Source organism: Diabrotica undecimpunctata, chromosome 8 (genome assembly GCF_040954645.1).
Source record: "Diabrotica undecimpunctata isolate CICGRU chromosome 8, icDiaUnde3, whole genome shotgun sequence".
Classification (NCBI taxonomy): domain Eukaryota; kingdom Metazoa; phylum Arthropoda; class Insecta; order Coleoptera; family Chrysomelidae; genus Diabrotica; species Diabrotica undecimpunctata.
In genome coordinates this window covers 117,015,745-117,300,898 of record NC_092810.1, presented here as the reverse complement: position 1 = coordinate 117,300,898, position 285,154 = coordinate 117,015,745, and the positions used below count along the sequence as shown (strand labels likewise).

General features: G+C 33.2%; 10 protein-coding genes and 1 long non-coding RNA gene across 14 annotated transcripts; 6 read left to right on the top strand and 5 right to left on the bottom strand.

Moving 5' to 3' along the window:
- Positions 1–10,952: 10,952 nt before the first annotated feature.
- Positions 10,953–66,507, bottom strand: dib (Cytochrome P450 302a1, mitochondrial). The gene is made up of 8 exons (XM_072540829.1): positions 66,276–66,507; positions 50,151–50,388; positions 40,669–40,850; positions 35,023–35,227; positions 29,915–30,071; positions 23,289–23,537; positions 22,155–22,361; positions 10,953–18,826 (listed from the first exon to the last, which is right to left on the bottom strand). Exons 1-8 carry the CDS (start codon positions 66,430–66,432, stop codon positions 18,713–18,715), a joined length of 1,509 nt encoding a protein of 502 aa, XP_072396930.1. The 5' UTR covers positions 66,433–66,507; the 3' UTR covers positions 10,953–18,712.
- Positions 66,508–66,903: 396 nt separating this feature from the next.
- Hsp60A (Heat shock protein 60A) lies at positions 66,904–84,238 on the top strand. Of its 2 annotated transcripts, none has more exons than XM_072540828.1 (9): positions 66,904–67,054; positions 67,482–67,655; positions 74,043–74,295; positions 74,481–74,753; positions 74,809–74,977; positions 78,569–78,777; positions 79,915–80,226; positions 82,000–82,178; positions 83,690–84,238. In XM_072540828.1, exons 2-9 carry the CDS (start codon positions 67,482–67,484, stop codon positions 83,843–83,845), a joined length of 1,725 nt encoding a protein of 574 aa, XP_072396929.1. In that variant the 5' UTR covers positions 66,904–67,054; the 3' UTR covers positions 83,846–84,238. The 2 variants fall into 2 exon arrangements, with proteins under 2 accessions (XP_072396929.1, XP_072396928.1); XM_072540827.1 differs by having other exon boundaries at positions 66,925–67,085.
- Positions 84,239–93,077: 8,839 nt separating this feature from the next.
- LOC140447903 (succinate dehydrogenase assembly factor 4, mitochondrial-like) lies at positions 93,078–93,727 on the bottom strand. Its single transcript, XM_072540824.1, has 3 exons — positions 93,703–93,727; positions 93,562–93,668; positions 93,078–93,508 (listed from the first exon to the last, which is right to left on the bottom strand). The coding sequence occupies exons 2-3, from the start codon at positions 93,632–93,634 to the stop codon at positions 93,237–93,239; spliced, it is 345 nt and encodes a 114-aa protein (XP_072396925.1). The 5' UTR covers positions 93,635–93,668; positions 93,703–93,727; the 3' UTR covers positions 93,078–93,236.
- Positions 93,728–94,305: 578 nt separating this feature from the next.
- Positions 94,306–115,126, top strand: LOC140447900 (endoplasmic reticulum-Golgi intermediate compartment protein 3). Of its 2 annotated transcripts, none has more exons than XM_072540822.1 (5): positions 94,306–94,518; positions 94,574–94,732; positions 99,150–99,292; positions 107,293–107,698; positions 114,774–115,126. In XM_072540822.1, the coding sequence occupies exons 1-5, from the start codon at positions 94,428–94,430 to the stop codon at positions 115,109–115,111; spliced, it is 1,137 nt and encodes a 378-aa protein (XP_072396923.1). In that variant the 5' UTR covers positions 94,306–94,427; the 3' UTR covers positions 115,112–115,126. The 2 variants fall into 2 exon arrangements, with proteins under 2 accessions (XP_072396923.1, XP_072396922.1); XM_072540821.1 differs by having other exon boundaries at positions 94,311–94,518; positions 107,290–107,698.
- On the bottom strand, positions 114,017–114,626 carry LOC140447904 (reactive oxygen species modulator 1). The gene is made up of 2 exons (XM_072540826.1): positions 114,353–114,626; positions 114,017–114,285 (listed from the first exon to the last, which is right to left on the bottom strand). The coding sequence occupies exons 1-2, from the start codon at positions 114,481–114,483 to the stop codon at positions 114,177–114,179; spliced, it is 240 nt and encodes a 79-aa protein (XP_072396927.1). The 5' UTR covers positions 114,484–114,626; the 3' UTR covers positions 114,017–114,176.
- A 68-nt stretch (positions 115,127–115,194) lies between the features above and the next one.
- Positions 115,195–126,181, top strand: LOC140447902 (sperm-associated antigen 7 homolog). Its single transcript, XM_072540823.1, has 5 exons — positions 115,195–115,423; positions 115,479–115,635; positions 121,423–121,594; positions 123,499–123,664; positions 125,946–126,181. Exons 1-5 carry the CDS (start codon positions 115,222–115,224, stop codon positions 126,071–126,073), a joined length of 825 nt encoding a protein of 274 aa, XP_072396924.1. The 5' UTR covers positions 115,195–115,221; the 3' UTR covers positions 126,074–126,181.
- Positions 126,182–135,806: 9,625 nt separating this feature from the next.
- On the bottom strand, positions 135,807–167,226 carry Exo84 (exocyst complex component Exo84). The gene is made up of 13 exons (XM_072540819.1): positions 167,069–167,226; positions 166,860–167,015; positions 164,304–164,503; positions 158,145–158,287; positions 153,735–153,888; positions 152,922–153,048; positions 152,614–152,813; positions 151,309–151,446; positions 144,025–144,205; positions 143,458–143,588; positions 139,632–139,854; positions 137,994–138,181; positions 135,807–136,124 (listed from the first exon to the last, which is right to left on the bottom strand). The coding sequence occupies exons 1-13, from the start codon at positions 167,130–167,132 to the stop codon at positions 135,927–135,929; spliced, it is 2,103 nt and encodes a 700-aa protein (XP_072396920.1). The 5' UTR covers positions 167,133–167,226; the 3' UTR covers positions 135,807–135,926.
- Positions 167,227–167,326: 100 nt separating this feature from the next.
- Wdfy2 (WD repeat and FYVE domain containing 2) lies at positions 167,327–224,162 on the top strand. The gene is made up of 5 exons (XM_072540820.1): positions 167,327–167,530; positions 207,978–208,325; positions 214,822–215,068; positions 218,370–218,701; positions 223,815–224,162. The coding sequence occupies exons 1-5, from the start codon at positions 167,373–167,375 to the stop codon at positions 223,948–223,950; spliced, it is 1,221 nt and encodes a 406-aa protein (XP_072396921.1). The 5' UTR covers positions 167,327–167,372; the 3' UTR covers positions 223,951–224,162.
- A 3,826-nt stretch (positions 224,163–227,988) lies between these two features.
- Positions 227,989–260,226, top strand: LOC140447897 (uncharacterized). Of its 2 annotated transcripts, none has more exons than XM_072540817.1 (5): positions 227,989–228,320; positions 233,927–234,101; positions 234,975–235,325; positions 236,292–237,490; positions 257,957–260,226. In XM_072540817.1, exons 1-5 carry the CDS (start codon positions 228,260–228,262, stop codon positions 258,130–258,132), a joined length of 1,962 nt encoding a protein of 653 aa, XP_072396918.1. In that variant the 5' UTR covers positions 227,989–228,259; the 3' UTR covers positions 258,133–260,226. The 2 variants fall into 2 exon arrangements, with proteins under 2 accessions (XP_072396918.1, XP_072396919.1); XM_072540818.1 differs by lacking the exon at positions 257,957–260,226 and adding an exon at positions 247,967–248,242.
- Positions 260,227–265,241: 5,015 nt separating this feature from the next.
- On the top strand, positions 265,242–265,616 carry LOC140449078 (uncharacterized). The gene has a single exon (XM_072542221.1). It carries the CDS (start codon positions 265,242–265,244, stop codon positions 265,614–265,616), a length of 375 nt encoding a protein of 124 aa, XP_072398322.1.
- Positions 265,617–281,596: 15,980 nt separating this feature from the next.
- On the bottom strand, positions 281,597–284,276 carry LOC140448529 (uncharacterized). The gene is made up of 3 exons (XR_011951728.1): positions 282,657–284,276; positions 282,411–282,566; positions 281,597–282,348 (listed from the first exon to the last, which is right to left on the bottom strand). It is a non-coding gene; the product is annotated as an uncharacterized lncRNA (long non-coding RNA).
- Positions 284,277–285,154: the final 878 nt, after the last annotated feature.

Sequence of the window (285,154 nt, the reverse complement as noted above, 5' to 3'; positions counted from 1 at the left end):
GAACATTTAAACCTTTAAACATTTAAAACTAAAATGCTTGAGTTGGGGATGCTTGAGTTACGTCATCAGAGTACACAAGAATACAAAACCCATTTATTATCAGAGTTTGTTCGTGGTAATTATCTTTCAGTTTATTATTTACTTTATTATTTATCGTTTCTTAAATATCTCAGTTTACTTTATATTTTTGTATTTGAAATTTTGGTGTTGTTTTCTATAAAAACTTATTTTGAATTATCGAAGAATTATTTATTGTAGTTGTACATCATACCTATTGTCTTCGTATTTTTTATAAGGTAGGTTAAAACTTAAAAATTTCATTGTGTAGGTATTAACGTAATAATAATGTTGATGAAATTTTAGAATGCCAGGCACAGGTTGTAGTGTCAAGGAAAGATATTAAAAAAATGGAAAAAATAGTTATGTAATTAGGTAATTCATTCAATAGTTAATCCAGTATTGATGGAAATTCAGTATACGCGACAAATTTTCAGTGTAAAATGGAGATTGAAGTCCTAGATTTACGTTAATCCTGCATTAATATGGGATAAACGTTAACAGCCGGTTCTGATTAATTTTAAGTACCAAACCACCTACATATAGCATTTTTAATAGAAAAATGCTTGCACGTCACAATTTATATAAAGTGACGTCACTTATATTTAAAATTTCCAGAACGTCAACCTTAGAGTTCAAATTTTCCTAACACAGCAAATAATACGAAACCCATACGAAACTGCTCGATCTTTCATAGGCGTCAACATGGTGTAATAATCAGAAAAATAAAATCATCATTATATTGGAAATTTTATAATTATATTGATAAAATAACCAAAAACATTTGTTATTATTAATAATATAAATTTTATGAAATAAATCTTTAAGTCTAATATTCCACAAAATAATAATTTTAATTAAATAGATTAGACAATTGTACGCAACTGATACAGGACTATTTCAAACTTTATTGACAGTTCAGCGTGTGGCAAAAGTGTATAAAGTGTTGCCGGTTTTTTAGAGTAAGAGTTTTGTTTATGTTTTGATTTCTTGCACAATTTGATCATAATATAATATATATTAATAAATTGTATTTATAAATACATATTAAATTTAGATTAATAGCTTTAAAAACTAATTATTGTTGTGTATTGTGATTGTGCTATGCCAAAACAAATAAATAGTCTATAGAAAGTTGATAAGCTTTCATATAAGATAGATTATATTGAACAAGAATTAATGACGGTGCGTTTTTACTATTAAAGCCCTAAAAGAGGTAATTTTAAAATTTAGAATATATAATTTTGTATTAAAACGTTTTCTAATGGATTTTAGTGTGTTGCAGCAGTCTTAATACTAAGCGTATTTACTGTTAATATAATAGTTTGACAAATAGTTGACATTTTAAAAATTCCTCACTTACTAACTATTCTGATGTTTTGGCAACGCTGTGGGGTTCTGACGTCGTAAATCTTGAATGATGTGCAAGCATTTTTATATGAAAAATGCTATATCAACAGTTTTCCATAATTAGGTATTATAATCCACTAGACATCTTTATTTCATAACTATCTTTACTATTTTCCACACATCAAAGACATAAAAATGACGATTAACAATGTTACGATACAAATTACTGTACTCTCGTGACGTAATTTCGGGCTTAATGTTCATGGGTTAGTCGGAAGAGGCAACCGTAGTAAGTCTACGAACCGTGGTTCATACTGACTTTATTTTGTTCCAAAAGTAAATACAATTGACAGTTTACATTGTACCAACCTTAATTTACTGTAAATGACATATAGCCCTAATATTTAAATTTTGTTTAGTCGATATACACATTGACATTTTTTAATATCAATGTTCCCAGTCACGTTCAGTCCATCTACTATTCCATCTTTCATTATATTTAAATAAACACTGTTTATATGACCAAACCTTCTATGCCATGTTTCGCCATTGACAAATAAACAATTTTCAAAATATTTATTAACCTTAATATTCAATTTGTACACACCATTTATCAAGTCAACCTTTGCGATTATTTCAGAATTTTTGTTAAATATTTTGCAACAATGATTTTCAAATTTAATTGAATTTTCATTCTCTATTAATTTGATGACAGATAAAAAGTTAGTTGTAAGTTCTGGAACATAAGAGCATTATGAACTACAATATTAAAATTATTCTCACCTACAACAGTTGTTAAATCCAAATCACCTGAACACTTTACTTTGGCTATGTTCTTGTTAGGAACTATATCACATGTGTCACTTACTCTTTTGTTATTAATTTAGTCTTCATTTGGCGTTAAATGAACACTAGCTCCCGAGTCCACATACCACTCAGTTTTCTTAAAGTCTCCATTGAGAAACGCCGCACTAAACGCATGTTTTTCGGATGTTTTCAATTTTGGACATTTATTTTTATAATGTCAGATTTGTTTACAATAATATCATCTGATTTTTGACAGATCTCTATCTCCCTTCTCACTTCTCATTTATGCCGTCATCACTTCTTCTGTGATTGATGGTATTTTCAAACCGTCTGTTGTGATTGGGTCTGGTTTTGTTACTACTACCACTTGCAAACGCACTACCAGTATTACCAACATCACTTTCCATGTCCAACAGTTTTGTTTTAATTGAATCGGTAGGAAATCACAATTCCCGAATGTTCGATCGCCATTATCATTTTTGAAAAACGCCGAGGTAATCCCGCCAAAAGTAGCGAATCTATCCACTCATCGTCAATTTTAAAACCAGTTCCACTTAATTTTTGTACTTTTTCAACTATTTGGTTCACATAACTTACCATTGAACTGCAATCTTCCAATCGCGTTGAAATTAGAAAATTTTGAGGAACATTTAATTGTCTACTGTTTTTATGAGAAATCTGAAGTATAAAAAGTAGAAATATTTAAGTTTTGGATTTACCTATTCAATATAATAAATACCTATACTTTAAAATTCATATTGTGTTATGTTGAATTTTTTCTGCATATTATTGACAAAAATCAATTTTTTGCATATCATTGGCAAAAGTCGAGCATATTTATGCGCATATACTTTACGTTTGAATATGCATATTTGCTAAGTCTGGTCATAATAGACGATTCCACTTCATCCCGATATTAATGGACCCCGAGGGTTTTTATCCATTAAAAGTCCGGCACACCATCTCGTGATAGAACCTCAGCTCTTTTTGATGATTTTCCCTCGTTTATAAAAAAACTACAGAAGAAATAAAGCAGTTGTTAAAATTAACGTACAAGAGGTACAAAAATGTTTCACGTTTATGTGGCCAAAAATTTATTGATGGCAGTAGTAATAAAAATAAAAAATCTGTGAAACTAACGATTTCTAATAAATCAACTAAAGAGTCGGTTATACACCCGAATTCCACCTCTTGAAATGACTCCTTCCTACTTATCTCTTATACAGTGCTAGCCAATAGGCTCGCCCCGTCCCCTCGTATCTTTTGAACGGTTAAACTTATATTAGTGAAATTTAGAGGGAGGAAAATAGCCATAGATGATGTTACAGAGCCACTGTGACCGATAATTTTAAATTGGACTTTATGGCAAGTGATATCTCATTTGAAAGGTATTGAAAATACCTATTCAATCATACTAATTTTGTTTGGGTTTAAGCTGATTTTGATGAATAAATTAAATAAATACTAGAATTGTAGTTTCGCATTTAATTAATTAAGATTTAAGAACCAGTTCTTATATTAAGTGTTCAAAATGTACTCCACCTACTTCCTGACAGTAAAGCATCCTATTGCTAAACTCTTATCGTACTCGTTCAAATGTGTCGAGGGAAATTGCCCTACATTCTTCAAAAATTTGTTGTTTCAAAATGTCAATACTGTTGGGTGCTGTAGCGTAAACTTTAGATTTTAAGTATCCCACAGAAAAAAATCTAATGATGTGAGATGCGGTGACCGAACTGACCATTATATCGAACCTCGTCATACAATCCATCTACTACGATATTCCTCATCTAGGTAACGTCTTACTGGAATCGACAATCAAATTTGTAGGCAGTCAATTCTTAGAAGTAATATGGACGTTTCGGCACTACCAATGGCGTACGAAAAATTTCATAAGAAGTTACGACAAAGCTATTTGATGACGTTAATGTATTAATATGATTATTATTGACATTTGCGTTAATTACAATAAATAATTTTAGGTTAGTAGATAATAGTTAAACCTCTCTAAAACCGCGATCGTCGATGAAAGCTGGCAACTTGGGAATTCAGTTGTTTTGTTATCAATGTAAACAGAAAATGGCTCACATAAACACATTGTAAATATTTTACATTTTTTACACGGTAGTTTTTTTCGATAGCGAAGATAGGACAGTCTCCTGTAGTTACTCTGTATAGTGATTTGACTAAGGTGTCGACGAGAACTGTATACAGAATTCTAAAAAAATTTAAACAAAGTGAAGGCAAATCGGATAATGTATCTCTTAAAAGTCTTGAAACTAGAGGTAAAAAACGCATCCAGCTTGAAGATGCTATTCGCAGGAAATTTCAGGGTTTCTTTTTTTCGGAACGAAATCCCAACAGTAAAGAAAGTTGAAGTCGAAATAAATTCCGATGATTCAATACCCAAAATATCACGACGTGTTTTATTGCGAACATTAGGGCAAATGAACATCAAATAAATAACAAGAAGCAGGAACAGCGTACTTATAGAAGAAGATGAAATTATCTTGTGGCGGAGATATTACTTACAGAAAATCCGAAAGTATGGTCGCGAAGGGCGAAAAATTTACTATTTAGATAAACCTTGGCTGAATCAAGGTAATACTGTCTCAAAGGTGTGGCAAGATTTTGAAATTAAAAGTCGTCGAAAAGCCTTCATTGAAGGTGTCATATACTTGACATTTTAGTAGTTCTGTGACATGACACTTGGACGTTGACAGATGCCATGGGACGTTACTCACTTCATTACTTACGGATTTACGTTATGTAGGTTACCACACACATGTTTTTAATTAGTGAAATAAAGGAACATAAAATACATTCAACACCATTTTCATTACATTACACGTACATACAACAGCTTGACGAGGAAGGTCGAATCTACAAGAAAATACAAATATTAAGGCCAGTATACATACATAACCTAACTGCAGCGTGGTGACCCACAGTGAAAATTTACAAATAATCTACATACATAATTGAAATCCTGTCTAATTTACAATTACATATACATTTAAAAGATGGCTGACACTACAATCCATACAAGAATTTTGACCGGTGGTTACAACGCCTTCAGACATTCTGAGTGCATTCAATGTCTTTGCAGTACCAGAAGATAAGAAAGCCGCATACCTTCTGCACTGTCCAGATGCATATGATATTCTTTGTGATAAGATTTCGCCGGAAAAACCAGACGAGAAATCATATGATGAACTGGTAAATACAATGAAACTACATTACAACCCCGAACCGTTGGAAATAGTGGAAAATTTCAGATTTTCACAAAGAAAACAACATAAAGGGGAAAGTGCCAATGAATATATTAAAGCTTTACGTAGATTAGCTACAACTTGCAAATTTGGTGATTATTTAAACAAAGCCCTGAGGAATCAATTCGTATTTGGTCTTCGAAACCAAAATATTCAAAGCAGACTCCTAGAATACAAGAATTCTCCTTACAATTGAGAAAGCATTAGAAGTTTCCGTCAGCATGGAGACATCAATCCGAGGTGCAGTTCGATTACAGAAGTCAAATACAAGTGCTAATATAAATAAAAACTAAACTAAAAATATATTTTGTTTTAGATGCGGATCTTCACAACATATTGCGAACAAATGTAATAAAACACATTTAGTCTGTAGCAAATGTAAATGAGGAGGCCATCTGAGCAAAGTATGCATGAGAAGTAAAAGTTGGAATCAGGTAGATCAAGTAGAAGAAATTTTCAACATTCATTCAGACCATTCATACTGTAGGAAAAAAATTACAATTTCAGTTGAAGTCAACAAAGTAAGCCTATCCTTTGAAATAGATTCAGGCGCAGCTGATATATTATTAAATTTCAATGGTTTCAAAACATATTTTCCTAATTTAAAATTACAAAATACCGATTTAAAGTTAGTTACGTATTGCAAAAAGTCATTAGATGTGGTGGGTTTTACACAGGTCAATGTTAAGTACAAGGGTGATACAAAAATTTTAAACATTTACATAGTAAACTCAGATAGACCACCATTAATGGGTCGTGAATAGATACGCCAGTTAGATGTAATGTTCGATACCATTTCAGAAGTATCTGAAGTTACAAATAATAAACTTACAAATTTACTTACAAAATATTCATTAGTTTTCCATGAAAGTATGGGAAAAAATCAAGGTTTACAAGCTACATTAAAAGTTAAACCAAACACTTCACCTTTCTTTATAAAAGCTAGGAAAATACCATATGCGTTACTACCAAAAGTGGAACAAGAACTTACGAAGCTGGAAAAGGAAGGTATTTTAGCAAAAGTTAATAGTTCTGAATATGCTACACCTATAGTAAGAGTTATTAAAAGTAATGGTCAAGTACGGATTTGTGGAGATTTTAAAAGTACACTTAACAAGCATTTAGTGGTAGACGAATACCCATTGCCTACAATTGAAGCTCTATTTTCTACCATGGCTGGTGGAGATAAGTTTACAAAGCTTGACTTACAGCAAGCATACCTACAACTGGAAGTACGCTCAGAAGATAGGAAATACTCAACACTTAGTACACCCAAAGAATTAAAGAATTGTATAGAAGTACAAGATTAATGTATGGGATTTCCAGTGCACCTGCAATATGCCAGAGGGAAATTGAAAACATTTTAAAAGATTTCCCTGGAGTGACAGTTTTCCTGGATGACGTAAAAATTACAGCACCCGACGATGAGTTACATTATCAAAGACTAGAATTAGTTCTTAGTAGACTTGCAAAATACAATATTGGAGTCAATCATGACAAATGTCAATTTTTAGCAAATCAGATTGAATACTGTTGATATAAAATTGACAAAAATGGTATACATAAAACCAAGGAAAAGATGGAAGCTATACAGAAAGCAAAAACACCTACAAACAAGACAGAAGTTAGAGCATTAGTAGGACTCATAAATTATTACGAACCGTTCCTACAAAATTTGAGCCATACTTTACATCCAACTTACAATCTTCTTAAAGATGGAGTATCTTTCAAATATGACAGAAAATGTCAAGAAGCGTTTACAGCAGTAAAAACAGAAATGATCTCTGATAACATTTTGGCACATTTTGACCCAAGTTTACCTTTAATACTTGCAACTGATGCGAGTCCATATTCAGGACTCGCATCTCACGATAAGAGACCAATTCAATTTGCTTCACAAACACTTACAAAAGTACAACAAAAATATGCTCAAATAGATGAGGAAGCATATGCTATAATTTTTGGTATTAAAAAAATTTGACTATTATATATTTGGTAGAGAGTTTACACTGTCTGTGGATAATCAACCTTTAGTTCAAATAGTCTCTCCATCTAAAAATTTACCTACACTAACTACAAGTAGAATGCGACATTATGAACTGTTTCTTCAAAGTTTTAATTACACAATTAAGTATAAAAATACAAAAGTCCATGCAAATGCCCATGCAATGTCAAGATTACCTCTTGATACTACTTCTGAATTCGATTACGATGTGGGAGATCAGTTTGAAATCGGTCAAATAGAAACTTTACCTGCTACTTTTAAAGAATTAAGTTTTGAAACTACAAGAGACCCCACACTACAAAATCTTGACAATGCTCTAGGAACTGGAAAACTAATCGATGTTAGGGATAGATTCAATGTCCCACAGATAGAATTTTCTTTACAAGGAAATTGTATTTTTCGGCAACAAATGGCAGTCATTCCAACTAACTTACGTAAAAAAGTTTTAAACGAATTACATACCGCTCATTTTGGCATAGTCAAGATAAGGATGCTTGCAAGAGGAAACTGCTGGTGGCCAGGAATTTCTAAAGATATAGAAGATATATGCAAAAATTATACAGACTGCAACAAAATCAGGAATAATACAGAAAAAACAGTAGTACACCCATGGGAGACACCTAAAACCCCTTTTGAAAGAGTTCGCGTAGATTTTGCAGGACCTTTCATGAATTCGTACTATTTTATTCTAGTGGATGCCTATACTAGATGGCCAGAAATACATATGGTTAAAGATTTGACAAGAAAAACTACCATAAACTTACTAAGAAAAATTTTTTGTACAGTTGGAATTCCAAATTGTTTAGTTTCAGATAATGCACAAACGTTTACTAATTACGAATTTAAACAATTTATACAGCAAAATGGAATCTTTCACAAATTCAGTGCACCATATCTTCCAGCTACAAATGGAATTGCAGAGAGGTACGCACAAATATTCAAACAAGCGCTACGTGCACAAAAAGAAGATAATAATGAAAGGGAGCTACAGCTCAACAAATTCTTACTAAATTACAGAAGAACCCCACATAGTAAAACTAGTACTAGTCCTTCAAATTTGATCTTTGGAAGAGAGATCCGAAGACGATTAGATTTATTGAAACCGTTTTACAAAGCACCTGTACAAAATCAAAACCATCTCAAGGTAAGAAACAGAGGTGGGAGAGAGAGTAGAGACTCGTGATTACATACATGCTGATAAATGGGAATTTCTTCTTCTTCAAGTGCCATCTTCGTTCCGAAGGTTGGCGATCATCAGGGCTATACGTATTTTCGAAACTGCTGACCGAAACAATTCGTTGCTGCTACAGCTATACCATTCCCGTAGATTCTTTAGCCAGGAGTTTCGTCTTCTTCCTATGGACCTTTTTCCTGCTATTTTCCCTTGCATAATTATTCGAAGCAGGTCATATCTTTCGCCTCTTGTAATGTGTCCCAAGTATTGCAGTTTTCGTTTTTTGATCGTAAATATGACTTCCTTTTCTTTATTCAGTCTTCTCAAGACCTCGACATTTGTGACTCTCTCGGTCCATGATATTCTCAGGATTCTGCGATACATCCACAGTTCAAATGCCTCTAATTTTTTGGTATCAATCTTTTTCAACGTCCATGACTCCATTCCGTAGAACAGCACAGAAAGTACGTAACATCTCATCAGGCGAAGTTTCATTTCAAGGCTCAAATCTCTTCCGCAGAACATTCTCTTCATTTTAGTGAATATGGATCTGGCTTTTTCTATTCTTATTTTGATTTCTGCTGAGCTATCGTTGTCTTCATTTATAAAAGTGCCTAAATATTTGTATTTGCTAACTCGATCGATAATTTCATTGTGTAAATATAAATTTTGGACATTTTGTGTTGATTTCGATATTACCATAAATTTAGTTTTCTTTTATGTTCAAAGATAGTCCATATTCTTCGCTGCAGTCTGCTATCTTATTCACCAATGTCTGTAGCTCTTCAAGTGTTTCTGCGATCAGAACGGTGTCGTCGGCAAATCTCAGATTGTTTAATCTAACACCATTTATTTTAATACCTACGGATTGCTCAGAGAGTGTTCTATTCATTACGTCTTCGGAATAGAGATTAAACAGGGTTGGTGACAGTATACACCCTTGTCTCACACCTCGCTTTATTTCGATTTCTTCAGTGGTATTATTCTCTTTGGCATTTATCTTTTTTGGTATAGTAACAAAGGTGGATAAAAGCCATTTCTTGTGGTATTTTTCCTGATGTATAAATGCTATTGAAAAGTTTAACTAAAATGTGAATCGAGTCTTTTTCTATTAATTTAAGGATTTCCGTTGGTATTTCATCTGGACCTGGGGCTTTACCATTTTTCATTCTTTTTAGTGCGTACATTACTTCTTCTTCCGTTATTTCTGGACCTTCGTCTCCTTGTATGTTACTTAGCTCAGATTGTTGTCTATCATCTGCAAAGAGTTCTTCAATATAGTTTTTCCATGTCTTCAACTGTTCTTCTAGTTCTGTTATTATGTTTCCGTTGACATTATACAGGGTATTTGGCTGCTTACGTTTTTGTGTACCTGTGTAAATGGGAATTTAGGTAGAGTCAAACGTAAACTAGGGAAATTACACTACCTTATACAGTTAGACGATACAATAATATGGAAGAGACATATAGATCAAACCAGATCTATAGGGGAAAATACAACTGTATACATTCATATACAACCGACATCATTTGACCTGGGTAATAATCCAATTGTTACAAATACTTTTGCGTCAAATGAAAGTGTCAAGTCACCATGTTCTAGTTCAGTTCAAGATACAGATGTACATGATTCAAATAATACTTCAGTATTATGTATTATGTTTTTGTTTTTAATTTATTAACCTTACAAGTTTAGCATTTCCTTACGAGGAGGAGAGTTGTCATATACTTGACATTTTAGTAGTTCTATGACATGACACTTGGACGTTGACAGATGTCATGGAACGTTACTCACTTCAATACTTACGGAGTTACGTTATGTAAGTTACCACACACATGTTTTTAGTGAAATTAAGGAACATAAAATACATTCAAAACCATTTTAATTACAGTACACGTACATATACAACAGAGTCAACAGATGTAAAAACACCAAACAACTAATAAAATTTGTTCTCACACACATTTTATTAGTTGGATATCTACGAAGAAATCCACAAGGAAAAAGAAATTCCTGTAGTTGGCTGTATACCATGAATCACAAAACTTTTATTTAAAAATCCTGTATAAAAGGTATATAATAAAAAAGAAGCTCGAAAAAAGCCTGAAAGGGTATTTTTTTATTATATACGTTTTATAAAGGATCTTTAAATAAAAAATCTACGAAGATATTTTTAGAACTAAAATGAATGCACGGCCGATCTTTCGTATGTAATTTGGGACTCGATGGATTCAACATAAGGATTAGGTAAAGTAAAAAACTTAAAACAAATGTGTTAAATGCTGCTAACTATTATCTTTTTTTAATTTATTTTTCTTTTTCAATTTCAATTACTTTCATATAATATAAAAATATGTTCTAAGATCTAAATTAAAATTATAACAAAGAGGAAGTTCTGAAATAAAGCCAGATCTGCTTCTAACAGAGTGGCCTTTTTTACATTATGAATAAACAAAAAGTGTTATTTTGTCCTACGAAATCGTTTAGACGCCAGAGTTAAAATTTCTGTAGGACACCCGTAGTATCTGAGAATATTAGCTTATTGCATAGTATACCTTATATCTAGCAACCTAGGTTGTTTGAAGATCAATAATCTGAATTTATATCACATAATCAACAGTTGTATTATTTCAGAAACTTAGCGTTATTGTCATATCATTAATAGTCGCATTGTATTTCTATTGCTTCTTTTTATTTGTTTTGTTTAAGAGCTCCTTTTTTGGTCCTATTTATCACGATCAACTTGAAACGTTATTGTCTCAATAATGAAAAGTTTGACTATTTACCTCACTCTTAATAGTACCATTTCAGCACCGTGGTTTAATACTATTGTGATCCTTTATATGATTAATACTGGAGCAACTAGGAAAACTAATATTCCAACGCCATAATTTGTTAAATAATTAACTATTGTATTCCTTTATCTGACATTGGGGCATTTAACACCGCAGTTTGTTGTTATAGTTGTTTGTCGACCAATTAGGTATTATCTTATACGCGTTTTTTATAAATCTTTTAGACAATTATGTAGAAAAACCGTCCACAATAACAACAAAATTGTTTCAAAAGTATGCCATCTTCTGTTGTAAAATATTACAGAAGTAAAAACACCTTCAGCGTGACAGATTCTTCTAGGGAAACATCGCTATATATTACTAAAATCGGGATAGCTTCCTGGAATCTCGGAAGTCTAATTAAAAGGGAAGATAATGGAGTTCGTGGATGAACTTAAAAGAATAGTTTCAATTGCTTGTATTCAAGAAACGGAGTGGAACAGGCAAAAAGCAAAAGCACAACATTCCGGAAATAAAAACACCTTCCTGGTGAGTGATTTTTTAAATTAAGCACCCCTGTCTTCATAAAGGTATTCGGTATAGAAAACTTAAAAAGCAAGCAATGAGGAAGTTGCTTGGCAATAGCGATAGTTCGTTCGATCACCAACTAGAAATTTTTGAACGGTTGCTGTTTATAAAACAAAATGAGTGTGGCTATCAGATGTAATTCGCAGTTTAATAGTGTCGGCCGATGTATGAGTAGTACGATGATATTGAGGGTCTCATGGCTCATTATTTGTTACTAAACCCAAGCTCAAGGACCGAGAAAGAATATGATGGAGCTGCTAGAGAGGTTTTGTAGTGGGTATTGAATAAGGAATTCGCGATGAGTAATTTGAAAAATGTGGAAAATAATAAAAGTAACAGCAAGTGTCAAGGTGGTATGGGAAAAACTGATAAATAAAAAATAATGAATTGGCACATGTGAGTCAATTTCAAACAAGGTTGTAGAAATAAATTACAGACGTATTCACAATCTATTTTATTTAGCTTGAGACAATCGGTTTCGACCACTACAGTTTTCTGGTCATCATCAGGTCACCGAACAAGTAAAATTTAAAATGCTGAAACAATTACATATTGTAACAAAGAAGTTAAAAACCCTTCATCAGGTATGGTGCAAAAAGTGCTAATATTACTTATGTTTGTTTATAGGGAAAAATTTTAATAAAAAGTAAATAGTACTTACATTTCGGCACAAAGTTTGTTGTTAGGAATGTGTGTGTAGAACGCTCATTTATGCTATAGTGTTGTCTATGGTTGTTCAGCTTATTATCGATGGCTTAAAGCACACTTTTTGTATGTCCATTTTTTTCTATTATTGAGTTAGGCAGTGTACCCTGATGACCTCCTAACAATCTATCATTCTGCACATATATTGCATGTTCTAAAGCGTTTGGTGTGGTATAAATGACATTTCAAAACTGTGAATTAAGCTCAAAAATGTATTATGAAGGGAACAATTGTTGCATGTCCATACATACAATATCTGTGCTCTTAGCAATCAAAAGAGTAGAAATATATAATAGAAAAGGCAGAATATTGTATGTCCAGGAATGTAATAATTGTGAACAAAATAATATGTCACTATCAACAAGTCAGCTGGAACATTAGCAGCTTGTGTGATGTGCGTTTTTGAGGTTATAGTTGTTAAAGTTTTCTTTTTTGGTGTCAAGTGAATTTATTGTTTGTTTTATCGACAACGCTAATGGAAAAACGACCTCGAAGTTATAAACTGTTGCAGTTAGCACTGAGTAACGAATATTTCAGTGAAACTGAACTATCTAGTGAGTTGACAACTTCTTTTTCTTCTAAAGAGTTCATTAGTGGTACAGCCAAACCACTCTCTCAAATAGACAACTATACAACTTCATCGAAATTGTAAGTAACTATTTTAATAAATTTACGTACGTAATTATAATTCAATCAAACTTCTTATCGCAGCAGTTGTCAGTGCAATGTTAGATTAGAGACGAGTTAGTCCTTGTTAATTTATAGTTATTAGTTAATATAATATGAAAACGTCAGGGACAGAACGTACACAGTCACTTTTTTGTAAAATATTAAGTTCTATACTATAAAAACTGCATACCTACTTCAAATTTATGTTAAGTGAACATTGCACGTTCTTTTCATGAAGTCTTCATATTATATTTAATAATAATTATCGTTTGTATTATTAATAATGTATTACATGAACCGGGAGCAGGAGGTCAGGTAGCAGGGTGGATAAGAGGGAGGCGTATGTCCAGCAATGAACACAGTGTTAAAAATCAAACAAAACTTTTAAATTAATATACCTAATATTCGTTTTCTAAATACATTTTTTTCTTGTTTCAGCTGACGAACCCAATCCTGAGCTTGGTACTTGGATTGAAGAAAATAGAAATGTGGAAAATGCTGTCTATCAGACTTTAAATCCAGTAATATACAGTAATGATGCCATCATCACATCTGCTAGACTAGGTGAGAGTATTTGTACTACAGAATCAAAAAATGACGTGATTCCATCTACCTCATCGCATAATTTACATTCTCCGGCCAAAGAAAGTGAAATCCATGACTCCTTCAAACCGACCAGGGGAATGGTAGATGACTCAATCCAACATAGTAATTTTTCTGATTCTGGTGAATCATACGTACCAAATTTTTCGGAGCTGTCTAGTAATGAAAATAGTAATATAGGAGAAAGTTGTTCAAGAGAATTTTAATCCAGAACTGTCTAACAATACAGTGGCACCTGATGAAAAATGATACAATTTCATCCAGTTCATCTACCGATCTTCAACGTTCTCCAACTGAAGAAATTAATCCAGGTTTAACAAGAAAACGGAAGAGGATTGCAGACCCCTTCACTTGGACCAGAAATGTGAGAAAGGAAAAACGTGTGTCAGATAAGACGTATGTAAACCGCTCTGGAAAAATAATGCCTGAAAAAAAGGTGAAGATGTTGACTGTTCTAAATACCATTTTAAATGCTCCCAAAAAATGTGTCAAATGCAAAGAGAAAAGATATTCAAAAATTATTGGCAGCTGAAAGATCCATGTAAACAAAAATCATTCATTTGTGCAATTGTAAAAAAGAATTTAATCTTACGAGCACGTCGACGTCAAGAAAACTCTGAAGGACGTAAAAAGTATTCAAAGTATTATTACTTACCGGACGAAAATAACGAAAATCAAAGAGTATATCTTAAATTTTTCTATAAGACTTTGAGCATAAGTTTTCAAGTTATAGATCTGGCACTGGCTGGACGTGGCGATTCGGGAGTGTATGTAGATATAGATAAAAGAAAAAGCTGTAAGGCTCCTAATACTTCAGATGTAAATATAATTGCTAAAGCTAAAAAACACATCGATTCCTTTCCTTGTATGGAAAGTCACTATTGTAGAAAAGACTCAAAGAAGCTTAAAATGTCTGTGCGATTAAAATGTCTTCATTTTGTACAGAAAAATTTTGCCAGGAGAATAATATATCCAAATGGACTATAAATGTATACAATCTCTTTTCAATAGCTACGAACCTCCATTGAGTTTTTAAAAACCAAAAAAAGATCAGTGTTCTCTCTGCAATAGTTATAAAAATGCTTTATACAAGTTCGCCTTAGAAAATGACTATCAAGCTCATAAAAAGAGAGAAACTGATTCTCTTAAGACGAAGGCTGAAGATAAAAAACGGTAAATAGATGACAAAGGTGTAACATTTCGATCTATTTTATTTGACTTGCAGGCAGTTTTATCTGTGCTCTATGCTGGTGATGCTCAAATCTACAGACGCAAACTTTCTTTCTACAACTTTACAATATTTGGTTATTGTAATAGCGACGGACATTGTTACATTTGGGACGAAACAAATGGAGGAAAAGGATCGTCTGAAATTGCATCCTGTTGGTTGAAGTACATTTCAAAACTTTCTAGTACTGTCAAACATGTAAGCACATTTTCCGATACTTGCGGCGGCCAGAATCGCAACAAAAATATGGCAGCAGCCATGTTATATGCGGTAAATACAATACAACATCTAGATACGATTGATTTAAAATTTTCATGTCACTATCGAGAGGGCTAGAAACACAGAACACAAATCAGTTTATTCTACACGAGAATAGGCTCTCCTTATCGAAATGACGAGAATCAAACCAGGGCCATACAAAACAAATGTTCTAGGCTATGAGGACATGTTTGACTTTCAAGCTCTGACCACTCTCATGATTATGAACACAAAGTTGAACGTGAATAATGAAACTGTTAAGTCTTAAAATTGAGTGGCTTCGTTTTGAAAAAAGGAAACCTTTCACCATACAGTACAAATATAACTGAATGATGAAGATTTCTACTATTTGGATGTCTCAGCCACACGCAGGAGTACAAGAAAATCACCTACCTGGGAAGAAGTCTCATTAAAAAAAAATACTCCAAGCAACTGCCAATATCCATCGCCAAGAAAAAAGAACTATTATACTTGTGTAATGTTGGAGTTATACCCAAAGACTACAAAGGCGCGATAGATTCCCTACCGACCAAAGTCAATTTGCAAGACAGAGTTCCAATAGAAAGTGATTCTGAAAGTGAAATAGACTGTTGACGTTCTTTATTGTGTTAACATGAATAAATACATTTATATTCTCCTATTTCTTTATTTTTATTTACATAAAACGTCCAATTATTAAATCAAAATCATGATGTACACTTATTGCATGTCCATACTTTTATTGCCAACTGTTTTATGTCCATATATTTTTTTAAGTATTCTTCTTTAATTTTTTTGTGAGATAAGGTATTTATTTTTACTAGCCATTTCAATGTCCATTTAATGAAGTATCATAAAAAAATTATACAAAGTTTAATGTTGAATGTAACACAGTGCTACAAGAGCTTAAACATTCAAAATCGATTTACTCAAAAATGTGTGTAATAAGATGAACACTCATAGACAACACTATAGCATAAATGAACGTTCTATACAAGCCTTTCTAATAACAAACCTTGTACCGGAATGTAAGTACGTACTATGTACTTTTTACCTTTTATTAAAATTTTTCGCTATAAACAAACATAAGTAATATTGGCACTTTTTGCACCATACCTGATGAAGGGTTTTTAACTTTTGCGAGTTACAATATGTAATTGGTCGAAGGTAAATAAAATAGTTTGTAAGTCTGTAATTTATTTCTACAACCTTATTTGATAAATAAAAGTTTATGCTACAAGATGAGCACTCCATGTTGTACAGTTAAAAATAACGAAGAACAACGAATTTTATTCTGCTGCGAAATGAAAATTGTATGAAGGGTGAGTGGGCAAAAATAAAAACAAAATTAATCTGTAGGAGTACAAACGATATGACTTAAATCAGAACGTCAACAGACTCAAATGTCAACCTCATCTACGCATCTACTACAGTAGAAAATTGGGAATTCGGTACACCCTTCTAGATAATAAAGAGACTCTGGCCTCCGAGTATGGCCGCAGGAAGTCCTCTAGCGTTACATACTGTCTCCTGGAAATTTAGGAAATGTATTTCCAAACTGTTTGGCTAGTGTGAAAGATTATGGCTAACAAATCTTCTTCGGGGAAATCTAGTTTGCAAACAGCATAGGTTAATATGGTTCAAAGTCAAAATAAGAATTACATAATACGAAGAATTGCTGAATGACTTAAAGTTCTTGGAAAAAGTATGAGAGAAATGCCAGAAAAGAAGTGGTGAAAGACAGTTAAATCTGTGAAAGGTATTAATATTACCACGACTCGAGAAGAAAGATACTGAAACTAGATGATGTTCTCCAAAAGAGGATGGTTCTTTTTCTGATGTTAAAAAGACTTTGAAAAGCCTTTTAAATTTACAAGAACTTAATAGTTTGTATGGAATAAGAACTGTAAGAATATTTGAACCAATAAATTATTTTGGGAAAACGTAAAATAATAATGAGTGATTAGAAAATATTAACCACGCAGAGAGGATTTGGTCAAAAAACATGAGCAGGAGCTAGGGGAAAAAGACGCACTATTTAATTAGAGAACGATAATAAAACAGTGGGAAGTTTCACATATCTGGAAGTTATGTTATGTAAAGGGATACAAAGCTTACTTTTTAATCGTCTATGTTTCCGTACCAAAATTAGGGTCTACAAAACTATTATCAGACCAATAGTATAGTTGTTATGGATGCGAGATATGAATAATGACAGAAAATACAAAAAGAAAGCTGGAAATCTTTAAAAGAAAAATCCTGAGGAGTATATTTGGACCTATTAACAACAACTGAGTATGGAGATCTAGGTACAAACATGAACTGTTCAAAGAGGAACTGATCTCAGAATTCATTTAACTTAAGCGACTTCGATAGGCTGGACATGTAGTGAGAATGGTGGCCGGCATACTACTGAAAAGAGCCCTAAATAGTAAAATGCAGAACGCAAGACCAAAAGGAAAGCCACGAAAAAGGTGGGAGGATCAAGTGGCATCTGAAGCGCAAAATTTGCTAAATTTTGGAAGCATAGTTTGGAGGAGGCAAAGTCTCGATTTGGGCTGTAACACCATTGAAGAGAGAGAGATAGGATTGAGTCAAAATGTTCCTAAAAATCATCTTACTAAATTAGAAATAAAACATGTAATTTGAGTTTCTTGCAAAATTAACAACCGGTGCGGAAAACTGTCTGAAAACCGATGCGGTGAAAATGTCTAAAGGTGTAACTTCTTTGTGAGGAATTTCACAAAGAAGCATTAGCAGCTGCTTAAGCTTAGCCTTAAGGAATCTTGTTGTTTAGTCACTCTCAGTTAGCCGAAACATTTTGACACTACATTTTGTTGAACTGTTGCCCTGTAATTATTCGTTTATTTTAATCCTTTATCCCATTGTTGACTGGAACATTTCAGCTCCAAATTTGTTAACACTGGCACGATTTTTTTTTTAATAAAAATTAATAAAAATAATAATATCCTCTAGTATTCAAAAAACTATCTAATATTAAATATAATTTAAAACAGATCTGACTTAGTCGTTAACAATAAAATATATTAAGTTAGTACAAAAATATCAATTTAAAAAATTGTAGCAATATTTGTGACTTATAAAGTCATAATTAGTACACATTTATAGCAAAAGATCTATAAAATACCTTGTAATTAGTCTTACTGTACGTCAATTTTTGTATGTACAATAATATATAAAATCAATAAATCAGCAATAGTTCTTCTTGAAATAGGCACCCGTTATTTTTGTCTTTTAATAAATTCGAGTAGTATTGGTCCGTCTGGTTTATTTATAAGGTACGATTTACTATCCAACTTTCCCCCTCTCCATCTTATTCGGAAATTACGTAACACCTAAAAAACAAATTCATTTAAATAATATGGAATGAAACTTTCAGTAAAAAATGGAATATTTCAAAAACTATCGCATGCAAGTTTTTAATAGCAGTTATAAAAATTTGCAGCTAAACCAGACTTTTGTTTTAACACTATTTTATTAACTTGCCTATATTTTTGAATAAGATTAACCATAAAAAATTGTAACGAAAATTACATTTCTTATTTATTTTTGACGTTTTGGTTTCCAATCTGGAAAAATTAATTTTTTAATAAACAATAAATTTTTTTCGTCTTTATTTTATATTTTAGAAAATTAAGAAGGTCTAAGTGGAAGTACGTCTTCGGAGGATTGAAGATTCATACGAAACCTAAGGAGAGAGGACATAAAAAAAACAAACCTACAAATCATCAACATAAATGTATTAAAAAATCGCTAAGCAAAAGAACTACAAGAGCCCAGACTTGAATATCTCCGACAAACACCCAGAAGATACCAAATACATTATTTAGTAAAAAAGATATTTAAACGGAGATACTATGCCTGATCTAAAACTACATCTAAACAGAAGATACAGTTATACAACAGTATTTTTAGAAGCGTAGTACATTATGGATGTGAATCTGGCAACTCACTAAAAGGACAAAAACTCCTTGTTCTGAAAATGGAGTTTTAGCGCAGATTAGCAGGTATATCGAGGATGATCCAACCAACACATGAAAGAACAAGACGAACAGAAAAACCACAATCATAGAAGAAATACAGCAAAAACAGCTTATTTGGTACGGACATGTACAGAGAATAACAGACCATTGCGTAACCATACCACACATTGGTAATCACAGTAAGAAAAAACGGCTTCCTTACATATACTATCGAAAGGGACAGAATGATTAAAGAAGAATTAAGGACCCAACAGAAGACGAAAAACCGATTGCAAAAACCATTCTCCATTTGTAAAAGTAACATCAGAGAAAATAGGGAGAGTGCTAAGAAAACACCAAATAGAAACGATATTTAATACATAAAGAAAACTCTCAACTATTTTACCATCCGCAAAAACAAAAATATCGTTAGAAAACCAAGGAGGATACGAGATGCAATACATGTCTCAAATACAGGACATACAATAAACCTGAACCAAAAGACGATGCTAACTAAACATTTAAATTAAAAGAAAACGTAAAATCCGAGAATCTATGTATAAACTCATAACAGTTTTTACTCTGTGTTCGTTCATTAATGTAGTGTCTCGTTTTATGTGTTGAATCTTGACAAAGGCAAGGATAACCTGCCGAAACGTTGTTATAATGGAATAATAAAATCTAGTTACAAATTTAACAGTAATTATTGAATATTGATAATAATATATTCTACAATATATATATATATATATATATATATATATATATATATATATATATATATATAATATATATATATATATATAATATATATATATAATATATATATATATATATATATATATATATATATATATATATATATATATCAGAGTAAAAACTAGTGGTTAAAGTAATAAGGGGAAGTAAGGTTATCAATTCGAAACAGTCATATTGGTTCATATTGGTACAACTCTGTCCGTTAGATTTGGGACGTTGCCAAAGTCAAAAATAAATCTGCTAACTGAGGTCAGATGGGAACTGGATTTTTGAGCGTTTGAAGCGGATCTATTTCCTTTCGCGGTCCTTAGAAACAGATATGATGCACACGGACAGTGATGATTACGCCTCAAAAGGCAAGAAGAGAAAAGATAAAGGATCAACTTCACCTTTCCTGCAGAGCAAAAAACTGCCAAAACCCCAAGCAACAGAAAACCAAGGGAAGAAGATTCAGAGGATGAGGACGACGTTATGAGTATGTTCAAGAAGATTATGGGAAAACTAAAAGAAATCAGGAATTAAAATAAGGAATATAGAGGAGAGATGATAGCGCTGAAAAATGAAAATATAAAGGTAAGACAAGATATGTAAGAAACAAAAAATTAACCCAGATTGAAAACAAAGTAGAAAGAATTGAAAAACAAATTAAAAAAAATAACACAGTAATTACGGGTCTACCAATAGTTGCAACAGATGAAACACTTTTAAAAAGTAACGTAAAAGATTTTATACAAAAGCACCTAAAAGAGCATGTCGAAATAGAATCTGCAATGAAGCTAAAAACAATATTATGTCTTGTACAAAGGAAGGATTATGGCGAAAAAAACAAGGTGCACAACAACAAATAAGTGAAAGATTGAAAGAATATTTCGAAGAGCTACTAAATGACGTAGTGACTACTGGAGAAAATTATAATGTTCCCAAACCCCAAATAGTAGTAGAAGAAATACCAAAGCCCACAAGAGAAGAAATTGAATAGATAATAAAAGATAACAAAAATCAAAAAAGAGGAGAATCCCAGAGGAGACGGCATTATGGCAGAGAATTTAAAATATGGAGGATAAGCTTTAAGAAACAAACTTCGTGAGCTAATAGTAGAAGAGAAAAAAAAGAGGATTAACTTCACCTTTCCTATAGAACAAAAAACTGCCAGAACCCCAAGCAAAACAAAACCAAGGGAAGAAGATTCAGAGGATGAGGAAAACGTTATGAGTATATTCAAAAAGATGATGGGAGAACTAAAAGAAATCAGAAATGAAAATAATGAGTGAGATGACGTGAGTGAGGTGATCGCCATAATAATTAAAAAACGACTAGAAATAGATGTAGAATAGATGTGATAGGAGCAGAATAGAGGAAAATATCAGGGAGGATTTCACAAGGAAAGGTCAACAAACGATCAAATTTTTATGCTAAAACACATCCTGATAAATTGCTATGAATACAACATTTCAGCACAAGTACTTTTCATTGATTACAAAGCCGCCTACGATACAATAGACAAAAAAACCCATAGAAACGCTAAAAGAATTCAAGTGTCAGAAAAAATAGTAAGATTGGTAAAAATGACAATTAGAAAAACCATTTGTGCTGTGAAATGCAACGGTACAGTCTCAGAAGAATTCGAAGTGGAAAATGGTGTTCGCCAAGGAGACCCATTGTCTACTTTGCTATTCAATATAGTTCTAGAAAAAATTGTAGGGGTTAGTGGGATAAATAGGTCCGGCACTCTTTTATACAAAGAGCACAAATGCTTAGCATCTGCTGATGATGTGGTGATATGTATTCATTTTTTTAAGGAATGTTTTGTACATAATTACTATTAAACATAGTGGGAAAAAATGTAAATAACAACGATCATGGAGTTTTAATTAATTATGCCGTATTATTTTACTTTAAATGTAAGGAACTTACATACCCTATTAAAACAAATAATACTTACTTTTAATAACAAAATGATCATATTCTGTTCAGCTAACCGCCTTGCTATGCACGATCTTGGTCCATGTCCGAATGGCAAAAGAAGAAAAGGATGTGGTTGTTGGTATAAAGAATGGTTTTTTAACCATCTTTCAGGTACGAATTTTTCAGGATGAGGAAAATATTTGTCTAGTTGACAGGAGATCTGATTCTGGCTAACAATGCTGGTCTTAAATAAAAAATATTAAGTCAAAACATGATATACGTAAAGTTGAGATAAGTTTATAAAGTAAAACACTATATAAAATATGATCTTGTTCTTGATCTTCCATCATCTATTATTTCTTTAGAAGTAATTAAACAAACGTTTCAAATATTATAGTATGTTGCACTGAAAACAATCGAAATGATCTAATTGAAATTATTTCATTAGATTAAAACATGCGTTATAACAATTGTAGATCGGCATTTTTTACTATTCATGTATGATGTCAGAAGACTGAGGATGACTCTTTACAAGTTTGTTTTATAATGCATTCCTTAGTGTATGATAGCAAGGTAGCATATACATTCAAAACAAGTATCTCCTACATAGTGATTCTATTTACAAGAAAGAAAGAGGAAAAACGAATACATGTGGCGGAAATAAGAATGCTTATGTGGATGAGTGAAGTGGCAAAAACGGATAAAATTAAGAATGGGTATATTAGGGTAAGCCTAGGTGTGGCATCAGTTGATGCCAAATTGAGAAAATATAGGTTAAAATGGTTCGAGTAATTTAAACATTGAGAATACGAAGAATTGCTAATCTGCAAGTTGCTGGAAAGAGTAGGAGAGGAAAACCAAGGAACGCCTGTAGAAGACACTTAGGCAGGGCATGTCAGTGTAAGCTGCCCTACAAAATGTCGTTTATTGGCGAAACTTTTATATTACTAGAGGAAGGTAGACAAAGGTTGAGATAAAGAGATGGTACGGATAAGAATGCCAGAAAGATCGATGTGGCCAGCGAAGCTTAGTAAAATCGAGGGCAAGTAGAGCCGAGGAATGACGATGACTATCTCCAAACATTGAAGATACTTCAAAAACTTTCTAATTTAAAGCTAGAATTTTAATATTTTAGAAATGTTATAGGTAACTGAAATATAGCTATACTTACTCCTGCAGGTACTGTATATCCTGAGAATTGAGCATCATTTTGTAAAATCCTTCCGATTCCCACAGATATAGGACGTAACCTTAAGGATTCTTTAAGTACGGCTTTGGTATATACTGCTTCACTTAATATTTCTTCTGTAACTCTTGAAAGTTGGCTTGGTAACAATTTGTGAGCTTCTCTATAAATATTTTCTTGAACACTAGGACTATTGGCTATATGATACAAAACAAAACTGGTAGTATAGGCTGACTAAAAATAAAAAAATATAGAATATCAATAGAATCGACTGTTACTTGGCAGTAACTTATGTTAATTAAATGTGTGGACATAAAACAAATAGCGTTTTTAGTTGCAATGAATTTATAAGTCACTTACAATACGGTCTAGCTAAATATTAACTTTCTCAAAACGTACTACTTGATCGTTTCACATGGCAGTTACTTGATCGGCACATGTAGAATTGGTTTGGTCGTTGACAAGATTTATGTTCAGTTATAGGTTTTTGAATGTTTTGACTTTCTGGCATTCCTGGGCATGTACCACAACAGATTTTATGTATACTTGGATTTTGATTTTCCATCACATACATATATTACTTCATCCTTATTGTTTCAAACAAGAGATATATTCATAGCAGATGAAAGAATAGAGATATCAGAAGAAGACTATAAGAGCCTCTGTAACACTCAAAAAATCGAAAATCAACAGTAGAAAATACTGTTATTGAACAGTTCTGTGCGAAAAGTATTGCACAATATAATATTTATTACAAATGAAGAAGAACAATCATGTTAATATTATTTTTAAGAAAAGATATCTCAAAAACGCGAATAAAAATAAATTTACTAAAAACTACTATCAAACTAACACCATCCCAACTAGATGTGCACAGGTATTGGTTAATCTATTTGTTAATAGACAAGTGTTTATTTGGTGCAATAATAAATTTATTGGTCCAAGGTTAGTTTATGGTTTGCCGCAGGGATCTGTGCTTAGCTCTCTGTTGTTTAATCTATATACCATGGATCTATATGGTATGGGTATTAATTGTAATATTTTACAATACGCCGATTTCTGTCTTTCTACTTCTAAAAATTCTTATCACGAATGCATTGATTTAATAAAACGGATTATGTACAGTGTAACAGAATACTTTCTTAACCAAACTTTTGAACTTACTTGGAATAAATCCGCTGTGGTGTTGTTTACTTGTCATCGCTTACCGAATATATCCAGTATTAGACTTGATAATCTAAGTATACCTGTCCAAAAAGACTTTACTTATCTCGGCGTCACACTTGATACCAAATTAACATGGGAAGAACATATTAATAACTGTTTAATTAAATGCGAAAAAAGCCTAAATGTTTTAAAGGTAATTAACCGTCACCAATGGGGTTCGTAAGGTTAATCTAATATTTTATAGGGCATATACCAGGTCATTCTTGACTATGGTTGCTTTTTATATGAGTCTGCTACAAACACTAGACTCAAAAAATGAGACCGAATGCAGTACAAAGCTCTGCGTTTGGTTTTAGGTGCACTTAAATCTACACCTACTGAAAATCTATTAGCCGAATGTATGGAACCTCCATTACATTTAAGACGTCTTTTTTAGCTGAAAAGTTTATCCTTAATAACCAAACCCACCTATTGCAAAAAATATGCGACATATCTGTGACTAACTTAGTTGACAAATGGTGGCATAACAAAAATTCTTTAACTTTAGCTATAGCATTTCTTAATATTTCTTCCTATTTAGAAATCCCAGCTGAAACTAATTTCTTCCAATCTATTTTCAATATTCTTTATTCCCAAACCAAAGTTTATTTCCCTACTTTTGATGATAAAAACGTCATTCAACTTCAGAAACAACTGCCAAATTTGATAAAATATATAGGATTTCCACAGATGGGTCAAAATCAATTTTAGGAGTTGGTTGTGCGGTATATATCCAAAACAATCAAGAACACATTATGTTTAAATTAAACCAACAATGTTCCATTTATTCCGCAGAACTGTTTGCAATATATCAAGCTCTGGAATGGCCTATTGAGAAGAAAATGTCTGATCAACACATAGTAATCCTGTCGGATTCAAAATCTGCGTTGTCTGCGTTAGATAATTCGCATAAGGATATATACAAAAACAGTATTATCGTAAAAATTTTAGAAAATCAACTAAAGCTACTTAAAAATAATAATTCAGTATCTTTCATTTGGGTAAAGGGACATGCTGGTGACTCCGGTAACACCAAAGCAGATTATTTTGCTACATAAGCGACTTCAAAAGGATTAGAAATTAGTTGGCTCAAAAGAAGTGATTTAGTCTCGCTGCGTAAACAAGAATTAAAATAAAACTGGGAAACTGAATGGAATGCTTTCTGTAATAAAGTAACAACCTTTATACAAAATTCACCCTGTTTTACCTAATGCGCTTTTGCAGCAAGAAGTCATCCCAATAGAAGAGTATATTTAATGATTGTTAGATGCCTTGTTAATCATGCTACTGTGAAAACCTATCTTCATAGATTTAATTTAAGTGAAACAGAACTCTGCGATTGTAATGGTAACACTGACGATATCAATCATTGGATGTTCGGGTGCATATATAATGATGCTGCTATTAAGTTTTTATTGGAAAATCTGATAAAAGAACAAATACCGCTTGCTCAGAGTCAATCTTCTATTTTATATATCTCTCGTCGTAATATTAGGGTTAACCAAATTATTTGAAGATATTTAAAAAGGACTAAAAGAAAAATTTAGGATGGAATGTGTAATGTAAATGTATAAATCTATCTTTGTTCCTGTTTGGTTAGGGTCCTGAATGTAAGAATGAAAGTATGGTTTCTTGTCAATCTACTGATTCTTGTGATACTGATGTTTACAATATATTTTTAATTTACCCTATGCAAAGTACTATTTTGTTAACAAACGCAATAGGTCATACATCATAACAATTTCAAGTAGTCAAATACATTATCGTGGCTGAATGGATCAAGTTATCCATTAATTAAATAAAAAAATACCAAAAATAATAACTCAAAAAAAAATATCAAAAATACATCATTAAAAGAAGAGCATCAAGGATTCAGAACAGGCCGACCTTGCAGATTTGTACAGATCAACAGGTTGTGCTTTAACGATCCAGTTTCCAGCCGGGTCGGTTTGTGAAACCGAATCTTCTTAAAGTTCATAATCGTTCAGTTTTGGTTATGTTACCAGCGCGTGAGAAATCATCGCGAAAATTATATAGACCAGGGAAATAAGCAAAAAAAGTACCCTGTTTTTGACACTCGTCCGGCCAGGCAAACGACAGTTGTTTTAAGTAGTATGGACCTCTGTAACAAAAACCTATATATTTCCTGCAGTCGATTTTTTGGACTTAATTAGTTATTAATAAATTAAGGTCAAAAAACGGAAAATTTTTGCTTTTTTCGTCCATCAGCAGAAAGTGAAGCATTTTAAACAAATTTTAGAAGAGAAGAAACTTATAAGTCATATAAAAACCTTCAAAATGGCGTTTTCTAAATGTTTCTATCCTTATTTGTTGCTTGGAAAGTTGCAAAATAAGTCAAAAATTTCGGTTTTTTATAAATGTTAATAACTTTTTTTGAAAATAAACTTATAATATTCATATTTCATGAAATGCTGTGTCTTGGAGTGCTTAAAATATTGTTAAAATTTCAAAGTGATCGGTCAAATAGTTTAAAAGTTATTTTATTTGTTTATCCCAAATTAATTTTTTTTGCAACAATATAAGTCAGAAAATTATATAGTTTTAGTAATTATAATGACAGTTTCTGGAAGAAGAAGACTTGTTCTATTATTAACATTAAAAAAAAATTAAGAAAATTAATTTTAAATATTGCAAAATAATTTTGCAAAAACATGTCGATTTTTTGCTTATAAACAATTAGAATAACTTTTTAACCATTGCCAAGAATATTGTTTTTTTTTTATATTTAAAAAGCCTAAATTTTTTCACAAATTGAAAAGAAAAAAAATTTGTCCTAAAATAATTTGGGACAATGTTAGCCTCTTTTTTTTATTTAATTCATAGCAGCTTTGTTTATAACAATTAAGATATCTTAGTAGATCTGTTATTGTAAAAATTACAAAAAAAAAGTTATTGACAAAAATTGTAGGCAGCTTTAAACTCCACATTTTAAAATTAGTTAAAATCGTACAGGGTGTTCCATAAGATGGTGGCAGACCAAACTTATGTTTTTTTAAATGGAACACCCTGTATTTTATTTTAAATTTGAAATCTGCTTTACTTCCACATCACAACAATGTAAAGTTTTATTATGTTATACCAGGTATTTAAAAAGTTATAACCAATATTATCTGAAAATCGTATCAAGTTTAACTCCCTGTATAATTAAAAAAGAATATAGGAACATTGATCTATTGCAACAATAGTTTTTTAATAATTGTTAAAAATTATATAACATATTCGTTTTTATAATATTCGTTAAATCAAATACAGGGTAAGTCAAAATGCAAGTAAATTATTTTCTTGGTAATTTTAAATAGAACATCCTGTATTTTATATCATTATCGAAAAGTACTAATATCGTACTTCAAATTTTATAAAGTACTCCCTATACCTAAAGTTATTAGTTTTCTATATATTTTTATTTTTCTATCAAAGTATTAATTTGGTAGATATTCTAACTAATTTTAAAATTTGGAGTTTAAAGCTGCCTACAATTTTTGTTAATACCTTTTTTTTGTAATTTTTACTATAACAGATCTACTGAGCTTCCTTGCACTAATCAATCACCCTGTATATATATATATATATATATATATATATATATATATACATTAACATATATTTTAAAGTAGATGACTTTAAAATGATATTCCCAATATTACTGAGTTGCATTCTTGAGACGACTTTATTGTAGGATAGTTCATTTGATAACATGAAATTAACTTAAATAATAATAAAATAATAAAGAATAGCCATTAGAAAAATTATTTTAATTAATATTTCCAAAGCAATACTATTTTTAGAAACAATTGAATATGACAATTTGTTGTTTTCATAAAATCTATTATAAATAAATTATTTACAATTTTATTAAAGAGGTATAAATTAATTATAAACATTTATGTTTTTAAATTAAAATTATCTCAAATATTACAAAAAAAATTAAAAAAAAAATTGAAGCAAATTAGATAGTTTATTTAACAATTTATTTATTGAATTAATGCATATTTATAATGTACGCACACAGTATATACAAATTAAAAAAAGGAAGAGACACAGCTAACAGCTCCTTTCCCCCTCCCTTCGGCTCCCGTGAGTTTCGAAGCCAGCCGATTTTAAGGACCACATTTTGAAGCTTTGTGGACGATTTTATTGAAGGGTAATCTTTTTAGAATTTGGTATGTTAAAACTATAAAGTATGGTCTTTTAAATAACGCTAATTACATTTATTAATTGTTATAAACAAAGCTGCTATGAATAAAATAAAAACAGAGGCTAACTTTGTCGCAAATTATTTTAGAACAAATTTTTTTTCTTTTAAATTTGTGAAATAATTCAGGTTTCTTAAATATAAAAAAATAATATTCTTGCAGGCAATGGTTAAAAAGTTATTCTAATTGTTTATAAGCAAAAAAGCGACATGTTCTTGCAAAATTATTTTGCAATATTTAAAATTAATTTTCTGAATTTTTTTTAACGTTAATAATAGAACAAGTCTTCTTCTTCCAGAAACTATCATTACAATTACTAAAACTATATAATTTTCTGACTTATATTGTTGCAAAAAAAATTAATTTGGGATAAACAAATAAAATAACTTTTAAACTATTTGACTGATCACTTTGAAATTTTGATCATATTTTAAGCACTCCAAGACACAGCATTTCATGAAATATGAATATTATAAGTTTATTTTCAAAAAAGTTATTAACATTTATAAAAAACCGAAATTTTTGACTTATTTTGCAACTTTAATAGCAACAAATAAGGATAGAAACATTTAGAAAACGCCATTTTGACGGTTTTTATATGACTTATAAGTTTCTTCTCTTCTAAAATTTGTTTAAAATGCTTCACTTTTTGCTGATGGACGAAAAAAGCAAAAATTTTCTGTTTTTTGACCTTAATTTGTTAATAACTAATTAAGTCCAAAAAATCGACTGCAGGAAACATATAGGTTTTTGTTACAGAAGTCCATACTATTCAAAACAACTGTCGTTTGCCTGGCCGGACGAGTGTCATGAAAAAATGCTTATTTCCCTGGGCTAATATGCGTATACGCGTTTTTGTTAATATGTACTTAAGTAATCTTAGGTAATGACATTTGATACAAGAAAAATGGAGAGTTACATTATCAATCACTACTGGGAGACAATAAGTAACATATTTTCTGTTTTTACTAATTTAAATGGTAAATTAGATTGTGAATTATGAGAGGAAGGCACTGAAGAAATTGTTTAAATAATAGTATACCGCTTATAATATAAGACCGATAATGCGATACATATTGTTATGTATATAAAATTAAAGACAAAAATTTGGTAAGTAAACGAACCAAAACCGTATATTAATAAATTTAATCTCAAAACCTGAATTTTAAATATAACTAATTTCTAACTTACTGTATCTATCCCTGCTAATAGAAAATCACAGACAACGCCAATTATGTCTTTAAAATCTACTTCAGGAGATGATAAATAAGAATCGAGTAGAGAAGGTTGACTATTCTCTCGGTCCGTAAACAATGACATTTTAAGTGCTATTAAATCTATTGCTACCCTAAAAAATAAAAAAAAATAAGTGTCATGGTATAGAGACTATTATTAGTATGACATCTCTCAAATAGTGTATGCAGAGAGAATATCTGATATCGGCGATACTACGCTAGATTAATTTAAGACATAGTGAAACAAACCCTTAAGATATTTAATAATTCATAATAGAGTTTCGTCTTCTTCTTCTTCTTCTTTTTATATAGACATGACTCTGTCTGTTTTTCAATGTGCCTCCAGTAAGTTGTCATTCCATCGTTTGCGTGGTCTTCCTACTGATCGTCTTCCTATTGGGGAACCGTCTCTTGCCGTCTTTACTACTCTATTTGTTGTCATACGGCTATATGATCGTCTCATTCTACTCTACCATTTCTTACCCAGTTTTTGATGTTCTCCACCTTGCATCTATGTCGTATATCGGTACTTCTAGCTCTGTCCCATAGTGTCTTACCATCAATTTTTCTAAGTGTTTTCATCCCTGCTGTTTCTAACATCCTTTTTGTTCTCTCTGTGTCAGGTCTTGTTTCTGCCGCGTATGTCATTATTGGTCTGATGACTGTTTTGTAAATTCTGCCTTTCGTTTCTTTCCCGATATTTTTATTTCTCCATATTGTTTCGTTTAGGCAGCCTGCGGCTCTGTTTGCTCTATTCACTTGATCTTCCACTTCGATTTCGAGCTTTCCGTAGCTAGATAATGTGATGCCTAGATATTTAAACTCCATCACTTGTTCTATTATCTGACCTTCCAGCTCCAATTTACATCTTAGTTAATTTGCTGTTATAACCATGCATTTTGTCTTTGTTGGGGAAATTAACATGTTAAATTTTCTGGCGGTTATATTAAATAGGTGCAGCATACGTTGTAAATCATCTTCACTTTGAGAGAGTAGTATTGCGTCGTCTGCATAGCAGATTATTTAAGTTGTTGTTCTCCCATTTGGTATCCTTTTTTAGTTCTTACTTTTTTTATTATTTCGTCCATAATCAGGTTGAACAATAGAGGACTCAGGGAATCTCCCTGTCTTATCCCATTGCCAGCTTCAATAGGGTCGGTTAGTTCTCCTTCCACTTTTACTTTTATTGTGTTGTTTTGGTAGATATTTTCGATCGTTTGGATTATTCCTAGAGGTATGTTCTCTTGCATTCAGTAAGTGGATAACGTCTTTTAATTTGACACGGTCAACTGCCTTTTTAAGGTCCACGAAACATATATATGCCGGTTTGTTGTATTCTAATGACTTCTTTTGCTCTTGCCTCATTATAAATATAGCGTAGCATGATCTTCCCGACCTAAAACCTTGTTGTTCTTCTGCTAGTGTTATAATTTCATTCAATTTAATAGAGTTTAAATTTCAGTATTTACTTGTGTTTCGGATTGGAAGTAGGTCAATAACAAGAACGAAGAAATTAAAATAATTTCTAAAAATGTTTATGTTTATTCATGCTATTGTTAATGTAAAGCGACCTTGGAGACGCATATTTGAAGCGTTCTATTTTCAATCAACAGAGAATTCAGAACAAACTTTTGATCAGTCATTAAGTGAGGTCGCAAGTTATTACCTACCTCAATTGTAAATACGTTAGAAGTTTGTATTAAAAGTAAAAAGTAATATCTGCCTTTTCTTTATGGAAAATGTTGATCTAAATGCGAATTGAGCGCAACGGTAAAAGCCCAACTCTATGGCGATCCTAAGGAAAAAGAGGAGCAGATATTCATCAACCAAACGGACAACAGTGGAGGTAGCACAGCTCATACGGGAACACATAAAAAGAATATATCAATTCCGGAGATATTTGGAGTAATGGCGTTCACCTTAACCCTTCTATTCGCCGCGTGAAAGGTATACAGAAGATGAAGAAAGCAACTGAGGCAACAAATCCGACAGGACACCCGGTATTCAGGAGCCATCCCATAAGACATAATATTTTTTTAAAGCAAGAAAGTCCCTATAACATTATGCGTGATAGCTTCTTTTTCATTCACATTTGCTGGTAAAATAGTATCTTTAAACAGTAACCTATGGTTTTGACGGTAAACCGTGGATCTTTTGTGACGTTTTTTTCTTAATAAAACCAATCAGTTTGCTATGACTTTTTTTTTTACAAATCACACCATATTTAAAAAAAAGTAGATATAATGAACTGCAAATACTACAGAGGCATACCTCTCCTTAATATAACTTGTAAAACACTGATAATTACGATATAAAAATAGACTGAATGAGGGGATGAATGAAATAAAGTATGAAAGAGGCTTTAGAAAGAGTATAGGTGTGGTGGTTCAAATATTTGTTTTAAAAGAACTGCAAGCACATTTTGTTTTTAATTTCAAACAATCATATGCGAAAGTAAAAAAGAATAACTTATGAGAAGCATAAAAACAAAAATAATTCAGAAAAAAATCATATACGGCGAAATTTACATTAAAAGATACAGTGAAAATAAGAGGAATACTATCAAATATATTTCGAATTAAGGTTGGATTTAAATATCGCTTTCGCCTCGATTTAGAAAAAGTAATGATACACCCACCGGCACGAAAAACGGAGCACTTGCATTTTTAAAAGACTTAAAATTTTAATTATCTTATTATTATAAAACGTAAACACAAACTAAACAACCTGTTTTAAGTAATTTCTAATAAAACTTAAATGCTTATCCAAAAAAATGCATAAAAAATCAGAAATAAAGTGTCAAACATAATTTAAAGTTGAATTGCGTTGATTTAATCTACGAATTATGGCTGTAAATCGCGAAACAGCGGATGCTATTGTTGTGTTGCTTCAAGACGGCAGAAATGAGCGATATGTTGCTTAACAGTATCAAATATCCAATAGTACTGTGCAATGTATTTTTACACGTTTCTTGGCAACCGGAGCTTACACTAGACGACCTAGAACCGGTCCCCAACGAAGAACTAGTGCCTGTGATGATCGCTTCATCCTTTTACAAAGTCTACGAGATCGTGCCACGGCTGTACAAATCCGAAATCAACTTCAGTACGTTCGGAATACTAACGTAAGCGAACGAACAATTAGACGAAGGGTTAGAGAAGCAAATTTAAGCAGTCGCAGGCCTACAACAGGCCTACAACTCCTCAGGTGCCATCGAGTCGGCTTCAGTTTGCCAGAAACCATGCTCATTTACTGTAAATAACTGGAGGCACGTTTTATTTACCGATAAGTCCAAGTTTACCTTGCGGTCTCCAGATGGCCGTGGGAGAGTATGGCGAAAACCTCATGAGTATTTTGCAGAATGTACCTTTAGTCCTAGGTTAGACTATCAAGGGGGCTCAATTATGGTGTGGCTGGAATTTCTCTAGAGGCACGTACAGAATTGTACATCGTTCTGAGAGGCTCCATAACAGCTGACAGGTACATTGATGAAATTTTCCAAGATTTTGTTGTGCCTTATGCTGGTTTCGTTGGAAATGACTTTGTTTCAGTTTTTAAATGAAGTAAACGTTCCTGTAATGGATTTTCCAGCATTGAGTCGAACATGTTTGGGACATGCTGGGGCGAATAATACGAAGTCGTGTTCCTGCCCGTTTAACCTCAAATCAGTTACAAGAAGCCCTTTTAGAGGATTGGGAACTTATTTCTCAACAGGTCATTTCTCATTTGATTTTAGGCATGCCAAGGAGAATTCAGGCAATAATTCGAGCACGTGAAGGAAACATTCATTATTAAAATCAGTTTGTCCCGACACATGATTTAAGTTTTCATTAATTGAGCATCATTTTTTTACAACATTTAGTTACCTACGTTTTTTTCCTTAATTTTTAAATTGTTATCTACTGAAGCAGTTTTCTACTAACTTGTTCAAAAGTTAAATTTTTATTAGAAATTACTTAAAACATTTGTATCGTTTGTGTTTACGTTGTTATAATAATAAAAGTTTAAAGACAATTAAAATTTTTAAGTTTTTATTTTAAAAATGCAACTGCTTCGTTTATGATTTTAAAAAAGACAAAGGAAAAAAAATTAAAAGGGAAAACCCCAGGGGTTGGTAAGAGCCTTACTTTTATCTCCAGATTAAGGTTGTGGCTTTTAAAGAGTTTGGCCATGTTGTTGAATGCACTCATAGCCTTCTCTATTCTACATTTTACTTCTTGTGAGTGATCCCATTGTTCGTTTACTATTGTTCCAAGATAAGTAAACTGTTTTACTCGGTCCACTGGTGTATTCTTGATAAGCAGTTGGACGTCTCTAATTTTATTTTTGCTGATGACTATAAATTTAGTTTTTGATAAGTTTACTTGGAGTCCAAATCTTTCACTTACCTACTTTATTTTCTTTGACTAGCTAATGCAGACAATATTGTTTTAGTATATAGAATTAAGAAGAAACTGGAAGAATCGGTCAGAAGATTAACAAAAACACAGCGAAAATTTAGACTCGAAATAAACATACGATAAAAAAAATACATAAAAACATCTGAGAGGAAATACGAGTAAAACAAGAAGTTTTCGCTTTAAAAAAACTACCAAACCACCCAATTCAAAGAATTGACAATATAACTTAACTGGCTGGAACTAATGGCGATCTAGATTCTTCTTTAGAAATTCGCTATCGCATTGCATAAGCAAGAACTTTCTTTAAATACGAATTCTTTATAGACACGATATAAATCATTTCAGTGGAAGGTTACCTAAACGACATAATATGGACATGAAAACTAAAATGTGTAATAAGAGATGAAATACGGCGAAGAAGTATTCTATAAGATACCGACGATTAAACAGGAACTTTTCCTATTAAAAAGAATGAAGTAGATGAAAAAATATATAAACCTGGATCTGATAATCAGAATACCGAAGTCCTATGTGTTTTTTGTACTGCTCTGCTGAGCAGAAGCAGATACAACAGCAGATATTATGTTTAAAAAATTAGAAGCTTTCGAGATGTGGTGTTACAGAACATTCGGAAGAAGAATACTCTTATTTTACTTATACTTACTGTTCCATAAATGTCTGTGAATATTTTAGTCTCTTATATAAGGGAGTGTCAAATTTTCTCCATAACTGCGGGCCGTTGTCTGTTTTTAATATGCAAGAGTTAGTTACTTCTGCAGCTTTTATTAGACGGCTCGACCTGGAATGTTTTCCTCGTTCACGGGGAGTAAAACTATTCAGTCGAATATCAAGGGTAGTTTGTCCAGTTACTAAAAAAATACATTTCTTTTAAAATATCAGATTAGAATGAGCACAAATGTGCATGTCGCGTGAAAATAAATCAAATTTTAAATCTAGTTTCGTCGCTAACTTTGTTGCTGTGCTTATATCTTTGTATATAATCATCGCTAGTCTCAAAACTCGTCACTACCCTGTTTTTACCTTTAGACATAGTTATGCACAAAGAAAAAATTTTAAATGATACCTAGTACCTACATAGTAAGAAACGCGTAGTCTTCGATAAATCACTTCGTGTAGGAGAATAGATCGCATTTTATGAAAGAAACTAATGTTAAAAGAAAAAATGCAATGGAATGATGATCGAACTTTTAAAAAAGTGTGTATATACCTTATAGTTTGCCGATGACCAAGTTATATTAAAATAACACGGTCTTTGAATATATGGCAAGGAAACTACAGGAAATGAATATTCAAAATGCCAAATGCCTTTCAATGGTAGATTTATGATAAGTAATATAGGGTAGGATCGAAGACATATATGCACCAGGATATAGACAGTACCAAAACGACTAAGTATTTGCCTAAATTGTTATCAATTTTCGATAGAGTGCACTCGAATACGATTGTAAATAGGCAGTGTAGTAATTGATTAACAACACAATTTGACAAACAATTCACTATTATTACAGTATACTCCCTCTATAACACGGTTATTACGAGGTTTCGCTTATAACGAGGTACATTAGATGTCCCGTGAAATTTCTATTGAACCTTAACCCTCTATAGCGAGGCAAATTTGGTTATAACGAGAGAAAATAAGATTGAAAAACGTGTTTTTTACGTTTTTGACCCAGCCGTGGTTATAAATAACCGCTCCTTTTTGCCCCTAATAGCCCCTTTTTAACTGCACCGCAATAAACTAACTGCCGCCTGCAATAAACTTCTTTACAATAAATACAACTGTTTCACATCTTTAGAAAATATGGTAGATACAATGATACTGGACAATTTAAAGCAGTCAAAAATGACAGACTTCTTCCAATTGCAGAAGCAATAGTTTATTATTCTCCTTTAAAATACCCTTTATACATTATGTAGTTAAAAAAAATGTAGGTACAGATTTTTTGTTTTAACGTATATCATTGACAATAAAAATAAACAACTCTTTTTTGTTTTAACGTAATTCATTGACAATAAAATTAAACAACTTTTTTTCAAAAACGCCATTCAAACAATATTTATTAGCATCTTATATTGCTCCGAATGGCTTCGCTATAGTAAGTTAATGTTTTAGAAAACTACATATTCATATAATATTCACGGTATTATTGTTGTCTGATATAACGAGATCGGCTTATAACGAGGTAATTAGTTTGCCATTTCAGTTCTCGTTATAGAGGGAGTCTACTGTATTAATTTACTGTTTAGTTTTGTAATTTTCTACTTCTCCTTTAGGTTATCTCATCATTACTGACGTTTGGCTATCATTACATACGGGCACAAGCGCAAATAGCTGCATACGGGCTGCATACATAAGTACGGGCTGACCTTCAAGGTCATTCTATCCCATGGTACAATGAACAATGTATTCATTGTACCATGATTCTATCCAGTATATCGAGGAATGTTGTCTGAAAGTGAGCGATGCAAACATCAAATTATTTAGAATTGGACACCAATTTTAGTCGGTTTGCAACGTTGCCAGATAACTTCGTAATTCGTGAAATATGTTTTGTAGAATTTTGATATCAAAAAACTAAGAGGTAAAATAATTTTGTATTAAAATAAAAAACGTTTGTCGTAAAAAAATTAGATTTTGAGTGCACAAGCTCGTAAAATCATTACTCTGTTTTAAAATTTAGGCAACAGGAAGGAAATGCACTTCTTATTGAGTTATCTAAAGTACAAGAACGAGTAGCTGCTTTGACAGGTAAATTGATGGTATATTTATATTATAAAAAATATGTTATTGTTTTGCAAACTTAAATATATAAAGATATGAAATAATCGATTAAAAGAAAAAAAGTTTAAATAATAATAAATGTTTATAAGTGTCAGTTTATCCAGCGTCAAAAAAATCGCTAAAGAATTTCGTGGGGTTGAAAATGGAGAAACCGTTGGGGTCTCCACATCTAATAAACGACAAAAAAGTCCTCAAAAATACAGCTAGATGTGTGTGTTCAAGGTATCTTACGGAGACAGATATATAATTTTCATCTTAGCGATCAACAAGTTCCCACAATTAAGAAAATTCATCAAAAATTTTTAAGCGAATTGAATTATGCAGGAAGTAGAGAAAGTGAAGAAGAAAAGAGAAGAACTAGGCATCCGCTACAAGAAAATATATTGGTTGATGGGAAGACATTCCTCTCTATCCATAAATAATAAACTCCTAATCTATAAACAAATACTGAGACCAGTATGGACCTATGGCTGCTAACTCTGGGACTGTGTCAAGCCTAGTAACATCAAAGTAATCCAGATATTCCAGAATAAAGTGCTGAGGAACATCGTAGATGCGCCTTGGTACGTTAGGAACAACTACCTTCACCGGGACCTCAAGATGGAAGACGTCAATCAGATAATCAAGAAATTTGCAGGGAGCCATGAACAACGACTCCATCATTATGTAAGCGTCGAGGCTATCCAGCTCCTCGACAATACGAACCTAGAGAGAAGGCTCAAAAGAACAAAGCCTTTTGAACTGGTATAATGAGTGAGTGAAAAGCAGAGTAAAGTGTTGTGCGAGTATGCATGCTAAATTTAATGCTAGTTATTAGAAATAATAGGAAAGATACTAGTGAGTAGATACCTAATTTAAAGATTTCATTAGTAATTTAAGTTAGAAACAAATTGATAATTGGTCTTACTGACCACCAGATTTTAATGTAAGTACACTTCTGTGTCTTTAGTAAAAAAAAAAGTAGAGAAAGTCTGAGAAAGGAATTTCATAAACTTGGATATCGCTTGTAAAAAAATAGTCGACAATAGAAAAATGTCGATAGAAAAACATGAAATTAGACATTTAAGGCTGCAAATCCTGAAGAACATTAAGGAAGCTAAAGAAGCAAATAAATTTATAGTGTTTACTGACGAGACTTATTTATTAACGAGTCATATTTCCAAAAACAATTGTTGTGACACCAGTAATAATGGACTTCGAAAACCCGTATCAAAAGGGCAAGGTTTAATTATTGTTGGGACAGGAAAGGAAAATTGTTTTGTTCCTGGATCTTATTTGAAGTGGAAGTTCCTGGATGTTACAAATTTTCAAAAATGGTTGAAAGAATGAATTTAAAAAAAAAATGTTGGAAGAACAACTTTTAAGTAATTTGCCTCCAAATAGTGGTATTGTGTTGGATAATGCACCATACCATAATACACGGGAAGTGTATTTAAATGTCCCACATCCTCATCGAAGAAGTATGTTATGCAGGAATGGCTTCGAGAAAAAAATATTCCATATACTGCTTCTATGTTGAAGCCTGATCTGTATAACATAATAAAATTGCATATAAACCTCGTTATGTAAAATATGCAATCGACAAAAATTATACGAGCACAAGGATCATGTTTTTAGACTCCCACCGTACCATGCCGATTTCAATCCTATTGAAATGGTTTGGGCAGCTTTGAAATCCTACGTGGGAGCCAGAAATGGAGACTTTATATTTACGCCAATAAAGCAGCTATCGGAAGACTGTGGAAGAATGAAAAAAAAAAAAATAACTGAAAAACTCATAGCAACTGAACGTGAGTTAATATCAAAAGAGCCATTAATTGATGTAGTCGTGGATAATATGGTTCTCAATATAGACGAAGGTTTAGACAGCGAAGATTTTCAATTAAATTCTGCCAGAGAAAACAGCGATTTTGATATTTGAAAAAAAACTGGTAAGTATATTTTTCTAAGCTTTACCACTACCGTTGAAAACAATGTTTTACCTCAACAGCTTATTAGCTTTCTAATTTAATAGACTTTTGTTCATTTTAATAATTATGACGAATACTTCACCTAATAACATATTTTATCAATTACCTAATTTTACAGTTCAAAAACAAACCTCTAAAATAATAATCGATTAGGCAACGCGGCTAAATGACCCGCTTCTCTTTTTCGTGGTTTCAGATAAATATGTTCCACTGCACACCTATGTAATTGATCTCTGTTTTGTACAGATCTTGGAAGTTATAGCCTAAGCTGTGGGTAAAAAAAAGTTGATTTCATGGACTAATAACCAGGTAAAGTGCTTGACATACTCTGAAAAGAATTCCATCCAGAATAAGGTGTCAGACAAGGATGCATACTGTTTCCACAATTATTTAACATATATGGGAAGCATATTATGAGAAGAGCGCTTGAAGGATGGAAGAAAAGCATCTCAATAAAAGACCGAAAAATAAACAACCTGCATCTTGCAGATGGCACAGCTGATGCAAAGAGACAAGAAGAGTTAGTTGATCTCATACGACAGTTGATGTTGTGAGCTGGGATCATTGATTACAAACACAGGGCCACTACGGAAAGAAATAAAACCTACAAGTGATCCAGCAAAAGTCGCTGTAGGAAAGATGGCCAACATATGAAAGGACTCTCAAATTTTACGAACTCTACAAAATAAACGCAAAAATAAAACTCTACAAAACAATAATACGCCCAGACCTAACAGAGACCTGGACTCTAACAAAAAATAATGAAAACATATTGGGATGTTTCGAAAGAAAAGTACCAAGGCGAATCTATGGAGCAGTGAATGACAATGAAGTATGGAGAAGACGATACAACTTCGAGAATATACAGGAACCTGATATCGTAAAACATATTAAGATATGACGATAGGTTAATAGGGCATGTAATGCGGATGTAACAAAATGACCCAGCAAGAAAAACGCTTCTTGATAGACCTATTGGGAAGAAGAGGAAGACCCAGAACAAGTTGCCTTGATAACATCGATGAATACATGAGAAATATGGGAATACGTGCTTGGCGGAGGAAGGCGATGGATAGGGACGACTGGAGAGAAATTCTTGAGGAGGCTAGTACCACGTAGGGTTGTAAGGCCAGAATGATGATGATGTGGAATATCCACACTTTATATGCGTTTAGTTGTCTCTAACTATTTACTCTTAGAGTTCTGGACTTCTTATAGTACCTAATTCGGAATAAATCAGTTTTTACGAACCTATATCGAATATCTAACAGTTAAGTAAAATTTGTGGGAAGTTTTTAATACATGAAAAAACTCTAAAACAGGTTCTATCCAAAGTATACAAATAAAATAGTATTGCCCCGCATTCAGGAATCTTAAAAACAAGAAGACTGATTGATGAGATGAGTTGATGAAATTATTTTTTTTCTTATAGATCTATTGCAATTATGAACACAAAAAAAAAATAAAAAGCACTGTCTTTTTGTAGTTGTGATGGCACTACAGTTTAAAATAAATAAAATATAATTTAGCAACATACATTCTAAAAATAATCTAGATAACTCCGGCAGGAAATCCAACTCGGGATTGTTCTCCATTGATTCTACATGTATTAACCATTCCTGTATAATACTGTTGACACTGTTTATAAATTTCTTCACAGACTGAATACTAAGGCCTCTTTGGAAAACACTTCGGATTCTAAACCATTCCGGGCCGTTCCTAAAAAATAATACTAAGCTAAAACCATACCAGCATAATCAATTGATAAGTTTTATTGTTAAAAATACATAATGTTTTCTTTTTCATTTTAAAAATGATTTGAAAACTGATGAAATTGTACAGTAAAATAAACTTAACCGCAAAAGTTTTGCACTACCAAAAATTATGCCCATTTTGATAGTTGATTTTCTCAATTTTCTCGTGAAGGGATTAACCGATTTCGCTAATATTTTTTTTTATTATTTTATACTTATTCTTTGGTATTGCCACTCAGGGTCAAAGGTCAACTCTAACTTCTCTTTTGGGCTTATAACAAGTGGAAGAAAAAAATGTTTTTCTTATGTTAAGTTTGAGACACCCTGTAAGGAGGACACGTTACAAGAGAAGCAAGAAATCGCTAAAAACCACACGATTGAACATCGCAACTCTAAATATAAGGTCCTTACACAAAGATGAAAAAGTCTACGAACTTGAAGAACACATCAATGACTTAAAATGGGACATAATTCGTCTAGCAGAGGTAAAAAGAAAAGGGGGAGAGTGCATAACACTAGAGTCCGGTAACGTCCTATATTACAAAGGGCGAGAAGAACAAAGCCTAGATGGCAAACCTAGATATGCACATAAAGTAGAGTAATTCGTAGGAATATCTGAAAGAATTGCAATGATTAGGCTAAATGTAGACAAGACATGCCCCTGAAAATTATTCAATTATACGCTCCAACCGCAGCACATCCCGATGGAGAAATAGACGAATTTTATGAGAAAATTGCAGCTGATACTATGTCGGCTACAGTACGTACCATTATTCCTTTGTAAAAATTTAAACGTCTTGTTAAACAATAATTAAACTAAATATTAACTAAGAACAACTAACTAAAAACAACTCGACTAAACTAAACAGAAACAGAAACTAAATATTCAGGTATAAACGCATTTGCAAATTAAAAATAATTAGACAATTAACTAAACAAAGTAGAAACAGAAACTAAATATTAAGCTATAAACGCTTTTGCAAACTAAAAACAACTAGAGCGGACGTTAGAATTTTTATTAATTAAATGCCAAACTAGAATTTTAGTATTTACGTATTTAATTTATTCGTCAAAATCATATTGAATCCAAAGTTAGAATAGGTATATTATAATAATTGTAGTTTCGCATTTGATTAATAGATATTTTAACGTTCGCCTCTGGTTAATTGACAAAAAAGTTGACGTTGACGTAAAAACAATTAGAGAATTGAAAAACGTCAACGTTGAATAGGTACTTTCAATACCTTTGAAACGAGGTATTACTTGCCATAAGGTCCTATTTAAAATTATCTGTCACAGTGGCGCTGTAACGTCATCTGTCACTATTACGTCAATTGTTATGACTAGTTAAGTCCTCTCTCCAAATTTCACTATTATAAGTATAACCGTTCAATACGAGGGGAGGAACGGACTTTTGACAAGCACTGTATAAATATCTTTGCTATCTTTCTTTAAGAGATACTTTAAATACCTCGTAACTTGGTTCGCCATATTTTTTGTTTGCTTTTTCCATCTAAATAATAGGGTTATTTTAAAAATGACTAAGAACTGCTCCGAGGTAATATCGTTCCCTCTGTGAGCTCCCGCGTGTTGCACTAGTGGGCTCAGTTTTTTATTTACAATGACATATTTTATTATAGATCTGAGACCTCTTGCACACCATGTATATTTGTATATTTATGTATATCTTTTTTTCTATAAAATCTATTGGTAATTTTTAGTCTGTTATGTGTAGCGAGCTGTCTCAATAATGTCTTACTACAAAATAATTTATTTGTTTCTGTAGCGTTTCGTACAATTTTTTAGTTTCTTCCTTTTTTTCTTCTTCGGGAGCGTATACGCCTATTATTGTCAAGTGCCCTCTATTTTAAGCCTTGCTACTACTCTTGCGTTGATGTAACTTGTAACATTGTGACAACGACTTGAAAAAACCGAAAACTATATAGGACAATTCGGCTCTGGAGTTAGAAATGAGAGAGGAGAAACCTTGGTTAACTTCCTACAAGCCCACAAATACTATGCAATGAACACATTCTATAAGAAAAAACCTCAACGAAAGTGGACGTGGCTATCCCCAGACGGAAAAACTCGGAAAGAAATAGATTACATACTGTGTAACAAAACAGATATCATACAGAACGTAACAGTAATAAATACGGCGTCAGTAAGTAGCGATCACCGAATGGTTAGAGATAAATTAGAAATAAAACATAATAAAAATAGAAATAAATTTAGAAAAACTTGGAATATAGACACAGATAAACTAAAATCTAATACAGAACAATATAAAAGAAAGTTAAAACCCGCGAAAGTATTCAATCTAGATAAACTTAGCTTAAATGAAATCAATGAAGTCATAACAGAAGAACTATTAAATGCAAGCTCAGAAGTGACAACCAACCACTAACAGAAAACGAAAATCCAAAATAAGTGTAGAATCACAGAACATGCTGAAACAAAGAAAAAATCTTCTGAGATAAAACAAAAGAGACACTGCAGAATTTAATGAACGTAATCGAGTAATAAGAAAACAGATAAAAGAGGTCATTAAAAAACATCAAGCAGACCGTATAAAACAAGTCATAGAGAAAAACCGAATTTTCAAATACATCAAACCGAAACTAGGAAAGAAAAACATAATACCCATTAAAAATGAACAAGGACAACTAGAAAAAAGTAAATCTGACATAGCAAACTCAATTGAAAAGTTCTACGCCGATTTGTATCGTTCCAGAAACGATCCCCCTAACTCCTCAAAGCAGAACTTAAAATGGCAGATAACCAATGTCAACTCAGAAGTGATGCCCGAAATAAGGCACGAAGAAATAAAAAAATCAGTAAAGGAAATAAAAAGGAATAAAGCTCCTGGAAGCGATGGAATCCTAGCAGAAATGTTGAAGGAAGGCGGAGAAGAAGCCATCACATATCTAAAAATACTATTTAATAAATGTCTATTCGAAGGCAACATATCCGAACAATGGAATACTGCTAAAATACTAATACACAAAAAGGGAGACACCACAGACCTGAAAAAATATCGACCAATTTCATTTCTTTCACAACTTTACAAACAGCTTAATAATTCGATTTGACGGATATCCACCAGTTGAAAATCCTAATAGAAAATACTAACGAATACAATCTCCCATTATGTCTGACTTTTATAGATTATGAAAAAGCTTTTGATAGCGTAGAACTGTGGGCAATAGAAGAAGCATTAGTCAACAACCGGATCGACTCAAGGTACAGAATATTAATACATAATATTTACGAATAAGCTGAAATGATAGTGACGTTGGGTAATGGAATCGAAACAAGGCCAGTAAAAATCAACCGAGGCGTAAGACAAGGAGGCACAATATCTGCAAAATTATTTAAATCTGCCCTAGAAGATAGGTCAATAAACTGGAAAAATAAGGGAATCTCTATTAATGGAAGATACTTGAAACATCTTAGATACGCAGATGATAGTACTAATAGCCGACATGTGGAATGCACTGAATACGATGATTGAGGAGCTACACACAGAATCCCTAAAAAAAGGACTGAAAATGAATTTTAGCAAAACTAAACTAATGTCAAAAAAAGATGACAAACCTATGATAAACATCCAAGGAACAGAGAAAGAACACGTAGATACATATACATATCTGGATCAAATTGTCAAGATAAGCAAAGAAAATCAGACTATCGAAATAAGCAGACGTGTAAAAATGAGATGGGCAGCATTCGGAAGACTCTCATACGTACTTAAAAATAAAAATATACCTCAAAGACTGCGAACCAAAGGCTTTAATTCCTGTATCCTACCTGTACTTACAAATGGAACTGAAACCCGGACATTCACTAAAATAAACATGGAGAAGATCAGAAAAACTCAGAGAGCTATGGAACGACAGATGCTGGGTATCTCACTCAAAGACCCTAAAACCAATGAAGACATTCGTAATAGAATAAAAGTAAAAGATGCTGTCGAACAGGCAGCTAAACTGAAATGGAAATGGGCTGGACATAACGAACGCCTTAAGGATGGCCGATGGAATAAAGAATTCGGGATTGGCGGATATGAAACCAAAAGACCACGAGGAAGACCGCAAATGCATGCAGAGCTGGCTACCAGAAAAATATATTTCATTTACAGAAGATATAGTCAAAACAGAACTAATGACAATAATCAAGGAGCAGAGTCAATATTCTGTTGATTTAATGGCTAGACTTCATGGTATTACTGTTTTGAGACTTCCACGTTACCATTGAGAGTTGAATCCAATTGAATTAATTTGGGCTCAAATGAAGAGATATGTTGCCCGAGAGATCGTAACATTTAAAATTAGCAATGTTTAGCGATTATTACAAACCAGTATAGATTGCATACATCCTACAAATTGAAAGAACGCTATTGTCCATGTATTGAAAATAGAAGAGAAAATGTGGAAGCTGGATGGTATAGTGGAAAATGTTATTAAACCTGTAATAGTAAGGATCGGCGCTAACGAGTCAGAAGACTCAATGAATTCAATGATTCTGATGATTTATAAACTAAGCTATAAGTAAAAAGTTTAATGTTTAATATAGGTAAATAGTTTTATTGTTGTAATATATTTTTTATCCACGATGGTTAAGAATTAATTTACTTTATTTGTGCTAAATATGCTAGGTATGATAACGATAATTTTAAATTACAGAATATAAATTAATTTTTATTGTAGGATTATCTATTCAACTATTTATTAATCTTTTAAAAATACATGAAAAGCGTACGTATTTACGACTAGAATAAAATCGTGGGTCAGACACTCAAGCGGCCTAGACTTCACTGTGAATGAACTGTAAATAATAAAATTACATTATTACCGCTTACAGTTCCACTTCTTTAATAAAAGAAAACAGCAAAAAAAAGAAAGATCACATTGGGCCCTGCAGGTGGAATGATGTTTTTCAACATCATATTTTCTTTCGGTAAGTTAATTTTGCGTACTGAAACTGGCTGCATCCCGAGAACCCAGTACCTTCCCGGGATTTGTTCCTCAACTCTCAGTATATGTATGTAAAATATTGAAAACCGTGTCGGCAGTTTATAAGACGACTTTTAAAAAAAAATTGTTACATTCTAAAGTCTGTTTTATATTAACTAGAATATCGTTACTTAAATTTATAAAAATTTTAGTGATATTAGTATTTTCCTACAGAGTTAATTTAAATTATTAAAAATAAAAATTTTGTGCTGTCAGTTCTATACGCAATGTAAAAATGGAATATTGATAACATTAACCTTGAACGCAGTGTTGCCACGCTGTATGTAAGGATTTGAAATAAATTTTTTTTTTAATATTTCGTTCTCAAGGATACACCGTCGTTTATTTGGACGAAATTTGGGTAAATGTTGGACATAGTGTTTATAAAGACTGGAAGGAACTCTCAGTAACTTCAACCAGTTTGATAAAGGGGTTGTCAACAGGCCTAAAACAGCCGACACAACGAGGCCCCCGATTTGTTATACTGCATGCGGGTAGCGAATTGGGCTTTGTAGAAGATGCTGCTTTTTAGTTTTTAGCTAAAAAAAACTTAGCGGACTATCAGGATGAGATGGATGGTCCTATATTTGAACAATGGTTTAAGGAAAAGCTGCTTTCTAATCTTCCAGAGAAAACTGTTGTGGTGATGAACAACGCTTCGTACCATTCGAGGAGAGAAGAAGTGATTCCGACACAAGCATTTAATAAAGATCAAATTAAGACATGATTGCTGGAGAAAGATATCTTTTTTGAAGACCATGTGCAAAGAGAAAAATGTTTCCATTCTGAGACGACCTCCATACCATTGTGTGTTAAATCCAATTGAAATGGTATGGAGTCAAGTCAAAAGACATATTGCCTCGCACAACACAGAGTTTAAGACCGCCACTATGGAACAATTAATAAGAAATACATTTGGTGTAGTAACAGTGGAAAACTGGAAAGACTATTGTAAACTTGCTATAAAGGAAGATCAAAAATTTTTGGTTATTGACGGGTTGATGGACGATATTGATCTTGTGGTAATAAATGTGACTGTTGACAGTGATAGTAATGAAAGTGATAGCGATGATAGAGAAGATGAGGATGATGTTAATATGCAGTGAGTAAATTATGTGATGATAGTGTGCAAATCGGCGGACACAAAGTGCCAAATCCAAAAAGTCTGTAAATAATAGTCCGGCAAAAGTGAAAATTAGGTAATAGTTAAACACCTTTAACAAATAGGAATCGAAAGTAGTCTGCCCATGTTTCCTTCTGAGTGTGTTTTGTTTTTATTAGTTCATTCATCTCTTTTCTTTGTTCTCTTATTATTCTCCATATTTTTTTTGTGTTCCGTTGAAGTCGTGTTCCATCTGTTTTGAGAAGCTCTGCCAGTGTTCCCTTTTTATTTGTCTGGTTAAATTATTCATTTCATATTGAATTTGTTTAAAGTGGTGGTATGCCTGTTGTTTGTTTTGTATTGTAAAAAAACTTTCTTCTTTTTTTCACATTTTTCGTCATTTTTTCTCTAAACCATGGAGTTTTCTTTTGAAACGAAGCTTCTATACAAGCGTTGTATTATTTTTTTTTCTCTCTACAGTGAAATGCTGAGGCGAACGTCACGGAACTAGCGACACAAGACAACGTCGTCACAGGTAGCGCCAGAATAGCGGTTCTTGACATGATTCACTACTCCTGATCAATTCGTTTCTAGTCATCATATATTTACTCTAAGCAGGTTGAAATCAAAAACTGCAACTGCAAACTGCATGAAAAATAACTAACATAATATAGACATTAAATTAGAAGTAAAAAATTACTAAAACATTGGAATCGTAACGATTGTCAAAATTTAATAAAAATCATAAATGTCATCCGATTAATAACAACATTGAATTATCTGTTTAAATTTTTATAATAATTCTCATTTTAAAATAATTTTATATAAATACAATTATTCTTTTTAAACATATTATTTAGTTTATATTTGTTTATATTGTTCCTCCTTTTTAATAAAAGAAAACAACAAAAAGGAAGATCACATTGGGCCCTGCAGGTGGAATGACGTTTTTCAACATCATAATTTTCGTCTAAATTAAAGAGTGGAGCTGAAACTGGCTGCATCCCGAGAACCCAGTACCTTCCCGGGATTTGTTGCTCAACTCGCTGTATATGTATGTAAAATATTGAAAAACGTGTCGGCAGTTTATAACACGAGTTTTAACAAAAATTTTGTTACATTCTAAAGCATGTTTTATATTAACTAGAATATCGTTACTTAAATTTATAAAAATTTTAGTGATATTAGTATTTTCCTATAAAGTTAATTTTAAATATGAAAAATAAAAACTTTGTGCTATATGTCTGTTCTGTATGCAATGTATAAATGGAATATTGATTACATTTAACCTTGAACGCAGTGTTGCCACGCTATATTTTTATCGTTAAGTCTCGATATCTGGAAACTAGCGAGCTGACCTGAGAAACGGTTAAAGTGGTCTTGTCACTGGAGAAGACCTCACCAAGCCAATAGGAGCCCTTTGTTTTACAAATAAATATAGGAACCGTTTGGAAGTCGAACCGGACCTGAGTATAAAATTAACATCTTTTTCTTCAAACATAAAGTTTTTAGTTAACCAGGAACAACTGCATACTTCTCATTAATAAAGTATTTGATTTTTATTTTATTTTATTACATTTTTGTTTAAGCTAATGATTCTTTATTAAAATATATAAAACTATAATAAATATTTAAATATGTTTTCTTGCACACACACCAGGGTATGCAAAACATTAGTGGACCACAAAGGATAAGCACAAAAATAACCTGGCCACGGAAAAGTAAATTTGGGAAACGCTGGACTGGACTATAAAATTCCAGTTCTGATTGCCTAAAAGGTAGGCCTATGCAAATTTACCAATCATCAATTGATTGAATATATAAAAAAAACATTTTTAAGCGCTTTTTGGCTTTTTCGCCCCACTATGCGACAGCTTGTGGCGAAAATAACGAACCAGCAAAGACATTCTGCTCCAAGACTTCGAAGAAAGAATATGTTTTAATATATTTGTAACATTCATTTTTATTTCATTATTGCAAACAATTAAGTGTTTACATTTTAACGTAGAAGTATTAAACAGTTTTAATTTTACGGTCTGAATTCTTTACTAAATCTACAGGAGGTCCTAATAAAATAATTGAAACCAACAAGTAACTGGAAAATGTTGGTAAATACAAGGTATGTTGGTAACTGTCCGTTGGACAGTTAAAAACAGACCTTGTATTTGATAATGTGACTGATAAAGATCAGAAAAAGGTAACGGATAACCTGACACTGTTTAGAAAAATGTATAACTTTGTGGCCGATTATTTGAATAATTGCCACGTAGGCGAGTACATGAGACTTCGAATCCGAATGCTGCGCTATTATGTATTTCCAACTCTTCTCTACTGCTGTGAGAGCTGGACTCTTAACCCGTTACTAGAAAAAGGCATTGAAGCTTTTGAATTGCACCTTAATAGGAAAATACTACTTATTCCCTGGACCAAAAGAACAACAAACACCGAAGTTCTTAAACGAATGCAGAAGAACAAGGAACTGATGCCAACGTATCATAACGTGAAAGAGCGTAAACTAACATATATTGGGCATGTATTGAGGGCAGAAAGATACGAAATACTTTGGTTAATCATTGATGTAAACATTTAGAGGAAAAGGTCAATAGGAAGAAGACAAAATTCTTGATTCAACATTCTGCGACGTTGGCTCGGAAAAATATCGACCGAGATCTTCAGAGCCGTTTTTTCGCGCGTAGCTGTAGGCAGTTGGATCGTCAACTTGCAAAGGGAAGTGACGCAGTAAAAAGAAAGTGAGTAGTTTGTCAAACCTAGAAACGACTTTGAATGATGTTCAGTTAAATTACCGGAAATTATCTTAGTAAAAGAAGTAAGCTCGAGCTGTAAAGTGCGTTTAAAAATCAAGTAGACGAGTTCCGGCGTTCATCCATTTCTTTCTCCCCGAATACTTACTCTCTCTGCTCTAAATAATATCTAATTTATTCATTCATACAGTCATCATTATTGATGAAATACTGCTAGCATTTCGTGAAAGACGCATGAGGAAACACAACCCTGGACAAGTGTTTTACGTCTCCTATTAGCTTAAAATTTACTCGCAAATAGAACCACTATAACTGGAACCATCTTGAAGAACAGATTTGAGAATATTTGAAGAAAAAATTGTTAAAATCTTAGAAATTGATCTTACGTGGGTAATAATCCTCCCGAATTGTAAACATTTGGTCTGTCCAAGCGGAATTTCTCCAATGCTAAGTGACTCCTTCGCTGCGGATATTTTCCTTCCTGTCTGAATAACGTTTCAATATCCTTTGGATCAAATAACCATACAACATTGACTCCTGGCACGATTTCTTCCCTGACGATAGGTCCATACTTATTATATTTTTTAAGACCATTCAAAGGTAATTCGTCAAAGCGATAATTTCCTAAAACAGAAGAAATCTAATAAACAAAACATGAAGAAGTTTTAAATAATTAACACTACAGCTGTTATTCTCAACCTTATCAAATTTCCTATTCTATTCAGTTTTGTCCCCCAGTGGAACACAAATTTGTTTTGCATACTGCCGGGACTACCATGATTTTTATTTCCCAAGTTTTTTAATGGTTGTCTTCCTTGGCATATTCTTAAGCATATATATCCTTAGGTTGAGCGGCTAAGTCAGTTTATTATATTATTAATCATTTAGATACATATTTAATGATTTTCTATTAGAACTTTCAACCATTTTTTTTAATGGAGAACTGGACTTATTACACCACTTATTTACGTTAGAGCAAACTTTTTTAAAGAAATACGGCTTCGTGTGAAGATCGTCGTTTTAATATGATCAATATTACATAATGGGGTGGCAAACACTTCATTTTTGAGCAATTCCCACAGCGAAGAATCGCAAGGCGAATTAAGCCTGGTTGATTCTTCATTATTTTCTTCATCATTTCAAACAAGCATATGATTCCATAGATCGCTTAAAACTGTGGAGTGCAATGATGGAGTTAGGCGTACCAAAGAAGCTGACCATGATTGCGCGAATGTGTGTCAACAATTCCTTTGCACAAATTAGAATAGAAGGCAAAACTTCAAAAGCTTTCGGCATAAGCACCGGACTCAGACAGGGAGACCCGCTGTCCCCATTACTATTTAACCTAGCATTGGAATATGCAATGCGAAAAATCTATACCAGAGTCAAACCAGACATAACTGCCAGAGGAGCAAATATTATTCTCGCATTTGCAGATGATGTAGATGCAGTAGCACAGACAACACTGGAAGTTAAGGATATAGTATCGAACTTTGAAGAAGCAACACTAAGCGTAGGCCTGAAAATAAACGAAGAAAAAACTAAATACATGGTCGTATCAAAAAAGGAACGACAGCGAATAAGACAAAACATTACCATAAACGATCATAATTTTGAGGTGGTCAAAGAATTCAAATACCTAGGAGCAACAATTACCAGTGAAAACACAGGAGAACGGGAGGTTGAAATACGAATACTGGCGGGGAATAAATCATTCTTTGCCATTCAACATCTAATGAGGTCAAAGCTTCTCTCAAGGCGTGCCAAAATCCAAATGTACAAAACCATAATACGACCAGCAGTGACATATGGAAGTGAAACATGGACATTGAGAAAGAAAGAAATCAATAAGCTATTAGTATGGGAACGCAAAATCCTGCGAATTATATATGGTCCTTGCAGGGACAGCGTGACAAATGAATGGAGGAGCAGATACAACAATGAAATAGAGACTCTCTTCGGGAAAGGAAACATCGTAAGATACATAAAAGCCAATAGATTAAGATGGGCAGGCCACGTGGTACGGAGTGATGACGACAGACTGATTAGCAATGTGTTTTGGGAAAGACCAGATGGTAGAAGATCGACAGGAAGGCCTAGAAAAAGGTGGAAAGACGCAGTCGATGGAAGTAAGGCCATGGGAAATAATAGCACAGAATCGGAATCAATGGAAGGCAATAGTAAACGCGGCAAAAACTCACGAAGAGTTGTAAAAGCCAATGATGATGATGATGATTCTTCATTATCTTCCTAACGACATGCCAAACTAAACATTCAGATTTTTACGACCTTGTAGTCCAAAGTAGGGTGAGGCACCATCGTGTTGGAAATACCGAATGCCTGTTAACTCCGGATTATCTTTAATTGTTACTCTTAAATTCATAAGCAGTTCCAGAATTCCAAGATTCAACTCTTGGACAATGAGAGTTCTCGGTGCCCAATGAACGAAATTGTGGCGCTTAATTTGAAGTGCGCCTTAGCAATCCAGAGAAGTTGCGGGTAAAATTCTGCATCATCTCCTATTCTTTCATTATACCACTAGCAAAATTCCAGTTTATGTTCAGAGTTATCTTCCGTTGGTGTATGTAACAAGCATGCTAACCTGTTAAGAAAAAAGAAAGTATCTACAAAACATCTGTTTTAAGATAAATGGAAGAAAAGTTTCAAATTGAATTATTACACTTATTATTATATAGGATTATTTTCCTTATATATTTTTGTTGTATTGTCATGTGTAGTACTAGCTTTGCTTTAAAAGAATAAAATCACTACAACAAAACAGTTTTTAATAAGAAATATCACTTTGACAGAATGCCGAATTGACTATCGGTATATAAATATAATTAAACATATATACCAAAACACAACAGCCAGTGTTAGAGTGGGTGATCGTCAAACCCAGAAATTCCCGATACAACGTGGAGTACGCCAGGGGGACACCATATCGCCGAAACTGTTCACTACGCTTTTGGAATATATATGTAAAAGGGCAAAACTGACCGACAAGGGCATAAACATAAACGGAGAAAAGCTTAGCCATCTAAGGTTTGCAGATGATATTGTACTAATAGCTGATAGGATAGATGAGGCCAAAGAACTTTTAAATCAGCTCTACCTTTCCTCGCTAGAAGGGGGATTGAAAATAAATATATCTAAAACCCAGATGATGACAAATCTTGTAGTCAGCGAAGATATATGCGTAGGAACAAGATCCATAGACCAGGTAATGGCCTATAAATACCTAGGTCATGAGATTCGCATAGGAAAAGATAACCAAACCGTTGAGCTTCTCCGTCGTATAAGACTGACTTGGGCAGCCTTCGGCAAGCTGAACCATATTTTCAAATCGTCTGATATACCAATATGCCTTAAAAGAAACACGTTTAATCAGTGTGTTTTGCCAGTGTTAACTTACGGTGCCGAAACGTTGACCATGACAAGGAGAACAGTTCAAAAGATCCGTGTGTGTCAAAGGGCGATGGAGCGTGCTATGTTGGGCGTTTCACTACGAGACAAGATCCCAAATCGCCAGCTACGACAAAGAACAGGAGTGGCTGATGCAGTAGAGAGAGTAGCAACACTAAAATGGAACTGGGCAGGTCACGTGGCTCGAATGACAGACAGTAGATGGACAAAGCGGATACTGGAATGGAGACCAAGAGATGATGCCTACCGAAGTAGAGGTCGTCCACCAACACGTTGGACTGACGATCTAAAACGTTGTCATAGGAATTGGATGCAAGAGGCACAAGATCGAAATAGATGGAAAATTATGAGGGAGATCTATGTCCAGCAGTGGATAAGCGAAGATTGAATGATGATGATGATGATGATCACTTACTCATTTTTTGACTTAATAAATGTAAAGCAAAAAGGCAGTATCTACAATTTACTGCACTTTTCCTTGGCAATTTAAAATTAACAAAAGCAGTAATTACACTTTTCTTTTTTTTAACAATATTTTATTAGCTATACAAGTATTATAAAGTATTATAGTATTATAGTTATAGTAGAAAGTATTATAGTTAAGGGTAAAAGTCTAAAAAAATTACAAAATATAAAATTCTTAAAAAAATTGTCTTTAACATGTAAGTAGTCTCTCCCAGAATACGTTTCTATAACGGTCTTTCCCTTGGAAATTTTTTAGGTGAGACTAGTTTGGTTGGTTCTGGTATCCCAGTCTTTAAAATCCTCAGTTTCAAGAAATCAAGCTCCTTGAAGTCTTCTGATTTGTCATACGTGCTTTTATACTGTAAAGACTTGTTTACACGAGTAGAATTGTGAGGAGAGTAGAGTAGCGAGTAGAGTCGACTCTACTCGCTACTCTACCAAAAATGGCTTGATACCGTTCACACGAGGAGAGTTACAAGTATAGTACTTATACTAGTATACTGTGAAGTAGGTGTTTGTTTAGTACAAAATGAATTCAAGAAAAAGAAAATTGATTCAAAATTGTTTAGCTACTATTGCAAATGCATTTGTAACTGAGGTCGCTTTGTAACAAAGAAAAGAGTGGATGAGAGAGTGGCTTAAAAGAAGGAATACACACGGGGCCTCAGCTCTTTTATCTTGATAAGAATACATTTTTTATTTCTTATTGTATTTTTTATTAACAAGTAATAAAAACCTGTAACTTGCCCGTGAGCCTTCAGTTTTCTTGTTTCTTTTTTCACCTTTCATGATTGCTTCCATAGGAGTGAACCATTTCACGTTCGGAACGTATACATCGGCTGAATTTCGACGATTTCATCCTCCGCAGCTTGCCTCATACTTTTATTTCTGTAGTGTACACTACCTAAATTCCATAAACACTGGTATTCGCCATACATCTCTACAAGTTTTAAAGGGAAAGTGAAATGAAGTTCATCTTCGGTGAACATCATTTTCACTATTTACAAAAAACACAACTCCAGACGGAATGACAGCGTCCCTATGCACTCTCCTACCTACTCTACTCTACCAGAATTGACCGCGTTCCATAGGTAGAGTGCGCAGGCGAGTGGATATTTTGGCGGTGGTGGTGGTAGTAGAGTAGAGTTACTTGTGAGACCACATGTTGCTAGTCACTCTACCACGTACAATGCACTCTACTTACTCTACTGCGCTGAGCGTTTTTACGGCTAGAGTTACTCTACTCTACCAAGTACTTGCATCATTACTCTACCCGTGTAAACGGGTCTTAAGCTTAGTCAACTTCTTTCAAACTTCACGTGAACAATATCTTTGAGATAAGGTCTGTCAGCTTAGCTTTCATCTTCACTTCAGGCTTCCAATTTTTCCATACAAAAAGTAATCAACGCTCATTTTAAATACATCAACATGTCCTTTATTGGTAGCCCCTGCAGCATCAACAAAATCATCGAAATCGTAAGTTTTTTATGCTTTTAGTGACAGTTCTACCTGGTGATAAAAATTATTGACACTCATAAAGGCATGCCCAGACTCGAAATAGTGAACTTGAATTTCAGTAGCTTCAACTTTAGTTGAGTTTACTATTTCAATGAACAATGGTAATAAGCATCAATTTTTATTGTGTGCTACAATTATCTAACCACAACACAAACTTTTCAGTATCACGGTAATGGTTGAAAAATACATTGAGAGTACTTGAATATCTTCTTGATTTCTGCCAGATATAGCACATAACCACAGAACTGCTAGTGCTTAGACAAGGAAAGAGAGAGGACAGGTAATAGAGGACACGTAATAGAGAGAGGACATTTAATAAACTTTCGCAAAGTGAAGCCAGTTTCGATGTGACCGCCATGTTTTAGTGCCTGTACGTTGCCCATTACTACCTCTCGCAGGGTTACCAAGTCTACTTATTTTTCAGTAGATCTACTGATTTTAACTTCAATTTACTGATTTACTGAAACACTATATAATAAGCGTGTACGGTTGCGGCGATACAGGCGCGCAGCGATTAGAAATCTTTGTTTAAGGTTGTTTTATAGGTGCACCAAAACCTAGGGACAGTGTTTTCTCTGTTATTTACCGACAAAATGTCTCGAAATTTGGACACGACATTCGAAATTATGTTTCCTTTAAAATGATGGTTTTTTTATTTTTTTGAAACTTCTGTTGAAAAATTGGATTATACTGTTTAACGTTCTATTATAACCAAACTATTTACGCCCATCACTTGAAAGAGTTTTTTTTCTGTAATCGTTGATTTTTGTTTCACCTTTTTGTGTTCAGTAATAATCGAGAAAAGCGTGTTCCAACTTTGAAGAAAATTGCTAAAAAATACTAAAATCTAATAGTGAAACGTGTTACTCATCATTGGCGCTTAGTTTCATAGTTATCGTCTTCGTGAAGTCAAATCTCATGAACGTACGGTCAGTTAGTTCGTGTTAAAACTAATTTGAATGGAGACTAATGTATTTGTTGTCGTTAAACTACCCGTCGGCCGGCGGCACTGAGTAAAGATGGTCGGACGTAATCAGTGTGGAAAAGTAAGTGATACACCCATTTCAAATCGCAGTGTGCTTGAACTGCTAAAACAGCCTTAAATTTAAAACTATAGATTGTCTCAAATTGACTAATCTGTACAGGGTAAATGCACAACATCGATGCCATACTTCTTTGCAAACTTGTATTAAAATAAACGTCACTTCTTACTACTTAGCCTAATCCATCTTTTGTGTTGAGGGTAGCTTAAGTACTAATGCCCACTAACGACCCTGCTTGGCTTCCTTCTGTCAGTGGTTCTCAAACATAAATAATATTTGCTACACCATACTTGGGTTACATTAAAATAAAATAGAAATTAAGAAATGCCTTTTATTTATGTCACAAAAGAAGTTTGTTTTTAATTCCACAGTATGTGCTAGCGATACAAACCATTTCTTTATAGATTTAAATAAAACCGAATAAAATAAAACTAAAATATAAAGAAACATTTTATTTATGTATTGTTCCGTTCAAAAGTTAAGGGGGGAAGGACTTTTAAAAACCGTACTGTATATGTTGGCAGTAACAAAACGTAGAAATATCCGAAAATAAAACTAATAAATAAGTTGAAAATAAAAGAAGTCATTGTATTTAATTTCGTGTGTAAGTAATCGTAATTGTACACCATTATATTAGTTCCTTTTTCTGTCAATCGCTGTTACATTTAGTTTCTGCTTCACTATCATCATCATCATTATTATCGTCACTGTCGTCACTATCTCCGTTATTTATATTTATAATAATTGGTTCGATATCGTCCAACAAATTGTCAATTTCCCACATTTTTTTTTCTGTTGCTATTACATGGTTTACGTAGTTTTTCCATTTCTCTGGCGTAATGACCTGGTACGCTGCTGTAATTAAATTTCGCATTCCAGCTTCTTTAAAATTCGCGTTGCGTTCAGCTATATACCGTTTCACTTCACTCCAAACCATTTCAATGGAATTGAGTTCAGAGTGATAGGGTGGGAGCCTCAGAATCTTCACATTGTGCTTTTTGGCAATATCTTCTATTATGTACCTGTCACATTTTGCTTTCAAAGGCCAAGTAACTCGCATTTTAGGTAGTCTTCTTCAAAAAATAGGTCCTTTGACATAAGCCAATCTTGAATATCTTTTTTTAGTTTTGAACTGTTGGGAATTTGTTCTGACTTTCTGCTGTGATAGGAGGCATTGTCCATTACCACAATAGTTTTTTTTTGCAAATTTAGCATTAAGTTATTTTCGAACCAATCTTCGAAGGTCGGTCCATCCATTTCGTCGTGGTAGTCCTGAGTATTTTTCTTTGCCAAAAACGTGAGCTCTGCTGCATCACCAAATCCACTGGTAGATCCTGCGTGCAATAAAACGAACCGAGCACCACGAGCTGTTGGAGCTTTTAATCCTGTTATCAGACCACGAACAAAAGCATCGCGATGAGATGTAATTGTTTTATCATCCCATTCTTTTTTCACACTGTGCCCGATATTTACCCATGATTCATCCAAATACACTATGTTGTATCCTTCTGCACGGTATTTACGAATTGCGCGTAAATAACGATGACGCCACGAGATGATTTCTGGTTTTTCAATCAAAATTGAATTTCTGCCACGTTTTATAAACATAAAATCCATATCACTCAGCAAGCGATGTAGCGTGGCCCGTGAAAAGTTGGGCAAAGTTTCTTCGACATTTACAACAGCTAATATGTTGTTTATTGTTGGTGGTATGTTGTCACGAAAAAATTGATGAACTATTCTACGAATTTGGCCCCTGACACCTCCATCGTACTTGTTGTCACAAGAATTACCAACCTTTCGCTTCTTGGGCCTGCTGTTTGGAGATTGTAATCCAGCAGGTGATGAATATTCCTGTCGTATGCGAAACAGAGTCTTTTTACAAACACTACTCATCTCTGACACTTTCCTAATTACACTTGATACAGAATCGTTGTTATCCTGATTAAGATGATAATTAATAATATTCATTAGTATCTGCTTCTCTGAAGGTTTCAGAGCTTTTCCATGTTTCTATTGAACAATTTCATCCATTTTGCGGTAAAACTTCGGCGTCAAATATAACAATAGCCAACAACAGAAAATAACAATAATTGCCAACAGCAAATCACAACAACAGCCACCAACAAATAATAACAATAACAAAACTGTAACAGTACATCTAAGATGGTACAAATAATCGTAACTCGAATATGTTTACGCGCACCGAAGAACAAATAAGGACTAATTAAGGCCCTGGATGTATCAAGCTTTTAAACATATTCTGTACAAGAATTACTCTAATTGCTTCTTAATTACTGAATAACTTAGAAGAAAGTATTTGCAGTTGATATCAACCAAAATTACAAATTCCTTACACATTATGGCAGTAATTAGCACCTCAGGGACATAAATAACATTTTAAATTTGGCGGTTAGTAGAAATTACCGGAATTATTTTAAACTTTGACACAAATGTTTATTTAATGCACATTTTATTATACTACTGCTACTAATAAAAGATAAAAGTTGATAAGATACTATTAGAAACAAATAATGTATAGTATTATGTAAAATTATTAGCAAACGATATTTGTAAATACATAAAATTGTACGTGAGGACTTGTTGAGAACTCCTTGTTTATTCCGTTTATTTTTAAAGCTAGACGATAGAGAACGCCATCGCTCACGGCATTAAACTGGCAACGTCTTGGCGAAATTCCCATAAGGTTAGCATTGTATATCTTACCCTGTACAGACTAGTCACTTTGAGAAAAAGTATACGTATTTAGCAAGATAGAAACCACTTACCCTTGTGAAAATATTCTTACGTATACGTGAAGGTTTAAAGATTATGAAGCTTTTATAGAATTGCATTTCATTTAGAAATTTTTTATAAAAAAAATCTCAAAAACCACTAAGTAAGGCATTTTTTCAACAAAAAATTGCAAATAACTCGAGAATGAAGCATTTTTCGAACAATTATCAAGATAGAAAAAGTATTTATTTCGATGAGATATGCCTAGAAAAAATTTACTGGAAGCGATTCGGGAAATTGCTTTTTTTTCTTTATAACTTATTTGTTAATAACAATTTCCGGTCCACTTGGAAAAATTTTAAAAAATACATTTAAACTTGAAAATATATATATATATATATATATATATATATATATATATATATATATATATATATATATATATATATATATATTGTTACGATAATTATCCTGGCCTAAAATAACCGTACATATTATGACTAATGCTGTTCTGTTTTAGATTTTACGAGAGTATTCTATTAGCCGGCAGAAATTTACCTGAAGGGACCTTCCAGAAACGGTCGAGCCGATGTAAAAATACCCGTTTGCCTTACCGTTATAATTTCGCCGCTAATCGAGAAGGCTGTTCGATGATTCTAGCGTAAAGGCAATGGCATATATAAAGGACATTTTATTTGGAAGGGACAGTTAATTCTCAAGATCCGCGCTCGCGAATTTGTTACGTACGGATATAATAAATTATTGTCAGATAAGTTAATATAAATAAAGAAATAAATTAAATCCGTAAGTGTTATAAATATTGAACCTTTTAATAAATTCACAACAATATATATATATAGATATATATAATCGAATAAAAAAGGTTTGCTGCAGTAGAAATGCAAAAAGAATTTAGTCGATATATTCCGTTTCTAAGTCTTTTTATGGGTAAACCGCTCGCCTATAAGTTATAGTTAAACAAATGCCGCATGTAGTCCGCGGCGCAAAAATCACTGAAATAAAATAATTTATCGCACTAGTGTTGCAAATACAAACAACACGTTTCAAATGCAAATATTTTTTTTCTGGAAGCTGATAATTATGTGTTAGTGCTGCTAATAAATATTTCATAATTAGTCACATAATTAGTCATTTGCAATGAGTAATGAACAATTAAATCTATGTATCTTTATAAGATAAGATTTTGAATTGGCAAAATATCAATGGTGTGTTTTTCTAAACATCAATACATTTTGGAATTAGAGTTAAAGACAAATGCTTAATATACATCTAACAAGCATAGTGTGGACTCTACAGCATTTAGAATTGTAAAATATAACACAACCTTTCCACAAATTTAGATTCTTTTCATTTGGCTTACTCATTTGAGGAAATACTAAAATATAATATATTATTCCTATATCATATATACTGATACCCACGCCCGGAGCTAGAGAGGGACAGGTTGAACACGTGTCCCGGGCAGTAGATTTCAGGGGGTGGCAAAATGTATTATGAAGTTATTCAAAATTTTTTTTCAAGATTAATATTGTTTACTTTTATTTGATTTTATTGTACAATTCATAAACTTTATTACACTGACACTGTATATCAAGTTATTTTCTTCATTATAAGACACGACATAAGAATTATCGTAATTCATGGATCTGGAGTGAGTATTACCTATCCTGTTATGCCAACTACTGATACGAATTAGTAGCCAGAGTGCTCGGCAGCAGGGTCGGGGCCTCAAAAACAGTGTGCAATGTGCAAGCATCTTATCTATTTCATCCCATTTCCCCCATCTGCTTATAATTAACAGTAAACTAAAGAAGACAACAAACAGACACCTGCAGTCATCGTTGTCGATATCGAAGGCTACACATGGAACCTGCACACATTGTTGTCTACGTGTTTTGATGACTTTACCGTCATTTTATTTTATTTGCATTTAGTAATTAGTGTTTGTAGTTAGTTATCGATTTTAGTTAGTGTTACTGCATTTTTATCAGTTACCAAAGTATACATGGCAGTATTCACGTTCGCCGGTTAAATTGTTTTAAATTCTAGGACAATATACAGGTGACACTTTTTATTTTTTGGTCACATTTTAAACCCACCGTCACATTTATACGGCAGTCTAAACAAGTCTGTACGTCCAGTGCCGTAGTAATTAGTTCATATAAACGTGCTATCAGAACCACCACCGCAAATATATGGCATCAGCAAAGAATATCGATGGAGCCCGAGGCAACACGAGTTATTACTCATATTGGCCATATTGCTTCAGTTTCAAATGGATACCGGCACCGCCGGTCAGTTATATTGAACAGTGCAACGAGATAAGTGGTAAGAAAAGTAAATAAAATGGCGTGTAGTTCGAATACGTCGCTAAAGAGAAAACGTGTTAATACCAAAGTTAGTATGTGTGGCCTTGCGGAGGACGATATCGATAAAATACTAGAGTGTCTAGATTCGGATGAAGAACCCTACATTGACAGTGGAAGTGAATTTCAACCTACTGACAGTGAAGCCAGTAGCGAAGACAAGATTGATCATATGTTGTGCGCCGAAAACCACAGCGACAGTGAGGATGAGATAATGAAATGGCGGCCAATGTTATAGATGAACAGAAAGAAGCACAAGCGGTAAGGAATGCTTTACCTGAAAACTTTAGCTTGAACTGGACAAAAGGCAAGTTATTCCTCAAATACATAATTTTGGCGATAAAACTGCTGGTGCTTGTTTAGAAAACACGGAAGTTCCATTGAGTGAATTGGATTATTTTCTATTATTTATGAATAATGAGGTAGTGAACATGATTATAATGCAGATTAATAAATATGCTTTAGAACAGACACGTTTGAATAAAAAAATAACTTTAAAAGCAATGACTAAAGAAGATTTCTTTAATTTTATTGCTATTCTTTTCCTTGCTGCTCATCATCGAAAAAACAAACTTGTCGAAAATTGGTCGACAGATGAATTGTTGTACACTTGAATATTTGGAAAAGTTATGTCCAGAAACCGCTTTCAAATTATATTACGCATGTTACATGTTGCAGATATTGACCAACAAATTAAAGGCGACTCTTTCCATAAGTTACGAGGAATTTTCGAAAAGATCAAAAATACATTTGCTCAGAGATTTTCGCCATACCAGAACTTAGTAATTGATGAGAGTTTAATGCTTTTTAAAGGACGCCTGCTTTTCAAGCAGTTTATAAGAACAAAACGTCATCGTTTTGGCATTAAACTATTTCTTTTGTGCGACCTTGAGACAGGATACGTTTTAAATTTTATCGTATATACAGGCTCCAAAACGGAAATAGAGCGATACCAGGATCTGGAGATATCAGGGTCAGTTGTAACAACACTTATGAAGTTTTATTTAGATAGAGGCCACTCTCTATTCACGGATAACTAGTATACCTCTCTAACGCTTTCTACCTATTTATTTAAGCACAAAACAAATACGTGCGGTACCATTAGAACTAACAGAAAACAAATGCCTGATTTATCGGGTACTTTAGAAAAAGGCAAAACAAAATCGATGGTTAGCGATAATATGTTAGCCGTTAGATGGAATGATCGTAGAGACGTTAATTTGTTGACAACTTTTCATAAAGATCAAATAATAAATGTAAATAAAACAAACAAGAAGACAGGGGGATCTGTGAAGAAACTGGAATGTGTCGTCCACTACAACCAAGATATGGGAGCAGTAGACAGAACTGATACGATGCTAAGTTCCACAGAATGCGTTAGAAAAACATTAAAGTGGTACAAGAAACTATTCTTTCACATTCTTGATCTATGTGTCCTGAACCTGAACGGTCATGCATTATTTCTTACGCAAAATCCAGGGCAGTTGCCGTTGGCAGATTTCCAATTGAGGCTAACTAGACAGCTGCTTAAAAGGTAATTTTGTGAGAGACTATAAATTTCTTTTATTTGCAAAAAATCTTTTGTTACAGTACCCAGGGCGTTGAATACATTAAAACATCAGCGTCTGACAGAGCGACATTTTCCAGCTATGGTACCAAATAAAAAAGATGCATTGTTTGTTCACATTCTAAAATTCGTGACCAAAAAAAGAGGCGAGATTCAAGATATATGTGCAATGAATGCGACGTGGGTCTATGTGTTTTTCCTTGCTTCGGAGAATATTACACAAAAGAATTGTATTAAAAACTTTTGACTTATTTGTACGCAATCCTAGGTTTAAACTTATTTTTTGCCAACATATATTCTTATAATAAAATATACAAGGTGAATCAATTATTTTGTATCAATAGTATTTATTATCTCCTCATAAAACAACTACTGATCTATTTTCTAGAATGCCGTATATATATGGCACTGCGGCTCATGACTTGTTAAAAAATCTGGATCTGGCAGTACTACCTAGGTATTGACAACAGGTAAATAAAGGGTTAATATAAGTGTTTTTCAATATAAGTGTAATGTATGTATTAGTATATATATATATATATATATATATATATATATATATATATGTGTGTGTATTAATTAATATAAGCATTTTTCATAAATAAAACTGTTTAATAGTATACATATGATGTGCAATTTCAACTATTGCATCTAAAAAATAGCTTACAGAGGTATTATTCTTTGGTGCTAGGAGGAAAGTGTGGCAAACCGATATTTGCCCCCCTGACAAATCTCCTAGTTCCATCCCCTGCTGATACCCTAATACCTAAGTCCTAATGCCAAAGTATTTATATGAAAGCAGAATCTTTAATACACATGAAAGTTGATGCTTTAAATAAAAATTGTAAAAATTAATAGATTCCTATACTTTTGGTAATATAAAATAATACCTAGATTGTTATTCCATTGTTTCTGAGTCTCACATTCCTTTACACTATATACAACAGTTTAAACAATTTTAAATTATACTGCTATAAGCTGCAGGCTACATTGATTTTCATTATGTCAAGATAGTTTAACCCACAATGACAAATTATCTGCAGAAAGCCTCTTATTTGACAGGAAACATTTTTAACTAAAAGAATAGATTACACGGGATCTTAAATTCTTAACATTGCAGACAAAACACCTAGGTATATGAAATTGCACAATAAGATGGTAAGATCAAATTAACACTATTACTGGATACTCATCCCCTACAAAGCTACACAAAGTGCATTACACAGAAAACTGGGTAGAAATTATCACATATTTCTACATTATGTCACCATCTCCTTATAAATGTATGAGATATTAATTAGATCCGAATTTACAAATGCAAAAGAAAAACTATGTAATTTTAATAGCAATACAAGAGACATCACAGATACAATATAGGTACACACACAAAGGAAAATATAATATAAATGAAAAAATAAATAAATACAGTATACTCCCTCTATAACGAACACAGTTATTACGAGGTTTCGCTTATAACGAGGTACATTAGATGTCCCGTGAAATTTCTATTGAACTATAACCCTCTATAGCGAGGTATATTTGGTTATAACGAGATAAAGTAAGATTGAAAAACGTGTTTTTTACGTTTAGGCCCGGCCGTAGCTATAAATAAATACCCATTTTAACTGCGCCGCCCGCAATAACATTCTTACAATTTATGATTCTTAGTTGGAAATTTACAATTTATGATTCACAAGTGTCATTGTAGGGGGTTGACCATTCACACCTAATAAGGTCCTAATACACAAGATGTGGAAAGTGTTTTAAAGGTTGTAAGAAACTTTATCCAAAGAAAAAACTCAAATAAAGAAGCATAAAATTGTTTCACATCTTTAGAAAATATGATAGATAGAATACTGGACAATCTAAAGCATTCTAAAAGGGCAGACTTCTTCCAATTGCAGACGCAGTAGTTTATGTTGTTCTTGAAAATACGCTTTATACAGACTTACAGAATACAGATTTTTTGTTTTAACATATATCATTGACAATAAAAGTAAACAACTCTTTTTTGTTTTAATGTATTTCATTGACAATAAAAGTAAACAACTTTTTTTCAAAAACGCCATTCAAACAATATTTATTAGCATCTTATATTGCTCCGAATGGCTTCACTGTAGAAAGTTAATGTTTTAGAAAACTACATATTCATATGTATGCACAGTATTATTGTTGTTGGATATAACGAGATCCGCTTATAACGAGGTAATTAGTCTGCCATTTCAGTTCTCGTTATAGAGGGTGTCTACTATACTTATATTCAAATTCCTATTGTGTTGATAACACATAAACAACAATAGATTTTTTAATGAGCATATGCATTATTTTATATGTGCTTTCATATAATAGTAGAAATTTTTTGTACAGTTCATTGAATTAAGCTCTGGATTTTGAGTAATCAAAGAAAATGCAGTCTATGTCACTTTTTTTGTTACAATTCACACAAATATTACTCTTCAGCATATTGATTCTATGTATGTGTGCTGGATATCATGAATGTTCAAACTTGTGTTCTATAAGTAGGGTGATTTTTTTGTGCTTATTTGCTTTTCTAATGTTAAATTGCAATTTATTTCTTCTATATTTGTATGCCCTATGTGGCCGTTCTATTTGCCTCATAGCAACTAAAAGTAAATCACAGAAATAAATTACATTATGGTATTTATTTTAGTGCTTTTTGAATCACTATTGCTTAGTCTGTAAAGGTAGATATATGTTTATGTAGCTTATTTTTTTTATATGAAAGTGCCAGTGCCAGTTTTGAAAAAAAAGACTACAATTACTTCAAACTGTGTTCACAATTTTGTGAAACAGAAATAGAAGAAATAGGATTAGATCTTCAAACAATCAACAAGTGACATATATTCAAAATCTTATTTCAAAGATCAGAAAATGATGGATAAACTTGTTGGCTAAATTAAATAATAAACAATAGATACTGCAACTTGTTTGCAATTAGAAATGTTAAGAAAACATAGCCATATTTTAGAAATTGTAGAAATGGGAGCATAAATAATCAGTTTCACTTAAAACTACTGTTTTACTTTACTATTAATGTTACTTAAATAGATGTCATCTTCTTACTAAGGCAAGAAAAAAATTATAAACATGAATGAAAGATAGCAAAATAAATAGACTTAATTTACTATGTTACTTTAACAGAAGTTCTGCATTGTTCAAAATTGTTGTTCTTACAACTATTATTTGAATACCTAATTAGGCATAAATTTGAATTGATTAAAGTACTTATACCTATTACTTTTTTATTTCATTTTGTAAATGACAGAACTTATTTAACTGAATTAGTAATTTGTATGCCTTATTTTTTAAACAGTTAAGTAATTTAAAATATCATTAATTAGTCTTTACCAATTACAGGAAAATACTGATAAAGGGTGCCTATAGCCGGTAGTGACTTGGGTCCTGGAATACTCTTGAAATCATGTAGACATCTTCTTAACACAGTGTGTCTTCTGACTTTAAATAAACAATCTACTATGAAAACATTTTTCCTATAAATACTCATAATGAAAACGAAATTTGATGATATTGAACAAAATTATAACCTAAAATAAAATTCTACTTCTACTCTTTATCATTTTGAATTTTGATTGTTTAATAAAGAACTTGTTAAATTAAGACTGATGAAAACATAGACATCATTACCCACTAGAGGATGTTTCAATAAGCATTAAATGTTTTTAAGTAGAAAAATTTATTTTAAATAGATACTAAGGTTCTTAAAAAGTTTAAAACAATTAAAGAAAATATAAAAAGTTCACTAGCTGCGTAACCTGAAACTCCCAAATTAAAAATATATTATTGACTGACTTAAATAATAATTAATGTTTTGATAGTAATGATGTCCATTTAGGACAAATAATTAATTATAAATGCTCCTTTCCTGAATTATTTAAAATTACCACCAAATTTAAGTTTATTTTAGAAGACCTTGACGTCTGTGCTCTGTGCTTTGACATTCAAAAATTGAACGGGTTGCGGGTTGAGCTGAGGTTGAGAGAAGACAGAAGACGAAACATTGATATGGCAACGCTGAATAAATAATTTCATTTTTCTAGAACATTGCTCCATTGCTGGAACTTGTAGGAAGTGCGATTTCGCCGGCATTTATTGAAAGAAATTCCAACGTGAGTGTTAAGTGCAAGTTATTATATAAAGGTATTACTTCTTAAATATTTTGTATTGTATGAGACCATTATTAATTTAACAATGAGTTAGTTTTTTTGATAAATCTGAATATTAGGGTTTGACAAACCCGCCATGTGCTTTTTCTAGTACTTTCCTATTTCGTAACAATTTTAATCTGTACTTTTTAGTCTTGAAGTACCAGAAAATATAATTTATTTTATATTAATTAATAAATAGTTTTGTTAAATGTCTGTTTTAATGTCAGTCTTTAAATAACACGTCTATCACCTTTTGGTAAAAATGATCCAGTTAGCTCTGCTGAAATTGAATGTAATGTCATTGAAAAGTTCAATCATAACTGATTCTACAGTTATATTCATTTAGAAAATTTCATATATTATAAAATATTTTATTAAAACGTTACAGATGTACCGTCTACCTAACACTGTTCGCTCCGTGGCACTCCGCAAAGCCCACATAAATACTCAAATTCAAAGATGGTACGCCAAAGATGTAAGATTTGGATCAGAGGTCAGAGCCCTGATGCTCCAGGGGGTAGATGTACTTGCAGATGCAGTGGCAGTGACAATGGGTCCAAAGGTTTGTATGAAATCTAACCTTAAAGTTATATTATAAGGTCATATTGATATTCATTTTACAACAAAAATATTGTATGAAAATGTTCCAATATAAACTATAAACTTTTAAATTTGATCGCAGTAAGTTAAATGAAAGTAGTGATTCTTTTCTTTCTCCCTCCATTCCTTTATTTTTTTATTTGCTTTATTTTTCTCGTAACATGTAGTATTCTTTTTTTATCTGTATTAAAACTTTTAAGGTTATTTATATCATCACCCTGAATTTCCTTAAGGTTAATCTGTTAATCAGTAGTCATAAACAGTTACATATTCATCACTTTTAATTACTTACATTTGGTTATTTTATTTTTTAACTGTAGAATGACCTCCATGATATACTATAAAAAAATTAAGTAGCTGACAGTACTCTAATTAAAGATCCTGCCAATGATAAGGTTGCAATAAAAGAGTTAAAGGAAATAGGCCAGAACTTGTAATTTAAATTGTAACTTCTGATAAATGATTATGATGAAAGCTAGAGAAACAAGATTCATGAAATATATAAAAACTTATAGTTAAAAAACAATAAAGATATGGATGAAAAATGAAAAACAATAAGGATAATCTAAGCTTAAAAGATATGAAACAAGTTTGGTGAGGACTCATGATGACACTAGGCTGCCTTAAAATGTATATTTTACTGAAACACAGTAATTAACTAGATTAAAATTATGAAGATACTTCCAATGCAACCTCTGTATAAATTATAGATTTTTATACATAAAGATGGATTAGTGATTGTCACATCTTCAGAAGTTATAAACAGGATTTTTATAGACTGTATTTCATTATGGATATTGCTGGTAGATGTGGCAATCTACAAATCTAATTTTTCTAGGGCAAAAAGTCTATGTTTATATTGGAGATATTGTGTAAGCTGCAACAATATTCTCTGTTTATTCATAAACTCAGAATAGCTCATTGTGTATAACCGTAAAGGTTTTAGAGAATTAAAAATTATTTGTTTGTTGATAATAAATCATGCTGTTGCCATCAAGAAGGCAAATATGTTACTTATGTAGATTTTTTTTATTCCTACAATATATAAAAGAATATTAATAATTTTTGCACTATTGTATTAAAAAAGTAACTGAAATCTGATAAGAACTTGTATTTTCCACTATAAAACTAATTATTTAGACTAAACTAACTATTAGAGTTTGCTTTCTTCTTACCTATTGGTGTAATGTTTCTTCACTCATTTAAAAGAAGTAGATCTGCTGGGGCTGCTGTTAAATATAAAGCAATGTTTTTTTCTAATATAGGGAAGCATAAGTGAAGATAGCTTGTTCATCTATCTATATCATCAATTTCTGTGGTTACTTTTTTTTGCATTAAAGTTTTTATTAAAATTGTTTTTACAGTGTTATATTGACTACAGTAAGACCTCGATATAATGGACCACTTGGGGGAATGGGGTGTCTGTTAAAGCTGAAAGTCCATTATATAAAAATATGTTTAAAATAAATCAAAACACTTATATATATATATATATATATATATATATATATATATATATATATATATATGTACACTGTATTCAGATATATATAAAAAATACAAACAAAATTCTAGTTGATTGTCTTTGAAAATTTGTCGTGAAGTGACGTTACTGTTGATATCGACGCGCTTGCTGTTGGTAAATGAATATAATCAATAAATGTTATTAGAGCATCGAGATGCGATCTTACCTATGATAATTTTATTTTTGGCAGTGTTGTTTTGTCACCTTTTCCCTAACTTCACTTTCATCCTCACTTTTTAGGTTCATAACTTCATTTGCTATTTCACTTTGTCATGTTATATCCAGGGTCACCTTCTCTGGCACCCAGAATCACCTTCTTTAGATCAACTTCTAGCCATTGTAAAACATCTTCCTCAGCTACATATTCTCCTGCATTATTATGTATTGTCCTACAGAAATCAGTAACTTCCAACCCTTCTAAATCTATGCATCTTGGCCATTAAACAAATTCTTCCAACCAATTTTTAATGTTTGCTCTTTCATCTATGCTGCAGAAAAATTAAAAATTGTTGATTTTATTACTCTGATTACAACCATTACTTCATCTAAAAACTGTCTGCAATGCATGGGTTGAATAAGTGATGTTGTATTTTTTGGCAAAAACATACAGCTAAAGTTACCATCTTCTGAATGTAGAATAAATTTCAGAGCGGTGAGCAGGAGCATTGTCTAAAAGCAATAAACATTTCACCTCTACTGCCGGATTCCCAATTTCTTTTTCTTGAAATTTTCTCACTGAAGGTACAAATTCTTTGAAAAACCAATTTTTAAAAATACAGTAGACTCCCTCTATAACGAGAACTGAAATGGCAGACTAATTACCTCGTTATAAGCCGATCTCGTTATATCAGACAACAATAATACTGTGCATACATATTACATATGAATATGTAGTTTTCTAAAACATTAATGTCCTATAGTAAAAGCCATTCGGAGCAATATAAGATGTTAATAAATATTGTTTGAATGGCGTTTTTGAAAAAAAGTTGTTTACTTTTATTGTCAATGAAATACGTTAAAACAAAAAACAGTTGTTTACTTTTATTGTCAATGATATACGTTAAAACAAAAAATCTGTATTCTGTAAATCTGTATAAAGCGCATATTTTCAAGGATAACATAAACTATTGCTTCTGCAATTGGAAGAAGTCTGTCATTTTTGACTGCTTTAAATTGTCCAGTATTATTGTATCTATCATATTTTCTAAAGATGTGAAACAGTTGTATTTATTGTAAAGAAGTTTATTGCAGGCGGCAGTTAAGTTTATTACGGGGCAGTTAAAACGGGTATTTATTTATAACCACGGACGGGTTTAAAACGTAAAAAAACACATTTCTCGATCTTATTTTCTCTCGTTATAACCAAATTTGCCTCGCTATAGAGGGTTATAGTTCAATAGAGATTTCACGGGACATCTAATATACCTCGTTATAAGCGAAACCTCGTAATAACTGTGTTCGTTATAGAGGGAGTATACTGTATCTAGAAATGTGTCCTCTTATGCTAAGTTTTATTGAAGTTTTTTGTGGTATGGGACGGGTTAACCAATGTATGCAATGTCCTTATAACTCACAATGAATCAAATATCTATGTGCAAACTGCAATCAACTTTTTCCAACCATTGTGTAGTCTACAATCAACAATATCACTGATTCTAGTCAGCAGAGGTTCACACAGGTAGAGTCAACAACCACCAGAGGATACTGTACTAAATGAAAACTAAATAATTTAAAAAGTATATTGAATAAAATACGAGAAGTGCTTAACTACCTTGAGTCTTGGTGGTACTTAATTTAATAATAATATAAAAGATCAATTTGCCAATTAATAGTAAAATAGTGAAATATAATAAAAAATGTATATTTTCTCTGCTTTGCATGTTATCACTAGGTTATTGTAGTATTTACTTTTTCTTACTAAGGATTTTATCTTTTATTGATGATCAGTACAAAGGTACTGTTTTAAGATTTTCATGTACTTATGTGTTAACATAACTTGGCCTGGAAGGGGCCTAGAAGTTGGGTATAACTTTGGGTAGCATAAAAATTGACTAAATGGGAAGTTTAGTCTTGGAATTAAAAGAGAAATGCAGAATTACAGGTTAAAGTATGTTCACCTTGCAAACCGGCACCTAGGTATTGTGAAGAACACAACCTTTGGGATATCGATCTATAGATCTAGCATTGGGGCTATTTAGATCAAAAATGATGGAAATTGAAATGGAATCAGACAGAATTTGGTACTTAAAGGAAGGAAAAATAAAGGGCGCCACATGTATCTTTTTTTAAGGACAAGGAAAACTCGACATTTGACATATGAGAAGATTGGTTTAAGAAAGATACTAAAAAATGACAAATATGCTAAAACTCTCTTTAATGGCTTACATAGATCTTTTATTTTTTAAAAATCGGCTTTTTTTTATTTCATGTAAAAGTATAGTACTTTAAGAGTATCCACACCAAATTTGAAGTGAACTCTAGCAATATTACCGGAGTTATAGGCAATAATCTTCAAACGCATTTTTGAAGAAATTTTTTTTTTTTTTTTCGTGCGTTATTCACAATTTTTCGAGAACAAATCGACTGATCTTACTAAAACTTTGTACAGTTCATCTTTATAATATCCCTTCGTAATTGAATGAAGGCATTGAAAAAAAAAATAAATTTAAAAGTTTTGAAATAAGTTTGAATGAATTTTCGTCTCATATTTTTTTAGCATTATTCCGATTCTGAATAAAGTTGAGGTGTGCAAGGTTTGAGCAAAATCGGTCGATTCGTTTTTGAGAAATCTTGCCTACCGCACGGAAAAACAAAGTTTCGAGAAAAATGTCTATGAAGATTTTAAACTGAAAGCGCACATACCGACCGCGCGGTATTCAAATCTCCAATAACTCTGGTAATGTTGCTCGAATATACTTCAAATTTGGTTAGAATACTCATGTACTATACTTTCATATGGAATGAAAAAAATGATTTTTGAAAATACAAGACCTTGTAACTCCTTAAAACCAAAATGCATACATAGTTAGAAAGAACGAGAAATAAACACACTTACCTTAACACAAAAATTTACCTTGGTCATTATCATATATGCAGTGATGAGAATTTCTGCTTCTTATAATCTGCTAAAAAGTTTTATGTTGTACTTAAAAAAAAAAAAAGATTATTCAGAAACGGTAAAAAAAATTATGGGACATACTCCGTTGTATACAAAAATAAACGAAGCACTGCACTAAATACATATGAAAAAAATTTAAAATAAAACCAAGTAGGTATATTTTCTTCATTCGCCATTGAAAATATTCAGCATTGTGCTTCAATCTGTTTTGATGGATTATAAATAAAGTTTAATACTTACTATCGGATCTTATCGGATCTCTGATAGTATTGTCCTCATATTGGTATGACAAAGAAAAACTGATAGAGAAATGTATTGAGGGGAGTTGTCCCTTATATAATATGATGAACAATAATGTGCGAGAATGATAATGAGTAGTATTTAGAGCTTAGGATAATATTCTAGTTCTTGGCTTCTAAATATGTACTTACTCCATAAAATCAATAAACAGGTTAAGTTTGATCTTCTGTCAGTACAATAAATCTTTTTGAAAAAAAAAATTAATTTTAAGACACCAAAATGTATATAAAATTGAAATAATACTAAAACTAGTTATAAACATGTTTCATTAAAAGAAAACTGATTGTAGGCTTGTAATTTAAAAATCTTGTCACGCCTTTTTGAGAGTAAATCTTGTGGTGCCCATCTGTTACAGATGTTGGACATTAACATGTCTATTTTGACTGTGTTGACTGCCAAACATGATTATTTTCCTGAGACCAATAATGTAAAACTGATGGATTATGTTTCTTTTGAATTGTGAAGTAGGACTCATCTGTAAACAAAATATTCTTCAAAAAATTATTATTTTCATTGGATTTCTTCATCATAATTTCACAGAATTCCATCTGATTAAAATGATCATCAGGAAATATTTCTTGAGTGGTTTGCACTATATAAACAATAATAGTTGTTTCTTTTCACTGTTTTTTACTTGGAAGAGTGTACTTGAATCTGAAAAAATCAGTTATGATGGGCATTCATGCACAACATTGAGATGAGACTAGGGAGAAATATAATTGTGGCCTTTGTCTATTAAGTAAAAACATAATACCCACCATAATTTTTTTCCATATCTTTATGTTGAATATTCATTTGCCCTAATATTCAGAATAAAACTGTGATATTTTGTGTATTGAAATAATTGAATTTATTTCAACTGCAACTTTTTTTGAGGCTAGAATTTCATTTTACAAAACAATGCCTAGAATTTCCTCTGACTCTCTGGTTTCTGTTGTTTGGGAGATACATTATCCCATTTATCTTCATTTTGTTTCAAAAGTTTAGAATTGTGTAAACACTTCTCGTCAATTTACTACACAGACACTTTGTCATTGACCTATCTCAGGTTTTGTTTAACATAAGTACACCATAAGGTGATGAACTGTATGCCAAAGAAACAGATGCTTAGAGTGTACTAAATTTTGGGAACATGTTTTAGCAAGGGTTAAGTGTGATAAATATCAAGAATGCGTTTAAAATTTACCTGCATGTTCACTGTATTGCTTTTAATATTCAATAGATTTAATATTCAATTGTCTTAATGTCATTGATATAACTAGATGATTCTTTAGCCATCATAAAATGGCTTTTGCAAACTAGAAAAAGGTTAAAACATTACCATCATTACTGAGCATCCCATTCATACAATTTTTAACTAGATTTTATTAGAGTCCTTTTTAATACGCATATTTATTTATGTCTAGGGGCGTAATGTAATTATTGAGCAATCATGGGGATCACCAAAAATTACCAAGGATGGTGTTACAGTAGCTAAAGGAGTAGAGCTCAAAGACAAATTCCAGAATATTGGAGCTAGACTAGTACAGGATGTAGCTAATAACACAAATGAAAAAGCTGGAGATGGAACAACAACAGCTACTGTCCTGGCCAGGTCGATTGCAAAAGAAGGATTTGATAACTTAGGCAAAGGTGCCAATCCTGTTGAAATTCGCAAAGGTAAATTATAAAATTAACATCTGTTGTGGTTTTGGTTGCTTCCTAATAAATTCTATATGATTATAACATGGATCCAATTTATGAATCAGATCTGATTACGCACTTTGTATGATACAAAAAATAAATCATTTTATGATCAATCAATAAGTTAAAACCAGAAAACTAAATATTTAAATTCATTTCAGGTATTATCTTGGCTGTTGAAGAAATCGTTAAATCTCTTAAATCACTTTCTAAACCTGTCACCACACCAGAAGAAATTCGTCAAGTTGCCACCATTTCCGCAAATGGAGACGAATCAGTTGGAAATTTAATTGCAGACGCCATGAAGAAAGTTGGAAAGGAAGGTGTTATCACTGTCAAAGATGGTAAAACCCTGAATGATGAATTAGAAATTATTGAAGGTATGAAGTTCGACAGAGGATACATCTCACCCTATTTTGTTAACACACCTAAAGGTAAAGGAAAACAAATCAAAGTTTTATTCGTTTTTAAATGAATTTTAATTTATAGGTGCCAAAGTCGAATATCAAGATGCTTTGCTTTTACTCAGTGAAAAGAAAATTTCGTCTGTACAAAGCATTGTTCCAGCTTTAGAGTTAGCCAATGCCCAAAGAAAACCCTTGATAATAATTGCTGAAGATGTTGATGGAGAAGCACTGACCACGCTTGTAGTTAACAGGTATAGTTATTACAATATATTGATATAATTACAATACTAAAAATTTGTAAGAAAGTCCTGTTTTTTTTTTTAATTCCTTTATGTTCTTCATTCTTTGTCCATATTGTAATAATTTTCAACCAATATTGCATAACTTTGATACATTAGGAGTTTCGTTTATATGAAAAATCTCTCAAAAAACCATATATTAAAAGATAAAAATCAATAAACGTGGTAATACTAATATAGTCGCTAAAATCGGGTGTTAAGTCACTTAACAACCGGGTATAGTTCATTTGAGAAATAACAAACATGCCAGAGGCATAAAATCTTGTAAAAGTAGTTATTTGCGCTGGTAGCACATTGCAGGCGATATTGACTAACAACAGAATATTGATATCAAGAGAACATTTTAACATAGTAAAGAATTTTAATATATAGTAATTTTCATATAAAAAGTGACGTCACTTATATTTAAAATTTCCAGAACGTCAACCTTAGAGTTCAAATTTTCCTAACATAGCTAATAATATGTAACCCATACGGAACTGCTCGATCTTTCATAGGCGTCAACATAGTATAGTAATGAGAAAAATGTAATCATCATTATATTGGGAATTTTAGAATTATATTGATCAAATAACCAAAAACGTTTCTTATTATTACTAATATAAATTTTATGAAATAACTCTTTAAGCCTAATATTCTACAAAATAATAATTTTAATTAAACATATTAGACAAGTGTACGCAACTGATATGGGAACACTTCAAATTTTTTGACAGTTCAGCGTGTGGTAAAATTGTTTAAAGTGTTGCCGCTTTTTTAGAGTAAGAATTTTGGTTATGTTTTGATTTCTTACACAATTTGATCATAATATATTATATATTAATAAATTGTATTTATAAATACATATTAAATTTAGATTAATAGCTTTAAAAACTAATTATTGTTGTGTATTGTGATTGTGCTATGCCAAAACAACTAAATAGTATGTAGAAAGCTAATAAGCTTTTATATAACATAGATTAGTTTGAACAAGAAATAATGGCGGGACGTTGTTATTATTAATGCTCTAAAAGTGGTAAGTTTCAAATTTAAAATATATAATTTTGTATTAAAATGTTTTCTTATGTATTTTAGTGTTGCAGTAATCTTAAAACTAAGTGTATTTACTGTTAATATAATAGTTTGACAAATAGTTGACATTTTAAAAATTCCTCACTTACTAACTATTCTGATGTTTTGGCAACGCTGTGTTCTGACGTCGTAAATCTTGAATGACGTGCACGCATTTTTATATGAAAAATACTATACCTGATGCTATAAACTGGATTTGAAAGCTGATCTTTTTGATGAGATATAGCAATCTTGTATGTCACTAGACTCGGTTTTGAAAAAGCATAATCATAAAAATATTTCCAGAATTCCAATTATGTATATCCCAACAGAAACTGATGTCACTACTTGTCTAGCTGAAACATTTTTATTTGTGGAACTGAATAGGCGGCTGTATTGTCGCACGCTTAAGACTATTTGTTTTTCATTGTGCACTCCTAACTTTCCCATTGCTTTTTTATATCTAAAATTGGATCTGACTTTTTGTCCAGACAATTTTTTGTATATAAACATAGTGTGGCCTTTTCAGTTCGTTTTATTTTTCATATTTCAATCAAGATGTGAACAATGATTATATTCTAGACCCTTTTAGTGGAAGATCTTTTTTGTTCCTTCACATATTTCATTTTTGCATTTTCCCATCTAATTGGGTCTAATTTATGGAGGGAGACCACTTTCACCCTAATTAATCCAAGGACAGACCACTTTCATCCTAGGGTGGAGACTACTTTTTTCTTTATGGAGGCCCCTCGCATCCTTGTTTGGATGCACCTATTTATTTAATATTCGGCTGGTGTTGAAGCAGCCCACCATCCAGTCTTAATCTATTTAACAGGTTTTTTTTAAATTATTATGAGTCCATTCTTCTATTCTAAGCCATGTTAAGTGATGTTGCCCTCATAAGAAAAATTGTGGATTAACACGAATCTGTCATATTGAATATGGCTGGCAAATGGCAAAACATGATCTTATAAAAATTTTTCAATGTACATGTCAGCTGTCATTCGCCCAATCACCTTCAAGAAAGTTCAGTATATCCTTCCCAAACAATACCGCCTGCAATAGGATTATCCTGTCTCCACCAAAACTAATGCTCTGTATGAGGTTAGAACTCACATACCATTTGTCAACTCTTCTGTAGATAAAGTTTTGTCCATCTTGCTTCCATAACTGAATTACAGTCTCATCTGTGGAAAAAACTATATTCCACTGCTCGATATTCCAATTATCATATGCTCTGGCAAATTTTAAGCAACACTTTTTGTTGTTTTGAGAGATTCATGAACTTTGGCAGGGCATCTTGGTTTTGGGTTAGTATCTTTTGACCTCCATCTGACTATTTTAGTACTTATAATAACCTGTCTTGCATTTAACAATTCGTTCTTAAGATGCATAGATATCAATTAGAGATTTCGTAAGCTCTGAAAAAATAAAAAGTGGTCGCCTGCGGCACTTTTACATCATTTTCTTCCATGACCCAGACTTATGTAATTTCCCGTTTCGCGATACCTTTTTTAGGCTTTTGGCAGTAGATTACGTTATATAGAGACGCCTTGCAATATATTTCTGTATTATATCCCTCATTAGATAGAGTTCAATTTGTACTACTTCAACTTCATTGCAATGTCTGACTGGTGGTATTATATCATTTTACAAAATAAAAAGGTATAAACAAATTTCATTTGTTTTGTCAGCGCCACTTGAAACTACTGTTAGAAAAATATATTTATTTCACCAAAACATCATCATCATTCTGGCTTTACAACCCTACGTGGGTCCTAGCCTCTTCAAGAATTTCTCTCCAGTCGTCCCCATCCATCGCCTTCCTCCGCCAAGCACGTATTCCCATATCTATATTTCACCATAACACTCAACAATAAATAAATAAACCAATAAATGTTAATAAAACAAAATGTCACAATACTTGCTGCACTGCATACTAAGTAAATGATTTTGGTGTAAATAATAAGTTCAGCAAAATATTTCCTAATTATTTCAAGTTATTATGTCATAACATAAATATTCCATATTTTTGTCCATGAGTATATTTTTATTATCTTTTGATACCTATATCAGTTTTTTTAGTCTTTTGCTTTGTCTTATAAATATCCTATTTGTTTTCTTTTTTTTATTTATTTAAATATTTAAAAACAGTAACTCTCTCTTTTGAAGAGTTATTCTCATCCCTGTTCCTTTTGTTGTTTTATATCATATTTTTCTTGTGTTTCTCACTTCTATCAGGGTTGCCTTCAAGCAGTTTATTAGCTTTCTAAGTTTACTTCTTAGTAATTTAGTTCACTATATGTGTTACAATGTGCCAAGAAAAACGATATTGGTTATACATATTTCAACTTCAGTGTAAAGGTTTATAAGAGACGGTACTTGGAAATTTAAATGAACCAATAGCTGCGTTTGTTTGGGCATATACTTTTTTATAAATTAAATTCAGTTGAATCAAGCTTTTCATACTTAATAAAAATAATATAATTGCAGACTCCGTATTGGTCTACAAATTGCTGCTGTTAAAGCACCTGGTTTCGGTGACAATAGAAAAGCTACTCTGCAAGATATCGCCATTGCAACTGGTGGTCTCGTATTTGGTGATGACGCCAATATTGTTAAACTAGAAGATGTTAAATTATCAGATCTAGGTAACACTGGAGAAATTGTTATTACAAAAGATGATACTCTCATTCTTAAAGGTAAATATTTTTTTTTTCATTTTTTGTATTATAGTTTACAATAATTTATTGCTGTGGATTTCTAATGTTATTATTGATCTTAGCTTCTCTTATGTTTTTTAATTTTATTCCATTTATAATTTTTTACAAATTTTACCAGAGGGTTATAATGAGATGAACCAAAGAATGGTTCTGGTTCACAAAGTCATAAATTGTGAAAAATTAACGAAATGGATTTAAACACAATCATTCCTAATTTGGAGAAATCATGTCTTAATTTTAATTTGCAATACATATACAGAAATTAAAATTAAGCAAATAATCAAATTGGCTAAAATGTAAATATATTTCTCATTCAGGTCAAGATGTGTCCTCGATTAGCGAGTCTTAGATATCCTCCAATTTTCCTAGTGAGCGGTTTCCGAGATAAGCCTTCTTCTTCATACAGTGCCATGCACCTAGAGTGTGTTGGCGAATTATCTTATGGCCAGACATCTATCTTTTGCGGCATGTAAAAGCTCGCCAGTGTTATTTATGCCTGTCCAGTTCTTTATATTTCATATCCACGATATTTGTTTGCAACCTACTCCTATCTTGCTCTCAATTTTTCCTTGGATAATTGGTTGAAGGATTGCATATTTTTTCCTCTCAGGATTGGCCCAGATATCCAATTTTTCGTACCTTGATTAATTTGAGGAATTCTCTCTCAAATTTGCCCTACTTAATACTACCTCGTTTCTCACCCTATCTGTGCATAGTATGTGAAACATTCTTTGCAAGGCCCACATTTCGGAGGCCTTCAACTTGTTAATATAGGATATTTTTAACATACATGTCTCTATGCCCTAAACAATATGGAGCATCCTGTAGCGGAGATTAAAGGAAAGATTGCGATTACATAGTAGCGGTTTAAATTCAATAAAAGCTTGTCTTGCTTGCTAAAAACCATTCACTACCAAAGTTGAAGTGTACATCCAAATTGATCTGCTACTTCTACTATCTGCTACCTTAACCTTGAGTAATTACATTTATTTTTTCTATAAATACATATATTATAATTAAAGAGTTAAATCAAGAGCTCCATTTTCCTATTTTGAATTTTTTAAATAATTTCATTTGTATGTGTTTATTGTTTTATATTACAATACTTATTAATAGGTAAAGGCAAAAAGGAAGACATTGACAGAAGAGCCGATCAACTCCGTGACCAAATCGAAACCACAACATCAGAGTATGAAAAGGAAAAGCTCCAAGAACGTCTTGCCAGGTTAGCATCCGGTGTAGCAGTATTAAAAGTCGGTGGAAGCAGCGAAGTAGAAGTAAACGAGAAAAAAGACAGAGTAACAGATGCTTTAAATGCAACAAGAGCAGCTATTGAAGAAGGTATTGTTCCCGGAGGTGGTACTGCACTTTTAAGATGCAGTCCTAGTTTGGATTCACTCAAACCTGCAAATAAGGACCAAGAAGTCGGTAAGTCCTCTTATAATTGTCAAAATTAATAGTATATTACTTTATAAGGCAGAGCAGCATGACTTTTCTTGACGCGCCCTATATTACGCGTCGAGCGAAGTGAGGCGCGTAATAGAGGGCAAGTCAAGAAAAGTCGCTTTTTTGCAGAATAAAGTATACTATTTTTTCTTCAAACGTAGCAATTTTCAACCATAAATAGTACAATTCGTACGCTATTTTTACTCGAAATTAACTGTGACAACTATCAAAGTAGTCTAGATGTTAGAAATTAAAATAATTAAGTCGTCAGTGGGATTTGCGTCTCCCTGGTTACAGTTGTTTGCAATTATTAAAGACAGCTTATTGTTGTTGCAACCGCAAGCGCAAATTTAGTGCGAAAATGGAAAACCTAAACGAAATTGAGTCCGCGGCTAATGATGCAGTAGCACGTTTGGGGCCCTCCAAGTCCAGAATAAAGTATCGGTTAGCGTACAAGCACTTCCAAGAGTGGTGCGATACAAGAGGAGTACGGCAAGTTACCGAAGACGTTTTACTGGCATATTTTAATATAATGGAAAATGAAAATAAATGGAAATCTTCTACAATGTGGTCACGATACTTTATGATAAAATCCGAGTTAGTTATTAGAAAAAATGTGGATATAAGCAAATTTTTAAAGTTACGTGCCTTTCTCAAAAAAACAAGCGAAGGATATACTGCAAAGAAGTCTAAAGTTTTCACTAAAGACGAGTTTGATAAATTTTTGTTTGAAGCGCCAGATAAGTTGTATTTAGGATTAAAGGTAAAAAAAATTATATTGCAATGCATGTATACTCTACTAAATTATAAAAATATTTCAGATTGTTTTGTTAATTGGGGTTACCGGCGCCTATCGATGCGACGAAATGGTAAAAATGAAGACTGTGGACATTGAGGATAAAGAAAATGTAATAATTATCAAAATCCCAGACAGTAAAACACGACAAATTAGATCTTTTACGATAATTGGTCAAAACTACATTAAACTGTATAAAAAGTATTCATCACTGCGGCCTGAAAATTTCACATAAAACCGATTTTTTATCAAGTACCAAAATGGAAAGTGTTACCGAAGCGTCATGGGAATACATTCAATCAGCGCAGTAGCCCAAAAAGTAGCTACTTATTTAAATTTAAACGATGCAAGCGCGTACACGGGTCACTCTTTACGACGAACTTCAGCAACACTTTTAATTGATGGAGGCGGAAATCTAGAATGCCTCAAACGACATGGGGGCTGGAAATCAAGCACGGTTGCCGAAGGATATATAGAGGATTCGATAAGAAATAAGAACGATAATGCTCAAAAAATTTTAAACCCTCATGATTCGCCAACATCGGGAATGATTGCTGAAAGTTGTTCTCGACCATCAGTATCATCAACAATTACCAATGCGTATCAAGAGTCGGGAACATTTTTGCACAGTTTCAATTTTGAAAATGCCTCATTAACTAATTGTACTTTTAATATTAATATAAATAAAAATGATGTTTAATTGTTGTTAATGACATTTTTATTGTTGCTTTGTGACATGTTTCATATTGTTGCCATGACAACATTTTTCCCTCCGCCGTAAAGAAATGGGAAAAAAACTGCTGCCGGCGGAGACATCAAACTTTGACAGGATCAAGTTAGATAAGTAATGTCATCATTATTTGACGTTTGAAGAAAAAATAAATTATAACATCTATCAATAACTAAAAAAAGTAGAGCTATCAAGATTATTAATTTATTGATTTATTTAAATTTCTCAGGTATACAGATTGTAAAAAGAGCTTTAAGAGTACCTTGCATGACCATTGCTGCTAATGCTGGGGTAGATGGCGCATCTGTAGTAGCTAAAGTAGAACAACAACAAGGAGATTACGGTTATGATGCCCTCAACAATGAATATGTAAACATGTATGAAAGGGGAGTTATTGATCCTACCAAGGTAAAATTTTTATTTAGTTTTTCAGTAGCAATTTGTTGTAAATTTTATGTAATTTTGTGAAAAATGTAAATTTTGTTACAAACCCTGAAAAATAATGTCATTATAAATATATATTATTAATGAGGTAAATATTTACCTTAAAAAAGTTGAAAATGAGAAAATCGAATCATATTTTTATTATCTGTGTCAGCCATTAAGGCTTATACTGCTAAAAGCTATTAAGGGAATAATCATTTTTTGTAGTTTGTTTTAAGTAAATGCCTTGTGACTTAAGCAAAGTTAGCTTCATATGATCCTTCTGATGTTCATCTGTTTTGTAGAAATTGATTGCTGTCTCAAAGCAAAGGTTAATTGGACATAAAATCATGTTTATAATGAGGATCAGTCTAAGTTTGCTATGTGTCAGAACATATGAAGCAAGTCGAAGGTCGAAAGCAGATGGATTGTATATATACTGATTTCAGTAAAGCATTTGATGGTGTTGATCATCAAATTCTTCTGGCAAAATTGCTTTTGGTCAGATTTCATGTTCAGTTTGTTGAATGGATCAAAAATTCATTGTCAAGAGGTTGTCATAATAAAATAGTTAAGGTTGCTGGTATTCTTGAGTCAATAATGGTTATCTCAGGTGTTCCTCTAGGAGGAGACATATCGCTTTTTTTAACATATTTATTAATAATATTGTGAGCTGTTTTTTAAGTAGTCAGTGTTTAATTTTTGCTGATGATTTGAAATTTGCATGGTTTTTGATGATTTTAGAGATCAATAATTGTTCTTACAAGCTGATCTTGATCATTTATTGAAATGGAGGAGGAATGGTCTTCATTTAAATGTTAAGTGATTTCATATCAGTTTTACTTGAAAGGTGAATATGATTGGTACAACTTATTTCGTACTTAGTAGTTGGTTAAATGAAAGGCTTTCCTTGGTGAAACATATCAACTTAATATCCATAAAGGCTTCTAAATTACTTGGGCTTGTCAAAAAAAATTGTAGGTATTTTTCCATTAATGCAACATTCCATGAACACTAATATTAGTTTATTGTTGCATTGTAATATTCATCTTAGAATATTGTTGTATAGTTTGGGCACCCTACTTTCAATTTCATATTGACACATTAGAAGCTGTTCAACGTAGGTTTTTGAGATAGTGTGCTTTTAAAACTCATAATATTGTCGAAAATCATGATTATACTAATAAGAAGCAACTACTATCATTGACATCACTTAGTATTCAGTAGGATATATTTAAAGTGCTGATTTTATTTAGTTGAATAGTCACATTGACTTCCCTCACCTGAATCAATTCAGATTCAATGTTTCTTGTTTTAGTTTTGGCTATATTACTACCTTTAACATCCCCTTCATAGAACATCATGGTAGTAATAATACATTACACAGATATATGAGATTTTTAATAACTCGGATGTGGACTGTATTTTTTTACCAAAAGACTGTATTTTTATTATTTTTTTTTATTTAATTATTGACTAAAATATTTTAATTGCAGGTTGTCCGAACTGCCATTGTAGATGCTTCCGGTGTCGCCTCTCTCTTGACCACAGCCGAAGCAGTCATCACAGAAATTCCAAAGGAAGAACCAGCCATGCCCGGTGGCATGGGCGGTGGAATGGGAGGAATGGGCGGCATGGGGGGAATGATGTAAACCCATTTTAAACTTGCATAGACTGTTCTAACTTAAGTTCAGTGTTTGCCGCGAGTGGCAAGTTGGACAGTATCTGTCAAAAAGTTCCATTTTCGTATTTGGCAGACCCTTTAAAAACTTTTTTTTATACTGTTTGTTGTGCTAAATAAATTCGTGTGAGTTTTCTTATATGTACCACGAATTAAATTGCGTGAATGAGAAATTAAGAGCAACTTATTTTAGTCTCTGTAGTGATCAGAAGTGGTTTTAGGGGGTTATCAGATTATGTACATGCCTCCTTGAAATCAATTGTGATTGCTGAACTGATCTGCATTTAAATCCGATAGAATGATCGATATAGTTTGTATGACCTCAGATGTACCTATATTGTTGTAAATATATTGTTACTTTTTATCCAAGTGTTTTATTTTGAATTCAACACTTAACCCACAGAATGTGATTTGAGTTTTAAGCCAATTGGTTTAACAGCCAACAATTCAAAGGTCTGAATTAAGCCAATCAGACGGTAGTCACATATTGATTTAAGTAACTTAAATGGAGAAAGGAGGACCAGAATCCTCCAGTTATCATACACATTTAAACTAATACATGATAACAACATGGAAAGGTGAATAAAGTAATTATTAAAGATATACGGCAACTCAACATTGTCTGTGTGTGTGGAGAGAGATTTGGCTTCGATCTATGTTCATTATCTACAGATTATATTATCAAATATTACTGACTTAAAATTATTTTTTTTTGTAATAAACCTACGTTTAAAGAATATGTATCGCAACTCAACATTGACATACTGGGATGCAGTGAATTTAGATGGGATACAACTACAAGAATGGAGTGCTATAATAGCCAAAAATAAAGTTACCAGCTCTGCACTCTGCTTTATAACAATATTGGTTTGAGTTGTAGTGCTCAAAAGATCATTTTGGCTTTACAATCATGCCTCTTCAAGAATTTTTCTCCAGTCGTCCCTATCCATCGCCTTCCTCTGTTTATCGATGTTATCAAGGAACCTTGTTGTGAGTCTTCTTCTCTGACCAATGTGTCCATTAAAGAGCGTTTTTCTAGCTGGATCATTTTGTTCCATCCGCATTACATGCCCTATCCACCTGGAGATATCTTAATATATTTTACGATATCTGGTTCCTGGTATATTCTATAAAGATCGAAGTTCTTCATACTCCATTGTCAAATTCCTCACTCCATGCTCAAAATTAATAGCACACCATTTACATGAATATTTTTATTTACGGATATAAGATTTTTGCAAAAAAATAACATCAACATGTACAAAGCGTGAGTTGTGTTAAAAACCAAAATTACATAACTAAATTAACAACTCAACTGATTTCTTAAATGTTGTAGATATTCCGAATAACTAACTATTGCTGTGCTCACTGACAGTTTTTAAAATTATTGTAATAGGTTCATGTTAACCATAGTTTGTAGTATGAAAAGGAATGTTAAAAATCTCGGTATTACGAGGTCTTCTAACTTCGTTAATAATCTTAATGGAAACACAAATCTGCTTTAAGCATATGATGTGATGAGATACTAAGTATTGGAAGTATATCATCAAATGGGTATTGCTGTCTAATAAAACCAATTTTGTAATCATATAAGGAAACCAAAGGAGAGAAACTATTTGAAGATAACAAAAATATTTGAATATTACCAACTTAACTTTTGACTTAAATACCCAAAGCTGGCAAAACCGAACAGGAAAAACCAAGTCTCAGAGACCGATAAGTTTATAGTAATTCGTACTGAAGACTCTACAAAAACAGCTTCATTGTGACATTAAAGATGTATTGGTTGAAAGTCCTATTCACTGTGTGCAAGAACTTGTAGATGATAAAAGAAACGATCGTGCGTGTGAAAAAATGCAAGAATTTGGCTTTGAATTGCTTCCGCACCCAGCGTGTAGTACACACCACCCTGTATTCTGCGGTTAGACTATAAGCAGGTAGATGGTGTGGTAGGTCAGTTTTCAAAAGCTAGTTCTGTGTTCTGTCGCTAGAAGTGAGCTGAGCGGTGTGTAATAAATAACTTTGAAAATATTTTTATTTTATGTGATTTGCGATTTATGTTTAGGGAATATTGAACATGGCTAATTCGATGAAAACCGGAGTACGATTTGAGTACTAGTATTATAAAGTAAGTATTATAAAACCAATTTTTTTAATTATATATTTGTTTAGTCAATAGTTCTATTTACATGTTAGGTTAGGTATTGTGCAAAACGAATGTTCATGACGTACGCAAAACCTGTGTTTTGTTTGTGTTACAGGTTATTATGAAGCCAAAAAATGTTTACAGTATAGTTTGATGATTTTATTTTTATTTGTCGTTATATATGGTTAAAACAGATATGAACAAGAAAGTTATAGTTGTTTATTAACAATTTTGATTTCATTTTGTTTTAATTTTAGAAGCAATTTGATCCTTCAGGAAACGTTTAGAAGATTGATTATGCAAAGGAGACATTCATATAACCAACGGAAAGTCATGAAAGCAGGCGAGGATACTGTGGATAGTATTTATCATGCTGTCAATTGAGAGCACAAGTCGAAATTAAATTCTCAGATTCAATAAGTAGTTCTTCCCACTCTACTTTAGATGAACCAACTTGCAGTACATTTGATGAGCAGTGCCGGTTTAACACAGTCTGCCACCCGGTGCTCAAAAATATTTCTTAACTTTATTTCAATTCAACAATACAAATACAAATTTATTAAAATAAGCAAAACAAAACATTTTTTGGTTTCAAACTTAAATGAATTCTAACAAAATACAAGAAAAAAATTAAGGGCGAACTTCAAAAATAAAATAAAAATGTACCTAATAACATTCAAACAGGTAACATGAGGTAGGTAATCAAATACCTTTACTATTAAAAAGCTTGTTTTCTTGCTTTTACTAAAGGGAAGTTTTCGATATTACTTAAATTTAATTCATTTAGCAGTTAATCCTTAATGGATAAAACTGCTAAGGATTTCAAATTTTCTTGGGAAATTGCATTTCTAAGTAGGTCTGTAGATACGAAAGAGAGCGTTCGCCACTTGCATTTCCGGCCATTATGGAGAGAAAAATAAGCTGGCGAATATTAACGTTTGGAAATGAAGATATTAATTTATTTTCGTATAACACCTGTACCAATTCTAAAGGAGTGTCTATTTTTAATTGGGGAAGAGACGTTAAAAAATGCTTTAAATAAACACATTCTTGGGGAAAATACTCGTCCAAATCCTCCTTGTATTTTTGTTGTAATTCGGTTGCTGATCTGAAAATATCTTCATCTTCCGTAGTTTTTAGTAAACAAAAATTCAAATGCTCTTAAACTAGATTTATAATTATCAGATCGACGAATAATCTCCGATTTAAGATTGTCTATTATAAAAACAACATTGTGTTCCCATTTTTTCTTTTTGGCTTAAACTTGCCTCCAAATTCTTTTCTCCTAATTGCAATTTTCTTTTTGATAATTCTCTTCTCAGCATAATTTTCGTTCCCTGTTAACAACATTCTGAGAACGGAATATGGAGGCGTAGATATAACTTTGAACTGCAGAATATCTACAAGCATACGTTTGGTGGTAAAGATATTACCACTATAATTAAGCGAAACCGCCTGCAGTGGGCAGGACATGTAGCCCGGGCCCCTGAGTCAAACATGATAAAAAAGATTCTAACAGCGCAACCCGTGGGAATGAGAAGACGGGGTAGACCAAATCTGAGGTGGATGGACGGGGTAACACAAGATGCCGAGAAGATCGGAGTCGGCAACTGGAAAATGCAAGCGAGGGACAGAATAGAATGGCGTAGAAAGCTTGAGAAGGTCAAGGCCCTCTAAGGGCTATAGCACCAAGATGATGATGTTAACAACATTCATAAGGCCTCGTAGTGACCAAATCGATCACGTAAGAAATCAAAGTAATCTGCTAAAGATGATAACAGATGACCGGTTGTGCTTAAATCCATATATTCCTTTTGTACTGCTTTATTCACCTCATTAACCCTTTGTAAAATATCAAGCCAGAATGATAAAATTATTCCGTTTTCCAACAAATCAAGTTTTTCCGATAGAGAAGCTGCTTCAATTCTTACTACATTTTTCTCATTTATATCCGTTGACAATGCAATCAAACATGTTTTAAACAAACCGTAATTGATTTTTATCGCTTTTACGGCATCAAAACGAGAAGACCAACGGGTTGTATTCACTCTTTTAGGTAACAGTATCTGCCCGACTCAGGCGAATCTTTTATTGCACTACACGAGACAATAACTGCCACCTGTATGTAGAGGCGGAGAAAAAATTGTAGATAGCTTGTACCAACATAAAAAAAGATGTTGCTTCCAAACAACAATCTGTTGCATTTTGGACAACCAAATTTAAAGAGTGAGCAGCACACGGCACAAAGAGAGCTAAATTATTGTAAACTTTAATACATGCTTGCAAACCAGAATACTTGCTACTCATATTACTTGCATTGTCGTAAGACTGGCCTCTACAGTTCTTAATATCTAAGTTCAAAGACTCTAACATCCCAATAACTGTTTCATCAAGTTCTTGAGAGCTATGCTCAGTGTTCTTATAAAATCCCACAAATCATTCCACGGGATTCCCTTTATTGTTACAATATCTCAAAATCACTGTAAGTTAGACATGGTGTGTTATGTCAGGTGTTGAATCTACACTTATAGAATAGTATTTGTTTGCCTTAATTTGCCTAACAATTTCATCAATGACTCGATTGGACAAAATATTCAGTAATTCGTTACATATATATTTTGATAGATATGACGTTTTGCCCTTATCTAAATTTGCTCATTTATTAATTTGATCTTTTAAAAATGGATCATATTCTGACAATAGTTCCAGTAAACCTAAGTAGTTTCCATTACGTTTTTTCATGAGTAGGGGAGAGGTAGGTACAGTGAGACGGTCGGAACACTGAGACAAACGCGGTAGAGCTTACCACGTTCGGTATTATAAGGTAGAACTAAACGAACATGCCTATTACCACCTTAAAGTGAAGCAAACAAGAAACCATTAAGATTCAACAAGAAATGTTTTAGTTATCGCTGGTCATTTGAAGTGAGTGCATCGTAGTAAATATACCGTATCCACGTGGCCGCTGTTTTCACGAAAATTGAAGTTTCTTAGACAAGGTAGGTTATTCTAACTACAAAGTAAACCATTTTACGAAACAATTAAATTAAAACAAACGATTTTTGTACATATTTTATTAGTTTTTTTCATATATTTTTATTAACGATTTTTTAAGGAACAGTGAGACGCGTCTCACTGTTCCTTTACTGTCTCACTGTTCCGTTATAGTTGTATAAGCCAGGTCATTTGCAAAATAATTTCTCTTACAGAACGAAGATGCCAAGAAAAAATAAAACAGATCGGAAAATAGGAAGATTCTCTGAAGATATGATGAGACAGGCTGTTGAATTAGTACAAGGTGGCACTTCTATACGGCAAGCAGCACGAATAAAAGGAGTATCTTTCCAAACAGTCCACAGATATGTTAAAAATATCAACAAGATGAGAACGTCCGTTTATGTCCTAATTACAAAGTAAAACAAATTTTTACTATCGAACAGGAGAACGACTTGTGCGAATATATAATTAAATGTTCTAAAATGTTTTATGGCCTATCAAGAGAAGATACCTGAAAACTGTCATATGAAGCCGCAGTCTACAATAACATAGTGGTTCCAGCAAACTGGCATACTTCAAAAATCGCTTCACTTGCCTGGATGAAAGGATTTCAGAAACGTCATTCCAATAATTTATCCCTCCGGACCCCAGAATGTTGTAGTCTTGCAAGGGCAACCGGTTTCAATAAATTTAATGTTGAAATGTTTTTCAGTAAACTTGAAACCGTTTTACAGCGTTTCCCTGTGTTTGGAGATGGTAGTCGCATCTTTAATTTAGATGAGACAGGAACCGTTACCGTTCAAAAGTCCCAAAAAGTGTTTGCAGAAAGAGGTATACGACAGGTTAGTAAAGCCACAAGTGGCGAACATGGAACACTCGTTACAACATGCTCTATTGTTGGAGCATCTGGAGTAGCTATTCCTCCTGCTCTGGTATTCCCAAGAGTACACTTTAAAGATTTTATGATAAATGGGTCGCCTCCTGGAACTTTAGGACTAGCTTCAAAAACAGGTTGGATGAATACAGAGTGCTTTGTGCAAGTTGTTAGGCATTTTATTAAGCACACTAGTAGTACTAGAGAAAACCCTTCTTTATTGCTAATGGATAATCATCAAAGTCATTTATCGATTGAGGCAATCGATTTATGTAAAAATAATGGCGTTACAATCCTGACTATACCGCCACACTGCACGAACAGATTACAGCCGTTGGACGTAGGTTTATTTAAGCCATTTCAGACTTTCTACAATGCTGCAGTAGATTCATGGATGATGAACCATCCCGGTCAGACATTTACAATTTACAACGTAGCAGCCTGTGTGGGCACAGCATATCCACCACGAGCAATGACGCCAGTTAACATCGCAAGCGCTTTTCGAAAATCTGGAATATTTCCATTCGATCGGCATGTCTTCGCTGAAGAAGATTTTTTGTCAAGTTTTGTGACAGATAGGCCGCTTGTTGCAGTTGAAGCTGCTGCTGAAAAGATAAGTGAATCTCCAGATGTAGAAAATCCAGGTCCAAGTCATACTGCTACTACTACTAAAACCTTTGTTAGTCCAACAGTTTTTAAGGGTTATCCTAAAGCTCCGACAAGAAAATCTGTAGAGGGCAACAAAAGACGCAAAGGAAGGACGATGATAGCTACGGATACCTCGGAAAAAATGGAGCTGATTAAATCTAAAGAAAAAACACCAAAACAGAAAAAAGTAGCACGGCGCGTATTAGAATCAGATAGTGATTCTGACGAGCAAGACGAAAATGTAATGGAACTACAAGATTTCAGCGGAGGGGAGGATTTTATTGGTGAAGATCCAGAACCAATTATTTTCGAAGATCTTGATCGCTGCCCAAATGATGGGAATTATGTGCTCGTTGAATTCAACTCTAAGCAAAAGACATATTATGTAGGCAAAGTCTTGTCTCAAATAAAAGAAAATGATTTTAAAATATCGTTTTTGCGAAAAAGCGCTAAATGTGAAAATAGGTTCTTCTTTCCAGTTGTCCCAGATGTCTCACATGTATTAAAAAGAGACATTAAAATGATTTTGCCGCCCCCTTTAATGCAAGGGTTAACCAAGCGCCAAAGTTCGCTTTTAAAATTTGAATTAAACTTTGATAGTCTTAACGTCAAATAATGTTAATTGTTACGTCTCAGTGTTCCCACATTGAAAGGAACAGTGAGACATTTACTAATTTTTAATTTTTATATTTTTGAGGTTTTAACATTAATTTTTATGAGAAAACGACATGATTTTTCAGTTCTTATTTATATACCAAATATCATTGTACAATATAAGTTTACAGTAGCATTTAATAAAAAAGTTATTGGCATTGAAATTTTTTCGTCTCAGTGTTCCTACCACTCCCCTACCTCTAAATGCCAATTCCCTGGTAGGCAGAAACTTTATTATACTTACGATTCTTTCTAGTACTTAAACCCAATATTCTTTCGCAGTGCTAATTTCCTCTTCAAGTTTTACATCAACTCTTCCTTGCTTTAATAAGCGAGTCTTATAAATTTTCAGATTATCTATATAATCATTGGATCTTTAATGTTCGTTAAATCTTTTCTACTTTTATTCCATAATGAAAATTGTGTTTTAAATTGGTTCTTTTCTTTCAAATAAGACACAATAAAGACAAAATATATTACCAGTGCTTTCGGAGTAAATTGCCCAATCGCGGCGAACCGCTTCTGCATTAACCAATACTGCAATAACCAATTTTTTTATAAAATAAGTACTTACTGGCATACCTGTTTTGTTCACCAAAATTTCTTTTTGGCATTGAAAAGTCGATATCTATAAGATTCTGTTCGACTCATTTTTCTAAAATGATTTCTGCATAATTATGGCAATCTTGCCAAAGTGCTGTTTTAGTTACCATTTGTAAAGGCATCATTATCTTTTTGCATTTTAGCCTCGTTACAAAAAATTTAATTATGCCTTACCGAGTTACCTAAGTGCTCTGGCACTGTTTCTGAAGTCTCTAAAATAGGTTCATGTGGTTGAATATGAATATATTTATCACTAGTAGCACTAGAACTAGGACCGAGTTGTGAAATATTTGTAGAAAATGCTGTCATTTTGGGTATACCTTTCAAAATTTTATTTTGCCTTTCCTGCTCTTCTTGCTTCCTTTCCTTTTACACCAGAAAGATCTAGGTTGTTTCCGCCCCTTCCATATTTTTCTAATGAATATTTATTATATTACTGTTTTTTTACAGATTATAATTCCCTACATACAGTTTCAAATGTAAGACAAACTTCTTACCATAGTTTAGTTGTACGCTTTACAAACGCGGTGTTTGAACACTGTCCTTAAAAGCTGTAATATGATATTTTACAGCTGCATGTTTATAATGTTATCTGACATTTAGATAACATAAACTGAACACCATGCATAAACCTTATGTGGTGACGTTAATAATAATAATAATTTATTTATAAATTGTTAAGTTAATGAAAAAACACAAAAAAGTTTATATCATGTGGATTTGTATGCAATTTTTTTTACCATAATGGCTTATCATGGTCTATCATCAACGTTCTGACACTTCATGAGAATGTAGAATCATGAATTCTGTATAAAGATTGAGAACAATCTTAAATTGTTTTTTTCATACTGTAACTATTTTGAACTTTAAAATTAATTTAACCAATTTATATTTTTGCTTCTATAAAGTTATAGTTGTTTAAGAGAAATAGGGCTGAATTCTTATTTGCTTAGCTAGTGAAACAATTTTATCTAAGATTTTCTAGAAGGAAAAAGGACAATATTTTTTAACCCTTTAGTTTTTAAGTTATATTTCCTTCCTTTTTTATTCTAAGCAATTTAAACCCATATTGGTCAACTTGTCACATGACTATATAAATTGTGATCCTCCCTTTTACATACTTTTTGTAAATTTTTTTAATATCATAGCATATTATTATATAATGCTCCTATTTCAGTCTGGTGATGTTAATCTCTTTTTTAGCTTTGTTTACCTTGTATTTAAAATATACAGAAAATTTAAACATAAATCATAACAAAGATAAATGATACACAACTGGTATTCGTTACAAGTCAGCCACTAATTTAATCCTCTGAAGATTATGTTTAATTAATTAACTACTTTACATTTATATAAAAATTATAATCAAAATATATAACATCTTTACAAAAGAAAAACAAATTACATAACAATCATCAGTCAATCAGCAACCAAAAGATCTTAAAAATCAGATACTCTTCCTTTTCTCTCCCAATCTCCATACCGTGTAGGCTCAGGTCCTCTGGGGCCTCCAACTTCTCCTGTATGTGGATTAGTGTTATTTGGCCAGGGAGGTAGGGGCTGCTCTTCTTCATATGGATGTTTCCCCATTTGTTCATCCAACTTTCCAATAGGTGTTTTCTGTTGCAATTTCTTTCTAAATTCTTCCACTCTTGGAGAAATCGGGTTTTTCGAAACTGGATCTTTTCCAGATGACAGTTTCATGACAGAATCTAGAAAATATATATTGGAATGGATTCATATAGACATTCTGAAATAAATTTACCTTTCCATGTTGAATGTAAAGGTGAAAATGGAGAATTTCGCATTGTACGAAGCATATACATTAAAATACTCATTTTTAAATATTAATTTTTATGAACAAACTACCACCACAGTATAAATGTTGTCTATACTGTGCTACCACTGACATATGACAACACGTTATGGGGACGTAGCAATTAGCAATTCTTCTATGGACCGTGGAAGTGATGACGTAGATTTTATTGACATCTGTCAGTTTCACTTTCCAAACAAACCTTGTTTAGTGTGGATAATTTGTATTTTTCGTTATTTTTTCATTTTTTTTACAGAATCTTTCCGCTTTTTGCAATATTTAAGTATTCTAATAGTTACTACAACAAGTTTACAATGTTGTGTAAATAATAAAGCATGTTGTTTTATAAAAATAGCAATAAAATGCATGTATCAATAAAGTAAGGTTAGAATGTCTTTAATTTAAACTTTTAAACTATATTTCATAGAAATAGAACACTGAATTATAATGGTATTATCGTAAAAAACACTATACTTAAAAGAAAAAGCAGCAGAGGAAGCAAAATGTTAACTTTATAGAAATTAAAAAGTCTTGAGATTGGACATTCCAACTTTTGTTTGGAAAGGTATTGACAGTTGTGACGTCACACTTCCACTGTCCATTCTGTCTATGAGGAATATACCTCACACATTATTCTTTCCTTGTCTAAGCCACAAATCACCTACCTTATTAGTGGTCTTTGGTCTAAGCATTATTCTCTATCCTGGAAAGAAGAATTATAACCTAATAGAACCTTTTTGACATTTCAGAAAATCAACATTCAGTTTTCAATTCTCAACGTCACTAGATTTAAAAATTTTTAATTATAAAACAAAATGTGGGAATTTTTAAAAAAATTAAGACGATTTGATGCGTACCCCAAAACATTAGAAGATGTAAGGATACAAACATATGGAGGCGGAGCAAGTAATTTATTCATATTACAGACACATTTTAGTCTCCTAATTAATCATTGTTTTAGTTACCATCATTAGTATTATCATTATGAGTTTACTATTCTGGTCCGAGTTTTTAAATTATATGACGCCTGATGTTACTGAAGAATTATTTGTGGATACGTCTAGAAGTCCAAACATTCAAATAAACATAGATTTTATCATTCCAAAGATATCCTGTGATTGTAAGTTACTTTCTGTATTTAAGTTTTAGCTGTATTACGGCATTTATTTCTAGAACTACCTTATCGAAATAGTAGATTGCAGGACCAAGTTATACAATTAAAGTAATATTTCATTTACATTACAAACACAATTTAAGTAACTAATGAGCACATATTTATTGATTTAAATTGCTAATACAAACCTTAAAATTTATTTACTCTTAGATACTTAGGTTCTAAAAAATAATCAAATAAATGTATCCTCACTTGATTATGTTTCTCATTTTGATATGTTATGAAGTATGTTCTGGAACCATTATATGAACCATGTGCTGTTACAATCATAGTGATTGATGCCATATGCCAACATAAGTCTTAGTATATAATTACACTAAAATATCTTATACAATAAAACCATGATAATGTATATATTTGTTATACCTGATGTCTGATGTATGTTCAATAGTAAATAAGTATTTATAAGTAAAATTTTCTGCTTACAAATGTCTCTCTGGTTTATGATTGCATTTATTCTTATGTCATGTTTTGAAGTTTGTACAAATAGCTACAGTATGTCTCTTTTTATTGGATTGTACTCATTAAAATAATAGCTGCAAGGTACAGATATTGTGTACATTACGATATTACAATATCTTGTACATTCTTTTTTAAAACCTACAGTTTTAACAATTACATGGGTACTTTGTTTGCACTTTAAGTGCATAAATTAGACAATAAAACAAAAAGTTGTAGACAAAGAATTCTCAAAACAATTGGGACAGTTCTATCCTAGGCAAATCCTAAAAAATGGCACATTTTCAATATTTTTTTTGTATTTTTCTTATCTATTTTATAAGGCAAACTTGGAGGTACATGGAATTAATATGAATGTCATATAAAGATCGGTACACATATACGAGCCAAACGGTATGCATACAGTATGCGAACGCTATATTCGTTAATGTGTACGGCAGAAAAGACCGCTTGCGTACTGTTTCATCATGACTCGTCGCAAACCAAATTGTTACAGTTTATTCCACGACTTCAAAGGAAGCTCGTCTTTCAGTTTGGACGGCGCTTAATAGACGCAGCGAACATTTTTATTGTCCCATCAAATTGACATTGTGTGAATGACGTGTTCCTTCCTAGAGAGACGTGAGAAAACAGTAAACTGATTATTGTACATATTTTTATTTTTGTTAAACAAGCAAAAACAGAAACATAAATCAGTACCCAAATTATAAATAAAATGAATCATTTCGCACATGTGTGTTCGTTGTTGGTTTGTCACTTTCCATGGATCGAGATAAGTATGCGATCAGTATGATGTAGAATATTTTTCAAGGATCTGTACGCGTACGGTACGTATACCGTTTGGCTCGCATATGTGTACCCACCTTAAAGGATTCCAGATGCTGGAACCATATTCTAATCTAGATCTTACAGATGTAAAGTATAAGATTTTAATTTCTGTCACAATTTTAAATTCTCTGCTGTTTCTATAAATGACACCCAACATCTTAGATGCTTTAGAAATAATATGATCATAATGCATGATATAATAACAAACAAGATATGCTTACTTGTTGTTCTAATTTTAATTGACTTTGCGCTTGACGTCACAGCGAGACAAAGCCAGGGGACTTGTATGTATCTTATTTTAACAATGCATCATATGCCAACATTGTTCCATTACTGTAATGAACAACTTCGAAACTTAAACTGTTAACAGTAAGTATACCTCGATGCCATATCTTGCACTAAGGAGTCATAACTAGTTACTTTCTGTGAAACCGTGGTTTGAAAATTAATAAGTAATTTGTAAAATTAATTAAAGAAATATATGCATCTACGATTTGATTGTGTGTATTACAAACAAAATAAATATTGCTACAAAACATAAATTAAATATAAAAGGGCGGTAAAATGTAAAGAATTTGGACCATAAAGGAAAAGTGGGTCATACTTGAGACTTTATGAATATCATTTAGACATTTATTTTACAATCTTTGTGATTTTTCTCTTGCAGATATTTTAATTATCTTTAATATTTTTATTTAGAATTCGTATTTTAAAATACATTTTTCATCTAAAAAAGTAATTGTACATCTTCGCTAACATTTACATATTTTGCAGCTTTTATTAAGTTTCTTAAATAATTTTTTGTTATTTTTAATGTGTCGCCATTATAACTATGAAAAATATGTTCCAGTTCACTACATTTAGTTACAAATTCCAGTGTTGGTTTGAGTAAACCACCCTCAGAAATGTGGTTTACCCAAGTAAACGATTTATCATTAGCGTCCAGAATATATCCAAGTATTTCTTTTTTTTTGTAACTTAAATGCAATGAAATCGGCTAAATTTTCCAATCCATCCCATTCCAGGTCTTTTATATTCGAAATAATAAAATCTTGATGACTGTCAATAAAATCTTCAGGGTTAATTTTCATCACCAGGAAGGTTTAGTGAGGAAAAGATCTCTTCAGTGACAATTTCATAAATAATTATAATATTAGTAGTAATATTCCATTGTTTGTCAGGCAATCTCAATAGTTTTTTCTTTTAAACAATAGTCAGCTTCTGTAAAATGTTTTGATCATATTCTCGCTGTTTCTACATTAAATTTGTCTCGCTGAAAACACTTAAGACCCATACTTTACGCATTTGTTTGTCTCTAGGTAACACAAAAAAAAATGACACTTCGAAAAAGTTTTACTTTTTTTATTATAATTGTTTAAACAACCCACCACTGCACAATACATTATGGCAACCAAATAATTAGTCTTCTTTATAAAGTAGCTACAGGTAGTCGAGAGGAAGTTGCGTACGATAAATAAATTAGGTGATATTAACACAGTAAACTGATGTTTTTCACCACAAAATTTATATAACAATATAATATACAAAGTTAAAAGGTAAAAGAAATAATAAATTAGACTTACTCACAATCAATTTAATTTAACTATCCAGACGACCGGTTTCGCTTTCTACAATATGCAAAGCATTTTCAGGTCTCGATACAAAGTTAAATAATATCGAGACCTGAAGATGCTTTGCATATTGTAGAAAGCGAAACCGGTCGTCTGGATAGTTAAATTAAATTGATTGTGAGTAAGTCTAATTTATTATTTCTTTTACCTTTTGAAATGGACTCACGCAAGCAACACATTCATGATTTTAATATACAAAGTCTTTACTACATCAATGAATAAATAAAAATATCATTCACTACGTTTTGAAGCACACAGGATAGCAACAGATAGAGCATTTAACTTGGCATCATTAAAGTTGTCTCGGGCTTACGTCACAGGTGTGCGAGAGAGATGCAAGAACATGCGCGTTGACTTATCTTGTCAGTTATAGTATCATGATCATAAAGCATAGTGAAAGTTATATAATTATTATATAACCTTATATGATTATATAATATGATTATATAATTTTATATAAATACAATGTTGGATTTTTGCAATTAAATATCAGTTTAACTATTGTATTAAAGTGCGATAAAAAGGGTTATTAGTAAAACGGTTCGTCAATTTATAGTATAGTATTTTAACATACTTATACCCAGACAAAATCAATTATAGGGTGCCGCGAATTAAACAAACAATGAACTATTTACGAAAATTAATAATAATTAACTTAACATCAACTATATTTCCTTCTATAGCCCTGGCAAGATGAATGAATTTTAACTTATAATTGCAAATAATCATCAAAATTTAAATGGTTGCAATAAACAATCAAAACAATGTATATGTTCAGGTAAAACTAGGTACGACTTAGCGGTCATTGAAGCTAATTACCATGGTTTACACTACTTTACGAAACAATGAACAAAACGAATTCAATATTGGTGCATTGGTTCACTGTCGAGTTGCGTCTGTCCGTCTTATCGACTCACGCTCTTGTGGTTATCGAGATGCGTTCCCCGCGCGATACTATAGGGATCGTAGGGATACAGGTAGGGCAAACGTATCGATTAATTTACACAACCATATTTGAATTTAAACATAAGGAGAAACTTGAAAATAAGGAGTAGTCATCGGCAATATTACGCATTTTTCTAAATAGTCTAAACACAGACAGGGTTAATAATATGGGAACTTGAAAAACGGCGTGGCTTGGTACAATACTGTCAAAAGTTGTAAGTTTTAGGAAAATAGAATGTCACAACTTGTGACGTAGTAGACATCGATAGAATGATTCGTTACAAGCACCATGGTCTTTTGTTTTTAAGCTACCTCAACATAGCATAAACGTAATACTTGACAATAAATATAGAAATTATAATTTAATATTTTCTTTTGGGTGATTTTGCACCATAACAGCTAGTCTTGTATTACAAATAATTGTAAGAATGAAAAATATTAGAAAGCAAATGCGATTTTAATGTGCGTATATTTTATTTCTCAAGTCACAATTATTTTAGTTTTAGCATTAGACGCAATGGATTCTTCAGGAGAGCAACACTTAGAAATAGATCATAATGTATATAAAAGAAGATTAGATCTGGAAGGAAAGCCTATAGCTGATCCTAATAAAATTAATATTACTATATCCAAAAACACAACGGTAAGTTTAACAGTTTATTACCTCTCCAATAAGAACATAGCATCCCATGGTAGGACAGAAAACGATATTATTAAATCATTTTCGTTCGTGGCCTTCAAAGTAGATGGCACCGCTTTACGCTAACCACTGAAGTGGGAAATATTCAGGATACATTCGTTAGATTTTCCGAGTTTGAATTTGTATCAGCCCGAGTGTCTGCGCAGTAAAGCTGAAATGAAGTCATAACACTCTATTGATACCGATTCGAACTCGGGAAGTTTGAAGAATTTGTCTACCTACGCCAAGATGGTGTTGACCATCCACCTTCATAAAGGTCACAAATTGATTTTGAAAACTCCAGAACCATAGCCCCCATCCGCCTCTATAAACCAAGAATTATCCGAGAAGCCAAAGAAATTGAAAAAAGATCAAATTGTCTCAATAAAAGAGATGACAGCATACAGTTATCTTTGACTTGGAAACCTCTCATAAAGAAAATATCGTCCGCTCCACCTGTCAATCAAAATCTACTGTCAGAAATGTTCGCGCTAACTCCCGCGTCAATTCCCGCACCAATACCCACGCTAACCCCCACGCCAACCTCCTCCCACGTCACAATCGACGGTATAAATTAATCGTCCTATATTACCAGTACCCCATTCCTGTACGAGACGTTGAAGAAGTAGGTCACTGGAAACATACCAACTTCTAAACAACGTCGGCGGGAAATTTGAGAGAGTGTATACTCTGAAGATAGCTGAACATAGTTTGTCTTGGAAGTAAGCGTCAGACAAGCCGAGGTACCCAGTGGTAGGCAGTAAAAGTTCGAAAGTACGGGGTTTCAGTAGAATATACTGGCCCCGGAAATTGTCCATTTATTGGCAAAATCGCAGGGTGTTTAGGCGAGAACGACGTCTTATAATTCCGGCATAAGACATCCAACGTGGGACCATTTTGCAGCGTGGTAACGCGCGGTGAGTAAGGCCAGTATCAAGTCACAGAGTACTCGTTAAGTAGAACAAGCCTTTTTTTTCGGGGGGTTTACAACCCCCTGGCTTCCGTGAGGCTGCGGGGCCTGCTTATAGTCAGTACTCTGTATTTCAATCTTAGAGAAAATGCCTGGTTCAACCAGGTCCGCCATATCCTCCCGGTCTGTGACCAGATCTCAGACCGCGGCACTTTCGTCCAACCCTTACGCGCCCCTATTCCAAGAACCAGAACCCGAACAACCCGATGATTCCTATAATCCCGCTGCATCAGCACATGAACTAACTCAACTCCAAGCCGATATACTTATCCTTCAAACTCGCTTCAATATGAAGCGCAGAGAAGTCGAACGTCACGATCCTAATCATCCTATGCTCACTACACACAACTCTGAATACCCTCCTTTACCTCCCACTCATAAAAAACTCATTATCAAACACGCAACATCTCTTCCATCTCAATCACAATCACAAAAATCCACAGTCGCACAAAAAACTCACATTTCACCACCTCAAATCCATCAAATTCCTCCAAAAACCTCTCAAATTCAACCTAGCACATCCAACATTCAACCTCAACCCTCCACTTCAAAATCCTTTTCTAATGCCATCAAAACTCCACAAACTTACAAACCAAGAACCAATCCCAATATTACAAACTCTATAAACAACCCTAAAACATTTGAATACCTTATAAAGGACATTCCGCAAGATTTCTGCAACCAACGCACCTTCTTTAGAGTTCTCAACTCCATTCCCTTATTGTATCAAAAGATACACTCTCTAAAAGTCCTAAGCCACGGCATAGCCCATCTAAGAACTCTACACTCTCTAAACGCTGAAGAAATGCAGCTGAAAATTCACAAAGCCACAGGACAGACACAAATAAAACTCTCATCTAGAAATCACAGTTCCACAAATCAAGCTCCCAAACCTTCAAATTATTTGTTCCTCATAGTGAACGTCTCGCACGATTACGACGAGGAAGAAATAAAACAAATCCTTATCGAGCAAGAAATTCCTGTCTCCAGATTGTGGAGAGTCAAATCTCTGCAAACCGGAAAAGACACTCGCCTTATCAAAGTCCTGACTCCCTCATCAGAAAAATATTCGCACGTGCTCAATTATGGCATACCTATCGATGGACTTATCCATTACACTGAGCTCCCTCACGGAGCAAATCCCGTCATTCCAACCCCTAAATACTGTAGTAAATGCTGCACTAACGGCCATTCCATCTCAGAATGCCGACGTCGTACTTTCGTCTGCCCTAATTGCGGACAAAACCACAAATCGAGCGAATGTCCTTCGCAAACCAATCCAAAATGTCCTAACTGCGGCGGCGAACACCCCGCATATTCCAACAAATGCCCGAAAAGGCAGGAGAAACCGTCAGACTCCCGTCAAACCCAACCTCTAACGATCGAAAGATCAACTCCTCCCTTTGACCTAACGACCGATTTAAAAAACACCATCAAACTCAGTACCCTTGTCCTACTCAATATCCTTCCCGAAAGGAGAGATCTCATCACTTCAATCACAAGCTCTGTGATTGAAAAGATATTCGGCCACACAATTGTATTGTCTGGCCACAATAACACCGTAGATATCTCCTTTCATCCTAACTACTAAATCCGCTGTAAATGGATTTCACAATTGGTGCAGTAAATTGCCAAGGGATCTCTAAAAAGAGACCCCTAATCAAACATATCCTGCAAAATCACAACATCCAAATCCTCGCCCTAACCGACACACTTTGTCAAAACACTCCGACCTTTGCAGGATATACTACAATCTATCGAAGCCGCTGTCAGGTTTCCCGTGGGAATGGTATCCTTATCAAACACGGACTACCACACTCCCCCCACGTATTTCCACAAAACGTCCCTCCACCCAACGTGGACTTCCTGGCAATCGATCTGCATCTCCCTAACAACCAAACCCTTACGATAATCTCTTACTACAGACATCCAGCAAACCCGCTTTCTTTAGAACTTTTAGAGTATTTCTCTACTCTAAATAAAGCAATTCTCATGGGCGACCTGAACTGTAGACACACACAATTCGGTGATCACTCCACAAATCCGGAAGGCATCAGATTAACTGATATACTCCTAGACCTTCCAATCATAAGAATCACAAATACAAAATTCACGTTTTTGAACGCAAATGGGGCATCTATAGTGGACCACATCATTGTTACAGGTAGCGTGATGCACAGGTTCGACGATAGATGTCACATAGGCGATACAATAACGTCCGACCATCTTCCGATATTAGTTAATTCTGATATCATGTCTCCTCAAATCCCACCTCCTCCCAGACAAATAAGAGATTATCGTCACGCAAACTGGCCACGATTCCAAAACTTCATAAATAACAACATTCCTGAGTTAGGCGAATTAAATTCAACCGAAAATATCGATCAGAGTGTTATCCAAATTGAAAGCCTCATAATCGAGGCAATCAATCACTCAATTCCAATGAAAACCATTCTACCATTCTCACCGGCACTTCCACAATACATCATTGCCAAAATACATCAAAAAAGACGGCTTTTACGTCAATACAAAATCAACAGAGACCCCCTCGTTAAAACAGAGTATAATCGCATCTCTGCTCGAATTAAGAGAGAAATATCTATCCTACAGGCTCGCCAGTGGGAAGATGCTACCTCGAAATTGGATTACAGAGATGGGACTAAATTCTGGAATAAATTTAAAGCCCTAACAAAACAAAAACAATCTCAACCCTCTCATCTGTTGATTAATAACCAAATTATTAGTTCTCCCGAACTAAAAGCTGAGGCATTCAAAAACTCACTCAACGAAAATTTTCGCACCCCGGACAAACCAAACTTTGATCGCTTATTTAAACTTGAAACTGAATTCGCAGTAAGAAACACTCTCTTGCATCAAACTCCAAACCACGTCCCAATTATGGACCCTATTACTGACAGAGAAACGGAGAGTTATTGCCAAATAGGCAAAAATAACTCTCCCGGACCTGACAATATCAGTAGAAGGTGTCTAAAGCAACTTCCAGAGAGTATAATCCCACTTCTCACAAAAATCATTAATGCATGTCTCAAATACTACTATTTTCCTACTCCTTGGAAAATAGCAGACACAATCATGATACCTAAAAAAGGTAAACCCCTTACTAACGTGGAATCATATCGACCTATCTCCTTAATAAATTCACTAGGGAAAGTTCTTGAGCTAATCCTAAAAGAGAGGCTCAGCGACTTTCTCGACAGTCACAATATCATCCCAAAATTTCAATACGGATTCCAACCTAATAGATCCACCAAAAATGCATTAGTAGATTTCACCTCTAAAGTCACACAGACGTTAAACAGTAACGGTATCGCCATAGCCACTTTTCTTGATGTACAGAAAGCCTTCGATCAAGTCTGGCACGACGGACTAATTCGGAGGCTTATGGACATCGGGCTACCCCTACAATTCATTAAAATCATACACTCTTACCTATCGAATAGAACAGTGAAAGTGAGAATAAGCGATAAAGTTTCCACCCCATTCACTCCCCTAGCGGGAGTACCTCAAGGCTCAGTTCTCGCACCCCTGTTGTACATCACATACAACAGTTCTATCCCTATCCCGCACCTACCGCACACGCAAATGTACCTCTATGCAGACGATACAGCCCTCCTTACAACAGCGAGCAGATTTGCCCCTGAGACAACTTTTAGAAGAGCACAAACTCTTTTAAACGGTGTCGAAGAATGGTGTAATAAGTGGAGAGTCACACTAAACGCGGCGAAAACACAAACTATCGTGTTTCGCTGCCCACATTCATCATCTGGTATTATGCGCAATCGCGCCGACCAAACGCCCCTGTTTTTGATGGGAGAAAGACTCGTTTTTAGCCCGACAGCGACCTACTTGGGTGTTTTATTTACTAAAACACTCAATTGGGAACCTGATCTAAAGGCAACTTTAGATAGGGTCAGAAACCGAGCCCGTCTCCTAGTCCCATTATCAGCGACGTTTGGCAAAACCAACAATAAAACTCTCACACATACTTACAAAACATTCATTCGACCCGTTATAGAGTATAAGTCTAGCTTATATTGCCTTCTTAAAGGTTATCAAAGGAACAAACTGTCTGCTGCGGAGCGTAGAATCTTGCGTAGAACGTGCAGAAAACGTTGGCACTTCCCCTCCCGTGAAATCCACCGCACAGCAAATACCACTCCCGTCATCGAGAGAATAAAATCTCTCAACAGGAACTTCACCCTCAAAACAATCAACGGCCCCATTTCCATTACACAAAATACCCTAAAAAGTTCCTGTTCCTTCCTAGGTCACATATCCACCCGAATACCTAAAATCAAATATCCTCACCCTCCATCAATTCTACTGCAAACATGCGTAGACGACGATCTTCCTGGTGAATATGTCGACATCCTCGAGGCCACTCCACTAGCCTACCGAACCCCATAAAACATCACATCCTATTCCCTACCCCGGACAGGGGGAGATTGGTTTTTTGCGGTTTCCCAATCTCACTACTCAATGATACCTGTCCGTCCCTGAGAAAATAGCCGCAACTATTTTCTCAACTGAATCGACAATTGCTGGAACCGTCTATCGAACTCCGACGAGGCCTGGCCGTTAGCGTAAGCGACCGAAAACAGAATTTTAGTGCAATACACTAGTTCTGAAGTCGGTTGCAAACGCATAAACGGCTGCAGGAACAATGGTCACTAGAGAACACGGTTTTAGTTTCTGTCGATTCAGACTCGCACACATACACACTAAATCACATTCACACACACACACACACAAATCAAACAGTGAAAGGGGCACTCTTTCTGCTACCGAAATATCCTCATCACCGGGACCCCCGGCCATCTGCAGCCTCCGTTACTTTATACGGAGTCTGTGGGCGGCCGGAGATAATCTAAGTGATTGACGGAATCTGTAACATCGAAATGGCAGCGGCCGTCACTGTTTGATTTACACACACATTCACACAGAGCGAAATGCGACAAGTCAACTCTCGAAAGCCGAGGCGCCTCCACTCACGAGCACACTCGATCACAAAATTTCAGTGCAATACACTGGTTTTGGGGCCGAGTTAAGCTCGAGACTGCACAGGACCAATGGTCACTAGAGACAGGGCTTGTCGTATCTAGCTCAAAAACCAACACATTCACTGGAAAGAACATCAATTCCAGTCAAACCCTCTCGCCCCTGGCTCGCTGGCTGCTGAAAAAGTGACGAAGAACGAAGAAAGAAGAACAAAAATCGCCGGTGATTTTTCGGACTGTTTTAGCTGTGTGTACGCCATTAATTCAATCAACAACATTCAACTCTAGCCTGAAGAGGGTCAACCGACCCTAAACGGGCACCCAAACATTCTCTCCCTCGTAATAAAGAATCCTTTCCCTTATCCTCCTGAGAATGAACAATGTATGATGATTACCAGTACCAGTAATGCATTGGTTAGTGATCAGTGTAATCGTGCCAGGGGGCTCGGGAGACTGAGACCTCGGAAGACCTGAAGAAGACATCGAAGAGGATGTCGAAAGCTCGGCGCAATGAAATCGACACGGTTGAACCCAGAAGACTGTTGAGTTTGATATTAATTCCTGTAACAGTATTAATCTTAGCTCTAGGTTTAATTGTACTAACCGCGGAAACCTTTCGGAACCACTCACTAAATCATACAGCAAACTGCTGCTACGTAAGAATCGTATTCTTTGTGATTTAACATTCCTTAAAGCCTGTCGAGACCATAAAGTCATTCTGAAATTTCTAAAACTCAAACACTGTACTTCTTATATCTCTAAAATTCTTAGAAAGGCCAGTTTGGCGCTTCTCTGTAAAGCGATTCATTCCACTAGACGAAAACAAGATGTCACAAATATCAGTATTTTTAATATCTGGTCATCTATTCATTTTTTCAATGTACATCCTATATTATGGGACAGTTTCGACCATATCAATACATAGACAGCACTAAACACTTTCGAATCCAAGACTGAAACTCAGAAACACAAATTAGCTCATCTAATTGCCAAATAAATTCCAAAAACCCCGATGTTGAAACCCACTACAGTGATTCATAACTTTTCTGATACTCCTATTTCGACCATTGCCACTCAAGCTTTAGCAAAATGTTTCAATTACTCTGTTACCCCAATTCACATTCCAATTGAGACAATCATCTGTCAAACTGAACAAGCTATCTCCAGTTTACCTTCCGAAGATGCTGAAATAACTAGACAAGACGTCGCTAGAGTTCTTAGAAACTCAAAGCCTCCTACTCCAAACATTAGCCAACCCGGGAAAAAATCCCTGAAAGAACTTCAGTCAACTAAGATAAAGGCATTGCCACCGTCATCCTAAACACTTCTTATATTAATGAACTTTCAAATCTCATTAATACTTCACACTACAGACCAATTCCTAATAATCCAACCACCTATCTGGAGGAAACAACAAAACCAATTATCAATAAAACCTCTTCTTGTTGACATAAAACTCTCTAATTCCTCGTGAAATGTCTTCGAGAATACCTCGAATATATGGCCTACCCAAAATTCACAAACCCGATATTCCTCTACGTCCCATTGTCAGTGCATACAACTGCTCTACTTGGTACTTGGCCAAAACTCTACAATCTCTAGATAAAAATGCTTCATCCTTCGTCAAAAATTCTTTTCATTTCATCGAACTTCTTAAACAATACCCTATCTCACCGTCAGACATTCTAGTGTCTGGTCTTTCGTTTGCATGGCTAACGACACCAGTCGCTTCGTCTGAAGGGGGAAGACATGTAATCGAGCCAGATTCTTTAAAAACACTTTAATATCGTGTTTGCATAATATTGTAATGCAATCGTTTATTATTTATCTAAAGCCCTCCACTTTTTTTCGGGACGATAGTTTTAATTTTACACATTTATGTTTTGTGTTTGTAATTTAAATTCCATAAATGATCTCTAGATCATTCCAATCTACAAAGGAATTTGACAGAATTAAGAATATCTTTTTTACAGCAGCCCAATGCTAACAAAACAGAGTGTGGAAGCTGTTATGGTGCAGCAGATCGTTGCTGCAACACATGTGAGGAAGTAAAAGAAGCCTACCGTGAACGTAAATGGGCTTTGGATAATATTGAAAGCATATCTCAATGCAAGGATGAAAAATATAGTGAAAAATTAAAGACTGCGTTTACACAAGGATGCCAAATTTATGGTAGTCTAATCGTAAATAGAGTGAGCGGCAGTTTCCATATAGCACCAGGAGAAAGTTTTAGTGTTAGTCATTTGCATGTTCATGACGTTCAGCCGTTTTCGTCTAGTGAATTTAACACATCACACAGAATAAGGCATTTATCATTTGGCGATAGGATAGAAAGTCATACACACAATCCTCTTAAAGATATAGAAGTTTTTGCAAGTGAAGGTAAGTTTATTTGTTATAATTTCTGATTTATTATAAATTCTCTAAGAGAAAACAAAATTTATGATGAACGTTGTAATAATATACACTTGTCGTGCCAAGAAAACTATATTGGGCTTTGTGACCAATGCTGTACTACAATTCCACTATTTGGAAGAGTGATTTCATCGTTTGAAGGCAGAGAAGTAGGAAAAGACGTATGAAAATCCAGTGGCGTACACTCACTTTTATTCCAACGTTAATTATATTATATTTTTTAAATATTATTTGTTCGATATAGGCCACAATATAAATTTATTTACAGGTTCTTACTGACGTTTCGATCTTTACATCCAAAGATCGTTTTCAAAAATATACACGATAGTTACATTTACTTTATTTGTTTATTATTATATATTTATATAATATTATTTATATAATCTTATATTATTTATTTTCTTTTTTTTTCTAACTTTAAAAACGGTCTCTGGAATAGAGATCGAAACGTCAGTAAATTAATCATGCAAATAGATATATTGTGGCTTATTTTCAAAATTCTCCCTAAAAATACAGAATTCCACAAGCAAAAAGCTATAAAAAAATAAATACAGTATACTTCCTCTATAACGAACACGGTTATTACGAGGTACATGAGATGTCCCGTGAAATTTGTATTCAACTATAACCCTCTATAGCGAGGCAAATCTGGTTATAACGAGAGAAAATAAGATCATAAAAACGTGTTTTTTACGTTTTTAATAAATACCGTTTTAAACTGCCGCCCGCAATAAACTTCTTCGGAAATTTACAATTTATGAATCACAAGTGTCATTGTAGGGGGTTGACCATTCGCACCTAATAATAAAAAGGTCCCAATAGACATTATGTGAAAAGTGCTTTGAACGTTGTAAGAAACTACCCAAAGACAAAACGCAAATGAAAAAGCACACAACTGTTTCACATCTTTAGAAAATATGATAGATAGAATACTGGACAATTTAAAGCAGTCAAAAATGACAGACTTCTTCCAATTGCAGAAGCAATAGTTTATGTTATTCTTGAAAATACCCTTTATACAGATTTACAGAATACATATTTTTTGTTTTAACGTATATCATTGACAATAAAAGTAAACAACTCTTTTTTGTTTTAATGTACTTCATTCACAATCAAAGTAAACAACTTTTTTTCAAAAACGCCATTCAAACAATATTTAGCATCTTATACTGCTCCGAATGGCTTCACTATAGGAAGTTAATGTTTTAGAAAACTACATATTCATATGTATACACAGTATTATTGTTCTTTGATATTACGAGATCGGCTTATAACGAGGTAATTAGTCTGCCATTTCAGTTCTCGTTATATAGGGAGTCTACTGTATATATATCATTTATATATTTGAAAACGGTCTCTTTATAGAGATCGAAACGTCAGTAAATTAAACATTTGAATATATTTTGTGGCTTATTCCCTACATTCCCCTAAAAATACAGAATTCCATAAGCAAAAAGCTATAACTGATGGATTCGACCGTTACTTGATGGAAATTCATTTTATGTAACAATAAAACACTGAAAACTTTGTTTTCGAAACTTCCACAAAATTTATTATAAAATCTTATCACTACAGCCGTTTCGGCAGAGTGCCTTTCTCAAGTGATCTATTTTTGGTATGCATTTACACTTTATAGTCTTTAACGAAACCATTTTATAGTCTTTAACCAACTTGAGACAAACAGTTCTCCCCTCCTCAACCTATTTGGTTAAAGACTATAATGTGTAAATGCATACCAAAAATAGATCACTTGAGAAAGGTAATGTGTAAATGCATACCAAAAATAGATCACTTAAGAAAGGTACTCTGTCGAAACTGTAGTGATAAGATTTTATAATAAATTTTGTGGAAGTTTCGAAAACAAAGTTTTCAGTGTTTTAATGTTACAAAAAGCTATAAAAAAAAACAAATAAATTTGCATAAAACTTATTGATGCTATCCGGCTGTACGCGTAAAACGTCTATTCACGTGACCTGACCAGGTTCTAATTTTCTTAAGTTTCTCTTAAACCAGCGCTCAAATACTTCGGAAGTCATTTCTTCATGATAATCTCCTGTTTTTCTTGACTCATATTGAAGCAAACCATCATCAAGGAACCCTGTATCACTTCCTATATATGGATAATGATTAAACGTCGTCCCTTTCCTGATGGAGCTTTTAATCCTGTAAATATAGTAGTAGTGAAGTAATAGTATTGTTCATTTCATTGATATACGTGTGACATCAATGAAATGAACAATAATATTATTCAAACATTGAAAGAAGCTGACAATAGTGTCTGAAAATAAAAACAAAAAATTATTCCACAGCACAAAATACCTTCTAGAGGAAAGAACACTTAGAAAAAATCAGGATCATAACAAAAATGAACTAAAAATCTTGAATAAGAAAATTAAAAGTGAAGTTAGACAGGATCTGAGACGATACAATACGAAGGAAATAACTAGAGTAATAGAAGAAAACAAAAACTTGACAGCACTCTAGACAGAACATGCCCATTGGAAGAAAAAACATTTATAAATTAAGAACTTCTTCCTCTTTATAAGTAATTCTGCTTGTTCATTGGCGGATTAATACCTCTATGGAAGGTTGTCACTCCATCTTTTGCACGGTCGTCCGATACTTCTTCTGTCGATTGTTGACTTATCTCTTGCTATTTTGACGACACGGGTCTTCTCCATTCTGCATATGTGGTTACTCCATTCTTTTTTTCTATTTTGTGTCCATTCATTTATACACTGTACGTTACATTTTCTTCTAATTCTTCACTTCTCTGCCGTTTCCAGTAGCCTTTGTATTGTGGCTGTGTCGGCTCAAGTCTCTGAGGCATATGTCATTATTGGTCTTACACTGGCTTTATAAATTATTGACTTCATCTCAGTGTTAATGTGTTTGTTTCGCCATATAGTATTATTAAGGCATCCTGTCAGTCTATTTGCTTTTTGTACTTGATCTCTCACTTCTTTGGCCAGGTCTCCAGAGCTAGACAGTGTAATTCCCAGGTATTTTATTTCCATTACTTGTTTTACTGACTACTATTGTTTTAGTTTTCTGAGATGAGATTGTCATATTAAATTCTTTTGCTCTTATGTTAAATCTGTGCACCAGTCTTCGCACACTATCTTCATCTTGGGCTATCAATATTGCGTCGTCTGCGTAACAGAGTATTTTTATTTCTTTATCTCCCATTCTGTATACTCTTCCTTTGTTATCGCTTTTGATGATTGCATCCATGATCAAATTAAAGAGCATGGGGCTCAATGAATCCCCTTGTCTTATTCTGCTGCCTACTTCTATAGGTTCTGTAAGTTGTTTATCTATTCTGACTTCCATTTTGTTGTTTTGGTTGATGTTTTCGATAGTTTTTATAATATGTAGGGGAACTTCTCTATTATACAGAAGATGAGAAACATCTTTGAGTCTTACTCTGTCAAATGCTTTCTTTAGGTCAATCAGGCACAGAAATGCTGGTCTATCATACTCTAGTGATTTTTCAGTAATTTGCTACTTAACGAATATTGCATCTGTACACGATATTCCATTACGAAAACTCTGTTGTTCATCTGCTAAACTTATCCTCTGATTTATTAGCACTTGTAAAATTTTAGTTTTAAGTTTACCGTAGTATTAACAAGTTTATACCTCCGTAGTTTTCTGGCTATTTTTTATCTCCTTTTTTGAATAGTAGAATTAGTTCCATTCTTCCGGTATTTTATAATTTTATTAATTAATGTTGTTAATTGTTCTGTCATTGCTGCTACACAATATTTCAGTAATTCGTTTGATATCCCGTCTTTTCCTGCTGCTTCTTTGTTCTTGAGGTTTTCAAGTTTTGTTGGATGAATCGAGTAGCTCGACAGAACTGTTGCCGGTCTCAAGACCGGATAAAGGAGGAGGAGGTCTACAGCCAGGTTAGCACCCTACTTATAGAATTTAAAACCATACAGCTCATAGAAACATAATTATGCCTCTGAATATTAATGATTTCATTACGACGACTAATGCGAGAAAGAGGACAACGAATTTATTGAAAACGAGAAATATACTTCGCATAGGTACTTGGAATGTAAAGTCATTAAACATAAGAGATCAGGAAATTACAAAAGCTCTTGTATAAAAAAATATAGACATATATGCACTACGAGAGACGAAGAAAAAAGGAAAGGGTCAAATTATGCTAGATGACTCTCTGATGATTTACAATGGTGTTGCGAAAGAAACCAGAGTCAAAGAAGGAGTCACAGTGTTAGTACACAGAAAATTTTTACACTCAGTACAAGAATGTAAATATACCTCTGAAAGAATAGTAAGTGTAAAAGTTAAACTGGATGTCAAACCTCTGAATGTGATAGCAATCTATGCACCAGAGAAAAACAGAGATACCACCACAAGGGGAAAACTTCTATGAACACCTTCAGACTGTAATAAACGAGATCCCAAATGAAGAATATATAATCATTATGGGCGATTTTAACGCCCGTGTTGGCAATGATATAGTTGCAGGAATAAAACAGCGATATAATGAAAATATCAAAAATGAAAACAGAGACCTTCTGACAGACCTCTGCAGCATAAATGAAATATGTATTAATAATACATTTTTCCCTCACAAAGAACAATACAATTAAGAGATTAAAAGGGGCAAATCATTAAGTATCGAGATCAAATTATGAACACTATAGAGAGTTTTAATAGCCAACAGCAATGAAGATAGTTGGAAGTCGTTTTTTTCTGTGAAGCAACTTTTGAATTTGTTTAATTAAATTTTAGTTTGCTTCAAAAAACTGTTAATCAGAATCATCAAAGTTGTCCTTGGTAGAAAGCATAGCCATTAACATTAAATATGACACTGGAAATGATATTTTTCAAAAATTTGAAACAATCATTAAAAAACAATGGTTTTGAGGTTGAACTTACTGAGGTAGCTGACATTCTTGTTGAAAAATTTTGCAAAGAAATAGATTTAGAACCAAATATTTTTTTGAATTTAAAATCTGCTCCCATTACACCTGTTGATGTGAAAAGAACTTTCTCAATTTACCAATATATGTACACCTATAGAAGCTATAAGTTTTTATTGGAAAATTTTGAAAAACATTTTTTTATTTATTGTTTCCATAATTCTAAGGAATAGTATTTTACTTTTTTACTACTTTCATTACAATTACGTACTTAGTTTTTACTTATATTGTTTTCTCATTATTAAAATAAACATTAATCAATTATACATGTACATATTTTCTAAAAGAAATGCATATTTTTGGTTAAATTAGTGCATATTTTTCACGTTTTTTTTTGCATATTTGCCTAAGTGTAGTCATAAGTTTGTTAATATAAACATATTACTGGTTTTTCCTAAAAAAATATCTTTAACAAGGATTAGTTTTCTTCGTCTACGCATCTACAGTCCATCTAATTTACAATTTACTAACTGTTGCATGTCATTATCATTGACAGAGATCGAAGTTGACATAGTTGCCAAAATATAAAAAAATCCTGAATCCATTTTAAATCAAATAGGTCACATAATTATTGCAAAAGTGGATTATACAACAAAACAAATTAATATTTAATGTAAATAAATAGAAACAAAACAAGAGTTAAAAAATAATCTTGTTAAAAACAAGTTGAGCTGCTTGTATGCATCATATAAAGATGTAAAATGGAATACTTAAACAAAAACAACACTTTTTTCATTACTTATTAACATTAGTCAACACCACACTGTCAAATAAGTGTTACCAATTTATGCCAAAATATCACCTTCCTTTGATTACAGTTATAGTGTGTTCCGAACAAATGTTCTTCATAAAAACGCTTTATAATGCATTTATACAAATTAAATGAAACATACTATTGTGTATTTCTTTAAGTTAACATTAATAGAAATCTTTAAATATTATTTCTACGCGTATATAATAAAATATGTCTAGTGGCTGTAATGCCAGTTTACTCGGTAAAGTGGTTCTAAAAAAGAACACACCTACCACCTAAATATTTCGTGTTAGTATTATGTGACCTCAGGGGCTATGACACGGATGACATGCAACGGTGAGTAAATTAGATGAAGTATATAAAACAAGAAAATAATTTTTATCACAATTCATTCTAAAATACTGATTATTTTTTTAATAATAACTGCACACTTATGACTTGTCGATTTCCTTTCCACTCAGACCTACATTGAAAATGTGAGTCACAGGCTACAATTGTGGTACTATGATTAATGTATCTAACCGCTTCCAAGTAGTTGTTTAAAAAAAATTATCTTAAAGAAAAAATAAGTTTAACTGGGAAAAAAATTTAATACACTCTTCTACCTAACAGTCAGAAATAAATTCTAAAAATTTATTGTATAAATAGTAAATAATCACAATTCATTCATACTAACACTAAATATGATGACATTTTATGTAAAACAGTGCAAATTTGATCAAAAATGTCTTCAACACCTTAAACCAGATCCTATAGCAAGGAATGTTCCAAATGAGCCACCTCCTTGGAGCATAACTTTGCCTACACTATTCACAAGTTCTCTTCCTCGAATGCCACCCCTAAAAGGATTTAACATAATCAAATTATTATTAATATTACTATTATGCAAATACAATATTTACTCACCTAAGAGCCGAGAATCCACCAAACAGTGCTCCACTAGCCATTCCAACACAAAATCCTAGAAAAAATCCCATTTTCATTCTATCCATGCAAGATGGTCCTTGTTGCTGATAAACACCTCCCGGTACTGGCATTTTTATAAATAAATTGAAGTGAGATCTAAAGAAATTTAAAAATTATTTTATATTTTTTTATATTCGAAAGTGTTTTATTTGTACATGTGATTATTAAAGAAATTAAAGTCCTACTCTAACTTCATAACTATTTAAAGACGTCTGCTGTCAATGTCATATGTTTGTTTCATCTTATAATCACAGAACACCTATAAAAAGTATGGAAATAAATGTTGAATCATTGCGTTTTTCACATGTTTAGTCAATTATTCGCGAAATGTAATTAGTATATATATTTTTTTTATTTTTAGGCTCTACAATGTTCCAGTACTATTTAAAAATAGTTCCTACGGCTTATGTTAGAAGAGATGGTACCATTATTAGTTCTAACCAATTCTCAGTAACGAAACATCAAAAGGTAGTTTCTATTGTGAGTGGGGAATCGGGTATGCCAGGTATATTTTTCCAGTATGAGCTTTCTCCTTTAATGGTAAAATACTCTGAGAAGGAAAGATCTTTTGGTCATTTCATCACGAATCTCTGTGCAATCATAGGTGGAGTGTACACAGTAGCAGGTTTACTAGATAGATTTTTATATCATTCTATAAAAATTATACAGAAAAAAATTGAATTAGGCAAATTTCATTAAATTTTATAAAAGAAAGTTTTGTTTTTTTAAGCACATAATTCGAATAATGCCCTCAATGTGCATTTAATTAATGTTCTGTGTGTACATAGGTTTTTAAAAAAGAAGAGTGAATGAGGAATGAGGTTATGTATATATATTTTCAAAGTCAAACTAGAAGTCAAGTGTTTTTAACCCTGAAACATTTAAAAATTAATTTAATATCCTCCATAATAACAATAACAGCAGTTTTAAAAATGGACTTACTAGGATCAATAATGAATTCAATGGATAAACCTCCGAGTTTAAGCGAAAAAGAAAAACAGTTAAAAAAAAGTAAGTACCATCAACCTAATTCAAAATGGAATTTATCATTATTTCTCTTTTATAGAGAGGAAAGAGGAAATTGAAAGACGCCAAAATGAAGAAAAGGAAAAGTTAAAACGGTTTAAAGATCGAGTAGAAGCAAAACTCTTATCACATTTTAAGGATACTTCCAATCTTACTTTAAAATTTGAACCTATGGACCAAATATGTAGAAGCATAGTGTAAGTTTTATTTCAAATACATACCTAAATTAAAACAAACTTAATGAATTTATACATATATGTTCAATGTTGTAGATGGTATAAAAGTTATTGTTTTTGGATCTATCCTTAGACCATGTGTTGAGTTTTACTTCAAAATTATGTTAATATTTTTTTTTATAGAAATTTCTTTATTTGGTCATCAAAATGGCCTAAATTTCCAAAAAAAATTTGTTTACTAATCTGTAGAGGTAAATGTGATAATGCTAGTGGTAGTCAAATGAGGACCATGGCTACTAAAAATAATTATGATAAATTCATGTTAATTATTATGATGTGAAATGAAAGTTTTTTTGATTTCAGTATATTTTACAAATAATATTTAGAAAATTACTTATTAAAACCTATTTTGATGAATAAATCTATAACATTTAGTTAAATATTGTGTTTATATGATATTAAGCCACACAATATTTATCTACAAAAATTTGATGTTTCGATTTCCACTCTGGAAATCTGTCTCAAAAAAGATTATTTAGAATTTTGTTGAAAAGAATGTATAACTACCAAAGTTGTTTATGGGGTACCCTTTAAACAACTTTACTTGGTAAATTATGCTCAAACAATAAGAAATCAACCACAAGAAATATTAAATAATGCAGCAAGCATGAAAATATTGTTAAGACAGTTCCGTGAGATTCTTTTAAATAGAAAAGTCCCTAGATGAAAAAGAAAAAATAGTTCTAGATCATTCAAGATGACATCTAAAATTCCTGACATTTCTAGTGACATTTGGAACATCCGAAAATATATTATAAACATATATTGTTGATGGTTGGGGTAACATTGTTCTGAAGCTATTTTCTTGTGGCATTTTAAATTAATTACTATTTAACTGGGAATAAGCCACAATTAAAGGTTAAAATACGTTTATTGACGTTTCAATTTCAATGTTCTCAAAATACAAACTAATGTTTGTATTTTGAGAACGATTTCCGAAGTGGAAATTGAAACGTCAATAAACATATTTTAACCTTTAATTGTGGCTTATTCCCAGTTAAATAGTAATTAGTTGGGGTAACAGTTGTATTTTGAGTTTAGAAGTTTATAGTTGTCAGTGTGTTAAAGTATTGTAATATTGTTGGTGCTAAATAAAGTGATTTCAAAGAAGTGTAACAATGCAAATGATATAGATCAACTTAAAAACATGTTAAAAATCTTATGGAACAGATGGGAACAATACTACTGTGGTGACCAAATTAATAAAATGATTAAGTTGTTAAAATAGCTGTATGGAATGCCAAAGGGCTAGCAAAACATGCAACAGAAGTAAAAGCCTTCATTATAAACCATAATAAAGATATCATGCTTTTTTCTGAAACCTGAAACTCTGATTTTTTTCTCCTTTTGGGAGGTTTGCGATTAGTTTATTTTCAAACCAGTCTTCGAAAGGCTCGCCGTTCATTTCGTCATGGTAGTCGCCTGAATGTTTTTTTGTTAAAAATGCACATTCTAATCATTTAGACCAGTAGTCAAGCCTTTTAAAAATGCATCCTTATAACTGGTTATGGTTGAATCCATCCATTATGCTCAAACAATAAGAAATCAACCACAAGAAATATTAAATAATGCAGCAAGCATGAAAATATTGTTAAGACAGTTCCGTGAGATTCTTTTAAATAGAAAAGTCCCTAGATGAAAAAGAAAAAATAGTTCTAGATCATTCAAGATGACATCTAAAATTCCTGACATTTCTAGTGACATTTGGAACATCCGAAAATATATTATAAACATATATTGTTGATGGTTGGGGTAACATTGTTCTGAAGCTATTTTCTTGTGGCATTTTAAATTAATTACTATTTAACTGGGAATAAGCCACAATTAAAGGTTAAAATACGTTTATTGACGTTTCAATTTCAATGTTCTCAAAATACAAACTAATGTTTGTATTTTGAGAACGATTTCCGAAGTGGAAATTGAAACGTCAATAAACATATTTTAACCTTTAATTGTGGCTTATTCCCAGTTAAATAGTAATTAGTTGGGGTAACAGTTGTATTTTGAGTTTAGAAGTTTATAGTTGTCAGTGTGTTAAAGTATTGTAATATTGTTGGTGCTAAATAAAGTGATTTCAAAGAAGTGTAACAATGCAAATGATATAGATCAACTTAAAAACATGTTAAAAATCTTATGGAACAGATGGGAACAATACTACTGTGGTGACCAAATTAATAAAATGATTAAGTTGTTAAAATAGCTGTATGGAATGCCAAAGGGCTAGCAAAACATGCAACAGAAGTAAAAGCCTTCATTATAAACCATAATAAAGATATCATGCTTTTTTCTGAAACCTGAAACTCTGATTTTTTTCTCCTTTTGGGAGGTTTGCGATTAGTTTATTTTCAAACCAGTCTTCGAAAGGCTCGCCGTTCATTTCGTCATGGTAGTCGCCTGAATGTTTTTTTGTTAAAAATGCACATTCTAATCATTTAGACCAGTAGTCAAGCCTTTTAAAAATGCATCCTTATAACTGGTTATGGTTGAATCCATCCATACCTTATTTACTGTGTGTCCGATATTTACCCAACTTTCATCCAAATAGAAAATATTGTATCCTTGATTTCGATAATTCTGTATTTTTCTAAGAAATTTATGCCTCCAATTTATTATGTCAGGACGTTCCATCATTACTGCTTTCTTTCCTCTTTTTTCATAAACAAATCCCATCTCTCTCAATAGTCGATATAGAGTACTTTTGTAAAATTTAGGCAAATGTTCGTGTAAATTAACGGCATCCAGGATAGCTTTGATTGTGGGAGATATGTTCTTTAAGAAAAATTCCATGTGAACAAGTCTTCTCAATTGGCTCCTGATATTCTCATCGTAGGTAAACTCCCGATTGGTTTCCTTCTTGGTCCGTTTACGTGGGTTTTTCAGAATTTTGGGTAAGTCTCCATTATGATCCAATCCTTCCTGACGAATTTTCCAGACTGTCCTATCGCTAACACCTAGCGCTGTACTTGTTGTAGAAACAATTTGTGTTGGAGTCAGATCGGAATTTGTTTTTGTTGTATATATCAACATATTCAAAATAATTTGTCGCCCATATAAATCTAAGATTTGTCCTTGTTTGAAACTTTTCACCTCTAAATGCTCCATATTTTGACACAGTACATAAAAAAAGTTTAAAAATAAATTGCACTTATTTTTTGACAAGTTAACGTACCTTCTCGAATGCACACACAAAACAGTTAAACCGTTTCTACAAACTGCAAAACTGCTATAGATATACGCACTCGTATAACAATTAGTAGATACTATTATCAGGAAAATGGGTATTTAATCTAAATGGGTATTTAATTACAACAATACCGAAATTTCCACATGGTTAAACCATTTCTAGAAACGCCCATTAGTCAGTAAGCTATTCTACGACTTTCACTTCGGAAGTCATTATCGAAATACAAAATATTAATCAATTACAAAAATTTTGTTAATTTTGGAAATTGAAACGTCAATAAACGTATTTTAACCTTTAATTGTGGCTTATTCCCATTTAAATAGTAATTAATTTAAAATGCCACAAGAAAATAGCTTCAGAAAAATTTTGTTGTTAGTAAAAAAATTCATTTTAAAGTAGAAGACATCAAAATGATATTGCCAATATTTATGAGTTGCAAGGATTTTATTGAAAGATATAAAATTATCATTCAATTATATGAAATCAACTTTAACTTAAAAATATCAGTCACAAAAATCATAGCATGTGATTAGTATTTTAGGTTAAATCTTCGTATTTTGTGCTAAGGTATCTCCAGTTACTATATGGATAACTGTTAATGAAACATCCTGTATAAATAATACTAAAATATAAATTAATGATGTATCCTCGATATATTTTTGACGTATCTACTAATCGTGGCATTTTCTTTCTATTCATTTCAATTCTATTCAAAAGGTCTCCAAACATCCATTTCCGTAAATATGACAACAAGAGATGTAAGAAATTTTCTATTCGTCAAATACAACAGAGCTCAACAATTGATAAGGATCGAAGTAATATTTTACTCCAGAAATAGCCGAAGTTTGTAAAAATTTAATATAATTAAAGTAATATTAATACCCCGACTTTATTATCAATTTTAAACGAAATAAAATAATAAAATAAATTTTGCCATTATGGCCATTTTTTACTAGGGTCAGCAAAAAGTTGAATACTAAAGTATATTCGTTTACCAAATTCCCATCAGTAAACATGAGCACGTGTTGATATTCGCCGTCTCATTCGTCAAGAGGCAATAAAATATAATTTATTACCGTAAGCGAGACAGATTCTCATGTTACAGATCCCAACTTGTGATTATTTTAAATTCTAATTGTTTCGTGTTGATTTTTAAGTTATTATATTGTGTTATATTTATGTTATAGTTATTGTTAAGTTATTTACTGGTCGTGATATTTTTTAGAGTTTAGTTTAATTGTGATATAATGATTAAATTTCAAGAAATTCTTACACTAACAGTTTCAAAAGTAAATATTTTTAAAAATCATATGATACATAGGTCGTACATCAGTACGACACTGTTTGGCTTACACGTGGTTCTGTTGACGACTGGGAATTTGTAGAATGAATAGGGTTTATAGTCGTCTATTTTCATTTATTCTATTCAAGTCATCATACTAGGATCTCAACAAACTTTTAAAATATTTGAAATCATAATTATGATCCTTATCAATTCTTGACCACTATATTACGACGACGTCCGAATATTTTCTGGAACAGTCATTAGGGCAAATCAGTGAATGTTAGTGCAAAATTGCAAGTGCTTCGTGTGTAAGGGAGTGTTAAGTTCGAAGCCGGCTGTGCCACGTTGAGGCCGACGATGAACTAGCAACGCTGCAGCGTTTTCTTCCATTTGATTAACATTGTCCGTAAGAGCCAACGCTGAAATCTACTGTTGAATCCGAGTATAGAATGTACTCTGTCTTTTTCATCTTATTTAGGATTGTAACAATATTTGTGACCTATTTGTTTTATGTATGTATTTTTTATATGACATTATTACATGTAAAAATGTATGCAAATAAAAAAACTACTCTAATCTACTCATTTGTGCTATTAAAACTATATATGTCTTATTCTTGTATCTTATTTAACTCTTGGTCTTGTTCTTTATTTTCTTGTATGTGTTGGCAGTATTTTTTTTATTTATATTTGATGATTTTAGTTGTAATTTTCAAACTACTATTTAATACATACTACTTACTTATTTTTTTATTTTTGCAAAAATCAAAACTATTAACCTATTAGGGTTATTACCTATTATATTAACGCAGCTCTCGCATATATTTGCCAACGGATTAATGCAGAAAACCCGATCTTAAGCTTAATACAGAGTCATTTGTATTTGAGTGGTGTCGTTAAGTTTCGAGAGGTATCTACCATAAACAAAGGACTATTTATGGTTATATCTGCTCCCTGCTATCGTTAGAAATCCCATTAAATAGAAACGAATTCATAATGAATGCAAATAATAAATTCTACAATAATTTGGTGGCCAATGTACTTAATATGATTCAGCTTTTGAATCTAATATTCCCCTGGCTAATAGAGATTGGCATCTTATTGTAAGTGGCAGTCAAATGGTTAAGAAAAGAAATTGTGAACACTCTTTGAGGATAAGACAATATATACAGAAACAGGAAAATCACAGTTGGCTGTGCTGATCTTTATATTTCATTTCAACAACTACTTTTTCATAAAAAATTGCAGTTTGGGTGTAACTAATTGTTTTTACTTTCTAGTCATGAATTAGCTGAGGCATGTGGTCTACTATCGTTTGCCTTTGGAATTGATGGTGTTGATAGGTATATAAGAGTATATAAGAAAGAATATCCTCCCTGTGAAGATGAATTAGCTGCAAGGAGAAGAGGTGAACCTTGGAACGAAGAAGTTAAAAAAAGGCTAATTGAAAAAGTTAGTTAAATCGTAATTTTTCATCATAATTATATATATTTACCATATGTTTAGTAAAAGTATGTTATAGGATTTACAATTGTTTACAATATTATTAATGTTAATCATTAATCACAAATATTTTTCTTTATACCGATATGGAGTTGGTATACTAATATCTTTCTATATTTCTTTATGTTTATATGTTGAATTATACCAATAATCCCTTCACAAATATGCCTTAATGTTTTTCTCGCCGTTTTTTGACTTTCTTTCGCTCTCTAGCAATTCAACAGTTAGCCCATGTATCACCCAATATCCGGTATTGGATTTAACATAAAGTGGATCTGTCATATTGTATTTAAATGAAACTAATTGTCCGCTAGTCATCAATTGTCTCCCAATAAACACAAATAATAAATTAGATATACCTCAATATTACCTATGAGCAATGTCGACGAACAGTCAGACGCACCTGGGGCCTTTCGCCCAGGGTGATCGCCTGGGTCTACACTGCTGTCATTAGGCCAATGCTAACTTACGGAGCTATTGCTTGGGTACCAAAAGTGCTACAGGCAACAGCCATTAACAAACTAATCCATATTCAGCGGATGGTTTGCATAAATATAACAGGTGCCATGAAAACAACACCAACTGATGCAATGGAGTTGATCATTGGCATCACGCCTCTAGATATATATGTCAAAGAGGTGGTGTTGGTGACAACGATGCGACTGCGCCCAGCTGGTGCAAACCTTAATATAGGAAAGGGACAACTGAGAACTCGTTTCTGGCGGGGAGAACAGGATGCGCTACGCCTGCTAGAGGTAGGCTGCGACTCAATTGAACCAAAGTTTGTCTTTGAGAAACCCTAAAAAGTTGAAACAAGACAGTATAGGGAGACAAACGTGGAAAATGCCTATTGCATATACACCGATGGCTCCAAAATGGAAGAAGGCTCAGGATGCGGGATATACTCCAGATCACTGAACCTAACAATAAAGTGGGATATGGGTAAAAATACCAGCGTAGTTCAGACAGAACTGGTTGGTATCTCCATAGCCGCAAAGGAGATAACCCAAAAAGGTATAGCAGGGAAAACTATAATTATCTGCACATATAGCAGACAAGCGCTACTAACCTTGAATAGACCATGTGTCACATTAGGGTTAGTAATGGAGTGTCACGAGTCACTAACTCAAGTTTCGGATGGTAATACGAATATCATCATCCTGAGGTGAGTTAAAGGACACGATAGGAATAAAGGCAACAGCATTGATGACCAATTGGCTAGGAAGGTGACAGACCTAAGAATCTTAGATCTTTTTGGTTGGTCAACTACAACAATCGCGTACAACTACAACAAACCGTAAAAAGATGGGAAGAAGGACAAGGATGTAAACTTGCCAGGGTAACACTAAGTAACCTTGAAAAGTCAGCATCAAAGAAGTACTTGGGAATGACCAAGAAAAACCTTCGCTTGACAGTTTGTTTTTTAACTGATCATTGTCAACTAAGCAAACACCTTAACACGCTGGGGCTAGTAGACATACCTCTATGTGTGAACGAGAAGACAAAACTGTAGATCATGTCCTATGTGAATGCCCGGAGTTATCGCTAATACGAGAGTACGCGTTCGGCGAGTTCTGGTCCACACCTGCCCACACAAGGGAGATGTCTCCTGGTGACTTGTCCACCTTCCTAGAAATGGCAGTATGGGGAGCTAAGGGCAACAGCTCCCTGGGAGGATGCACAATAGGTCAATTGTGGCCCAAGTGCTGTGGAACTTAACTCGCCCGCCCTACAGATACAGATAACTCAATATACCAAAATTATCTAAAAAAGTTTTTGAGGAAATCTTTCCAATCTTCACTGTATCTGCATGTCCCATCAATCAATCTTAATATAGCTGTTTTTTTTTTCAGCGACGACTAGACAATTTAGATGATCAAGAACAAGAATGTTCTTCCAAAAAATCTAAAAAGTTCGTACCAAATTCAAATTATAAAGATAAGTATGTACACCTTATTGGTGAGGATGCTGCTTTAAAGGCCGCTATGAAGACAAAAACTAATAAATCCTATGGATATGGTAAGTATATTAATGTAAAATACCATCACAGTCTAACATTAAATTTTTTGTATTGGTTTCACTGTAGGTATGGGGGTAAAATGAATCTTGGTTAAGAACATTAGAACATCATTGATATACGAACAAGACATTGGACAAACTTAGTTCGGATTTAGAAATGGTTAAGGAACCAGAGAAGCATTATATGCAGTAAATATGCTAATACAGAGATGTTTAGATGTAAACCAGGACATCTATGTCTGCTTTCTAGATTATAACAAGGCATTCGAAGTATAATGCAGTGAAACATAATCCGTTAATAAAACTACTGAGAACAAAGAACATCGACACACGGGATATAAGAATAATAAATAATCTGTATTATGAACAAGAAGCTGTTATAAGAATAAATAATTTAAAAACTAATAAAATAAAAATCAAGAGCTGTTAGACAGGGCTGTGTCTGGTCTGGTCGCATTTAGGGTCAAACATTAATGAAACAAACGAATATACCAAACAAATTAGAGTTAGAATAGAAAAGGCTAGGAGTGCATTCAATAATAATGAAACAAATATTATGTTGTAGAGACCTCAACCTAAATCTTAGAAAACGAGTAGTAAAGTGTTATGTATTTTCTGTTCTTTTGTATGGTGTGGAGACATGGACTTTAAATAAAGAATGTCTCAATAAATTGGAAGCATTTGGAATGTGGACATATCGAAGAATGCTGAGAATCTTCTGGACAGACAGAATAACCAATGAAGAAGTACTAAGAAGAATAGAGAACAGCAGCGAGATACTGGATTCCATCAAAATAAGAAAACTACAATATCTGGGTAATATAATACGTGGTGACAGATATGAATTTCTAAAACTAATAATGCAGGAGAAGATTCAAGGAAAGCGCAGCATAGGTAGAAGAAGAATGTCCGGGCTGAAAAACCTCAGAGAATGGTTTGGATGCAGCTCAACTGAATTTTTTCGAGCTGTAGTGTCAAAAGTTAGAATAGCACTGATGATTGCCAACCTTCGTCGCGCAGATGGCACGTAAAGAAGAAGGTATACAAACTTATTGGTAATAACGTACAATGAATGGATAATATTTCTTGTGAATTGTGAAGGAGGACTCATCTGTAAACAAAATATTTTTCAAAAAATTATTATTTGCATGGCATCTCTCCATCATAATTTAACAACATTTTCTTTTCAAAGTTTCTTTTCAAAATATTCCTCACTGTTTTTGCATTCGAATCAACTTCATCGGCAATTTGTTTACTTGAACACGGCGTCGCTTTAGCCAATACACAAACTTGAATTTCTCTAATTTCTCGTTCTTGAGAAATTTTCTTTTTGCTAGGTTGATCTGATGGGCACATTTTTTACATCTGCCATTAGTACAGCCAAACTTTTCAAATTGATGAATAATGGCCAATACAGTTATTTCTATAGGTATTGGCCTATTTTCAAAAGCCATAATAAATATATCAATAGTTTCTTGTACTGAATTGCCCCCAAAGTGCCATTTTATTATTTGAACCCGTTCTTCTGTTGTATAAACAGTCGGCATATCAAATTTTTATCTTCACACTGACGCGGTTACCTCCAAAAGGAAATACATAGCATAGCGTTCGGCCTGTCTCGTATGCAGTTTACCATTGAAGAGAACGGATGGATGGCGATGTTGCCGAAATTATCTTGTTTTATTGGAAGTTGGGTTACAATTTCGTCAAATAAAAATGCGAATCTGTAAATTTCTCATGAATTTAAGAAATTTTGTACCAGTATTTGTGTCAATTAGTGTTTCATTTTTAATATCAACATCCCGTTTTGAATGGCAATATAACCGCGCCACTGATCGCCAATTTTTAGAATAAATTCAATGTTTTAATTCAAAAATGGAATAAGGCAACCCTGCCGCTGTTTCTTTCGTATAAGCTGGATCGGAAATAATCGTCTGGCGTTCACTAATGGGCGTGCATGAGGAATGTGGAGGGGAGACCAAGGGGAAATATGATTGTTATCTTTGTCTATTCGCGATTTTATATCTGTGTTAGATTCCTGTTAAATTCAAATATATATATATATATATATATATATATATATACGGTGTAGGCAAAAGTTTAAGGTCGGTATAGTAGAAGTAGAATTTAACAGGATATCTAACACAGATATAAAATCATATTTTCAGCGAATAAACAAAGATAACAATCGGAATTGTATATTATAATTATGTATGAAAAATTATGATTATTTTTGTTACATATGAATGACGTGTTTAAAATGCTTATTTTGTCTTTTCAGTACCTAGTGAAAATAAAAAAGATGTTAGATCAATTGAGCAGACGATGGCTGATATAATGGCCAAAAAGAAACAAAAACTTAATACCGATCCAAGTGAAAGTTCCTCCAGTGGCCTTTCTGAGACTTGAACTTCGCAATAATTCGAATGTAATTTAATGTTAATTATCGTATTTGTAAATTAATTGTTGAGTATTATTCTTAGATGTAATTTTAGTTCAAATAAATATTTTAAAATATTTGTGTTTTTATTTTTTATAACTGTTGTTACTTGGGCAACAATTCTTCTATGTGACTCATTTATATTGACAGTTCAGACGTATATTATACATTTTAAATGAGATGACTTTAAAATAATATCAATATTTTTGAGTTGCGTTTCTGAGACGACTTTATTGAAATCAACTTTATCTTAACCCTTTAAGGCGCAAAATTATTTTTGAAGTTATACTTCTATACGCACGGTCGGCGTTGGAAATTTGCATGAGAGTGAATCTGTGAAACCATTACATATGTAAGATAATGAGTAAGAGAGAGACAGAAGATATATTTTCTATCTCTTCCTCTCTCGAGAATAAAAATGTTCCTTCTGTATATATATTTAATATTATATAATATTGTATATATATATATATTATATATATATATATATATATATATATATATATATATATATATATATATATATATATTATAATATAATATGTATTAATATTATTATTTATGTGATATGTTTTGTATTATTTAAAATTAAACGTTTATAATTATTTTAGGCTTTTCTATTTCAAAATAATCACTGTTTTACCGAGAATTGTCAATTTTGAAATCCGTTAGTGTCATATCTAATTGGCAAATCCTTTACTTACGTGTTTGGTTCATACGCTGGTGGTTGTGAGTTCGAATCGCAATTATGAATTTCCTTTTTTATTTTTGAAATCTCAACCTGAAAAGTGTGAGTGAAAAAACCTCACCTTAATCTTATTAAATATATGTAATATACGCAAAAAACATAAATTTTAAAATAAAATGAGAATTTACAACATAATCCGAGTTGTTGGTTTTTTATTTTTATCTTCGTAAAGTAAGTTATATGTATATAGGCAGTTTTAAATACTTATGAATGTTACATTTTAATTTTTATATTGTATTATTATATTGAATTATGTTGCAGTGTATTTATTGTATTGTAATTTTTATATTAATAACAAAATAAACAATGAATTTTACTGCAGAGTATGTTTAAATTTTTTTTTGCATTCAACTCCTTTTACACATATATAAAAATAAAAATATATATTTTCATTAAAATATTGATACAATCCTTCATTTACTATACTCCTATTACAGGTCAAATGTTTATATACAGCAAACGATGTACCATATACCTATATAACTAATTCTTTTTCTCTTTCTGCTCTCTCTTACCTATAGCATTACATATGTAATGATTGTGCAGATTGACTCTTATATAAATTTTTAACGGCGAATGCGTGTATAGAAGTATAATTTCTACCGGCAGTCCCACTGGTCTGCCACACCCGTTTTTTTGCTAAACTGAGTTGAAAAGTGCATTTTTACACAAAATATGTACACTAAGTAGTAAAAAAATTTTTTTGTATTTTTTAGATGGTTGATTTTTCTGTAAAAATGTGGTAAACCATTGTACCAGGGAGCATAAAAGGAAAAAAATCATGAAAGTTCTCTGGTATACATGGTATACCGAAACCATTCAATATTATTTATTATAAAAATACACTAAAAATGCAAGCAGTATCAAATCAAAATATTATCTAAATAAAACAATATATATTTTAAATTTCTTAAGTGTTATGGTATGGCCCAAAACACTCCACACATAAAGCTACATCGTGCGTAATGTTCCCAAAATCATTACTGTTTATAATTGTAGGTCCTGGCCGTTTTCTGGCCTTATAATTTCCCATGTGCTGATCCGCAAATTTGTTCCTAAAGTCCAGGTGGCTACTAGTCCTTTCACTCAGCTTAATTTAATAGCTTTATTGTCAAAAACACACAACACAAATATACTTACTGTTGCAGAATTCTTTTATTAAAAAAAAGAGTAGTAATAAATAATAGGAGTGTATACTAATGCTCATTAATTTCGATTATAAACTTTTCATTTATAAGTAGGTACTATTCTATAAAATTTCAAAAATATAAAAAAAGTTATTTAAAAAATATAAAAGGTATAATAATAATATTGTAATATGGTTGTTAATATTGTAACGATTTTTAATACAATGAGCAGTTCTAATTTATATAAAACTATTTATTTCTAAGTTATACTCTCATTTCCCGATTTACGTCGTCTCTCCAACTGAAGTCTTCCTCTTTTTATTTATAAGTTTACGGCACGATATTGTTTTATCAACTAACTAAGCCCGCTTCTCGTACCCCGGTCGGTACATCTAGAAGATTATCTTATATGCTTCATCATTCTGTCGAATTGCAACCGTTATACGGGGTACGTCGAAATTAGCTTTTTCGATACAATATATTTACTTATTAGACAGTGCGGACTGCAATTAGTGGTCCTAGTGTAGTTAGGTTCCTCTTCGTGCAAGAAAGAACCCAATTAAATCGAAGCCAATAGGTTTTTTCTTATATTCTGATGCTTTTCCTTTTTTTGTTTTTAAGAAAAAGTCTGGATATATACAGGTAAATCAACAAAGTATATTTACCCCAAATTTTGTTTGATTCTTGTTTGATCCAAAATAAACATTCTTTTACTTTTGACAAAAATGTTAATTACTTTCCAATCATAAAATTGGTCACTTAAATTTGAAGTACTTAATAATTTTCACCTACTAAGAAAATAATATTATAATTTAGTTTATAAGAAGCTGTCCTATGGTATAATTTCACTATTTGAGAGAGTGAGTCATCGTTTAAAGGCCCAGAAATGCGGAAAGCGGTTTGGAAATCCAGTGACGTACACTTACTTTTATTTTAACGTTAATTATATTTTATTTTTCAAATATTAATGTTCGAAATAGGCCACAATATATTTATTTACAAGTTTTTACTGACGTTTCGATCTCTATATCCAAAGACCGCTTTCAAAGATATAAATGGTACCTAGTTATATTTATTTTATTTGTTTATTATTATATATTTTTATAATCTTATATTGTTTATTTTCTTTTTTTTTTCTATCTTTAAAAACGGAATAGAGATCGAAACGTCAATGTATTAAACAAGTAAATAGATATATTGTGGCTTATGTCCAACCTTCTCCCTAAAAATACAGAATGCCACAAACAAGCAGCTATAGAAAAATAAATATATCTGTCATTTGTATGTTTGAAAACGGTCTATTTATAGAGATCGAAACGTCCGTAAATTAAACATTTGAATAAATATATTGTGGCTTATTCCCAACATCATTTCTAAAAATACAGAACGACAAGCGAAAAGCCATAGAAAATAAATAGTACTATCATTTGTATAATTGAAAACGGTCTCTGGATATAGAGATCGAAACGTCAATAAATAAACATATGAATAAATATTTTGTGGCTCATTCCCTACATTCCCCTAAAAATACAGAATGCCACAAACAAAAAGCTACAAAAAAGAAGTAATTTTGCAGAAAGTTTACTGATGCCAACCGGCTGTCGCGGAAGTTACGCTAAAACGTCTTTTGACGTGACCCGTCCTTAAACAGTTACACAATGAAATTTTTTTAAAACAAATTTTAAGACAGTTTCCACACCACCCCAGAGGTATGTCTTGTGGCGCGATACTTTTTTTAAATGGGTGTTCGCCAAGAGCCATATTGTCTTATTAAATAAAATGAACAAAACACTTAAACAGTATAAAACAAAACAAAATAAAATCCTATAAAACAAAATAAAATTCTATAAAAACAAAATAAAAATAATGTTTGATGTGTTTAAACACAAACACTATACACACTTACTATGTTCTTCTCGTTTTTTTTTGTTTTTGTTTTTTTTTATGCTGATGTTCTTATTAAACTATTAGAAAATATTATTCGCTGTCTAAACCTGAAGATGCAGTGCTGCTATCGCTGTCATTATCTTCACCACCTGGTGTAATTAAATTTAATAAATAAATCAAATTCACTTGTAAGAACTTCTGGTACTCTAGAAGACATGCACACAAGTGACGTATACCATATAGATAAAATATTTTTAAATTTTGTCCTACCTTTACTGTAGATGGTAGATTGGCTCTAGTAAAACTTTGATATGAGTGTCAAGTTCCCACATACGATGTTCTTCTTTAATTATGTGGCCTATACATTTAGCCCATTTCGCTGGAGTTACATGGAGGATTGCTTGAATCAAAAGTTTCTTAATTTCGTTTAATTAGAACGTTTTGTTATTGCGTGCTACATCTCCTTTCACTTGCTCCCAGATAAGTTCAATGGGATTAAGTTCGCAATGATAAGGTGGTAGATGCAGAACTTTGACACCATAATCTTTTGCAGTTTCATCTACAGCATATTTAAGATATTCAATTTTCCTTAACCGTGCAATGTCAAGGAGCTAAATTTTGAGCATTGATTCTTCGTATGCAATCCCCTTTTCTGTAAGCCATTCTTGAATCCCCTCTTTCAATTTCTTTAATAATCACCTGTTTTTTCGACTCAAATTGAAGAAAACCATCATCAAGAAACCCTGTATCACTTCCTATATGGGTGACGATTAAACGCCGTCCCTTTCCTGATGGAGCTTTTAATCCTGTATATCAGCCTTCTATAAATGCTTCGCGTTTACTTTTGACATTTAAATCTTGCCAAACTTTTCCAACTGTATGACCTTTTCCAACCTTGGTTAATCCAGGTTTCATGCAAATAACATATTTTGCGTCCAGTGCTGCGAATTTTGCGTATTTCTTCTAAATATTTTCTTCTCCGCACAATAATTTTATTTTTTTCTAATAGCATACTTTTTCTGTTGAGTTTTACATATCGAAAGTTCATTTCACGCATGGTCCTGGTTAAGACTCTACGAGATATCTTGGGTAAGGAGTCATCGTTTTCGAGCTCTTGAGAAATATTTTTCAGTGTTGGAATTTCATTCCGAAAATAAAATGAATGAATTTTTCGACGTATAATATTCCTTGTCTCGTCATCCAAAACAATGCTTTTCCTACCTCTAGTTTTACCTTTTTCTTGCTTTTTATTTTCCGATGTATTTTTAAGTACACGATAAATACAGCTAACGGATACTTTTGTTAAATTGCTACAAATGTCGACCGCTTGGCTAACATTTAATTCCATTTTTCTGCCGACAATTGCTTCATAAACGTTTCGTATTATTACCTTCTCTTCGGACGTTAACATTTTCCGTCTCTTTTGCGGCATTTCATTTTTGGAATCAACATCAGAATTTTGCAGTCTTCTCTTGGAACAACTCGGTTTTTCGTCCAACTCCAATAAAACTCAAACCAAATAATCACAGAATATAACTAAACATTTACTATAAAACGACAAACTATAACACTCGTATTATCAATAACACGTTTTATCAATAACACAAACTTATCGCATAAAATACCCTACTCTCAGATACGCCAATGTAAATAACCTGTTGTTGATGGGCACTCGCTCGACAAAAACTAGTTTGACGGCTTTCTGTGGATCTGAATTGAAACGAAGTTCCGTCGCTAATTCCAAAGTTGCCAAACGATTGAAAAATATTGTTTTAAAATATCGATTTTTATTTTATAAATTTAAATATGTAACGAAACGGAACATATAAATAAAATTTATTTCATTACAATTTTGTGCTTAATTTTTACTATTGATCAGGTTTTTTTGTATTTTTATGACGGTAATAATCGCTGCATGGAAGAATACAGGTTTTGTATGACCATAATTACTACTTGTGAACAAGAATTGGCTACACTGTTCGACAACTTCTGGTCAAGTCTACTATAGAGAAGCACAAATAAATATACTACTTTATATATTCTGTAATTTCTTATGAGGAAACGCAAATTGCAATCGAGAAAACAGGCAGTTTTCGAGGGCCGCTGTGTACATTTAAATTTGAGGATATTCCGCTTTTAAACTATGATACCACTCTTCTAAATTGAGGGTTTCTACTTTAGATAATAGATGTTCCAAAGTGTCGAATAAATCGAAGTATGTGAGAGTATGAGTTTTGTGTTTTATAATCCACAAACAAATCGCAACGTTATCTTAAAACTTGGTAAATAGATTCCTCTTGACATGAGGCTGAATCTTATTGAATTTATTGTTGATATTTCATTTTCTCATAAGATTATGATTTTCCTTTTTCTCGAAGGAAAAGTTCTAGAGTTTTGAAACTTGGTACATGAATTCCTTTGGGTGTTATGTTCAAGAATTTTATCTGGTCCTTCGATATTCTTCTTCTTGGGATTATAGGTTTATTTTTATACAGTTAAATTTCAAAAATAGATAATAGCATACACAGCAATTGCGAATGATATAGAAAATTTTACTTTAGGTGATAAGAAATACTGTCTTCATTGTAAATAAAAAGGTTAAACACCTCGTAAGAGATTTTCGCGCTATGAACTCTAGAATGTGCATCCTGAGACTAAGGGGAACATTTTTTAATTATAGCATCCTAAATGTACAAGCCCCTACAGAGGAAAAGGAAGACGATGTCAAAGAAAAATTCTATGAAGAACTAGAAGCTGGCTGCATATCATACATGCCCAAAGAGTGACATAAAAATTATTTATGGTGATCTCAACGCAAAAATAGGAAAAGAGCAACAATACCTCAGCCTTCATGAGGTATCCAATGACAATGGCATCAGACTAATAAATCTAGCAACTTCATATAAGACACGGCCAAAGAGACCCTGGGTCTACAAAAAAAGCTCAAATCAACTGAAGTACGGTGGTTCGATGAAGAGTGTCGTAACATAACAGAGAGGAAAAATAATGCATATCAACGACTACAACAACGACATAGAACACGAAAGGCAGAAGAGGAATATAGAATGCTAAGGAGGGAAGAGAAGAAAATACATCGCAGAAAGAAAAGAGAACACATAGAAAAAGAACTCCAAGAAATGGAAGAACTAAATAAACCATCAGAAAACAGAAAATTCTACCAAAAACTTGACAAAAGTGGAAAAGAATTAAAACCAAGAACAATGATGTGCAGAGACAAAGAAGGAGATATAGTAACTCAACAGAGTGAAATACTACAAAGATGGACAAAATTCTTCAAAGAAAAGAAAAACGAAGATCCACTATATGATGGAATTATACTGGATCAAACGAATACCAGAGAAACAACCCCCCTTCGGTAGCTGAAATGTAAGAAGCAGTTACCAGACTGAAAAACAACAAATCACCTGGATTAGACAACATTAGCGCAGAATTAATAAAGGAAGGCGGAGATTACCTATTGAATGCGATACAGGAACTAATAGTGAACATATAGAATAATAAACAACTGCCACAAGACTGGAATACCGGAGTAATTATCCCACTACATAAAAAGGGAGATCAGCTTCAATGTAAAAACTACCGGGCAATAACGCTACTAACTGTGGCATATAAAATATTGTCAAATATTGTGTATGACCGATTGAGACCATATGCGGAACAAATAGTTGGGGGATATCAATGTGGTTTCTGCAGGCAGAAGTGCAATCTGAGGCAAATCTTGGAAAAGACTAGTGAATTTAATATAGACACACATCATCTTTTCATTGATTTTGAGAGTGCCTATGATAGCATCCATCAAGAATTTCTGATCCATGCACTGAAAGAGTTTAATATTCCAACTCAAATCATTGATATAGTAAAAGAACACTTAAAGTACAAAGCAAAATTCGAATTCAAAACGCACTAACAGATACAATCCATGTGAGAACGGGCCTACGACAGGGAGATGCCCTATCCTGTATTCTATTCAACATCACATTAGAGAAAATAATTAGAAAGTCAAAAGTCAACACCAGAGGAACAAAAAGTGTACATAAGATATATGAAAATGCAACTATGATAGTACAACTAGACGAAAATACAAATCCCATCCCCATTAAGAGAGGAGTGAGACAAGGAGACGTAATATCACCAAACCTTTTCAAACTAGCCCTAGAAGACGTCTTCAAAACTACAAATTGGTCAACCTATGGCATTAACGTTAATGTCAACAAGTTGATAAGATTTATATATTATATAAGTTGATTAAGACATAGTGATTATAGCGAGCAAATTCGAGGAACTGCAAATTATGATGGGGGAACTAGCAGCCAGCTCCCAATACGTCGGCCTAAAAATGAATATGAAAAAAACAAAAATAATGAAAAACACAGATGACCCCAGACGTATAACTATAAATGGCAGTGAGATAGAACAAATTCAGCAATATATCTACCTAAGCCAAATCCTGAGACTTGACAAAGAGAACCAAAGTGCGGAAATTACTAGAAGAGCAAGACTAGCATGGGCACGATTTGGAAAACTTAGTTGGATACTTAAGAACCGCAAAATACCCCAATAGTTGAGGAGCAAAGTTTTCAACCAATGCATCCTTTCTATCATGACATATGAATGTCAAACCTGGACCCTAACCAAGACAAACATGAATAAACTAGCCCCAACAGAAAGAACAATGGAAAGAGCAATGTTAGGTATACGACTGTCAGATAAAAAGAGGAACGACTGGGTAAGATCCAAAACAAAAGTCGAGGACATAGTAACAAAAATTGCCAAACTTAAATGGAGCTTTACGGGCCACACTGCTAGACAAAAAGACCAACGTTGGAATACTACAATACAACATTGGAGACCTTACGAAAGTAAACGACCAAGAGGAAGACCACAGATGAGATGGGTTGATATGACATTAAAAGAATAGCCGGAACAAATTGGAAATATGTTGCTCAGGATAGAGACCGATGGAAGGAGTTGGGAGAGGCCTATGTCCAAACATGGACGACAGAAGGCTAAGAAGGAGAAGAAGAAGTACAAATATTGGCATTTGCAGATGATGTATCATAGCTAGAAGCGAAAGAGAGGTGATAGAAGCATTTTATGAAAGAGCGGCACAAAACAGTGGCCTAAACATTAACGAAATAAAAACCAAATACATGAAGGCCAGCAAATCGACAGGCCAAAGAAACCTACAGAATCTGACTATAGGAGACTATAACGTCGAAAGTGTGAAAAATTTTACATATCTAGGTTCACTAGTTACCGCAGATAACAATGTCAGTGAAGAAGTTAAGAGAAGAATACATATCGCTAATAAAACATATAATGGACTAATTAAACATCTAAGATCTAACAACATCACAAGAAAAACCAAATGCAAAATATACAAGACTCTGATACAACCGGTCCTTGTATCTGGATCAGAGACATGGACACTGTCGAAAAGCGATGAGAACCTAGTAGGTCCTCATCGTTAGTAGGTCCGTTTGAACGAAAAATCCTTAGACACATATATGAGGGGGTGAAAGAAAACGACATATGGCGCAGAAGATATAATTTTGAACTATACACAGCATACAATGAACCCGAGGTCATAACATCCATAAAGATCGGACGTCTACGCTGGATGGGCCATGTTGAACGGATGTTGGAGACTGAAACACCAAAACATATAATAAGGCAAACACCAGTAGGGAGAAGGTCAAAGGAAAGATTCATGGAACAATTGGAACAAGATCTGAAAACACTTTACCAACTGGAAAAACAAAGCAAGGAACAGAACAGAATGGCAGAAAATCCTAGAACAAGCCAGGACCCAAAAAGGGTTGTCGAGTTACTGATGATGATGATAAGAAATACTAAGACATCTTATAAAGTAGAATATGTAGGGTTAAGTTAGACAGGAATGTAAGAAAACACTTTAAAAATGTATATATTCATATAATACAATATAGTCAGCTATAACTCTTAAATACATATTGGGATTTATAAATAAAGTACATATTTTAACAAATATTATCTAGTTTATCTTATCTATCATCATATTTACAAAAATTCAGATGAGTATTTTGTTTTAGTATTTCTAGTTGTTGGAGAAACACCCTTCTTTAAAGCCACATATTCGCCTTGTAGTTTTTGAAGTGTTGCACACTCGTAACCTACATTTTGATTGTATATTTTTTGCGATACTTCGATCACATTTACCAGTAAAAATTCAGCATTTTTAGTGAGGAAGTTTCTTTGCTAAAAAAATATAATACATTGGTTTAAATCGTTAAAACTCCTGTGAAATATGCACGCGTCTCTCCCTTATCGGAAACAAGGAATCTTACATAATTCTCTTGTGGAAATAATTGGTTGTATAAATTGCTTGTTAACTCACTTACTACAAAAACACACAGTTTACATAATCAAACTTAAGCAAAACATACATATATTTCCCTGATCTAGAAATAGATATAAATTAAAAGTTTGCATTCGCTAAGGACGACTATATTTAGATTTGTCGCATCAGTCGGGAGGTCTAAACTAACTCAATAGTTTGCATATATTAGAATGTAGGTGACAGGAAAATAAAAACCTTACGTTTTATCTTAAGAGAAAACGGTAAAAAGTTATTACGTTTTGGTTCTCCACGTGACCTTCTCATTGGTCATTTAGGTCACGTGGTCGATAAACCCGGCCCATTAGACAGATATGCAGGGACTACTTTGCTTCAGTTTTCTCTGTCGTACTGGAGGAACACGACTGTATTGCATCAGTCAGTCTATCTTGTATTATATGATTATGGTTATAACAGTTACTGTTTGGGAAAGTATATACTATTTCTTTTCATATTTTTACTATTAATATTTCTGTTACGGTACTGTAATGTGATCTAATATAATGCTATGTATCCTAACGACTTTGGTAAATATATTGCTTCCTGTAAAAACTGGTTGTCTCATGTATTATGTTATAAGTGCGGAGAATTTGACTTCCTTTGTATTCTGTGTCACAAATATGCACACAAGTGTACGGTTTCGTATTACGGTCTCAATGACAATACAATAGGGTGATTTATTGATGTACCCTCTTCTACCCAACGGCCAAAAGATTCTTTTCTGACCTGCAATCTAAAAACACTTCATCTCAAGACATCGAACGAAACAGACCTAGTGCGTGATAGGTTCTCGCCATCGAGCGTCGGCCGGCGCTCCGACGCGGTACCAACGAGATTTCCTTGGCTACGATTCCAATATTTCAAAGGGTAAGTCTATATTCTTTGTACAAACATCAATAATGAGTAAGACCAGTTAATTTCCTAATTTATTGACCGTTATATTTGCTATTTTTCGCTAATTGATTTACAAACAAATTATTTCATTTTTTCGTTATTATTATTTATCGAATATCATTTAACCAGCGACCTCATTAAGTTTTATACAAAACATTTGAAGTATATACTATTTCTTTTCTTATCACGTTTGTCCATTTCAGCTTTTTGCACTTTTGCTAACTCTTCATAGTAGGATTCTTTATTCCATTTAAGGGGGTCATATATTGAGGGGGGATAGTTTGTACCCTCTTAAATGGAATAAAGAATCCTACTATGAAGAGTTAGCAAAAGTGCAAAAAGCTGAAATGGACAAACGTGATAAGAAAAGAAATAGTATATACTTTCCCAAACAGTTACATTAAGCAACTATTGACAACACTCTTCTATTTTGCCATTTAACCCATACTGAATATAAAACGTGATACAGACTATAGTTGAATTGATGCTGCGTAGTTAGAATTAGAAAGACTTAAATCTTGTCCAATAATACGATTGAACAATGAAGACCAGTTTCTTCAGATGTAGTAGAGGAGTAGAAAATTCAAAAGAGAACAGTTGAGGGAATAGAAGGGGCTCCTCGAGAGAAGTTAGGGGATGTCACGGTCAAAATTCGATCAGTGGCGGGTTTTCGGCCAAGTTTGTATTTTGACGATTTTTCTTCTCCGCGTAGAAGACCAAACTAATCTGTATTTGATTTTAAAAATATAATTGTTTAGAAAAGCTACACGGTCGTTTAGACATACAACTTTGGCTAATTCCACATAATTAATAACCAAAAAACAAAAACTACTTACATCCTGATTTAACTCATTGCGAAGAGCATTTTCATTGTGCTTCAATTGAGCGTCGAAAACATTATACAAAGTTTCATCTATGGTGTATACCAATTCAGTCGTTTTTAACTTCATACAGTCATTTAACAATTGGAAAAACATTTTCGTAAACGATAAAGTACTCGCTGTGAGTTGTATCCAAGTGTCACCTGCAAAATAGCATATTTGAAAAGTAACTTTTTATAAATAATCCAAGATTATTGTTAATACAAATAAAATTTACGTACCATTGTTCATTACGTACTAGTTCAGAAATAATATATACAACGAAATGATAATATAAAAACAAAATTTAAAAGCAAATACTCAAAGAAAGAAGATTAAAAAATTAAAGTTCCTCTTCTTTAGCCTTCCAGTGTCAAAAATTGAACATAGCTCCCTCAGCCACGTTTTACTTGCTGTCTTCTTTAGATCAGAGGACAATCTCGTTATGGATCTTCCTCTTCTCCTTTTTCCATCCCAAGGTTTCCATTTTATGATTTTTCCACTCCATCTTTCTTCTTTTATTCTTTCGTCGATTTGGGTCTCGTTGGTTTTTGAATTTCTATTTTTATTCTTACCAACTTGTGCTCACAAACTAACAAAATTAAAGAGTCACAATCTGGAAACGATTGGTAATAGATGGGACTAAATGTCGAAGAAGACTTGGGATGGTGCGGACTCTACTTTAGGGCTGTAATACCAGTGACGATGTTGAGCAAAATTAATCTCTCTCTAACGACGCTACAATCCAAATCGACCCTTCAAACTATGCCTCCAACATTGCCTGCCCCGCGCCGCTCCCCTACTTGTTCAAACATCTAGCAAATTTTGCGCGTACACTGACAATTCATCCTCCCACTTTTTCCGTGACCTGCTTGTAAGTCTTGCGCCCTGTATTTTACTATCTAGAGCTCTTTTTGTCAATCTTTCGGCCTCCATTCTCACTACACGACCAGCCCATCGAAGTCTCTGAAATTTAACCATTGCTCTATTAATGGGTTATCACTAGTTCGAAAATTAACGCACTGTATACTATAATATCATATATTTCAGTAAGTTTTAGGAATAACAGTTTTACCTAATCTAAAGTTCTGGGACTATTTTCTTGTGGCAGTTTAATACTAATTACTGTTTTTATTGGGAATTAACCACATTATCATTATCATAATCAGCCTTATTTGACCATTGTTGAACATAGGCCTCCTCTAGATTATCCCGTCTATTTCTGCTCTACAATTTTTTGTCCACCTGTCGTCTTTCATTCTTCCAACATGTCCCGCCTATCTTCATTTTTTGCCTTGTAATTCGTTCGATGTTTGGCACTCCGGTTCATCTATAAACTTCCTCGTTTCTTAGTTTATTTCTCAAGCTTATTCCAAGCATTGATCTCTCCATTTTAAGCTATTTCCTTCTCATTTTTTCCGCTGTTTTTGTGAGAGTTAAGATTTCTGCCCCGTATGTGAGGACTGGTAGAAAACACTGGTTAAAAGCTTTCCTTTTTAAATGGATTGGGAGATTTGCTTTAAAGACATACGTTATACGAATTAAAAACAAACTTATTTTAAATTGAAATTGTGGTTAACTCCGAATAAAAATAGTAAATAACAGTTTACCTACCTGAAACATAACTCTCCAAATTTAATCCCATTTGCGAATGTTCGTGTAGAAATCTTCCCAAAGCGGATTTGGAATGCAGGTTAATTGGGATCCATTTATCTTCTAGGGCTCTAAGTTTTATCGAATCTATAAGTTTATCTTTTCCGTCTTTTAAAGCTTTGACTAAGGAAGATCGTAAAGCACCGTCCAGTTGGTAACATAAATCCAGGCCATAGCTGTATAACTAGAAGTAAATAATTAAAACACTAACAAAATAAATGATCTAGAGTAATACTAAAAAGCAACAATAACAACTGAACCTTCTCTTGATTGACTTCAAACAAAGTCTCAATGCAAAAACATTCAAATACCGGAGATTCTTAATAACTAATAAAATAACGTTGTAGAAAACTAAAATTACAGTATTTGAAGAAAGACTATAAGAAATATTTCAAATACAGAAGAGATTAAAATGAAAGGATCTACTACCAACATTTTTTTTTAAGTTCTTAGGAAAAAAACGACCTAGAAAACGAAAGTCTTTACTTACACTGGTAAAGCATTCCTGAAAATGAAAACGAGAATTATAAAGAAGTTCAGAGGAGATGTCGGTATTTTTCAGGGCGGCAAAACCAAGATAATACTGAATTTCGGTCCAAACTAAAGTTTTGTTATCAGCATTCCTCTTTTTTACAAGACTTACGTTATTTATAAGTTTATATATAATTTTATTGCATCGTTTTAAGCTTCTTAAATTAGTATTTGGTGGGATAACCTTTGTTTTTTAGGACAGACTCGAGGCATGGAATTCACGACACGAGCCAAATCTTCTGGTGTAATAACTCTAAACCAGTTTTGAATAATGGCTTCTATCAGTTCTCTCTTGATACTTGGGTTTCGGCGTGATACTAGCACTTTCAGCCTTGACCATAAATTTTTTATTGGATTTAGATGGGACTATTTCCAGGCCAAGGCAGGACAGTAACGTCATGGTTTCTCAACCATTCCATGGAAGTCTCAGCCGTATAACAAGGCGCTCCATCCTGCTGGAAGATGCATTGTTGAGCATCTCCTTCAAACAAATCTCTGATAGTCGGCAGCAGTTTGGCTTGCAGTACCTCTTCCTTTTTTGCATTAATATTGCCCTCTATTACTGCTAAACGTACAACTCCACTAGTGGTCATACAAGCCCATACCATGACACACACAAGATGCTTCATAGTGACCGCAGTACACTGGGGCAAAAGGTCTTTCCCCGGTCGGCGGCGAACAAACTTCACTCCGTCACTCGCAAAGATCGAAATTCTGGTTTTATCACTCCAAATTACCTTACTCCACTGTTCTTCTGTCCACCCTCTGTGTGCCAAAGCCCAATCAATGTGTTTTGCCTCTGTTTTTTGTTCAGGAACGGCTTCTTTCTAGAAGTTCGTGCTCGCAATCCATTTTCACACAACTTTCTTCTGATAGTGCGGTCCGAGATTTGTAAGCCAGTTGATTTGTTAATAGCATTAATTTCTTTTGCGGATCTGCGACGATCTAAAGAAAGTCGGCATATTCTACGCTCATCCTATTAAAAAAAACTTTCGGTTTTCTGCCTGGTCTTTTTGCAGATTTTGTCGTTCCAGTGTTATGATATCGTTTACAAACTTTCATTACACCTGATTTTGTGGCGCCACCTCTCAATTTGTTTGCTATTTCTTGATATGTGTAACCTTCTTCTCGAAGGATAACTGCTTTGGCTCTCTTTCCTGGCGACTAGTCAACACGTTTTGTCATTTTTGCCATTTTCGTTAAATCGTCACTGATGTATTCCTCTCCGACAACTAAACAATATCACCTTAGTAACAAGTACCTGAAGGCACTAATAAACACTAGAAGTCGCACGAAACTGTACTAAACGCTTCCAATTGGGTCGTTGACTGACTAGCAAAACCCTGACACAATACAGTATTGCCAATGTTGCTATTCACAAATTACCAATTTTCGGCATTTCGCTTGAATCTGTTTCCATATTTTATTAAATAATTATGTTAATTTATGTAGAGTGAGAAATACATAAAATATTAAGCAGAAATATAAAACAATAAAATAAAAATGTAATTGTACTGATAAACTACACTGCGCGTCACGAAAAGAGGCCACCTAAAAGTTTTGCCATTTTTTAATTTTTACGAATCATACCACAAAGTGATTGTCATTAGCTGTTAGTGTAATGTTTAAGAATATGCTTTAAAGCAGTATGTAATCATTTTTTAAATAACAAATGTCAAAAATAACTTCTTCCAAAATAATGATTTTATTGAAAAATAAAAAAAAATTAACATTGTACATTTTTTCTGTTTTCTTTATAAAATTACAATTAAGTCGTGATTATTAATACTGCGTATTGCCACCTCTATTGTGAATTACACTCCTCATTCGATTTGACATTGAATTGATCAAATTCTGGATGTCATTCTGAGGAAAAGCTTCCCATTCTTCCATAAGCGCCAGCCGAAGCTGCTCAAAATTTATTGGAGCAGGTATTCTGTTTCTAACAATTCGTTTGAGTTGGTCCCAAACATGTTCAATCGGGTTCAAATCTGGACTTTGAGCCGGCCAGTTCATTTTTGGCACACCGACAGTTTCCAGATATTGCGTTACCATCCTGGCTACGTGTGGCCGCGCGTTGTCTTGCATAAAAATAAAGTTTTCGCCGACAAACCCAGCAAAAGGCATTACATGCTCGTCTAGAATTTCGGTAATGTATCAGTGTGCATTCAACGCTCCTCTATCAATAAATACGAGATCAGTACGGCCCTCGAATGAAATGCCTGCCCAAAACATTACCGAACCTCCTCCAAAAGCAACACGTACTCGTCGAACACAAGCAGCATATCGTTCCCCACGTCTTCTGTATGTTTTGATGCGACCATCTGAGCCATAAAGAACCATCCTGGACTCATCACTAAACAAAACATTTTTCCAATCTTCTATCGTCCAATGCTCGTGGTCTCTAGCAAACTGCACTCGGCGTTGTCGATGTGCTGTTGTTTACAAAGGTCCTGTTGCTGGACAGCGAGCCCTTAGACCAAATTCCCTCAACCTTCTTCTCACGGTAGAAGTGCTTAAAGTCCACCCGTGACCATTTTGAAAACGGTTTTGGATTGATCTAGCCGTAAAGAACCGATTTTGCAAAGAAGTGCATTGTAAAGAAGCCGTCGTGATTCTTCTCGGGCCTGATCCTGGTCGTCGTTCGTGAGATCCAGTCTCTACGAATCGCTGGTAAATTTTTTGGACCATACAACGACTGACTCCAAGCTGTCTGTCCATTTCTCTTTGACTCATTCCATTACCAATCAAAGTAACAATTTGAACAGATCCAGCAAATTTCCCAGCCATAGTTTTTAATTTAAAAATTGCACAAGTTTGCTCTTCGAATAACTGTACACTAGTGAAAGGTTTTTGAAAAACAGAATAGCCAGATTCCAAGAAAAATAAGGTACAAACAACACGTGCATTATCCGAAGTCGTAAAACTGATATCAATTCTGCAAACTTATTACCCTTAATTGACCTATCGGCACCGTTTGTCAGTGCCTAAAAAACGCTAAAAGTGTTTCTGCATTGTGGGAATTTAGTTACAATAGAATAAATTGTATAAAATTTAAGTTATTGAAAAATTCTTACAAAATTCTAGATGGCCTCTTTTTCGTGACGTGCAGTATATATAAATCACGATCATGAGACGAGCTGAAAAAACGATAATTTTTGTAAAGTTTCCATAATTTTAGCCACTAGTGTGTATAATAATTTGTCCTCCTAGGCGTTTACTACAAAATTTATTTTAATAATAAATACACACTTACCCTTTCACCTTGCGTTCGGACTAATACTATGCATTCTGTAACAGTTGATAGCGAGGTCTGGGGCATAAATACTTGTTTTATAAAATGTCCAGTAAAAAGAAGTAGTTCGTTGCTGGCCCACACAACATAAGCTGAAAAGAGAGAAAAATGTTGGTTACTATAAAGAACGATTAATATCGATCTTAGCACAAAAAATGCCATCATCAATAAGCCATAAAGCCGACTCAGCAATTTTTCGTATTGGCTGATTCTCATTCGATGTTGATCATGCTTTAATCACCTTAACCTATAACATCAATTGGTGCCACCAATATTCATTCTTAATTTTATCATTTTTTGTCTTCCCCTCATCCATCTTAACATTCTCATTTCCGCCGGGTACATTATCCTCTCTTTTTCTGACTAAGTGTCGTACATTATAGCTGGTCTTATGACAGTTTTATAAAAAAAAATTTCAGTTTCATTGGAATCTTTCTGTCACTTTAGATACAGCTGCGTTTTAAGAAATACTCACCTAGCTCGTTATTGCCGATAAATATAATTTTGGCATAATAGATAGATACATACCTGAAGCACAAGTTGGTGAATCGGGAAAGGCCCTTAGAAACTCATCAGACATATGACACATATTAGTGAATACTACACTCGCCAAATTTCGTATGTATGTTGTGGTGGATCCTTCTCTTTTTACACGCTTACACTGCGTCCTCAACATACTGCTACACAATTTCAGGAATAAGTTACATGACTAAAAAGTAAACGTTTTTAAAGATGAGATATAAATATTTTCTTATTAAAAATTATGTTGTAAAATCATCACAGAAAATGTAATATTATAATACCTAATTCTAGGTTATACATATACCAAATCAGAAACAAACCAATTGGTTGTGAATTCATAATTATTAACTAAATTAGAATGATAATATATGTAAAGTAAATAGTATACCTGATAAAATCTGAAATTTCTGAAAAAGAAGACGCAAAAAGAATTATTTTATGAAGTAGAAGGGATATTATATATCACTTATATAATAAAACATATTATTGACGATGAATTGTCTTTATTAGTAGATTTATAGTTATCTAAAGTTAACAATAATGAGTATAAGTTGCCCAAATTTTTGGTATCTGCCTTTTTATTAATGGTTTCTTTCTCTTGAAAAATGAATGCCATCTCGAGAAACAACCCTCTCCGTGGATAGGATTTTTACATTCGGAAAATCAAAAGGTGGCCTGTTGTGTTAGCATGTGTGGCTATATAGGAACCTTCACAACCTAAACATTTAAGTTTGTATTCGCTCCGTGCGTGACTTAGGGGTAGGGGTACTTTGAAACGATGCTAGCGTGCGTAGCGGCGAAATATGACAACATTGGCCCTAGCTTTTTACGCATAAATTTTATCAAAAATGTGTGCAAATACATATTGCGTATTTAATTGTGCTAATAATAACAAAAATAGTAAGTGTAGTTTTTATAGAAAAGAGAAAAGAAAAAGATGGATCCGTGCTATTAATATAAAGAAGTAAATATCACATGACTTCATTTTTATGCAATTGAAATAGGAAAAATTTAAATAATTTACCTTAAATGATATTTTATAAGGCTTCAAGCTAACTGCAGAGTGCCTGATGACTTTAGCTTTTATATTATAACTTTTACTATTACTGTTTTTAAATATATGCTCTTTCACGTGAAAAACTTGATTTGCCAGTACTAGATTTTCCCTTTCTTTTCCGTTTGTCGTTGAAAAGATATATTATGATGAATTTTGAGAAACCCAGTTTTTAATACTACATTTATTTTGTACATAAACTAAAAAAATATAATTAAAAAGTTAATTATTATTAATTGTCAATTTCGCATGTATTTAACGATGTCAAACATATGTCATATGTTTAACCTGAAAATTGGTAGGTCCAAAACTGTATGTAGATATGCAGAAAAAATGTCTATATTCACTGATAATTGATAATAGGGCATGAGATATATTCTCAGACTCACAACAGTGACCCAAAAATTAACAAAACAAATGTACTGGCTGATTATTCAGTAGAATAAAAGCCAAAAAGAAGAAGAAGAAGGTCCAAAACTGTCAGATGAAGGCGGTAGGTGTCGCGTCAGTCACGCACGGAGCGAATACAACATCACTTTTATCTGAGTTTGGTACGTTGTCTTTAAATGACTTGTACAAAGATCCCACAACTAGAGTGTTCAATTTTGCTCAATACTTACCAAATGTAAAAATTGCTTATAAAAGTTATCATTCTAACACTAACATTGAACGTTATGTCGTTTTAAGTTAATAATTATGAATTCACAACAAATTGTTTTATTTCTGATTTGGTATATATGTATAATCTAGAATTATTATAATATGACTACATTTTCTGTGATGATTTTACAACATAATTTTACTTAAATGTTTGTCTGTAAATTTAAATATGTGTTTTGTGTAAAAAGTTTTTTAAAACAAAAAATTTTTTCGCTATTATTTGTATGAGCCAGATAAGTTATATCAAAAAATATAGAAGAATCTTTCATTGTCATTTTTTAGCGTCGGCAAAGGTTATACACAAAACAATAAAAAGTTGATCATGATTTTAGCAGAGAACAACCCAACACAGAGAAGCGACAGTCCTTTGAAGTTACGTGGCCAAGCCGCCAATGACAGCTAACAACCAGAAAATTAATAGTCAGTGGGCATATCACACAATATAAATTCTTAAGAGCGTAGGCGCAAAATTCCGGGCCAATGTTTTTTAAATGCATTCATTTTTCCGAATCCTGAAAAAACTGATAAGTATTTTTGAAAAATTTAAACGCAGAGTGAAAGACTACATTATTACTGAGGGCCGAAATTACCTGAAAACTTCTATAATGTTTATTTTAATAAGTTACAGGGGTGAAAAAAAAAAAAAGAAAATTTAGTGTGATTTTTAATTTGAAATATCTCATTCAAAAAAACTTTTTGTTTATTCTAAGGGACTTTCGGCCCTCGGTAATAATGTAATCTTTCATTCTGTATTTAAATTTTTCAAAAATATTTGATAGTTTTCTCAGGATTCGAAAAAAAATGATTGCATTTAAAAAGAATTATAAGAGTATACTTACAATTATAAGAGTAATATTCAATTATAATACTATATTCGTATTGTTGTCTTCGAGCGCGCCGACATTTGGCCACCATCTGTTGATTTTTTGACCTGAGCCTTCGGAGACTTGCGTCTTTCAATAAAAGAAATAGCACTGACACCAAATTTAATGTTTTCATTTTGAACTAGGTATCCCTTGGCAGACCAAAGTTTATTTTTTTATAGCTCGGACAGACACGTCGGCGTCGGCTTACTGTTCGAAAGTCAAACCAATACTATTATGTAATTAGTAATAACTAATAATAATTACAAAGCAATAGTAATTACCTGTTATTATTCTTAGGAAATCTAAATAAACTTATTCCTTTTCCTGTCACAGATGAACATCCGCGAATCGCACAAATATATCCAGACATTTTAAATATAAATTAAACTTTTAACTATAAACTATAACTATAAACTTATATATTTAACTATAAACTATAACTATAACCTTTTAAGTATAAATAAATTATATAAATGGTCAAATGCACTTGTTGTGTCGAGTATTTACCATAGACGCCTACGGACTATCGAAAACAACCAGAATTAAAGAATAAGCACGTGTTTTTGACAGTAATACAACCAGAATCGGGCATGCGTATACAAAAATGGTACACGCTTTTGGACCGCTATGTCGCTTCTATGTGTCTCTGTTATTCTAGGATTTTAGTTCCTTATTTGTACCACTAGGGAGCGGTCATGTCAGAGCTATTACTGCTTCTAAAATAAGATAGAGTGAGGCAACAAATGCAACTTTAGATATTTTTATATGTAGATGGCGCGTGGTCGTAGAATAACATTAAATTTTTGCGTTTTATAAAATTTTTTTATGAAAATAAAATATTATTCTAACTTTAATAAACGAATCTTTTTAGAAAAAATATTATGACTCAAATTTTAAATTTAAATATGTACAAATCTACATATAATATAATTAAAACTCTCTTCTTATTAACTATACATAAAATTAATTAAAAGTCAATTACCAAGAAGGAAAGCTCAAAAAATTGTAAGGTGTTTCGATCAAAAAACAATTCCTGATCTTGTTAGTACGCTAAAATTGCTTTTTAACACATACACCAAAAAATTATTTTTTACAAATTGAAAATTTGAAAATACACTCAGTAAGCCTCACTAGAGCTCAACAAAGGAAGGGACTCTAACGAGCAGACTAGATCGTAAAACACCGTAGCAAAAGTATTCAGAATGGTGGTAGCACACAAACAACATCCTAATACTCAACTAGATCGGGCTCAAGCAAATTTGATCATTAACAAACTGGAGCAAGAACTTGATGGGGCTCCTATCGGAGGTCAAAATGAACTTCTGCAGTTTCATAAAACATCGTTTAGCGAAGGAACCCTGTGGGTGAACTGTGTTAACGAATATACAAAAAAATGGACGACTGAAGTGGTAAAGAATATACTTGAATATAATTGATCCAAATAATATGCCCAAGCGCCCCATGGTCCTCACTTGCGTCCCCTAGAAAGAGCTTGATGAAGAGGGGTCATAAAGGGAGGAGTTATAAAGGAGATAGTTCTCAGATCAGCATACCTCCCATATGATGATCCCGAACAACCATCAAGGGAGTTGGAACAGTTAGTGAGAGATTGCATGAAAAATGAACTGCAATTAATTATTGGCTATGATACGAACGCCTACCATCTGATCTGGGGCAGTATAAACACCAAACTATTAAAAAATGGCATGCCAAATTATACATTTATTTTAATTTTAATTAATGTAATCAGTTTATTTTCAATTAAGTATAAATCAGTTTAAGACTATATTGTAATAATTTCACCAATATTTATTCATTGTGAATATTATGTTTTACTAGTAGTTGTTATTTTAAAAAAAGATTGAATAGTACCCATACAGCGTAAAAACTTTCACATAGACTATTCGTTAAAGTTACTGTTAAATATTTCAAAAATAATTCAAAAATAATATGTTTTTGGACAGGAAAACAGTACAATAAAAAGTTACGTGACGGTTTTTCGTAGTGTTGGAACAAACCTATTTTTAATTAATTTATATTAAATGTAAATAACAAAGTTATAAATTTTATTTAAATGTATTAAAAAAAATAAATACTTTGAATATTGTAAATTTCATACCTTTTTAAATTTTAAAATTAAAAATTAATATTTAATATATTAAAAATAAAGATTTTATTGTGAAAAAAAAAACAAAAAAAAGACAGTTTGCAAATCAATTTCATCGAAATTTTATTAAGCGTGGATGCGTAAGTTAAATAAATAGCTCCCTTCCTACTCCTTTCCCACTTCCCCCTGACTATATTTTTCATGATGGTTTTAAGCCGACGGCCACGGTTTGAGTTTATGCAGAATGTGAAATGTCAACAAGAATTATTTCCGTATAAAAATATATAATTGTTTAGAAAAAAACTGGAGAAGATTAACTATAAATAGTAAAACGACATTTAATATTGAAATGCAGTACAAATTAAGCAATTCTTGGTAGGCTTGTATATGTATATATATATATATATATATATATATATATATATATATATATATATATAAATATATATATATATATATATATATATATATATATATATATATATATATATATATATATATATATATATATATATATATATGAATTCCACAGAATACAAACATGTCCCAAATGATCCAACCACATATCTAGAAAAAACGACCAAATCCATTATAAATAAGTCTACTCTATCTCCAGACCTCAAAAATCTCTTATACCCAGAGAAAAAATCATCCCGAATTCCAAAGATATACGGCCTTCCAAAACTCCATAAGCCCAATGTTCCCCTAAGACCCATCGTCAGTGCATACAACTGTCCCACTCAGAAATTGGCAAAACATCTCGCTTCATCCTTACAACCATTAGCCGAAAACGCCTCGTCCTTTGTCAAAAACTCTTTTCATTTCATTGATCTTCTGAAAAACTTTTCTATTTCGCCCTCAGACATACTAGTCAGTTTTGACATTGTTTCTTTATTCACCAACATTCCCATCGATGAAACCATTTCCATCTTGGACTCTAAACATCAAATTCCCCAAGACACATTATCTCTTATAAAACACTGCATGTCTAATACATATTTCACGTTCCAAAATCGTTTCTATCGTCAAATCAAAGGTGCCCCAATGGGATCGCCCCTCTCTCCCGTAATAGCAGATATATACATGGAACATTTCGAAACAGTAGCCTTGTCCTCGTCAAATCTCAAACCCACCTGCTGGTTACGGTACGTTGATGACACCTTTGTCATTTGGCCCCATGGTAAAGACACATTAGATCTCTTCCTCTCCCACCTGAATGGAATACATCCCAGCATTCAATTCACGATGGAAGTTGAGTCTGAAGCGTCTTTGCCATTCCTTGATGTTCTTATTCAGAAAAATCCACCTCACAGTTTTTCCTATTCCGTGTACCGGAAACCCACTCATACAAACCGCTATCTCAATGCCCAGTCACATCATCACCCCGCCCAACTTAATTCAGTCATCAACACTCTTATTTCCCGTTCCATAAGACTTAGCGACAACAATCACAGGTCATCCGAAATCAATTCAATAAGACAAACACTCCTACAAAACGGCTACTACAAAACCCAAATCAATAGAAGCATTCAAAAACTTCTAAACCCCATTCCATCCAAAAAAGAAACCTTGCCGCCGGATCAACCCAAAATCTTTCTACCTTTTATTAAAGGTGTCACTGACAAGATCAGTAGAACTCTTATCCCTCTTAATATCAAAACCATCATCACCACTCACTCCAAATTGTCCAATCTCGTTAGATCCGTAAAAGACCAAATCCCCAATGAAGACCATGGTGTCTACGAGATACCTTGTTCCAGTTGCCCACGTACATACGTAGGACAGACAAACCGACGAATCCATAACCGTATTTACGAACATTCTCTATCAGTCAAACATTCCGATGCCACTCCAGCCCTAGCCCAACATCATATTCAGACAGGCCACAAAATAGATTTCGAAAAAGCAAAAACCATCGCTCCCATCCGCTCATTAAAAGCGAGAATCATTCGTGAAGCTATCGAAATCGAAAAACGGCCTCACAGCTTGAACACGCGCGATGACGCGAAACGATTGCCGGCAACATGGCGACCCCTTCTTCAGCGACCTCCCGCCCTCACCGCTCAGGCCACGTCAGTTCAGACCACATCAGCGCATACCGTTCCCGCGCATACAGCGAGTATAAAAGCAGCCACACAGGGTAAGACCGGTTGTCACTCGACACTGGGGAGTAGGCAGATTGAGACCTCAGTGCCGAGAGACAGTTCTTGCAATATAGAACACGATACTGGTACGTCTCGAGTGAGGGGAGTAGGCAGATTGAGACCCCGAACTCGAACCGAACCGTATCCCTCTTGATAATGGCTCCAAAATGGGTGCCGAAACGTCGAGTTTTAAATTCTCAACGCGGTTCTTCCCGAGAACTCAGTAATTTTCATATATATATATATATATATATATATATATATATATATATATATATATATATATATATATACACGTATATGTATTATTATTATAATAGTTACGTTAGGAAATATTAATTTAATTAGGTAAATGCTAGACAGTTGTGTTTTATAGCAACGATCACGAAATTTTCTTTATGAATAAGAAAGGAAAATAGTATATGGAAATTGTATTGTTTCAAATTTTATATTACTTACTTGGTTTTCCCTTCCTAACTGATTTAATAACCTTACTGCTCTTCTGGCAGCCCTCAATCCTCCTTGTAAAGATTTATCAGGATTAACTTCCAGTTCTTTCATTAAAACTTCGGTAAGGCTATTTTGTCTTTGTTCAACCTACAAATTTTTTATATACGAATCGTTTATTTCTTTTATAATAATCTATGGGTTAGGTATATCGATAGCATATCCATCAAGCTTAACAGCAAATCTGTGAAACTCAACTGTGTAAATTTTTTAATTGAAATAAGGTTTATATAAACTAAAAATGAGTACCCGGGTTACCAAAATATTGGTAATGTTGGCCAAAGATAAAGTATAACAGAAAGAATCATTAGGTACCTAATTAAAAAAGTAGTTTTTTATATTTGCAGTTTCTGATTTAAGGTTAGGTTTGTTTTTTGTTTTTACTCCAGTTTAATCTGTAGACAATAATTTTATGCCAGTAGTTGTAAATAACAAAACGTACCTACAGAATGGGAAAAAGATACTAATCGGCTGAAACATAATAAAGAAAGTTAAGGGGCCATACAAAAATAAGTGCCCGAAGACAAGAACGAAGAGGTTTCTGTAAAAAAGTTTGTTTTAATTAATTAGTGTAAGATTTAAAAAAATGGTATTTGATTTATTTTCAGATTTATGATCCACACAATTACATGAATCCAGACACCTATTCCTGAAAACCATACAAATTACTCGAGACTTCAAAACACGGACACTCGCGATTAAAGATGAACAAGGACAGCTACAAACAGAAAAGCAAAAGATCCTTAACAGATGAAAAACAAACTAAAAAATCTGCAGGGTAAGACGAAATTGTGGCTGAAATTATGGTAGCTGACACACATGTGACAGACTTCTTCTACATCTATACATTGCTATAAATCTCCTAGTAATGTTAGTAATGTTAATAGTTTCTTTGAACCCTTAGAGACGGTTTTGGAGAAGATGGTCAAATATATATTGAATTAATTATGGTGATTTCAATATCGATACATATAAAACGAATTGTAACTACAATAAACTCGTAGTAAAAATTTTTTTGTACGCCACTGGAAGACCAAGAATAACTGAACGGTCATCACGATTTCTTGGAATTTAGTGCCTACAACTTTGAAACTGTACTCTAGTGATTCTGAGTCCCCTGTAACAGTTATGACCATTACTGTTTCCTATCCATCAGGAATTTTTTTCCGTGAAAACAACATACAACAAACAACAACAACGCCCCACAGCATATTTTTATTTAAAGTTATTACGATTAGAATTAAATAATTGTTTTACCTTCCTTTGAATATCGAGGAACACATGATCGTGTTTCTCATTACCGGCCGTCATTTGGTTAATATATTCCTTAGCTTTTTGTAACAATGAAAGAGCTTCTTCGAAGTGTCTTTGAGCTACACACACATCAAGTTCCTCTGGAATGTCCAAAAACCATTCTGGGTGCACCATTCCTACATCGTCTTCAATTTCGTCAAATGCTATAAATATTGTTAATTAAATGTGAATATCGATAACTACATGTAATACACAAAATATAATTGAATAATTAATATTTTTTGTTTAAAATAAATAAACAAAATATTTACGATTATAACTCGGAGACTCTATTGAAGCCGATCGTGAGGGTGATTTTTCCGAAATAGATTCTCTCTTTTGTTGCTCTTGAGCTAGTCTAGTCTTCTTTGCTTGGTCAAATTTGTCCAACCATTCTTTCTAAAACATATAAAGAGAAACGAATTTCATGAAACCTATTAATTGATACGGCGCATTAGCTATGCTGTACTCAGTGCATTAAACTACTAAGTAGAATTAGGACACTCCAAGGCACCGTTGCTCAGTCATTGTAGACGACACAGGTCATACACACAACAAAAAAAGCAATTTTTCGCAAAAAATGAGTGCACTGTTTTTAAATATTTGAGTATCAAAAACACAGAAATGGGATGCTCACGATAATAAAGAAAAACTAAATGAAATGACCGATATACATGTCAAAAACAAATATTAGCAATATATGGGCGGATTTAAATAAATTTTACACAGGTGTAGGTACTCGAACACTGTAGACTTCTCAAGAAGGATTACAGGTGGAATCGAAAAATATAAATCATAATACAAATCTCAATTAATTAACAGATAGACCTAAAAAAACTTGGAAAATGACAGTACTGAACAAAGGGAAAGAAATGGGAAAATTCTGTATGGACTATATGATATATATGGTATGATACAGAACTACACAGATAAAAAAATATATTTTAGACATATTATAGACAAAAAATATATTTGAAATTGTTTAATACCAATAGATCTCGTCCTAGTAAATTCGTATTGCAGTTAAGTCTGAAAATATGTTGAGTGCAGTAGTAATAAAAATGTATCTATTTATATTAACTTACCTTGTTGGAATTAGAAGAACATTGAAAAACTCTCGTGTCCGGGAAAATTAACAATTTAAACGCGTGTTTAACATTTCCTAAATCTCTCACGTTAACCACTGCCAGACTACTTAAATCGTACATTATTTCATAAATGTACTTCATCAAACCTCGACTAAAAAAGTAAGATCTCATTTTAATAATTTATAATCAAAATCTTAAAGTTGTAATGCAAAAAGTTATACAGCAAGCAGATAGCTTAAGTACGCTATTATTTATAATAATATTTGACAGAATATTGAAGAACAAAAGGATTCGAACAAAAATCTACAATCATAGAGTATAAATGGACGTAGTTATGCAAGAAGGAACCAACTATCAAAATACAAAATTTGATATTATTGCTTATATGGCATAAGGAAGGTTCAAACTTTGTTTAGCAAAAAAGAACCAAAGGCTTCAGCATCAATATTTTGTGTTATAGCAGTTTGAATCAACTACCATTTACGTAACTATCGTTTTGAGATTTGCATTCAGGATCCAACCGCATAAAGTCATTAATATGTTTTACAAGAGGGAACCAAGTACATCTGTGTTTATTAAAATGAATCAAAGGAGCCATATTGTATTTTACAAAAAAGAACCAGTGTTGTTGTCTTCTTGCCTGTGCTTGTTGCTGTAGCAGTTTTGAGTGATTCATGTGGTGGCCAGAATAGAAATATCAAGATAGTTCTTAAGCTGAAAAGTATGTTGGAAGTCCACCCTTCCAACATACTACATAGCCTTCAAAATATTACTATGAAGTTTTTAGTCTCTGGGCACAGTTTCCTGCCAAACAACAGTAAATTCGGTGACATTGATCTGTCCTAAAATTCCAGCAAAGGCTTTACGCTCCTGAAGACTATATCAGTGTTATGAAGAATGCTAGAAGACGAAATATTTTAAACGTAGTAAAAATGGAATCTGTTGACTTTAAGTCTACAAGTGATATTGATAAAAGTATTGTCAACAGAAAAAACAGACACAACAAATACCAAGATAAACTGGTTGAAATTTAAACAAATCCGCATTATTAAAAATAAACCAATGTCTATTTATGTCAGTAACAATTACAACAACGAATTTGTTGAAATAAATCTGCAAAAACGAGGAGTTGGCAGGCTCCCTTCCATGTCATCTTTGTTGAAAAGTATCTGGCCAGAAGGAAAACCAATATCGCCTGAAAAGCTGAAGGATATCGCATCATCTCTTCTTTCAATTCCAAATGATTGTAAAAACTTTTATCGTAATTTATCATTTAATGAAGAAATTGAAGATGACATTGATGAATAGAATGGAACGTTGGACTTTCAAATTGAAATTGATTAAAATACTATTCCATTATATTAAAAATGAACAACAAAAATATCTTAATTTTTTCATTACACTAGTATTGTCATAATAATTATTTCCATCACATATTTTAGTTCAGTTTATTTTTATTTTTAAGCTATAAAATATTGTTAAATTTGCCTTTATTTTTTACATAGTTTTTCCTATTACTATTTTCAAATAATTACAACAAAAATATAATCTAAAGAAGTTTGTTTTTTTATTTCCCTATTGTGAAATGTACTTAATTAATATGTATAATACGCAATAAGGAACCAATCACCATTTTTTGGGAATACCAAAGTAGTTATTTTATATTATGTTAGTTTAAGTATCAACAATAAAAATACTATGTCTTTCCAACACGGTACAACTTTCAGTAAGGTTGTAACTTGTTCCTGTAATTTATAATAGATAGCTTTGCGAAAATATCTTTCCTGAAAAACACACTTTTTGGAGTTAAGTCCTTCTTGCATAACTACGTGGCTGTTGATATTTGCTCCCAAATATTTTATGGAAGTTACCTGTTCTAGCAGACAGCTACGAAAAACTAAAGAGGCTGACAAAAATTGGGACGGAAGAGATAGAAAATATGGAAGTAGAGTATATATGTACGAATCACAATAGGAAAACGAGTCGATATTTCTTTCAAACAATAGCAGCTTTTCATATTGTCGCTCTTAACTTAAAGACATTGTTCTGAAGCTATTTTTTTGTGGCATTTTTTTATTCTTATTGGCGATCTTGACTGAAAGATGTATCGACTGAAAGATGTATTGACCCTTCTTATTGTCGTTCTTGATTTAAAGGCGTATTGCCACAAATATGTATGGATTGAAAGATTCTTCTTCTTCTTCTTTTGAAGTAAAACGCTGTGGTCATTGGTTCATTGTTTCTGTTAGTCAGTAGAAGTGGTCCATTATTTTTATTGGTCTGTTGTCTGCAATGATCAGTAGGTATGTCGAACACTCGAACGTTTTCTGGTAATCAATGAAGCATTAGAAAATGCTATTGCGCTGGTCTCTGCATTTTTGAAGCAATACAGTCAAACTGCAAATCTCCCATGGTTGCACCCCCATCTTACGTAACTCATTCGTTACTGCATCTTTCCATCTTTTTCTTGGGCGACCAACTGACCTTCTGCCATCGGGCCTTTCCCATAAGGTTGCATTTAGTAGTCTTTCATCATTCGATCTCAGTAAGTGTTCTGTCCATCTTATACGATTTTCCTTAATGTATCGTAGTATGTTTTCTTCTCCGTAGAGTGCTTGGAGTTCCTGATTATGTCCTCGTCACCATTCTTCCTTTTGTTCGTCGCGTCGTCTCTACAGGACCCAAAGATCGTTTGTAGAATCTTCCGTTTTAGACTAATAATTCTGTTGTTTGGCGCTGGTTCAATGTCCATGTCTCATTTCCATACGTTATTATGTGGCGAATTACAGTTTAAACTCTAAACTGAGTAGGACCAATGTATATTTTATAAACATTGACGACTAGAAATTAACGTGATTAAAACATAGTAACTGTGCATAGGAAAAGACGAACCACTAAGAAGATTTGTAAGTAAGAAAAGATCTCCTAAGTAAGTACGATAGTTCATATATCTTGTAGTAAAATACGAAAAGATAGGAAAAGAAAGACAGAGTACAGCATAGTATTACATATGGACAAGTAATAGAAAAAAGCATGGATAAAATTAGAAAAAATCTTTAGTATCTTGCGAATACGTAGGCAGGTATGGACGAAAGTAGAATACCTAAAATATTAATGACACCATTAACTGAATACTCCCCGAAAAATGAATGAGAGGCAGATCACCTATTAAATACTTAAGTGGAATTAAGAAAGCCATGCCAAATATAAACTTGCGTTTGCGAGAAAACAAAGCGTTTCAGAATCTGAACACCTGGAATCCCTACTAGATAGAGATAGAAACACATATACATCGAGACAGGCATTGAGCATATCAAGCAAACTTATCGTAATCCTCGTAAAACAAATTGGGAAGCATATCAAGCAGACTTGGAATATTGTTTAGGTAAGATTAAGGCATACATTGAACGTAGACATGGCCGCCGAACAATTTCAAGAAGTTGTCATGTCAGCGTTTGAAGATAACTGTCCGGAGATAGTGAGGAATTTCAACGGGAAATTAGTTAATTTTCATTTCCATTAATTCAAAGTTATAAAATTTTATTTACATGTAATATAAAAAAATAAATACTTTTAATATTGAAAATTTCATAAATTTTTAAGTTTTAACATTAAAAATTTTACAATTTAATATATTAAAAATAAAGATTTTATTGTGAAAAAACAAAAAAAGACAAATCGGTTTGCAAATCAATGGAATCGAAATTTTATTAAGTGTGGATGCATAAATTAAAGAGCTCCGTTCGTACTCCTTTCCCACTTCCCCCTAACTATATCTTTCATGATGGTTTTAAGCCGACGGCCTCGGTTTGAGTTTATGCAGGTGTCCTCTTCAGGAGTGTTTTGAAGTATAATAACTGTGACCAAATAGCTCATTTCAAATGTCCATCTATATGCCTCTATATTTTTTGATAGTTCTATGTCAGGGTATTTGAAAAATGGACTTAATTTATTTTTTTTTTTAATTTATGACTTATGCCACTTTCATTCTCACAGGCTCATAAAGGGTGATAGTCAATGGCTACTTAGGTTTCTAAAATATTAATGAGTCCTGGACTGATCAGGGTTTTATAAGCATTTAGTTTCCCCAGTAAATATGTCTGATTTTTGATGCCCGAAAATTCCTTTTTATGCCCGATTTGCTAGATGGATTCTTCATTACCATGTTTGTGTTGTTGTGTCTATCTAATAGGGATTCCAGGTGTTCAGATTCTGACAATACATACAACAACAACATAGTGGCATAGACAACAAGTACAAGATATGCACCAAGTACAGCAGGATGTGAGAGAAATCGGAATTAGAAACTGGAGAACGAAAGCTCAAGCTAAACAAGCCAATACTCAACCTGGGCCATGGAGCCAATGGTGATAATGAATATAATTTAATATATATTAAAATAATTACCTATTGGAATTTCTATTTGTTATCATAAATCCATCTGTAAATAAATACACGTGAACAGTTTTCAAAGATGTATTTTCTGTTGGATCAATTTCTAACAAATCTCCTTCATATAAAAATTTTCTTCCTGGTACTTCTAACAATTCCTAAAACATTACATAATTATTTTATGGAACGCACCTGTGCGAAACAAATATTAGTAAAATATTATGTAGGATAATTATAATTAATTGAAACTATGTAGTTAATTATTATTAATACCTGATCAATACTACTAAATTATACTACTTTCTATTTTAAATAAAAATTCTTCCCCCAATAATTTTGAAGGACATGACAAGTCCTTGTTGAAATTGTATCGATGCCTGACTGTGAGATAATTATTGAAGGTGCATCGGTTCCTCCAGATCGGCATATTGTAAAGTAAATAATGGTTCCAAAACATACTAATCAACATTTGACTTTTATTATTTATTTCTAAACATCAAAATAAGCATATTTTCAACTGAAATTGCGGTTAATTCCCATTAAAGATAGTAAATGAAAATATTAAAAGGAAACAAGAAGATAGCTTCAGAAAAAGATCATTGTTTTGTATAAAACTTAATGAGGTCGCTGGTTAAATGATATTCGATAAATAATAATAACGAAAAAATTCAATAATTTGTTTGTAAATCAATTAGCGAAAAATAGCAAATATAACTGTCAATAAATTAAGAAATTAACTGGTCTTACTCATTATTGATGTTTGTACAAAGAAAGACTTACCCTTTGAAATGTTTTAGTCGTTGCCAAGGAAATCTCGTTGGTACGTCGGGACGTCCGCCGACGCGGCTCTATGGCACGAGAGCCACAAACTTCGTGTGTTTTGTTCGCTGTCTTGTTAGGAAGTGTTTTTAGATTGCAGGTCAGAAAAGAATCTTTTGGCCGTTGGGTAGAAGAGGGTACATCAATAAATCACCCTATTGTATTGTAATTGAGACCGTAATACGAAACCGTACACTTGTGTGCATATTTGTGACACAGAATACAAAGGAGTCAAATTCTCCGCACTTCAAACATAATACATGAGACAACCAGTTTGGCAATTTTACGAAATAACCGGAAACAATATGTTTTACCAAAGTCGTTAGAATACATAGCATTATATTAGATCACATTACAGTACCGTAACAGAAATATTAATAGTAAAAATATGAAAAGAAATAGTATATACTTTCCCAAACATTCTCCCGCGCCAAAAACGAATGTTTTTAAGAACAGCTGAAAATATAAGTGTAAAGAATCGACATGAAAGATCGATATACTAATAAAGAACTAAGTAAGAATAAAATATTAGTTGACAAATAAGCGGCGGTCATATTTTGACCACAGAACATTGTTGGATGTCATCTGACCCTGTGCTCAGATTAACAACGAGTACAATGTCATCAATTAGAAAGGAATAGCGTCGAATCAGTAAAATTTTTTCGACCGACTAAACTAGAAAGACTGTGTCATACACAATACCGTTGGCCCATTTTCCTATAAGAATTCCGTGGGGTGCGAAAAGACAAGAAGAAGAATAGCGTCGAAATCTCGGCGTAATGATATTTCGACGAGCTCCACGGTAGGAAAATGCCAGTTTGGTGAAAATTGAAATAATTGTGCCAGTGGAAAACACGACTAACACAATCAGAGAGGTGTTGATTAGAAGGCATTTGATGCCGAGTAGAGGGTGGTATCAGTTCTTGTATGTGTTTAATACGATTGCCAATTTGGGGTAGAAAAATTAGCTCAAGGGAGCGCAATCGTCGATATCGGAATCGAAATATCGGAAGATCGGACGAACAACCCTTTGACAAAAGTGACTAGATCAGCCAGCAATATGGCTGCCAGGAGTTCCAATCTTGTCGAGACAGAGCGAGCATGAAAATTGGACTAGACTCGTTGACAAAAGTGACTAGATCCGTCAGCAGTATAGCTGCCAAGAGCTCCGATCTCGCGATAGATGTTCCTGTATAGAAATAACACCAGAAATCTAACACATACAAGTACAGAGGTCAGATGTATCTGTTCAGATATTTCATCATCCCAGGATACATTGAAGTACCACAACGATTTTAGAACACGTTTGACTTGCAAAAAGACATGGAAAATGAATAAAAACAAGAGGATAGCAACAAAAATACGACTGATTTACAAACGAATGGCCCGCTTTGTGAACGGTTTGTCAAAGGGACAAGAAGAATGAGAAAAAAAATCAGTCGTAGGATTCCATTTTAGGCCCAGTACCGTAAAAATGAAAGGTTCCTCTTTGTCAACGAACAACATGTCAAAATGCCTAAGCCAAAGCCTGAAAATAATTAGAGATGGTTGCTGACGTTGTCGATTTGTCTAGCGTAAAACCATCGAGCTTTAAAAGCTAAGCGAGTGCTCACTGCAGAAGGTGAGTAGTATCAAAGAGAATCACTTGTAGCGTGATTCTGACGTAAGTGCGTCGAGATGGCTGCTGGCCCACTCCCTAGCGGAAAACCATCGAGCATTAAAAACTAAGCGTTACTCTTGTAGAGTTTATGAGCGAAAGAAAACGAAGAAGTACCGTTAGTAACGATACGTAGTAAAAACTCTTGGAGAGGTTTAAAAAAGTCCGATCTCCAGAGAACCCCTTTTAAAGTTCCAAAATTCCTTATTTACTTTAATTTACCGATACGTTTGCTCTATATCGCAAATAAAACAACAACGAAGATATCGAAAATTAAGTAAAGAACGAGATGCCCTTTTGAGACAAGTATCAAAAGCATCGATTAGCGACACACCTCGAACGTCATATAGATTGGCGTCGAAGCTAGTACGAATTTTGGATAAAAGAAGCGAAATAAAAATTTGTTTTTTGAAAACTGTGTGAGAGTTATAAGAAATAATCGATTTAAAATCGGATTCAGAAACCGGCATCATATGTTGAGAAGTAACAAAATCTTCCATGAATGCAACATATGTCTCTTTGAGATTCGGAAGTTTCCTGAAGCGATTCTCTAGCATACAAAATGAAGATATGCATAAGAATAAAGAATAAGTAGCGAATATAAACAAGAGAAAAAAATAAATAAAGAGATAAGATAAAAATAACAGAAAATCGGTCTGTTAATTTTCGAAAAATTAACAACTTAGAAATATCCTTCACGAGCTTCGTCGTGTTGGGACAAAACTGACAGGTGCCTACTCTTTCCGACTTCCCAAAACCTTTGTAGAAAATATCTATGTTTGTATACATAGAAGTAATGAAAGAGGTGAAATAAAATATAGAATAAGTCGTAGAGACTCGCCCTTATAGAACATAATTGAAAATGATTTCTAAGACCACAGGATAATTTGGGTCGCCAAGAATTTTGACCAGAATTTACGAAACGAAAAACCAATTCAATCCCTATGAGTATTTCTATAAGATCTGATTACTAAAATGCGTGATTTGGTTGATCACGGAAATAAAATTGGCTGTGGAGCCTGTATCTAGCAGGATACGAATTATACGAAAGATACGAAAACATATTTGATCTGTATCAACTATGTGGAAAGAAATAGATGAGGCCGTTAAATGTGGTTGTGTAGCAAAATAGAAATGTTAGTATTTGAAGAAGTGATTGTCTAAAGGAACAAGATGAATTTGAGCGTTGGTTAACAAACGAAGCAAAACGCGAGACCGTGATTCGCTAACCGTGCAATTCGTCGTTTCGAATGAGGTGGAATCAGGTCACGTACACAAGAAGTATGTGGATTAACCAACGAGAAAATTTCCTGAAGCCGTTTAGTCCCAAAAAATACAAACATTTACATGAATAGTGAGAACCAGAACACAAAGCACGAAATAGACGAGGACATTAAATGTGTTTGTGATGCAAATTAGAAATGTTGGTATTTGAAGAAAAGATTGTCTAAAGGAACAAGATGAATTTGAGCGTTGGTTAACAAACGAAGCAAAACGTGAGACCGTGATTCGCAAACCGTACAATTCGTCGCTTCGAATGAGGTGGAATCAGGCCACGTACACAAGAATTATGTGGATTAACCAACGAAAAAAGTTCTTGAAGCCGTTTAGTCCCAAAAAATACAAACATTTATATGACTGATAAGAACCAGAACACAAGACACATTTAACACCTTGATTAGTTACCTTAGAGTGCTTTGTGGCACTAACGAAACCACAAGTAACGGAGATTTTATCAAAATATTGAAATAAGACAGCGATTATCAAAAGCGAGTAGAAGAAGACAATAAATTCAATCGAAACAAGGTTGTGAGATTTATGAAAATCTACCCTGGCTACGAATAATCATGAAGGCGTGTGGTTTTGATACTTGAATGCGTTTCATAGGCCTCTTTGAATCTAGAGAATGCCGAGTATGGCGCGAAAAGTTGCATTTGTTCATTTTGTTGAGCATTGTAAGATACAAGCACGAAAGAGAGGACAATGCAAACATAAATTAACAAATCAACACGAAGAGAATATCTAGATTTAAAAAAGTGAACGGTTTTAAACAAAATCAATTGCAAACAAGTAAGCATATCGATAAAAAGGTAAGTAACGAAAGGTAAGTAACACAGAAAATCGAAAGAAATGTGTTTAGTTAACAAACAAGACGTACAGAATGAGTTGGAAAGTATTGTACCAGTAGAACAAAATAATTCATAAAAATCAACACAAAAATAACGTAAATATGTAAATAAATCACAATAAAACACAATAAATCGTAAATGTAATATATGTATAATTAATGTATGATATTAATCAAAATATATATGAAAGTATTTTACCTATTGAAATTATGAATTATAAAAATAGAAATAAATTTAAAAATTGCTGTGTAAATATGATCCAATTTAATTATGTAAATTAAATTTAAAAAGAATGCCGAAGGACCGATTTAAAGTTAAATTGAAAAGAAAAAAAAAACAATTAAACTGAATTAATTGAAACACAATGAAATTAATTAAATCAAAGTCAAAAAAAATTATTATTTATCATCCGGTCGAAGTGGCCAAATGTTTTGTATAAAACTTAATGAGGTCGCTGGTTAAATGATATTCGATAAATAATAATAACGAAAAAATTCAATAATTTGTTTGTAAATCAATTAGCGAAAAATAGCAAATATAACTGTCAATAAATTAAGAAATTAACTGGTCTTACTCATTATTGATGTTTGTACAAAGAAAGACTTACCCTTTGAAATATTTTAGTCGTTGCCAAGGAAATCTCGTTGGTACGTCGGGACGTCCGCCGACGCGGCTCTATGGCACGAGAGCCACAAACTTCGTGTGTTTTGTTCGCTGTCTTGTTAGGAAGTGTTTTTAGATTGCAGGTCAGAAAAGAATCTTTTGGCCGTTGGGTAGAAGAGGGTACATCAATAAATCACCCTATTGTATTGTAATTGAGACCGTAATACGAAACCGTACACTTGTGTGCATATTTGTGACACAGAATACAAAGGAGTCAAATTCTCCGCACTTCAAACATAATACATGAGACAACCAGTTTGGCAATTTTACGAAATAACCGGAAACAATATGTTTTACCAAAGTCGTTAGAATACATAGCATTATATTAGATCACATTACAGTACCGTAACAGAAATATTAATAGTAAAAATATGAAAAGAAATAGTATATACTTTCCCAAACAATCATAATTCTTGAAAATGTTTATGTGAAGTTAAAAAGTGTTAACCCTGGGGGGTGTGCGCTTTTAAAAATCGCAAGAGTGGGCGCGAGACGCCACTTTATGCCGCAAGCAGAAAAACGTATAGATTAATTTCTGAATGCCGTAAATTCGACACCTATTACTTCAGCATCTCACTGACACCTAAATAAATCATATAACGACGTGGTAATTGCATCGTAAGTAGCCTAATATAGTCATTTGGAAATAACGGGACGGACAGGCGGATATAACTAATACTTTATGAAATTTTAAAATTAATAAAAAAGCGATACACAGCACCGATAGTGCCCCCGCCGGAGGATTAAGAAAAAACACAACAGTAACTCATCTCAGTAAAGGCAAAAAATATGGTCCATTAGTTCAAGATCTATTTAAACAAAATTGAAAAAGGGAAGATTTTCTAGAAAAAATTAATAATTTTCCAAAAAACTACTATTATTTAACACAGACTTAAACATATTTACCTTGCATCCTTCCACTTTTTCTAAAATGGCTGCAAGTTTCTGCTTATTTTCCTCTTCTACATCCTTGTCATTACTCTTATTCTCCCTTTCAATGCTCAGGTGCTGAGTGTCTTCTAAAATAGATGTTGTTGACAGAGCACTTAATAATGATTTTTGTTCTGATAGTAAATGGGACAACTGATACATTTCACTTTCCAAATCTAAACGGTATTCAGGAAAATATTTTTAAATAATTAACTAAACAAATCCCTAGTAACAAAGGAATTTTCAATTTTCACTTTCAAGATATTGTCCTACCCCTTGGTAAAAGTCATCCTAATGTAATATATTATGTTTTTGGTTCCCTTTTTATAATTGCTATATTCATCAAATAGAAAGAGTTCAATACAAGTTCTTAAGGATTAAAGCTTTTAGATCAAATTATCACCATATCAAAACCTGATGAGCATGAATATGAGTGAATGAGAAGGAACTTTCTTCCTTTGCATACTTTAGATTAGATACTTGACATCCTTTAGACTTTCATGTTATTTGACATGAGTTTTTCCACATGGTTATTAATTGCCCAAAATTTTTTGCACTATTAAGTTGAGGCTTCCATCCAGAAACAAGCAGTCTTGACATTTTATTTGTATGTTTTCATTGTACTTTTTTTTTATGGAAACTCTATTCTAAACCATACTGGACATAATGCAGCCAGTTGGCTTATTGTACATCTTCCAGTAACTCATGATACTGATTCTGGGATTCTAAAACCCTGTACTGTTTTGTTGTACTAATTATAAGCACAAATCAACCATTTCTCAATTAGTATATAAAGGATATAGTTTAGAAATTAATTAGAAGTTCATTTAATAAACTTTCAAAGTACTTTTTCCCTTGTATTACCCTTGCCTAACTATTATCTTACAATCCTTACAATTTCGTTTCTTGTCATGAAATAATCCATTTGGAAGTAATTTTGTTTGCTTTTGTATGTGCTAAGTTGACTTTCCCCTCTTTTGAAAGAATATGTTAACAATGCCCATTAGTAGAAGTAGATATGGCAGCCAAAAGTGCTTGTGACTTGAATAGGAGCAACAATAAGTAATAATGACTTCTTGCCACTAATAAAGAAAGATACCAATAATAAATGGAAAGCTTTATATAAAAGTATAACTAATGCTTACAATAGTCACTATTATTCAATTCATCCAACTCTGTCCAATAGCATTCCTCACCTAACCTTTTTTCCTTAAAATTAATATGCTTCCACTATTACTAGAATTAAAATTCATCATATTTGCTTTCCATCCCATCTATTTAAAACAGGAGTATTTCAAAGTTCTTTTCGTGAAAGTAATAACAGTTCAGTGGAAGACATAAACTAATATTTTTCAAATGTACCAAACACGTGGGATCATCCAAAGAATTATTATCCAAATTGGACAAACACACCTTGTGGGTGCTGTTAATATATCATGTTTAATTGCCTCATTCAACAAATCAGTGTATGATCTCTTAATTGAATTTCTCAAGCTTAAAAATGATTGAGGTAGTCACTAAAATATAATCCATACATACATGAACATACTCTATAATAAACAGTGGCGCACCCAGGGGGGGGTTTTGGGGGGTTAAACCCCCCCCCCCCCCCAGGGACCTTATTCCGACACTGTTACTCACACATTTTAAGAACTCAAAATGGAGGTAACATCATAAAAAAAATTCGGTGACCAACCAAAACCCCACCAGAGGTCAATTCTGGGTGCGCTGCTGTCTATAAAAGTACAGTGCACAGATTCTAAATGTGCCGGTGGGAGATGGCTTCTATGCGCTGTATTATAGTCTATGTATGAGAGAAAGTTTTCAAAATAATGAAATAACAAATAATAATATAAAATTTGTTATTTCATTACTTGGAAAACTTTTTCTCTCATACACCAACTATAATATAACGCATAGAAGCCATCTCCCACCGGCATGTTTAGAATCTGTGCACTGTATGTATATTACAATACATTTAATTTTAAGTCAGTAATATGTGATTATATAAATACAATGAGACTATATAAATACAATCAAATACATAATAATATAAATAAATAGAGTAGAAGAAAATAGTAAACCCAAAAACTAAAAAATTTATAAACAATTGAAAAAATATTGGGGAACATAAAAAAATAGCAGAAACGAGAATACCCAAGAGGGTTTTACAATTATGAGGAACAATGAAAGAAGGAGAGATATACCACAGGTAAGATTGATAGAAAAAGTATAAATCACTCTAGATAAAGATGATCATACAAAAAAAAAACTAAAAACTATTTCTACACCCTACAATTACAAGTATTATATAAAACTTTTTTAAGTATAATCATGATTTTAGTGATTATCTCAATCCATATTTTTTGTATTGTACCCATATTTTTTGTATTTTGAGAACGATTTACGAAGTGGAAATCGAAACATCAAAAATAAACTAATTTTAAACTTAAATTGTGCCTTATTCCCAACAAAAATAGTAATTCTATATTTTTTATTATTAAACACTATATCTAACTAATATAAGGATACGAGATATTTCCTTAGCGGTCTCAATAAATTGAACATAATTTTCATACACGTTTTTCTTCAAATTATTACTAGTCTCTTCGGAAAGGGATTGAATTTTTCTTCTCAGGTTTTGTAACTCAGATCCACCCACATAGTTTTGTGATAAGTTTTTAACATCTGCAAAAAAATAATTATACTCAAATAATTTATGATAGGTTCTGTACAAATACATTTTTCTGGAGTAAAATCTTTAGCACTTAACAATTGGAAATTGGGTTCTTTTGAAAATTCCATATTTTTAAATCCTACATAAAAACTTTGACAGTTAAACAATAATATAACCTAATTTACGTGTCTCTTCTTCTGACCCAATATTAAGTTTTTATTTCAACCACTAACAGCCGAAAATTTTCTATTTATGATGTTGGTCATCCCAATAATTTGATGTTATCAACAAGTCTACCAACATTGAATCTGACATTTATTTATCAAGTAGTTGTCATTTTTTTGATTATTTATAGTCAAATACAAAAAATGGCAGCGGAAATTAAACCAGCGACTCAATCAAATGAAAGATTTTGTACAACGAAAAAGCCAGTACTGTTATCAAAGTTAGACGGTTGTAGTGATGAGATTAATGCTGCAGTTATTATACCAGGAGAAGAAGGAATTATCAGCGTTTCCGATGATAAGTAAGTAAAATAACTTAAATTGTGTCTTCTTAATATTAACTGATTCGGACTTATGTTTCCATTTAAATAATACATATCTAGTCAAATTTAACCAGTATCAAATTTCTGTATGTGTAAAATAGAAGTAGTTATCTGAATATTTAAAGAAACTGTTTAATGGAATTACTGTGTAGGTAAAATTGTCAGCAGTTTTTTGCAATGTTTTAAATTTAAATTATTAAGAGGATTTATACTATGTATTACCATACAAATTATTATTTATGTTTAGAATGTTTGTTTCAATTTTTTTAATTTCTAACTAAGGTATTTCTAATCAATAGGGTGAAAAGTTTTATCTAACCTCTACTAATTAATTTTGATCTTTTGGTACTTAACAGCAGATAACTTTTTCTGCATTGAATTTGTAATGGTTACAAAAAACGATAAAACAATTAAGATATTTGCTAAAGGGTATTCATACCATGTTATTTCATTGACAAAGTTTTGTTAATTTTTATGCTATTGGAAAACATCTTTAGTATTCTTGATTTTGTAAACCCTCTTGTCGTGATTATCACTTTGTTATTTGTAAGTATTTAAGTTTAAGTACCAAGAAAACAAAATTTATTTTACAGGGGACTTAATCTTAGGTATCAAAAAACTAAGATAACTTGTGTTATTGCCCAGAGAACTAAGAACAATATATCTGATGGAAAGAATATAGACTTCAGCAAAATAATGAAATGTTTATAAATGGAAATAGAAGCTATATTCTGATTTGATTTCATTCAGATTACATTAAATAACATAACATTCAATTTTTGATTTGTTAACATAAGATATTAAATGTGAGCTTTTAATAATAAATAGTTGAAAAAATGTTCTAGCAGGAATTTAATAATTCTGGAAATAATGGTACTTCCAGATTGTTGTATATATTATCCCAAAAACAGAAAAAAAACAGGACTGATAATTGTTTTAAATTCATTTGCCCATTACTGTGTATATCTATATTTGCACTGAACCACTGTATGAATCTGCTCACTATATATTATTATGTAGTTGTAATAGCTAATGCAGGTGTTAATTAATGGATTTATATAAGACAGTTCAGTTTTATGATTTGTTCAATGCATCCCACAGTTTCTAGGTTCTTATTGAAAATATTTATGGTGGGATAATAATTTTTTAACTGTACAAGCCACTTTTGGTGAGAAATTCAATTGCAAATAATTTTATTTCTGTCCATTCTCATGGAAGCTATGATACATTTAGAGATATTCAGGATAAAACTTGAAAAACAGAGGTATATGGTATTCTAAACTTTTCTTGATATTTACCTAACTTTATTACTACAATTCTAAGGCACAATTCACTACAACCAAACTTAAACAGATCTAGTCTGGGTTATAACATGTTTTAACATTTAGCAAATCTAGTTATTGAGTCACTTAAATCAGACATCATATTTTAAAGCACTTTCTTACAGTTAGAGTGAGAGAAAGAGGGAGAGGAAGAAAGAAATTGAAATTATTATAAAATTATAGCCCTTATAGTATAGTTTTCATTTGTAGGCACTCATTTCTCAGAAATCTCATACAAGCTATATAGTCATAATAACAGAGGTGTCATATTAGTTAAGATATCTAATAAAATATATTTAATAATAATTGGGAAAATGTAAAAGCAACATGTTGCCTCGTTGGTCTACTATATTATGTGTTACATATAATAGTACCAAAATATATTAAAATTATGAAAAAATATTTTGATTTCAAAAATATATATAAAGAAAATAAACTTGAGTGCTAGATTGAGATAAAAGTAATTTTGATAAAGTGGTTTGAAATTTGCTGGAAGTCAGATTATTAATTATTGTTATAATAAAACTAGTCAGATGATGAACAAGAATTAGGAGTACTACTTTTTACTCACAAATTAAGTAATGGTTCAACTGAAACTCTTAATGTTCAGATACCACATCTTGTGTTCTTCTTTTATAGTGTCAGTAGTATAGCAGCAAATCTATCAACTTATTCATTTTAAAACTCAAGTGTTCTTCTGCTGATTGATTCTTTATTTGAGTTCATATATACTGCATGGGATTTAATTCACAATGAGAAGGAGTGAGGTGGTGTAAAATTATGTCCCTTTTACACAAAGAGGGAGGGAGAGTAAGAGAGAGAGAGAGCCAGTTAATGATGCAATCTGTGACAGAAAGAGTCTACTTTTCTGATCACGGATTATATTATAAAATTTGATATTATCAAATAAATGTAATGTAAAATGTTAGTTTTGCTTTAAAATTTTGGTGCAGAATTACAGCTACATTTGAAGTAGCTTAATAAAATCTTTTAATATCATTAGTAATTAATAAATAAATAAACAATTTATAAGAAAAAATATAATTAAATATACCTACAATAATATTTACGGTCTGTTGATGTAATAGGTAATAGTAAAATTATTTAAAGAATGAAACATTATTTAGCTCAAAAAATATTGTTGCAAAATTTTGAATGTATGTTTGTTGTTTCTCATATTTAATTTTCATCAACTTCAGAATCTGGACTGTTATCTTCAATGTTAATTATTACAGGTTCGATATTAATATTACACATATTTTCTTCTCTAATAAACCACTGTTCAATTAATTTGTTAGTATGTTCTACACACTTTGTCCAGGCGACATCGTTACATTTTTGAATTGTTTCCTTCCACATACTTAACTCTCAACTGGTATGGTGATTTAACTATCTTTTTAATGTATGCTGGGTCAATGGTGACCTATGAATAAAAAACCTACACAATTTTAAATACGCAAGATATTAGAATTAGATTATTTTATTTATTAAACCTTTAGAAAACATATAAAATAAAAAAATAAATGAAAACAGAATATGTACCTAATTATTATGAATTATTCATTAACATTGTATTTCTTGTATGGTTATACGAAAACTAACTAAATATTTTATTATTATTATATATATTAAACTCTAATTTCACTATTTGGGAGAGTGAGTCATCGTTTGAAGGCGTAGAAGTGGGGAAAGACATATGAAAATCCAGTGGCGTTCACTCACTTTTATTTCAACGTTAATTATATTATATTGTTTAAATATTATTGTTCAAAATAGGCCACAATATATTTATCTGCAGGTTTTTACTGAAGTTTCAATCTCTATATCCAAAGACCGTTTTCAAAGATATAAATTATAGTTATATTTATTTTATTTGTTTATTATTATATATTTATATATTCTTATATTATTTTCTTTTTTTTTTTAACTTTAAAAACGGTCTCTAATAGAGATCGAAACGTCAGTAAAATAAACATGTAAATATATGTATTGTGGCTTATTTCCAACATTCTCCCTAAAAATATGGAGTGCCACAAGCAAAAAGCAACAAAAAAAATAAATATTGCTATCATTTGTATATTTGAAAACGATCTCTTTATATAGAGATCGAAACGTCAGTAAATTAAACATTTCAATTAAATATATTGTTACTTATTCCCAACATTATTTCTAAATATACAGAACGGCAAGTAAAAAGCTATAGAAAAATAAATATTACTATCACTTGTATATTTGAAAACGATGTCTTTATATAGAGATCGAAACATCAGTAAATTAAACCTATAAATAAATATTTTGTGGCTTATTCCATACAGTCTCCTAAATATACAGAATGCCACAAACAAAAAGCTATAAAAAACAAGTAATTTTGCAGAAAGCTTACTGATGCCACCCGGCTGCCGCTGAAGGTACGCTAAAACGTCTTTTGACGTGACCCGCCCTTAAAGAGTTACACAATGAAATGTTTTTAAAACAAATTTTAAGACAGTTTCCACACCACCCGATAGGTATGTCTTGTGGCGCGTTACTTTTTTTTAAATGGGTGTTCGCCAAGAGCCATATTTTCCCATTAAATAAAATAAACAAAACACTTAAACAGTATAAAACAAAACAAAATAAAATCATATAAAACAAAATAAAATTCTATAAAAACAAAATAAAAATAATTTTGGATGTAACAAAACATTGTTCTATTCTATTTAAACACAAACACTATACACACTTACTATGTTCTTCTCGTTTTTTTTGTTTTTGGTTTTTTTATGCTGATGTTCCTACTAAACTATTAGAAAATATTATTCGCTGTCTAAATCTGAAGATGCAGTGCTGCTATCGCTGTCATTATCTTCACCTGGTGTAATTATAATTGGCTCTAGTAAAACTTTGACATGAGTGTCAAGTTCCCACATACGATATTCTTCTTTAATTATGTGGCCTATACATTTAGCCCATTTCTCTGGAGTTACATGGAGGATTGCTTGAATCAAAAGTTCCTTAACTTCGTTTAATTTGAACGTTTTGTTATTGCGTGCTACTTCTCCTTTCACTTGCGCCCAGATAAGTTCAATGGGATTAAGTTCGCAATGATAAGGTGGTAGACGCAGAACTTTAACACCATAATCTTTTGCAGTTTCATCCACAACATATTTAAGATATTCACTTTTCCTTAACCGTGCAATGTCAAGTAGTTGAATTTTGAGCATTGATTCTTTGTATGCAATCCCCTTTTCTGTAAGCCATTCTTGAATTCTCCCTTTCCGCCATGCCGTCGTCGGTAATTGTTCTAGTCTGCGGCTATGATATGGCGCATTGTCCATAACAACCACAGACCCAGATTCCGGTAAGATTCTCTTAAACCAGCGCTCAAATACTTCAGAAGTCATTTCTTCATGATAATCACCTGTTTTTTTCGACTCAAATTGAAGCAAACCATCATCAAGGAACCCTGTATCACTTCCTATATGGGTGATGATTAAACGCCGTCCCTTTCCTGATGGAGCTTTTAATCCTGTAGACCAGCCTTCTATAAATGCTTCGCGTTTACTTTTGACATTTAAATCTTGCCAAACTTTTCCAACTGTATGACCTTCGTTAATCCAGGTTTCATTCAAATAATATATTTTGCATCCAGTGCTGCGAATTTTTCGTATTTCTTCTAAATACTTTCTTCTCCACAGAATAATTTCATTTTTTTCTAATTACATACTTTTTCTGTTGCGTTTTACATATCGAAATGGGGTAAAGAGTCATCGTTTTCGAGCTCTTGAGAAATTTTTTTCAGTGTTGGAATTTCACTCCGAAAATAAAATGAATGAATTTTTCGACGTATAATATTCCTTGTCTCTTCATCCAAAACAATGCAATGTCGACCGCTTGGCTAACGTTTAATGCCATTTTTCTGCCGACAATTCCTTCATAAACGTTTCGTATCATTACCTTCTCTTCGGACGTTAACATTTTCCGTCTCTTTTGCGGCTTTTCATTTTTGGAATCAACATCAGAATTTTGCTGTCTTCTCTTGGAACAACTCGGTTTTTCGTCCATTGTATTTCAATAATCTGGATATATACTATATATACAATAATTTCAACAATTCTGTATAAGAATATAACTAAATATTTACTATAAAACGACAAACTATAACACTCTTATTATCAATAACACGTTTTATCAATACTACAATACAGTATTGATAAAACAGTATTGACAACAATAAGTTTACAAACTTATCACATAAAATATACTCACAAAAACACATGCACTACCCATAGAAACACCAATGTGAACCATTTCTTCGGCAAAAAAATAATAAAAACTAGTTTTACTGCATGTCTGGATCCGAATTGTAAAACGGAGTATCCTCGCTAATTCCAACATTGCCAAACGATTGAAAAATAATGTTTTAAAATATCGATTTTTATTTTATAAATTTAAATACGTAACGAAACGGAACATAGAAATAAAATTTATTTCATTACAATTTTGTGATTAATTTTTACTATTGAAAAAATCATGTTTTTTGGTATTTTTATGACGGTAATAATCGCTGCGTGGAAGAATACAGGTTTTGTATGACCATAATTACTACTTGTGAACAAGAATTGGCTACACTGTACGACAACTTCTGGTCAAGTCTACTATAGAGAAGCACAAATAAATATACTACTTTATATATTTTGTAATTTCTTATGAGGAAACGCAAATTGCAATCGAGAAAACAGGCAGTTTTCGAGGGCCGCTGTGTACATTTAAATTTGAGGATATTCGGCGTTTAAACTATGATATCACTCTTCTAAATTGAGGATTTCTACTATAAATTGAAATTAAAAGTGAAACTGGAACAAACCATGAAGTGGAAATATCCAGGAGTGGCTAGTATACCTGTTGAATACAAAGCACATGTCATACAAGGAAACAATTAGGTAATAACATTCTCTTTACCGCTTCCAAATGATTTATTCATTTCAACTACCTAACTTAAATTTTGCCTTACCCTGGTATACCAAATTTATTTTACATAACAGTCACTCATTGTTTTACATTCTACCACCTCTTTAAAATACCAAAAATTGCTATTGATTTTACTATACATAAAACACAATACTTCACTAAAAACTGCCTATTCACAAACTTAAGCACAATGACTTTTGTTCCTACTACATCATTCCACTTGACATTGATGGGTACTAACTGATTTTTCATACCATCTTTATATCAGTTAGCCCAAGACTCCAGAACAGATCAGAGGTAATGTAAGTCGAAAAAACTTCACCAGCTACAGGGGGTCATGTAAGATGCCCCCATCTTCAGTTTTAATAATCAATAAGTTAAGTCTATTGCATTTACCTTGATAAAACCATGAGGATTATATTTTAATACGGATGTCCTTCGAAAGTTTTTTTTTAAGTGGCCATACAATGTTTTTTAACAACTTTTTATGTAAGTAGTAAAAAACCAACGTGTTATTTCTATATATTTAAATTTTAACTTGTGTTTTTTAATATTGGTATTTTTACTCTCTCTTTTAGTTAACTGATGATGGAATGATTTAATCCCGAAAAGATCTTCTTAAAATAAAAATTTAAGCTTGTAATAAGCAATTTTTTTTATACCTTAATACACACGAACACCACGTGCTTTGTATAAATTGAAATATTTAAAAAACTTAAATATAATTAGGTACTTACTCTTTTTTCCAAAAAAAGTCTAGGGTATTTTGTACCTTGAAATTATTTGAAGACATAATCCACCGCACACTGCAAACATTTCACGACTTCATTGCTATGCTCCTTACAAATAGCCTTAGTACATACTGAGCACATTTTTGGATGTTTGTGGTCGTTAAAACACATGTGACATCGCTGTCTTTTCTTGTCATGTGGATTATCTTGTCTGGGTTGTTCTGCAGGTAGTCCAATAAAATGCCTTATTATACCTCGAAGGTCAATTGGAATATTTCTTATTTCAGCCCCCATTTGAAGATGGTCCTTGATAAGTTCTCTTCCTAAAGAAATAATAAATTGTCGCCTGTCCATTGTCTTACTAGTATCTACAGCACTGTTATAAATAATGTGAGACTTCTCTACTTCTACTTCTTCGATCTACATTATAACAGGCGCACTCTTGGTCCAAGCTGTCAACTCCTCCTGTTGTTGAATTATAAAAATTTATAATTTCGGGAAGTTTTTTTTTTCATTATTTTCGATGGTAGCTGTATGGTGTTGTGAAGACAGCATTATGACAGCTTTACACTTTTTAGGCACATATGATAGGAGTGTTAGATCGTTTGTAAATCCAAAAATTGTTGACAAAGCGGGTCAGTCTTTATTAGGCAAAAATTCAGGGGGAATTTTTTTTTTGTTTTTTCACAATGTTCCTGTATATGTTAGTCCACATTTTTTAAATTCATTTGCCAATTCAACTGATGAAAACCAGTTTTCAGCCGTGATATTTCGATTACTGTTTACAATAAGCTGTACGAGTTGTAAAACATTAAGTGTGGGAATGGATATTTTTTTCGGATTGGGACAATCATCTTTTCCAGCATATATAAACGCATTCAATAAATAATGTATCTTAGCATCACACAAACACATTATTTTTATGCCATATTTATTTCATCAATAGTCATGAACTGACCACAAGCATAATTTGATTGACAGTTGGCAATCATAAGGTTAAATATTTCTGAAATAGCGGCAAGTATATAGCCATTCTGGATTCGTTCATTTCTTGTGACACTATTATCAAAGCGCAACGCAGCACATAAGAAACAATAACGTTTTAGTGTCATATTGGCCTGAAAAATGTCGCGACCTGTTAGATCTGTCGCCCATAACGAACTTACATCTTCATTATTTGATTTAAAAGCAGTAGACAGTAAAAGGAGACCAATGAAGGCTTTCATTTCAGCTTTTTCTACATGGTTTGTAAATTGACAGTATAGGGCCCTATCAGCGAAAGACATTGTCAAATCAGTAATTCTTTCATTTTTATGTTCTATGGTTCGGCTGGTTTATTTCTGTATGCATCACCTATCACAGGTATGTGTGTTCTGATTGTGTTTTCTTTTCAAGTTTTTCCGCAGATTGGAGGTATTTTTGACCACTTGTATTTATTCTTTAAAAAAAAAATACTGCCCTGCTACCTCTAATTCTTCCTTTTCATCTTTTTCAACCTTATCAGATTGTTATTGAACAATTTAATTTTCAACTTGCTCCTTTTCTGATTCCTCTAACACTGAATCACAATCATGATCGCTTAACTGGCTCTCATCACACGAATAGTCACTAATATAAGCGTTTAAAGCCTCTTCTTCAAGTTCTTCCTGCGTAAAAGGTCTGTTGCGGCAGTTCATTATGTAAAACAGTCAAACAAAAATAGTGTCACTAAAGGTATACTGGGTCAAATCTGGCCCGAATTCTTGTGTTTTCGGAAAACAGTCGCCCGCACGCACAATACCCTGAGGTCAACTGAGAGTACCTACAAAATAAGAGAATTCATAATTGTCCAGTGCCGTGCGCCGTTTGCAATATTGGTTAAATTATAAAACTAAATTTGGTCGAGTCAATATTGACCCATCATACCAGCTGAGGGTTAAAACACATTCATCTCTAAATCCATCTCTGCCAATATAAGTATTATAGTAAGTCTTACAATCTGCCCATACTAATTCGATACTGGGTGATACAGTGGCATCAATTCATCTACAATATATATATATATATATATATATATATATTCTCTTGTGAATTTATTTTGGCCAATTGTAACAATTCTGGTTTTAACTGATGTTCATCAAAATTAACATTGTATTTCTTCAACCAATCTATAATGTCTGATTTTAACCATTTAGCGGAAGTTGGTTTATTCATGATCTCATTATGGTAGGATGCCTTGTCCATGACCATCAAAGATAAATTTAGGGTGTTCTAAATTCGAAAATAATTGTGTACTTATCCATTTAGTAAATATTGTACTATTTATTTCACCGTGATAATCTGCAGTCAAGTATTTGGAACAAAATAACAAACTGGCTCTGAAATAAAACCTTTTGCTGAACCGGCATGACCACCTGGTTTATGTACACTTCTGCTGTCGTCATTCTGCCACGACATCATTTTATTTTTCCTAGAAAAAATCCACGTTTCATCTAAAAATACAACTTCTCGTGGATATGTACTATTTCTAATTTATGTTAGAAACACGCTCGTTGTGCTGCGATATGAGTTCTTTCAATTAAAGCTCTTCGATAATCATCTTTTTAAATTTAAAGTCCAAATATTTTGAGTTTTACTTGTAAAAACAATTTCTGTAGCCTGTAGCTCATTGATCAACGCTTCACGGGTTACATGTTTCTCTACAAAGTTATTTATTTTAATATATTACTATAACATGTTAAGTCCTACTCGTAATTCTCAACAGAAAGTTGGTTTACTTACTATCCTGGTACATATTATATATTGTATTTCGAATTGCCATTTTATTGCATTCAGGTAAATCAGTAGTTTTCGTTTTTAAACGAGGTCTACTTTTTCCCGGAGGAGGTAAAACAGGGTTTTTTTTTCATTTCTTGTTCGTATATTGTGTACTGTTTTTATCGCCAATTTAAGTACAGCTGCTACCCTCTAAAACAAAGTTAAAATATTATCAATATTTTTAATTGAAATTGAAAAAAAATTAAAAATAAAAAGTTCCTAATTTTTGTTTTGTAATCAAGTTGGCAAAGAAATAATATTAATAATATAATGCTTGTCATCATTATAGCTTTATATTAGTGCAAATTTAAAAATTGTACTTTTTATACCTCTTGAACAATCGCAAGGGTTTCAATGGTCCCCATACCTTTTTTCAAATTCAAAGTAATCAATTAAATTTAAAAGGAGTTCTTGTACGTGTAAGGTAAGAGATTTTCCAGGCATAATAAAAAAATCCAATAAAACATTTTCTTTTTGTCCTTTATTTCACTTTTGCGGAAACTTAAACAAAACCATTCTTTAACTATGTGAATAAGGTTAACTTTGTATGTAAATTAATGGCAATATAAAATACATTTACCATAAAATTTCAAACTCTAATATAAAATTAGTTGTGTAACAACTGTTTGTGTAATATAAATAACTTCTAAATGCAAAAACAGGACAAAAAACAGCAAAAAATCCAACAAACTGACAGCCTCAGGTAAACAAACCAGAAACGTCACAAATTGTACTTAAAATTTGAAAACGTCCCCAAGCGTCTTTCTTGTAATTCTATTATATATTATTCCCGTCCAAACATTAACTGTCTTTGGTTATTGAGTACGCCACTCTTGCATCCAGTGTGGATTTTCCATAGCCCAGTACCGATAAGTTTGATGATTGACATAGCCGTTTAGTAGAACTGTAGCTTCATCAGAGAAAAAAACCTTTTTTAAAAACATCGGATCTTTGTTATTTTTTTCTATTCTAATTTCACAAAATTCTAAGAACTGTTGTTGTTCAATTTTAAATTAATTCCATATGTTATAACTTTAATTTCTTCAGCCGGAAGATTTTTAATCCCTTTTCTCAATCTATTGGACTCACTTATATTAACCTTTTTTACCATACGAGCAGTATTAAACAATTATAATTATTAATTATACATTAGCTACAAATATATACTATTCAATTTTACCTTGTCCTAGATGTGAGCAACATAAAAGGACAATTCCATATATTTAAGCTAATTTGTCACCATTTTGACACCGTTCATGGGTATCTTGTCAATCAGTTACCAGCTGAAGTCCGTTTGAAGAGGTTTACTCTCCAGACACTGGAACTCACTTAAAGCAGGGGTGTATATTACCTGAAGTAAAATTTAATTAAAATATTAAACATCAAATAACATTAACAACATCATGTACAATCTTTGGTAACATTATATATTTTAAAGGGTTTTTACCCTAATATTTTGGTGGCTCAGGCATGGTAAGCTGTAAGTATAACCATTTTGCTTTTTTTTAACCTTAGTCAAAATTTTAAACCACGTTTGCTTTAATTAAATGGTTTATACTTATTTTAGGTATTTTTAACCTGATGATGAAACTGTTGTTCCGAAAACGTTCGTGTTTTTAATGTAGCCCTTTTAAGGGTTTTTATAAAATATACCCATTTACAAAGATTAACCTCTTTTTGTGATACGTGGTATACAGCCAGCTGCAGGAATTATTTTCCTTGTGGATTTTGTTGTGAAATGGTCTATCTCATTATCTAATGCTACTCAAATAACAATCAAATAACATCAAATAACATTAACAACATCATGTACAATCTTTGGTAACATTATATATTTTAAAGGGTTTTTACCCTAATATTTTGGTGGCTCAGGCATGGTAAGCTGTAAGTATAACCATTTTGCTTTTTTTTAACCTTAGTCAAAATTTTAAACCACGTTTGCTTTAATTAAATGGTTTATACTTATTTTAGGTATTTTTAACCTGATGATGAAACTGTTGTTCCGAAAACGTTCGTGTTTTTAATGTAGCCCTTTTAAGGGTTTTTATAAAATATACCCATTTACAAAGATTAACCTCTTTTTGTGATACGTGGTATACAGCCAGCTGCAGGAATTATTTTCCTTGTGGATTTTGTTGTGAAATGGTCTATCTCATTATCTAATGCTACTTGCCATGAACTGGTATGGAGATTATCTTAATAGGTTAACAGAACCTCTACTTGTTTGTTTTTAAATATTGGTTTTTTTACTACTACTACCTTTAGGGAGGTCTTTGCATACTTCTTTCACTTGACTTGACAGAAAGTTAATTAAGTTTGAATGCCCAAGTATCAATGTTGATGTTGATAAGCTAACTAGATTTTTAACAAAGTTAAAAAGTAGGTAGATAAGACATTTCATTACCAGTGACGGCCTTACAAAATTGATTTTTGGATATCAATTAATACATCATACCAATACTTGGTACCAATACAGGTCCAGACGGAATATACCCAGAAACGTTAAAATTAATCAGCGAAGAAAATATCGAAATATTCGTCCTTTTATTCAATCGCATTTATGATACAGGTAAAATACCCCAAGATTGGCTGGAGTCAATCTTCATCCCACTACCAAAAAAGCCAAACCCACAACACTGCAATGAGTTCCGTCTGATAAGCCTTATGAGTCATGCAGTAAAAGTCCTACTAAAAATCGTACATAATCGTATCTATAGAAAGTGCGAAACAATCATCGGAGACGATCAGTTTGGATTCAGAGCCGGCATGGGAGCGAGAGAAGCCCTGTTCAATTTACTAGTTCTCGCCTACAAATGCTACGACCAACAGAAAAATATATTTATATGCTTTATAGACTTCGAAAAAGCATTTGATAGAGTAAGACACGACCTACTATTAGAACGTTTGCAAGAAGTCGGTTTAGATGGAAAAGATCAAATTCTTAAAAAACTTGTACTGGAACCAAAACGCCAGAGTTAGGATCGAAGGTTCCACATCCGCAGAAGTAGAAATTAGGAGGGGAGTTAGACAAGGATGTGTTCTGTCGCCTCTGCTGTTTAATCTTTACTCCGAGTTTCTATTTAAAGAAGCATTGGAGGATTCCAAGGATGGAGTCAATGTGAATGGCGTAAATATCAACAGTATCAGATACGCCGATCATACAGTGTTAATTGCGGATTCCGACTTAGGTCTACAACGACTCATCGACAAGACCAACTCGACCTGTGAGCAATTTGGTATGAAAATAAACATTAAAAAAACCAAAGTGATGTCAATCCGAAAAAACCAAAACGTACCTCAACCTTGCACAATAAATGGGCACATTTTAGAACAGGTCAATAGATTTAAGTACCTGGGATGTTGGATCGATAGCAGCCTAAATCCTGATCTAGAAATAAGATCGAGAATAGAACAGGCCAGAAAATCTTTCGAAAAAATAAAAAAACTGCTTTGTGATTCTCGAATAAAACTCGAAATTCGACTACGTTTATCAAAATGCTACGTCTGGTCGACTCTTCTATATGCAGTTGAAACGTGGACCCTTAAAACATCAACCGTAAATAAATTGGAGGCCTTTGAAATGTGGATCTACCGGAGAATACTCAAAATTTCATAGTGCTGCATAGAATAGGCAAGGAAAGAGAACTTTTTAACACAGTAAAAGTTAGAAAAACATCATACCTAGGCCACATACTGAGAAATAATAAGTACCAATATGCCCAACCATTGATTATAAACCACACCCAAACTGTGTGGTTTATAATCAATGGCCCAACTTATAGTGAAAGGAAAAATCTAGGGAAAGAGAGGCCTAGGAAGGAAAAGACTATCGTGGCTCAGAAACATCCGACAATGGACAGGGCTAAATTTTGAACAGCTAATAAGAACAGCTGAAGATAGAGAAGAGTTTAAAATTGTAGTAGCCAACCTCCATTGAGGAGAGGGCACTTTAAGAAGAAGAAGAATACTTGGTACATTTTATTAAGAAATCTGTTGAAATTTCATCAAGAATATTAATTTTTGACAATACGAAAATCAATTACTGTACTCACATTTCACCCACATTTCCATTTAAAAATTTTAGCAATGGCGTCATCACGGTCATATAGATGTCGTCAAAAATAAAAAGGTATCTTTACGAATAGCCTGTTAAAAAATAAAAATCGACCGCTTTGAGGATTTTTCCTTGAAGTCGTCGGCTTACGAAATAACGAATTTATTCCTTTCATTTGCACCATGCTGTATAAAGTTTTATTTTATAATTTGTGTTTTTTTCCTTCAAGATAGTTAGGAAATTTTTTTTTATTTAGCGTATGGACTTTCACAGTACGATAAATATACAAATACAATAATATATACATATATATTAAATATATTATTTAAACACTAAAGATAGAATGAATGACACTAAATATTAATGTCCAATTTACATAGCCATTCAATTGCTTCTGGGGAACATTCCGCAAAGTCCTGGAGGTTTCCACGGTAGGCACGATTCAAGCAGTCTGAAACACAATGGATTATGGTCTGTCTAGATTGTCCGCAATCGCACTGTGGACTTTCTGCACGACCCCACCTGAACAGCGAATCAGCACATTTACCATATCCGGTACGTATACGATTAAGCCTTGCCCAAGTGGACCGGGGCAGATTTGATCCGATGAAACCCTGAGTTGGGGTGGATATCTTAATATAGTCCGATTCTACTGTTGGCATCCATCTTGTTGTCCATTGCCTATGTATATCATAGGAATTACCAATTTTTCGGGCAGATCGTATTGGAGGATTTCTAGATCTCAGTCGCTGGTGCTCTTTTGAGATGTCTGGGATATCTTGATGTATTGGTAATTGTACGTTGGCTACAATTTTCTGGTACTCTCTCACTAATGCTGCTGTACGGCGTAGATCTGGTAGAGCAATATTGCTCAGAGTAGGCAGCCATCTCACTGACGTTGGTTTTATTGTTCCAGTGATTATTCTCATGGTTTGGTTAAGTTGGACATCGATTTTGCTTGTATGTGCACTATTTAGCCATACTGGTGCACAATATTCTGCCACTGAAAAAACCAAAGCTAGAGCAGAGGTCCGAAGAGTATCTGCAGAAGCACCCCAAGTTGTTCCAGCAAGTTTTGATATTAAGTTATTTCTTGTTCTTAGTTTACAGGCTGCGTTTGTAAGATGACTTTTAAAGGTGAGTGTTCTATCAAGTGTGACGCCTAGATATTTGGGGTTGTTGTTATGTTTGATAGCTGTATCATTTAGAGTTACATTGAGAGTATCGCCCGCAAGTTGATTCGACAGGTGAAAGAGACAGGTTTCAGTTTTGCTTGTGTTAGGACGTAAGCGCCAGTTCTTAAAATAGTTACTTAGTGTAGTTAAGTCCTCGTTTAGAGCTCGTTCTCCTGTTTTTTACTATTATCTTGGAAGCCAATGGCCAGGTCGTCAGCATAAGCAAATTTTCTCGATTTTGTTTCAGGTATATCTGCTGTATAAAGGTTAAATAATAAAGGAGCTAGCACTGAGCCTTGAGGTAAACCTTTGTTAAGTTTTCTAACGTTACTCTGTGCATCATTCATATATACCTGAAACAGTCTGTTAGTCAGTAGATTGTTTATCAGCTGACAAGTTTTGAGGCAAGGTATGATTTTCATCAGCTTATAAATAAGGCAGATGTTATGGCAGATTTTTCGCGTCTTTCAAAGCCAGCTTCAATAAATGTAGTTAAGGACAGCACTTGGTCACAGCAACTTCGTCCTCTTCTAAATCCAGCTTGTTCAATTGGTACAGCATCCTCAATGGTGTTACATATTCGGTTATATAAAAGTCGTTCTAGTAATTTATAACAGCAACTGAGTAAGGCAATAGGCCGGTAACTTTCAGGCAGCTTGTTGTCTTTGCCAGGCTTCTGGATTGCGATAATTTTTGTTCTTTTGAATTCTGAGGGTAGCACAGCTGTATTCACAATGTCACTAAAGAATTTTTTGAGCCACTGTCGTGGTTAGTTAGGAAATAGGCTCAGTACAATTCCAATATTTTCATATAATGATGATGTGATCACTGCAAATTCCTATACAACATTTACGTTCCACGTTTATTTTGATATATTTTTAATAGTATATATGTATCTGACTTTATTTCAGCATATTATTCATCTGTTTACTATTGTTTACTTTTTACTATCAGATATTTTAGGACTATAAATTAGTAATGAATTTTTACAGAATAATTAGTATCGGATGTGTAATTTTGCACATATTTGTTATAGATAACAACTAAGTTAATATTGTCAATAAAATAAATAACGCCTGGCCATATCTATACTCACCTCGAAAATATATTGTCTTATAAGATCTGTAATAACGTTCATATTTATTTAAATAGAATTATTTTCAAATTTGATATATTTATTTATATATATACTTAGCTTAGAATAAATCTTAAAAACAATTAGAAAAAAATATTTATATAAAAATATAAAGTGTAATTTTCATTACGATTAATTGTGGCTTAATCCCATGTAAACATTCTATTTATAAATATTTATATTTACTCCAGTCGGGTTAGACGAAAAAAAGGCCTAACCTTTCATGGCGAGCTGCCCAAAATTTTATTATTCTAACCTTTAGGGCAGTGGTGCTTAGACTTATACTGCATGGGATCTACCACATATACTGCAAGCGTCCGGAGATCGACTGCTATACCCTGTTTTTAAACCAGGAGGAGTAATACAAATTTGCCGCGCCGCAATGTTTGTTTGTAATTGGTCCAACCTCAGGCAAGTTTGTTCCACTGTTATGAAATTTTGACACTAATGGCATTTAATAGGTTAATTAAGTTATATCGGCGATTTTTTGTGTTTTCTGCGTTATTCTTTTAATTTTTAGATTTTTAGAACTCTTTAGCGACGTATTAGTATATAATAATATTTTTGGATTACCGTTGAAGGCCGATATGATCATCCAAAAAGAAGATGTATTTGGTAACTTTTCTAGTGACTTTCTTGGGTGTGAATCTGTCTCTTTAGTTTACTCCTCCTGGTTTAAAAACAAAGCATAGTAAAAAAAAACAATTTTGAAAATAAGTAATTAATGATTAATGCTTGACTAACAGCAATACAATGCCGATACAGCACACTCCCATTTCATAATTTATTTGTGAATGCTGATATGCCGAATTGGCATTATCGCAACTTTCGGGTGAAGAGATAGCATCATAATTATTTCGATCATGCACGTGTGGTGAGTCAGGACAGTCCATGTATATTCTCCGTGAATCGCGATCGACTTCAAAAACTTTGGCGATCGACTCTTTGAGCACCGCTGTTTTAGGGGGTCAATAGTATTGATCCGCCATTTTCAACTTTTCGACAAAAATGGTAAAGACTCGGGCAACAGGACGCAATCTGCCGCGGTGAGTAGAGCTCCGCGGCAATCTGCGATATGGGGACATCATATAGGACGCGATATCTTTATGAGCGATACAGTATACTGGTTTCTTTTTAGACAACAAATCGTGCTAGTTTTAATAGTTCTTATTATTTTTGTTGTAATATACTGCACCTGCACTATATAATGTTGTATGAGTGTGTGTTTGAGCATTTTTGGCTTCGGAGTCAATATCCATTCGCCATCTTACCTTTATGGAATTATTTTGTATTTTTTCGCGGAAGCTGTAAAGTAATGCTCCTTGCTTTCTTCTCGTTTGTTTAGGTAGGTATACAATCATAATCCTGCTCTAATTTTACAAAGAAATGTTTTCTATAGATCTATGAACTAATATTAAGAAGAGAAAATGAGGCTCCTAAATTTTCATCGGCTGTTCTCCAATTAATTGCAGAAGTAAAAAACATTACACCGACAAGTTGGAAAAATGTTCTCCGCGCCTATAATATATTCCCTTTGGCTAAGTACACAGCAGGGCCCTGATTCTAATTGAGATTTCGACTCAAAACATGTCGAAATTAATATGGCGACGTCGAAATGCGACTTTGCGAACCTTGTGGATTTCAGCTGAACTAACCAAACGACGTCACTAATTTTCGACTTATCGAAATTAATTTCAACTTCAAGAAAGTGGTTGAAATTTCATTTCGAGTCGAAATTAATCTGACATGACTGACTGGACTGGGAGAAGTGAACTTAGGTTCAGTTTAGGTAGGCGGTGTTTTGATCCTTGCAAGAAAAACTGAGGCAAAAAGTATCAATATGGCTGTGTTTTACGGACATTTGCTAGTTTTGGAGGAATTAGAGAGGTTAGATATCTGACTCTCATAACGGAGGATAAGAAGAATGTTACGGGATACTCAAAATTCTTTTTCACTAAGTGATGCTCAATTTAGGCAGCAATTCCGGCTTAATAAACAAGCTGCAAATTATTTAATAAGGGTATTAGAACCATATTTGGAAGAAGGTGTTTATGCCTCTAGGATACCCAAAATGTTTAGGGTTAGTATTACTAAGCTGCAGTAAATTTAAAAATATATTAGAATATAACCACTAAGTCAAATCTTAGTCGTTATAACTTAAGGATCTCCCACATCGCCTTTTTTTTCTTGCCATCTTTTCTTTCAATTCAAAATATAATTGAGAATGGCCAATATTTATGATTTAACAACTCAAACAAGAAAAAAAAGACGTTCACGTAACGTAAACAAAACAAACATTCAACGTAGTGCAGCCAATAAACAACAGGGCCAACCCAAATTTTCAGCAGTGTCAAAATGATAAAGTAAATATCCCCAGTTTTAACTACAATCGAAATGAATGAGAATCGCTAGCGATTGCGACTGTCATGGCGTAGTCGCTTTTAAATTTCGACATCGAAATGAAATAGAATCAGGCCCCAGGAGAATCATCAGAGCATTTAACTTTTAAACCCAAGGTGTCATTATTCCAGAAAGCATTTCGAAACGTCAAAACAAACGTAAAAGGAAATTCTCATTACAATCAATTGTGGTTTAATCCCATATAAAATAATATGCATGTATTATCAACCGCAAAAGAAATTTGTAGTTTTCATCAGCCTGTTACATCCGATAGGTGTAGTTTGTGAAATGAGATAAAAAATCATTTGTCGGTTATGATTCATGATACATGAATCTGGTGTTTTCAAGGAGAATAAAATTTGTTTTAACATACATCAGATGTTAATGTTTGTTATTTAGAGTAATTAAACTATGATACAAACTTAAACAGCCTCGTGTGCATTCTTCGTTTTATTACAACATACAGAACGGCGCCAAAATAGCGTATCGGACATCAATTATGTGTAAACTATGAAAATACACTCCGCGTCATAGAAACCGGGCCACCCCCAGTATTTAAACTATTTTCGAAATTATTATTTATTGCTACAAAATTAAGCATTTATTTTTTTGTATTGAATTAATATTATTTTATTTTTAATGTGTCTTGGGTTATTTAAGTTAAATGAAACTATAAGAATATAGAACCTATAAAACATTGACAGAGAGATGACAAAACGTATGACATTGTAAAGGGTTCTAATTTTGTTTGATTTATTGTGACAGGATCTCACCAACGACGACCTGGTACAGGTCCAAAGAGGAAAACAACCGCTAGGGTAGATCGCGTCGTCATTCTTGCTGCATTACGGAATCAGACCCAAACCGCTAGAATACTTCAAGGCCATTTACAGCAAGCTCAAGGACCAGCAATCAGCCTTTCTACTATTCGACGAAGATAAGAGAGCAAGGTTTGACAGCTTGCTGTCCAGCAACGGGGCCCTTACTTTCCCCAGCTCACAAAAGACTCGATTTTGCCTGTGAGCACATCAATTGGACAGCAGACGATTGGAAAAAAGTATTGTTTACGGATGAGTGTAAAATGTCTATTTATGGTAAAGATGGACGCAGTAAGGTGTACAGACGGGCTGGAGAACGTTTCGCTGGTTGCACTCTGGCACCACGGGTTGCTTTTGGTGGTGGTTCAGTAATGTCTTGGGCAGGGATTTCTTTTGATGCGCATACGGATCTCGTCGTTATCGACACGGGTGTGTTAACAGAAGTAAGGTACATAACGGAAATCTTACAACATCATGTGATGCCCTATGCTGGATTTATTGGCAACGAATTCCTTCTAATGCAGGATAATGCGAGACCACACACGGCAAGGATGGTAACGGAGTACCTTGACGAGGTTGGTATTCCAAAAATAGACTGGCCTGGTCAAAGCCCCGATTTCAATCCTATTGAGCATATATGGAGCCTGCTAAAAAGTCGCGTTAGGCCTGGAGACCTGCAGATGGCACTCGTTGAGGAATGGGCCACTTTTCCCCAAAGAGATATCCAAAACGTTATAAATTCCACGCCAAATCGAATGAGGAGTGTCATCCAGAATCGAGGTGGCAATACCATTACTGAAAATTGATACCAGCTTTTTTTTAAATATACAGTTCATTGTTGTTTTAAAAACTGTAAGTTGATTTTTTCAATAAATTTCCTATTTTTCTTAAATTTTTTATTTTCGATTGATGTTTTACGATAATGATGAAATTTTATACTAAACGAGTTATTCATTCAATATACAAAAAAATAAATGCTTAATTTTGTAGCAATAAATAATAAATTCGAAAATATTTTAAATATTTGTGCGGTTTGTATTTCATCCAAAAATTTCTATTATTAACAATTATAATTAAATATTAACATTAACTATTCACATTCAGATGTCAGTAAAGTGAGCGTTTGCAATTCGGGGATTCCGTTGTTACATGATGTCCCTATTTAATTACCTATTACATCACATCATTGTGAGTTTCGCATTGAAAGGTATAACGTATAACCTGTTATTGTTTTAAAATAATTTTTTTCTTAGTGGTGTTTCGTTTTATAATAAGGTAAGTTGTTTAAAATTTTGCTGATTACAAGTTGCAGTATAATAAGCAGCGTGGTTTTCGGATTGAAACGTTTCAAGTGAGTGTCCTAAAGTTTTATTTTTTATTAGAAGAGCTTTTTGCCATCTCAATCTCATAAGTCTAATTTTTTTATATCTTTTTTTAAAGATTTTATTTGGCCCAATGGAGAAAAAAACAATCAAAGACAATCAATTTCGTTGGAAACGAAAATTGCAATTTTAGATCCATCGCAATTTGGATTGAGGAACTAATTCAAAGAAGAATTCCTGTAAGTGGTTATTTAATCCAGGAAAAAGTTCTTCAGTTTTATGAGTTAATGAAACAGTCAGAGCTACCAACTTACACTTCTTAAACTGGTAAAGAATTTTCAGCTAGCAGAGGATTGCTAACCGGGTTTATAAAAGGAAATTCTCTTCATAATATCAAGATCAAGATGGGGACTATAGTGCCGATCAAGTATTTAACGCTGATGAAACGGGACTGTATTGGAAAAAATGCCTAACCGTACTTACACTGCAAAGGATGAAACAACTGCAAGTGAACATAAAGCAAGTAAAGATCAAGTAACATTACATAACTTTGTAGCAATGCACCAGGAGATCTGATGTTGAAACCGCTCTTAATAAATAAATCTCTTAGAACATGTGCTCTAAAAGGCAAAGATTTAAAACAACTACCAGTGATTTGGATGGCTAACAAGAAAGCCTGGGTGATAACAGCTATTTTTACAGAATGGTTCAATAATTGCTTCGTGCTAGAAGTAGAAGCCTATATGAAGGAAAAATCTCTCGATTTTAAAATTTTATTCATTATTGACAATGCAGCAGGTCATCCACACTTAGACCATCCAAACGTTAAAATAGTATTTCTTCCGCCCAATACAACAAGCCTTATTCAGCCATTAGATCAAGGCATAATTGCAACGTTTAAAAAATATTACATAAAGGTAACTTACAAATCTATCGTGAGTAAACTAGAAAATGAACAATAAAAGACGTGTTGAAGCAATTTTCTATTTTTGATTGTTTGATTCATGTTGCATCTGCTTCCGCTCAAATAAGACCAAGAACTTTAAATGCCTGTTGGAAAAGGTTTGGCCAGCATAAGCAACAAGCAATGCAACCATTCAAACATCGACACTATCAGATGAAATAATTAATTTGGCACATGATATAATTGACCAAACTTTAGATGTAATTTTAGATGGCGTCGTGAGTCTAGAACAGTGGTGCTCAGACTTATACTGCATGGGATCTACCACATAAACTGCAAGCGTCCGGAGATCGACTGCTACACCCTGTTTTTAAACCAGGAGGAGTAATTCAAATTTACCGCACCGCAAGGTTTGTTTGTAACTGGTCCAACCTCAGGCAAGTTTACTCCACTGTTATGAAATTTTGACACTAATGGCATTTCATAGTTTAATTAAATTATACCGGCGATTTTTTGTGTTTTTTGCGTTATTCTTTTTATTTTTAGATTTTTAGTCTGCTGTTTTTAAACTCTTTAGCGACGTATTAGTATAATATAATATTTTTGGATTACCGTCGAAAGCCGATATGATCAACCAAAAAAGAAGATGTATTTGGTAACCTTTCTAGTGACTTTCTTGGGTGTGAATATGTCTCTTTAGTTTACTACTCCTGGTTTAAAAACAAAGGATAGTAAAAAAACAATTTTGAAAATAAAAAGCTTTATTGCGCATTTCTAGTTAATAAAAAGTTGTAAGTAAAGCAGTGAGTTGTAAATAAAGTCATGTTTTTCATATTAATTCTATTTGGATGTTGACGCGTGGCACTGCATATCATCCACAAGTATTTCATATGATGGTACGTAATTACGGAGGGCCAAACGCAAGCATGAAGAGAGATGTTCGTCAGTTAGCCGATTACGATATTTTGATTTCACTATCTTCATTTGGGAAAATGCAGACTCACATAAGTATGTTGATCCAAAGAATGCTGTGAGCTGCAGAGCTACCTGTCTCAAAGACCGATATTTCTCAGACGATATGAAAGACCAAAATTTCGTATCAGTCGCTCTGGGATTTAAGATGTATATCCGAAATTATTTTCAGTACCTTATTTTGGACGGAAATGATCTCCATATTGAACGTAACGGATATTTCAGTGGCTATTTTTTCCACATCTTGACAAGAAATGGATTAGACATGAATGTTACTTTCTGCTAATTTGCTTAATCAATAATTTCAATTTATTGACAAAAGAATGTATTGCGCTCATCATATCGATAATTGTTTTATTTTTACCTTGTAGTTCAAAATTAAGGAGGTTCAAATGATTTGTTAAATCTGTTAGGAAAGCCAGATCACTGAGCCACTTTTCGTTTTGAAGTAGATGAGTGTCGTCTCCTCGTTCTTCTAAAAAAGAAATTATTTCGGGAAGTAGCTCCTGGAGCCTATCTAAAATTTTCCACGCCTCAACCACCTAACATCTGTATGCAGAAGTAAATCAGTGTGTTCTGCAGAGTCGCTATCTTCCAATTGCGCTTTAAAAAGAGGTCGTTGCAAGCTCTGATTGAATTCATAATTTTTGTTGTCATCCATATTGAAAATTTTGGAACACAAAACTTGCTGGTGAATGATGCAATGAAATGAAAAAAACGATGGAAAGTCATCGTTAGCTCGACATAATGCAACAAATCCATTGTTAACGCCAGTCATGCGCCAGCCAACAATCTGTTGTAATACACACGAGTTTGTAAATTGGTAGCTCGTATTGTTTCACAAAATTTATAAAAACGTTGTATATATCTTCTCCGCGAGTTTTTTCTTTCAAAGGCAACGTTTTTAACAATTCTTCTTTAGCCAACATGTCAGAAAATACCATCCGAATGAAAATACACAACTGGGCGGTATCAGTTATATCGGTTGACTCGTCAAATTGCAAAGAAAAGTACATACACTTCATAATATCACTTTTAACTTGGCTTTCCAAATCTTTGCCCATGATTTCGATACGTCTAGTAACCGTTGGACGTGATAACTGGACTTCTTTGATGGCGGACATAATATCTGTTTTATTTTTGAAGTCCTGAAACAACACATTCGCAGCCTCAATGAATGCTTCCTTCACTACTTCTCCATTTTCAAATGGTTTTTTATGTTGTGCCAATATATAAGAAATTTTGAAGAATGCAATTGTTGCAGCTACTGATTGTTTAACAGGCCTAGTGAACATTGATTGTTCCGTCTTCAAAGTACTTTTCAAGTCTTGTACTTTCCGTTTTCTAAACAAACTGTTTTGCGGAAAATCATTTTCATAGTTTTTATGCAAAGTTTTATAATGCCGTTCTAAATTTCCACGTTTGGGCAGAGCAACGGAAGACCGACAAACAAGACAAACACACTTATCTTTCACCATAGTAAACAGGAATTCTTCTTCCCATGCATTATTAAAATGATATGTTTTACTCTTTTTTGCAGCACTCATATCGAGTTTCAAATATTAATGTAAAGAATAAATATATTACAAAAATGTTTTACTATAATAGTAATAACTTACTATTGAATGATTAATGCTTGACTAGCAGCAATATAATGCAGATACAGCACACTCCCAGTTTAAATTTATCTGTGAATGCTGATATGCCGAATCAGCATTATCTCAAATTTCGGGTGAAGAGATAGCATCATAATTATTTCGATCATGCACGTGTGGTGAGTCAGGATATTAGGCATTATTTTAGTTTCGTTTATGTGGACTATTATCTTCTTTTTATTCTTGGGATTTTCAATTTATATTTTCCCATTTTCTAATATTTGCGTCTAATACAGTTCTCGTATTTTCTCCGTGAATCGCGATCGACTTCAAAAACTTTGGCGATCGACTCTTTGAACACCGTTGGTCTAGAACATGATAATGATAAGGAAGAAAAACCAACCCCCTCACTGCCAAATTAATTCGAGAATGTTTGTAACTTTGTAGTATATTAGAAAATCATTTTCTTATTATTGACCCCAATTTTGAACGAGCCTTTAAATAACAACGTGAGCTGCAGAATTGCTTGTCAGGATATTGTGAGCTACATAAAAAATTACTAGTATCATCATCATCATCGCAACATTTAATTACTGATTACATTGTCAGAAAAAGAAGAGCTACACAGAACGCGAATAAAGTTTGTGAAAATCCGTCGCCTTTACCGCAAATATGTATTGCAGAAACAGTTTCTTCTGACCATAAAGATGAAGCAAGTTCACAAACGGTACAAGCAATTATCAGATAATTATTATAATGTAAATGTAAAACTAAACAGTGTGTAAAAGCCAAATGGAATAAATTCATTATTTAGGTTACTGTACATATTTATAAAAAATCCCGAAACACGTCAAATTTAAATTATAACTTGACATTCTTTAACGTGAAAATGCAACCCATACCTTCAACCCCCTTAGAATGACAGGTACAACCCCCAATTTTTAAAATAGGAAGTATAGCCTTGTGATATATCGTTTGAAAGGTCTTTTCATTCTCCATTCAAAAATGTTGTCGCTTTCAAGTTTATTAAGATTAATTAAGATAAAATAAATTAAAATCATGTGGTTACCGAAATTCGCTACAATACAATCAAAAACTAAAATGTAATGCAAAACGTAATAAAATGTAGAACACGAAAAAGAACTATGAATGTTAATGAAGTAGATGTTCAAAATGTTCACCGCGAACGTCTTGGCAACATACTAATCTCAAATAAAACTGTCGTCTAACATTATTTAACATAACAGGCGTGATCGACCTAATCGCAAGCGTTATTCGTTCTTTTAAGTCATTTAAATCAGAAGGTTTAGTTTTGTATACATGGCTCTTCACATATCCCCATAAAAAGAAATCTAATAATGTAAGATCAGGTGATCGCGCTGGCCATTCAATCGATCCTCGCCTCCCTATCCACCGATTGGGAAATATTATATCGAGGTACTGCCGGACATTTAGTTGGTAATGTGGTGGTGCTCCATCCTGCTGAAACCATATCGTATTCGCTGGAACTTGACGGTTTCCTGAATCAGGATATAAATTTGCCAACGTTGGAATGACATCATTTTGAAGTAGTGCCAAATAATTGTTGCCATTCAAGTTGCCCTCAATGAAAAAGGGACCAATGATATTGTTTCCTACAATCCCTGCCCAAACATTAACCTTTTGAGGGTATTGAGTGTGTTCTTCTCTCATCCAGTGAGGATTTTCCGTGGCCCAGTAGCGGCAATTTTGCCGATTAGCATGACCGTTAAGTGAAAAAGTACACTCATCAGAAAACATAACGTCTTCTAATTTGATAATATTGTTATCCAACATGTCCATTATTTGCTCACAAAAAAAAAGTTCTCCTATCAAAATCGTCTTCCATGAGCTCCTGAGTAGGTATCATCTTATAGGGATGCAATTTATTTTATTTTAATATGTTTACTATCGATGTTATGGCTAGCATTGAATGTAGTGGATGCCTGTCTACTCGATGTATGTGGATTTTCCTGAAACTCAAGCAAACTCGGGAAACTGCTTCTCTATTGTACTTATTGTTCCTTGGGATATAGGCGGTAAATTAGGAAATTTCTCATGAAATAGGCGAGTTACTTCCTGTTGTGTTCGGGTGTTATCTCCGTAACCAATCATTTGTAAAACTGCTATTTTATGCATTTCCGTTAATCTAACCATTTTCAGAATTGAATTGAACGAACTTTTTACTTAAATTAAAATACTGACAACTTTAAATAAAACAATTTACTAATGCGTGTTAAAATAACGTTGCCACGGAAATTCTTTAAAGTTTTTTAATGGTTACCATCTAAAAACCACATTGCTATGGTTTTTATTCACTTTCTCATTATCAAGACCTAAACGGAAATAAGTTTGAGTATATGTTAGCGAATTTCGGTAACCACATGATTTTAATTTATTTTATCTTAATTAATCGTATAAACTTGAAAGCGACAACATTTTTGAATGGAGAATGAAAAGACCTTTCAACGATATATCACAAGCCTATACTTCCATTTTAAAAATTGGGGTTGTACCTGTCATTCTAAGGGGGTTGAAGGTGAAGGTCAGGGGTTGCATTTTCACGTTAAAGAATGTCAAGTTATAATTTAAATTTGACGTGTTTCGGGATTTTTTATAAATATGTACAGTAACCTAAATAATGAATTTATTCCATTTGGCTTTTACACACTGTATGAACTATATGTATACTTTTTCCATTGTCAATTTGCCAAGCGTCGGCTTTGAGGTTCTTTGATGTCGATGCCGACCATTGGCGTGGAAATTAAGAAAAGGGATCAGTTATCAAACGCATATTTCAAGAAAAATCATATAATTTTTATTAATTTTTTACATAATTATATTCAGGAAAATTTCTCAATTTTTGGGCAGAAATTGTTTAAACAATTTTTTAAACAAATTCAAAATATCACCTTTTGTGCTCCAAAAAATATTTTTTAGGTTTTTGGGTGACTCTAAATAAGATCTATGTCATTTTTCTCAAAAGTTAATAGTTTTGGAGATATAAGCGATTTAAAATCCGAAAAATGCGATACCTAATATGCATTTTCGAGGCTTGAAAAATATGTAAATGAGTATTTTTGAGATTCAAGAGTATCTAAACTAAAGTATCAACATTGATTTTGGTGAGAAATCGGAGCAATATTTTCCGTAGCAGAAAAAGGTGATCTTTTGAATTTGAATTGTTTCCGGCAAAAATGTCCGGCACCCTTCAACCTTCGATTTGTTTAAACGGGGCATTTTTGAATAGGACTCTTCAAAGGACAGAATCAGTTTTTTTTTTCAAATGGGAGCGGGCTCACAACACCGAATAAATAACAAATTAATTCTTTCAAATTAAAGCTTGTTAATTTTAGTAATTTATAAGAATATTGGACTTATTATTTAGTTTTTACATAAACCATAATATTTTTTTACAATTATCTGTAAATAATGGCTCATTCTGTCAGAAAATTTTAAAACATTGTCTATCCAGCAATTAAGATAGTCAACTGAAATTTAATTTTTAAACACGGCCTACTGTTAATGCACAAACAGGGTGAATCTTCAATATTTTGCTTCGAGTTAGAGATATCTGAAAAAGTTATTTGGAAAACATGTTCCAAATATTATTTTAACCCCACATAACAAAGTTTTATGTCAAAATTCGCACTTTTACTTTTTTCATTAATTGAAGAGCTTATTTCCAGTGTCTTAAATCCAAAATTTTGATTTTTTAAATTTTCTTTTTTTAAACTTTATAGATTTCTTCAAGTCTAGAATAAAGTTATATGTACCAAAACAACTTCTTATTTACCATTTAAAAGTGCATATGAAAATTGTAAAATTGTATAATTTGTATGTTAAATTTGTATGAAAATCTGTAATTTCATGGATTTCATTATATGGATGTAAGACACTTTGGAAATAAGCTCTTCAATTGTAGTCAGGATTCTAAAACGGACAGTTGGCTGTCCCGAGATGCATCTTTAGACAGCCAATTGTAGATTTAGGATCGAGATTACAAATAATACTGAAAAACTAAAATTGCGAATTTTGTCATGAAATTTGGTATGTGCGTTTACAATAAGTGGAACAACTTTTCCAAATAAGTTTTTCCGATTTCTCTAACGCGAAGCAAAATATCGAAAATTTACCCTGTTTGTGGATTCGCAGTAAGCCGCGTTTAAAATTTAAATTTCAGATGACTATCTTAAAAAAATGTGCACTAACAACATGTATGACTGTGCAAAATGTCAAATCTGTATGTATTTTAGTAGCTGATATATAGAGTTGTCTTCATCTTAAATGCGACACACTGTATAATAATGAATACTAGTGTTCAAGATGCATCGCGATAGCTGTAAAGAAATTAATTAGAAGGACTGAAAAGAATCGTCAGTGTGCCTGTAAAATTGTAAACTGTTCGCTGAATAACGTCTTTTGCAGCAGTGTCAATCCTACCCAATTTTTTATTTGGTCGCTTTTGTTTTAAGGAATGATCTGTAACTGTGCCTAATTTAATAATTGTATATATCGTCTTATACCCGATTTTTTAATACATGAATTCTCGAAACAATTGCATTATCAGCCATCCCAATATTTTCTTTTTTCAAACACTCATACATATTTAAAACTATTCTTTGGGATTGTACGTGCAAATCTTTATTTTTTAATTCAGAGCTGTCATTAACATAATTGTCATTATTTATTGATAACACAGAAGTTGATGCATCTTAAAAAATGCCATCCTAGAAAAATATAATATTACTTATAACTTATATTACCTATACCTTATAAGCCTCCGCCTCTGCAATAGGAAATATTTTAGGGTATCGCATAGCCAGACAACAGGTGTTCATTAGAATTTATGGCTTTGCGCTTCGCGCTGTTGCCATAATGCATGAGTTTAAAATTAGTGAATATAACCTTAATACCATTATTAATATATCTGCAATTTTTCATGTTTCCAGGTAAGGTATAAAATCAATGAAATTTGGAAAAAAATAATACAATTCTTGAAACCGTTTTTGAGAACTTGGATTCTTAAAAGTTGTCTGATTTCTTAAAAGTCGATCATTATATCTATAAAAGTATTACCGCTAAATTCACCAACAGGGCAACGTCGAACGTTCAAATTCTCTCCAGACTACAATGTTGCCAATATTCGAAAATTACTTTGAATATAAGTAATATATACAAAGTTCACGGTTGCTTTAATTCATTAGTGAAGAGTCCATGTAAATATTAGTACCTAGTTAATTAATTTATATATATATATTTTTGAGAATAAGTTCATATTATTTTTTAAGAGTGTCGTTCGTTGACTAGCAATTGAATAATAACGAATAGAGAATAGAGAATATTTTTTAAATATAACCTTAGGAATTTTAGGAAATATGTCTGACAACCTGGATTTGAAAGGCGGTCTCTGTGATACCAGAATAAGACATGTTTATGTTGGAAAATTATTAGTGGATGTACTATACTATAATATACTTTCCCATATAATAAAATTAATTCAGTTTTGAATACAAGTTTTTTTTAGCTTTGGTATGAATTTCTTTCAGATATTCGAAGTAATTTATCGTGCAGCCCATTTCTTTTAATGTTTGCAAACTTTTGACGTGACAACGTCTTAAATTAGGTTGTGGCTCGGAGTCACTTATGAAAAAGTGTAACGCCCGCGTAACTGTAACGAGAGGCGCGTTGAATCGGAATAGAAATTAGTTAAGTTTAAGTTTACATGTACAATGTTTTAGTAAACAAAATATATTTCTATAGTTAAAATTTGTGCAATTCTTATTTTCATTCAATTCCTCGTTCCTATTGTGCAATTTAATAATATTCATATCAATAAATATTCTACCGAGAAAAAGACGTTGTCACGTAAAATCTTCGCCCGTAAAACCGACTTTACAGGCAACCGATTTTTTTTTGTTTTTGTCTTGGTTTTATGTAATTTTAGAAGCCTATTTTGAAGGCAAAGATAAAGTGTTTTACAAGGAAGGTATCCAAAATCCAAAAATTATAAAAACATTGGAGTGATTGTATTGAGTGATTGATTTTGCCGTCTGAACATTATTTTGTTTATATATAATTTACAGTAAAAGTCATGGCAATGAGTGTTAAATAACTATTCCTAACACAAACATTAAATGTTAACAATATCCATTAGTGCTTCAAGTAAATATGTAGTAAAATTCAAATGTATTGCGCTTTACATATCAACAAAAAATTGTTTGCGTTATTGATTAGGAAAGATAATGGTTAAATGTGGTATTAGCTTTGGTTAGTCATTAATGATATAATAACATGTGTGGTTTGATAGCGTAATACAACTTTAAATTATTTTAATTGATTGCTATAATCTCCTAATCAGGACCATACATTAAATAATTGTCTTTCTATAATAATTTATACAGTGTCTATAAATAGTTAGGTAATTAGCTGTTTCGCTCTGTCATAGGTTTACAAAAAAAGGTTCAATAAAAGTTCAATATCTAACATTTTTATTTTATAAAAACAATGGACTCATATAATTTTAATTCTATTAAATTAAATACAAAGTGCAGCTTCTTTTTTGCAAGTATTGCTATTGGCGGAAAACAGATGGTAGAACATCGCGTGATGTATGAGTTTAGGCATCGTCTATATTGTTAGGTTTTCTTGTGCTTCTATTTATGTTATAATGTTGTGCGCTTGCGATTTATTTGCAGGACCCCAAGTCTGTTTTGTATCCCAAATAAGGCTGATGAGACTTGTTTTTTTCTTGATCTTAGTTTGTGTTTACCTAAACTCATGTAGATTCGTAGTTTGGTTTGTCCTATATATGTTTTACTTCAAGTTATACATAATACACTAATATTATATACAACTTGTGAATTTTGCACAGGAATGATGTCTTTTTCATTTCTTAGCATTCATTATATTGTTTGTTGTCGTATATAAAAAGTTGAGATTATGTTGTGTTTGCAGAGGACTTTACCAATTTTCATTGTAGTTCCCCTTTTAGATGCTAAGAAATCTTTTGGTTTAATTTCTGTAGAATTTTTCTATTGTTCTGCTTTTTATATATTCTTGTTATTTTTTGGAAACATCGCTTAGCCGAAGGAACCTGGTTATGAACTTATTGGCAACACCTTGTATTTGTGGTGGCTGCTGATATAAAACAGCGTTTATCTATCTGTCCTATTTAAAGTATATTGAAAATGATAAAATTATATAATTTTACGTTGACATATTAAGTAATACAATTTTACTCAGACATGCTTAATAAAAGAAATTTTAAGAACACAACTTGCAGAAGACTCATGCTTTGAATCAGATTTTGGATCAGCTCTGCGGAATATTGTTCTATTCCTTCACCACTATGTGGCGAAGCTCCCTAGAATTTTTGTGGGCTGACACATGTCTCTAAACTGGAGTGGGCTCGACTGCAAGTAGACCAAACATATCGCGTTGTTTGAACCTCTAAACTTATCTTTTTTTTTTAATGGAACGCGCTGTATATTTTTACATGGACTCTTCTCGATATTCTCGTTTTTTCAATATAAGGTTTAGCAGTGTTATACGAGGTAATTTAAAGGGGAATTACTTTTTTTATTAATTTCGTAACAAAATTGACACCCTGTAGAATGTTAAAGATTTGATATAAAAAAATATGTTTTATGTTCAAAATAGTTTTATTGTAGTCTATTTTTGTCTAAAATTATTAACATGGCGAAATATTTAATTTTGGTATACAGGGTGGGTCGAAACTAGGAATGAGTATTTTCTTCTTAAATAAAATATCTTGTATTTAAGTATTGTAATGAAATGGTATTTTATGATACTTTATAATTTGTTAAGCATTCCCTATACACAACTACTTTAATTTATGAGTTATTCATGATTGTTGGTGCCAAACATTAATTGCAACAAAAATTAGGTGAAATTTTATCAGGTTGGCCGTGAAAAAATACATAATAATGTAGACTGATCCCTCATTTGTTAATATTTAATAAATTTAAGTGTAAAACAAAATATTTACTTAACAAAAATTAAACAATACTCGTTGAATTTATAATAAATGTTCAAAATGGCCTTCATCGACGCCAATAAATAGAAATTATGTCTATTTACAATACCATTCTGGTGAAAAGCAGCTTTATCTCCAAATAAAACGTATTCCAAGAAATATGCATCATTCTGAATTCTACTCTTTTATTATAGCATTAAGCTCTTGGTTCAACTGTACGTGACATGAATGCATCTTGTTCTTTTTTAAAATTCTTTCTACACTACGATCACTAATTTTAAAAGCATGTGCAATTTTCCGTTGTACTAATATGCGGATTCTCAGTGATATTAAGGATTACATAATTTAATTCATTTTCTTCATTTACAATAATTTTTGTTCAATTACATTTTTCGTAATTTAATCGTCCAGTCCATTAAAACTATTCTAGTAAACTTTGATGAGCTCTTCTATCTAGGCTAGAAGATGTGTTAAATTCCTTTAAAAAATAAGCCTAGTGGAATAGTAAAAATGATTAAAAATCTTCTTCTTCTTCTAATGGCGCTACAACCCTTTGTGAGTCGTGGCCTGCTTAACAATGTTCTTCCATTCTGCCCTGTCGGATACTTTCCTTCGCCACTGCCTGATGTTCATGGTTTTAAGATCCCTCTCTGCGTCGTCTATCCATCTTTTACGAGGCCTTCCTCTTGTTCTGTTTCTTTGGGGTTTCCATCTCTGGACTACTTTTACAGCTCGATTATCTGGCATTCTTTCTAGGTGACCAAGTCAGTTTAGTCTTTGTGACTTTACAAATCTTACAATATTTGCGCTCTGCATTAGTTCATCCAGCTCGTGGTTCATTTTAATTCTCCACGAACCATGCATTGGGTTGGTCCAAATATCTTCCTTAGTATTTTGCGCTCAAATATTCTCAGTTGATTTTCATCAGTGGTTGAGAGGGTCCACGTTTCACATCCATATGTGACCACTGGTCTAATTACTGTTTTGTAGATTCTAAGCTTAGACTCACGATTCAGTAACTTACTATGCATAAAAGCTCTTATTACCGCTAAGAATCCGTGCTTGTATTTCTTGACTGATGTTGTTGTTGTCATTTATTATTGAGCATAGGAAAGGAAAAGTGGAGGCATATTTGTAGGTATGGTTGTCTACCTTCAGATTCTCATGTTCATTCAATTTTGTACACTCCATACATTTTGTTTTGCTTTCATTTATATATATATATATATATATATATATATATATATATATATATATATATATATATATATATATATATATATATATATATATATATATATATAGTAAACTCTTAAATATTGGGGAAATCTGCAAGAAATACTCTAATGTGTATCAATTGTTTCGCCGAACGTTTTCGCCAAAGAGAATTAATTTGGCTTCTTCAGGGCTGAAAGAGAATAAATTATAATTAGCTACCATATATTATCTATTAAAACATTATTGATCTTACCGTAACTTAGAATTGTAGAGTTAGAATATTAAAAAACTTTAATATGTATTCTAACTCTACAATTCTAAGTTACGGTAAGATCAATAATGTTTTAATAGATAATATATGGTAGCTAATTATAATTTATTCTCTTTCAGCCCTGAAGAAGCCAAATTAATTCTCTTTGGCGAAAACGTTCGGCGAAACAATTGATACACATTAGAGTATTTCTTGCAGATTTCCCCAATATTTAAGAGTTTACTATTTAACTAATCTGCAAAGATTAAATTTCTTTTCTTTTCTATATATATATATATATAATATATATATATATATATATATATATATATATATATATATATATATATATATAGACCAAACGTAGCAGCTTCTCGTTTCATTTCTATAACTTTTTCGCTTAATACCCTTTTGTTGCGGCTTATTATGGCAACATCATCCGCATATGCGCATATTTGCATTGATCTTCTATTAATACTATATGTATTATATGTATATTCATATACTATATGTACATTAAAAATTTGATCATAATCAGAATTTGATACCACATTGAAAAGCAAATCTTTAATACTTACAATATCTTGTTCAACAAAAAATAAATTAGATCTATGAAATGGTAGCCTTTCGCGGTTCATGGACAAACTGGCTCTATGTACAATATTTTCCAACTTTCTGTTTAAATATGCTGGACGTAACTTCAAGCCCTTTGGTATTAGGTTATTGTCTCTACATCTTCGTAAAAATTTGATTGAATTTTGACAATGTGCCAGTTTCTTTTAAAGAATTTATAAGCTCCAAAAATTTTGAATAACGCTGGGCCCATAACGGTTTCTTAATATTGTTCTGAAGCTATTTTCTTGCGGCATTTTAAAGTAATTACTATTTAAATGGGAATAAGCCACAATTAAAGGTTAAAGTAAGTTTATTGACGTTTCAATTTTTTTCTTTGGAAATCGTTCTCAAAATACGATGAGAATGTTTTGTAATATAATAGTATTTTGAGAACGACTTCCGAAGTGGAAATTGAAACGTTAATAAACTTACTTTAACCCTTAACTAGTCGCTACATGGTCAAAAAGACCGCACGTATTAAAAATTGCTAATATTTAGGAAAAAAAATTACATTTGGCAATCACGGCCTTCAGTAGCTTACTCATTCGATACAAGGAGCCTCAGTACTAAATCAGAGTAGCGGACGGTAGGTTTGTTGATTAGGAGTTACAGCGGAAAGGTCATAATTTCCGCGCGCGTCTAGTCAGCTAAAAAGTTTTTATAAATCGTTTTATTGTGTATCTTATCACCTTAAGGTATGTATAAACGCTAGTTTTTTTAAATAATATACTATTATACTTTTGTCTTATTAATTAGTAACCTTTTGAATATACCTCTCTTTCTTTTACTATGTAATTAGTCATCAAATTTTAAATTACTTTGCAGCAAATTACTATTACGATATTTCATAATTTTCTTTGTTTTATTATTGAGAGTCAAATATTAATTTTTTTAAATTTTAAGCTATCGCAAACTTTTTGAAGGAGACTTCAAGCCCTCATGGAAGAAGAACCGCTTGATATAAAATATGACGACGACGATGACGAGAATGAAGTAAATCCGGAAGTTATTGGTGAGAAGCTATTTTCTTGTGGCATTTTAAATTAATTACTATTTAACTGGGAATAAGCCACAATTAAAGGTTAAAATACGTTTATTGACGTTTCAATTTCCACTTCGGAAATCGTTCTCAAAATACAAACATTAGTAAATTAAACAAATTTTGTTTTTGTTACTTAGTGAAAAAATTCTTCTATTAATTTAATTTTATCTGACTCATCTATATTGACAATTCAGACATACATTATACATTTTAAAGTAGACGACTTTAAAATGATATTGCCAATATTGTTGAGTTGCGTTCCTGGGACGACTTTACTTATAAGATAGTTCATTCGATTACATGAAATCAACTTTAACTTGAGAATATCCGTCAGAAAAGATCATAACATGTAATTCGTCTTTAAAAAGACAAATACATGCCATGATGACAGTAAAATTCTCCTGTTAGTGATTCCATAGTAAATTATGAGGGAAAAACCAGGAAAAAAATCTCATAATACTATCCCGACATGGTAAGTATTTGATCTTGCATTTATTTTACCTTCAATAATCGGAATTTGGTATTTATTGAAGGTAAAATAAATGCAAGATCAAATACTTACCATGTCGGGATAGTATTATGAGGTTTTTTTCCTGGTTTTTCCCTCATAATTTACTATGGAATCACTAACAGGAGAATTTTACTGTCATCATGGCATGTATTTGTCTTTTTAAAGACGAATTACATGTTATGATCTTTTCTGACGGATATTCTCAAGTTAAAGTTGATTTCATGTAATCGAATGAGCTATCTTATAAGTAAAGTCGTCCCAGGAACGCAACTCAACAATATTGGCAATATCATTTTAAAGTCGTCTACTTTAAAATGTATAATGTATGTCTGAATTGTCAATATAGATGAGTCAGATAAAATTAAATTAATAGAAGAATTTTTTCACTAAGTAACAAAAACAAAATTTGTTTAATTTACTAATGTTTGTATTTTGAGAACGATTTCCGAAGTGGAAATTGAAACGTCAATAAACGTATTTTAACCTTTAATTGTGGCTTATTCCCAGTTAAATAGTAATTAATTTATTGATGAGAGGTAGGAAGATTCGGAAAGCAAACAAGAACAGGATTTAGAGGAAATAGGAGAAGTTTTACTGAATAATGTACAAGAAGAAAGTGTCTTTAGGGGAAAAGATGGTAAAGTGTGGAGAAAGCATCAAAGAAAAAACAAAAGGGTGCGTATGAGCAAGCCTAATTTAGTAAAACAATCACCTGGGCCTAATAGATTTACGAAAAAGTTGAAAAACAGTTATAAAATATTTAGTTATTTCATTGATGAGGACATGATTCACATAATTGTAGAATCCACTAATAAATACATTGAAAGTATAGCAAGCAATTTCTCTAGGGAGAGGGATGCAAAGCTTACAAACCCATCTGAAATTTATATTTGGCAGGGACATATAAAGCTCATCACCTGAATATAGAACATATCTGGCAAACTAATGGCCAAGGTATCGAAATATTTAGACTAGTTATGTCCTTATCCCGATTTCGGTTTCTTCTAAGATGCATTAGATTTGATGATAAGGTCGATCGTGAAGAACGTAGGAGACTGGATAAGATGGCTGCCATCCGAGTATTTTTTGACAAATTCGTAGAAAAGTGAATATCAGGATATAACTCTTCGCAAAATTTAACATGTGACGTCGTTGATCAGCTATGCTCCTCTTATGATGTTTCGCCAAAAACAAGACGTTGGCCCATGGTAATTTTTAACACCATACTAAATATCGCAGGCATTAATTCTCTAGTGATTCATACAAGTAACAACCTTGCTGATAATAAAATGCTTAGAAGAAAATTTTTGAAGCATTTAGCATTTTCTCTTATGGATGAACATTTACGGTTCCGAGCAATAGTAGACAATTTAAATAGAGATCTGAAGTTACGTATTAAGGTCATATATAATATTCCGAACACAGACGGCACTCCAACGAATGAAGGAGTACATGGTAGATGCTACTTTTGCGACCGTAAAAAGAACCGGAAAACGACTGTTTCCTGCTGTAAATGTAAAAAGTTTTTATGCAGATAACATACATGTGCATGTGTGTGTGTGAATAGTGCCAAACTGAACTTATTCGGATTAACTAAAAGTTTCCTTTTTTTATCGGAGTAAAAAATAGTTCTTTTAATGTTCTGTCCAGTGTTTTTAACATTAGTTTACTTTTTATATTATTTTCTAATATGTTACTCTACTTCTTAAACCTTAATAAAATCGTGTTTTACTTAAACTGGTTCCAAATACTTTTATTAACACAAACTAAGAAGTAAAAGACCAAACGGTCGTTTCGACCGTGCGCGACTATTAATTTTCAAAAATTCCTAGCGACTACTGAAGGGTTAACCTTTAATTGTGGCTTATTCCCATTTAAATAGTAATTACTTCGTTTTAAATATTACTTAGGCTCTAACAATAGAAAATCGCGCACCGTTTATTTATTGAACATATTTATAGATACTGACTTTATTTGCGACAAAACACAAAAATTGCATACGAAAGCTGCACTCTTCACGTTTAAAACGCATTTTGATTTTTGTCAATATAGCACTCTGATCAAAATCAATCGAATTTGTATACAAAGTGTGCGAGTTGATACAAATGTTCTTTAAAATTGATTTCGCGCGCGTAACTGACTTACAAAATCGCTGGTCGCTTCAAGCGACAGTTTCTGAGGAAACATTTCATTCTACACAAAAGTGCTAATTTACATTTTTGTTTAAAATTATTTCGGCTACATTTTTTATTTAAAATATTTTTTCTATAGTCGGTTCGCTATATTTACGCGGGTTTCGGATTAACAAAATTATGCTAATGACTCATTGATAACCAGTTGCAGTAAACGACTTCCCAGAAAATTAGGTAAAAACTGCATTAATGGTCATATTGTTCTGAAGCTATTTTCTTGTGGCATTTTAAATTAATTACTATTTAAATGGGAATAAGCCACAATTAAAGGTTAAAATACGTTTATTGACGTTTCAATTTCCACTTCGGAAATCGTTCTCAAAATACAAACATAATAATGTTTGTATTTTGAGAACGATTTCCGAACTGGAAATTGAAACGTCAATAAACGTATTTTAACCTTTAATTGTGGCTTATTCCCATTTAAATAGTAATTAATTAATGGTCATATTTTAAAATACATTAAAATAACATTAGGGTAGGTATAAATTTGTTACAATATTGCAGTTGAATTGATTCTTTGCCAGTGTTGACATTGTATGTTTGGTGGAAATATTTAAAAATGCATAGACGTGTGTTAGATGTAGATAGTCTAATTTGTAGTGTACATAAGTATTTTACGGATGAAAAAGAAAATGGCGGTCCTTTAAAATCGGTAATGTCTGTTCAACAACGCGTATGTGATGCTCTAGGAATTAGTGAAACCAAACTAAGATCAGTATTATAAAATCGCAATAATGAACGGCCGAAAGATCACCGAAAAACTCGCCTATCATTGAAAACGAAAGATATTCCAGATGGAAAAAAATTTGAAATTCGTGATACCATTTATCGAATGCGAGCCAACAAGGAACATGTGACCTTAAATACAATTCTCTCGGAATTAAAAGATAGAAAATTTAACGAAATTGGCAGAACAAGTCTATGGCGAGTGATACATAATTTGGGTTTCAAATTTCAAAAGGAGGATAACAGAAAAGCCCTTTGTGAAAGAAGTTCTGTTGTGCATAAAAGAATTAACTTTCTAAGAAAATATTCTAAATTAAAAGAAGAAAGGGCAAATTTTATATATTTAGACGAAACATGGATATTTTCTAGGGGTGCAACCAAGAGAATATGGCAAGATGATAACGTAAAGTCTATCAAACATACTGATGGAGAAGGGAAGCGACACATAATTTTACATGCAGGAGGGAAATCGGGTTTTATAGAAGGTGCTGATTTAATATTTTCATCTAAATCAAAATCAAGTGACTATCACGATAATATGAACACAGAAATGTTTGTAAAATGGTTACATGAAAAACTTCTACCAGGTTTAAGTGAGCCCAGCGTAATTATTTTAGACAATGCACCTTACCATTCTGAAGTATTAAACAAAAGTCCAACGAATTCTTGGACTGTTAATAAAATTAAAGAATGGTTGACAAAGAAACATATACCATTTACACAACATATTTTAAAATCAGAATTATTACGCTTGGCAAATATCCACGCAAAACCAAAAACCTTTGTTGTGGATCAGATTATTGAAAGTTACGGTCATCAAGTTTTACGTCTGCCACCGTATCATTGCCAGTTTAATCCCATCGAATATATATGGGGAATAGCAAAACAATATTATGACAACCATATTGGGCCTAACGGTTATAGCGACGACGCAGTTCGGGAAACTTGGCGAAAGGCACTTTCAATTGTAACTCCAGAAGTGTGGTGCAACTGTATATTCAAGTGCGAGAAACTAATAGAAGATTGGTGGACTCATGAAAATAAAATAAACGAAATAAGTCCAATCATAATAACAATTAATGGTGATGACAGTGATGATGATGACGATTATGATATTTTTGATGATAATGACTGATTTTCATTTTTGTTGGCAAGTTAAATTTTTTTATTTTTCAGTAGAAATTCTCTCCATGGAACAAATATACATAGACCATATTTTCTGTGTGAAGTGTAATATAAAATTATTGTTAGGTTTATATTAGCCACATTAGACTCCATTAATTCTCCTTATTATACTGTCAATTATATAAAAGATTTTCCATTATTATTTAATTAAAAAAAGTTATGGATTATTTTTCATTTCATTTGACCAGTTGATACTTCCCCAAAGAGCAGGTAATTAAAACTGGGTACTTACAATAAAATTTTTAATCCGAAACCCGCGTAAATATAGCGAACCGACTATACGGCTTACAGTACAGGTTCTTGGTAAATCGATGTTTTCCGTTTGCCCCCTCCTACGAGGGGGTAGGAGTGGTAAACTTTTTTGTGGTCCCAAAATTAACATTCTCAGCAAAATTCAGCTTGTTCGTATGATTTTTAGAAGTCAAGTCTCTGACGACTGGACTAATTTAATTAATTATCCATTTTTTGCTTACTTATATAAATTTTGTTTCAGAACTGTTCGAGTGTGGTTAAAACGAGATTCGGGTCAGTACTGGCCAAGTATTTGTCAATATATGCCTAGCGGGACCACATCTATTTATTACACAGTGGAAACCAGACAACTTTTTATCGGCCAAGAAAATGGAACAGTTTCAGAATTCACCCTCGCCTCGGATTTCAATAGGATGATGCCCGAAAAGGAATATTTAGCCCACCAAGCTCGAGTAACCGATATAATTTTTGCAATTAATTGTGAATGGGTACTGAGTGTTGGTAGGGATAAAGTGTTTTCGTTTAATTGTACACAGACTGGAAGAAATATCGGAACTTTTAATGCAGAAGCGTGGTGTACGGCATTACAGTATCCTTTTAACAATAAATATGTTAAATTTATGATAATTGCTACCTTTCATTCGTTGATTATAGTTGTGAGCGATGGGTATATTTCCCAATTCGATATGTATGGGCGGAATAATTAAGTGATGCGTGTGTAGAATATTGTAGACCTATAAAATCCTGATAAAAGGATTCGCTTTTATTTCCAGTCTCCATAAATTCAGTGTTTAAATAAAAACTCATTTTTTCATCGTATTTTAAAAACGATTTTCGGGATGGAAATCTAAATATGGAATATAATGAGGTATTTTTTTTATTAAAATTGTAGTTTATTTTCATAAAATATAGTAGTTAATGTAAAAATTCCACAAGCAAATAATTTCAAGAGACATGCCAGATCAAGAACTCAATATGCATAAGTTTGATCAATGCAACTAGAATATTTAGTACAGTCGACTCTCGATAACTCGAACTCGTGGGGATCAGAGAAATTTGTTCAACTTATCGAAAGTTCGAGTTTTCAAGTTATCAGATTTCTATTCGATTTATCAAGAGTAAGTAAAAATGAATACTTTAAAAACTGCTATAGGTATATTATATGGATGATCTCTCTCTCTTCTTCTCTCCCTCTCTCTCTCTCTTCTTCTCTTCCTCTCTCTCTCTCCCTCTCCCTCTCTCTCTCTCTCCCCCCCTCTCTCTACTCTCTCTCTATCTATCTCTTCTCTCTCTCTTCTCTTTCTTCTCTCTCTTCCTCTCGCTCTCTCTCTCTCTCTCTCTCTCCCCCTCCCTCTCACTCCTACCAGCCACTGTTACATCCATCTAAAGCCATCCTCATGACATGTTCACCATAAATGTTGAATAAGTCAGGTGACAACATGCATCCTTGTCTAACACCTCTCTCGGTCTTGAATTGGTTTGAGAACTTCTGAACTAGTCGTACTGTTGCTATATTGGACTGGTACAAATTTTTAGTTTTCCTCACAGAAACAACAGCACTAAAAATGCGAGTGGCACAAAGGCGTATGGAAAGATCAATTTTCGGCGTGACAAAAAAAGACAAAATAAGAATCAAGACTTAAGGAAAAGAACAGGTATCAGTGATGTCGTCGAACGTATAGCCAAGCTGAAATGGAATTGGACAGGTCACATAGCGAGACTGAAAGACACAAGATGGACCAGAAAATTAGTTGACTGGCAAGGTCAAGTTAGTCTCGTTGACCCACGAGAAGACAAACGCAGCAGAGGACGACCACCAACGCGCTGCGCTGGATGGACGACATTAGACGAATATCCAAGAAATGGCAACAAGAAGCACAGAACCGTGAAGAGTGGCGAAAAATGGGACAGACCTATCTCCAGCAGTGGACAGAAGAGGTTGCATGATGATGATGATGACAAATTTTTAATAATTGTCATCAGGTGCATTGGTGTGCACATTTCTATTAAAATGGACCACAGATTTATCCAGCTTACACAATCAAATGCCTTTTGGTAGTCAACGAAGCATATAATCATAGGTGCTTGAAATTCTCTAGACTCTACTTCTCTTACTTGCTCTTGGTCGCCATTTAACAATTCGCTTTGTCCAACGGTTGTCTTCCATTCTTCCTATGTGACCAGTTCCATTTTAACATGGTATGAATAACATACTTTTGAATTACATAGGTAATCATCGAAATATTTGTTGGAAGTAACCAGTTATTTAATAAAACAGCGGTATTATTTAACGAGCGATATGAAAACAGCAGAGTGCAACAATAGTATGTCCTGAAACTTATTGCTAAATTTTGCAAAAAAAATGGCCGGGTTACTGGTCTCTATACGAACCTTAAGTTGCTACCTAAGTTCCGTATAGAGATGACGTCTCCGGGCCAGTAACCCCAGTTGGGAGTTTTACATTGCCATGAAGTGAATCTATTTAAAACTAACATCCTATAAAATTATCAGCAACAATGTAATCTAAAACCAATTCCAATTTACTAACGTTTAATGGGTTTTCATCCGTGCATTTAGTGACTTTAAACATGTATACCTAGTAGCAGCACTGAAGATGGAATATTCATTCCAAAAACGTTCTATGATGTAGCCCGAAATGAATATACCTTTTATAAAGTATTTTTTAAATAACATTTTTTTATTTATGGTATACAGCCTTCTATAGGAAATTCACTTTCCTTATGGATTAAAAATAAGAATACTGTAATTGCGAAGCATAATCATATTATTGTATGTGGATGATTTGAAACCAATGGCTTCCACTCGAAACGCTTAGATCAAATGATATAGTACCTCGGAGTAAAGTAAGGACGGAAAATCGACTAAAAGCCAATAAAAACCGAATGAATTACTAATTTTACATGAATGAACAAGTACATCGATCATATCTTAATATTTAATTTTGGTGTTGAGTAGAGTAAAACAGATATGGAAAATATTCAGCAAAAGCTTTTCTCACAATATCACATAATATGAATGCAGTTCAATGTAAAACATTACCGCGGTACCTAAGAAGAATTTTCAGAAGCGGTGTAAGATATCTGTATTTCGGCATACACGCTCTTCCGGTAGGGACCCGATACACCAGAGTATTCTAGTCTACGTAGCAGATCGTTTAGATTTTATATATTAGAGAGACCTTTTGTTTTTTGATAGGGAAACACGAACCATGACTCCACTAGATCTCTCACAGTGAAGTGAAAACTATTTGTCATCATAGCCCGCTTAGCTATCAAATTGGCAAATAAATGCATACAAATCAACTATCTAAAACAGAAAAATTGCATATCTTGACAGAGAAACTTAAAACTTAAATACAAATGAAGTCACACATAAAAACTGATACGTATTATAATTAAGAATCTAAAGCATTATAGTATCAATTTATAATTAAATATTTTTGTCTTTTATCACCAAATAACCTGCCTTCTATCACTAAAAATGTATTTGGACAGATTGGACACTAAAAATCAGCAGAAAAAATGTTAACAAGATTAACCGAATCACTTAATTATAAATTCCTTTGTTCTAATCACTTAATTAAATCTGGTAAAATACTAAATTGAAGTTTTATGAACATAAGTTCTTTAACAATTTGTACGTTACTTAAAAGTTCTTGACTTTCAGTCATTTTGAATATCTAACACAACGTATTTTATAGCATCAAAATGATTTGCGTAGAAAATTGCTGCTTTAATCTATGTTCCCCATCTTGTATTTACGGGCTGTGGAGTCAAGCTTTCACCTGGTAATTTTTCTTTATATATTTGCACACGTAAAGGTGTTTTCAAAAATACTTTTTTAAGGTTAGAAATTAATTTGACTAAATCAAACGGGTGACGTACCATATTTGGATAAAATATTAAAAAAATTTTACCTTTTATTTCTTTTGCAAAAAAAGCAGAGAGTGTTTGCTGAATGAAACGGCTTACAGTCATTTTATTGGGTTTCTCAGTTGTTTTGAAGCTATTGAATAAGGTTTCCTTGGTTCATCCTCTTTTAAGGCGCCGATTATAAAATGCACCATATATAGCCCACATGCATCTGTACTTTCATCGACAATTACGCAAAAGTTGTTATCGCTTAAAAAAGCATTAATTTCCTCAATTACACCGTCATACCATGCATTCAAATTGCTTCCTTTTTAGTGTTGCCTCTTTAGGAATATTGAAGTTACAATGTTTTTGCAAAAATTGTCTAAAATGTGTATTTTGCAAGTTTTTTGAACGGAATGTTTGCTGCTAACAGAGCTTTACACAGATTTTGATTAAACAAACATTTGCATTTTTTTGAATTATTTTGATCTTAAGCATTTTGAGGAGATGTATGAATCGACTGCTGAAGGGGTCCTAATGCAATATTTTTTAAGTTCAACTTATGAGTCACAGTTTTTAAATGTTGGTCAACTTGAAACTTCTTCTTCTTCTTTTTATATAGACATAACCCTGTCTGTTTTTCAATGTGTCTCCAGTAAGTTGTTGTTCCATCGTTTTCGTGGTCTTCCTACTGATCGTCTTTCTATTGGGGAACCGTCTCTTGTCGTATTTACTACTCTATTTGTTGTCATTCGGCTTATATGATCGTTCCATTCTACTCTTCTATTTCTTACCCAGTTCTTGATGTTCTCCACCTTGCATATACGTCGTATATCTGTACTTTCAGCTCTGTCCCATAGTGTCTTACCATCAATTTTTCTGTGTTTTTATCTCTGCTGTTTCTAACATCCTTTTTGTCCTCTCTGTGTCAGGTCTTGTTTCTGCTGCGTATGTCATTGGTCTGATGACTGCTTTGTAAATTCTGATTTTCATTTCTTTCCTGATATTTTTATTTCTCCATATTGTTTCATTCTGGCAGCCTGCGGTTCTGCTTGCTCTATTCACTTGATCTTCCACTTCAGTTTCGAGCTTTCCGTAGCTAGATAATTAAATGCCTAGATATTTAAGCTCCATCACTTGTTCTATTATCTGACCTTCCAGCTCCAATTTACATCTTAGTAAATTTGCTGTTGTAACCATGCATTTTGTCTTTTTTGGGGAAATTAACATGTTAAATTTTCTGGCGGTTATATTAAATTGGTACAGCATACGATGTAAATCATCTTCACTTTAAGAGAGTAGTATTGCATCGTCTGCATAGTAGATAATTTTAAGTTGTTTTTCTCCCATTTGGTATCCTTTTTAGTCTTTACTTTTTTATTATTTCATCCATAATCAGGTTGAACAATAGAGGACTCAGGGAATCTCCCTGTCTTATCCCATTGCCAGCTTCAATAGGGTCGATTAGTTCTTCTTCTACTTTTACTTTTATTGTGTTGTTTTGGTAGATATTTTCGATCGTTTTGATTATTCCTAGAGGTATCTCCCTTGCGTAGAGTATGTGGATAAAGTCTTTTAATTTGACCCGGTCAAACGCTTTCTTAAGGTTCACGAAACATAGATATACCGGTTTGTTGTATTCTAATGATTTCTCTTGCACTTGCCTCTTTATAAATATAGCGTCGGTGCATGATCTTTCCGACCTAAAACCTTGTTGTTCTTCTGCTAGTGTTATAATTTCATTCATTTTATTTGTTATCACTTTGGTTGTTAATTTTAGTGTTATGTTTAATAAATTAATTCCTCTGTAATTTTCCGGGTCCGATTTGTCTCCCTTTTTGAAGATAGGTATTAGGATGCTTGATCTCCATTCTTGAGGAATTCGGTTTTGTTCTAATATTTTTTCTATTAGTTTTAATAGTTGTTTGGTCAGATATGGTCCTCCGTACTTTAGGAGTACGTTCGGTATTCTGTCCTCTCCTGGTGATTTTCTATTTTTTAATTTCCTTAATGCTTGACTTGAAACTTCTCACAGAAAATCTGTAGAAGGGAAAAAATGTTCAAGCACCAAAAAAAAAAAATAAATCTTCATACGACGAGCTAAAGAACAAAAGCGGAACTGTCTACAATTTGATGAATTTTTGTATTTTGATGCTTCTCTCAATGTCCGTCTTTTTATAAGTAACGGGATTTGTTCAATAAAAATACTCTTTTGTGAAAAATTTCTTTTGTGGGACACGATGCTTTTCTTTGTCAGTTCCTTATTTTAAGAAATTAAATGTACAAATAAATGTAACTTACGATTTTGAGACAGGCCTTGCAAAATACTTTGTCCCCACTTAGCTTTAACTCGGGAAAACACTTAATTCAAACACTAAACACGATACAATGTTTACTTTAAACAAATATTTGCTGGAAATTGACAAAATAATTAGACCCTTAAAAGCAGGTCGGTACCTACGACTTGCTACGCTAATAAAATAATCTTTTCCTTGGAAAACTCAATTATTAAAGTCCAGATAGATAATGAGCTAGTTCATATCCAAGTTATAAAATTACAAATAAGAGAGGCAAATTTTAAACTTTTATATAATTTATTTTTAAAATATGCAAAATAAATCGTGTTATCTTAAATATGAAATGTTTGCAATGGGCAAAAATATGTAAAATATGCACACCTATACGCACTTTGCATATATTCCGCTCTCTACAGATCACCTAGGACTTTTGATACCTTATGTATTTGGGATGTATGAATTTTTTCTTTAGAGAGAGAGTGAGATATATAATAGACCCAAATCAGAATAATAAGTAATAAATATTGTATAATATTCGTACTAGCAAACGTTACATGGAGAATATCCAACTGATGATTGATAACCGAACTATAAAAAAAATGAGTCGATTTCAGTATTTAAGGTGTTAATTAAACGTTAAGTGAAGCTGAATGAACAAATTAAACAAAGGGTTGAAATTATTAAAAGCTTCTTCAACCATCATTATTAGGTTCAAATTGTGTTGCAACAGATAATATTAATAAATATTTGGTTTTTACAGGAGTAACAGTAAAGTCTGTTTTGAGACAGTTTTGTTGCGCTTCTACTGATATCAGTTAAACAGGATGTTTTAAGTTGTATTTAATATTTGTTTTATTGATCTGGAGTCCTTTTAACTGGTTTTTCTATATATTTTCCTTAACTCAAATACTAGATTCGACGTCCAAACAAAACACGCATTTGTTGGCGACTACTCAGGACAAATAACTATGTTAAAACTAGATAATAACGGAGCCTCAGTGATCACAACGTTAAAAGGACATTCAGGTTCTATTCGGTCACTATCTTGGGACAGTGATAGGAATATGTTGTTTAGTGGATCTTTCGATCATACGGTGATTGTGTGGGATATTGGAGGTCAACAAGGCCATGCTTATGAATTACAGGGACATCATAATAAGGTAAGTTAATTTATGAATGGTGAAAACAGTTGTAATCGTAAGTGTAAAGTAAAAAACAAATAAGAAATTTCTGTTTTTTATTTTTTAAGTTTATGCCATTCACGTCTTCTTTTTCTTTGCTTGCTTTCTATTGCTATTTGTATTCCTTTTATAAGGCTGTGAAAATCAAAACTTTAAACCAGATAATTTTTTCTCTATTCGATTTTAAATGTTTTTCAAATTAGAAAATTATCTAAAATAAATGATCAGTATCGGGTATAATAAAAAGTATATTGTCCTACATCTATGAATATTGTTTTATAAATACGTATATCTTTAGCACACATATAATTTGCTAACCTAGACATCGTAAGAATCGAGCATGGGGCATCTTCACATATATGTCGTACAGTATTTTTTGATTTTGACATACATTTTAAAATATTTTTTATTTTCTAAAAAATAAGAAACTATTTCCAAGATAGACGGAACTGCAAAAAATCACAGAGAATAAGTAGTTTCTAGATTTCAAAGAGCTCGGTGGACCTTGTAGACCTTTACACACTGCCACTTAAAAGACCTTTTGTGTATTCCCCATTTCTATGTTTCAATCCAAAAGATCAAGACTTCTAAGAAATCCGTTGTTGATGTGATACTTTGTCAAATGCCTTTTCGAAATCAATAGAACATGCATACCTACACATCGCCCTCTATCACCACTCTCATCACCATCTCATCAATATCATCACTTTACACCTGGCTCTCTGTATCAGAACTTGCAAACTGAAAAGTGCTTCTCTCGTTTTGAGTCCTGCTCTAAATAAAAATTAAACTTCACTTAGGTGTTTTTCTAATTTGGTGTGTATGCGCGAGTAACTGATAGTAAGAAGCACTTCAAGTACGTGGCTCATCAAACTAATTAATCTATGTTCTTCACATTTCGGAATTTCCTATCTTTTACATTTTTGGGAAATGGAATGAATATTGATAGTAGCGATCAGTAGTCTTTTAGTAAGTGACTAGTCTCATATATGTTGTTGAATAGCTTTATAAGAGCTGTGATTTGGTGTGCCTCTAATGGCCTACCACAGGACAAATAATTCAATTCTTCTTTTTATATAGACATGACTCTGTCTGTTTTTCAATGTGCCTCCAGTAAGTTGTCGTTCCATCGTTTTCGTGGTCTTCCTACTGATCGTCTTCCTATTGGGGAACAGTCTCTTGCCGTCTTTACTACTCTATTTGTTGTCATTCGGCTTATATGATCGTTCCATTCTACTCTTCTATTTCTTACCCAGTTCTTGATGTTCTCCACCTTGCTTCTACGTCGTATATTTGTACTTCTAGCTCTGTCCCATAGTGTCTTACCATCAATTTTTCCAAGTGTTTTCATCTCTGCTGCTTCTAACATCCTTTTTGTCCTCTCTGTGTTAGGTCTTGTTTCTGCCGTGTATGTCATTATTGGTCTGATGACTGTTTTGCAAATTTGCTTTGTTTGCTCTAATCACTTGATCTTCCACTTCATTTTCGAGCTTTCCGTAGCTAGATACTGTGATGCCTGGATATTTAAACTCCATCACTTGTTCTATTATTTGACCTTCCAGCTCCAATTTACATTCTAGTAAATTTGCTGCTGTAACCATGCATTTTGTCTTTTTTGAGGAAATTAACATGTTAAATTTTCTGGCGGTTATATTAAATTGGTGCTCCATACAATCGTCTTCACTTTTAGTTCTTACTTTTTTTATTATTTCATCCATAATCAGGTTGAACATTAAGAAGTCAGGGAATCTCCCTGTCTTATCCCATTGCCAGCTTTAATAAGGTCGGTTAGTTCTTCTTCTACTTTTACTTTTATTGTGTTGTTTTGGTAGATATTTTCGATCGTTTTAATTATTATTAGAGATATCTCTCTTGCGGGCAGTAAGTGGATAACGTCTTTTATTTTTTTTAATTTCACCCGGTCAAATGTCTTCTTTAGGTCCAGGAAACAGATATATTGGTTTGTTGTATTCTAATGATTTCTTTTGCACCTGCCTCATTATAAGTATAGCGTCGGTGCATGATCTGCCCGGCCTAAAACCTTGTTGTTCTTCTGCAAGTGTTATAATTTCATTCAGTTTGTTTATTATCACTTTGGTTGTTAATTTTAGTGTTGTGTTTAATAAATTACTTCCTCTGTAATTTTCCGGGTCCGATTTGTCTCCCTTTTTGAAGAGAGGTATTAGGATGCTTGATCTACATTCTTGAGTAATTCTGTTTTGTTCTATTATTTTTTGGATTAGTTTTAATAGTTGTTTGGTCCTCCGTGCTTTAGGAGTTTGTTCGGTATTCTGTCCTCTCCTGGTGATTTTCTATTTTTTAATTTCCTTAATGTTTAATTCAATTCTAAATGAGCTAAAAATCAGCAAACGGCTATCCAGCAAAATCCATCTCCAACAATTAAAATACTTTGGACCTGTTATGAGAGCAGACACGGAGAACATGGAAAGACTTTATTTATTTATTATCCAAGGAAAGTTAGAAGGCCGAAGATCACGAGGAAGATCCCCAACAAGATGTTGTGCGTTTCATAAGCGCATGAGTATTGATACACTTTTTGTCGCCGCTCACACTTTGGGATGTTGACTACAGCATGCTGGACACGCCACTTTTACAATGTAGGTATCCCAACACCACGGCCTGACGTTCATATTCCAGGAATTTATCGCGTGGGTTAACAATTACTATATAAACTTTGATCAGATAAAAGGCATATATCGAGCACAGTTTAATTTAATCTTGCCCAAGTACTTTCGATCCCTAGATCATCTTCAGGGGCATTTCGTCAATTGCGGCCTATCCGACAAGAACAAAATGTCATAAACATATAAATGTACATCACACTACACTACAAAAGGACAAACAAACACTTTAAAATTATTTAAAAAAGGCTACATTATGTGCAGAAGCCGGAGACAGAATGATCATTCTGAACGATTACTCTGAATTAAATTTTTTGAAGCTCTACAGCCGAAGCTGTGGATAAAAAAGGTCGATTTTATGCACTAATTACTGCATTTTTGTATGTATGTATGTATGTAACTTTGAAGGTGTAAAAGATCCACATTTTGATTCATATTGTTGCGAAGCATAATGTACTGACAGTCTGCTGAATTCTTACAGACAACGAACTGAAATAATGACATTAAACGATCTCACCACTACTGCGATTCATTGAAGTCTAAATTGTAATGTGTATAGCCCGTTAATAAATCCTAAGTAAACACATTCTTTTTGCGTTTAGTGTCCACGCACATATTCAGACTTTCGTTTGTTTTAGGTTTCTAGTCTCTACTATTCAACGAGTACCAAACAATTAATTAGTGCCGGAGAAGATAACGTAATAGTGTTCTGGGATATGAACCAACCACGACAGGAAACTCCCGAGTGGGTGGAATCGGATCTGTGTCAACTTTGCGGTAGGCCTTTCTTCTGGAACCTTCGTGCCATGATGGACCAAAGACAATTAGGATTAAGGCAACACCATTGCCGCCATTGCGGCAAAGCCATATGCGAAAAATGCTCGACAGGAAGGTTAAACATTCCTTCCATGGGTTTCGAATTTGCCGTCAGAGTGTGTGAACCGTGTCATAATGCACTTAAAGATAAAGAGTAAGTATCTGTGTATACATGTTTATTCCGAAACGTTTCCGCGGCTAGTACAATTAAACCTAGAGCTAAGATTTATACTATTACAGGAATTAATATTAAACTCAACAGTCTTTCCGGTTGAACAGGGTCGATTATCATTGCGCCGAGCTTTCGACATCCTCTTCGATGTCTTCTTTAGGGCTTCCGAGGTCTCAGTCTCTCGAGCTCCAGACACTACTACACTGATCATTAACCAATGCCTTACTGGTGTTGGGAATAGAGGGCGGTTCATTTATACCTTCGATGGTGATCCGTGCAGTTGTGTCGGGCTTCGGAGGCTGAGACCTCGTGAGCCATGAAGAAAACATCGAAGAGGATGTGGAAAGCTCGATGCAATGATAATAGACGCGGTTCGACCTGGAAGACTGTTAAGTTTAATATTAATTCCTGTAATAGTATTAGTTTTGGCTCCAGGTTTATATATATATATATATATAAACTCCTGGACAAAATTAACGCACCACTCATATTTTTCTCAATAATCTTTATTTATATATAATTTACTGTACGACAAGTTGCCTAGTGACCTTGTTTGACAGTGACAGTTGTTATTAAAGCTAATAATAGTCTTGTTTTAACAATAATTTGTATTAAACTTCGTTTTAGACTAAAAGTGAGTCAAATTTTTCATAACGAGTGCCGATTAAAGCAAACTGCTTGTGAGAAACAAGCTTTTTATTGTGATATTTTTAATCACATGCATGATTAGAAGTTCATTTGCATAAAAATCAAATAAAAAAATGAACCTTCAAAGAAATTTGTCAATGGAGAAGGCAGTACGAGCATCGACTCTACTAAATAAAGGATATTCAATGCGATACGTTGCAGGTTTGTTAGGAAGACATCCAGCATCCAGTTCCAGCATCAGTCGCAAGGTGAGGCGATATAATGAAACAGGGTCGTACCATCGACGACCAGGGCAAGGGCGAAAGCGTTGCACTAATCAAATTGATGATCGTTTTTTGAGACAACGTGCTCTCAGAGATAGGAGAGTCACCAGCAATTTGCTAAAAACTGAACTAGCACATGCTCGAAATATCGCGACATCATCTCGAATAGTTAGAAGACGTTTACATGAAGCAGAATTAAGCAACAGGAAACCGGCCAAAAAACTCTTACTTACCAGAGAACGCAGGGTTTAGTGAATAGAATTTTGCAAGATTGCATCAAAATTGGACCATCGATAATTGGAAACGAGTTCTTTTCTCCGATGAGACTAGAGTAAGCCTAAAAGCTCCAGATGGTCGTAAGAGTGTCTGGCGAAGGCGAGGAAAAAGGTTTGCCAGCTACAATATCTCTCCTAAAGTACCTTTTGTTGGTGGCTCTAAAATGTTTTGGGGTTGGAATTTGTTTTGAAGCTCGTACGGAATTGGTCCCCATACATACGAGGTCTATGAATGCCTATTATTACTTAGACAACATTATTGTCGAACATGTAATGCCTTTTGCTCCGTTTCTTGGACCTAATTTTTTATTCATGCAAGCCAACGCTCGTCCTCATGTGGCTCGACAGGTTATTGGCTACCTAAATGATGTTGATATTTCATTATAAGAGTGACCACCTAACAGTCCGGACATGAATCCTATAGAGCATCTATGGGACTATCTCAAAAAAAAGATTCGAAGTCGTAGACGCCCTATTGCCAATCACAACCAACTCATTGAGGCCGTTATTGAAGAATGAAAGAATATTCCGCAAGCTTTTGTTGAAAATTTGATATCAAGCAAGACTCGATGCATAAATGCAGTCATACGAAGTAGAGGAGGGCCTACACGTTGACCCAGATGCATTTTATTGTGTTACTTTACTGATTTTTTTCTTTTTGCAATTTTGGGTTATGCTAGCTTATTTACGCATTTCTGGCAAAAACAAATTTTTAAAGAAACAATAATGCAAATTAAGGTCATGATAAAGTCATATTGGACTTATTTGTAGGTGTTTATTATTATTTCAATGTAACTTAGTTTTATTTTGTGTTCATATTGTAAATATTTATATTAATTAAAGTGGTGCGTTAATTTTGTCCAGGAGTTTATATATATATATATATATATATATATATATATATATATATATATATATATATATATATATATATATATATATATATATATATATATATATATATATAAGTATATATATATTTTTAAAATCATGGTCCATTTTAGGTTTAATTTTTTTGTGATACATGGTATACAGCCAGCTACAGGAATTTAGTTTTCTTGTGGACTATATTAATGTTTTTTGAGAAATGTCAACGTTTTACCTATATACAGGGTGTAAAAATAAAGTTGTGTTTTTTCATCTAATTTTGCAACACCCTGTGGAATGTATTAGAAACAAACGCTACATGTTATTAATATATTTTTTTTTTCGCATTGCAGATCTATTTCTAAGTAATTACTGTATTAATGTTTTCTGGGAAATGTCAACGTTTCACCCATATATGGGGTGTAAAAATAAATTTTATTTTTCATCTTATTTTGCAACACCCTGTTGAAAAGCTTCATTTTTTTTTTCAACATTTTCGTAAAAAAATCATCGATATCTTTATTATCAAAAAAGAAAAGTACGCTCAATGCATAACGTGATTTTATCGAACTGTAATACTCATTAATGGAAGCAGTTAATTGGCTATGAAATATCAAATAATTTGACGGGACAGTTTGAGAATGTCAATATTGTTTACATTTAAAAAATATTATTTTACTATTTTGCGTATGCTAGTTAGTTGACACGGACCGTATTTCAAGAAATCTGAGCCGAGATGAATGTGTTCAGACAATTACTTTAGCTGATGTAGGGTTAAGTTATCGTGAAATAGGCTTAATGTTAAGAGTATCTCATACTACAATATCACGAGTCATTCAACGTTTTCGAGAAACAAACGACCATACGAGATGGCGTGGACAAGGAAGAGGAAGACTTACTACACCACGACAAGATCAGTTTATCATGTTTCGTGCTATAAGAGAACGTTTTCTCACAATGAGACATTTACAAATACAAGTGGCAAATGTTCATAATATTCAAATTAGTAAAAACACTATTCGCTCCGTGCGTGACCATGGTAGGGGTACTTTGAAACGATGCCAGCGTGCGTAGCGGCGAAATATGACACAATTGGACCTACCTTTTTACGCATAAATTTTATCAAAAATGTGTGCAAATACGTATTGCGTATTTAATTGTGCTAATAATAGCATAAATAGTAAGTGTAGTTTTAATAGGTTCCCAAAGATTACATATAAATTAGAGAAAAGAAAAAGATGGATCCGTGCTATTAATATGAAAAAGTAAATATCACATAACTTCATTTTTATGCAATTGAAATAGGAAAAATTTAAATAATTTACCTTAAATGATATTTTATAAGGCTTCAAGCTAACTGCAGAGTGCCTGATGACTTTAGCTTTTATATCATAATTTTTACTATTACTGTTTTTAAATATATGCTCTTTCACGTGAAAAACTTGATTTGCCAGTACTAGATTTTTCCCTTTATTTTCCGTTTGTGGTTGAAAAGATATATTATGATGAATTTTGAGAAACCCAGTTTTTAATACTACATTTATTTTGTACATAAACTGAAAAAATATAATTAAAAAGTTAATTATTAATAATTGTCAATTTTGCATGAATTTAACAATGTCAAACATATGTCATATGTTTAACCTGAAAATTGGTAGGTCCAAAACTATATTCGCGATAAACCATACTGTGAATGTGGGCAAATGGATACACTAGAACACATATTTTGGGAATGCCCAATAAACAAAATAAAAGATTATGATGTCTATCAGGAGCTGATCAAAATTAATATTAAAACCCCAATTAACATGCCAATGCTTCTATGCGAGATTAACCCTAAAATTATCAAAATTCTTCTCAGATTCCTACAGATCAACCATATAAAATTATAACCTTAATAATAACCTATCCAATATTAACATTTAAACCAACTATAAGAAAATAGAAAACATAAATAAAATGTAGATATGTAGAAAAAATGTCTATATGTCACTGATAATTGATAATAGGGCATGAGATATATTCTCAGACTCACGACAGTGGCCCAAAAATTAACAAAACAAATGTACTGGCTGATTATTCAGAAGAATAAAAGCCAAAAAGAAGAAGAAGAAGAAGGTCCAAAACTGTCAGATGAAGGCGGTAGGTGTCGCGTCAGTCACGCACGGAGCGAATACAAAGGCGTCTCGCTGAACAATATCTGCGTATAATGATACCAGTCAGAGCACCAGCTTTAAACGTAAATCATCGTAGAAGTAGATTACAATTTGCCAGAGAGCACCTTGAATGGAATGTTAATGACTGGGAGCACGTGTTGTTTACTGATGAATCGAGGTACTGCCTATATAGCTCAGATAGACGTGTGAGAGTTATTCGACGCAGTATAATATACGACCTATTACTTTATTAATGGAGGATCTGTAATGGTTTGGGGAGGAATATCTGTTACAGCGCGAAAGAACCTTGTTGCTTGCCATCAGTTTCCTTTTGTTCAGATTTGGTTTTTTGTTTTTCGGGTTTTGAGGGTGAGTTTGCATGATCCCGCTCCATCCATTGTCGCTTTGTTTCAGAAGTTTTATTTTCGTGTCCCATTACAATTACAATGCGGTAGAGAAATTTGTCACCATTACTGTCATATCGGGTCAAGAAATCAAGAGTCATTGCCATCGGTTCTGTCTTTTGGATTTCTATCAGAACCTTTGTTACCCACCGAGCGCACATTTTTATATAGTCAAGGTGTTCAGTCAATATTTCATGTAAGAGGGATCGAGAAATTTGTGGAAAACTGTCATGCAATGTGGTTAAAGTGAATCACCGGTTTTTCTGAATTGTGTCATAATCTTTTTCCTCCATCACAAGGGATTGCATCACACTCCGATTTTCATTGTGCACCTTCATCTTCCTTGCTGGAACATAATGTACCATTTTCTTACCGAAGACTGAATAGATGGCAATTTAAAAGATAATTTATCGATTCTAGCTTTGCAGTCCATTTGTTTTTTTATATGTAATGATGTACTAATGCTTTTGTTTAATTTTTAGACGGCCATCTCTAGCAACCTTTCACGATGCTAAACATAGTGTAGTCGCAATGAGCCTTGACGAAACAAACAAAAGGCTGGTTACTGTCGGACAAGACCGTTTAATAAAAGTATGGGATATATCGGCATTGCTTTGAACTTTAATTTAATGATTAAGTAAATAATATATTAAAATGTGATTGAACAATTCTTCTTTTTGGTTAGATAACAAAAAATATCGCTATACTTTGTTAAAATCAAATGTTTACATTATTGTATAGGTTCTATAAAAAATTATATAAATGTATTATAATGATTATACTTTAGGTATTGTTTCTCATTTAATTCGTAATAAATTGTTTATGAGTACTATTATATACGACTGTGTTTTTCTCCATCTATTTCTTACTCCGCAATTATTTAACTGTCAATCTGCCGTATAGAAAGTCTAAAACAGGTTCTAAAATAGTCTAGTTTATCTCCTAGACTGTGTAGAACACAGTCTACTATGAGCAACCTCCAACAATTGCTTTTTTACTATATGATGCCTCAAAATACAAATCTTCCTCAAATAAAAATTTCTGAATTTGTAATTTGTTCCAAGTTATATTTGGAATATTTCTCATTAATCATGAATGGTATGATGCGGTGTCCATGACACACAGTATATTTAGGTAATTTCGGAAGAAGAGATTTTTCAAGCCATGATTAAAAAATTGAACTTTCCATATACTCATGGTAATCCTATTAATTTTTTTTGCAGATGTTAATAATACATCGTCGATCCATCCATTTCCTCCACCGCAGTGTAAAATTAAAATTCTTTGTCCTTTATTGGGCGGTACTGAATTAGAACACTTTTTGTTATTAATCGTCCAACTTTTTTTCACGGTGTACCATACATATGGTACAATATTTCGTTTCATTTTTCGATCCTCAGTTATCTGCCTGATATAATTGTTTCTTAAAGAAATTATTCTAGTACTTTCCATTAGTGCCTGGCGCTTGTCGCTTGGCGGTTTGTGCTTAAAATTATTGGCTTTAACAAATAATCGAAGGCTTCAATAGTTGGAAAAATATTAGCGGCATACATTTTGTATCTTGTTCCGGTTATAGGTTTAATTAAGTTTGGTTCTATTTGTCCGAATTTGCCACAATCCTTTCTCCTCTGTCTAGAAGAAGATGTTCCTGCTATAATCTTGTAGCAGGTTGCTTTGGACACTCTGGTTAAAAAACATGTTTCTGCAATTGCCTCTGATTTAGACAACTCAGAACACAGTGCTTCATAAACATGTTTCAGCATACGTTTGGCATCATCACAGAGCTATTGTCATGTCGCTTACGTTTACTACACTACTTTGTAAATCTTTCAATTGATTAGAGGATTGCACTGGCTCTTCAGTTGCAGAATTATTATCACACTGCGGACGCCACCTCTTAAAAGTATCTTCGTAAAATGGTAAAGAAGTTTAGAAAGAACACTGATGAAGTCACAATCAAACTCATTTGCAGTTCTTTATTTGAATTTAACTGAACGCTGTTATGGTTATACTAAAAATATTCTTGTTTCGCAAAATCTAACTTTACTGGTTTAAAAATAAAATATACTTATCTACCCAAGTGTAAACCACTGGGCGGTTGAAACGTGATTTTTTTTGATAAACCAACTACTAACATAACTACTTTATGGTTTTGGTCGCTCAGGCAAATATTGTTATATCTTACCCGAAGGATGCATGTCTGCCGATGAAAACTTCAACCGGGTGACTGCCCATGAGAATATTAAAACTTTGTATTATTATAATACATTCCAGTCATTGATAAGTTTGCAGTTAATAACTACTCCTGGTAGAGTACTTTTATTTTAATTTTTATTACCTGCTTTTTTTATAGATAAATATATTTTTACACAGTCTCACCGAAATACGAGGCGACTATACATGAGCAATCAATATTACCTATAATTTGCTTATTCTGTCTGTCTTACACTGCTTTATTATAAAGAAATATTTATTTAATAAATATTTTTTATTTAATAAAGAAATATCGTTGTTTATAAAGAAATAAAGACTTTTGGAAAATTTATAAAATAATTTGTATTGTCTTTAAATGATTTAGAGCGTGTATCACTCTTACCGTTGATATAATATAATAAGGATGGAACCTATGAATAAATACTTGCGTGCAAAGTAGCTAATAACAATAGCCGATCTTGTTTTCGGAATGTCAGTGGTGTAAGAAAAAATTCTTTTGGTACATATATATGTACAATAATGATTTATTTTCGTGGTTATTTACATTTAAATAAAAGATATAATGACTTATAACATTGTAAATTAAAAAATGATTATTTTTATAATACAAAAACATATATACAGTGATGAGTGTCTTACCACCCGGCAAAATAGCGGAAAGGATAGAAGACAGATTAAGTTGTGAGATAGTACGAGATAAACTAGTTCTTAGACGTGGCTATTTGACTTCAGTCATAATTATATGGATGACCTCGAAAATATTTTATTTTAATAAGTTCTGATGTTAGAATAAATGATTGAATAAATTAATATATATTATAGTAAAAAACATTAATTAGTAGCGATTTTAAATTATAAATCTTTAAGTTTATTTAATAATAAAAATAACTCAACTGAAATATTTGACTAAACTGAAGGTAGGTATGTTCTGTCCGAAAGCAACTGTTGTGGAATTGGTGTAATAGTTAGAGACGTGGTCTATTGACAAGAAGATTGGGGTTCAATTCACACCAAGGATAAAATTTTTGTTTTATTCAATCAAAAAATAATAAAAAATATGATACATATTAGGTAAGTTGTCGAAAAACTCATTATTTACAATTTATTCTTATACCAATGTTATAAAATAGAAATACAAAATAATCCGGTGAAGACTATTTAATGTCAAATTCATCACTAAATTCTCAGTGTTAATATCAATTCCTCTGTACAGGTAATGATTTTCAAAACAATTGAGAACATTGGAATGGATGCGCGCGAACAGCTGCCTGCTTTACAGCTAACCAAATCATCAAGCCTTCAGCCATCAAATAATAACATATCGAGAAGTGTTTTTGCACGGTAAACAGAAACTTTTTATTGAAAAAATAATTCGTAAAAATGCTTTTAACGGTCGAGGAAAAAGTGCAAATTGTTGTCTAGCATGTGAATGGATTATCAGACAACATGATTAGACAACAATTTGTAAATATGTTTCCAAATAGGCCGGTTCCAGCACGATCAACAATTCAGTCTATTATACGTAATTTTTTTTACTTATATGTACTGCTGAGCTGTACAAAGACCTGGTCTTTGGAGCTGTAGCAACTTCATCTGGAGTCATACGTCGCCATGTTATCATATCCACTGGTAACTCTAACTTCTTAAAATATAATACCAAATGTTACCCTGATATTTAGTGGCTCAAAACATGTACACCTAGACACTGATGATGGAACATGGTTTCCGAAAACGTTTTGTCTTCATGACATAGCCCGTTTGGGTTTTTAATTTATATACCTTTTATAAAAAGGATTTTTACTTAAATTTTTTGTGATACATGGTATACAGCCAGCTACAGGAACTTAGTTTCCTTGTGAAATAGCAATACATTTTCTTTTAAATTTACAATAGAAGGGTTTACTTTCGTAAAATATATTACATCATAAGCACTCATAAATTGGTAAGTATGAACCTAAACCACCCTAAACTAATAAAGCAAAACGATAATTTTTATCTTTAATAAATTAACGTATAAATTAAACATTACGAAGGGACAAAAGTTAAACTATAAATGAAACTATATTTTGCAGTTGTAATATATCGTCCCAATACTATGGGAATATTTTTAAAATAAAATTTTAAAAAGCAAAGATTTTTATCAATTCAACCTGACTATTACCGCTTAAGATAAAAGGCATCAAACGAAATTTCAACTGTCACTTTACAATCTTACCAAATTTAACAGATAAAAACAGACTAAAATATTATTCCTTGCATCTAGTGATTCAAAATAAAACAGAAGTTTATTGAATCCATTCAATATAACATTTTTTAAATAATTTGTTATTTTTTGAAGTGTTAACAAAACATTTAATGGATTGTATTCTAGAACTCAGTCACTGTCTTTTTTTGTTATGTTGGTATAATGAATTGCAAATTTAAAAAATTAGTTGCCGCCGTCAATCTTCAGGTTGTTAAACTTAAAATATTTGTTGAATGTTTTGTGTCTATTTGATTAAAATTATTATGATACTCAAATATTTTTATTAATTTTTATTCTATCAAAAGTGCGCGATTGTTATCTTCATTATTTCAGTTCAGAACAAATAAAGAATTTTACAGAAAACTTAACCTTAAAAAATTAGACGCTGTCAAACAAGAATTAGGAAAAGATTTGATTATATTTGGAAGAAAATGGTTATTTCATAGCACAAAAACCTCAACAAATATAATGTGGCCTTTGCTACTTGATATGACTAAAGAAGAATCAGTCCAAAACTTAAGAAACTTGGGTAAACAATTTAATTCTAATATTTTACTGTTTTAATCAACTTTCAAGTATACCTTCACAGACCTTTCACACTAGATATGTATGTCATAAAAATAAATGAAGGATGAAATGCTAAGTGAATCAGAATTAGATATCAATTCTAAGTACAATCTACATCAGGGAGTATTTACAACTGTTGAATTTTCCATTACCCTCAAGTATTTTCTTCATTCATATTTTTGTCCATAATCAACATACTTCTTTTCCTATTGTTCTCAAAAGAACAATAAATGTTATTGCATTTTTAGTTGAGAATTCAATATTTCTTTGGCTAGATTATAAATTTTTCATTTTGTTTATGTCCATGATTTCAAATATCTTATTATTTATGGTCTCCCATTTCTTACTGCTGTTAGCTATATTTCTAATTTGGGATTTAGTTCTTAAACCCAATGATTTTTTGTTAGGTACATTTATATTCCAACTATAATTGGGTCTCCATTTTTCCCACCTCTAATGTCCATTTATGGTTTCAGTGTATTGTTTTTGTTTTTCTTATAAATGTAATATATTTCTCCTCCCTTATGCTCAGGTTTTTCTTATTTTTAACTAAGATTTATCACTTTTTTGGCTATTTTAAGCAATAAGTATGTGTTTAACATAATTTATTTTTGTTGTTATTTACATTTCACTAATAGTTTCATTTTATTTAGACTTAAATCTATGTTGTATTATGTGATTGATATTTGTTTAAAGTAAGGCTTACAGTGATTGGTCCTCTTAACTTTATAAAGTGTAGACTCCTATAAAATATATGTATGTGACGAGTATGCATTTTCCTTTTCTACTTATTTATCACTACTCTAAACTGCATTTTATATATGATCTATAATCCAAGTTTATAGTTGTAAGATGTAATTGTTCTAAAACTATTTCCTTGTGACATTTTAGTTTTTAATCAATGCATAGTGGGAACTAATTGAAACAACTTTATTTGATGTCTAGTCTCTCACTTTAATTATTTTTTTCCTCTCAAATGAATCTTGTTCTATATCTTACATTTTTTGTACCTTGAATTGTCCATAGAAACTTCATTTTATCATTTATGATAAGTTTTGTGTGTGTGATCATGAATAATAAAAAAAATTCAACCCTCATCCAATCTTTCTCTAGCTTTATTTAACTTTTTTATAATCCTTCCAAAATATAAGTTATTTCATATAGACTGCAAATTTTTGACACCTTATATTTTATGACTTTATCAACATAAGAAATTAACTTTTATATCTGGAGTTAGTTATTGTGGTTTTAATGATGGATATTATCTCATTTATTATGAAACCGATAAACAAAACTGCTTTTGCAAATTGTCAAATTTTGATTATTGTTAGTTGAGTTACTCCTATTGTTGTTTGCTTACTTTTGGCAATTTTTACAAAATATTTGTTATTATTTGAATGAAATAAATTTGTATTTATTACTTACAGATTGTAAATACAACAAAAACATTGTCCAAACCATTCAAGTATGTTTTCCGAGATTCTCTGACCATATTTTGTGCCAGCTAAAATTACTAGCTTCAAAAATATTGAATTTAGGTATAAGGTACCCTAATACTATTAGGAAGACAGATATGGTCTTTTTTTGATAAAATCATAAAATACAGGGTGATTTAATGAAAATTATTGACTGCCAATGGTTTTAAGTTTAAAAAAAATGTATACCATTAACTGTTAATTATTAACATTAACCATTAAATGTATACCATTAACCATGTACACGCTGAACTGTCATTAACATTTGAAGTATTCCTGTATCAGTTGCGTACAATTGTCTAATCTATTTAATTAAAATTATTATTTTGTGGAATATAAGACTTACAGAGTTATTTTATAAAATTTATATTATTAATAATAACCAATGTTTTTGGTTATTTAATCAATATAATTCTAAAATTTTCAATATAATGATGATTACATTTTTCTGATTATTACACCATGTGGACGCCGCTCAAGATCAAGCAGTTCCGTATGGGTTTCGTATTATTAGCTGTGTTAGGAAAATTTGAACTCTAAGGTTGACATTCTGGAAATTTTAAATATAAGTGATGTCACTTTATATAAATTGTGACATGCAAGCATTTTTATATGAAAAATGCTGTATTTAGAAATTGAATTTCAATATATATATATATATATATATATATATATATATATATATATATATATATATATATATATATCTTAAAAATATTATTTATTTCCTGTGTTGATAAAATTTCAATAGATTTTGTTTCCAAATAGATATTATATGAGTTATGAATAATAAAATTTTTTGTGTCAAATTAAAAAAAAAGATGAATTAGTCAAAACTGTTCAAAATTTTACACAATTCCTAAAAATACAATAGATAGAGTTCCATTAAAAATATTAAAGTTGCTGGTGAATTCCAGTAATATTGGAAGTGACAGCAAGCTCTCAATATTTTAGACTTGTAAACTATCTACACTAGTAGCAAATAATAAAGACACATATAGAAGGACAGTTCAAATGTGCGATTTGGTCACAGTTTTTATACTTCAAAATACTCATGAAGAGGGCGACAGCATAAACTCAAACCATGGCTGTCAGCTCAAAACTATAATGAAAGATATTGTTAGGGGAAGTGAGAAATGAGTACACGAATGGAGCTATTTAATTTATGCATCCACGCTTAATAAAATTTTAATGCCATTGATTTGCAAACTGTCTTTTTTTTTTGTTTTTTTTCACAATAAAATTGTTTTTTTAATATATTAAATTGTTCAATTTTTAATTTTAAAACTTTAAAAGGTATTAAATTTTCAATATTAAAAGTATTTATTTTTTTATTACATGTAAATAAAATTTTATAACTTTGAATTACAAATAGTTTTGTTACAACACAACGAAAAACTGTCACTAACTTTTTATTATACTGTTTTCCTGTCCAAAAATTTATAAAACATTTTAAAAAATTTCTCAAAATATATTCAACCAAAAATTTCATAGACTCAAGACTTTTCATTAAACTTTTTATACTATTTACGAAATTATGTCATTGAACAATTGTCCTGTTCAAAAAAGTATTCAATGAAACTTTTTACTAAATTTTGAAATTTTCCATTTTGTCGAAACTTTTCATCCATAATCTTTTAATAACAACTAAAAGCATTCCTGAAATATTTAACAGTAACTTTTCATGAATAGTCTTTGTGAAAGTTTTTATGCTGTATGGGTACTATTTAATCTTGTTTTAAAATAACAGCTACTAGTAAAACATAATTTTCACAATGAATAAATATTGTTTGCATGTTATTTGGATCAACTATATTTAAGTTTGGTTCCTCCTACAGGCCCTCCATAGTCTTCACCACTTTAGTCGTCCATTTTTTTGTATACTCATTAACACAGTCACCCACTTCTCTTCGCTAAAAACAATGTTTTATGGAACTACAGAAGTTCATTCTGACTTATGATAGGAGCCTCATCAAGTGCTTTCTTCAGTTTGTTTATGATCAAATTTGCTTGAGCCCGATCTAGTTGAGTATCAGGATGGGGTCTGTGTGCTACCACCATTCTGAATACTAAACAGTGCTTTATGTCCTAGTCTGCTTGTTGCGCGTGTGTGTGTGTTTGTGCATTATTGGCTTCGGAGTCTCTGTCCATTCGCTTTTTTTTCTTATCTTTTTATCTTAATATATTAGACTATCTTAGGGTTAGGTTATATGGTTTGGTGATTTTGGGTATTTTGGTTATTTCTTCACTTAATGCTTTTACTTCATTACTTATTTTAGAACAGCCTAATATAATGTGCTCTGTTGTACCTTCTTCTCCGCATGGACAATTAGGAGAATCACTTAATTTTATTTTATATTTATACTGCGGAGTTAAAACATGGTTGAACCTTAATCTGCACAATACAGAGAAAACCCGCTTACTTCCCGACAGTCTTGAGAACCAAGATTGGCTAGGAGGCTCGGTAACTATGTTTTTATAAAATTTTCCTTTTGGACTGCTTCTATACATTTCTCTCCACTCTGTTAGTAATATGGGCTTTACGTGGCAAGCAATTTCATTGTGAGGATATTTATACTTAAATATTCTCCTGTTCTACATCCTATTTTAGCTTCTTCGTCTACTTCTTCATTTTCTTTTATTCCACAATGCCCTTTAATCCAAACAAGTGATACATTAATCTTTTGAGATTGTAGTTCATGAAGTTTAGTAATTATTTTGGTAAAAATATAATTACTATTGATCTGGTGGATATTTTTTATTTTGATAACAGCACTTTTACTATCTGAACAAATTGCAAATGATTCTTTTGTAACTTTCATATTACTTATATATAGAAGAGCTTCTAATATGGCGATTAATTCTGCCGTATATATTGTTAGTTTTTCATTTAATTTATAAGATTTTTTAATGTTATTATGTGAATCAAATATAGCGTAACCTACTTTATTGTTACTCTTTGATGCATCGGTGAATATATAGCGACACCTGGGAAGACACTTTTCTAAATCTTGCTTAAATATGTATTGTCTAATTCTTGGGTAAAATTTTGAATAATCTTGGAGAAAAACACAGTTAATTGGATGGATGTTGTAAATATTTATACTATATAATGGATCTATATCTGAAGAGTGTATTTCTTCTATTACGTTATGTATTACATAATATGACTCTGTAAGTTTGCTTGTTAGAGCCCCTTGGTTTCTTAGCAACTCTGTTGCAAGGGGGGTGATGGTAGTAGCCATTAGCCTTTTTTGGGTTTTTTCTCATCTTCGGTTGTTGAGCTCTAAAGAGGCATTATTTGAGACTTACTTATTTATTTTTTAAATTTAATAATCCGAAATTATACTTGACAATTTTGAGTTTTCAAATTGTAAAAAATAATTCTTTGTTGTATGTGCTAAAAAGTGATTCTAGCATACTCACGAGATCAAAAATTGTTTTTTGTTCGAAAAACCTTAGAATTTTTTGGTCTTTCTCTCCCAGTGATTGATTTTTAATTAATTTTATTTATAGTTTATAAGAAGAGAGTTTTAATTATATTATTTGTAGATTTGTACATATTTAAATTAAGAAATTGAATCACAATATTTTTTCTAAGAAGATTAAGTTATTACAAGTTAAAATAATATTTTATTTTCTTCAAAAACATTAATGCTATTCTACCACCACGTTGCATCTACATATGAAAATCTAAAATTACATTTGTTGCCTCACTCTTTCATATTTTAGAAGCAGTAATAGCGCTGACATGACTGCTCCCTAGTGGTACAAATAAGGAACTAAAATCTTGATCGACTTGCGTGAAAGATCCTTCTATATGCGTCTATATTCTTTTCTAATAGCTACTACTAGCTACTTATGTAGAAATGCAATTTTTCAGAATTCAAACTTGATTAATTTCGGAGATAAGTATAATGTATGGTCTATAGGAAATAACTCGTATTTATTATTATTCAGTGTATTAGTGTTGTTTTTTAATATATTATAATAATATTTATGCTGCCTTTAATTTTGTAGCTCTGATAATTATATTAATTTTTCATAATTTCAGTTTATTATTAGCTAACTATTGCTTTGTTAATATTTTCAGAACTTGAAGCATACTCCCAACTTGTTTCTGCATTAAGAGCACAAGGCTACCCTAATGCAGATAAACTTAAATTATTAAAAGACACTGGTTATCTTTTAAATATCTCTTTAGATAGGCATAAAGCTGAAGTAAGGAGAGCCATTAGTGATGAAAAATTAAATACAATTGCATATCAGTAAGTAATATGCTTGTCTTTTTAAGAAGCCTTCTTCATTAGTGAACTTTGGGTGATCAACCAAAAGCGCCTGGTAAAATAGATTTCTTTTTGTTTGACTTGTCTTTATAAATAAGCTACAAAATATATGTTTTTCGTTTATTATGTTATCATATCTTAAACAGTTTATAAATAGTTGAAAAGACTTAGATCCTGACAAGAAATATAAAAATATTTTTATAATACATGTTTCACTTCTGTGCATCATCATCAGTGAATATTGCTGGTAATAATTTTGTTATTTGCTCCTATGTAGACAGAATAAACAAGATCTTTCACAAATAAGACATCAAAAATACTTTCCGATTGCCTAGAAACTTTTCTGCCTGGTGTCAAAAATTCACTACCTTTCTCTTCTTGTGATAAACATACAAATCACTGAAACTGATCGCTTCGTCAAAACCCGAATCCAAGTGAATCAAATATGCCCTTTAATCATCTGAAATTTGGTTTTTTCTCCCATTCATAGTGATGTATACTGCCAAGAAACAAGGCACTTTGTATTGTTTAAAAATACATATTCTTTCTAGAAATCCTTACTTTTATTCTAGAAAAATTAGTGAAGCTGTAGAAATCTTCAGACATTCAGAGAATATAAACTTGGTGAAAGACTACTTCTTATCCTCCATCTAAAAGCTGACTCGTCAAGAATGTCTAAAGGAACTTGTTGCATTCTAATAGCAATCCCCACTGGCCCGCAGGACACATAACTGTTACTTTTGTGATATTTTTGGATTAACAGGTTGTTTACCTGTTTTTGGTTTCATAAGTTACTTGTACAGCATTTACCATAGTTATTATCTTTCAAGAACTAATAATGCAATAATTTTGTAGTATAACAGGTCATACAGCATCCCGTGAAGATTGGGCAAAGGAAGGCCAAAGGCTTGTACCTCTTTTGACAAGAGAAGCTCCTCAAACTCTGTATTCATTAGTCGCCAATGATGCCTCTGAGAGTGCTAGTCAATGTAATAAATTACTCCCCCCACCAGCTAGCACGGAACGAAAAAGACCAGTTGTTTCCCCTGTAACGGCAATTGCAACTCCAGAGACTAGCAAAATTATACCATTTATGAAACAAGAAGAGAATGTAAGTAAGAAACGAAAGTTAATGGTTCCAGAAAATACAAATATAAATCAGAATGTGTTGGGTCCTAAGTTATGTAGGATACAGCAAGTGTACAGGTGAGTTTATTCAAAGATAAGAAGTCCAAAAATGCTTTATAGTATAAAATTTTGCTCACTAAAAAGGCCGACGTTTTTTATGAGAAAGAAATTATTCAGTTTGTGTTTATTTTTGATAGCTAGCTAGACTAAGTGTTGATTTCAGCAATACTTTTTGTAATATACCAACATAAATAAACTATGTAATCTCATCATGAATTATCTGACAGATCTCTTATGACTAGCATATAAGAATTAAGGATTTATTTTTCAACTTCATAAAAATATATTATACATGCATACATGTATCTTTATGTATTGACTGTGATATTTTGTAAATCGTTATATCTTTTTTTATATATCTATGGTATTGCGGTGTTTTCTTAGCACATAGTGATTACTAACTGACCTTGAGGCTATTTTTCAGCCCATGATGAGTTCTGTTCCAGTTTTACTGGAAGAACCAACATATATTCTCATTTTTTTCTGCTCCAACCTGAACAGTATCAACACCAATCTCCACTTGACACTTTGTTACAAATGTCACCCATCAACCACTTCTTGGCAACATTTGGAAATACTAAAGATACATAGTCCTTCCATACTGCCGTCACATTGTGCTCTGGCACTCAACCAACTAGAAGTTGATGGTATTTTGCCTTTATTTCAAGTTACCTCACACTATATCATCACCCAAATTGCTCACAAGGCTCTCTGTAATACTTAACTAATATCACAGCATATATAATATATTATTATTTTTCTTTTTCAATATTTTAACCAATAATAACTAGATTTTTGTCAACTTGAAAAATAATGTTATTGAACGAAATATGTGACAAAAATACACATTTTGCAGAAATTATGTGACATCAACTTAACACTTAAACCAGTATAGAAATATAATTTGTATTTATTTTAGTTATGATAGTGGTAATGTTTTATAATAAATTCGGCAAATTAAAACTTTATTAATGTTTATTTCAGGCAACGAACGAAACTAAAACCAAAAGAAATTGTTAAAAAAGTAGACCATGAACATTCTGAGTTGGTTCAACACAGAATGATCCACCCGGGATCAATCCATTCATTTTCGCAGTCTCATACAGGCTTAAGTTCATCCTCACAATCTTCACAGTCACAATTTGTAAACCAAAGAATACACATTCTTCAAAACATTAGTTTGCAATCAGTCAAAGACGAATTACCTGATGAAGAACAGACTGAAGGCAATAATTCTGAAACACCGGAACACTCCATAGTTCCACAAGTACCGTTGTGTTCCAATGAAAACCAGGCACCCAAGCCTAAAGTAATAACGACCGTTAAGCCCAACGCTAGCATTACAGTTAAACAAGTATCACCCCAAACCGCGGGCCCCAGCACTGAACCTCAGAAATGCATAAAAATTACACCTAAAACGCCTATGACGAAAACTGTTAACTCTGGTCAAAAATTAATTGTAGTATCTAATGCCCAAACGATACCTTCCAACAGTATTTTACAAAGGACACTTCAAATTCCTTTCGTTAAAAATATATCCATAAAAAAATTAGATAAATTTAAAATCGTTACCAGTAATTCTACCTCAACAAATTTACATTTAACTAATGTAACAAACTCCGGAGTCAATTCTGTTAAACATAAAGTTGTGACAGTTAAAACTAACCCAGCTACTAAAAAAGTTATTCCTCTTTCCCAATTACAAGTAATGAGCTCCAAGGGTAGTATTAAAGTAGTGCCTCTGGGAGGTAAAATTGTAGGGAAGTCAATGTCTGGGACTTCATCGCCTCTCTACATTGTGAACTCAACTCAAGTATCTAAATCTACGACTACACCGACTATTACTACAAGCAAATTACAAACGGAAAAATCTGAAGTTAAATTAGAGGAATCAGGAGCTGAAATTGGTAGTAGCGCGTCCACAACCACCACAATCTGTAATAGAGAAAATGGAAAATCATCTGTTTTGGAAGATATTCTTAAAGCATCGGGTGTAATAGCTGAAGAAAATGCTGTAGAGGATTATGATTCAAAAATTGCAGAGTTCCATATTTCTCAAAATAAAGTGGGGAGTGAAAACGAGAGTGATCAATTAGAAGAAATAGATATATGTGAAAGTAATGTGGAATGTACTTCAATAACAGATGACAAAATCCAAGAAGACTGTATTAGTAATGATATTGGTAAGTAATTATAGTTCATTTACTAATATGTATAACTATGTACACTGTAGGGTAGACCGGGGACAATTGAAACATTTCTGCATTTTGATTTTTTTTCTCTGCATCTATCGCAAATTTCAAAATTACGAAATTAGTTATAAAAAGCGTATCCTATTGTGTTTCCATATATATCATTATATTTTGTCTATATAATGTCATTAATAAGATATTAAATAAAAACTTGAACTTGTCAAGTTGTTTCAATTGTCCCCGTGGCAGGGACGAATGAAACAGATACCTGCGACAATTGAAACAGCACTAAGACATAGAAAAATATTGTTTATTCTAGTGAAAAACATACAATATAAAATATTTTTTATTCTGAAAGGCAATTGTGACATACGTATAGTTCTTGGCGAGTACACTCTTCATGGGACCAATGACGATACTCAGTGCACTGCACCCGTTTCTCTCCAGGGCGACTACTACGATATGCTTCCAAGCAAACCAGATAATAGCAATCATCCTCTTCGTCGCTATCACTCTGTTGCTGATTGTTCTGGCATTGTTTGGTTTTCTTGTATTTTCTAAAAGTTTTATTTGATTAGTCGTTTAACTCAGTCACTTTTTTCTTAACCTGCTTTTTCTTTTTTGCGTCATATTCCTCTTGGATAGCATTTTTCTCCGGCGTATCTGTATAAACTGCAGACTTCCTCACTTTTCGTTTGCCAATTGTTTTTCTATGGAGCGCTTTCGGCAACGGTCTAACTGCTTCTGGTGAAAATACAACCTGCGATGCTTGAGCAATGCAAGTGCTTGGAGACGCTGGCGGTGTGTGATTTTGTGGTGATGTTGGCAAGATATCAGCTCTCTTAGTATGTAGAGGATCTTTACTAGGTGCTTCTTGAAGAACGTCAGTGGCATATGGTGTCGTGCTATTAAGAGCTGGTCTATCCGTGACATATGAAGGTGCAAAATCTAGTTCCGTAAATATGTCTCTGTTAAAGGGATATATGCCTGTGCAAGCAAATCCAACTATAATATTTGATTGCGTGAGGGCCAACGGTAGAGATAATTTAGCTATGCTGGGTATGTCGTAAATTGTCATCGTTTTTCCTGGATTATTTCTCATCCAAGAATCGCAACTTGAATTGAAAGCCTTTTTGAAGGGACCGTAGATAGAACGATCCAGAGGTTGAGAACTTATGCGAACAATGCGGGGGAAATGACAAGACGACAATGCCATTTGTTTTACAGAAATCCAAGCAGCGTATACTTATGTGTGACTGGTGGTTATCAAGTAAAAGCAATACTTTATTTTCGGTTGAAGCGTTAGTATGCTTTTGAAAATGATTAAGGTATACCAAGAACTCTTTCTCTTGCATCCATCCGCTCGCGTTTCCCGCTCCAATACACCCCACTGGACCGTCACGGACTAAGTGATCCTTGTATCTTTTTCGTGGAAAAATAAAAATGGGCGGTATACTGTTACCGATAGCATTGACGGCTAAAGCTATGGTCACCAATGTTCCCCTCTCTCCGGGTGTAAGTGCTCCCACCTGTTTTGTCCCCTTTTCGGCAACAACTGTACTAGGTTTTTGGACCGTCGTTATCCCCATTTCATCAATATTATATATATCTTTTGGTTCAAATTTGTACTTATCCATTACATTAGCCAGATTATCATAAAAAAGTTTTACGTTCGTTACATTGAAACTGGTTGCTCTGAAAAGACTTGTGGCTTGAGCGCAGCGGATTGAAAGTTCTGGATTGCGTTTCATAAATCCAGAGAACCAATCTTCTCCTGCCATAGCATTTTGTCTCCAGGTATCAGGCATGTTCAACGAATATTTCACGGCCAATTTCCGAATTTCTTTAGGCGGTAACCCGTAAAATATATGTGCCGCTTTGATTATGTATCTAGCAATGCTTTTTTCCTGGTCTATGTCAAATACTCGTCTCACGCAATGATAACCCATTGTGACTGGAGTAACGAATCCTTGCTCAATTGCTTTTTTTTGATAAATCTACTTAATGACACGTAGTGTAGATCAAATTTAGCTGCAGCTGATCTTATGGACGTGTTATTTTCAGTAACCTCTTTATAGGCTTCTTCATAAACCAAAACGGGTTTTAAACCCCTTTCCGTTTTTCTCACTCGTACTCGTGGCATCCTAAAACAAACCAAACAGTTAATAGGGCTCGTGCACAAACTACGTTGACAATTTTTCCAAATTTTTTCTACAATTTAATCTACGTTATCTCACATGAATTTGAGGGGGGTATTAATAACGCCCCTAAAGTATTAACCACTGGATACTCTACTACAACCTACAATAATAAATAACATAAAAGACTACTCTGGGGACAATTGAAACATGTTTCAATCATCCCCTATACTATTTGTTTCAATCGTCCCCACGAGACATTTTTTCGTAAACACTTAAATATCTTTTCACTCTAGGACAATAGTAATAATTTAAACTGGCCTCCCTAAAGAAGAAATGCCATTTAACTACAAAAATAGTCGAAGCTGCATACTTACGTTCCGATATGTTGCGTCACCTTTTGTTGTTCAGTGCAAAAGTTTACTTCGGTAGCGGTAAATCACGCTAACGAGAATGTACGCATGTAATGCAAACGACAGTCAAGGGCTGACTGATAGAGACACCGGGCTTCTAGAGGCGCTGCGTTTGCTACAAGCGCGCGCGGTTTTAATCACGGAATACTACCAATATGGCGGCTGTTTCAATTGTACCCTGTTTTAATTGTCCCCGGTCTACCCTACACATAATTTTTTACCACAATTGACTAAGAAACTACTGATTCATCTTTTTAAGGTATTTTTCTGTTAGTATAAATTAGTTGTAGGGTCATGTGTTCAACAATGAACCATCAAAAATTTAAAATTGTCTAGATCAGTCCCCTTTTAACCTAGAAACACGAAATTGTACGAGTATCAGAAACACGTATTTGTAATCTATTACACTATTCTGTTAAGTGTCTTAGGTTTACAGAAACCATAGTAAGATTTCAAATTTTTATCGTTTAAAAGCACAAGAATAGTTAAAAAGAATAAAACTGAAGATAGGTATAATTCCTATCTGACATTTAATAAAGAAAAAGACACTGTAAACGCAAAATAGCATTGTTGTCGTTTTGTGCTGCCACGTAGTTTTGGTCTCGGCAAAATTTATTTCACATCTTTCTTGTTGACGGAAGCTATATCAGGAACATTGGGCATAACAAACTGCTCGCTATATTTATCCTTAAGTCTTAATAATGATATGCAATATTCCCCATCTTGTTCTATCTGTAATATTGTCCCCACAAAATATACCACTGACTTTGTTGGATGAAATTCTACGAGGACATAATCTTCTACGTTAAGGTTAAAACCTTGGGTACTAAACAAATTTGGATTTAAAATAAGAAGATCTTGTTCATACTCTCCACTATCACTGTCACTCTCAAGGGAAATATCTATTTCATCCTCCTCTGAATCTGTATTATCGTCATTAACAAATTGGACTCTCTTCTTAGCTTGTCTATTTTCATTTATTAGCCTCTTTCTTTTAGCTTGCAATCTTTCTTCTTCAGTAATGTTTTTTTCAGGCGTATCTGTGGCAATAATACTTTTTTTACTATTTCTGTTCGTTCTATTATTTTGACGAAGTTGGGCTTTCAATGCAGGCATAAATTGTTGTGGTGGAATAAATTATGGTCGTACTTGACTTTCTGTATGTTCGGGGTTTTCTGATTGAATGTTATTAGCTGCAGAACTGTCATTTTCATTTGGCACAGTGATTTCATCGTTATGTTCACCTCCTTGAAGGTCTCTTGTATTATTAGAACTTTCATCATTTGGACATGGTCTGTTTGTTACCTCACTTGGTAAAAGTCCTCGTTTGTAAAGATATCCCGATCAAAGGTATATATACCGCATTTTTTAAAGGCATGGGCTATATTTTTAGGAGTCATGGAACGGCTGTGTGCTATTCCAATACATTCAGCTAAGTCATAAATAGATATCGGCCTACCAGGATTTCTTAGAAGCCATGACTCTATGGCACTGTTATAATACGTCTTGAATGGCGCGTATAAACCAACCTCAAGTGGCTGTAATTTAGCCGATGTGTGGGGATGCAAAGTTACAATATTATCCCCTGCAGCTTTTGCCAAATCTAAGGCTTCGATGGATAAATGAGATTCATGATTATAGAATATTAAAATTGATGGGTTATCAGGAGAGCTTCTGCTATGTTTAATGAAATGTTTCATTATCTACAAATAACTCAGAATTCATCCATCCTGTCGGCGTAGCAAGGCCTAAGGAGCCAGTGGGGGCGCCTTTTAACATGAAATCCTTATAATTTTTCCGGGGAAAAATCATTGCTGGAGGTAAAGGATAACCACCGGCACATATAAAACAGCACGTTGTTACTAGCGTCCCTTTCTCACCGCTGGTGACTTTACCCAAACACTTTTTCCCTTTTGGTGCCAATATTTTCTGCGTTTTTTGCACCGTTGTGGTTGCAGTTTCACCCAAGTTGTAAATTCTTGTGCCGTCAGAAAAAGCGGCATTTAGATTTATTACACCATATAAATTGTCAAAAAAGCGATTAACATTATCTCTGTTAAATGATGTCGCACGTGCCAGGCTGCACGGCTCTGGTGTTCTCAGTGACAGATCTGTATGCCTGTTCCTAAAACTTCGGAGCCATTACTGCATTCTTCCAGCAATCAGGAATTTTGATATTATTCCTTTGAGCCATTTGATATGCAACCTTTCTACATTTAATAGACGTCAATCCGTAAAACATAAGTGCACAAGTCTTCAAGTAGGTCTTCAAGAGCATCTTCTTTTTCACTTGTGAAAATCATGTTCGTCTCATAGTTAGGGACAAATCTTATGTTTCCGTTTGGAGCAGATTTTCTTTTTTCAATGTACCGCCTTAATGTAGGATACGCTAAATTACTTTCTACTGCAGCTTTCCGAATACTCATACCCATGGTTACTAAGTCCAATGTTGCCTTCATTTGATCAACAGTATGTGCGCCTTTCTTTCCATTTTCGTAATGCGACCCATCCTGAAAACAAAAATCAAACTAAAAAATTGGAAGGGTACACAATGAATCATGGTTCATTGAATTTTCAACTGAATTTTCCACAAAAATTTTGAGGTTATGTGAAAAAAGTGTAAATACAAATGTAGATCTTTTTGTTACCCACTTTTCCATGTAACTTTTTTCCATAGCACTTGTAGTTTCGCCGAAAATCGCGATAAACCAATTTTTACCCTTAAAAACTCACCCTCTCCCACTTCCCGACCTCGGATGGAGTGGAATTTATTTTTTCTTCCATTTGTAGCATATTCTCTTCCTTTTCCAATAGGTTTCTTTCCACTATAATTTTTTTTTTACTTTTTACCTTTTTTAAAGGCTTTGACACTGGTCTACTTGTTTATTTTGTTAACTATTTTGATTTTAAAATGCAGAAAATTACTAGAAAAAAAAATATAATTGACGCTTTAACGGATGAAAGTTCCCAATCTCTGCTAGATGCTAAACCAATTTTTAAAAACAACGTTTTTTAGCAGCAACTTTCAGTCATTAAGTTAAATTTTAGTTTGCTTTAAAAATCAGCTTGTCAAAATGTTAAAGGTGACACTGGAACAGATATTTTTCAAAAATTTGAAACAATAATCCAAAAAACAATGGTTTTCAGAAACTTAATGGCCGATGCTCTTGTTGGTAATTTTTTCGAACAAATAGATTTAGAACCAAATATTTTTATGAATTTAAAATATGCTCCCATTAGATCCGTTGATGTGGAAAAAAGTTTCTTAATTTACAAATGTGTACACAGATAGAAGTCATAAGTTTTTATTGGAAAATTTTGAAAAACATTTGGTCATTTAATGTTTCCATAATTCTAAGCAATAGTATTTTACTTTTGTTTCCTACTTTCATTACAATTAATTAGTACATTACAATTACCTACTTAGTTTTTAAATATATTTATATTGTTTTCTAATTATTAAAATAAACATCCAGATTTAGCCATACGGCTCAGGGGGAAAATTCACTCATCCCAGATACCTAGGGTATCAAAAGGATTGAGCTCTGGTGGGACTCTTTCCGTGTTATCGAGTCCTAGGTGACTTGGTATGCTGGAGTATGTCCCAAAAATTTTCGTACACATCTGGGTTTTTTGGGAATAACACCAGTAATACATAGAATAATAGGATATAAAGTAGACTCCCTCTATAACGAGAACCGAAATGGCAGACTAATTACCTCGTTATAAGCCGATCTCGTTATATCAGACAACAATAATACTGTGCATACATATGAATATGTAGTTTTCTAAAACATTATCTTCCTATAGTGAAGCCATTCGGAGCAATATAAGATGCTAATAAATATTGTTTGAGTGGCGTTTTAGAAAAAAAGTTGTTTACTTTTATTGTCAATGAAATACATTAAAACAAAAAAGAGTTGTTTATTTTTATTGTCAATGATATACGTTAAAACAAAAAATCTGTACTTACAGTTTTTTCCAACTACATAATGTATAAAGCGTATTTTAAAGGATAATATAACCTATTGCTTCTGCAATTGGAAGAAGTCTTGTCATTTTTGACTGCTTTAAATTGTCCAGTATCATTCTATCTATCATATTGTCTAAAGATGTGAAACAGTTGTATTTATTGTAAAGAAGTTTATTGCGAGCGGCAGTTAAGTTTATTGCTGGGCAGTTAAAAAGGGTATTTATTTATAACCACGGCCGGGTTAAGAGCGTAAAAAACACGTTTTTCGATCTTATTTTCTCTCGTTATAACCAAATTTGCCTCGCTATAGAGGGTTATAGTTCAATAGAAGTTTCACGGGACATCTAATGTGCCTCGTTATAAGCGAAACCTCGTAATAACCGTGTGCGTTATAGAGGGAGTATACTGTAATAGGTTATAGGAAAATAATAATTTTCGTTGTATTTAACACGTAAATTATTGGTGTTGGGTATCGCCACATCAATAAATGATGTTTGCCTAGTTAATTTATTAACTAGTATTATATTCGGTCTATTATGTGCCACTGGTTGGTCTGTGAGCACAGTGCGGTCCCAGTGTAGCTTGTAGTTGTCAGTTTCAAGCATTCTGTCAGGGGCGTATTGATAATAAGGAAGATGCTCGGTTTGGAGAAGTCCCAGTTTGTCAGCTAGTTCTTGGTGGACAATCTTTCCTACTGAGTCATGGCATTTTTTATAATCAGTACCGACAAATGCCTGGCAGCCACCGGTAAGATGTTGGATGGTTTCTTGTGCTTGGCATCGATATCGACATTTGTCATTTTGGATTTAAGGATCTTTAACAATATATTTCAGGTAATTTTTAGTTGGAATAACCTGATCCAAATGGCAAGTAAGAAACCCTTAGTCTCGGGAAACATTTTTCTTGATGTCAACCAATAGTTCGACGCCGTTTTGTCGTCATATTCTTGGCTGATCTCATTGAGATGTCGCCCACGCAAAGGTTTACTCATCCAGGTGCGCATTTTTTCTTGCTTAGTCAGGTGGTTTATGCGCATTTCTTGTTACTTCCGTTTAAGCGGCGTTGTATCATCTACTACGTAAATTGCTCGATGTAAAGTAGATGTCTCAGCCTGTACCTGAAAATAAGTTCTTAAATTAGCAACTTGTTTATCCAGTTGCTCACCTATGTCCATAAGTCCTCTTCCCCCTTGATACCGCGGTAATGTCTAAATATCCTTGCATATAGAAACCTCCGGAGTGAACCTTTCCTCTGACTATATTTAGTATACGGCACTTGTCTAGTCCAAAATGCATACTGATATCATTTGAGAAATTTTCTACAGTTTTTAGCATTCTATCTAAGTGGTTTCGAGTGGAAGCCATTAATTTCAAATCATCCATATACAACAGATGATTAAGCTTCGCTACAACAGTATTGTTATTTTTGATGCTAAAACCTGAGTGGAGTTCAGTAGATGAGATAATGGGTTCATCGCTAAACAGAACCAAAGAGGACTCGACGAGTCCCCCTAGAAAAGGCCTCGGTTAATTGGGATATCAGTTTCGATGTTGTTTTCACCGGGTATATGAAGGTGAATTTTAGTCTTCCACTCCGTCATTATATGCTTTCAAAAGGTTACTATATTACCATCGACTTTATATATTTTCAATATATCTATAAGCCATTCATGCGATACTGAATCAAAGGTCTTCTTGTAGTCAATGAAGGCGGTGAAAAGGTTTCTTTTTTTGTGTACGCCTGGTTGGAAATGTGGATTATAAGTTGTACATGGAACCCTTAGCGCATCCTTTCTGTTGAGGCTCTATGATATTGTTTTGAGAACAGTGTTGGTAGATACGCTAGGTTACATAGGATATGACCAATTTGTACAAAGTTGGAAGAAGTAATTGGGCGGTACTTGGTTGAATCTTGGGTATTATTTTGATCCTTCGGTATTAGATAAGTCGTTCCCTGGGTAAGAAATGGTGGTATTTCCTGCGGATTAAAAATAAGATGAATAATTAACACTATTAAAAGCTCGTAGGTTAAGGAGCTGCGTAGCGCAAGCGGTAGGATGCTTGCCTCGCATGCCGGTGGTCCGGAGTTCGAATCCTACCGCCGGTAAGAACAACTAGACATTTTTAAAAATGTCTATAGGCCCCAGGTCGACTCAGCCTGAATAAAATGAGTACCTTGGGTAAAAACAGGGGTAATAATAGGCGGTTGAAGCGTAGCACTGGCCATGTTACCTTCCTTGTATACCGTAGGCCCAAATATAGCAGACTACCCTGCTATACTCCCAAAGCCGCGAAGCGGTACAAAACGGGAGACTATTATATTAAAAGCTCGTGTACACTCCAAAACTTCTTTAGCCAGAAGTTTTGAACTCCGTCTGACCCAGGAGATTTCCAGTTCCAGTTATTTCCAGTTTCCTTGATAATGTTCGAGACTTCTTCAGTGGTGAAAGGTTCATAGGGAATATTACTGTTCTGTTGACAGTTGTTCGTCGATTCTTCAATCCATCCAGCATTGTTGTTATGAGTAGCTGGCGTTGAAAGTTGGTATCATGGAAAACTCATGAATTTCTTCTTGGCTTGGGTAGGATTTATTTATATTTTCACAGTGGAATTCAGTTTCCTATAGAAAGCCTTCTCTGCATGCTCAAAAAGTATATTGCCACATATCCGGTTGTTACTAACTTTGTATCTCCTTAGGCGACCTGAATAAACGGAGAGTTTTTGTTTTAATGTGCCCAGGTAGTGTTGAGCTGTGTTGTTTTCTGGATCATGTTGTGAGTCTCTTGGAATGTTCATAATTATTTATTCAGCTCTTTTAACTAATTTTCTAGTTATTACTCCTCGAATGTATTACATAATTTGTCCAGACATTAATTAATATACTATTATTAAATATATGTAATCGGCCTAATCAACCAAATTTAGTCGTTGGACTACATTAGCCTTTTTCCCAATAGAATTAAGTTCTCTAATTAAGTCATCCAATTCACGTTAATCCGTTTCTTTTAAATCTCATTTTTCACGTAATATATTTAAGTATCCCACTTCTGACACCAATTTAATGTTTTCTTACTATAACACTGAAAACACAATTAATTTATTTACTGAACGGTACAAATTTATTTTATCGATTAACTCTAATTGTAATCGCTCTTATATATGGTGCGCCTATGCTTCTAGCTTTCAATAGAAATCTCTCGGCGTCTCGCTTCGAACGTTCGAATCATTTCGTGACATCAGAACATCGTAAAACGCCGTTAGAATCGTGGATGAGTGGCGTTGCAAAGGCTTGGACGTAACAATACCCAATTTAGATAAACTTTTGGAATTTTATATCGAATCTTGTCTCATCGAAGTGTATCTTTTATTACTTCACATTTAAAAAATTGGCTTCAGGACATGAAAAGATATTTTCTATCTAAAAAGCTAAAGATTAATTAATATTTGCTGTTATGTGATATGTGGTAAACAGCAACAGAATTAGCTCAATTTATTACCGAAATGTATGTAAAGTTCCAATTTCTTGGTTTGGTGATGAATTAATAGTAATGCGAGAAAATCTTTCCACAATCAAGATAATTGCTGATGTTACAAAGGAATATAGTGAGTATAAAAAGTTTAAGAAGCACTACAAATCAACAATATCATTAAAGAAAAAATAAAAAACTGGCTTATGAGAATTTCTTTTCCAATTCAGAAAATTATCTCGTGACAGTTATAAATTATCACAGAAATAAATTTCAAAATAAAAAAGTCTGTCCAAGCGCGATTACATCAAAGGATTTTAATAATTACTTTACTTCAGTAGCCAAACATATTAGAAGTTCTTTTAATTCCAAAAATGAAAATGTAGCCATAGATTTTTTGAAAGATGTACTGTTACGATAAAAATCCTGGCCTAAAAATAACCGTATTATATTATGACTAATGCTGTTCTGTTTTAGAATATACGAGACCTTTCGAATAGCTGGCATAAACTCCAAGTAATAAAAAAACTGGTTCCATTCGAATCTTCCGGAATTAGGCCTGTCCATTCGAGGCGAAACCAGGTCAATTGAGGTCAAAATCCATGGGATTCTAGAGCAGCTGTTTTCGTATAAATATGGAGGAACTTTTATTTTGAAAACAGTTAATTCGGACGACGCGCTCGCGATAAAATGTTACGTTCGCTTTTTAATAAATTATGTATGTTTAGTGAAAATAAATAAATATCAGTCATTGTGCTTTTTAATGAATTAAGATAAGAACAAGACATTATAAATTAAAGACTTAACAATTAATAAATTCACAACAAATGGTGTCAGAGTGAGATCGAACATAAATTAGACTTATAATAATAATACAAGTGAATATAAAATAAATTGTGAAAATGGCTACGATTTATGAGCTGACAGTGACTAATTTAAGAAGACATCTTGAAGACAGAGAATTAGCTTCTACCGGAAAAAAGGCTGAGTTAGTCCAACGACTAAAGAACGCTTTGCTAGAAGAAGGACTAGATCCAGAGACTTATATATTTGAAGATGCTGTCCTCTCGTCGATTTCGAAAGTTTCCGGCGACATCGCATCATTAGAGAACAAAGTTTCCGACGATATTTCGAAAGTGTCTTCTGATGTAGCCAAAGTTTCCGGCGACATCGCATCATTGGAGAACAAAGTATCCGGCGACATCGCTTCTTTAGAAAGCAAAGTTTCTAACGAGATTTCTTCTCTGGAAAGCAAAGTTTCTGCTAACATCTCTAAAGTCACTTCTGAAATATCTGCTCTTGACGATAGAGTGTCTTCGCTAAAAAACCAAGTTGCTGCCGATAAGTTGGCCTTCGAAGAAAAGATTAAAGAGATGGAAAGGAAGATGGAAGAAACAGGGACAGCAGAGAGAGGTAACAATCCGATTACAGTGGAGATAAAAGAAGACGAGACGAAATTTAAGTTGGAGACACGGCCGAAATTTGAAGGAAGTGGAGGTTCTATTCATGTTAAAGTCCCAACTTTCGACGGAAAATCATCATGGAACAACTACATGAAACAGTTCGAATCAGCCGCAAGAGCAAATGGATGGTCTGAAAAAGAAAAGGCTGTAAACCTGACTATCGCTCTTCGAGGAGATGCCTTAGATGTGCTTCAGACCATAGCCGTAGAGGAGACCGATGATTTCGAACAACTGAAGAAGAGGTTAAATATGCGATATGGCCACGAACATTTGGAGCATGTATATCAGTCACAGCTTAAAAATCGTAGACAGAAGAAAGATGAGGCTCTTCAAGAATATGAGGTAGATATTGCCAGATTAGTACGATATGCTTATCCAACAGCTCCCGAAGACATGATGGAAAAATTGGCCGTTCAAACGTTTATTGATGGTCTTCGTGATCATGAAATGCAGAGAACACTACGATTAGCTCGTCACAAGACGCTGGTTGATGTCCTATCCGCCGCCCTCGAATACGAGTCAGCTACGCAGGCCTCTGGCGGGTACAGTAAAGTTAGGACTGTAAAAGAGGAAGGAGATGAAGATAAACTTGACCAGCTCGTTAATATGATGAAAAGCATGACATACAAGAAAACGAAGACCATCAGATGCTGGAATTGTGGCGAAATAGGACACGTACGAAGCTCCTGTAAGCACCCTAGGTACGACGCAAATCAAGAAACTCACCATCAGGAAAACTAGAACGGGTCAGCCTTAGGGGGGCAGCTTCGACCCAGAACTTTTCCAAAGACCCTCTCATACTAATAGCTTCTTTGAAATGTCGTGAAGATAGTGTATATGTAGATGGAGACATAAATGGTAAAAAGCATACGTTGTTGGTGGATACCGGAGCGACCAGAACCATTATACGCCCGACAGTTATAAACAGCCGAAAGAAACTGTTACCAACGAGGTTGCGACTTCGGACCGCTACAGGTGAAAATGCTAACATTCATGGAGAAATCCAGGTACAATTGGGAATTGGAGCAGAAAAGTTCGTCCATACTGTTATAGTTGCTGACATCGAAGAGGATGTTATATTAGGAATGGACGTAATGAATATGCATGGATTCCAATTGGATTTTAAGAATAAGGTAATCAAAGTTGGCAACGAAGAGGTATTTCTCCATCCACATAATGACAACACTGTGCAAGCAGCCATTACAGAAGATACAGTCGTGCCTGCGAGAAGCGAAACGATCATAGTAGCGCGACTACAGGGAATTGTAGACGAAGGGACACCTGTTATGATGGAGCCTTGGAACCACGACGATGAGGTTGGCCGTGGAATCATAATTGGAAAGGAATTGGTGACTTCGGCCAAAGAAATTCCTGTGAGACTTATCAATGTCAACGACTACCCAGTGACCATCAAGAAAGAGACAAAGGTAGGAACTTGTGTACCTGTGACATCCATAATCCGTCAGGCGACAACATCTGATAATTCCAACGACAAATTCGACCAAATGGTTGCAGTTGCAGGACAGTCTCTAAATCAGATGGAGAAAAGGAAATTAAGGGAATTTCTTCGGCAGTATCGTGATATTTTCGTACCGAAAGGAGGAAAGACGGGAAGAACTACCGTTGTTAAGCATAAAATTGATACTGGTAATGCTAAGCCAATTCGTCAAACAGCTCGACGATTACCACAGGCGAAGAGAGAGGAAGCTGAAACGATTGTTCAGGAAATGAAGAAAGACGGGGTGATAGAACCTTCTACGAGTCCATGGGTCTCTCCGGTGGTCCTGGTTAAGAAGAAAGACGGAACGACGAGGTTCTGTGTGGATTACCGTTTGCTGAACAACGTTACCAAGAAAGATAGTTATCCTCTGCCTCGGATCGATGACACATTGGACACATTGGCTGGAAGTAAATTGTTTTCTACTTTAGATTTGAAGTCTGGATACTGGCAGGTAGAAATGGACCCAGTCGATAAAGAAAAGACAGCCTTCACCACAGGATCTGGATTGTGGCAATTCAACGTTATGCCATTTGGACTCTGTAATGCTCCTGCGACATTTGAGAGGCTTATGGAAAATGTGTTGAGAGGGTTATCTTGGAAAACATGCCTGGTTTATTTGGATGACATAATCGTCTTGGGGGAGACATTCGAAGAACATCTGAAGAATCTAGAAAACGTTTTTAATCGACTTAAAGCTGCCCAATTGATGTTAAACCCCAAGAAGTGCCAGCTATTTCAAGGTAAAGTCAATTATCTGGGTCATATAGTCAGTAAAGAAGGAGTGGCCGTGGATAAGGGAAAAATCGATTCCATTAAGGAATGGCCAAAACCAACTGACAAACATCAAGTGAGAAGTTTTCTTGGACTATGTACTTACTACCGGAGGTTTATTAAGAAGTTTGCAGATATCGCTAAGCCATTAACGCGACTTACGGAGGAAGCAAGAGATTACCGCTGGGATACAGACTGCCAAAATGCCTTTGAGACCTTGAAAAAGCATTTAATAACAGCACCAATTTTAGGGTATCCACTGCCAGAAGGAGAGTTCATCTTAGATACAGATGCAAGTAATGTGGGAATTGGAGGAGTGCTGTCTCAGATTCAAGGAGGACAGGAACGAGTCCTCGGATATTTTAGTAAAGTTCTTTCAAAACCTGAGCGGAATTATTGCGTCACGAGAAGAGAACTTCTGGCAGTAGTGAAATCAGTAGAGCACTTCTATCAATACCTCTATGGAAGAAAGTTTCTAATCCGAACCGACCATGCCGCCCTTAAGTGGTTGATGCAGTTTAAGAATCCAGAGGGTCAGATAGCCAGGTGGATCGAACGACTCCAAGAATACGATTTTAAGATTGAGCACCGGGCCGGAGTTAGCCACAGAAACGCTGATTCTCTTTCCAGAAGGCCATGCTCAGCAGAGTGTTCCCACTGCAACAAAACGGAATCCAAGGAAGCAGCAGTGCTAAGAACGACGATTGTCAACGACGACTGGACGCCTACTAAGATCAGGGAAGAACAAGAGAGAGATCCAGTTATACAGAAAATCCGAAAATGGAAAGAGGAAAACCGTCGACCACCTTGGCAGGAAATATCAAACCTATGCTCAGTAGTTAAGACGTATTGGGCCCAGTGGGACTCATTTATCATCGAAGATGGCTTGCTTAAACGAGTCCTGGAAAATGATGACGGTTCAGAGAAGAGAAGACAGTTGGTGATCCCAAAGAGCAGAATAGCCGAAGTACTTCGTCAGTTACACGACAGTCCATCGGGAGGGCATTTTGGTGTAAGGAAAACCCTTCAGCGAATTCGGGAACGGTTTTATTGGATGAACAGTTCCGACGATGTAAAAGACTGGTGTAAGAAATGTACTATTTGTGCCACGAGTAACGGGCCTTACCGAAAAAGGAGAGCTCCTATGAGACAATATAATGTTGGAAGCCCGTTTGAAAGAATAGCTTTGGACATCGCTGGGCCATTTCCAGAAAGTGAAAATGGAGGCAAGTACATGCTGGTAGTAATGGATTACTTCACTAAGTGGGTCGAGATTTACGCACTTCCAGACCAGAAGGCCGCCACCGTTGCAGATAAGTTGATCCAAGAATATATCAGCCGATTTGGAGTGCCTTTGGAGATCCATAGTGACCAAGGCAGGAACTTCGAAAGCGATCTATTCCAAGGAATATGTGATAGACTAGGCATGAAGAAAACAAGAACTACAGCATATCATCCGCAATCTGATGGTATGGTAGAACGGATGAATAGGACAGTTGGCAAATATTTGACAAAGATGGTGTCCGATCATCAGCGAGACTGGGACCAATACCTTCCGTTCTTCACAATGGCCTACAGATCTGCTGTTAACGAATCAACAGGCCAGACACCAGCGAAAGTCCTATTCGGACGCGAAATGCGACTACCTTGTGATCTAGAGTTTGGGTGTCGACCTGGAGAAGATGTAGCAGGTGAAGATTATGTGATCGAATTACGAAGAAGAATGGACGATGTACATGAGTTGGTCCGTTCCCACCTTCAGATCGCTAGCGACCGAATGAAGAAACGGTACGATACACAAGCCGAAAAGGGTTGCTTTAAGAAGAACGACAAAGTATGGCTGTATAATCCCAAGAAGCGAAAAGGTTGTTCTCCCAAATTGCAGCAGTTTTGGGAAGGTCCATACCTCATTATGGAGAAGATCAACGATGTCATCTACCGAATAAGCAAGATTCCGAAGGGAAAGCCGATGATAGTACACCATAACCGGCTGGCGTCTTTCGAAGGTGACCACGACGTAGATGAAGAAGTGGAAGTAAACCAAGTCCACGATGTGTCTGACCTCACGTTTGAGGAATTCATGGGTGCCTATGGAGGTACCGGTAAAGCGAGACATGGTGTTACCACTGAAGAAAAGCAAGATCTACTAGCGCTCCCCGATGACTACTCGCTGGCCCTCACCATCCCGGCCAGTATCAAAGACGCACCAGGGTTGGCATCCGTCTTTCGAAGGAAGTTTGGTCGAGTTGCAGAACTTCAATGCCAGGTGCCAGCTCCCGGTAAAACCTTGAAACTCCAAGATGCATCACGTTACCTTTTCTACCTGGTAACAAAAGACACTGCCCGTGACCAACCTACCTACCGAGATGTATGGGAAGCCTTACTTCAATTGAGAGAGCACGTACTAGAGTCCGACGTGCAAAAGTTAGCCATGCCAAAGTTGGAGTGCCGCCAATTAGATTGGAGGGTTATCCGAAATATGGTGGAGGAGATCTTCAAAGACACCGAAGTCCAGGTGTTAGTCTGTTGCAATCCGCATAGTTACTGGTGCGGAGAGAAAACCGTCCCTTGTCATTTTTATACAACTGGAAGTTGTAAAAGAGGGTCCAGTTGCCGATACCAGCATACAGTTCCGGTTCCAGTCCCGACAAGGTTCCAGGAGGAACCATCTTTTAAGAGGGGGGCAATGTTACGATAAAAATCCTGGCCTAAAAATAACCGTATTATATTATGACTAATGCTGTTCTGTTTTAGAATATACGAGACCTTTCGAATAGCTGGCATAAACTCCAAGTAATAAAAAAACTGGTTCCATTCGAATCTTCCGGAATTAGGCCTGTCCATTCGAGGCGAAACCAGGTCAATTGAGGTCAAAATCCATGGGATTCTAGAGCAGCTGTTTTCGTATAAATATGGAGGAACTTTTATTTTGAAAACAGTTAATTCGGACGACGCGCTCGCGATAAAATGTTACGTTCGCTTTTTAATAAATTATGTATGTTTAGTGAAAATAAATAAATATCAGTCATTGTGCTTTTTAATGAATTAAGATAAGAACAAGACATTATAAATTAAAGACTTAACAATTAATAAATTCACAACAGTACACTCTCTTTGCCACTCTTTATTTTTATTACCTGTTAGTGATGCTGAAATCAGGAATGTTTTGCATAGATTGAATTTTTATTTCTTAAACAAAAAAATGATTGTGGAAACAATCGATATAATTATAGACAAATTAATTATACTTTATAATAATTGTCTTACTGAAGGGATTTTCAAAGATGTATTAAAAGTAACAAAAGTGCTACCAGTGTTCAAAAAGGGAGCTTTAGATGAAATTGGAAATTATCGTCCCATCTCAATCATTGCCATTTTTGGTAAAATTTTTGAGAGTATTCTAAATGTTCGTTTGATAGAATATCTAGAAAAACACAAAGTACTTCATTGTAATCAATATGGCTTCAGAAAAAATATAGCACTACACTAGCTATACAGAAAATTATGAGAGATGTAGTTGATGGCTTGGAGAAAGGTCTTTTGTGTCTTTGACATTGTGTGACTTATCCAAAGCTTTTGACTGTGCATGAATTACTGTTGGAAAAAATGCATAAATACGGTATTAGGGGAAACACTCTTAATCTATTTAGCTCATACTTAAATAGAAAACAGGGAGTTTTTCTTAATAACAGCTATTCTGAGTTTAACACTGTTGAATATGGGTTTCCTCGAGGTTCGATGTTAGGACCCACTTTGTTTCTTATTTATCTGAATGATTTATTTCACTATATTTTTCCTATAAAACGGGTTTGCTTCGCAGACGATACTACTCTCATTAATACTGATATTATCAAGTATATTTTTAATAAGTAACATAGTTTATATGGTTCCTAAAAGTACCTTTAGAATGTGCTACTTTGCATTATTCCATAGCCATTTACAGTACGGAATAACGGGTAATTCTTGTCACGCAGATCGAATTTTTAAACTACAAAAAAAAGTAGTGAGGATACTTGCAAGAGCAAAGTATAGGGGACACCGTAAACCCTTATTTCTGGATTTAGGTATTGTGCATATAGGGTATATTATATATATATATATATATATATATATATATATATATATATATATATATATAGAGTGAAGGTAGTGGCATAATACCTAAATCCAGAAATAAGGGTTTACGGTGTCCGCTATACTTTGCTCTTACAAGTATCGTCACTACTTTTTTTTGTAGTTTAAAAATTCGATATTAGAGGCTGATTGAAATTCATGTCAACAAAGGTAAGTTTAACATAAACTTCAACTTCCATGATCACAATACGAGATCTAGAGATGCTGTTAGAGCACAACGTTTTAGGTTGACAAAGAGGTGTTGATGTTGGTTTGTATAACTTTTTGCCAGATGAAATCAAAAGTCTTCACTTATTATCGTTTAAGCTTAAAATCAAATCACACTTTTTAAAACATTGTTTCTATTCAAAAACGGAGTACCTAAGCTTTTACACAATAGTACTAGTTTGATCAGCGTACAGTAGAAGCCCGGTTAACCGAAATGAAGGGGGGAGAGCGGTTTCGGATAACCAATTTTTCGGTTAAGCCGTCATATGCTAAAAATAAACACGGCGTATAGGAAAAATGAATTTACGAACAATGTCTATATATACTGTAGTATGTACAGTACAGTAATACAGTATTTTATTACAGCTATACAAAATATTTAAAATACAATACATAATGGATTGCTAATACATAGTAGGCTACTAGAGTATGTACTGTATAAACTGAACAACTTAAGTTACTACATCATTGTACATTACTTAATACAGAAGTCAGTAATTTTTGTTTGTGTTTCGTAAGTCCTTCACATTGTTTTCGAACGGCGATGTTCCGTCTTCTTTTAATTAGAAGGACGTCAGTAGGAGTCGCTTCGCTACATTGTTCCACGACGACCCATTCGTCCACGTCAGTAACATGCGATCCAGGGATGCGATGAACCACCTCTGTCAAATTATCAAAACTTTCAACTTCTTCTTTACCTAGTGCATCATAAGTGTTTCATCTTTAATGTTAGCCCAAGCTTCCGCACACCAATAAATCACATGTTTCATGTTAATTGCCTTCAGCGCGTCATTGCTGAGTTTATTTTGTGTTTCACAATCTTGTAGAATAGTTCTCAACAAGAGTCCTCGATAGTGGCACTTGAATGTTTCGATCACTCCTTTATCAAGGGGCTGAATAAGGGACGTTACATACGGGGGAAGAAAGAGAACAACAACGTCTTCTTTTTTTAACTCGTTGGGATGTGAGAGCGCATTATCTATCAATAAAATAGCTTTTTTTGGCAAACCTTTTTCAGCTAAAAACTTTTCAACTTGCAGTACAAACTGTTTCAAAAACCATTCTTCAAATAATTCACTGGACATCCAGGCACTTTTTTGAGCTCTATAATATATTGGCAAGGCGTTTGGTACAATTTCCTTCAGAGCTCGAGGTATTTTTGATTTTCTGATGCACATTGGTGGAAGCCTATGAGCGCCAGAGGCATTTGAAGCTAAGAGAAGTGTTATTCTTTCCTTTTTCATCTTGTGACCGGGGGCAGATGTTTCCGCTGCTGAAGCTAAAGACTTTTTAGGCAACATCTTAAAATTAACGTCAGTCTCATCGGCATTGTAAATCTGATCCTTACTGTAGCCTTCAGTATAATCTGCAAACATAGTTTTAAAATCATCTACCGCGTCTGAATCGGCAGATAACTTTTCACCGACAAGTTAAGTTGACGGATTCCATACCTCTTCTTAAAACGACCTAACCAACCTGAGCTGGCACAAACATTTTTTTCTTCGTCACCTAATAACTCTGCTAACATTTTAGCCTTTTCTTGCAGTAAGGGTCCTGTTAGTGGCATGCCTTTTTCTCTTTGTTGCGTGAACCATATGAATAAGGCCTCGTTCACTTTTTCAAAATCTGACGCCTTCAAAGTTTTTCTGTTGCCGTTTTTTAAGACTTGCTCTAAAAACTTAGGTTTAGATTTTACCCAGTCCGAGACAGTAGACACGTCAACTCCGTAGTTAGCCGCAACAGTCTTTAGCAAACAACCGTTTTCAACTTGTTTGATAGCAGTTAACTTATCCGCAAAAGAGATAACAACACGCTTTCGCTTTGATGCCAGCGCACTCACACACAACTTTACTTAACATGTACTGAACAAAAAACACACTCGTAAAAACTCATAAACTATACACAACCGCAACACGTTAATTAACAGCTCTACTGTGACATTGACTGAGGACGAGGAATGGGAAAATTGCCTGACTGGGGGGAGAGACAGGGGTACGTCTGTCGCCTTGCCCGCATTACCGATTATTCATGTAGGCAGTGCGTCGGCGGAGCGCCTCGCTTTTTAAATATTTACGTTCCGGTTGACCCGGGTTCCGGTTAACCCGATTTCGGCTGACCGGGGTTCCACTGTATTTGCCTATTATGTCGATATTTCATATTTTTATTTAGTGTGTTTGTCGTTTCTTAAATTATTAATAATAAATATCTGTTTGTAATATTAAAATTCGCAAAAAATTTATATGTATGTATTTAAAAATTGTCACTAATCCTTTGACTTGTCAAAAACAAAACTATCTTTGTATATTGACTAAATAAATTCTATTCTATTCTACACTTTCCCCACGCAGTGATTATGTCACCAAGTTTACTCATACGCTTAACTTTTTTTAGAACAAAATATAAAAGTGGAAGAAAAGATGGAGTTCGATGTAAATGAAATAGCCGAATTTGAAAATTCTCTTAGTCTTACCTCCCACTTATCGGAAGAAATAACAACCGAAGAAGTTCCTTTAGATGTTTTAATGGATGTTGAAGTATCGAAAATTAGTGATACCGAGTGCAACTGATATTTATTTAATTTGTAATTTAACTTATGTACATTTATTCCCTTTTTGTATATTTTGTATGTTTGCTAGGCATTGTTGTTTTATTTAAATCTAAATCAGTTTTCCTCTTGGACTGTTTAGAAAATTAAAGGTTTGCTCAAAACTATTCAATTTATTATTTTGTAATACGTTAGATGTTATGCAAAAATCGTCTAGCCCGCTAAAATTTATTATAAATGAATATGATATTAGTACAAGTGAGGAATCAGATTGCTCAATTGTCTAAAACCAATCCTCTGTGTTCGGCTGTTAAACAGTTTTTTCCATGCAAATCATCATTATCATCCAGCCTCCACCCACTGATACTCTTACTTCTATCGCCATCTAATGTACCCAACACCTATCCAGTTTTTATTTAATTTACCAAATCGTCTCCATTGCGTTGTCCGTCGTCCGACACTTCGCTTTTTATCACGAAGTCCGCACTCCAGGATGATGCTTTCATGCTTTAACAGTTTATTAGTTTTGCATCGGATACATCGGATCATATCAAATTTTTACTATAAACAGCGAGCAAAAGTACGTGTTAACGAACAGCTGTCAGAAGAAATTGAAATTAGATGTTGAGTGAGACAGGGATGCGTATTGTCGCCAATTCTTTTAATGCCTACTCCGAAGAGATCCTGAAAAACGCTCTTGAGGGTGAAACAGCTGGAATAAAGGTAAATGGAGTTTCCATTAACAACATTAGATATGCGGACGACACTGTGATCTTAGGATCCTTTATGGAAAAGAGTATGGTCTAACAATGAATGTCAAGAAGACGAAATTTATGAGAATATCGGAAACTCAAAGAAATAACGAGAATCTTCTAATAAACGGAACCAACGTCGAACAAGTGGACAAATATGCATATCTGGGAACAATGATTAACCCCACAAATGGTTGCATTCAGGGGATCAAAATCAGAATAGAAAAGGCTAGAGCAAATTTCAACAAAATGAGAAGAGTGCTACGAGAATGCAAGGGAAAAACAAACGAGGAAGACCAAGAGTTAGGTGGGTAGACGAAATCAGAAAAGAAGTTGAGAAGAAAGGATTGACATGGGAAAGTGCACGAAATCTAACACAAGACCGGATAGCATGGAGACAACAGTACAAATCTTAACCCCATCAGCCTTACACCTAACGGTAGAAAGGCTTAGGACTAAGTAAGTAAGAGTGCTATGAAATGGAATCTTGGACCTTGAATGCGATATCAATGAAAAAACTGGAATCATTCGATCTGTGAATGTATAGAAGAATTCTGAAAATATCGTGGACAGAACACGTCACAAACAAAGAGGTTCTGAGAAGGATGAATAAAGAAATAGAAATTTTAAATATAATTAAAACAAGAAAATTGGAATATCTCGGACATATTACACGTGGAGAGAAATACACCTTGCTCCAATTGATTATGCAGGGAAAGATCCAAGGAAGGAGAAGCATAGGGAGGCGTAGAATGTCATGGCTGCGCAACCTGAGAGAGTGGTACTGATGTACATCAAATGAACTTTTCAAAGCAGCCGTCTCAAAAGCCCGAATAGCTATGATAATTGCCGACCTCCGCCGCGGAGATGGCACTTGAAGAAGAAGATCGGATACATCTAATATGGTTTAAATAATTTACTTTGTTTAGTTATTTTATATATTGTCTCCGGGTTTACAATACCTTCACTGTCTAAATGGAGCTTTTTATAATCAAAAGATTGTCGCATCTACAAGCCATATGCCTTATGTAACACAGTGTAAAAAATCTATATAAATAACTTCTAAAGACGAGGCAACCTTAAAGACCTCTTTTTTAGTGTAAATTTAGACAGATGTTACATTGGAGGTATTGTACGCCCGGCGACGATATCTTCCTTTCACCGTCTATAAAAGTCTTAGATTTATAAGTTTCGGTCATAGATTTTCCTACAGTTTTCCTTTAGCCAAGCTATAATTGTCTAAATCTTATCAATAGTCCAGTCGTCAGAGAGTTCACCCCTAAAAATCATATGAACAAGCTGAATTTTGCCAAGGATATTAATTTTGGAACCCCAAAAAAGTTTACCATTTTTACTCCCGGGCTTCCCCCTAAAACCCCCCGCGTAGGGGGGTAAAAACGCAAAAAAATCGATTTATCAAGAATCTGTACGCCACAGAAAAAAAAAAGTTAGAATAATAAAATAAAAAAAGTAGCTGAGATAATTTTAATCAAAAATATTTATCAACAGTTTTTGTGTAAAATTAACCGTTCTCTCAGAAACAACGCTTGAAGCGACCGTCAATTTTGATGTCAGTTACGTGCGCGAAAACAATGTTCAATAAAATTTGTATCAGCTCAACGGTACAAACAAATTTGATATCTTTTGATGCAAGTGTTCTATCAACAAAAATCAAGATGCGTTTTAAAGATAAATGGTGCATCTTTCCCTCACTTTTTATAAAGGTGTTAAATAAACGTGGCGCGATTTTTGCAATTTTTTACGATTTTCGTGAGATTAATAAAATTGATCACTTTCATAGATCAATTGTTGTAAAATTTCCATTTTTAGAGATCAGTCTTTAAAATCTGTGACATGAAATTTTAATTTTGAGTTGTGGTAACAAATATGAGGCATTTGAAATGAATAAAAAACGTAGAATTTAATGTTTTATATTTCAAACAATCGCACGTCATGGGAAATGCCTCCAAGAAAACAGTTTTGGGTGTGGCAGAAGTTTGGTTCTTTTGAAAAACGTACTATTTTAATTGAAAAAAAAGTTTTAAACGTTTTAGATTGTTTGTTATGTGAAAGTTTATATTCAGCGTTTTTTAAGCATATTTCAAATGCCTTACGTCTGTTGCTAAAACTCAAGACTTAAATTTCATTCTATAGGCTTGGAAGGTTGGGATTTAGTAATCGAAACTTTATTTAACACGTTTATTTAACACCTTTATAAAATCTGAGTTTACTTGCGGCAAAATACAAAAATTGCATTCGAAAGATGAACTCTTTGCCTTTAAAACGCATTTTGATTTTTATCCATAGAAATCGCGCATGTAACTGACATTCAAAATCGACGGTCGCTTCAAGCGTTGTTTGTGAGAGAACGGTTCATTCTACACAAAAAGTGCTAATAAACATTTTTGTATAAAATTATCCCAGATACATTTTTTATTTAAAACATTTTTTCTTTCTTGGATTCTTGGTAAATCGATTTTTTTGCGTTTTTACTCCCCTGCGAGGGGGGTTTTAGGGGGAAGCCCGGATGTAAAAGTGGTAAACTCTTAGACCCAAAATTAATATTCTCGGCAAAATTCAGCTTGTTCGTATGATTTTTAGAGGTTGAGTGGCATTTTCGTCTCTGACGACTAGAATACAATAGAATATGGAACTTATTAAAATTGTATTGTTTTGAAATTTCAATTTGGATTGGAATTGATTGGTACTATGTATTATAGCAATCTGGTTCCTCTTTATTATATACAGAAAGTTTGAGCGCAAGGATGGCTTAATTTATGTTACAGGGTTGGAACTCCAAGAAATGTATATAAAACGAATACACCTTACAACACTGCAATTTTATTGTACTTCTGCTCATTGCTTTATAAAAGTAACTGCTCCTCTACCAAGATATCATATAATACTACATCGCTTTAATTTGCTAAATATTTCTTTCAGTATTAACTTTTAATTGCCGTTCTGTACTTAATTTAAATTGTTCATTGAATCCTTATAGTTTAGAAACATTACCTTTTACAGCTTCAAAGGATCCCAGCACTTTTCTTATGTAAAAGTAGTTTCAGTTAAATTGGCTGAAATTTGGTCATGCTGATGAAAAGTTATCGTTGCGCCAATACTCGAAAATCAATTGTTTCTGAGTTACAAAGGTTCAAAGTATCGGTTTTTAGCCCATTTGAATAATACATACTTGTAATATATAGGATGTTTGTAAATAACTACAACTAACTTCAGGGAGCGATTCTGGAAAAAATAATCGCAGTTTGTTATATAAACGTTTTCCCAGATACGGGATGTTGAAATTTTAGTTTTAAGAAGTACATAGTTATTTCCCATTTTGAAGACTTCTTATATCTCGGTATGATGTTTTTGCACGGGCTCGAAATAATTGTTGCTGCTTCTTCTTCTTCCTTCTTGTATGTAGGCTCTAAAGCCTGTCTTTTCTTCAATATTAGCCTCCTAAATCGTTTAAATTAGCGCATTATCTTTTTATTGGTCTGCCAAGACTTCTTCGTCCATTTGGTGACTTATCTCATGCTATTCGTACTATCCTATCCTCTACCATTGTACTAATGTGTTCGTTCCACTCCTGTTTCCGTTTTGTCACCCATCCATTTATGTCTTCTATATTGGATGCTCTTACGTTTTCGCTTCTCTCCCTATCCAACAGACTTTTCCTTGATATTCGTCGAAGTATTTTGACCTCTGGTGTTTCTAGTAGTCGTCTCGTTTTAGATGTGTCAGATCTTGTCTCCGCCGTGTATGTTAACATAGGTCAAATTGCTGCTTTATAGGTTATTGTTTTTGTGTCTTGTCTTAGGTGTTTGTTCTTGCAGATTGTGTCATTAAGAGATCCCTCCGCTTTACTTGATTTTAAGCTTTGTTGTCGTACTTCTTCTTCAACATCTACGTAACTAGTTATATCTATTCCCAGATAACTAAACCTTGCTTCCTGCTTTATTATTTTCCCATCAATTTCGATTTTACATCGTAGTGGGTATTTAGATGTTGTCATACATTTGGTTTTTTTCTGCTGATATTATCATATTGTATTTCTTGGTTGTTGTATTGAAGATGTATGTTAATCTTTGAAGCTCGTCTTCTGTCTCGGCGATTAATGCGGCGTCGTCTGCATAACATAATATTTGGATTTCTTTTGTCCCTATTCTGTAACCATGACCTTTACGTACTGCTTGTATTGTTTCGTCCATTATTATATTAAAGAGAAGTGGGCTTAACGAGTCACACTGTCTGACTCCGCTTTGTACTGGTGTACACTGTGTTAGTTTTCCATTGATCTTTGCCTGTATTCGATTATGGAAGTAGATGTTTTCGATGGTTTGTATAATATTGATTGGTATGTTTCTTTTATACAGAAGGTGAAAGACGTCTTTGACTTGGATGCGATCGAAAGACTTTGTTAGGTCTATAAAACATAGATATGCTGGTTTATTGTACTCGATGGCCTTTTCTGTGATTTGACTTAGTACAAATACGGCGTCTACGCAGGATCTTCCGGATCTGAATCCTTGTTGTTCATCTGATAAAGTTGTTAGTTTATTGATTTTATTGGTTAGGACTTTTGTGGTAAGCTTAAGTGCGGTGTTCAGTAGATTTATACCTCTATAATTGTGGGGTCTTCTTTATCTTCTTTCTTGAACATTGGTATTATTTTGCTGTTTCTCCATGCGTCTGGTATCTTGCAGTGCAATATTAGTTTTTGTATAAGTTTTGTCATCTCTAGGGTTATACTTTCTCCTCCGTGTTTTAAAACCTCGTTGGTTATTCCTGGTCCTGGTCACTTTCTATTTTTTAGTGAATTTATGGCTGTCTCTACTTCCTGAAAACTGATTTCTATTTCGTGTCTTAATTCAGGTACTTTATTGTGTTGATTATTATTTTTTTTCCTTTAAATAGTTCCATCAGGTATCTTTCCCATTCGTCTGCTGGTATGTTATTGTATTATTAATAATAATATTTAATAATTTTTGCGTGACACGAAATATCGAGACGCATAGCAAACTGTCATTATTTATTTATGCAGAATCACTCCCTGAAGTTTGTTGCACTTGTATACTAACACCCTGTATAGTATACAAACACGTAATATTCAAATTTATTAATAACCGACACTTTGAACCTCTGTAACTCAGAAACAATTGATTTCTGAGTCTTGGGACAATGAGAAATTTTGATCAGCATGACCTCTTTGCAAACCACTTTTACATAAGTCTTTTCTAAACGATAATAAAATGAAGTTTCATGTTTTTCAGTATGATTGGTGTTATCAATCTCAAAACTTTGATAATCTCCAGTTGTTCTTCTAAATTTTCAGCTAATTCATGAAATTGGCCATAATTAGATATTTCCACAAAAAAATAGTTTGGTTCCTCTCTGTCGGCCTTATTTGAAAGCATACGAGCCCTAACAACTAAATGTTCGGACAAACGAAAATTTATTGAAAACGTTCATCTTCACAACTTTGCTTATTAAACCAAAGAACGAGATCTTTGGTTAAACTCTATCATTAATAACAAAAAATTGAAATGGTTCGGTATCTATAAACTCTGAATGGCATTGTGACAACTAAATGTTTAGACAATTTAAGAAATTACTACTTTAATATGGAGTTACATCGCCACTCGCCTTTACAACCGCGGCAATTATGGCTGGCATTGTTCGTACTAAGGATTTTCACAAGTCTGAGTCGAAACTATCCCATAATTCACTAACTTACTCTTCAAATCGGCAACGGTTCTCTGGGGATCATTACGCAATTTCTGTTTCATCTTATGCCACAATGTCTTAATAAAATTAAGGTCTGGAATGTTCGAAGGCCATAAGAGCACTTTAATGTTATTGTCTCCAAATCATTTTTAAGTTGTTTTAGCTGTATGGCATGCAGCATCGTCCTACTGGAATATAAAATTCAAGTCCAGGTAGAGATGGTGAGCACTTGATACAAGACTATTTTTCAAAATTTCTTGATATTTTAATTGCTACTTAATTGTGCCTTCCACCACTTCATATCATTCTAGACTAGCTAGTGACACGAACACCCAAATCATAATTCCTTTGGGAAAACTCACACTTTTTTTTAAGGCAATTTTTAAGGAATGCTTCATTTTTAGTTCTGATAACCCGTTTTCGAAAGTTTCTCAAATATCAAATTTCAATTCGTCACTGAATATGACTCTGGATCAGTCATCAACGGTCCATGAAATCTTCGATCTTGGCGAATTGAAGCTGTTGCTTAAAGTTTTTATGGACCGTTGATAACTTTGCGTGGAAGATTTTCAAAAACGGGTTATCAGAAGTAAAAAAGGAAGCATTGCATAAAGATTGCCTCAAAAGAACTCTGAAGTTTCTCAAAGAAATTATGATTTGGGGCTCCATGTCATCAGTGGGTCTAGGAAGATATGAGGTGGTAAAAGAAATAATTAACTCAGCAGAGTATCAAGAAATTTTGAAAAATAATCTTGTACCAAGAGCTCACGATCTCTACCAGAATTTGAATTTTATATTCCTACAGGACGGCACTGCATGCCATACAGCTAAATTAACTACAAAATGGTTTGGAGACAATAAAATTAAAGTCCTCTCATGGCTTTCGAACAATCAAAACCTTAATGCTATTGAGACATTGTCGCATAAGATGAAACAGAAATTGCATAATGATCCCCAGAGAACCGTCGCCGATTTGAAGAGAAAATTAGGTGAATTATGGGATAGTATGACTTATGTAAATCCTTGAGACGAACAATGCCAGACAGAATTGCCGCGGTTGTAAAGACGAGTTGCGATGTAACTCCATATTAAAGTAGTAATTTCTTAAATTGTCTGAACAGTTAGTTGTCACAATGTTATGCAACATTTTCGTTTATTTTGCCGCCAACGCTGCACTTCAAAGTTCGTAGAGACCGAGAACTTTGGTTAAATATGAAAGATCGTGAAGATGAACGTTTTCAATTCGTTTGTCCGAACATTTAGTTGTTAGGGCTCGTAGTAATCAATGCCATGTTAAATTATATATATCCACTTCTTTGACTTCCAACGCTGTGGTAACTGTGTAATCCATATCATATAAATGTAATTGTAATAGTGCATGTAAAGTGGTAAACTGTTTTGGTCACTAGAATTAATGGAAAACCAGTCGTCAAAATCAAAATTTATTATGCAAAATGCTATGTTTAATTTATACACATTAAATCACTTAGGGGTTTACATAGGTCTTGTATTTTCAAAAAATTGATATATTTTTAAATGAAAGTATAGTTCATATGAAAGTATAGTACTTCAAGAATATTCACACCAAATTCGAAGTCAATTCGAGCAATATTACCGGAGTTATATAGATTTGAATACCGCGCGTTCGGTACGTGCGCTCTCAGTTTAAAAAGTTCAAACGCGTTTTTCTCGAAACTTTGTTTTCCGTGCGGTAGGCACGATTTCTCGAGAACGAATCGACCGATTTTGCCGAAACATGGCACAGTTCATCTTTATAGTATTGTTTGGCGATTGAAAAAAAAAATGAAGTAAGTTTTTAAATAAGTTTGAATGAATTTTCGTCTCATATTTTTTAGCATTTTTCCGAATCTCATCGTTGTTAAATCATATAAAATAAGAACGATTCAACCGATTGAAAATTCCTTCGTTCAATCAGGAGACAATCGTCAAGATTAACCGTGCAAAGTTTCAGCAAAATCGGTCGATTCGTTCTCAAGAAATCGTGCCGACCGCACGGAAAAAAAACGTTTCGAGAAAAACGTGTTTGAATTTTTTAAACTGAGAGCACATTAGTACCGACCGCGCAGTATTCAAATCTCTATATTCACATCTGATGTGAATACGCTTGAAGAACTATACTTTCATATGGAATAGAAAAAATAAATTGATATTTTGAAAATGGAAGACCGATGTAACACCTTAACTTAAGCCAGTAAGGCTTTAAAATTCAGGAAAATATAATAGGTGCAAAAAAATTTTGAACACCATATTTAAATTAATAATTTTATTTTAATTTATTTACTTAAATTTATCGTTATTTATTTGTCTATTTATTTATTAATAATTATACGTAAACCTTTTAGAAAAATGTTCACATTGAAATTAAATTAGTTGATGCAAATGCATGTTTGCTCAACTCAAGAAGGCTTGACCGCCCTGGCCAATTAGTGTTCAGTTGTCGAATCGGTTTTCAGAATCGGTACATCAGGTAGAAATAGTTTCATGCCATATACGCCTATCGCCAGCCTTTTATTTATAAAATATTTCTCACAACAGTGAATTTTATTTTAGTGGAGAAATTTCTCTTAGGGCTCTTATTTCGAGTTAGTTAAGTACTGTGATATTTTACTCGCAATTCTTGTTAAAGTTGAGGCACTCTGGAATACCTTAATTTTTGAGATTTTGGACCTGTTTTTGAAATAAGTTGTTTCCACATCTATTTTTTACAGTTTCTCTAATAATTATCAATTTATGGTTTCAGCAATTGCTGAATGTCGTAAATATGTCATCAACTATTATTTAATATGTAGGTCTATGGTAAATTTTATGTAAATATTGTTACACTTCCTTTTAATCACTTTTATTGATACAGCAAACAATATTACAATACTTGATAACAAATTCAACTGAACTACAGAACTATTCACATAACTCAATTACTACTACTACTTGAACTGCCAACTTACTGTTTATCTACATTTTCTGATGTTCCAGACTTAACTAGATATTTCGATGGCATTTAGAACATTCTATTGTGTATGTGTCTATAAAATTAGTATTTCTTGGGTTTATAACGAAATAAAAAGGGCTATTAAAATAGCAAAAGAAAATTGGTTTAGCTCGAAGTGTACAGAGATAGAGTCATTACAACAAAAACATGATTCATTTAACCTCCATAAAAAGATTAAAGAAGCGGCAGGCTTATATAAACACAAGAACACTGGATTCCTGACAGATAATCAGGGAAACATAGTACTGGAAATAGAGCATAAAAGGGATATTTGGATTAAATACGTGGAAAAAACTTTTGAAGATATACGAAGTAACACTGGTATTACAACAAACACCAATTGCGAATCTGGACCACCATTTACAGTCGAAGAAGTAAAATATGCCATCAAAAGCACCAAAGATGGTAAAGCAGTAGGCCCTGATCATTTTCACTCAGAATTCTTAAAACTTATGGACTATGATGGCATAAAATGGTTGACAAATATATTAACAATATATATGATACAGGCATAATTTCCCAAAAATGGTTAGTTTCAACTTTTATAAATCTTCCAAAAAAACCCAATGCGAGAAAGTGCGAAGACTAGAATTAAAGTCTTATGAGCCATTTACTTAAAAAATTTCTAAAGGTCATTCACAAAAGAATATATACAAAATGTGAGGAACAACTAACAAGAACACAATTCGGATTTCGTGATGCTCTGGGAACACGGGAGGCCCTTTTTGCTATACAGGTGCTATTTCAGAGATGCAGGGATGTGAATTGTGACATATACGTATGCTTTATAGATTACCAGAAGGCATTTGACAGAGTAAAACATGACAAATTAATGACTCTAATGCAAGAAATTGGAATTGACAACAAAGATCTTAGAATTATCAGAAACATTTACTACAATCAAACTGCCAAAATCAAAATAGAAGACCAGTTAACTGATAAAATTGCAATAGAACGTGGAGTACGACAGGGCTATATTTTGTCTCCATTGTTGTTCAATATTTATTCTGAATGGGTATTTAAGGAAGCATTAGACGGTTGTGCGAAAGGAATACTAATAAACGGTGAATGGTTGAATAACATTAGATATGCAAATGACACTATAGTTTTTGCCGATAATCTGAATGACTTACAGATATTAACAAATCGCATAACAGAAGTCAGCAACAGATACGGACTAGCTCTTAACATAAAGAAAACCAAATTTATGACAATTAGTAAAAAACCAATACTAAACGCTCACCTTACAGTCAACCAACAAAATATCGAAAGAGTCGAGCAATATACATATCTAGGCACCAATTTAAATAGCCAATGGGACCACTCAACAGAAATTAAACAGCGAATAATAAAAGCAAAAGCAGCATTCGTTAGAATGAGAACCATTTTCAACAGTCGAGACATATCATTAAAAACAAAATGCCGTCCATTGAACTGCTACATATTCACAGTTCTGCTCTACGGAATGGAAGCCTGGACACTGACTGTTGCATCTATGAATCGGCTCGAAGCTTTCGAAATGTGATGTTATAGGCGCATCTTACGTATATCCTGGGTTGACAGAGTTACTAATGTGGAGGTCCTGCGTAGAATGGGGAAAGAATGTGAAATTCTCATGACCGTCAAAACTAAATAGTTGGAATATCTAGGACATGTAATGAGAAATCAAGAACGTTACGGCCTTCTTCAGCTGATTCTCCAAGGGAAGGTAAATGGTAAGAGAGAACCGGGAAGAAGACGCATTTTCCTGGCTTCAAAATTTACGAAAGTGGTATAACACGACTACCACTGAACTGTTCCGCGCTGCAATAAACAAAGTAAAGATAGCCGTGATGATCGCCAACATCCGGAACGGATAGGCACTTTAAGAAGAAAAAAGATCTTTCTTAATATCAACATTTTATTAAAGCGATTTGGCTTAAATCGTAATATTTTAAAGTGTATAATCTACTGTTTCTTTTTGTACAATTACTTAAGGACTACCCTGTATAAAGATATATATATATATATATATATATATATATATATATATATATATATATATATATATATATATATATACATATGTACATATATACATAAATACATACATACAAAACCGCAAGTTTATTAGGGCTGCAGTCAGAATGTGAATTTTAATGTGAGGCTTAAGCTCGCAATCATCCGCTTGTTTATTATTTCACATTGAATATCCTATTACTACGAGGACTCCGGTGCATACCTTTTAAAACGGGTTATACGCTTGTCTGTTAGCATCCTTAGGGTGGTGATTCGAGTTTTTATTTAGTTTAGTTTTTTAGTATGCCGTTAGTTTTTTGTACGGAACGAGGGAAGCACTGTTCAGTTTGCAAGTTCTAATATAGAGAGCCAGGGATGTCAACTGTGATGTGCATGCATGTTTCATTGATTTAGAGAAGTACCACATGAGAAACTAATCGATATGCTAAAAATATCAGGACTCGATGGTAAGGATATAAGACTAATCTCAAACATATATCTCCAACAAAAAGCAACAGTGCGATTCGAAAATGAACTGTATAAAATCTTCACAGTCAGAAAAGGAGTCAGTCAAGGTTGCGTACTGGCGACAGCATTATTTAGCATCTACTCTGAAAACATTTTTAAAGAAGCCTTGGATGAATCAGAAGATGGTATTGCAGTAAATTGCCAACTCATAAACAATATTAGATATGCAGACGGTATCGTATTTCTAGCAGATATAAGCTCCAAAAGATGATGGGTAAAAAAATGTAAAAAATACTGCCTAAAACTAAATTGCAACAAGACAAAAATAATGATCATTAGTAAGAACACCAACATAACCGCCCAAATTACAATAAACGAAACACCATTAGAAAGAGTGGAGAAAATATGCTATTTGGGGTGAAATATTAAGGAGACCTGCGATCATAGCTACGAAATAAAAGCTCGTATTGAAAAAAGCCAGAAGCTCTTTTAATGGTCTTAGGAAGATTCTCTGCAACTTAATCTATAAGTATCAATATAAGCATAAGAATTCTTAGATGTTACGTCGTTAATATCTTTCTTTATGAAGTAGAACAGGCATTAACACCTGTAAAGAACAGAAAGTTGGCTTACTTCAGTCACATTATGCGTAATAGTAAATATCGACTTCTACAGTTGACTCTACAAGGCTAGATTAAGGGTAAGAGAGGCCCTGGACGTAGACGTATATTCTGGCTGGCCATTCTTAGGAAATGGACTGGTCTAACGTTAACTGATCTATTTTGATCTGTTGTGAATAGAATAAGATAGGTCAGTGTGGTCGCCAACATCACTAGAAGATAGGGACCTTTAGAAGAAATTTTTGTATACTCTGTGCCCAAATTTTCGTTCTACTAAAAGATAACTACAGTAGACATTAAACAAAAGATAGTTTGAATTTATTTATTTTATGAAATAAATGTTCTTTGGCTTCTACAGTGTGTAAATTTTAAAACTTACAATGGGCTATATCTCACGAACAAAAGCTGATATCGAAAAATACTTGACACCGTTTCTAGGATAGTAAGGGGGAACTAAAAGACATGAAAGAGAACTCACCCCCATCAACCTCCTAGGTCCCTCCCTCCACAGCCAAAAAAGTTTTAAATTGCAAACCCCTACTTGTGATACATCATTGAAAAAACTATAAAAATGCTATCCAATGGTATAAATAATAATTATACAGGGTTATCCTAGAAACGGTTTTAAGTATTTTTCGATATCAGCTTTTGTTCGTGCGATATAGCCCATTGTTTTAACATTGACACACTGTATACTGTTGATGTATATTATAAATTCCGTACTAGACGGCCGAAATAATTATAATAACTATAGAATGAGTTACTAAGTTGTCGGAAAAAAATATAAAACATTTGGCCGGTTGAAGTGTATAATTCAACGTTTGCGTTAATGCCTGCGTCAGGATATAAAGTATTACAGGAGGCGTTCTTGAATACGTTTGATAATTTATCATCTTTACTTCCTCACTTTACAGTAGTGTAGAAAGTTTTTTTAAAGAGGTTTTTTTTAATATTTTTCTCGTACTGGACCGAATGAACGAATTATTAATTAGAATATTTATTGTATTATATTTTCATTTATTTTTTCTAGAACACTCCGTAAGAAGTGTACTTCTTTATAAATAAAACGTATAAAATATTCAGGTTGGACAATTTTTGCTTAACGTGATATATGTCATATTTATTTAAATATTCATATTCAATCAATTTGTTGAGATTAATTAATTTGTATATAAATATTTATATAATACGTAACCGTTGTTTCATTTATTTCTTTTGCATTTGCAGGCCCACCAAAAATTTTGTTTTTTGTAGATTTCTGGCGACAGGAGGCATAAGTGTTAAATATAATAATTTATTTATATTCAATATCTACTCTTTTTCTATTCACAGCGCTATAGTGCATTGCAAAGAATCCAAAATAATAATAATGGGAGACTTCAACGCCAAAATTGGAAGTAAGATTGAAGACTCTGAAAGCAAGATTGGAAATTTTGGATTCGGCACAAGAAACACAAGAGGAGAAAAACTTATGGAATTCCTGAAACAAGAAAACATGTATGTTATGAATACCTTCTACAAAAAGAAACCTAACAGAAAGTGGACATGGGTCGCACCTAACGGAACTACCAAAAATGGAATAGACTATTTTCTCTCAAACAACAAAGGAATATTTTAAGACGTCACAACAATAAACAACGTAACAACGGGAAGTGACCATCGTATAGTTAGAGCAAAAATAAATATTAACATGAAAGAAGAGAGAAAAAGGATTTAAAAAAAACAACGAGGATAGATGCCTTTAAACTAAGAACAAATGAAGAGCAATTCCGAGAGGTCTTAGCGGATAAGTTCGAATCTGATCCTTCACATAATCAAGATCAAATTGACGAGATTAATAAAAACATAAATAAAAACCTTCTCGCAGCAGGACTACAGGTCGCAAAGAAAACAAGGACTAAAGAAGACAAAATAAGCAATGAAACTAAACAGCTAATGACGAAAAGAAGACAACTACTAGCGTAAAACAAACGCCATACTCAAGAATACAGAGAACTTAATAAAACAATTAGAAAAGAACTAAAACGCGACATACAAAATGGAACGAGAACTTAATAGAGCGAGTCATTGAAAACAACAGAGGCTTAAAATATCTAAGACCCGCACTGGGAGTTCAAAAAATCATCAAAATTAAAGACGCCAACAATAAGGAAGAGAAGGACAAATATAAAATAACAAATATTGTCGAAGACTTCTACACATCCTTGTACAGCTCGAAAGGCCAGCCTAATGAAACAATAAAGGAGAACGTCAAAAGAAAAATAAAAAAACGTGGGATCAGAAGTACTACCAAATATAAAGGGATTCGAAATAGAAAGAGCTTTAAAAGAGCTAAAAAATAATAAAGCTCCAGGACAAGACGGTATAATTGCCGAGCTCTTGAAAACAAGCAAGACATTAACAATCACTGTACTAACAGAGCTATTTAATAGATGTCTCCATAATAGCAAGATCCCTAAAGACTGGAACGAGAGTCTAGTAATACTCTTACACAAAAAAAGGGGACAAATGTGAACCCTACAGAATTATAGACCTATATCGTTGCTTAGTCAAGTATATCGTGCTAACTATTTATGAGAATTATTAACAACCGGTTAACCTACAAAATGGACAATTACCAACCGGTTGAACAGGCTGGCTTCCGCAAAGGATATAGTACATCAGACCATCTGCTGACAATGAGAACATTGATAGAGAAGGCAAATGAATATCAACTACCCGTATTTCTTGCCTTCGTCGACTATGAAAAGGCGTTTGATAGTATCGAGATGTGGGCCATAGAACAAGCTGTTAATAATTGTAGAATAGATTCGAGATATAGGCAACTAATACATAATATATATGAAAATTCAACTTTGATAGTACATCTAGACGAAAATACAAATCCCATCCCCATTAAGAGAGGAGTGAGACAAGGAGACGTAATATCGCCAAAACTTTTCAACCTAGCCCTAGAAGACGTCTTCAAAACTACAAATTGGTCAACCTATGGCATTAACGTTAATGGCAACGAGTTAAACCACCTCAGATTCGCTGACGACATAGTGATTATAGCGAGCACATTCGAGGAACTGCAAATTATGATGGGGGAACTAGCAGCCAGCTCCCAATACGTCGGCCTAAAAATGAATATGAAAAAAACAAAATAATGACAAACACAGATGACCCCAGACGTGTATAAATGGCAGTGAGATAGAAAAAATCCAGGAATATATATACCTAGGCCAAATCCTGAGACTTGACAAAGAGAACCAAAGTGTGGAAATTACTAGAAGAGTAAGACTAGCATGGGCAGAATTTGGAAAACTTAGTTGGATACTTAAGAACCGCAAAATACCCCAATACTTGAGGAGCAAAGTGTTCAACCAATGCATCCTTCCTATCATGACATATGGATATCAAACCTGGACCCTAACCAAGGCAAACATGAATAAACTAGCCACAACAGAAAGAACAATGGAAAGAGCAATGTTAGGTATACGACTTGCCAGATAAAAAGAGGAACGACTGGGTAAGATCCAAAACAAAAGTCGAGGACATAGCAACAAAAATTGCCAAACTTAAATGGAGCTTTGCGGGCCACACTGCTAGACAAAAAGATCAACGTTGGAATACTACAATACAACATTGGAGACCTTACGAAAGCAAATGACCAAGAGGAAGATCACAGATGAGATGGGTTGATGATATTAAAAGAATAGCCGGAACAAATTGGAAATATGTTGCTCAGGATAGAGACCGATGGAAGTAGTTGTGAGAGGCCTATGTCCAAACATGGACGACACAAGGCTAAGAAGAAGAAGAAGATAGTGCATTGCATGCCAGGGCCTGACCAACTATCTGCCTCGAAGCAGATCAATCTTGAACTACCTGTTCTTGATCTTCTGACTACTAGTTTCCTCAAATCCTTAACACCGTCGATCCAGCGAAGACGAGGTTTTCCGTACAGTTCTTACAGCTGTAAGAACTTTAAAAAATGATGACTATAATTATCCTACCAGCCGATAAGGGAAATGTAACTGTGAAATGGATAAAATTCAATATGAGGACAAAATTAACGACTTAATAACAAACAAACCTTATACCAAATTAACAAAGGATCCAACGAATACTTTGGAAAACAGGATATATTGAATTTTATTTAACTTTAAAGATTCTTTAACAGATTACCAAAGAAATTTAATTACAACTCATTACAGTAAGACACCTCATTTTTATGGGGTACCGAAAATTTATAAAGCGATTAAATAACTTAGACCTATTTGTATTACCATGAATTATTCTCCTTGTAGTGAACTGTCAGAATTTTTATTAATTATACAACTATTTGCAACTAAAAATGACACATTTTTAAAGAATACACATTTTTTAAACAATTTATCAAATATTGAATTTAACTCAAATATTTTAGTAAGTTTTGACATAAATAGTTTATTAACAAATGTGCCATTTGTGTGGAAATGTGTTCATTTACAAAATTAGATAAGACTTAAAAAATAATCAAAACAAAATTAGAGAATGATGATATATTGACAACTAAAATGTATCAGATATAATAGAGTACTGAGTACTTCACATTCTTCTTCTTGTGCCACTCCTATCGGAGATTGGAAATCATCAAGGCTATCCTGACCTTGTTTACAGCTGACCTAAAGAGTTCATTAGTGGTACAGCCAAACCACTCTCTCAAATTACGCAGCCATGACATTCTTCTACGGCCTGGATTCCGTTTTCCTTCTATTTTTCCTTACATTATATTTTGAAGTAATGCGTATGTCCTCTAATCGCATGACCCAAATATTCGAGTTTTCTTCTTTTGATCGTTGACAAAATTTCTGGATCTTTTCCTATCCTTCGCATTACTTCAAAATTTGTAACTCTTTCAACCCAACTTATCTTCAGCATTCGACGGTAGCACCACATCTCGAAACTTTCAATATTTTTTATATTAATTTATATTTAAATGGGAATAAGCCACAATTAAAGGTTAAAATACGTTTATTGACGTTTCAATTTCCACTTCGGAAATCGTTCTCAAAATACAAACATATAAAACTAATGTTTGTATTTTGAGAACGATTTCCGAGTGGAAATTGAAACGTCAATAAACGTATTTTAACCTTTAATTGTGGCTTATTCCCATTTAAATATAAATTAATTTAAAATGCCACAAGAAAATAGCTTCAGAACAATTTTTTATATTGTTCTGCTTGAGAGTCCAGGCCTCTACACAGTATAATAGCGTATTAAATACGTAGCCCCTTAGCATTCTTAATCGGAGAGGGATGCTTATATCTCTGTTGCAGAAGAATTTCCTCATCTTTATGAAAGTGGCCCTGGTGATACGTCTTTTTATTTCATTGTTTTGGTCTCCAGTTTCGTTTATTGAAGTACCCAAGTATTTGTAATTTGATACTTTTTCAATTTGAATGCCGTTTATACTAATATGTGTTGGTTGTGTCATGTTCTTACTGAAGACCATATACTTAGTTTTTTTGATATTGATACTTATGCCATAATTGTTGCAGGTAATATTTATATTTGTAAGTAATCGTTGTAATTCTTCTACTGTTCTTGCAACTAGTACAGTGTCGTCTGCGTATCGAATATTATTTACAACCTTTCCATTGATTACGATTCCTTCGTTTGCTTGCAAAAGGGTTTCCTGGCAGATGCTTTAACTATAAACATTAAATAGCAGCGGTGACAAAATGCATCCCTGTCGTACTCCTCTACGTATTTCTATTGCTTGTTATATCTCATTTTCTATTTTGATGTTAGCTTTCTGATTCCAATATAGATTGAGAATTATTCGCAGATCTTTATTATCTATGTCCTTTCTTTCAAGAATTTCTTTTAGCTTATCATGGCGTACTCTGTCAAAGGCTTTTTCAAAATCGATAAAACATGCATGTACTTCCTGATTAACGTCTAGGCATCTTTGTGTAAGAACATTCAAACCGAAGAGAGCTTCTCGAGTACCTAATCCCTTTCTGAACCCCATCTGTGTATCACTAATATCTGAATCCAACTTTTGATAAACTCGGTTGTGGATGACTTTTAGAAATATCTTTAGTAGATGGCTCATTAAAGATATTGTTCGATGTTCTGAACATTCTTTTGCATTGGATTTATTTGGCAGTGTAACGAATGTAGACAACAGCTACTCTTGAGGTATAATACCAGTTTTGTATATTGTGTTAAATAAGTGCAATATTATACCTATTGAGTCATCATTCAAGAGCTTTAGCAATTCAGTAGGAACCTCATCAGGTCCATTTGCCTTTCCAGTTTTGGAATTTCTAAGTGCCGCTTCTACTTCACATTTTAGGAATTCAGGTCTCGTTTCACCATTTACCTAACAATGTTATTTCTGTTGTCCTCAAATAATTCTCTTATGTATTCACTCCATCTATTAATTTTTTCTGTTAAATCTATAATAATCTTTCCGTCTTTGTTCTTAAGCAAACTTATTTGATGTTCTTCAATGCATTGTTCTTCAATCCATAATTCTTTGGCCTTCTTTATTCTTTGCTTTATGTTCTTATCAACCTCTCTGTATTTTTGTGCATTATTCTTCATTTTACATCTTTCATCCATTAGTTCTAGTATGTCTGGTGTCATCCATACCTTGCGTTTCTTTGCAGATCTGGTTAGGTGTTTTTTTCCGTAGTTCTTATATACTAAGTTTTTCATCTATGTTGTCTGTTCTGCGGATTTGACTTTCTGCTATTCTAAGGCTGGTGTTTATTTCTTCTTGCACTGTTTGTCGTAGGTGTTCACTTTTTAGCTGACTTAAGTCTAACGCTGGGATGATGGTTTTTCTTATTTTCTTTGGTCTAGCTTCTATCACAGATACTACTGGATTATGATCCGAACCGATATCAGCTCCAGGATAAGTTTTAGTAGATTTCACGACATTACGGTATCTTTTTGTCACCATTATGTAATCTATTTGGTTTCTGATTACCTTTTCTTGAGTGTGTTGAGGTGACGTCCACGTATACAGTCGCATTGGGGGTAATTTAAAAAATTAAATCTTCACTTTGATAAAACTGAACTAATCGGTCACCCCTTTCATTTCTGTTACCTAAGCCATATTCACCGACATTTTCTCCAACTTTACCCTGACCTACCTTGGCGTTCAGATCGCCCATTACTATGTTAATGTGTTGTCTCTTTGTTGTTCTCATTGCCTCGTTTAAAGTATTATAGAATTGTTCTATTTCCTCTTCGTCTTTGTCTGCTGTAGGAGCGTACACTTGTATGATGTTTATTATGTTCTTGTTATTTTTCAATTGTATTAACATTACACGCTCTGAGAATGGAATAAAGTTTACTATGGCATCTTTCCATTTTTTTGAGATGATGACTACAACTCCTTATCCATGGGTTGTGGTGTCACTTCCGGCATAATAAAACATTCCATGATTATATGTGGGACATTTGCCATTTCCTGGCCATTGTGTATCACTCATGCCTAATATGTCTATACCCAAACGATTCATTTCCAACACGGCGTTATCTAATTTTCCCGAAGAGAATAAGCTCCTTACATTCCATGTAGCAATTTTTATAGTTGTCTTTTTCTTATTACAAGGGTTTCGCAGGTTTACGACCGAGGAAGCCTTGTATTTATCTATTTGTCTTCCCCTGCCGGATCTTGTTATCCAATGTCCATGATCAGTACTTCTTCTTTGCATATCTGCCATGATGATTGTTACTAGGGGTACTCTATGAGTCTTTAATGCAGTGGTTCCCTGAACTCATCCGCCCGAAGCCGTTGGTCAGTAAGTGGGGGACTGCTTATAACGGCAATCACTCGGTGTCACCGGCAATCACTTGACATTATGTACTGATAATACCTATTTTCAACTAAATAATGAATTCTTCATTTTATTGTGCTGTCTTCTAACGAAGGTTGGCGATCACTTTTTTAAACGCTTCCCCCTATCTTTTGCAATGTGAAATATCTGTTCAACACTGAGGTTAGTCCAATCTCTGATATTCCTCAGCCAAGATTTCTTCCTTCTTTCCAAGCCTTTTCTTCCCTGTACTCTTCCTTGTATGATAAAGTATATGGCCCAGATACGATGTTTTTCTTATTTTTATTATGTTCATAAGCCATGTCCAATTCGTTTTAACACTTCTTCGTTTGAAACTTTTGCAATTCAATAAATTTTAAGAATATGCCTATAATATCACCACATTTAGAATGTCTTCAATTTTTTTACGGATTGGGCTTTCAGAGTCCAAGCTTCTACCCCATATAGAAGTTGCGACCATACATAATATTTGACGAACCTCAGTTTGATAATCATACTCAATTTCTTATTTGTAAATAATGAATTATATATATTATACATATTATTTCTTATAGATTCGTTGGTCTTCCTTTCCAGCCTTGATGTTCTAGCACTTCTTCTCAATTAATCCATTTTAACTGCCAACAACCTTCTCTTCAGGTCTGCATTAATTGTCCATACATCAGAGCCATAACAAAGAACTGATTCAACCATGGTTTGCCCTATTCTTTTTTTGTTCAGACATCCTACAATTTTACGTCCCTGATTAATGCGGTGTTTAATTTCGGTTTCTCCCGTAATATGTTTTTTATTACTGTAGTTATTTAATTCATTTTTTTAATATTTGTATGCTTGTACTATGTTAAAATAAAATATTAAAAACGTTTTGTCTCCGATCAGCGCGAACCGTCACAGAGGTGTTGTTTGTTTACTCGGTATCTATGACTCACTGTTATGACACATTTAGCGTGTAGGTGGCCGCATCTCAATACTCAGTGTGTTCTTTGGTGCGTTACTTTAATTTACAAATAAACGGAAACGTGTTGTGATTGAAATTGAACAGAAATAGAGGATATCCGAAGGATTTAAAATGGAGAGATTATACGGACAGTTGCAGTAGATTTTGGCATTGGCGTTTCTGCAGTTTACGATTGGGTTAAAATGAAAAGAAAATTTGAGAAACATGCTTCGAAAATGCCAAACAAGTAAACTATGAAACTAAGTCAAAATGAGAAGGTAGATGAAGCTGTCTATTTGTGGTTCACACAACAAAGAACTAAAGAAGTAGCATAATCTGGACTAATAATTTAAGAGAAGGCAAACATGATATCCGAAATGATGGGCGATGAAGGTAAATGATTTAAAGCAAGTTTAGGTTGGCTAGACAAATGGAAAAATAGGTAGCTTATTCGTCAAGTTATTATATGTGGAGGAAAGCTATCTGCTGACCACGATGCTGTAAATATTTGTAAAACTGAAATGGATGGATTATTGGCAAACTAAACTAAAGATCAAATTTACAACGCAAATGAGACTGGATTAAATTTCAAAATGTTGCCCAAAAAATCACTTGCATCAAAACATGAACACAGTGCACCGGACCTAAAAATGAATAAAGAACGAATAACAGTTGTTTTGTAGCAATGCAGCAGGAACTCACCGATTGAGGCCTATGTGTGTCGAAAAAAAACCAAGAGCTCTAAAAGATGTTTCAGAAAAAGCACTTTCAGTTTTTTATAGAAGCCAAAAAAGGTCATGGATGTCGACCACTTTGTTTTCAGAATGTTTCAAAAATGAATTCGGTCAAGTGTAAAATCCTTTTTAAAATCAAAAAATCATTCTTGACAATGCGTTAACTCACCCTCTACAAATTGGTGACATAATTGTCAGATTTCTACCACCGAATGTCACGAACTTAATTCAGTAGTTGGTCAACTTAATTGGACTCGAGATCTACTGTTTGCCTTTCTAATTCTTTGCGATTTACCAACTAGGAATTTTTTAACTATACTGGCGAGCAATAAAACTTTTAATCCAGAATTTTAAAGTTAAAAGTGAGCTGAATATCTCAGAGTAGCTCACTATATCTCAGAAAATCAATCACTGATTCTGAAATACTATTTTATCAGCTTTCGAGATCTGAAAGAATTTTTAATGTGAGTAAAACCGATTCGGCTTCGAATGCTAAAATTCTGGATGGATTAGTTTTATTGCTCGCCATTGTGTAATAACTAAATAAAACAAAACTAGTAATTCTTATTTATTTATTTTTCCCACTATATTAAATTAGAAAAAAAAATATTGTGAGACTTGCGTTTGAACAGTTTTTGCTAGGCTCTTAAAGTCTGGCCTGTAGTTGAAAATGGCCAGCCTTACACAATCCAACGTATGAGCATCAGTTAAGCTGGAATGCTGATTACCCTTTGTTTGTTTTAAATATGAAAAATAAACGTATTTAACATTTAATTGTGGCTTATTCCCAGTTAAGTAGTAATTAATGAAAAAGCTGATTCGCATAAATAGGTTAAACCAAAACATGTGCAGTTGTTCAGCACATTTTTTTAAATTTGGATATTTGTCATTGCACACCAATGGTCAGAAATCTAGATGTGAACCTGACCTCGATTTCAAACATACATCGCAGTGCATAGCAATTATTTCATTTTAAAGAAAAAGGTGGGCCATTTGGAATATTTCTGCAAATTGTTTGGATGTTTCAAAGGTATCATGAATAGTATCATTGAAAAATTCGACCAACTTTTCAATTTTATTGAAATCTCTAAAACGGATTACAAAGTCTGACACCACTGACTGGATTTCTGCTGTATACTTCCGTGGCTTGAAAACATAGGCAGGGTGTACTTCCATGTGATCTTTAATATTCGAAAGTCTTAGAAACCTTTTGTTTTCAATATCAACTACTGCTTCAAGTTTGAATGATGCAATAGAAATCATTATTTCTGATAATGTTTTGTTCTTGCCTTGCAGTTCCAGATTCAATGTACTCAGTTTATCAGTGAAATCTGCTAGAAATGACAAATCACATTGCCAGACAATTGTCCTATAGAGAGTGTACGTTTTAGTTGTTTTTTTGTTTATTAAACTATGAAAAAATGTCGTCAAACATTTTTGTAACAAATTTGAAAAAAAGTCAAATTTGGTACTAGTGATAAAGGTGAAATATCTACCCCATAAATTTTTAAATAGTTCTAGAAGGGCATTAATAGAAAGAAAACACAGTTTTCATATTTTTTTGGTTTGCCAAGATAAACGTTAAAGAACAGCAGGAAAGGACTGGATGCAGATCACCCAGAATAGAGACCAATGGAGATTACAGGGGAGGACTATGACCAAGAATGGGCGTTTAAGGCTGATTAAATATATTAGATTAGATAGATATTTGTGAAAGACTTGTATCAATTTTATAATGAAATTATGTATGACATTGTGCTTAAACCCCACCAAATAAGAAATAAAATGAGGTATTAAATGGTTAAATTTATTTATTAAACAAAAATTATAGTAAAAATTAAAACATAACTATAAAATTAAACATTAAATCCTTTACCAAAACGAAGCTTATACTCTTCCAACTTAGTTGCCAATTCAACTTGTTTAATTATCTTTTCTAATTTTACAACTTCAAGAGCTTCTTTCTTTATTTGATCGCCCACCTCAAATAATGTTTTGTCATTTTTAAATTTTTGGTCTTTTATTTTTTTTCGGTTTTAATTATATCTTCTTTATTTTTATTTTGGTCCTTTATGTAGTCTTCTTTTTGTTTTATTTTATTTTTTTTTGTTGCTGTTAGAGATGAAATAATGTCATCATATAGATCAGAAAGTTTTCCTTTGCTTGCTAAAATAATAAAATGAATGTATTCTAAATATAAAAATAATCCTCATGTCAAATGAAATTACCTGACTTTTTTTATTTTTGAGTTATCAATTTACTGGAACCTGGGGTATCTTTTACTGGAACTGGATCATCAGTAGTTCGCAACTCGCTGACACTGTGGACCATTTCAGAACAGTTCTGATGTTCTGCTGAGTGACTCATATAAATGTCTGTGGCGTCTAAAATAAATTTGTATTAGTTTTTGCTTCAATCTGAATATACTTAAATGTATTTTCAGAAATTTATAACTACAAATCATTTTTAATTACCTAAATGTTCTATTTCTATCTCTTCAATAGGAACAACTTCTTGATTAATGTTATTTGTACATTCTAAAAAGAATTATTATGAGTATATTGTAATGTAAACAAATTTTTACCACCTGCCTTCATAAAACGAAGTACTGGAATCATACAAATTTGGGAGGGGTTGAAATTGGTCTTTGAGTGCTCCCAACAATTTTTCCTTACCAGGTAATAATATGGTTGTGCAGTCCATCTAATTTACATACCGTTGCACGTCATTATCTACGACAAGGATCTACAGACCGAGCGTGTCTTATAAAATCCACGGCTTCGCGCAATCGTACTTGTGAGTTCGTGAACTGTGATAGTCAACTGGAGTTACAATTTGCCAAATTTAAATGTAGTCGTTTCCACTCATTCATATTAATATTATAAGTAATGTATAATATAATAAATTTTTTAATATTGCTAATTTTATTAAAGATTTTAATATTGTTTTTTTTATATTAATAATAATATTAAGTAATTAAATATTGCACCTTGCTTAAAAAAAGTACGAGATAAATAACTCGTTTTTTTTATATGAAAGTGCAATTTTCCTGTAAATGCTTGGTTTTTTGATAAGATAATACAAATTGTATGATGATGATGAGTAGCTAAACGTTGGGTAGTCAGTGGCGAATCTACGAGGAGGTAAAAAGGATCTTCTGAATTTGCCAATTCTTTTACTGAACATACAACCAAGAGAGGATGGTCAGACCATTAATAATATTGAAATATAACCAGTACGTGACAGGAAACGATGTAGAATATGTTCTATCGATAAAAATAGAAAAAACACAATTTACGAGTGTGCTGATTGTGACAAAAAAAACCTGGACTATGCATAGGATATTGTTTTCGCAAATACCATTCAACCAACGGATAGATTGCATTCAGTATATTAGTTTAAATAAAAATCTTATTTTCTAAAGACCTTTTAATTGTTACCTGATGTCCCACTAACAATTTCTAATCTGAATATATAAATATCCTGAGAACTTTCACAAATGTTAGGGATAATAAATTGAAATCCTTTAACAAAAGGCTATAGCTATAATTTGAATAAGCTGGTTTTGCCGATTTGATTTTCTTATTACTAATTAACATAATAGGCAGGTATTTTACATAGTCACAATTCTCTTAAAGATTTTTGTTTCATTGAAAACTGAACCTGATATTTCAGAACCAGATGAACAGGTGCTATTTCGTCTAATTTATGAGTTTAAATTATAAATACTAAACTAAATTTATAATATTTCACAACGGTCAAAAACCCCCCTTAAAAGTATTCACACCACAGAATATTAGTTAACGCAAATATTCAAACAGAATCAACAACCAAACATCCGACACAGTGTCTCAAGTACGATTGCGCGAAGCCGTGGATTTTATAAGACACGCTCGGTCTGTAGATCCTTGTTTATCTACGTTAGAGATCGAAGTTGACATAGTTGCCAAAGTATAAAAAATTTCTTAATCCATTTTAAATCAAATAGGTCACATAATTATTGCAAAAGTGGATTATACAACAAAATAAATTAATATTTAATGTAAATAAATAGAAACAAAACAAGAGTTAAAAATTAATCTTGTTAAAAACAATTTGAGCCGCTTGTTTAAAAAACAACATAGTTTAATTAATAGTAAATAATAAAAACAAAACTAAAGTGTCAACACAGCAACTGTCAAATAAGTGTTACCAATTTATGCCAAAATTTCACCTTCTTTCGATTACAGTTACAGTGTGTTCCGAACAAATGTTCTTCATAAAAACGCTTTATAATGCATTAATTGCATTAAATGAAACATATTATTATAAAACAATGTTATTATAATAGTTCAACAATATTCAATTGGATTGGCATAACCTTACAAAACTTTCTTTGTTGACAATTTTTTTGACATGACAGATCACACTCCGATTCGAATGAAATAATCAAAATAATCTGTACTCCTGCAATGTTGCCACGTATAAATTGTTTGTAAACCAATAGTTTTTTAGAATGGTGCAACTCCTTTGAAAAATATTAACCAGTGATCGTTGATTTAAATCGTCGAATTGACGGTTAGCAAATCAGTTGATTTACAGTCTGTTGGTGCAACTGGGCATAAGTCACGTAATTGCTGATGTTCATCACCCCTTTCTTCAATAAACTTAATAATTTCATTTAACAAATCTCGAAACCTTTGCAAAATTTTTCTTGCGACTAAACCACCTTTCATCGGTGTGTAAGATTAAATCTGGTTTTTGTCATCCAGTTATTTCCTAAACAGCCGTCTTTGCAGAGATTTGCTTCTTATTGAATTCACGGCTTTTGTGTTAAGCCTTTTACTGGTTAGGACCTGTTGATGAATAAACCAGTGGTAATTAATGAAGTTCGGGAAATCTTCATCTTTGTGACATAGTGATATAAATCCATTATAACATCAATCATTGCCGGAGCTCCATCTGTCGTTATTGAAACGAGCTTAAACAAAGA

What these genes read in the sequence shown, in the direction of transcription:
- dib (XM_072540829.1), bottom strand. Translation starts at nt 66,432, where the DNA reads ATGAGTATTTATAGGAAAAATGTTTTCATAGTAGATTGTTTATTTAAA. An exon ending in TCAGTATTTTCCTGTAATTG is followed by an intron (nt 50,389 to 66,275) that starts GTAAAGACTAAT and finishes CTTCTGTTTTAG; the next exon opens with GAAATTATCGCTTTGACGAA. An exon ending in TGATCATTTTGTTATTAAAA is followed by an intron (nt 18,827 to 22,154) that starts GTAAGTATTATT and finishes TTTGTTTTTTAG; the next exon opens with GTGTTACGTAATTTCCGAAT.
- Hsp60A (XM_072540828.1), top strand. Translation starts at nt 67,482, where the DNA reads ATGTACCGTCTACCTAACACTGTTCGCTCCGTGGCACTCCGCAAAGCC. An exon ending in ACCACGCTTGTAGTTAACAG is followed by an intron (nt 74,978 to 78,568) that starts GTATAGTTATTA and finishes ATATAATTGCAG; the next exon opens with ACTCCGTATTGGTCTACAAA. An exon ending in GAGTTATTGATCCTACCAAG is followed by an intron (nt 82,179 to 83,689) that starts GTAAAATTTTTA and finishes TTTTAATTGCAG; the next exon opens with GTTGTCCGAACTGCCATTGT.
- LOC140447903 (XM_072540824.1), bottom strand. Translation starts at nt 93,634, where the DNA reads ATGAGTATTTTAATGTATATGCTTCGTACAATGCGAAATTCTCCATTT. An exon ending in TTTACATTCAACATGGAAAG is followed by an intron (nt 93,509 to 93,561) that starts GTAAATTTATTT and finishes TATATTTTCTAG; the next exon opens with ATTCTGTCATGAAACTGTCA.
- LOC140447900 (XM_072540821.1), top strand. Translation starts at nt 94,428, where the DNA reads ATGTGGGAATTTTTAAAAAAATTAAGACGATTTGATGCGTACCCCAAA. An exon ending in AACATATGGAGGCGGAGCAA is followed by an intron (nt 94,519 to 94,573) that starts GTAATTTATTCA and finishes TCATTGTTTTAG; the next exon opens with TTACCATCATTAGTATTATC. An exon ending in AGAAGTTTTTGCAAGTGAAG is followed by an intron (nt 107,699 to 114,773) that starts GTAAGTTTATTT and finishes TTTTATTTTTAG; the next exon opens with GCTCTACAATGTTCCAGTAC.
- LOC140447904 (XM_072540826.1), bottom strand. Translation starts at nt 114,483, where the DNA reads ATGCCAGTACCGGGAGGTGTTTATCAGCAACAAGGACCATCTTGCATG. An exon ending in GGTGGATTCTCGGCTCTTAG is followed by an intron (nt 114,286 to 114,352) that starts GTGAGTAAATAT and finishes AAATCCTTTTAG; the next exon opens with GGGTGGCATTCGAGGAAGAG.
- LOC140447902 (XM_072540823.1), top strand. Translation starts at nt 115,222, where the DNA reads ATGAGGAATGAGGTTATGTATATATATTTTCAAAGTCAAACTAGAAGT. An exon ending in CAAATATGTAGAAGCATAGT is followed by an intron (nt 115,636 to 121,422) that starts GTAAGTTTTATT and finishes TTTACTTTCTAG; the next exon opens with TCATGAATTAGCTGAGGCAT. An exon ending in TAATAAATCCTATGGATATG is followed by an intron (nt 123,665 to 125,945) that starts GTAAGTATATTA and finishes TTGTCTTTTCAG; the next exon opens with TACCTAGTGAAAATAAAAAA.
- Exo84 (XM_072540819.1), bottom strand. Translation starts at nt 167,132, where the DNA reads ATGGAATTTTCAAAAGAACCCAATTTCCAATTGTTAAGTGCTAAAGAT. An exon ending in AGAGTCTCCGAGTTATAATC is followed by an intron (nt 152,814 to 152,921) that starts GTAAATATTTTG and finishes CAATATTTATAG; the next exon opens with CATTTGACGAAATTGAAGAC. An exon ending in TCCTCGATATTCAAAGGAAG is followed by an intron (nt 151,447 to 152,613) that starts GTAAAACAATTA and finishes AAAAATTTGTAG; the next exon opens with GTTGAACAAAGACAAAATAG.
- Wdfy2 (XM_072540820.1), top strand. Translation starts at nt 167,373, where the DNA reads ATGGCAGCGGAAATTAAACCAGCGACTCAATCAAATGAAAGATTTTGT. An exon ending in ATCAGCGTTTCCGATGATAA is followed by an intron (nt 167,531 to 207,977) that starts GTAAGTAAAATA and finishes ATTTTGTTTCAG; the next exon opens with AACTGTTCGAGTGTGGTTAA. An exon ending in GCGTGGTGTACGGCATTACA is followed by an intron (nt 208,326 to 214,821) that starts GTATCCTTTTAA and finishes CTCAAATACTAG; the next exon opens with ATTCGACGTCCAAACAAAAC.
- LOC140447897 (XM_072540817.1), top strand. Translation starts at nt 228,260, where the DNA reads ATGTGGCCTTTGCTACTTGATATGACTAAAGAAGAATCAGTCCAAAAC. An exon ending in TTAAATACAATTGCATATCA is followed by an intron (nt 234,102 to 234,974) that starts GTAAGTAATATG and finishes ATAATTTTGTAG; the next exon opens with TATAACAGGTCATACAGCAT. An exon ending in CTGTATTAGTAATGATATTG is followed by an intron (nt 237,491 to 257,956) that starts GTAAGTAATTAT and finishes AACTTTTTTTAG; the next exon opens with AACAAAATATAAAAGTGGAA.
- LOC140449078 (XM_072542221.1), top strand. Translation starts at nt 265,242, where the DNA reads ATGATTTGGGGCTCCATGTCATCAGTGGGTCTAGGAAGATATGAGGTG.